Source organism: Hippopotamus amphibius, chromosome 17 (assembly GCF_030028045.1).
Source record: "Hippopotamus amphibius kiboko isolate mHipAmp2 chromosome 17, mHipAmp2.hap2, whole genome shotgun sequence".
Taxonomy (NCBI): domain Eukaryota; kingdom Metazoa; phylum Chordata; class Mammalia; order Artiodactyla; family Hippopotamidae; genus Hippopotamus; species Hippopotamus amphibius.
The window spans coordinates 40,837,636-41,081,428 of record NC_080202.1 but is presented as its reverse complement, the minus strand read 5'-3'; the positions used below and the strand labels follow the sequence as shown (position 1 = coordinate 41,081,428).

The 243,793-nt window shown below is 51.4% G+C and overlaps 14 protein-coding genes across 43 annotated transcripts in view; 9 read left to right on the top strand and 5 right to left on the bottom strand.

Moving 5' to 3' along the window:
• The first annotated feature begins 304 nt into the window (after positions 1–304).
• Positions 305–26,899, top strand: ZNF385C (zinc finger protein 385C). 6 transcript variants are annotated; one of them, XM_057714379.1, is made up of 8 exons: positions 305–554; positions 19,310–19,455; positions 21,343–21,453; positions 22,858–23,023; positions 24,747–25,037; positions 25,552–25,739; positions 26,051–26,161; positions 26,666–26,899. In XM_057714379.1, the coding sequence occupies exons 1-8, from the start codon at positions 305–307 to the stop codon at positions 26,897–26,899; spliced, it is 1,497 nt and encodes a 498-aa protein (XP_057570362.1). The 6 variants fall into 6 exon arrangements, with proteins under 6 accessions (XP_057570362.1, XP_057570364.1, XP_057570363.1 ...); XM_057714381.1 differs by having other exon boundaries at positions 19,307–19,455; positions 22,864–23,023; XM_057714380.1 differs by having other exon boundaries at positions 19,307–19,455; positions 26,051–26,146.
• C17H17orf113 (chromosome 17 C17orf113 homolog) lies at positions 14,312–17,783 on the top strand. Its single transcript, XM_057714368.1, has 2 exons — positions 14,312–15,046; positions 16,296–17,783. The coding sequence occupies exons 1-2, from the start codon at positions 14,504–14,506 to the stop codon at positions 17,781–17,783; spliced, it is 2,031 nt and encodes a 676-aa protein (XP_057570351.1). The 5' UTR covers positions 14,312–14,503.
• Positions 26,900–28,052: 1,153 nt separating the features above from the next.
• Positions 28,053–32,558, bottom strand: NKIRAS2 (NFKB inhibitor interacting Ras like 2). 2 transcript variants are annotated; one of them, XM_057714383.1, is made up of 4 exons: positions 32,408–32,558; positions 31,324–31,431; positions 30,381–30,622; positions 28,053–29,732 (listed from the first exon to the last, which is right to left on the bottom strand). In XM_057714383.1, the coding sequence occupies exons 2-4, from the start codon at positions 31,415–31,417 to the stop codon at positions 29,493–29,495; spliced, it is 576 nt and encodes a 191-aa protein (XP_057570366.1). In that variant the 5' UTR covers positions 31,418–31,431; positions 32,408–32,558; the 3' UTR covers positions 28,053–29,492. The 2 variants fall into 2 exon arrangements, with proteins under 2 accessions (XP_057570366.1, XP_057570367.1); XM_057714384.1 differs by having other exon boundaries at positions 31,324–31,450; positions 32,408–32,538.
• A 1,773-nt stretch (positions 32,559–34,331) lies between these two features.
• DNAJC7 (DnaJ heat shock protein family (Hsp40) member C7) lies at positions 34,332–61,893 on the top strand. 6 transcript variants are annotated; one of them, XM_057714371.1, is made up of 16 exons: positions 34,733–34,854; positions 38,812–38,970; positions 42,832–42,870; positions 45,891–45,979; positions 47,026–47,150; positions 47,534–47,647; positions 48,305–48,379; positions 52,612–52,730; positions 53,409–53,562; positions 54,088–54,252; positions 55,061–55,152; positions 57,969–58,042; positions 58,402–58,548; positions 58,801–58,953; positions 61,061–61,123; positions 61,575–61,893. In XM_057714371.1, exons 2-16 carry the CDS (start codon positions 38,942–38,944, stop codon positions 61,610–61,612), a joined length of 1,476 nt encoding a protein of 491 aa, XP_057570354.1. In that variant the 5' UTR covers positions 34,733–34,854; positions 38,812–38,941; the 3' UTR covers positions 61,613–61,893. The 6 variants fall into 6 exon arrangements, with proteins under 6 accessions (XP_057570353.1, XP_057570354.1, XP_057570357.1 ...); XM_057714374.1 differs by lacking the exons at positions 38,812–38,970; positions 42,832–42,870 and adding an exon at positions 35,258–35,356 and having other exon boundaries at positions 34,745–34,854; XM_057714369.1 differs by lacking the exon at positions 38,812–38,970 and having other exon boundaries at positions 34,749–34,854.
• Positions 61,894–63,103: 1,210 nt separating this feature from the next.
• Positions 63,104–70,072, bottom strand: CNP (2',3'-cyclic nucleotide 3' phosphodiesterase). Of its 2 annotated transcripts, none has more exons than XM_057717045.1 (4): positions 69,918–70,072; positions 68,030–68,699; positions 65,908–66,047; positions 63,104–64,665 (listed from the first exon to the last, which is right to left on the bottom strand). In XM_057717045.1, exons 1-4 carry the CDS (start codon positions 69,918–69,920, stop codon positions 64,216–64,218), a joined length of 1,263 nt encoding a protein of 420 aa, XP_057573028.1. In that variant the 5' UTR covers positions 69,921–70,072; the 3' UTR covers positions 63,104–64,215. The 2 variants fall into 2 exon arrangements, with proteins under 2 accessions (XP_057573028.1, XP_057573030.1); XM_057717047.1 differs by lacking the exon at positions 69,918–70,072 and adding an exon at positions 69,748–69,854.
• Positions 70,073–71,433: 1,361 nt separating this feature from the next.
• On the bottom strand, positions 71,434–96,802 carry ODAD4 (outer dynein arm docking complex subunit 4). Of its 3 annotated transcripts, XM_057717246.1 has the most exons (13): positions 96,615–96,670; positions 96,281–96,371; positions 94,036–94,167; positions 93,631–93,781; positions 92,911–92,972; positions 92,438–92,603; positions 90,535–90,759; positions 90,172–90,379; positions 82,679–82,765; positions 81,292–81,488; positions 76,979–77,079; positions 74,466–74,550; positions 71,434–72,136 (listed from the first exon to the last, which is right to left on the bottom strand). In XM_057717246.1, exons 3-13 carry the CDS (start codon positions 94,102–94,104, stop codon positions 71,598–71,600), a joined length of 1,890 nt encoding a protein of 629 aa, XP_057573229.1. In that variant the 5' UTR covers positions 94,105–94,167; positions 96,281–96,371; positions 96,615–96,670; the 3' UTR covers positions 71,434–71,597. The 3 variants fall into 3 exon arrangements, with proteins under 3 accessions (XP_057573229.1, XP_057573228.1, XP_057573230.1); XM_057717245.1 differs by lacking the exon at positions 96,281–96,371 and having other exon boundaries at positions 96,615–96,802; XM_057717247.1 differs by lacking the exons at positions 94,036–94,167; positions 96,281–96,371; positions 96,615–96,670 and adding an exon at positions 93,886–93,910.
• A 9,404-nt stretch (positions 96,803–106,206) lies between these two features.
• On the top strand, positions 106,207–146,279 carry ACLY (ATP citrate lyase). 2 transcript variants are annotated; one of them, XM_057715057.1, is made up of 29 exons: positions 106,207–106,337; positions 110,873–111,054; positions 112,240–112,362; positions 114,054–114,116; positions 114,566–114,756; positions 115,220–115,299; positions 116,337–116,467; positions 117,275–117,393; positions 118,008–118,144; positions 118,845–118,906; positions 120,005–120,122; positions 122,109–122,263; positions 122,715–122,805; positions 123,861–123,890; positions 126,518–126,659; positions 126,908–127,076; positions 128,829–128,933; positions 129,756–129,952; positions 132,085–132,166; positions 132,738–132,848; positions 137,349–137,476; positions 138,068–138,161; positions 139,802–139,956; positions 142,012–142,162; positions 142,361–142,504; positions 143,983–144,096; positions 144,462–144,544; positions 144,828–144,904; positions 145,328–146,279. In XM_057715057.1, the coding sequence occupies exons 2-29, from the start codon at positions 110,896–110,898 to the stop codon at positions 145,420–145,422; spliced, it is 3,306 nt and encodes a 1,101-aa protein (XP_057571040.1). In that variant the 5' UTR covers positions 106,207–106,337; positions 110,873–110,895; the 3' UTR covers positions 145,423–146,279. The 2 variants fall into 2 exon arrangements, with proteins under 2 accessions (XP_057571040.1, XP_057571042.1); XM_057715059.1 differs by lacking the exon at positions 123,861–123,890.
• A 1,003-nt stretch (positions 146,280–147,282) lies between these two features.
• Positions 147,283–158,285, top strand: KLHL11 (kelch like family member 11). Its single transcript, XM_057716688.1, has 2 exons — positions 147,283–147,862; positions 152,746–158,285. Exons 1-2 carry the CDS (start codon positions 147,315–147,317, stop codon positions 154,325–154,327), a joined length of 2,130 nt encoding a protein of 709 aa, XP_057572671.1. The 5' UTR covers positions 147,283–147,314; the 3' UTR covers positions 154,328–158,285.
• Positions 158,286–158,477: 192 nt separating this feature from the next.
• On the bottom strand, positions 158,478–164,635 carry KLHL10 (kelch like family member 10). The gene is made up of 5 exons (XM_057716735.1): positions 164,308–164,635; positions 161,081–161,570; positions 159,581–160,198; positions 159,102–159,251; positions 158,478–158,889 (listed from the first exon to the last, which is right to left on the bottom strand). Exons 1-5 carry the CDS (start codon positions 164,499–164,501, stop codon positions 158,515–158,517), a joined length of 1,827 nt encoding a protein of 608 aa, XP_057572718.1. The 5' UTR covers positions 164,502–164,635; the 3' UTR covers positions 158,478–158,514.
• Positions 164,636–165,602: 967 nt separating this feature from the next.
• NT5C3B (5'-nucleotidase, cytosolic IIIB) lies at positions 165,603–174,218 on the top strand. 2 transcript variants are annotated; one of them, XM_057717200.1, is made up of 9 exons: positions 165,603–165,940; positions 166,171–166,269; positions 166,855–166,924; positions 167,010–167,056; positions 169,289–169,374; positions 169,938–170,027; positions 171,450–171,612; positions 172,761–172,877; positions 173,738–174,218. In XM_057717200.1, exons 1-9 carry the CDS (start codon positions 165,929–165,931, stop codon positions 173,870–173,872), a joined length of 819 nt encoding a protein of 272 aa, XP_057573183.1. In that variant the 5' UTR covers positions 165,603–165,928; the 3' UTR covers positions 173,873–174,218. The 2 variants fall into 2 exon arrangements, with proteins under 2 accessions (XP_057573183.1, XP_057573182.1); XM_057717199.1 differs by having other exon boundaries at positions 165,631–165,940; positions 172,677–172,877.
• Positions 174,219–175,713: 1,495 nt separating this feature from the next.
• FKBP10 (FKBP prolyl isomerase 10) lies at positions 175,714–201,391 on the bottom strand. 5 transcript variants are annotated; one of them, XM_057715136.1, is made up of 11 exons: positions 201,033–201,391; positions 183,635–183,825; positions 180,492–180,637; positions 179,986–180,175; positions 179,726–179,871; positions 179,033–179,222; positions 178,778–178,923; positions 177,986–178,178; positions 177,479–177,621; positions 177,094–177,257; positions 175,714–176,757 (listed from the first exon to the last, which is right to left on the bottom strand). In XM_057715136.1, the coding sequence occupies exons 1-11, from the start codon at positions 201,075–201,077 to the stop codon at positions 176,572–176,574; spliced, it is 1,740 nt and encodes a 579-aa protein (XP_057571119.1). In that variant the 5' UTR covers positions 201,078–201,391; the 3' UTR covers positions 175,714–176,571. The 5 variants fall into 5 exon arrangements, with proteins under 5 accessions (XP_057571119.1, XP_057571118.1, XP_057571120.1 ...); XM_057715135.1 differs by lacking the exon at positions 201,033–201,391 and adding an exon at positions 185,467–185,669; XM_057715137.1 differs by lacking the exon at positions 183,635–183,825 and having other exon boundaries at positions 201,033–201,361.
• P3H4 (prolyl 3-hydroxylase family member 4 (inactive)) lies at positions 184,628–191,568 on the top strand. Of its 3 annotated transcripts, XM_057715146.1 has the most exons (8): positions 184,628–185,487; positions 185,633–185,785; positions 185,914–186,085; positions 186,822–186,950; positions 187,831–187,976; positions 188,604–188,687; positions 190,654–190,798; positions 191,122–191,568. In XM_057715146.1, exons 1-8 carry the CDS (start codon positions 185,035–185,037, stop codon positions 191,142–191,144), a joined length of 1,305 nt encoding a protein of 434 aa, XP_057571129.1. In that variant the 5' UTR covers positions 184,628–185,034; the 3' UTR covers positions 191,145–191,568. The 3 variants fall into 3 exon arrangements, with proteins under 3 accessions (XP_057571129.1, XP_057571130.1, XP_057571128.1); XM_057715145.1 differs by lacking the exons at positions 190,654–190,798; positions 191,122–191,568 and adding an exon at positions 188,831–190,644 and having other exon boundaries at positions 184,826–185,487; XM_057715147.1 differs by lacking the exons at positions 186,822–186,950; positions 190,654–190,798; positions 191,122–191,568 and adding an exon at positions 188,831–190,644 and having other exon boundaries at positions 184,813–185,487.
• A 7-nt stretch (positions 201,392–201,398) lies between the features above and the next one.
• On the top strand, positions 201,399–225,071 carry JUP (junction plakoglobin). Of its 6 annotated transcripts, XM_057715129.1 has the most exons (15): positions 201,434–201,531; positions 202,006–202,100; positions 211,652–211,867; positions 213,827–214,086; positions 214,332–214,570; positions 215,449–215,650; positions 216,440–216,584; positions 216,704–216,807; positions 218,013–218,351; positions 219,974–220,129; positions 220,339–220,458; positions 222,464–222,614; positions 222,733–222,854; positions 223,446–223,485; positions 223,765–225,071. In XM_057715129.1, exons 3-15 carry the CDS (start codon positions 211,660–211,662, stop codon positions 223,914–223,916), a joined length of 2,238 nt encoding a protein of 745 aa, XP_057571112.1. In that variant the 5' UTR covers positions 201,434–201,531; positions 202,006–202,100; positions 211,652–211,659; the 3' UTR covers positions 223,917–225,071. The 6 variants fall into 6 exon arrangements, with proteins under 6 accessions (XP_057571111.1, XP_057571110.1, XP_057571113.1 ...); XM_057715128.1 differs by lacking the exon at positions 202,006–202,100 and having other exon boundaries at positions 201,399–201,531; positions 211,655–211,867; XM_057715127.1 differs by lacking the exon at positions 202,006–202,100 and having other exon boundaries at positions 201,399–201,531.
• A 16,447-nt stretch (positions 225,072–241,518) lies between these two features.
• HAP1 (huntingtin associated protein 1) overlaps positions 241,519–243,793 on the top strand; it is a 10,208-nt gene continuing 7,933 nt past the window's right edge. For all 3 annotated transcript variants that reach the window (XM_057715133.1, XM_057715134.1, XM_057715132.1), the window contains exons 1-2: positions 241,519–242,054; positions 242,534–243,146. In XM_057715133.1, coding sequence (XP_057571116.1) covers positions 241,968–242,054; positions 242,534–243,146 — 700 coding nt within the window. In that variant the 5' untranslated portion in view covers positions 241,519–241,967. The remainder of the gene's footprint in view (positions 242,055–242,533; positions 243,147–243,793) is intronic.

Below are 243,793 nucleotides of genomic sequence, written 5' to 3'. Positions count from 1 at the left end.
CCTCTGCACCGCCTGCTCTCCGAGACTCTGGTCTCCCTCCGAGCACTTTTCTCTGAGTCCCCAGGTGTCGGCCTCCCATTTCTGACACTCTTCCAGATATTCCTGGATGTTACTGCTGCTTTGTGTGACATGGCCCCCGTGCTGCTCCCTTTGGCCATCCTTGGGTTGGGGCTTTCGGAGGGAAGGCCGGGGAGGTTCATCAGGGCTGTAGGGCACAGGCATCTCTGGGTCCCGAAGCCCTCTTGCCCGTTCTATATATTCACCACACTCACCTGTATGTACTTGTCTCCCTATCTGCGCAGGTATGAAACGGCCACTGAGCCCACCTCCCCCGGGTGAGAAGGAGCCATCCGTATCTGGAGCTGCTGAGTGCCCTCCTCGGCCCCCAGAACCCCCTAAGCCCAAGCGGGAAAGAAAACGGCCATCGTACACCCTCTGCGACGTCTGCAACATCCAGCTGAACTCGGCCGCCCAGGCCCAGGTGCACTGTGGGGGGCGGGCCCACCAGAGGCGGCTGCGGCAGCTCAGCTTGGGAAAGACGCCTCCGGGGCCAGGTCAGTGTGGAGGGGCGCTGCTCCCACAAGCTTGGTTTTGGGTCCCTGTGAGGGGCTCTGGGTCTGTGGCCTCTCTCTGGGGGGTTTTTTGGTCTGGGGTACCCTCCATGGGGTCTTAGGGTCTGAAGTTCCCCAGATGCTGTCAAGTTCTGTTTTGCATCTGCACGGCCCTCTGTGGGGTCTCTCAGGGCCTGAGGTCTGAGGCCTCCTCTGGATCTGGGGCTCTCCCTGTGGGGTCTTCTGGGACCAGGCCCCCTAAGCAGCATTTCTTCACCCTGGAGCCCCCTGGCAGATAGTTTTCCAGATAAGGGCCTCCCCTAACGGGGCATCCTGGGCCCCTGCTCTGGTCTCTGAAGGCCAGGGTCGGCGAGGTGCATGGCACTCCAGCTCAGGGCTGAGACGTGGTCAGGGGAAGAGGGGGAAAAGCCCCTCTCCCTTTGGCCACTGGACTCCTGGCCAGGATTTCAGCCTCTCCCTGGCTGGGGTGACTCTGCAGAGGTTTGGCTGCAAGAGGGCCGCTGGCTGCAAGGCAGGTTTCTGGACCAAGTGGGTGAATGGATTTGTGAGGATGATTCCAGCTGACAGGCACATGGGAGTCACGGGAGAGACGAGGAGGAGCGGCTGCTGGCCGCCAGGGGAAGCAGGTTCTGAACCAGGCCCAGTGTGAAGGGCCAGAACTTCTGCCTGGTTCCTGGGGGCGGCCACCAGAAGCGTGTCCTGCACACACACCCGGCAGCCCAGGTTGGTAGCCTTGCCAGAGGGCTACACTCTGGACTCTCAAGGGCTGCCTGTTATTTGGGTAAGTGCTCACGGGGCACTCTCTGTGTTCCCTGCCCAGTGCTGGGGCCCAGAGATGAATAAGTTCCCGTCTTACTCCTCACCCCTGTCCCCCAGGACTGAATCTGTCTCTTAGGCTGAGACAGACATGAAAAGAGCAGATGAGTGTTGTGGGTGCCACGTGGGATATGCCTCCAGGGGTACAAAGGAGAAAGGGTGATTCTACCTGGGGGCACCACGAAAGGCCTCCCGAAGGAGGGGGATGCCGTGAGCTTCAGAACAGAGCTGAGGGGAGAAGGGAGCTCGAAGGCAGAGGTCACTGCATGAGCAAAGCAAGGAGTGCTGTTATGGCTGGTACCATCTCCTCCACCTGAGCACTCGGGGCTGGACTCCAGGATGTGACTCTGAATGAGAGCATATTTGACTATATGGATGCTTCTGGAGTGTGTGTGTGTGTGTGTGTGTGTGTGTGTGTTCAAAAGTCATTCATTAATTCATCAAATACAGACAGCTTACTGTATGGTACAAGCTGCTGTTTGAGGTATCCATATTTTTATGTTTTCTTTATTTCTTTATATAAGTTCTTTTTCAGATTCTTTTCCCTTATAGGTTATTACAAAATATTGAGTATAGTTTCCTATGTTATATAGTAGTAGGTCCTTGTACTTTTGCTTGAGATATTACTGACATAACAAATGTAAATTTAAGTTGTACAATATGAAGATTTGATATACGTATATATTGCAAAATGATTAACACAGTAAGGTTAATTAATACCTCCATCCCTTCCCATAATTATGATTTTGTGTGTGCACAGATAACAGTTAAGACCTACTCTCTTAACAACTTTCAAGTATATAAGGCAGTATTGCTAAGTATAGTCCCGGGGCCATGCATTAGATGCCTAGATCTTTATCTTATAGCTGGGAGTTTGTACCTTTTGATCCCCATCTCTCCATTTCCCCCACCCCAGCCCCTGGGAACCACCATTCTACTCTCTATGTCTATGAGTTCAGCTTTTGTAGATTCTGCATGTAAATGAGAACATACAGCATTTGTCTGGAAATTTGTGTTTTTAAAAGGCAGCATAACTATCTGTCAGGAAAGAATTGTCTAAATAACTACATGCAGACAAGTTTGTCCAAGATAATAGCAGGCTTCCTAGAGGTGGGAACGGGGTTCTTTGAGAGGTGGGAGGGAGAGGGGAATTGACAGAAGTCAGGGAACGCTTCGGAGAAGTGACATTGAAGGTGGATCTTGGCGAGGGAGAGGGAATCCCAGGCAGGGAGGTGCTGGGCTGGGTGAGCGGCAGGAGGAGGTGAGCAGGGGCTGCCTGTAAGGTCCTCAAAGCTAGGCTGGGTCTCTGGCCTTTGTCCTGAAGGTGACAGGCATCACTGAAGTGTTTTGAGCAAGAGTAGTTAGTGTTTTTAAAGGTCTCTGGCGAGGGGGAAGGGTAAGTCTTAGGGGTACATGAGAAGGAAGCGGGTAGGATAGAGGAAGCAGATTCTGGGCTCTTTTCTGCAGGACTTGATGGGATGTGGGACCAAGAGGAAGAGAGGTGCCAAGGATGACTCTAGCTTAGGGGATGCTGTGATGGGCAGTTCCATTATCAGAAAGGGGGTGCTGAGAGGGAAGCAGGGCTGGAGGGGACGGGAGGGTGGGGAAGGCCATTCCTGCGGCCAGAGGACTCTGCCCCAACCTTGCTCCCCTCTAACTCGGGCTCTTCAGGTCCTCCTTTCAGGCAGTGGTCCTTCTTTCTCTCCCCAACCCACCATCCCAGTGTGGAGAGAGCAGCTGGGGTGTGAGACAAAGGGCCACAGCACCAGACTCTGGTGGCCAGAGAGAGGCTGTCCAGAGGGGTGGGGTCCCCCTTCACTCAGCTTCCCTTTTCTCACAGTCCTTATCTCCCACAGAGTAGGTTTTGGGGGGTCCCCAGGAACACGATGCCTGGTACTCCCTCCAGATTGTTAAACAACACCTGGTAAGTCATTGGCCCTCCAGTCACCTGTCCTGCACCATCAGCTCTCCAGCCCTGCGCTGGCCCCGTGCAGGATGCCAGGATTCTACACGGAGCCGTGCTGGGCACTCATGGTCTAGAGGGACAGAAAGCCACAGGGCCAGACCCTTCCCCCCGCCATGCTAAGAGGAGTGAGCCACACTTGGGAGCATGGCCGGGGGAGGGTGATGGCTGTGACTAGATCGGGGAAGTTGCATCCTCAGATTTCTGGGAACCCTGGGATCCTGGGGCTCCAGTCAAGAACCTGTGTTCCATTGGCTTGGTTATCTTTTTTTTTTTTTTTTTTTTTTGGCCACACCTCATGGCATGTGGGATCGCAGTTCCTCAACCAGGGATCAAACCCCTGCCCCCTGCATTGGAAGCGCGGCGTCTTAACCACTGGACCGCCAAGGAAGTCCCTTAGCCTGGTTATCTCTGAACCTACTTCACGCCATGACCCCCCCAGCACCACCACCCCCGCCCCCACCATGGACTCTCCTGTCTCCTTGGCCCTCTGGGAGCTGGGGGTGGGGGGAGAGGCAGTCCACACCAAGAGGATGCTGGCAACGTCCCCTGGGGGTTGGGGGTAGGGACCTCAGTTGCACCGAAGGCCTCTCCCACTCGTGGAGGGGACTGGGCCAGAGCAGAGAACTGTGCGGGTGCGGCTGACTGGGGCACCCTCTGGAAGTGGAGAGAGTCACACCTGCTTTCAGGAGGCTTGAGGAGAAGTGTGAGGAGCCCTTGACACACCACATGGTTCCTGGATACCTGAGATCTCAGTCCCGTGGCAGCCAGGAGGGCCGCCCCCGTTCCCTGGGAGAGTGCTGAAGCGGTGGGGATGGGACAGCCCCGCCGCGCCTCTTTGAGGCTCCCTTTCTGGGAGGCCTCCTGGAGCTGTCCCTTTGATTAGGGGTCTGTGGGGCTGGCGCCTTGCACAGTGACAGGCCGTCACAGGCAGTGAGGCAGGCTCCTGTCTGGAGGATCTTGTCGCTGAAGCCGTCTGTGGGAGGGAGACACGGGGGGCGGCCCTCCCCTCTCTGAGCTTCCTCGCCAATGCCTGGGTCAGAGCCCTCCTCACTGGGCCTCACCGGGCTCCCCGCCCTGAGTCGGCCTGGAGCATCTAGGCAAGGGCACAGGATGAGGAAACAGCAGGGACCCTTCCCCAGCCCCTCCTCCAGAGCATCCCCCCACCTGCCCTCCTCCCCATCTGTCTCCCACACAGCAGGCCCTTTCATCCTTCAGGAATGTGACTTGAGCCATCTCTTACCTGCCCTGCCCCCTCCCATGAGAGGAGTGGGCCCCAGGCACCCCCGCCCCAATATGGCTGAACTCAATGACCATCTCTCTCACACACACACACACACACACACACACACACACACACACACACACACACACACACCCCTGAACAATTTTAGGTAGTTCTTGAACATCTACAGTGAGAAAGATTTGCTGGCTCAACCCTCCTACCTCCAACCTCTAGTGTAGAGCTTTGGCCAGCACAGGGCTTGGGGGACGCACACCTGGACCTGGACCTTGGGGGACAAAGAGCTGTGACCTACTGCCCCGCGCCAAGTTGAGCGTGTGCTTAGGAGATGAACTGTTTGCAAAGAAATTCCACGTGCAACACAGCATTCCCTCCTCGCCCAGCCATCCCCAGGCAAGGTGACTGGCATTCAGCCCTCACTTTAGAAACTGAGACACTAGAGCTCTGAGAGTATAAGCAACAGACCTAAGGCCACACAGCCAGGTTCAGATCCCAGCATCTCTGACTCTAAATCCTATCTCACATGCCCCTCCCCACCCCCCCCCCCCCCTTGCTGCTGAGGAGAGCAGCATACATTATGAGATTGAGCCTTGGGACTTCCCTGGTGTCCGGTGGGTAAGACCCTGCGTTCCCAGTGCAGGGGGGCTGGGTTCGATCCCTGGTCGGGGAATTAGATCCCACATGAATGCTGCAACTATGAGCCCACAGGCCACAACGAAGATCCCACATGCCACAACTAAGACCCAGCGCAGCCAAAATAAATAAATTTAAAAAAAGAGAAAGAGATTGGGCCTTAGTGTTTCAGGAATGGGGAGGAGGGATGGCCCACAGCAGCCAGGCTGGATCCCAGGACAGGCACTTGAAGTGCTCAAAACCCATGCCTTGGTGTCCTCAGCTGAAAAATGGGGAGATGCCAGCCATCCCCCGCTCTGCCTAGGCTGGCTAGGGACAGGGACGGAGCCTCCTAAATCCAGTTGGTTCCTCCCCTGTCTCTTGGCAGGATTGACCTGGCCCCCCAATTCCCACCGCTTGTCCCCCACCATTGCAACATGACACCAGAAGGTAGAGAAGGAGATTTCAAAAATGACTTAAGCCCTGGCTTACTGACATGGCCAGAGGGGACTTGGGTGCAGAGTGCAGGGTAGACACTAAAGGGGACAGGAAAGCAGAGATGGAGTCAGACGATATTGGATTTCAAGGCAAAGATGGCTGCAGCTGTACCAGACATCTCTGTGCCTTTGGGGATAGGAAGGCATCAGAGTGGCAGGTGGAGGCTGTTCCCTGCCCTGTGCCCTCAGACCTCCCCTAGCTCCCGTTCTAATCAGTCCCTCCATCTCCTCTCCTAGCTTTTGACTGCAGAAGCCTCTGGCTTCATTCTGAGCCCCGGAGATCAAAGACCTTGAGCTTGGGTCACGCCTGAGTCATCAGCTTGAGGAGCTCCTCACCCCCCACTCCCTGCAGATGGATTAATTTCAGTCCCATCAGGAGGCCCCGGAAGCCCTCCAGCCTGTCCCCCCCCCCCCCCACAGCTTCAGTATCTTCCTGGGTTTCCAGTTCCTCCTCTGTGCCCCTCCCAACCCATCCTGAGGCCTTTGGGTGCATGTTTCACCTTGGCTCCCCCAAGGCCACTAAGAAGCTCTTGCAGTCTAACCAGTGCCTCCTGCTGCTGTCTCCTTAATGGCAAGTGATGGACGTGCCCTCACTCTCTCTGGACAGCATCCCCCCCAACAGGTGTGAACCTGACCATCAGCACCTCCCCCAGGGCCCACCAGGAAAGACAAGGCTGTCTGGATGGAGAATTAGAGGGCTTAGCTCAGATCCCTGCCCCTGCAGTAGACAAAGGTTCCGTCTGTGTCTCTAGGTGGGTTAATTATCTCTGGGCTTGAGTTTCCTGTCTCTCCCCACACCAGCAAGTCCTTCCCCCAGAGAGCCTCTCCCTACCAAACCTGTTTTCAGGGGCTGCTGCCGCCACCCCCTCCCCAGACCTTCTTTGCAGCTTGAGAACTGGCTGCTCCAGAGATTACGGGTTATTGTCTGGTGGAGACAGGATGCTGAGGGGGGTGGGGGGCTGGTGCTGGGACCTGGGCTTGGAATGTGAGACTGGATCCAGCTGTGGCTTGGCTGTCTACTCTCCCGCATTCCACCCCCCTCCAGGTACCAGGTGCTCAGGTGAGTTGGGAGCCGGCAGGTTTCAGGAAGAGGAGGGGGAGGAAGGAGCAAAAGGAGGAGAGAAAAGATGGGTGGGGAGGCAAGGGTGCGGGAAGGCGAGGAGAGTCAGAAGTTCCAGGTGATCGGAGAATACCCCCCCCTTCCTGGCATTACCCGGGTAGCAGGTCTGACAGTCCGGGTACTGAACTGCAAGCCACCTGGGCTCCCTTCCCCCATCACCATGGCCAACGCTCTGGGAGGAAGTGGTAACGCCTCTCTGAGCCTCAGTTTCCCCTGCAGCAAAAGGAGGTAAATGAACGGGGATGGGGACAGAGGGTGAGTAAGGCTGGACAGGAGGGGGGCGGGGGGCGGGGGGCGGGTTCTGCAGCAGCAAGCCCCGAGGCAGGGCTTCACAGCTCAGCAGCAAGAACTTTCTGGCAGGCAGAGGAGAGGCTGGCAGCACCTCCTGCCCTGGGGGCCTCTGGGGGCACGGTCAACTCTTCACTTCAGTGTAAGAGACACTAGGCACCCAGACACCCTCTGCGTGTCCCCATGCCCGCAGGGAAAGAAGCGCCCTGTTCTTCCCACTGGCGGTCGGGAAGGGGAAACCAGGGAACAGGGAGCTCCTTCCTGGCGAGTGGAGACAGGGCCGGGTAACCACGGCTTTCGAGCAGCAGCAGGAGTCCCTCCCTCGCACCCTCCCCTCCTGTCCCTCGCATCCCCCACCCCTTCCCTCTGTCACTCACTGGCTGGGTTTCATTTGCTCCTCACTCTGCGCTCAGCGGTGCCTCCAAAGGCAGAGAATGCTCTTGGGTGAGTGCTGAGGACGCCTGAGCTAGGGGGTGGGGAGGGGGCTTTGAGCTGAGGGTGGGCCTCTCCCCTCTCCCCTGCCCTATCCTTTTCCTCCTGTTGTCAGCCCCCCCTCCCCGCCCCAGTTGTCTGATTAGAGGCTCCAGTAGCCAGCTGACTCTTGGTACCTTTCCCCAAGTTCAAGGATGGGCAGGGGGAGCCCCCACACTGGCTGGGAGCAAAGGTGGGACAGGGGTGGCAGGCATGGTTGGGAATCTGGAGGTCCAGCCTGCAGGAATGAGGCAGCTGCACTTTGGGGCAGGTGTGCATCCTCATCCGAGGAGGTGCCTGCTACCAAGCTTCCTCGTGTCAAATCCTACCTTCAACTGCCTCGAAGGGGCTGCCTGGAGGGGCTCAGAGGCGGTTGTTAACGCAGCAGAGAAAGAGAGAGCCAGGCAGGGCGGGGGCGGGGCTCCCACTGAGGTCCAGCCACTGCGCTGGGCTCAAACATCAATGCCCACCCCCCCCCCGCCATGCTTTATCCGTGATCCCCTGGATTGCCTCTCCACCCAGGGCTTGTCTGGTCCTCTTTGAGGGAAACAACCATTACCCTTTAAGAATGTGGGGGCTTCCACAGGGACAAGGGCTGGAGCAGAGTTCTTCTTGTGACTGGGCTGGGGTGGCGGGGGTCTTCCTCCGGCGTGGGGAGGGCGGGAGTCTGGAACATCAGCGCCCCCGCCTCCGCAGGGCTGGCCAGCACAGAAGTGGGTTGGGGGCGCTGGAGAATGGGGGGAGGAATCCTAATTGTAGCGGGGAGTGGGCAAGCTGGGGTCTTGGTTCGACCTCTCATTCCCTGCCTTTGGCTCTCTCTCCCTCCTGGACTCCCTTTCTTCAGAGTTTTGGTTTTATTTGCGATAGAAGTGGCAACTTTACTATTTGAGGTGTGTGTGCCTGCCTCGGGGAGGACCCTACCATCTACCTCTATGACTTGTGGTGGGGATGGAAGGGGGCCTCTGGGTTTGGCTACGTGAGCTTGTGTGTATGTCAGATGCGTTTAATTTTGTAAAGGGGGGTGTGTGTGTTTCTGTATATGGAGCTTTGTGTACGCGCACCTCCCTTTGTGTGCCACTGCGTGCCTGTTGTTTTGTATTGTCTGGATGTGCATCTGTTGTGGTCCTTGTGTCCTCATGTGTCTGTCCCTCTGGGTATGTATGATCTGAGTGTGTTTTTGCTGCTCTTGCCTGTCAGTGTGTACGTGCGTGCTTGTGCGTGGGCTCTGTGCCTGCCCCTTGGCCAGCAGGGGTGTCTGTCTGTCTCTCCGTATGTGCACATATCAGTGTGCGTAGACGGTCTCACCATGGAGAGATGTGTGTGTGTGTGTGTGTGTGTGTGTACGCCTTGGTGTCTGTCCCTGTCACTATCTGTGTGGATGCCTGTGGACCTCAGGGTACGTGAACCTGTGCTCTTTCGCGTGTCTTTCCCAGCGATGGCAAAACAGCAGGATGAAGTCTCCCCAGATTCTCTCCCTTGGGTGGTAGGCAGGGTGATGTTATTTCATGAGACACCTGCCCTGCACCCCTGCCCTAGTCTCAGTTGGACCCCTGTGGGTGGCCTTTTCTCCGTCACTTAGTCTGGTTCCTTCCTGTTTGATCAGAGCAACAACCCACCCTCTTGAGGCAGCCATCCAATGAGCGCTGGGTCCCAGCTGTGGACCCCGGCCAGGGGTGCGGAGGGACTGCTCTGAGACACTTAGCCACGGTGGCTGTTCTGTTGCAAGATGCTATCCAAGAAGACCCCCCCAACACACACGTGACCATTTTGGGGGTGCAGAATTCTAGACCCCCCAGGCTGTGTGGTGCCACCCCGGGATGGGGGTGGGGGCTGCGGTGTCTCCCTTCATCTGGGTGTGCCCACAAGCCAAGAGGCCACGTGTGTGTGTGCAGGTGCCACGACTCGTGTGTCATCCCAGCGGCCCTGGGGGCCAGGGTTCACCGTGAATGTCAGAGGCAGATGGTGGGCGGCACAGAGCATCGCTGTGTGAAGGAGGCTGGTGGGGAGCTCCCAGCAGCTACGGGAGAGGCCCTGACCTCAATGTGCGCCCCTGACCTCAATGTGCGCCCTTCCCTGAGTGGAAGAGGAGGGTACCCAGTTGTACGGGGGCTGGAAGGCATTTCCAGGCGACTTTGTGCTGACTGGAAGGGGAGACTGGGTCACCAAGTGCCTCGGCAGCCCCTCTGCAAACGACCTCTACACCCAGCACCTCATTTGGTCCTCAGAACCATTCCTGCCCTTTCCTCCTCACCCGCTGTAATTCCCACTTCACAGGTGAGGAAACTGAGGCTAAGTGCTGGGCTGCCAAGGCCTCAGGGTTTGACGTCACTGGAGCTCCACTGCAAGCCTCCACGTCTGGGAGGCTGGGGGTGCCACAAGCCCACATTCCTCCTGCGGGGAACCCACACAGGGGTGAGGGTCTCCTGGGCGTCTGAAGGTTCTAGGAAGAGGTCACTCCTCTCGCCCACCCCACCTCTGTCATTCCTGTTACAAATAACTCATTAGATTAAAACCTCGATTCTCCAGGATTTCCCTGGTGGTCCAGTGGTTAGGATTCCTCACTTTCACTGCCATAGGGCCGGGGTTCAACCGATGGCTGGGGAACTAGGATCCCACATGATTTCCCAACTCACCCACCTGAGGTTCCCCACGAGGCCAGAAGGTCAAAATCCCCAGCATTCACTGTAGTTTCCATACCTCTGTTCTACCTTGACCTTTGAAAACCTGCACTGAACTTTGAACTTCACGAACGGCTCTGCCATTCCCAATGCCAAAATGCCCTCCGCCTGGTAAAATCTCACTGATCCTTTTGTGAAACCTAATCGCCCCTCCAGGCTGATGACCTTCCGCTGACCACCTGCTCCCCTGTGATCCCAAAGCATTTTGTTGGTCACCCTCGGAGCACCTGCCAGTGTGTAGCCTTCCTAGCGCGCCACCTGTTTGGCTCTCACCTGTGAGCTCCTCTAGGAACCCAGGGATACTTGTGACTGAATGACTCCCGTCCCTCCCGCTGGCGGGGAGCATCCTTCCTGCGGTCTAACCTGAGTCGCTCCTGCTGCAGCGCACGCGGTGGGGAGGGTGAGAGCGATGCCCGGCTGAGTGCGCGGCGGCAGGTGGGCGCGGCCGGCCGAGCCCCGGGGGCGCCGCCGCCCTGCCCGCGACCCCGGCCCGCGCCGCCGCTGGCGCCTCTTCGCCCCGGTTACCGCTAGTGGCTGCTGTCGCTCAGTGGAGCCCAAGGAGACCGCGGCCAGAGCGTCCACAGCGCAAGATGGTGGCTCCCGAGTCTCCGTGAGTGCGGGCGGGCGGGGCGGGGGCCGGGCCCGGCGGGGCGCCCCCTCCCGGAGCCTCCGGGCAGGGGGCGGCGCCGGGGGCTGGGGGCCCTGCGGGCGAGGCGGCACGGGGCGGGTGGCACCCATCCGAGGGCTCCTCCACCACGCGCCCCCCAGAGGAAGGTCCCCAGCCCTCCGCATCCTGGCCCCGAGAGGATGGGCAGGGGTGCGCAGGGAAACCCGACCTCACCGGGCTGCCGGGAGAGGGGGCGCCTGCCCCTACTCTGCTGGAAGTATGAACTCCTCCTAGTGGGGTCCCGAAAGGAAGGGACCCAAAGAAGTCTGGGGAGGGGACTGGGGACCCCCATCCTGGGGCCATATAAACACTGAGGCTTACCTGCAGGGGTGAAGTAGGGACCACGGGCCAACACAAATGTCCCCAGGGGTCCCTCAAGTTGTGCTGGCTCCCATCCAGCTGGCCAGGGTGTGGAGGCGTGTGAGGCACCTGGGTCTGCGACAGGTACACCCTTCTGGTCAGCCTTGGTCACATAGTCACATCTCATTTACATCTCGCCCCGCCCAGCCCGGCTCCCTCAGGTTGAGGTGGGAGAATGTCCGTGGCTTTTGCCTGGTCTTTTAGAGCAGCGCTGTTCAATAGAAGTTTCTGGGATGATGTATATATTCTCTATCTGGGCGGTCTAGTACAATAGCCACTAGCCACACGTGGTTATTGAGAACTTGAAATGTGGCTAGTGCAACTGAGAGACTGAATTTGTAAAAATTTAAAACTCTGGGGAATTCCAAGGCGGTCCAGTAGTTAGGACTCTGTGCTTCAACTGCAGGGGGCACAGGTTTGATCCTTGGTCAGGGGGAACTAAGATCCCTGTAAGCCACGTGGTTCGGCAACAAAAAAAAAATTAAAATTCTGATTAATTTTAAACAGCCGAATGTGGCTGGTGGCTACCCTATTGGACAGTGCGGTTTCAGAATCTCCATCTTCCCAGGCCTCCTCCCCCCCTACTCTTTTGTTCTTTTCTCAAAAACTGCACAGAAATAAGCAGATTTGTAAACTTTGGGGAGTGCGCTAGAGGTAACAAATAGGGAGTAGTGACAGAAAATAAGGAGACTTGCTGGGAAAGGATAATTAGAGAAGCCTCCCCTGAAGAGCGGATCCTTATGCTAAGACCAGAGGGGAAGTAGAATAAGCAAAGTGTTGGGGGGCAGGGTAGGAACATTCGGGAAGAAGGCACAGCATGGGCAAAGGTCCTGGGGATGGGACTGGCACTCTGGAGGAACTGAGAGAAGGCCAGTGTAGCTGGAAGGGGAGGGAGGCACAAGTGGGCCCCAGAGAGGTCAGCAGTGCCTGGGCATTTGTCAGACCTTGAGAGGGATTCTGGCACTGGCCTCAGAGCAATAGGCAGTAGTTTGGGAGGGGGGTGGGTTTAAGTGGTATGTTTTAAAAAGCCCCCTCTGGCTACTGAAGAAGAGGATGAGATGACATCAGAGGAGTGGCTGATGGGAGCAAGGAAAACTAGGGGATGTGGGGTCCTGGAAGGCAAGAGAAAAGTGTGTTTCAGAAGTGTGTGAAGGGTGTTTCAGAAGGGTGTCCAGGGGAAGAGGCCCAGTGAGGTTTACCCACTTCTGGCAACATGGAGTGCTTCTCCTTATACTGAATGGGCTGCCCCTGGAATTCTACTCCTCTGCCCTTATTTTACCTACTCACTAAGTGCCAGGTTCCATGCAGGGTGCTGGGTATAATAGTGAGTGGTCAAGACCGTCACTGCTTTCTCAAAGTTTAGAATCAGCTAAGCCAACAGCCTCAGAAACAGGAAGTTGTTTCATATAGCCAACATAAATCCTTTAATCTTTTAAATGACCAGCTTTTGATGAGAGCCATCTGCGTGCCCAGCCCTGTATAGGAACTTAGAGGTACAAAAATGAACAAATGTGATCTTGGCCTTCCAAGAACCAAGTGCAGAGATACGTAGAACATCACTATGTTCACGCTGCTGTGTTATGAAGACTCATGCGTGGGGAATTATGGGATACTAGAGGACAGGTACCAGTCCAGACTGGGGGGGATCAGGGTGGCAGAGGGATGCCTGAGCTGCTCTTGAGGAATAAATGGGAAATAGCCAGGGAAAGAGGAGGAATAGGGAGTTCCAGGCACAGGGGATGGAGGCAGGAGCAAAAATAACAGTAATGTGGGGGCGGGGCATGGTAAGCCTTTGGAAGTGGCTGAGCAGCAGGAGTGGGGAGGCTCTGGAGGTATCTAGAGGCTGGGGGAGGGGAGGGGCGGGGTTACTTCGATGGCTCATAGTGAGGTATGTAGACTTAGGCAATGGAACACCACGGAAGAGATGGACGCAAGGGTGTGACAGTTGGATCTGTGTGTGATCTTGCTATCTCACTGTTACATGAGGTATGAATTTGGGAAACCACTGTAGAGGCGGAAGCCGCTGCATAATCCAGGTGAGACAGTGCAGGCCAGGGTCTCAGCATGGCCTGTGGGGTCAGGAGGACTTGGGTTCTGATTCCGCCTCAGCTCCTTACTGCTGGGCAAACCTTGGGCAAGTCACTTAAAGTCCCTGAGCTTCAGTTTCCTCCTGTCCAAAGTGAGGATGATACCATCCTCAGAGAGTACTTGCAAGAATAACCTTGGTCTCCTGATGGAGTCACTGCCAACACTTAGCACAGGGCCTGAGTCAGTTCGAGCTCCGTAAATGGTAGTTACTGCTTTTGTTATCAGTAAACATGAAGAGGAGGGGCAGGTGTGAGAGATAATTAGGAAGCAGAGGTGGCAGGTCTTGGCCATCAGCTGGAGGTGGTCTTCTGCTCATCCTTGCCTTGCACCTGGGGCGGTGATAGCGTGAGGGAGGTAGAGGCAACCAGTTGGCTGCCTTAGGTCTGGAACCCAGCCTCCACTTCCGGGTTACCCTTCCTAGAACCACACTACTGGTGTGTGTGTGAGTGTGCCCATGCGTGTGTTTAGGGAAGGGAGCTCCAGAGAAAACAAATCCTGTTCCTCAGTCCTGTGGCTCTGGGAGCTCAGCTTTGTGCTAACTTCCTTCCGATGACATAAATGACCATGACCTGATGGGACCAGTTATCCTTTGGGCAAAGAGTCAGGATTCAGCCACAAGTTATTCATGAGCCCTGAGAACTACCTGTCTGTCTCACAATTGTAAAATGTGGTTGCATAGATGGTGCTAGTCTTTCCAGCTCTGAGTTCGGACATGCTGCAGTTCGGACGTGCTTGTCCTGGGTGGAGGGAGGCCCTTGGAGGGGGCTGGGGCCCCCATGCCTCAACCCACTCTGGATAGCACTCTATGTCCCTCACCTAGTAGCCCTTCCCCATTGGGTTCAGTCCACCCCTCGGTCGGGGAGTGCTCTGTGGGCAGCATGGACCCCCGGTGGACCCCTAACACCTCTCCCTTGTCTCTTTCACCTCCAGTCTCCCACCAGCGGAGCAGAAATAAACTTTCCTTTCTTGGCTAAGTTAGATGGATGGTCCCCATTAGGTTGGCGAGCCGCCCCCCTCCTGCCTCCCCACCAACTCCCCTTGTCAAAGGGGGTGCTTCGGTGTGCGGGGGAGGCTGGGGGGCAAGAGCATTTGGGTGGGGGTTGGGGGCACCCTGCCCCTTGAGCAGGAATGGTGCCCCCAGGGAAGAAACCAGCCGGAGAGGCTTCCAACTCCAACAAGAAGTGCAAGCGTTACTTCAACGAGCACTGGAAAGAGGAGTTCACCTGGCTGGACTTTGACTACGAGCGGAAGCTGATGTTTTGCCTCGAGTGCCGCCAGGCCCTGGTGCGGAACAAGCACGGCAAAGCGGAGAACGCCTTCACGGTGGGCACCGACAACTTCCAGCGCCACGCCCTGCTGCGCCACGTGACCTCAGGGGCCCACCGCCAGGCTCTGGCCGTCAACCGGGGCCAGCCCGCTTTTGAGGGCCAGGCGGAGGGCAGAGGGGCCTGCCCGGGCCTGGCGACCACCCCTAGCTCCAGGGGCATCAAGGTGGAAGCGGACCCGGCCAAAGTGGCCATGCTGACCACAGTGTACTGCATGGCCAAGGAGGACGTGCCCGACGACCGCTGCTCTGCGCTGCTCGAGCTGCAGAGGTTCAACCTGTGCCAGGCCCTGCTGGGCACAGAGCACGGCGATTACTACAGCCCCAGGAGGGTGAGGGACATGCAGGTGGGTGGCAGCCAGGGCTGTGGGGGAGGGATGGAGGAGGGAGGGCATCGGGCCATCTGGGCATGGCACCAGCATGCCAGGCTCCCGGGCAGCGGCCAAAGCACTTCATTCACACCTTCGCCCATCAGAGCTTTCAATGAGGCCGTATTAGGTGCCCGGCCCCTGGCCAGCTACTGGGCGCCCAGCAGTGAAGAGGCCGGACCAGGCCCTGTCCTTGGGGGCTCAGGGCTGCTCCCCTCGCTACCTAGGCCAGAGGTTGCAAACTGGTGGCCTCAAGGCTTGACTGGCCCACAGAATGTTTTGGTGGTTTTCACAGTGTTTTTGAAAAACTTAAATTAGTCTCCAAGTTAAACAAAACAAAACAAAACAAAAAACCCAAGAAATTACACATCAAAATGTGACCTTGTGACTTCTTCAGAAGAGCTAGGACCCGTGCAGTCATGGCATGAGGTGTTGGAGTTGGAAAGCAGGGCATGGGCTTCCCCATTCCCTCTGGTGTATCCTTGGCCCCCTTCAAGCTCAGTATCACCCATGTGGCCCCTGGGGCATGCATGTTGCAGCTCTGTCCTAGGGATGGGCTGTCTGAGTCCTGGGGGCTGGTGTGGGGGAGGGGAAGTTGGATCTCATCCCACAGAGAGAGGACAAACAGACAAACAGCACACAGCTGGGGCCGTGTGTAACTGGTGGGGAATCAACGTGTCTATCATCAGTTAATCCCTGAGCAGCAGAGCGGAGGGGGACCCCCAGGAATAAGGCTGACGGGGGCAAGGCTGTAGAAACATACACACACACAAAATGCCGTAGGATCTTTCTGGTTTCTAAAGCATTTTTACATTTATAAGCACAATGACAAAAAATTACATTGATGGGAATTCCCTGGTGGTCCAGTGGTTAGGACTCCACGCTTTCACTGCGGAGGGCCTGGGTTCAATCCCTGGTCAGGGAACTAAGATCCTGCAAGCTGCGTGGAATGGCCAAAAAAGAAATTATGTTGATAAGTCACAACAACCTTTTGAGGAAATTGGGGGTATTAGTCTGGTTTTAGAGCTGAGGAAACTGAGAGATGAACAGAGAGGGGAAATGATTTGCCCAAGGTCACACAGCCAGTGAGTGGCAAAGCTAAGATTAGTCTCTAAGTCTGTCCAAGCCCCAGGCCTGTGCTCTTTCTGTCACCCCATCCTGCCTGCCTCCCCTTCTCAGAACAAGCCTAACCCTGTCCTCCCTCCCTTTCTCTCCCTGGCTGTCCCAGGTGGCCATTGCCAGTGTCCTGCACACAGAGGCCTGCCAGCGCCTGAAGGCATCCCCGTATGTGGGCCTTGTGTTGGACGAGACCAGGGACTGGCCTGAGTCCCACAGTCTGGCCTTGTTTGCCACTTCGGTGTCCCCCTGCAATGGCCAGCCTGCCACCACCTTCCTGGGCAGTGTGGAGCTACAGGAAGGCGAGGCCACCACTGGCCAGCTCCTGGACATCCTGCAGGCTTTCGGCGTGTCTGCATCCAAGCTGGCCTGGCTCAGCTCAAGCCTCCCCAGTGACCGCCTGGGGAGCGTGGGCCCGCAGCTCCGGGCCGCCTGCCCACTGCTCATGGAGCTACACTGCCTCCCGGGCCGGACACATCCCCAGCCCCCTGCCTACCTAGGTGAATATGAAAGTGTACTGGATGCCCTATTCCGCCTCCACGGTGGCCCCAATTCCCACGTGGTCCCTGAGCTCCGGGCGGCACTAGACCTTGCAGCTATCGACCTGGCAGGACCACGGCCAGTGCCCTGGGCCTCCCTGCTGCCTGTGGTGGAAGCAGTGGCTGAGGCTTGGCCTTGCCTGGTGCCCACACTGGAGGCCTCTGCCCCAGCCTCTCCCGCAACCAGGGCACTGGCCCTTGCCCTGCGCCAGTTCACCTTCGTGGCCTTCACCCACCTCCTGCTGGATGCCCTGCCCTCCGTGCAGAAGCTCATCCTTCTCCTGCAGCCAGAAGAGCCGGACTTGGCCTTGCTGCAGCCTCTGGTGATGGCAGCTGCAGCGTCTCTCCAAGCGCAGCGCAGCTCAGGTGGGGCGCGCCTCCAGGGCTTCCTGCAGGAACTGGCATCCTCCAGCCCCGACCTGGGCCGCGGCCGCTGCACCTACCGCGGCGTCGAGCTGGTGGGCTACTCCGAGGCTGCGGTCCAGAGCTTGGAGCGGCTGCGGGGGGCCTTCCTGGACTCCATGCGGAGGGGGCTGCGGGACTCCTACCCCGGGCCCTCGCTGGACGCCGTGGCCGCCTTCGCGGCGATCTTCGACCCCCGCCGCTACCCGCAGGCCCCCGAGGAGCTGGGCGCGCACGGCGAGGGGGCGCTGCGCGTCCTGCTGCGCGCCTTCGCCCCCGCGGTGGTGCGCCAGCGGGCCCTGGGCGACTTCGCGCTCTTCAAGCGCGTGGTGTGCAGCCTGGGGCGGCTGGGCCCGCGGGCCCTGTGCGCCAAGCTGGCGTGCGCGCGCTCTGAACTGCACGAGCTCTTCCCCGACTTCGCCGCCCTCGCCGCGCTGGCCTTGGCGCTCCCCGCGGGCGCCAGCCTCCTGGACAAGGTCGGCCGCAGCCGGGAGCTGCGGTGGTGGGGGCCGGGCGGGGCGGGGGAAGGCCGGGGCGGCCCCGCGGTGAAGATCGCCGTGGACGGGCCGCCTCTGCAGGAGTTTGACTTCGCGCTGGCGGTGGAGTTCCTAGAGAGTGGGTGGGGTGAGGGGCTCTTGGGCTCGCAGCCGCTCACGTGAGGGCCGCCTCCTCTCCTCCGGCCAGCCCGCCCGCCCGCCGCCCTGGGCTCTCTAAGGGCCAAGCCGGACTTGACTGTGGCCTCCCACCCACCTGCCCCGTGCTTCCTCTGCTCCACGCTGAGTACTAGCCCAGCCCCGTGGGCTGTGGGGGAGGGGCTGGGGCAGGGGGCTGGGGCCCCTGGGCAGAGGTGCTAGGGTCTGGGGCACCCTAAAATCTCTCCTGACCTTTCCAGAGTTTGGTGGGAAGTAGCTCACCCCTTTCCCTCGAACTCAAGAGTTTTGATCCTAGAAAAGTTGAGGGGGTCTTGGTTGGAGGGAGGAAGACCGGGTCTCAGCAGTTGAGGGGCTGAAGAAGAGAAGAATGGTTCCTTGACCGCTTGCCCCTCTTCTAGCAACATCTCTTCTCTTCAGTTAAGGCTGAGGAGCAGATGAGCAGCCTTGTTTTCCACACACAGCCCAGCACCCTCTCTGTATACAAGCTAACAGTTCAAGGGAAGTAGTGGTGTGGTCCCTACCAAAGGGCTGCCTGAGGCTTTTCTGTATGTGGCCGTGTGTATAGACATACACATCTATAAATGTAAAATAAATCTATCTTTCACAGTGTTAATACACACAATCTAAAAGGACTTTTTTTGGTTTTGCAATGACAGGGTCCAAAAAAGTCCCAAGTGGACTGAATTTATTTCTAATTTTTTTCTTCCTCAAAGTCTGCTTGCTCTCCAAGTTCCTAGCCTTCCCCTGCCCTTGCCTCAGACTTTTTTTTTTTTTTTAATTTCTTTTTTTTTTTGCCGTGCTGGGATTTTAGATTTTAGTTCCTTGACCAGGGACTGAACCTGGGCCTCTGCCTCAGACTTTTAAGACCAAAGACTGTAAAACCACAGTGCTGGACTGGCTGACTCCAAGGAGCAGCCTCAAGGACCAGCCTGACCCAGGGATGCTGGAGGGCTTTTTGCCTCCTGGAGGAAGCAGCTAGGGCCTCACCAGAGCTGGGGGACCCATCCCTTCAGATTCCAATGGGTTTCCTATCCCCTCTGTCAGCTCTTGCTGGGAATGATGTGGGGATCTAGAGGGAGGTAGGTAGTGAGAGGGAAGGGGGCTGGCCTTTCCCCAGGCCTCCTGGGTTTGGGTTTAATTTGCAATAAAGTGGAAACCCAGTGCATCGTGCAGTCTCCATGGTGGTGTGTGTGTCAGGGGCCCACCCTGACTCCCCTCTGGGATTCATTTGGGCCATTATGCTGCCCTTATACAGGTGGTGTGTGTGTGGGGGGGGTCATCCTTCTGGGCTGGGAGCCTGGAACTGTGGACTCCCAGCTTCTGCTTCCCCAGTTGTGGAGAGGAGAGGCAGAGACATGGGCTGTAATCACCTGAGCTTGGCCAGTGCTGCTTTGTGAAGAGGGAGACAGGTGCTTCTGCCCTAGCTCCACACCCAGGAAGCCCATCAATCAGCCTCTTGTTCTGGCTGCGGATGGAGGAGTGAGCCCTGTGGCTCCCCGTTTCAGACCCTGCCCTTCTTCCTCCTGCAGCAGGCCCGGCCTCCGGCACCCCCAGCCCCCTGCTGGCCTCCCTGCCCCTGCCCGCCAGGCCTCTGCAGCCCCCGCTGGATTTCAAGCACTTGCTCGCCTTCCACTTCAATGGCGCCACCCCGCTCAGTCTCTTCCCCAACTTCAGCACGGTACGGGCTGTGTTGGTGGGTGGGGGCGTGCGGCCGAGTGTTGGGTTGGGCCGGGAAGGTGGGCTCCGAGGGGCCCAGCTCTCAGAAACTGGGTAAAACTAGGAGCAACATCCCCCAGAGTGACCAGGTGCTCCCCAAATGGGGCCCAGCTCCCCCTTAGGCCAGGGATCCAGGATGGTGTCACCCCCTCCCCAAGCAACTACTGCTGGGCCCAGAGGGCCTGTGAACTGCAGGTTTCACTTGAGTTTTTGTATAGGGACATCTGTGGATGACCTGTGTATGTCTGTGTGCCCTTGGGGTGTGCCTTTCTGTTTTAGTTTGTGTCTCTACAGGACTTTGTGTGTTATTTGTGGGTGTGAGTTTGTGCATGTGTGTTTATAAACTCTTTGTGCCTGGGTAGTTGTCTGTAATCAGCATTATGTGCCTGTGTATCGGGGAGTTTTTTTGTGTCTTTGTGTCAGCTGTGTTTGGGGTGTGTCTGGCCTCCAAGTATATGTTTTTGTGTGGCCTGGGTGATTGTAAGTTTGTGGACGTCTGCCATTTGTGTGCCTCTTTCTGTCTGCCGCTGTAATTTGTAATTGGTTGTAAGCTTATGTGCCGGGTGTCTGCCTACTAGTCTATATATGGAAACGTGTATTTCCACGTATGTATGTGTGTGAATGACGCGTGTAGTAAGCATGGAATTTACTTCACTGCGTGAGCAATAAGGTACGTCCCCCTTTCTAAAAAATTTGAAAAATCAAACATAACCTTTGATGAGCCCCAGCCCATCCTGACAAGATGGTGGGAAATTCCGTCTCAGTCACCCTTGGGAGCCCCTTGCTTCCCACCCTCCGGGGTTGTACAAAGGCCCTAAGGAGGCTGAGACATTTGGGGAGGGTCCTCTGGTCTCCGGTCCCCCCTCCCCCGTCCCTTGCTGACATGCTCACTGTTGAGGCACATAGTTCCTAAAGGGGGTCAACCCGCTGTTGTCCTCATCACGGGGAGGCCCCTGCAGGCCATTCTCCCCTGAAGTCCTGTCCTCTGCACCCCTTGCCCACCCCGGCCCCTGGCCCTGGATGCTGTGAGGGTGAGGACCTCTTTGTATTCTCGGGGAAGTTTCTGAAACCATGCTTTTCTTTCAGAGCTTCTGTTCTCCTCTCTCAGGAAGCTTTGGAAAGTTCCTCTTGAGAAGCAAGCCCAGACAACTTCTGCTTTTGGCCCAACAAACCAGCCTCTGAGAAAACGAAACATAAAAGTTTCGTTCGATAGAAGAAAAAAAATTATTTATTTAAAATAAGGAAAAGGAAAAACATACACATGAATATTCCCGAGAAACGACCCTGCTATTCAGGGAACCCTGTGGCTTCCACTTGCTGCCCCTGACCCCACCCCCCACCTCCTGGCCCCCTGGGCCGTGACTCTCCCTCTCCCTCTCAGGCCTTGTGACAGTGGCAGAGCTGATAAGATAAGCCTTATCGCCCCTCAGCCCACAGGTCCAGCCCAAGGCTGGGTTATGGGAGAGGAAATTCCAAATTCCCTTCTCTGCTTCTCCCTGCCAACTCTCTGTCCCAATAGTTGTGATTCTTGCGAATGAGAAAAAAGAGACCAGAGGGGCAGCAAGGGAGGCCAGTGTGATCACAGCACATGGTTCTGTTTCTCAAGATCATGGGGGTCATCCTGGCCATCCCCCTGCCTCCAAGCAGAAGCCCAGGCTTACAGAGAAAGTCAGCCACGGAAGAGGCTGTTTCTTTTTCTGTGTCTAATATCCGCAGACAATGGAAATCTCTTCCTATGGGCTGATCACGGCCCTCCTCGATGGTCTACAGTCTTTGGCATTTTGCAGCATCCCCCCCCCACCTTCCTGAGCTGACCCCAAAGTTATTGTGGCCTCCCACCCCTTCACAGATGGACCCGGTCCAGAAAGCCGTCATCAGCCACACATTTGGGGTCCCCTCCCCTCTGAAGAAGAAGCTCTTCATTTCCTGTAACATCTGTCACCTGAGGTTCAACTCAGCGGTGAGAGGGAGTAGTAGAAACAGGCTGTGGAGGGGGCTGGGCAGGGAGTGGGCTTGAGACTGGGCTTCTGGGGTCTTTCCTGGAGCAATAGCCATGGCAAAGGGACTGTGGTCCATATTTTCTGTCCTTCATTGCAGAAGAGCTGCTCCTGGATCCTTTATCCATCCCATCCTCTCCTCTCTTCACATTCCTCTGCCCCTTCCCATCCCATCCCCCTGGGATTTCATTTCCCTCCCCTGTGCCTCTCTCCTGTATCCTAGACCCTTCTGCAAAAGAGAAGGCTGCCCTTCCCTGCTCTTGGTCCCGGGGGCCACCGTCGGCTCCTGGTCCAGAGCTGAGTTCTTAACGCACCTGAGAGTTTCCAGAATGTGTTCATGCCCATCCTCTTAGTGAGTTCTCATGATACATCTGTGAGATGGATAGAGGTGCTATCATCAGCCCCACTTTTCAGATGAAACTGAGCCTCAGAGAGGTTAAGTGACTTGCCTCAGGCCACACAGCTGGTAAGTAGCAGAGCTGGGATTTGGACCCAGGCCTGGCTGACCCCACAGTCCGCATACTTGCTAGCACTGCCCACCCCTAGAGAGTGGAGGAGCCTCATTCTGGCCTCCTAGGGAAGGTTTGTCTTCTGTCCAGGCAACTCTGCAGTTTGGGGAGATGCTCTCAGCAGACCTGCTCTGGTGAAAGGGTCCAGGGAGGGGCCACAGGGGCCTGTCTTTCCTACTTTTGGGAGCAACAAGCAGGGACCCCTAGCCGACAGGCCGGATTTGGGGGTTCCCTCCAGGCTTTCAGGTTACTTGAGTCATGCAAGTGTTGGACAGACAGAGAGACTTCACTCTGAGCGAAGAACTGTTTTCTTCGTGCTGGGCCCGGCACAGTGCCTGGCAAATAGCAAATGCTCAGTAACTATCAGCTGAAAAAATGTACAACGGGATGAATGATCTGGGGCGCACCTTCCTGAAAGTGTGGGGACTGCGCTGTTTTTCCACCTGTGCGTTTATAAACCTGGTGACTAACATTCACCGAGCACCAACTGTTTGTACCAGGTCCTTTTCATTCATGTTCTCATTTTAATTCTCACAACCCTGTGAAATCAGTATTTTCATCACAAAGCTTATGAGTAAGGAAACTAAGACTCAGAGAGGCGAGGTGACGCACCCAAATAAGCGGCTGAGGCAGAATTCGAAGCCAGTGGCCGCGTGCCTGGGAGCTCATGTATGAGGATGCATTCTGTAAACCTCAGGGCCACACACATGTTGTAATGACAATGGCAATGGCAAGGATGCGGCCCTGTGTGGCCGGAGCCCTGCCTCCCTCTGACCTGCCCCCTACCCAGCGCCAGCTCATGGATGGGGCAGGTGGGCTCAGCCAATGAATGGTGACCCCATGTCCTCCCCTCCCCAGAACCAGGCCGAAGCACATTACAAAGGCCACAAACACGCCAGAAAACTCAAGGCCGTCGAAGCCGCCAAGAGCAAGCAGAGGCCGCCAACCCTGGCCCAGGATGGGACGTCGGTGTCCCCAGCCCCGACGCCAGCCGGTGAAGCCCCTGAAGAGCTGCAGAGCAAAGGTCAGTCCTGAACTTTTCTCCCCACGCCCCACTCCAAATCTGGCTTCTGAGAAGGGGTCGAGTGATTTCTGCTTGTTATTATTCCTGCTTGTGTTGGAGTATTCCACACATACAGGAAAAGGCACACATCACGTGTGTAGAGCGCCGTGGATTTTGCGGTCTGAATCTGCCGAGATGCAGAAACAGGTCACGTGCACCCTAGAAGCTCCTCCTTGGGCCCCTCCCGGTCACTACCTTGTTGTTAGCTTCTTAGGGCTGTGGTAACAAATGACCCGAAACTGGGTGGCTGAAAATAACTGACATGTATTTTCTCACAGTTCTGGAGGTCAGACGTTTGAAACAAGGTGTCCCAGGATTGGTTCCTTCTGGGGGCACCGAGGGAGACTGTTTCATTCTGCTCTTCTAGCTTTTGGTGGTTGCCGGCAGCTGTGGTGTGGCGCTCCTTGGCTTGTGAATGCCTCCTTCCAATCTCTGCCTCTGCCCTCACATCACATTCTCCCTGGTGTCTCTGTGTCTTCATATGGTCCTCTTATAAGGACACCTGTCTTTGGATCAGGGCCCACCCTCATCCAGTATGATCTCATCTTAATGAATTACATCTGCAAAGACCCTATTTCCAAATATCACATTCTGAGGTTCCAGATGGACATGAGTTTTGGGGGTGATGCTATTCAACCACCTGCACCCCTCCCCCAGGGTAACTATGAGCTTGACTTTTCTCGCCAGAGACCAGTTTCACCTGGTTTTGGTTAAGGATATGCAGATGGTCCTCGACTGAACGGTGGTTTGGATTGATTTTTTTTTTTTTGACTTCGCAATGATGTGAAAGCCAGATGCATTCAGTAGAAACCGGACTTCCAATTTTGAATTTTGATCTTTTCTGGGCGAGCGATATACGGTACATCCTCCTTTGTGGTGCTGGGCGGCAGCAGCCACGTGACCAGGAGGGTAAACAACTGACACACAACCGTTCTGTGCCCACGCAGTCTGTTTTTCACTTTCAACACAGTATTCAATAAATGACATGAGATATTGAACACTTTATTATAAAACAGGCTTTGTGTTAGATGATATTTGCTCAACTGTAGGCTAACGTAGGTGTTCTGAGCACGTTGGAGGTAGGCTGGGCCAAGCTATAATGTTCAGCAGGTTAGGTGTATTAAATGTATCTTCAGCTTAAGATATTTTCAACTTACGATGGGTTTATCGGGATGTAACCCCATCAAAAGTTGAGGAAGAGCTGTAGTATGCACCTTTGCAACTGGCTTCTTCCATGTTGTTGTGTGTAGCTGTATTTTGTCCTTTTTCATTGCTGCGTAGTACTCCATCACGTGACCCATCCATTCTTCACTGCTCTCCTGTTGATGAATATTTGGATAGTTTCCAGTTTTCTGCTGCTGTGAATAGTACTCTATGAATATTCCAGTACATTTTTTTTGGTGATTCCCACTTATTTAACAGTTTGCTTATAACTGTAGATCATCAGGGCTGGGTGGGCTCTCTGAGACCAACTTTATGATTTCAGGTGGGAAAGCTGAGGCCCAAAGAGGCCCAAGTCTGCCCAGTGATTTGGTGGAGAGTCTGGAATGGAGTGCTGGTCATCTCTACACCAGGGACCCTTCCACTCTGCTGTGCCACCCCCAGAATGTCTGTGCTTAAAACCATGGTCTTGAGAATCATCTTGGGCCTCACACTTACCCCATGCCTTCCATCTCCCCAGAAGTTCCTGCAGCCCCTCCTCCTGGTCCCGAACACCAGCCACCCCTGAGTCCGGAACCCACGCCCAGGGAGCCGGTCCACTCAGACCTCTTGGATGCTGCCTCCTCTTCCTCCTCTTCCTCTTGCCCACCCTGCTCCCCAGAGCCTGGGAGAGAGGCACCAGGCCCTGAACCGGCGGCAGCTGCTGTGAGAAGTGGTGTGAGTGGGGAAGGCAGGAGTGAGAAGGGGCGCCTCTATTGCCCCACATGTAAGGTGACCGTGAACTCCGCCTCCCAGCTTCAGGCTCACAACACAGGTTAGCGCGCCCCACCAGCGCCAGTACCGGGGAGGAGATGCCCCTCACCAGACGTGGGCAGGCTAGAGCTTCTGGGCATTTTGCTCTAGGGCTAGGTGACAGAGGCGCTGTGCTCAGCTGTGACTGGGTGGGCATTTCGGGTCCTCCTGTTAATGCTTGAGGAGGGAGAATCAGGAAGAGAAGTCTGAGGCAGCAAGAACTGAAGGGTCACTACAGAAGACAGGAGACACCCCCTCCATCGGACCCAGGGGGAAGGGGTTGGGATGAGAGGCAAAGGGAAGCCGACCCTTTGCTCTTCAAGGAGGCCTTCCTTGGGTAAGGTTGGCATGAAATGAGAGCCGCTGCGAGGACCTTTTGGAGGGAAAGAGAAATCTCCTGTGGCTGGAGGGGGTGTCAGTGCAGAGCAGCCTGGAGGCTTCAAGGGACAGCCAAACTGACTGGGTTTGGAGGGGGTCTCCAGGGCCCCTGCAACCCCTCTTTGGTGCTGACAAGCTGTCTCCTTTCCTCCTTCTAGGAGCCAAGCACCGGTGGATGGTGGAAGGTCAGCGGGGCGCTCCCCGCAGGGGCCGGGGCCGTCCAGTGCCCCGGGGAGGAGCTGGACACAAGGCCAAGAGAGTAACAGGGGGCCGGCAGGGGCCCAGCCCCCCTTTCCACTGTGCTCTCTGTCAGCTCCAGGTCAATTCAGAGACCCAACTCAAGCAGGTGGGGCAAGTGAGGCTGGGATTGCGGTTGGAGCAGGGTTGAGGGGCTGGGCCCAGTGCCAGGTGAGGAGGAGGGAGCCGGTGGGGAGAAGGTGGGTAGAGTGGAGCAGGGAGCGGGTGGAGGCAGAGGTGCGAGGCTCCTGGAAGGCAAAGGCCAATTCTTACCTCCCCTTCCCAGGGCCACTCCAGGGCCATGTGCATTAGGTGTGTGAACTGTGGGTAGAGGAAGGGTGAGCTAGCCGAGGATGACAGGGTAGTTTTGGGGTCCTTGGGTTCCTCATCTTGTTCCCAGTCTGTCTGTCTGTCCTTTAGCACCTGAGCAGCAGGAGGCACAAAGACCGCCTGGCCGGGAAGCCCCCCAAGCCCTCCAGCCAGCACAGCAAGCTGCAGAAGCATGCAGCGCTGGCTGTGAGTATCCTCAAGGTATCTGTCTCCGAGCAGAAGAGCTGGGACCCAGATCCAGAGGGGAGAGGGTAGGCGGGAAGGGCGGACAAGCTGGGAGGCTGGGAGGTGGGGCAGGAAGGAAGCCACCCCCCTTCGAGGCTGCCTGGGCAGGGAGACCTGCGGTTGGGTTTTTGGCTGTCTTGGGATCTGCCCAGAAAAATTTCCGGGGAGGTGGGCCCAGGTAGTAATCTCAGGGGCAAGAGCAAGGGGTGGGTGTGCTTCTCCTAGAGACCATCTCCACCCCCGCTCCCCATAGCCTCCTCCCTTGGCCCATCCTAAGATTCTCCTCCCTCCAGGCAGGAAGACAGGTGGTGGAGAAAGCCCTTTGGAATGAATGTTTGGGGGTGGGAAGGGAGGAGGATTTAGACTTGGAATCCTGAAAGTCACGTCTTTCCTGCAGCAAAAAGCCCAAGGAGGGGGCCCAGGGAGGGAATGGGATTTTCCTGGGGTCAGAAACTGTGTCCTCTCCTCTCTTCCTTGCAGTCTAAACTGGCCTTGCAGAAGCAGCTCACCAAGACGCTGGCAGCCCGCTTCCTGCCCAGCCCGATCCCCACCACGGCGGCCATCTGTGCCCTGCCAGGGCCCCTCGCCCTCCGGCCTGCCCCCACAGCAGCCACCACCCTCTTCCCAGCCGCGATCCTGGGCCCAGCTCTGTTTCGCACCCCAGCGGGAGCTGTTCGCCCTGCCACGGGACCCATCGTCTTTGCCCCCTATTAGCCCTCCTGGGGAGCCCAGGGCTGGCTTCCCAGCAGTCGCCCTCCCCCTTGTCCTCTCCCCAAGATGTCTTGGTTCCCTGCTTCCCACAGGAAACTGCCTTTTATAGCCTAGGGGTTCCTGCCCAATCTAGGAAGAGCTGGACTAATGCTAAGAGCAGCTGCCCTTCACTGTCTGCACTGGGGATTCAACTAATGCCCCCCCGGCCCAAGGACCATCCACCCGCAGCCTCCCTTCCCCAGGCTTCTAGGGCTAGTCCTGGGCTCCCCTCCATTTCCCATCCTGACTTATGGGAGCAAACTAAAAAATCCAAAGATCTATGCAAAATCCTAGCCCCAGCCCCATGGTGCTCTCATTCCCGTGGCCAGAGGCCCAAGGATCTTACCTTCTCCTAGCCTGAGGACGAGATCTTGACCTCTATTCCATGCCCTGGGGAGCAGGAGGCCCTCCCCATTCACTGGACTTCCCAGAGAATAACTGGTGAGGAGGGAGTGGTCTCAGGCTGGAGTGGGTTCAAGGCTACCTGGACAAGGTAACCATGGGGGTGTGGTAAGAGACTGTGGAGGGGAAAGGGAGCAGTGCTAAGTGGGGCATAGCCAAGGGGTGGCTGGGGCTGCAGGCTTCTGGGGTCTTCATCTGCTCTGACGGATGGGGCTAGAATGGAGGGAGGAGAGGGTGATATTCTGGCCGGGCCCAGTTTCTAATAGAGGAAGTGATCAGTCCCACACAGGTTCCCCCCTCTCAGCCTTTCATTGATTCCTCCTGAACCCCAGCTTTTGGGGGGAAGAGGGGCGATACTGGGTCTCCCTCAGACTATGGACCCCGCTAACACTGAATTCCGTCAGGGCTCCAAACAAGGAGCTTTCCCCTTCAGCTCCTCACCCCAAACTGGCCCCTAAAACTCAATTCAGCTTTCCCTCCTCCCACCAGCACCCCAATCCCCCCTCACTGTGAATCCAAGTGTTGGAATCCAGTTGGACCCACTCTCAAAACCCATTTTCATGATGTCAAAATTAACATCACAACCTCCACCCCAACCCAGCACTGCCACCCTCACCCCATAATATGGGACTTCGCCAGTATCCGCCTGTATCTTTTTTCTTTTTTTAAGCTATTTCCAATGGGATAACAAGAAAAGGGGGGAGGGGAGGGAAACTTTTTGATAACAGTGGTGGTTTTATTGTGTCCAACGCATCAATAAATGAATTGCAGCCCAAGCCTGTATACGCCCAAACTCGACCTGCCCAGCCTGGGCCACCTGACCCTGCTCACCTCTCCCATGCTGGGGAGAAGGGGCGTGTATTGGAGGTCACCTGGCTGTAGTGTCTCACCTCTGCTAGGTGTGTACTTCAGAAGCGTGAAGTGGGCACAGGAAGTTGTGGATTACAAGCTCACTTTACACCGTGTTGAAAGTGTAACCACCCTTCTGAGCCTCCACAGACCTGGCAGCTCTTGAGAAGCTGCAACCGGTTGGCCCTGTTCTGTTCAGGCATCTGAGGTAAGAAGGGACGGCTAGAGGAGCACCTTGCCCAGCCTCCACCATGGCAGCAGGCATATAAACACAGGTAATTTATAAACAGAAGTCCAGCTATCAGCTGAAACTACAGGAAGGGGTGAAGGCCAGTCCCCAGGGCTGTGAGGTCGCTGACCGGGTACCGGGCGGCCACGCTGGCAACTAGAGCGGGTAGTGCACTCCTGCCCCCTGGTGGTTGGGGGGAGCAGTGTCCCCGCCTCCAGGGCCGCAGGCATAGCACCTTGAAAAGGCAGAAGCTAAGGGGACAGTCGCAGCCGGCCCGACCACAGGCAGTATAAGGGCGGTATACAACCACAGGGCTGGAGACGATCTAGATCATCTAAGCAACTGCCATCATCTTAAAGATGGGAAAACTGAAGCTCCAAGAGGGGAAAGGCCTTGCAGGGCCACAGAGCCAGCGGGTGACTCCCAGCCCAGTCGGCATCCTCTTCCACCTCAACCAATGAAATGCTCCCTGAGCAGGAAGAGGAAGCAAAACCGCTGGGGGAGGAGTTAAGACAGAAAATTACACTCCCAGGAGGCTAGCTTCTTCCAGCCAAGGAGACAGGAGAGGTCGGGGGGTTGGATGCGGAGGCTTCCCGAACACCAGCACACACACATACGCCCACCTACACACACACACAGACGATACCTGGATGCCCTTTCGCTAGAGTCCAGGCTGCTGCCATAAGTATGTGCGTGAGAGAGAGAGAGTGTGTGCGTGTGTGTGAGAGAGAGAGATTGGCAGGAAACCAGAGGTGTAAGATCCCTGTGATAGGAACTAGACCTAGACTGGCCATTTCTACGTATAGCTCTGCTTCCTGTCCAGGGCAGGTAGAAGGGACAGTGACCCACAACCACCCCACTCACAGCAGGGCAGATATGATGGGGGCTGGGGGGTTGGGAGTGCCAACCTAGACTATCTGCATTTCCCAGAGTTGGGAGGGAGCAAAAGTGACCTGAGCCTGGGACAGCCCAGCTGCCTGGCCTAGTGGGGAGCTCCCCGCCTTGACTGGGAAGGACAGCTTGCCTAAACCCCACCTTGCCCCTCAACCCATCTTCCAGGGCTGAGAAGGCAGCTCTTTAGCCATCCAAGGAGCCACTGCCCTTGTTCTTGCGGCTGAGGGGGAAGGCAGACTTGCTCTGGGGTTGGGTCATCTTGCTGGCCAGGTAGACGAAGGGCTCCAGCAGAGAGCGCCGGTCAGCCACCGACACCTCCCACAGCTTCACCTTCTCCGACTTGGCCCAATGCTGAGCCACATCCGGGTCTACACGCCGCTGCTCCTGCAGGTCACACTTGTTCCCGAGAACCACGATGGTGACCTGGGAAAGAGGGACATAGTAGAGGCCTGTGGCTGTTGCAGGGATCTCAGGAATGGGTGTGAGGGCCTGTGGCCACCTCGGGCTTGTAATGGAACTCCTGGGGGGGTGTCAGACGGAGGCCAGTATTTGAACAGAGGAAGGAGAGGAAGAAACAAACATTTCCACCTTGGAGCGCTAGGTGGGGGAAAAGTCTCAATGGCTGATGTGTCATCTCTTCCTATATTAGACACTGTGGACGGGAGCCTCCATCTGGCACCCCCTCCAGAAGTTCCATTACAAGCCCTGTGTCACCCATGCCTGATCATTACTGGCAGTCAGTTAGTTGCTGGCTAAGTAACTGGTGAGGAAGCACTCCCAGAATGCCTGCAGCTTAAGGGGGGATTTGAGAACAAAAGGGCCTTCACAGCTGAGAGCACAGAACCATTATAAAGACTAGTGGGGCCATCATAAACTGGAGAAGCCTCTTTGGTTGAGCTGCCTCAACATACAGCCACCTCTAGGGGTGAAGACACCCTCCAGTGGCCTCCATCTCTGCCCTCCAGCTCTAAACCCACCTCCTGGCAAGTGAGTGAAAAACAGAGCGTTTCTGGGTCCCCCAAAGCCAGCCCAGGGCCCACTCACTCTCACCACCGGGGTTCCCACACACACCTCCTTTTTGTCTTTGGATTTGTCAATCTCCTTCTTGAGCAGCTCCACGCGCTGAAAGGACTCTCGGCTGTCCGTGCTGTAGACCAGGACATAGCCGTCAGTGCAGGAGAAGCAGTGCCGGGGCAACTCGGCCCCATCTCGGAGCCCCCGGGTGTCGTAGAAACGCACCTGCTCCCGCACCCCCCGGTCGGTCTCGATGGAGCCCACGTAGATGTCCTCCTGCGTCTCAATCATCTCAGAACCTGGGACAAAATGAGGAGAAAACTTGTTTCTAGGGAGGAAAGAGACTGGGAACATGAGTGACTAAGTATATCCTAACAGGTCAACCAGACAGGGAGAGACATGAATGTGGGAGCTGAGGAGAGAGGGCCAGAGATTGCAAGTCTGGCCAGACTGGGATGACTTGGGGGAACAGCTTTCATCTCATGCTGATACCATGCTAAACACAGCGTGACTTGGAAGTTTTTCCTTCCTGTCTCAGACATTGGGTTTCCTCTTTCCAGATTTCCCTAGAGCTGGAATCTTTCGGTGTAATAACCACAGGGAGCAACTTTTAGCCTTTTCATGTTGTGATTGAGTTCCCTCCTCACTGGGGACTTCCCTGGTGGTCCCGTGGTTAAGAATCCACCTTCCAAAGCAGGAGATGTGGGTTCGATCCCTGGTCAGGGAACTAAGATCCCACACGCTGCAGGGCAACTAAGCCTGCATGCTCTAGAGCCTGTGTGCCACAACTAGAGAGCCTGCGTGCCACAACTACTGAGCCTGCATGCCACAATGAAGAGCCCATACACTGCAACAAAAGATCCTGCATGCCATAACAAAGATCCCATGTGCCGCAACTAAGACCTGACACAGCCAAATAAATAAATAAATATTAAAAAAAAAAAAAACTCCCCTCGTTCTTCTACTTCCCCCGTCATGCCCCACTCCCAACAACACTCACCCACTACATGGTTTCCATACAGAAGCTGCTCCAGGATCGAAGTTTTGCCCACAGAAGCCTGGCCACACACGACCACCTTGCAGCTCTTCCCCATGCTTAGCTTTCAATCTTGAAGAGAGGAAGCATGCTGGGTGAAACAGGATCAAAACAGAGGGCAAATTTCCCTTAACTGAGGGCCCAGGTTCTAAACTGAATGCATAGCTTCAGGGATTCAGCACTGTCTGCTATCTTAGGTAGGGGGTATTGAAATGACATGTCTATGTCCACTGCTGGACAGTAAGCTATATCTTATTCATCTTATTCCCAGCACGTGGCCAGTAACTGGCACAGAACAGGTGTCAGTACGTGTTGCCACAAAGGGGGAAGAGAGTCGCTGGTCTAAAGGAACCACTAGCCAGGTTCCTTTCTGCGCACAGGATGTGGAGAACCAATTGCTGAAGGGAGCTCTGGCTCAACTTCCTCTCTTTAACCATGACCCCGTGGAGAAATGAGCAGGAATATTATTTTGTGTGCATCTGTCCTATACCACTCTTCTTGGCGGAAGTGAACAATTGCTTCCCCTATGGCTTATCCCGACCATTAGTTCCCTTTAATTTCCAGTCAAGGCCATGCCTAAGCTGAAAAACATCAGACAAAAAACAAAGGAGAGAAGGAATCTAAGGAAAAAACGCTTCTGAAAGGATCAAAAGTTTGCTGTTCCTGGACTGATAGATCCAGATAAGGATTAGACACAGAAATCCCTTCTCGAAAGACGTCCCAAGCAGAGAGCTCCTCGAAGGCATCCCAAACACAGGCTTCCCAGGAGTCCCAAACAAGGACTCCCCCGGAGAGCAGATATACACACATCATTCCGCAAAGGGATCTCAAACAGAAACTTCTCCAGAGGTAACTCCCGGTGCAGGTCCCCCCTCCCCGCAAGGGGCCTCACTTAGTAAGCCCCGCAATTAAGGGCTACCCCAAGAGAGACTGCCAGACGGGCCTCCGGCACAGATTTCCCCGCGAGAAGGCTCCCGGAGGAAATCGGAATCCTGCCACTTAAAGCGTCCCAGACGCGGTAGTCGATCCCGGCCTCCCAGCTCCGTACCTCCTGGGGCCCTCGCAGCAGCCCGGCCGGGCCCCTCGAGGCGCGCCAGGACCAGGGGTGGGGCAGCACCGCCGCAAACACTCGGATCTTCCTCCGGGTCGGTCCCGGCTCCGTCTGACCCCGCCCCGCAGCCTCCATCCTGCAAGACCAATTCCGGCGGCGGAGAGCGGGCGCCGGCCGAACAGCGCCCCCAGAGGCCGGCGGGGAAATGACGGCCGGGACCTGGGCTGGGTAGTCGCTAGAGCCAAGGGTTCCAGGTTGCAAGGACTCGCCGGGTGCCTTTCTGGTGTCTCAGATGCCCAAGTGTTCTTTCTTTAAAGGCTACTAGAGTAACGCTTCGTTTGTTCAGTCGTTTATTCATCCAATGTCAGCTGAGCGCCTACTCTGTGCCAGGTACAGGACCACGTGCTGAGAAAAAGCGGAGGAATTAGACACTGTTGCCGCGCATTAGGACCGTCACCATCTAGAGGAGCTAGACATCTAAACTAACAATTACAGTACAGCATGGTAAGAACTATTACAGAGGTGCTATGGAAGCACAACCAAGGGGCATTTAACTTGGCGGCAGTGGACATCACGTTCTCCGTGGAATCTTTCTGGAGGAGGCCATGTCTGTGTTGAGGTTTGAAGGGTATAGGAGGAAAGGGTGGAAGAAATACAGTAAAAGCATTGACGTTTACTGGAACTACAAGTATTTGGGTTCAATATCGAGGGAACCAAGAAGCCAAATAATCAAAGCCCTGTGTGGTTGGCCAAAGAGTTCAAATTGTATCGTAACAGCAGTGGAAAGCCATTGATAGCGTTTATGCCAGAGAAGTGACATGATCAGTTTTTTTCTTTTAAGCAGGCCATTCTGGTAAAAGAGTGACGATTGAAGGGAGGTTAAGACTTGGGGTTAGTTAAGAGATTATGGTAGTATTCCAAGTTTTCCAAAAAATGATGAGTATCTGAATTGGGATGGAAAAGAGAGATTTGGGAGACATTTGGTAAGAGAATCAACAAGCCTTGGGGATAACTTGGGAGTTTCAGATGCAGAGAACACAAAATAGGAAGATGGTTAAAGACAGGTGGGCTTCCTGCATTAGACTGTAGACCATGAGCCATTGGCAAGCAGGATAGGTGGTCTGAGTCGGCCTTCTCAACCTAGCACAAAGTAGGTACTTTGGAGAGGGCTGTTGAATGACTGGCTGGATGAATGACTTCTCTCTTCCAACCCCCTGAGCCTCTCCCATCCTCCACTACCCAGTGCTAGGTGTGGTTTCAGCTCCCTCAGCACTGTGATAGGAAGGACCATGCAAGCAGCTTATGGACAATGGCACTGACTGTTTTGCTGGAGAAAAGGGGGCGGGGGGGAGGACGTAAATCCTTCTTAAATTCGCTTGACCCATTCTTATTTTACTATCCATTAACTTTAAATTTTTAACCTCAAACTCCCCCATTGTAACCTCAGGAAACCCCAATTTAATTCAAGTCCACAAAAATTATTGGTTTGGGGGAAGGGAAGTACCACGAAGATTAGGCTGGGTCCTTGCCCTCTCTGAGTTCCCAATCCAGACTGCATTCCACAAGACAAGCGTGTTTAGCAGGGAGTTTATATGAGGGTTGGGAACACTGGGGACACTGTGGAGCACCCGCGAGCTGCCTTATAAACTCCAGGGCAGGGTCTGGGGCCCTATGCCACCCTCCCTAGGCTTAATGCTGAGATGGCATTCCCAGGCGGCTGACATGAAAGCAGCCTCATAAAAGGGTCAGCGTCATTAGGCTGATGAACCAGTTGGTGCTTGGAGATCCAGAGGGGATGAAAGGCGCGGTGTAAAGACGCCCTGCATTCCCCTGGCTTGGTTGGGCAGGGCTTCCAGGGGCCGATGAACGCTGGGGAAACTCGATTCAAAGTGTCTCTTCTTGCCTTTCGCAAAGGGAAGCTGTGGACATAATCCAAGGTCGGGAAGGTAGTGGTACGGGGCTCTTTCTCTCTAGGGTCCTGGGTCACCGGGTCCGTACCGGATTCAGACTCCCGGAGCCTCACAGGAGACTATCTAGGATTGGCAGTTGTTATGGCAACGAAGCTCTCAGAATACTGAGGCAAGCCAAAGCCTAGAGAGGCGACACCCTCCCCTACCCCCTTTCCGACCTACGGGTAAAGTGGCGCCCCCTACGCACAAGAACCGTCCTTGGGCCCCCGCCCCGGCGCGGAGACCACCCTGGACCTCCGAGGGCGGGAGGCCGCTCTGGCCCCAAGCAGGACCTCTCGCTGGTAGACGGGCCCGAGGGAGCCCCTCTGGGCGCAGAGCCGCAGAGCTGCTCGATGCTCCGACCGGAAGTACTCTGCACCGCCGGCCTCCCACCCGGCTCTCTGGTCCCGGCGGTAAGATGGCGGCTGCCGCGGAGTGCGATGTGGTAATGGCGGCGACCGAGCCAGAGCTGCAAGACGACGAGGAAGCGAAGAGGTAACCGGGTGGCAGGATAGGGGAAAGGGCGAGCTTTAGCTCCATGGCTCCAGGAAGCCTGTCCTTATGGTGGTGCAGCCCCTATAGATGCGATGCCCCGCCCTCCGAGACCCCCCCCCTCGCCCCGCATTTGCGGTCGAGTCCGGATGGACCCCCTGAAGGGGCGCTCTCGGAGGTTTGCCTTCCCTGTTTCCCTGCAGAGAGGAAGGTCGTCCTTATTGCAGAGGCCGGGTCTCTGAGAGGTTCTCGGAGGTCTGTTGCGAGGGGGGGGAGGCGGCGCGGCGATGATGACGCCTTCTTACATCGTCCCCGACCCCTTCCTTCTCTTGTTAACTTCTGTGCCTTGTTGTCTGTCAGCCCTTTGCATCTCTAAAGGCCTTGCTTTCCTCTTTTTATACCCCAGCAGCGAGCAGTACTCTGGGCCCGAGGTGATTGTGTGTCTCCGTTGTTGACCTGGTGGCCCCTCGGTTACCCCAGAAGTAAAGGTGATCGAGAAAGTAGGGTGAGGAGTTTTGTCTCATGCTCTGCACGTCGAACCCTCTTCCTCCACCCTTTCTAAGGTCCTCATTCTTCCCAGGGCTGTTTCTTAAGTTAAGCAGCAAGGAGGAGGGCAGCTGCTTGGGCGCTGTTGGCGCTGCTGGGCAGCCGCAGTGGCTCGAGATTGCCAGTCCGGACTAGCCAAGGGAGCTGCTGAGTGAGTGGTTTTCGAGAACACTCTGGATTTTGGCTACAGCTAAGGCAGGTTATTGGAAGTGGGGTTGGAACACTGTTGTGGGTAGTCATACTTGTCCTGATTCTGAAGCAGAATTAGCGAAAAGGTTCTGGAAGTTTGGGGCCCTGTCCTTATCAGCCTCGGGTTAATTGACTACAGTTCCCTCAGTCTCCTTTCCGCATATTTCATGTCTTTCAACCAAGCCCATTATGGCTTCAGTCTGGATGATTGGAGGTGGTGATTAGTTCATGAGATCTGAAATCAGGATTCCGAGGTTTTTTTTTCTTTCTTTTTTTCTTTTTTTATTTTTTTAATTAATTAATTAATTAATTAATTTTTTTGGGGGGTACACCAGGTTCAATCATCCGTTTTTATACACATATCCCCATCTTCCCTCCCTTCCTTGACGCCCCCCCCCCAAGCCCCCCCCACCCTCCCCGCCCCAGTCCTCAAAGGCATCTTCCATCCTCGAGTTGGACTCCCTTAACTATCCAGATTTGAAACATAAGAGGTACTCAAGGAGGCAGAATGAATAGTTATCAAGGTTAAGGGTAGTTACTGCAGTCAGTGTCCCAAGTTCCTGACCTGTTGGGAGCTGAGAGCCTTGACAAAGTGTAGTAGGTACCTGGGATACCAGAGAAGGCAGGAAACCAGAGTCTAGTCTCTCTCTGTTCATGGTTTTGAGTTTTCACAAACCAGTTCTTTCCAGGTATTTAGAATTAAGCATCACTAGCATCCTTAACGAACTACAAAATGGGAGGCAAAACTCCCCCAATACAGGCAGAACTTAAATTAATTGTAGGGATTTACTTTGTGTTTGAAAAGAGTTCATTGGTTCTTTGTGCCATAAATAGGGAGTTGGGGTATATGTAATTTGAAATAAACTCACCCTACTCAGTGTATATCTCTGATGTAGGCACTGTCCCTAATTTGAGTTTCACGTCCAAGCCCCTGTGTAAAGCAAATCCTTTTCCTTAAAAAAATTAAAAAAAAAAATCACAGTCTTAGAGGGTGTTCTATCCAAAAAGACATAGAACAAGTGATGCTGTAATGGGACCACATCACACACAAAAAAACATGCAGTATTTGGTAGCAGTAAGCATAATAAGGGAGGGTGTTGACTTATATGTTAACTGCCTTATTTCATGGAGTTTAAGATGTCATTGATTGTAAAACGCACGATTGTTTTATCTATCACAAAGAAAAAAAACTGTAACATGAAAAAATGCATTGTTATGAAATAAGACTTGTATGTTAAACATACTTATATAGATCATCTTTTTCAGACATGAGATATGTTTGTTGTTACCACTTATGTGAAAAAAAATCTAAAGGAAAATATAGTGAAATAAACAAAAATATCCCAGTTTGACTTTCCACCATAAAAGGCATCCTTAGAAGGATGAATATTGGGCTCTGTTAGTAAGAAAAAGCCTTGTTTACATGTAGCTTTCCAATGCTGAAAATGGAGTGGGGACTTAGAAGTTTTGGAGGAAGATTGTTTTGCATTTTTCACATATCTGAAATCCTCCTGTGTAGCCACAGCAGAGGGCAGGGATAGGCACGTCTCTTACAAATGCCCTTTACTAACTGACTTGGTTAGTTACTCAGCCAAGTTCCTGTCTCTTGTTACAGTCCTACTCCCAAGTCAGTTGGGGACACGGGAGTAGATGGGTCTCTTGGGTTGTTTTTGTAAAGTCCAGCAAGGAGTCCTTCCTTGCATCGTGGCCCAGGGGCATCCTGCTGCTGCTGCTGCTAAATTGTCACAGTCCCACAGGGGCAAAGTGAGAGGGAGCTTTCAAGACCTTGGCCCTCATGGTTGTAGCATTTTAAATGGCTACATGTTTATTTCCTTAGCTTTAGAGTCCCTGGAGAGAAAGAAATGGACTTCAGTTTTTTCGCTTGTCACTCTGGACAAAGTTCTTTTTCCCTCATAGCAGCTGAGAGGCTAAAATAAAAGACATGTTAGTTGGCACTCCGAAATAGATCATGGTTCTGGACGTGAAGATTATTATTTCTCTTTGCCCACCAGAGCAAATAAAGCTACTTGGGGAGCCAGAGGACTAAATTTCTGAGGTTTTACATTTCAGCTAATTTAAGGCCTTACATTTCCCTGGTAAGTTGCTGACTGTTTTCCCTAATATGTGAATGCCTGCCTTGAGTGAAGGCTCTCTGGTCATATTTCCTGCACTGGGGGGCGGTTTGGCCTCTGTAGGTGGTCTTTATTATGGTAAAACCAAAGCATTTCAAGGTGCTCATCAACAGAGGAAGCACGTCCATGTCTCAGCAGAGACCTGGCGTGACTGGGCAGTGAGGGCTGAAAGAACCAACGGGCGCCCTTGACTTAGGAGCCAGGGCATGCTTACCTGATTTTTTAGGCTGAGAATCTGCACTTCGCAGTATCTGTTTTCCTGATGGAGGCAAGCAAGAACAATTATTATTAGGCCCTTTCTTAATACTTAGGTGTTGTAAACTCTTCGGGGATTTTGCCTTTTATTTCTCTACACATATTGTTGGTGGGGAGCACTGAACCCTGAATCCATATCCCAGAGTCTGCTGTCCTTGCTGTTCACTGCAGCTTCTTGGGGGTGTTTTGGAGTTTGTGGGCTTAACTGCAGGGCTTGTGGGGGCGCCTTTCCCCCTTCTTCCCCACTCTGTTTCAAATTCTTAGGTTTTTGTCCCCCTAAACTTTCTCTTGAAGTTCCAGGGCAGGCAGCTAGACAAAGCCTGCAAGCTGAATGGGAATTTGTCTTTGACCTTAAGCCCAAATCAGTGAGAAACACTGCTCTCAGCCTTCACTTTCATTTTGGTCAGAGATGAAGAGATGGGACGTGTGACAAATAAGTCGTGGTTAAGGAAGGGATAAACCTAGGAATACAGAATCCTGAATACCAACAAATTACTGATTGAACCCTGATATTAACAAGGGGCACAGTTGTTGAATAATCATCACTGGAGCAAAGGTGGAGTACGGAGGAAGGGTCTCTCTGTTCATTGCTGCTTTAATTCAGATCCACGTGTTAACTGAAGCCAGGTAAATTGAGCAATTTTAATAAAATGTTGGGCCAAGTGAGTGGCAGTTGCTCTAGTGTCTAGTTCATTCCCAACGACCAGAACTCTGATTGGCTTAAAGCCCAGCCTTGTACATTCCAGCCAATCAGGGGTTGGTTTAGTCATTGAAGCTAGTATTTTTAAAGTTTTTAAAAGCTGCCTACTGGGCACTTGCCTTTGCTTTCTTTCTCTAGGACTTTAGAAGATTGGAGAACAGTGGTCGGTGGCTGCCTGGGTGCCTTGTGGTCTGACGCAAAGTCCCTCTGAGAGCCCATTCCTCCCTTACTCCACTCATGTTTGGTCCCCTTTCTCCAGTGCTGAGTGATGTGGAAGTTACTTAGAGGTCGTTCCAGGTATTCTTTTAAACTGTCTGAATTTCATAAGTAAGAACAGGATTCAGCATACAAGTTTTTCCAGCAGTCTGTTCATTTTATTGGATTGACAGCTTTTTTTTCCCCCGTGCAGATCAAAACAGCAGTTTCTATGTTTTAGCCCATCATGGCAGGGGTATGAGTGAGTGATGCTTTCGAGAATGGTAATACGAGCAGGAATATTTGACTTTCAGAGTCTGATTCTGAGACCTAATAGTCTACTGGCCTATGACTTTGTGTGGGGAGGCCAGATTGTCAGATAAGCAGAGTGTTAACTGTCTCTTCTGATTCTAATATTAGGCTTTTGAGGAGGGTGTGTGAGGTAATCAGGGCCCTCTTCTATTGGAGTTTCCGTCCTGAGAATTCTTCCTCAAGCAGTTTGCTCTGAGATAGACAAACACCTGATGAACTAAAGAACCAAGAAAACTTGAGAAGCAAAATAACAGTTGACAATGTAGACTCCCGACTCTGGTTCCCATCTCCACCCCCACCCCCTGCCAAAAAAAAACCAGAACAGAACTCAGCAGCCTTTTTCGTAATCATAGTCCCTCAGTTCTAGATTTTTTTTTTTTTTTTTTGGCCACACCATACTGCTCCTTCCCTGATCTTAGTTCCCTGACTAGGGATTGAACCTGGGTCGTCAGCTGTGAAAGCAGAGTCCTAACCACTGGACAGCCAGGGAGTTCCCCAGTTCTAGATTTTTGATGAGTGTTAGTGTCCCCATGAGGATAGTGGGAGATGTCACAGAATGGGAAACCAAGGGATAGAAAATGGTGGGTTTGGGCAGATATTATGAAAACAAGTCTCTGGCTAATGCCGAAAAGCCAGTGACTTGTGTCCTCAGAGTCGCTTCTGAGAGGCTTATTTCTCAGGATCAGCTTTATGGTTGGGTCTCCTGTGTCCAGGGGTGAATGATGCCACATTCACCCCTGGGCACAGGATTGGTAGGTAGATGCCACAGATTGTGACATCGCTCATTTAAGGAACTAGCATACATTTTTTTTTTTAACACAGCTGAAGTCACTATTTCCGGGTGAACACCCTTCTGCCTGCAGTGATGGAATTTCCATCTGGTTTGATTGATTGCTTCCTCTTTTTCCGCCTTGAATAAGACATAGTCAACTCCAGTGCGTTGCCTGGTGTCCTTCCCTGCTTGAGCAGTAGAGAGTGCTGCTGCCTTTTGTAGTCTGTGTCTGTGACTGCACTTGGCTTCTCTTGGTCCTTCTGGCTCTGCCCCTGTTGAGATTCCCTGAGAGTCCAGACAGGACAGTTTGGTATATTTTTTTCATCTTCAGCTCCTTCTCTTTTGGGGGGAAGGGTGGGTGTGTTAACTGGGCTTTTAAGTGAAAGCAGAAGCTGTCTGTTCTGTAGGAAGTTGGGTAAAGGAAGCTGGGTATCCCACCCTTACCAGCAGGTAGCAGTTGGATAGAGCCCGTCCTCTGTTTTCTGTGGACCTTTATGAAGCCTTTATTTTCTCTCAGCATGTAGCGCCTTGCATTTAGCGAACGCTGTATCTGTGGAATTGTTCCAGTCATATATGGCTTCCACATATCCATGTGAAACCTAAATTGTTAGATTAAAGGATAAAAAAGAAATCGAATAGTATGCATTTGATAAGGTGGAGTAAATGTTAGGCTTCTGGGCTCCTGTTACTTTACTCTTTCATGAGGGTCAGAGCGAGTACAACATGAAACAGGCCCTGTGGCATGCCTTTGGGGACAAGAGGTCTCGTACTGTGGGAAGGAGGAAGGAATTTCTACTCAGGCTGGCCAGGATCCCATAAATTCTGAAGGGTGGAGGGCATTTCTAGATCAACGGACAACTAGTGAATTTGACTGAATAAAAGAAACTGGTGCAACAGTTGTAGAGTAAGGGTGATATTGTGGAAGTAGTAAATATTACAGGAAGGCGTAAAGGATACTTGACTCATTGGCAGTATGAAGTATCTATTGTTAAAAGCCTGAGGGTGAAAAAAGGAAAGATATCTTTTTTTAAAGTTCTTCCTGCCAGTAAAATAGTCTCCAGGTCAGAGGCCCCTAAATACTCCTCTGCTCTAACAAGAAATCATTTTGTCCAGAGTTGTGATTTCAGCAAAACTATATTCTCCTTCCTCTTCTGGAGTAGCAGGATACATCAAGAAAATGCAAAGAAAAAGAAAAAAAAAGACCTCATTCAAGCTGCTACATCTGTTTTGATTTAAGCTGTTATTAATGGCTATTGGAAGAGCAGAACTTTATTAAAAATACATTATCTAGCCAAATAATTTGAAATAAATAAGAGCACACTGTGGTTCACACCCCCCTCACCCTTGGTCACTGAGAAATCTAGTCAGTATTTCCTCAGTTGCAAATATAGAATAGTGAAGCCATGCTAATCTTTATTTTTCATGCAGTGGAGTATAATAAATTTTAAAATGATACATTACAAATACACATGTGAAGTAATTCCATAGAGACCCCAGTCACGTTGAGAGGTTTTTAAAAGAAATTGCTTACCAGTGAATCCTGCGTTAGTGAGAGCTGAGTAAAGTTTCTAAATACCTCTTAATTTCCAGAAGATAGACTAGTTGGCCTAAGGCAAAGATATTGCTTAAGTGTTCAACTTGGAAGTATTTAAAGAGAAAGTGGAAGTTTTTAAGAGCATCTAATTTGGGGCACATTACAGTTTCAACTTTGGTGTTTTAATGTGTTTTAATGTGCAAAGTTTTGGCTGGTGATCATGAGCCCAGGTTGTCTGATGTGATCACATGATGCTGAGCCCTGCTAAGACCTGTGCGGTGCCGGGTGATTCCCTTGGTAGTGTTTGTTGAGGTAATTAGTGTCTGTGATGAATGAGTGCTAAATTGGGAGAGAGAGAATGGAACTGCGCGATCAGAGGATATACAGATTTTTAATGCACATGTAGTGTTAGAAGAGCAGGTTTTCATACTGCTGTTTTCTGATTGATGAGGTTATTTCCGAAAAATAAAGCAATATATTTTAAAATAGCAAAGCAGAGCAAGAGTAGAATGTATTCTCCTTACCTGTCTGTCTGTCAGAGAGAAGGGTGGCCTGACACTCTGTTGCTGATCCTGTTGTGGGACACCCTCCCATCGTACATCCAAAGAGGCAGAGTTTTTGGAAAACCTTTTACTAGCTGTTTTCACAAGAATTTGTTGCTGGTTGGTAAAGTCAAAGGACTGGTCTGGTGGAGGTAGAGTCATTCCCAGCATCTTTTGGTGAATCAGAGAAGCGAAGCTTATTCTGCTTAGAGTTGATCCAAGGATTGGGTGGGGAACTGGATAAACTAGTTTTAATCTAAAAACCTTGCCACTAACAGGATCTAGTGGGGAAAACATGAGACACTAAGATTTAGGAAACCCGTGCACCCACCTGTGCCTCACTAGCTCTTCCTCTGTTGGAGGACACATTATATATACATTATCACCATCATCATGTCGGAAGGCCATTGTGAAGATCCTCACTGGAAATCTTTTGAAAATTTGAAAATGCGCTAGAGATACAGTGTCTGTTAATAGCGTCATCGGGTCAGTTATGGCCAAGTCTCTATTTTGATGTGGTGTTATATTTCAGGGTTTAGTCTGAATTTTATTTTGTGGCTGTAGAAAATAATCTGTAGTTTAGTGTAGTCCCTTTTGGAATCTGTTCCTTTTTTTTACCTGATCCAGGTGAACCCAATTAATCCTAATTCTTCCTTTCTTAGTACTGATGTGTTTTAGTTAGGTGCATGTTGTAACGTCACTTGGTTCTCAAATGAATTGACTGGCAGTGAGTGGAGTGATAGATGCCACCGCCAGATTGCCCTCAATTCCAGTGTTAACCAGCTCTTCTCCTTCTTTTCCAGTCCCACGCCTTTGACATCTCATCCTTCAGTCCCTTTGCTGTAAGGGCAACTTGAACAAGCTTCAGCCCTTTCCCAGACTCCCAGGCAGGACTTGAATGGATTTGACCCTGGAATTGTTCCTGATGCAGCCTTGTTCAGTTCTTGCTGCTGCCATGCTGGATTCCAAAGATCCACTCTTTCCTCGGCTGGTCTCGCAGGGTCAGGCCCATTGGTTAAAGCTTGTCATGTATTTGGTGGGGAGGTTCAAAATGAAGGAGGGACTCCACTTTGGGCGTTGGACCTGGAGGCAAAAAATAAGCATTCAGTCTAAAAGCACTAAGTGCCCATTGTTTAGGCAGCTGTTAATCAACCATGTTTCTATGAAAATAAGTCCTTTTCATGAGGCAGTTGTGTGGGAATAGCTAATTCTGGCCTGATGCTGTGCAGTGTGAGGTTAAAAACATGGTAACTTGTCACAACACAATTCTTCTTGTTCTTTCTGCTGTGGGCTGACTCTACATTACTCGCTTTGTTTGCTCTAGAATGGAATCTACTCACCATTTACTAAAATGAAATGCATTTCTTGGGGGAGGCGAAGTCCAGTTCACTAGGTCTTGCATCTTAAAGGGAAAGGAGCCCTACTCTCTCTATGACTAATTGTTAGAAATGTCATTTGGCTTGTTTAAATCCAGATTGCAGTTCCAGAGTTGGATTTTATACGCTGGGGCTCTTTTGTGTTTTAGTTGAAAAAAATTCATATTCTTTGTTCTTAGAGTACAGATTAATTTTTAAAGTCTTAGGCAATAGGTAGAGGTAAGCATTAGAGAGAGCTTAGCATAGTAGATAGCGCACAGCTCTGGGATCTGACAGGGGTGGGTCGACACCCTGACCTCTGGCCAGTTTTTAACCTCTAAGCCTTGATTTCTTCTGTTGAAAACTGGGAATAATGAAACTCATAAGATAATGTATGGAAAGTACCTGGCCTCAGTAATAATTACTGATTTTCCACAGAAGTCATCCTTTGCATTTTTGCTAGAAAACCAGTGCTGAAGTCATGGCCTGCACTGGAGTGAGTGTTTCAGGAAAGAAAGGGCACCCCTCTGTAGCTCTACAGATGTCCCCCCTTTGACTGACAAGCTTTATATGCTGACACAGTGTCTATCCAAGTGCCCAGATGCCTTTGATTTTCCTTAAGGATTTGTGTGGTCTTAGCCACTAGCTGACTGAATAGAAGGCTAGATCTTCTCAGGTACAGTTTGGGCCTATGGCCTCTTTTGAATTTACTACATTTCTTCATAGCGGTTTGATTCAACTTCTGACGTCCAGTGTTGGGGAAGCCCTTTCTTCAAATCTTTTGGCATGTCTGCTCTTAAAGGATAGGCTTTTCATGGTTTTGATAGTGCCTGGCTTAATTTGAAATTGTTCACCATGTAGAAAGATTGTGTTTGGTCTTACAAGTCTTGCATTTGGGGATCCTTCTTGAGAACTTTTAATAGCAGATGGCCTCATTAGAGCATTGTGATAGTTGGTGTAATAAAATTACTCAAATCCATCACAGTTCAAATCTGTCAGCATTTATAGGTCATTTCCATTTTCCTTCTTTTTTGGGTGGGGGTTGGGGCTGTGCCACCTGGCTTGCGGGATCTTAGTTCCCTGACCAGGGATCAAACTCAGTCCCCGGAGTGAAAGTACCGAGTCCTAACCGCTGGAGGGAATTCCTCCATTTTCCTTCTTCTTGCCAGCAGACTTTTCGTGTTAATAGGGCTTGCCAGGACAGTGATGGAGAATGGTGGAAAGGGAGATCACCTCAATAAAAGGAGGGCAGCTTTGCCAGTTTGTAGTTTAAAAAATGTGAGTAAAAAAATACAAATCTCCCCAATGCCAATGTCGATGGACTCAAGCTGTAAACAACGATACCATCACCAAGGTTAAGAACTGTACTTCTGTCACCACTTCAGGCAGCCCTTGAACTGGGCTTTTAGCATGTGTAGAGGACAGAAAAAGGAACAGATTCTTCCTTGTAACAGAAATGCCCAGATATTTAGTTACGTTGCAGTATTCATTTTGGTAAAGAATTGTCTTTGTCACTCAGGTTGGTCATTAGAGTGATTTTGGGTATCTTTGATAGAGGTTACAAGTTGGTTGTTCTTTAAGACTTTGTTGGTCATATATGATTTGATTCTAGTTCTTTGGTCAAGAATGTAATTCCCAATTATATATCATTGTTTCTTTTGGAAAGTACAGTTTGTCTCATGCACAGCTTCAAAAAATGGATCTTGGGGTAGGGCAAAATTTTTGATATTCATAACCTCCCCATTGGGTGGTTATACAAGGTACTAGAGGGATGGTCGAAGCGGCAGTAAGTATCCACGTAGATGTGCTGGGCAGAGAGAGCACCAGTAGGTGGGGACTTCTTAGAGCATGGCACTGGCAGCCTATAATTTGTATGTCCCTGTTGTCCAAGTTCTTGGTCTCTGCTGTCACTCAACTCTTTCCTCCATTTTAAACACCAATATGCTATGCTTTTAACACCTTTGCCACCTGCTTTTGTTCTGCTTGTCCTTCCAGTGACAAATGTGTGAGCCAGTTTTCAAGAGAATAAGTCATTAAAACTCCAAGAATATGACCTATTTCACATTGAGAAATCAGTTGCCCCGGAATGGCATTACCTATAACTGATTTTTTGTAAGTTTGCTAAAGAGGCAGAAGTTGTGACACAGTGGGAAGGAAAGAAATATAAAAATTCCATCTCTGTGAGAGAATGTCTAAATTTACCTGTCATAAGGGGAATGATTACAGGTAGGAGTAGTGAGGAAGGTCAAGCAACATGAGAGAGTTTCTTGATTTAGTTTGAATGTATCTAAGTGACAAAAACCCAGCATCTGAAGAACTTGGATTCTTTCATTAGCACCTCCTTTTGGTCCATCAGCCCATCGAACAAATCTATAAATTCCTTCAAGTATCATATTAACTTTCAGCTCAATGTGCCGGGGGCTCTAGACCAAAAGATTGCTCTCATGAGATTATAGAGGTTATTCCCTGTGTGTAGTAACATGATTTTCTTTCTCTTTCCTTTTCAGGGAAGCAGAATCTTTCAAGGAACAAGGAAATGCATACTATGCCAAGAAAGATTACAATGAAGCTTATAACTATTACACAAAAGCCATAGGTGAGAAGGAATAACAGCCAGAAAATAATTTGTCAAATACTGTTAGAAATAGCTCCTCTCTAAGAAGTAGTCTTTCTGCTTAATGGGTTGATAACTGTTACTGTGTGAACTCTTTCGGGTTTAATGACTCATGAGGGATAACTTTTTCTAGCTCAAACGGGTAGTTCTTCATTTGGCAAATTAAAGGCAATTCCAGAAATTCTAGCTAATAGGGCAAAAAGATACCCACCTAAGTGCATCTCAGCCGTTGCCAGTTAGTTTACTGTCTCAGAAAATGGCCTTTGTAGATATTAACAAGTCTTAAGTTACCTCCATGCTCAATTTGCCAGTATATTTTTTTTTTTTTTAATTTTTAATTTGTTTATTAATTTATTTTTGGCTGCATTGGGTCTTCATTGCTGTGCACAGCCTAGTTGTGGCGAGTGGGGGCTGCTCCTCGTTGTGGTGCACGGGCTTTTCATTGCAGTGGCTTCTCTGTTGCGGAGCACAGGCTCTGGAGCGCAGGCTCAGTAGTTGTGACACACGAGCTTAATTGCTCTGTGGCACGTGGGATCTTCCCGGACCAGGGCTCGAACCCGTGTCCCCTGCATTGGCAGGTGGATTCTTAACCACTGCGCCACCTGGGAAGTCCCTGCCAGTATATTTTAATTCCATGTCAGCATTTTTCTCACCTAACATGTTTACAGGCTCCCCACCCACAACTCAACAAATGCAAATTCATTTTCATGTTTTATTACATAAAATGCAAATCATTAAGAAGATAAACATGCTAACCCCCACCCCTAAAGGATCATCAGTGCACTTGAAAGCTAAGTGTAAATTATTTTAAAATAACTTTCCTTTGTAAGTTCATTGCATGATTGCTGCTTTCCATTTGTACCAAGTGGTCAAAAATTTGGCCGTGGCCTCTTAAAGAGAGCATGTCAGCATTCCTGTTATAGTTTGATTGCCTTGATATATTGCCTGTGTGAGGGAGACGGCCCCTGAGTTTTTGAAGCAGCGACCCATGCTAAACTTTGTTTACATTTCTTCTGCCTTTCCTGTAGATACGTGTCCTAAAAATGCTAGCTATTATGGGAATCGAGCCGCCACCTTGATGATGCTTGGAAAGTTCCGGGAAGCTCTTGGAGACGCACAGCAGTCAGTGAGGTTGGATGACAGTTTCGTCCGGGTATGTAATAGGGCTGTTGGGGACTGAGTTGCTGTAGTTGAGTTCCTCTAGCCCAGGGTTCCTCAGTTTTGACACTGTTAACGTTTTGGGCTAGGTAATTCTTTATTGTGGGGGGCTCTCCTGTGCATTGTAGGATGTTTTCAGCAGATCCCTGGCCTTTAACCACTAGACAGGAGTAGCACCCTCCTCCCTTCCCAGTTGTGACAACCAAAAATATCTCTAACGGTGCTGAAGGTCGCATGGAGGGCAGAATCACCCCTGGTTGAGAACTGCCGCTCCAGCCATTTTCATCCCTTGTTGGTTTTGTGTGGGTGTTGCTGCTGTTGATTTCTCTCTGCTTGGCCAGTCATATTCCTTTTCTTCCCTCTTTGTGTTTCTTCTAGGGACATCTACGGGAGGGCAAATGCCACCTATCTCTAGGGAATGCCATGGCAGCATGTCGTAGTTTCCAGAGAGCCCTAGAACTGGATCACAGAAACGCTCAGGCACAGCAGGAGGTATGGGTCTGGTTCTGTCTGTATCAGAAGAAATAGGGTGGTGCATCTGGGAGGAATCGTGACTTGAGAATCAGAATTGAGATCTTGTCTCACTTCTGCCATCAGCCACCCGGGGGTGACTGTGTGCAAGTATCATAGTCTCGCTGAGCCTCAGCTTCCTTATCTGTAAAAGGAGTTTTGAATATGATTTACAGCTTTGGAAATCTGTGAAATTTGGAGGGTTTCTGAGATGGCTTGGGGTGAGTGGGCAGATGCGTCAAGGAGCTGATTTGAGTGAGGTGAAAACATTTGAGTGAATTCAGATCCTGATTAAATTGGTAGCAGCTAAAACATGTTTTAGTTGCATCTTTGCGTGTATGCAGTGTACTCCTGGATGCACTATAGTGAGAGTCTCACTAAACCCTTGACCGTGCCTTTTATTTTTATGTATCATGTCATGGCTCTTCTGTTTCTGACTTTAAATTCAAACTGAGGGTGAAGGTTGGGCCTTAACCTTTCTGTTAAGGAGTCTTGGCTACATCTTCACCAAATTGATTTGTGAAAAGTCTATGGTTCTGATTTTCTTGAAATAACACATTCATCGAGGCCTTGTTGGGTTTTGTGGTTGTTGAATCTACAGCTTCATTAAAACTCTCATGTATGATTTTTCTGATATAGTTCAAGAATGCTAATGCAGTCATAGAATATGAGAAAATAGCAGAAACGGATTTTGAGAAGCGGGATTTTCGGAAGGTAAAGTACAGCTAACTATGAGGAAGTCTCATCTACACTTTTCTCACAGTGCTCTGTGTGTGTGTGTGTGTTTGGGGTAATTGGAGGAGTAGTATGGTACAGAAAAGCTAGAATAGTAAATTACCAGTTTAATTTGGCATTGACCTTTTTTCCTCCGTTTTTTTTTAAAAGACTTTTATTGTTTTTAGAACAGTTTTAGGTGTACAGCCAGATTGAGAGGGGAGTACAGAGATTTCCCACATATGCCCTGCCCCACACATGCATAGCCTCCCCATTATCAACATTCCCCAGAGGGGAATTCCAGAGGTACATTTGTTACAACCAAGTTTTTGGCAATTATGAATAAAGCTGCTCTAGACATCTGTGTGCAGGTTTTTGTTGTGGGTATAACTTTCAACTATTTTGGGTTAATACCAAGAAGCACAGTTGCTGGATCTGTGGTAAAAGTATGTTATGTTTTGCAAGAAACGACCAGACTGTTCAGAAGTGGCTGTATCATTCTACACTCCCACCAACAATGAAAGAGTCCCTGTTGCTCCACATTAGAAAAAATTTTTTTAAGTTGCTTATTTTCTTAATTATATTTTACTTTATAATAAAAAGCAATACGAGTTTGTTACTTGAGTTTGTTCCTGCTTCTGATATAAGGTAGTAGTTAGTAGTTTGCTGGTTAGTAGAGAAAAAGCCAGTTGGAATTAAATATTAGGTTTGGATAACCCTTAGAATAATGAGAGCTAGCTTTAACACCTGCTTTGTGTGAACTAGATGGAGCTATAAATGAAAACCAGAGGCCCCTTTTACATTTTTGAATAGTGTACATAACCTGTCATCACTACCATTTTGATGTTAAGCCTTTCCACAGAAGCACACCACTGTCCTTTATGGAGCTGTGTACAGGAAGAATATATATGCCAAAGGCATTGACCTGTGTGAAACCCGGGAAAGGGATCAGAGTTCCAGCTATCTTCCTCAGTCTTGTTTGTAGTGGTTGTCCCTCATCTGAGGAATTCCTGATGCCCTTCTTTAGATAGAACCTGGGAATAGCTTTCCCTAGTGTTTCAGAAGGGGAGGTAAGTGGCCTCCAAAAGGGTTAAAAACCACTGATCAGGATCAGTTTTCAGGGTCACTTAAGTTTGTATCATCCAAGGATTGGAGTTGTCACTTCATATGTGAGAATTTGCTCAGTGCTTTCTGTCACAGGTACTCAAATGCTTGATAAAAGGGTACACTTAGGAATCATTAAGTCACAGACTGTGACAGTCTTTTATTTGGCAATATGTGATTGGCTTCTACAGAGTCCCAGCATTAACTTATTAGCATCTCTCTTCTGTCCATTGGTTTTAATAACCACAGTGTCTTTGTAGTGCAGTTCATACCTTTTGTTGTTGTTGTTGTTGTTGTTGTTGTTGTTGTGTGTGTGTTTGGAAAGCAATTCTGCCTCCTGTCACGTTTTCTGAGGTTTGCATAGGCAAAAGCTTTGTCTCGAAAGGCGGTCTTTTGGGTTTCTTTTCTTTCTTGCCCACCCTGGAGCCAGAATCCCCAGTTTGTGACAGAATCCTCTGTTTGTGACATCCCAGCCCCCCCCACTGTAGTTCATGGTGATGTCACAAATGAAGAATTATGATCCTGGCAGGGGAAACAGATGAACTTGGAAGAAACAAAGATCTTCTTTGCCTGCAGCTGTCCATAGTCATAGGGAGCTGGGGGTGGGACGTGAAGCGCTGAGGCTCCAACTGACACTCCCCTGCATGAGCTGAACCGTCTCAGTACGGAACCTCTCAGAGTCATCAGGGTGTGGCTGCTTACATTTTGACTGACTGCTGTCCCCCCATTTCTTTTTCTGTTTAAGGAGGGGAAAACTAGCCCCATGACTACCCTACTCAATACCTGCATTTTCATATTGTCCAGAACATAACCTGTGCCATTCAAGGAAAGGCGTCTCCGTCACTGCTCTGTTGACACTGCGGAAAGTGTTCCCAGCGCAACAGCTCATGGTGTCTCCCTTTATTTTTAAATTTAAATATTTGAATAGGTGCTATTCTTGGTTCAAAAGCTAGAAAGTATAAACAAATACTCAGTGATAAGTACTCCCTCAAACTTGTCTTCTGTCTGCTTATTTCTCACCCCTTGGGTAACCACTGTTCTTATTCTATTTTCTGCCACAGTTTTCTGCATAAATATGCAAATACAAAAATAGATATTTTTTTTTTTTTGGCCGCTCCTCGTGGTTTGCAGGATCTTCGTTCCCTGACCAGGCCTTGAACCCGGGCCCTGGCAGTGAAAATGTTGAGTCCTAACCACTGGACAACCAGGGAATTCCCAACAAATACAAATACAGATTCTTAATTTTCTTTCTTCCTTCCTTTTTTTTTTTTTTTTGCATGAAAGGTAATAACACCATGCAAAGTTCTGTATCTTTTTTTTTTTTCCCACTTAGTAGGCCTTGGAGGTCTTTCTGTATTAATATATGGAGAGCTTCTTCATTCTATTTTAGATCCACATAGTGTTCTTTTTTTTTTTAATTAATTTAATTTTTTGACTGCGTTGGGTCTTTGATGCTGTGTGCGGGCTCTGTCTAGTTGTGGCAAGCAGGGGCTTCTCTTTGTTGCGGTGCATGGGCTTCTCGTTGCAGTGGTTTCTCTTGTGGAGCACGGGCTTCAGTAGCGGCACATAGGCTCAGTAGTTGTGGCTCTCGGGCTCTAGAGCGCAGGCTCAGTAGGACCAGGGCTCGAACCCATGTCTCCTGCATTGGCAGGCGGATTCTTAATCAGTGCACCACCAGGGAAGCCCCCACATAGTGTTCTATAGTATGATTGTCTACATTACCTAACTAGTCTCCTGTTGATGGAGTTTGAGTTATTTCTGCTTCTGAGTTTCAGACTTCATCTCTTCCTGATCCCCATGACCAGATTCTTAGAGGGAATGTATGTTCCTTAACTCCAGATTTCTCTGTTGGGTCAGTTATTCTTGGAGGAAAATATGAGTCAGCAAGGATCTCCCGCGAATAGCAGATAAACCAAAAGTGAGAGCTCAGAGAACAAACTCAGAAAAAATGGAAATATATGGAGAGCCTTTATGAAGCTGGATAACTGAAATAATCTCAGCTGTGTGTGTGTGTGTGTGTGTGTGTGTGTGTGTGAGTGAGAAAGAGAAACTTTTTGGTTTGGATAGCAATGTGTTAGGTATAGTTTAGGACTATTGAAAATAAACTACTTTATTGGATATTTCTGTACTAAAGTGGAAGTGGAAGAGTTGCCACCAGGGCACGCAGTGAGACGTGAGGCTCCTGCCACAGGAAGGAGGGAGCTGTGAGCAATTTCAGTAATTCAGGGAGCAGAGATTCTTTATCAGGGCCTTTTTGGTATTCTTTGTCTTACTCGGCTAACATGATGAATTATGCAAAGTAGCAGATAATAGTGTTTCTAGGGCTTCCGTGGTGGGGCAGTGGTTAAGAATCCGCCTGCCAATGCAGAGAACACAGGTTTGATCCCTGGTCCGGGAAGATTCCACATGCCTCGGAGCAACTAAGTCCGTGTGCCACAACTATTGAGCCTGTGCTCTAGAGCCTGTGAGCCACAACTGTTGAGCCCATGTGCCACAACTGCTGAAGCCCATGCTCCTCAGTAAGAGAAGCCACGGCAATGAGGAGCCTGCGCACCACAATGAAGAGTAGCCCCAGCTCACCGCAACTAAAGAAAGCCCGTGCACAGCAACAAAGACCCAACACAGCGAATAAAATTTAAAAAAAAAATAGTGTTTGCACTAGGAGAATGTGAGTTTTGGCCACAGTCACTGTCATTATGATTCCCTGTGGAGGCACCTGAGCATAGTGATTAAGGTTATAGGCTCTGGAGTCTTTGAGTCTAAGATCAAATTCTGTTCCTATTTGATCCAAGGTTCAAGCTGTGGTGACCTTGAACAAGTTACTTAATCTCTCTACTTTAGATTTTTTCCTCAGTAAAATAAGGGTAATGATATTACCTACTTCAGAAAATTGTTGTGAGCATTAAGTGGGTTAGTAGGTAACGTACTCAGTAACTGTTTGCCGCCATCTTTATCATCTAGATCAGCTGCTCTCCTCATTTCAGTGGTTTAATCAGATAAATTAGGTATATTCTTAAATTCTAGTATTACTTCCCTTTGAATCTGTCTGTTGCCTGTGACCAAACTAAAGTGAAGACATTTCTGGAGTCCAAGATGAAGAATCTTACTTGGTTTCTTCTTCCCCATAGGTTGTTTTCTGCATGGACCGTGCCCTAGAATATGCCCCTGCCTGCCATCGCTTCAAAATCCTCAAAGCAGAATGTTTAGCAATGCTGGGTCGTTATCCAGAAGCACAGTCTGTGGCCAGGTATAAAGTCAGGCCAGTTTTGCACTGAAATGCCAGATTCCACTGGATAGATGCTGTCTGGCAGCTCTCTACAACAGGATTTAACATATGGTCCTGTAGGTCGGCCAGCCAGGGTGATCAGACCTTCCTGGGACTTAAGGCCAAAAGTTAGTTGGTCTGAAAACCCAAGGGTATTATATAGGAGTTCAGTAGATACTTGAGCTGTATGTGAAAGAACAGATAGGTGAATTTTTCGTGTTTCTGTTTTTTAAATGTTCTTTCTGCTCAAGGGGTTTGCAGACTATAAAGGGCAGGATAGTAAACATTTTGTGCTTTGCAGTTCTCTGTTAACAGTGCAGCTCTGTCACTGTAGTATAAAAGCAGCCACAGAGAATAGATAAACGAGTGGTATGGCAGGGTTTCAATACAACTTTATTTACAAAACCAGCAGCAGGTAGGATTTGACCCTGTGGGCTGTATTTGCCAACCCCTGTTCTAATAAAGATTGTGAGACACAAGTATATAAGAATAGATACAGGTGATTTCTTTGGGGACAGTTTGGGAAGAGTTCTTGGGAATCTGTCTACCTTTGGATACTTCCCACATTAGACATGTGGTCGAGAAAAAGCTGGCCAAAGGATAGTAATGGTGGGGGAGATCCAAACCACAGCTGAATGTGCCCCTTTCTGGCCGTTGCAGTGACATTTTACGAATGGATTCCACCAATGCCGACGCTCTGTATGTACGAGGTCTTTGCCTTTATTATGAAGATTGTATTGAGAAGGCGGTTCAGTTTTTTGTACAAGCTCTCAGGATGGCTCCTGACCATGAGAAAGCCTGCGTTGCTTGCCGAGTAAGTTCTAGGCACCAGATCTGGGTAGGAGACAAAGCTTCCTTTTTGAGCCGTTAAGGGAGTTAGGGTGGAAGGTTTTAGAATCACAGGGAATGTGATAACTCTTCTTCCCGCCTTGCCAGGATGCTTGGTCCTTTCATTAGAAATTATTTCAGGACAACTTTTATTTGCCTAAAGGTAAATGTGATCATATAGGGTCAGATCCTTTTAATATCTAAGTGTGTTTTGTTTTCTTCCTTCAGTGAAGAAAAGATAGTAATGCTTATCTTGGGGAGTGAAGGTAAATCCTGGGTAACACAGGTCTCACTGGTATTCTTTTCTAAATCCTGGTTTCCCCTGTCCACTCTGTAGGAAGCACCAGTGAGCAACAAATAGCCCAGGTGGTGGGGTTGGGCAGGGTGGCCCCAGGGAGCTGTGTGACGCTAAACTGCTGAGAGCTAAGAAATTGAAAATAGACTCTGGCCTCTCTCTGCAATGGTCTAAGGCTTTCTGGATGAACTGACCTCCCCTTGCTTTTCTCTGTAGAATGCCAAAGCACTTAAAGCAAAGAAAGAAGATGGGAATAAAGCATTTAAAGAAGGAAATTACAAGCTAGCATATGAACTGTACACAGAAGCCCTGGGGATAGACCCCAATAATATAAAAACAAATGCTAAACTCTACTGTAATCGGGGTACGGTTAATTCCAAGGTAAGCACTTGTTCTGGGGCTTGGGGCCTATGGATATTTTTAAGGGCCAACAAAGAGGTCTTGGGAAATTTGCCCAATGAATGTCAGCCAGATGAGAAGAGAAAAGGTTGATATTTCAACTTGTTAGGAACTTCCTTCTGAGGAATTTCGGGGCACTTGAGGGACAATTTTGAAAGATGTTTCCACCTTTTCTTCTTTAAGCTTCTTTTCTCTAGTAAAAGAATGGCTAGAGGCTTTAGGACAATTTTTAAAGCAAGTATTGCTTCTTTTTGCCTAAGCAGGTGATTATTTCTTTTTAAGGAGTGATTTGGAGGAAATTAGAGTATAAGGCAGGCTTAGTTTTTTCTCCAGTATAACTGATGGTCACCATGCTCAGTTGAAAATGTCCTAAGTGCTGTCCCACACAACCGTCAGAAACAAGAACAGGCTGCTTACTCTTGCAGAGTCCTAGTAGTTTGAAAAATTACAGTAATTCTGATCCCTCCAGTTGGCCTCTGGAAGAATAAGAGGCAGGAACGACCCTTACTCTTTCCATGTCTTGGTTGGGCACTAACCTGGAATGGTAGAGGTGGTTTATCCTTGCAGATAAGTGTGCCTGGCTTCCATCACTTAGGAAAGAAACCAGTTTTGAATTTGGTGTCCTTAGCCCTCTGAGATACTGACTCTCCCAGTGACCAAGAATGAGTGTGGCAGTTAGGGGGCCAGCACGACTGATCGATCCTCTTAGAATTTTGAAGCCATGCCCACAGCTTCTGGGCTCCCTCAGTCACCCAAGATGTGAAGTATGACTGCTCTCTCTCTCCTGAAGCTTAGGAAACTAGATGATGCAATAGAAGACTGCACAAACGCAGTGAAGCTCGATGACACTTATATAAAAGCCTACTTGAGAAGAGCTCAGTGGTAAGTTCCTCTGGTGGGTGGGGGAAGAGGGAGTTGCTGCTGGCCTTCCAGGGGGATTGTATTACGGACGATGAAGCAGACCCAGGGATGTTGTGAGGTCATTTGGTCCTTCCCCCTGCCTCTAGGTGGGATTGTTCCAGCCCTAGACTATCTTTATAGACCTCCAGCGGAGGAGATTGCACAAGCTCCCTCAGTCTCCCATGCCTGTGTCTTACGCCCCTCACGGTCAGTAAGTTTCCTCTGATGCCTGACCCAAATTCCTTTTGTTAAAGTTTAAATCCATTTCCTTTGGAGATTTTATTTTGTGTTGTACACTTTTGCTCTAACTTGGCACAGTGCTTGGCACACAGTAGGTGCTCACTCATTTAATATTTTGTGGAATGAATGTATGGTGCTTGGAAGAGGAAGAATAAGATCTCTCTTGTGATAGTTGAGAGTAGTGCCTATCCTGTACGTTCTGGGTTAGGGGAGACAGTCTTTCGATAGGAAGGGATTTAACCTGACTCGGAGTCGCAGCATTATACAGAGGCCCCCTTTCAAATATCCTTGTTTGAACGAGGTGATTTATGAGCCAGGATATGCCTGCCTAGATCGAGTGCTTAGATTTGCCTTCAGAGTCAGGTTCCTCCCCAGAGTACTTGTTCATCTTATTCTTGAACTCACTAGACTCTTGCCTCCAGACAGGAACATTAGCAAGGGGTAGGAGAGACATCTCCCCAGAATCCATCTTTTCTCATTTCAGATTATTTCCCATACAGAGAAGAAGGTCCTGTCTTTAAAGTTCCTAAAGGAAGACCTATTTGTTGTATACCAATCCTCCACCACCCCTCCCATTGCTTATCATGAAATGTCATAGCCAAAGAACAAGTGCTGTTACTGCTACGTGATGAGCCTGTAGTTCTTTAAGCTTCCCAGTCTCACCAGTAGTGCAGAGCATGGACTATTTCCCATTTAGTTTTCCCAAAATTATCCACGTTGGTAAAAAATATGAAAACTGCTCCTGTGTGTAATGCTTTTTTTAAGTGAATTTCTAAGTAGATGACTAAATCTGTCAAACAGACATACACAAAGTTATTTTACAGATTCTCTGAGACCAACTGTGTCAGTCATCTCATCTTTTCAAACCACTTGGCAGACACACATGGTAGCTTTGGAAGACAAAAGTGGAAGAGAACAGAAAATTCTGGATTCGTTAGGAGGGTAGTGGGGTGAAGGGTTATATCTTTCATATGTGTGCAGTAAACAAAAATCAGAAATTGCTTTGATCAGCTCCTTATCTTTGTGGTGGAAACAGAACTGTTCTCTGAGTGGCTCTGCAGTGAGATCCTGCCACAGAGGACCGCATGCACTGTTTGGCACAGTTGGCTGAGAACTTGGCAACAGGTTCCTCAAGCAGCTGGGATTCACAAGAAGTACTGGAGATTAGTTCAGGCCAGAGCCTTATGAGAGGTCTGACTGCTGCCCCAGTCCGCCTCAGCTCACCCCTACAGGTTGGGAGAGGCCAGACCTTTGCTGCATCTCCCATCATGGACTGCAGTTTTCCGTTTGCCCTCAAGCTTTACTTTTCTGCTTTGTCTTCAATTTAAAAAAAAAAAATTTTTTTTTAATGTAAGGCTGTCATTGAATTAAAAATAAGTGTGAAGTAAAAATGCAAATCCCAACATAAGCTTATTTAGTATATTACGTAAGGGCCTGGAAAGTCCATCAAGGCGGCTTGTTTGTTACATCATTGTATACCCAGAGCTGTCAGTTATACATATTCTGTTACTTCAGTTTATATTATTATACTCCATCCTGCAAATGGGTTCTCTGTACTCCTAGTAGCATTTGTTCCCTGCATCTGTAGGGCATTGGTTTTGTCACCATTTTTTAAAAGTCAAATCGATATGTGGCCAGAAAATCAGAGGTGCCTGAGGTGTTCGGCTTCTCTTTTGCCAGCCACACCAGTACCGCTCCCCCTGTCCTGGCCTCTAAGCCTGCTGGGGCTCTGTGATGTGTGTGAAGTGGGCTTGTGGCAGCAGTGCTAGCAGTGGCTAGCTGCACTGCGTGGACACTTGCGACCCCTCAGCTGATGGTGACTGTCTCTGGAACTCCTCCCAGAGTCTGTTTAATCGGTAGGCCAGTTTTGGAGCCGGTGATATCAGGAAAATGCCACTCTAGTTCTGTGGAAGAGACACTTAAAAGGTCTGCCAATCAGCCTGTCAAGCTGGTTTCCTCCTTTCTTCTGTGCTATTGAAATAGAAGCAAGCCTGTGTTCACAGTCTCCTTTTCTATCCCACTAACCTACATCTCTCAGATTGATTAGTCTTCATGGAAGCATTTGCCAGCAGCCACCACCTTGAACTTGATCCTTCTAGTGGCTGACTAATCCCACATCTGTCTGGATTGCAGCTGGCCCTGCATGTTTACGGCACTCTCGGTTTCAAAGCTCTTCCATATCCATTGATCTCACTGGATAATTTTTCTCCTGTGTTTCAGTCCCAAGTAATCAAGTAGGTACCTACACCATGTCTCTCCTAAGGCGATCCAGATCTCGCTGGCTCTGAGTGAAATCAAGGAACTTTCTCCCCTTGGTTGCTTTCTGCTCAGAGCAGAGTCTCACTTTGCTGGCTAGTGCAAGTGGCATGAGACCTGTCTCTGTTTTTCTTGAGGAATTGGTAGTTCATTTTTCTCGTGGCTAGCTGAAGGACCCCTGTTTCACGAAGCGTCACAACCGAAAGTGTGTATCTCTTGCTTGAGCCATGCCTCTTCCCCCAGTGCGATACTGAAGGCCATTGCTATTTATGTCGCTGTACTGCCCTGTATTTCCTTCTCAGTTACATGGACACAGAACAGTATGAAGAAGCAGTACGGGACTATGAAAAAGTATATCAGACGGAGAAAACAAAAGGTAAAGAAGTTTGAGAGCATGTTTCTCAGGGAGCTGTGTGGTCTGACTGGTAGATCCTAAAACTGGACACAGGAGTAGTTTGATTCAGGGATGAACCTGGAGCTTATTTGAAGAAGTGAACAGAGATCCTAAGAGTGGGACAAGGCACCCGTTCTCTGGTCCCCAGCCCTGTCACTTTCACTTCCTTCTCTGTGTGATGAGGCTGATGTATGAGTAGATTTTTTTAATCTCCAGAAGAAAACACCATAAATGCCTCTGATATGGTTAACAAGGCTTCTGACTCCAGAGCAGCTGGGCTGGGATCTGGTGAGGGAAGCCAGAATCAGATTTGTCCGTTGACGCTAGACGTCTTCCTCCAGAACACAAACAGCTCCTAAAAAATGCACAGCTGGAACTGAAGAAGAGTAAGAGGAAAGATTACTACAAGATTCTTGGAGTAGACAAGAATGCCTCTGAGGACGAGATCAAGAAAGCTTATCGGAAACGGGCCTTGATGCACCATCCAGGTAGAGCGGGGGGGGGGTGGGGGGGGGGGGGCGGGGAGGCTCAGTGGGAGGGGCAGGCCAGGCTGGCCGCTGCTAAAGCTCAGTCCAGCACAAAAGCCCCAGAGAGGCTCCTCAGCTGGAATAAGGTGTTGCTCAGTTCCATACCCTCCAGATTTGGGGAGTGCCAGATTCTAAAATCAGACATAATGTGGTCTTTCTCTTAAACTCTGTTTTCTTGAGACACTTGAGTTCTTCCTGTACTCCTCCCTTTAGATCGGCACAGTGGAGCCAGTGCCGAAGTTCAGAAGGAGGAGGAGAAAAAGTTCAAGGAAGTCGGAGAAGCTTTTACCATTCTCTCTGATCCCAAGAAAAAGACTCGCTATGACAGTGGACAAGACCTGGATGAAGAGGGCATGAATATGGGTGGTGAGTTGGGAGTTGGTTGGGACAGCCTGGGATGAATCTGACAGCTGTGGAATGTTAACATCTTTTTCTGAAGACACTCCAGAGGGAGAGTCTTATGTCATCAGCCAGTGATGCCCAGCAGTTTGTAAAGTGGACTCTAAGGAGTACCTGTAACCTGTGCAGTGCTGTGATGGGTGTGGAAAGTAACAAAGGTGAATCAAACAGGTTCCCTGACCTCCAGGACCCATAGTCCAGGGGTCTGCCAACTCTGGCCCACAGGCCAAGTCTCATCCCTGGTTTAATATACATGGAGTCCAGCGAGGGCAGTCAAGTGTAAAGCAGGCGCAGAGTGGGTGCTGAGGAGGTCAGCACTGGCAAGGGAGGGCTTGGATGTGCAGAAAAGCGTAGCACCTTGGGGGAACTATCAGGGGCTCGGCTAGGAGCACAGAGGGTGCTCAGGCCGCAGGGCGGTGAGAGCCACACAGCATCTGGGTCAGTCCTCAGCCGGCCATGGAGGCTACAGGCAAGAACATGGGCCTTTCCTTTTGGCTGGAAGTTCTTTTTTCCCCGGCTGCAGAGTGTTTGCTGAGTGGTATTTATGCGTCTCGCACGTTCCTGTAAGCCCTCGCAGACTGCAGTTTCCCCAGAAGACTTAGAATGAAGCAAAGCGCAGCTGTGAGCGTCATTGCTCGCTGTGAGCGTCATTGCTCGCTGTGAGCTCAGGGGAGAAAAGCAGCCCTGAACTATGCACAGCTGCCTCGGGTGCCAGCCCTTTCTCTTCCCCTGAGAAAACCTATTGGAATTTAAGAGGTTAATGATGCTATATAGGTAATCCTGACCGTGCCAGTTCAGGGGCTGGGGTGGGTGTGTTTTAAAAACCCATGTTTCGACTTCCCTGGCAGTCCAGTGGTTGGGACTCTGCACTTCCACTGCAGAGGGCATGGGTTTGATTCCTGGTCAGGGAACTGGGATCCTGCATGCCTTAAGGTGTGGCCAAAAAAAAAGAAAACCCAGGTTTATCAGTAATCAACATTGCCCTGCCCCGTTGAGAAGTTGAGAAGAGCTGTAAGCAGTCGAACGCTGTGGAAGGGATTTAAGTAGGGGAGCCATGGAGCTGATTTAGGCTCTGGAGATACATGTGTAACGACAGTGAGGAGAGCCGGTGTGGAAAGGGTGACGAGGACGGCACACATCATCACTAGACGGGGATCAGAGAGCAGTCGGGAGATGGTGTGAGAATCAGCCGGAGTTGGCTGCTGAACTTGCCAGGAGGCAGAGGACGAAGTCGAGAGTGGCTTTGGCATAGCTGACTCGATGGGACCAGTCACTGAGCTGGGGGACCCGGGAAGATGAGCAGATACACAGGCAAAGAAGAATTCACTTTTGGACACGATGTGCCTGTGGGATTGGCTGGTGGCGATAAATCCTGTGCAGCTTAGGGAGTCAGGCCGACTGGGGAGTGAGACCTGCCGTGGCCTGGTGGAGGGAGCACGGCGCTGTAGGCAGACAGGAGTTGGCAGTGTTCAGTTTTGTTGCTTTCACTGGCCACGTGATCTTGGGCACATTACCTGAGCTTCCCACTTAGGTTTTGTTGAGTATAAATTGGGAATGATATGAGGTATGCAAAGTACCCAGCACCCCGATTAGCACCTGGTAGGTGCTTAATAACCTAAAACTTTCATTGCCTGGCTTACGGTGTAGACAGAGGATGGCATCAAACACATGCAGTGAATCACAGGTCTCATTCTTATCTACAGTCTTGGTAGCACTTCAGTGATAAATTTTAACCTTTTCAGTAACAGCCCCGGCATTATAGGAAGACAGAATGTGGGGAAAGCCTTGTGTCATAAAGTGCAAATGGCATTTCCAGTTGTTGCGAAGGCCCAGCGAAGTGGGTTGAGGCAAAGAAAGCTCTCCTTTGGGACCACGCTTGGAAGGAGAAGGGGACACATCCCAGGAGTGGAATCAAGTAGTGAGATCACCTCTTGTTGGTGAAGTTTGGGGAAAGGAGGGAAGTGCTATTATCTGGGAAAGCTTTGGAGACCCATTCTCTCTTAAGTTCCTCTTTAGACACTTCTAATTTTTTTACTTATTTGTGCCTTTCTTTGTTTTTCACTTTGCTCCACAGATTTTGATGCAAACAATATCTTCAAGGCATTCTTTGGCGGTCCTGGGGGCTTCAGCTTTGAAGGTGGGTGTGCCTGAGTTCCCAGACCACAAGCCAACACAGGGACTCCCCAGTTAGGCAGCACTTTGAGAGTCAGAGGGGCCTATCAGTGGAGGCAGCAGAATTCTCATCTAGCAGGACATGTACCCACTCAGGTGCTGCTGAGGATGGAGGAGGGGTTCGCGGGCACACCTGGCCTAGGGAGCATTAGTGCCACAACTGCATGGGGCCGGGAGGCGTCTCCAAGCTGCTTGGTACCAGAGCTTCTTTGCAAGAGTGCAGGTGTTAGAACTGTTACACATACAACCCGCTCACATGCTCCCTCCTACACCCTAGGGCCCAGCCTGTTTGATACCCTTAGAGGTTTTTCTGTTTAAGTTTGAAGCAGCCCTTGAAGAGTCTCCGTAATCAGGGCAAAGTGCTCTTCCGCAGAAAACTCTCAGAGCCAGCTAACAAGCTCTTCTCTTCCCTATAGCATCTGGTCCAGGAAATTTCTTTTTTCAATTTGGCTAATGAAAGGAAACCATCCAGAACCCAGAAAAGGCAGACTTGCTCAGTTTAACCTCGAATGTGGACACAATTCACCTCCTCCCTTCATCATGTCTCCACGTACTTAGAGCAGTTTTGTTTTTTCAATTGGATACCCTGTGTCTGTGTGAGTGGGGTGAAGGAAAGGAAGCCAGCGCCGAAGACTGCGGGTAGGGGAGGGAGGTGGGGGGTGGACAGGGCAGCTTGTGAATTTTTGTTTTACTGTTTAACTTTATTAAAAAAGAAAAAAAATTAAGAGAATAAAATGTTTTGACCCTTTCTGGCACTTTGCTCTGGCAGCTGCTTTCTGTCACTCCAGAGTCAGTGGCCCAGTGCTGAGGCCCCAGCGCGGACTTTAGACTCAGCAAGCCACCCCACAAGGGGTGGGGCAGGTGGGGTGCTGGCTGTCCCCCCAGACCTGTTTAGCACATGAGTGCTGAGCAGGCCCTGGGGATGCTGCCATGCCCAGCCTGATGCCAGTCACGGGGCAGTGAGTTCAGAAAACACACTTTACAGTAGGGGCCACCAGAAATCACTAGAAGTTGCGTGTGTCAAAAGTGGGTGCCCGGTGTCAGGCTGGGCTAACTCAGAGGTTCACGCAGGCTTTCACAGCTCCCAGTGCTTGAGAGAGATGGTGGCGAGGACAAGATCCTGCCTTCTTGACCCTCAGCCTTTCCCAGTGGGACAAGGGGTTCCTGGGCCCCGGGGTCTGGGCGCTGATGTCAGCTCACTTAGCTGGAAACACCATTCTTAGCAAACACCCCTGCCTTCTCCAGTGGTGTCCCTTCCTGCATGGGAGGCAAGCTGAGGGAGGAAGCAGTGGCATACGTTATGCTGTTCATGTCAAGCTTTGTGTTTGGATGAATAATCTCAGTTCCAGGCAGACACACTGGAGGCTTTGGCTGAGGCTCAGATTTTTGGTGCTTTGCTAAGTAGAGATGGCTGGGTAAAGACCTTGGCCCAATAGCTAACTATTTCTCTTCCTTCTGAGCCTCTGCCTCTTTCCTTTCAGTCCTCCCCCTTTAGTGCCAAGGCCACAGTGAAATGCTAACTCTGTTAGGCCTGGGCAGTTCCCGTGTAGCCATCCAGGCCCCTGTTGCCTGGAAGAGATTCTTGAATGTCAGCTTTTCCTTTGTGTTTGAAGCGGCACTGACCTGGAGGTGGCCTTCCCTAGAGAACTCTGGGTCTTCCCGATTGGATGGGGCTGGGCACACCTGTGGGCCTGTGCCCCATTACTGGGGGGTGGCAGCTTTGTGCTCCGTGTGCCTCATGCCCATCCAACCCCCGCTGCCTGTGTGCATCCAAGACCAGCCGCTCTCCCTTCTGCCTCCTCATGAAAGCCAACACTGTTCAGCTGCCCAGCCTCGCCACAGCTGTGCCCAGCCCGCAGAGGGGAGACAGGACCGATGGCCCCAAGCTGGGGGACAAAGGCAGTCCTAACGCACCCTGCCCTCGCCCCAGGGAAGATTGAGCTGGGCACAGAGGGTGAGAGAGACTGCACGCAGCTAGGATTAACATGATTTATTTCATTATCAGTCTTACAAGTTGCTGAGGTTGGGCAAAGCCAGGATAGTAACTAAAATCCCGGGCACGTCTGTCGAGTGACAGCCCGGATAGCGAGGCCCTGTTACTGAGCAGAAGGCAGTGGTGGGCACCCCAGGAACCACAGCATCTGCAGCAATGTTAAAAACCCCTTCCCAGAGGCACCGGGTGGGGGTTGGCACGTAACAGCCAGGGGCCACTCTGTTGGCTCTTGGTATCCACTGACCCCCTTTAGCGGGGGCACAGAGGCCTCCTGAGGCACCAAGGAGGCAGGATGGGCTGGGCAGACAGCAAGCTGGAGCTGCCCCATCGCGGCACTGTCTCTGGCCTTGAACTCCCCACCCACACGGCAGAGCCACACGGCTGGAAGCGTGGCAGCCCACCCGCCTCCTGGGGTAAGGCCTGTAGCCGGCCTGGGACGTTGGCTGCTGCTTATTCTGTTTTCTTCCCTAGTCATCAAACTGTTACCTAGTTACAGTGTGAGGAGGAGGGGACAGGTACTTCGGACCAAAGGTGGAAGGTAAACCCCTCTTCTACCCTGGTAAATAGCCCCAGGCTTCCTGGGGCTGCACTGATTAAGAAATGGGATCAAAGCCCAGGGTTCCTCCCGTCTCAAATCCACCACTAGTTTCCTGTGGCCGTGGTGACCACCCCGCAAACACATGCAGCACCAGGGTGTCCCTCCCCACTTAACTGGCCCTGCATGGGGCAGTGGGCCTGGGGGCCCAGGCACTGGAAGCGGGGCTTGGGGTCATGGCCCCGGTCCAGGCCCAGCTCGGCCCAGCCTCGTCAGCTTTGGTCCGGGTTCCTGAATGACGCCTCCCCACCCCCTTGTGTTGAGAGCTTGAGCGTTACAGGGGTAGGGGGTGGGCAGGAAAAGAGAGCAGTTATTTTACAAGTTTTTAAAAAGTTACAAGAAGGTTAACTGAGGTAAAAAAAAAAAAAAAAAAAAGAAGAAGAATCTTAAAACAAAGATCAAGCAGAGGGATGCTTCCCTCTCCTCCCCCTTCCCTGTAAAGGGTGGGGACGTGCCGCCCGGGGAACACTCAGATGATGGTGCAGGACTGAAAGGCGCCGCCCTTGCGGCCGCCATGTGTGGGCACGGCCTTGCCCTTCCCGTAGTATCCCGTGAAGATGGTCCTGACCTCCATCTTCTTGGCCAGGCTCAGCATCCAGCGCCCACTGCCCAAGGAGTAGAGCTTGCCCCGGCTGAGCTCACCCACCTCCTCGCCGCGGCTGCCCCCCTTCTCCTGCCGCACAATATCTAGCAGGTCAAGGCCCGTCTGCACGGCCTCCACGTCACCCGCACAGCCCAGCGTGATGTGTGCGCGGCTGCCCCGCGCCAGGTTGTCAGAGGGGGACACCTTGTCCACGTCGTTCGGCCACAAGGCCAGCTCCTGCTCGCTCAGCTCTACCCGGGCTCCCGTCGTCTTGGGTGTCACGAAGAGGGCAGAGATGGTCAGCGTGAAGGCCTTGCAGTAGGACTTCTTCACCACCTATGGAGAGGTCAGAAGACTGAGCTAGAGGTGGTGGCACTGAGAGAGGGACAGCGAGGGACAGCAAGCAGAGCAGAGCCCGCAGATGTCCATACCCATGGCTGTGTCCTGGGAGGAGGTCTTTCCACAGACACTTGTCCAGGCTGCTTACAAACATGAAGGTGCAGGAGAGGCAGGAGAGAGCAGGGGTGAGACGCCAGGCTTCCGGAGCTCAGGGCCAGGTTCCCCACCCACTAGCTGCAGGGCCCATTGACCTGTAAGACAGGTCTGATGCTGGAGCCTTCCTCAGTGTGAGGACTAAAGGAGGGCCGGGCAAGGGCTGCTGTCATTACCACTCGACTCACCCTGTAAAAGCTCCTTGAGACCCAGGCAATACCCTGGAGGGCGGGGTGAGGTCAGAAATAAAGACCTTTGATCAAAATCTATTCCACACACTTGATTCTCTGAGAAAGACATTCTCTCCCCTTTTGACCATAAAAGCTTCCCTATTTTGCTCACAACCCCGGTCCTAACAGTGTCTAGTGCATAACAGGTACTTAAGAAATACTGGTAAATGAATGAACAGTTGGAGGAGGGAGTGAAAGTGTTTCGTGTTCACTCATGCAGCTGTAGGAGGTGCTGGGGTACCAGGTGAACCACACTGTGAACAGTGCTGCCCTCAGGGAGCTTCCATTCATGTGAGAGGAGACCATGAGTACACAGGAGAAATGGCTGCGTTAACCTAGGCAGGGAAGTGGGGGAGCTGGCAGAGGCCCAGGGACGGCCTTGCGGAGAAGGCGACCTGAAGGAGGCGGGAGTCAGCCAGGCGCGTGCGGGCGCCACGCCCGGTGGTTAAGGATCCCATGTCCGAGCCTGTGCGCGGGCCGTGTGGCAGGGAAGGGGCTGGTGCTCCCAAGCCAACAAGCCTTCCTATCAACACTCCCCACTCCGGAGCGCAGCCAGGCCTCAGACTGGGGACAGGGACCTCGGGGCACCGGGCTCCCTGCGGGTAAGGGACTTCCAGCCTCTGGAACTGAACACAGGCTTAGAGGCCGGAGCAGGAGCTGCTGGACACCAGCACTCTCCCCACAAGTGCAGGAGGAGCAGGCTCTGGGGGGCGGGCCCTGGGGGGACTTGCACAGGCTGCCTGCAAGCTTTTCCTGAGAGGCTGTCTGGCTTGTGGTCCCTGCCTTGAGCCGGTACCCATCTCCAGAAGACCCTGCCCTCTCCCCACCGCAGCAGGTGTCCCAGCGGAGCACTCACCTCCTGCTGCGCGTACTCGTCTGCCCCAGCGGCCTTCCCGTAGTCACAGAACTTGGTTGTGCAGTGCAGTACGCCCGGGGGTCTCTTCCCGAAGTAGGTAACCAGATCAACCTTCTCTCTGGGCTCATCCCCAGGGAAAACTGCAGGGAGAGAGAGCGGGGCAGTCAGGGCGGGAGAGCAGGGACATCGCAACAGCTATCACCAAGACCACACGAGATCCAGAGAAAAAGATGGGACATTAAGCGTCAATTTGCAGTCCACTATAACCGGGCAATCCACTACCGTTCATTCGTCGGTCAAGTTAATAGCAACTCTGGAGCTATGAAAAGGTGTTTTAAGTTCCCTGCTTTACGTTCTGCAGATTGGTACCTCTCTTACCCAGATTTGAAAACTAAGGCACTTGTAATCCAGGGGGAGGGGCAAAAGCCAAGGGAACCTGAACTTCACCAAAAAAAGAGAGAAGCAGGTCATGAAAAATGGGGTAGAAAGAGAAAAAGAGGTTGGGAACTGTGTAGTACAACGGAAGGAGCCAGAAAGAGCATAATTAACATCCAGCCCCCTTCCAAGACGCTGGACCTGGGGCAAGTGATTGACCCTAATCTGTCAATCAAATACAATTGGGGGTGACCACACATCCCAGTTTTCCCAAGACCACTCAGTAACTATTAGTCGTGACCCATTTCACTCAGGGGCCACTTGAACAAGAAGTTACCTGGTCACTGAATAACAGGCAGCTTACAGGCTCGTTTGGGGACGAGAGCCTATCGTGGGCCTGGTGTGGGAAGGGTCCTGAGATGACATTATGTGGCTGGTAGTTTCAACGAGACTTGGGGTATCTGTGATTTCAATTTCCAGACTCCAAGCCTTGTGGCTAGCTTTGGAGTCACTAGGCTTTTCCTGTTTACTCCCAGGGTTGAGTCCCTGTGAAGGATGTCACTCACTCTCCACAGGGGAGGGAGGGAGACCTCTACTCTGAGGGCGGGTCTTGTTTGTGGCCCACTACATTCCTCCTGCTGTGTCCTGGGCAGAAGGATCCCAATTTTCAACAGTAAAAGCAGCCTCAAGAGGCAGTCACTCTCCAGGGCAGAACCAGCTCCAAACAGCAGCCCTGCCAGCGGTGCTTCTCTGCCATGCTACTCACAGGTACAGGGCTCACGCCCTGCTCATGCCCTGGTTTCCCAGCATTCGAATTTTAGGAGCCAAGAGAAGGGTTCTCTGAGAACATATACAGGCACAAGTTACCTCTGAAAACGCAAAGAAACATGGGTGGGGATATTTCAAGTATGAAGACAGTCTAAAATCAGAGGGAACTAGGAATGAGTTAAAGGAAGATGACATAATGGTAGTAGGTGACATATCCCCAACAGGCCACTGGAGGAGAAGGAGGGCCACCAGGGTCCTTCCCTATCCCAAACCTCCCCTCTCACTGGAGTAAACAGCCCCTGAAGGAGAGGACCCTGGTCCAATCCAACAAAGGCAGGCCCCTCTGGAGGCAACAGAGCCCAGAGCTCTCACTACAGCTTTGGGCAAACCCCGCATCCCTCTGGACACTCTCCCATCTGCAAAAATGAGGGGTTGGACCAGGGAGACTGTTGTCTGGAGCTGTGATGCCACAGGAGGTGTGCTGGATAGCTCAAGGCCTGGGAACCATCCCCAGTAGAGTCACAATAGTCTCAGTTGTAATTTTTCTGCAGCCTAGGACCCCATGCCACATTTTATTTTAGAAAATAGTTCTGCTGCTAAAAATGAAAACATTGGACCAGATGGTCCCTCCAAGATTCTATGAAATGCTGATGTACTTCCTGTTACAACAGCATGTAATTTGTTTTTCGCACCACTAAGACAAGGTCAGTGGTCTAGATCCAGGCCAGGAGAGGGCAGCTGGGGAGAAGAGGGCAGAGGAAGGGTGCGGTGAGAGGGAAGGTGCCTGGCAAACACCTCTCCCATACCCACTGATCGTCCACTACCCAAGGCGGCCTCTGCTGGTACCAGGTGAGCCCCCTGCCCCCTGCGTCCCCCAGGGCTTTGAGAACAATGGTCCTGTGCACACAGCACCCTATGCCCAGCAAGGAGGGCTTACGAATAAGGCTAACTGCCCCCACCCACCCACCCCACCACCTACAGTGTCGCAGCTCCTTCTTGAAGGCCTTGTGGTTGCCCAGCTCCTCCAGGAAGGCCTGGCCAGCCTTGTGGAGGCCCTCGGAGCTCTTCTTGGTCAGGAACCAGCCGAAGTAGAGCGGCAGGAAGTCCTTCTCCAGCCCAGGCTTCAGCTTCTTCAGGTCGTCGGCCGACAGCTGCCACTGGTTCTTCTCCTTGAGCTGAGCACAGTCCAGCCGCCATGCTGTCTTGGGCTCCACCAGCACCACCTGGTACTGGTACTGGTCCGCCATATCAAAGAGCTGCTCCAGCCGCTCCTTCTCGTGGTTGGTGTCATCCAGCACGAGGACCCGGACGTCCCGGCGGCAGTAGGCAGCCAGGTCCTCGTCCAGCTGCTTGTACTCCTCGGAGAAGGCCCCCCGGGCGCCGGGGGTGATCTTGTAGGTGTCGGCGGACACCATCTTGGTGCCATCCCGGTACCTGTTGAAGATGACCCGGGCCAGCGTGGACTTGCCGCTCCCGGGCAGGCCTCGAAGGATGAAGAGTGTCTTGCACTCCTGCAGCGTGGCTACCGTCTCCTCATCCTGCAGGAAAGGAAACTGCAGCTCCGGCTTGTCCTTGGCCCCTGAGGACGACATTTTGCGGAAGAAGATCTTGGGCAGGAAAGTTTGGCTCTTTCGGGAGAAGCCTCTATTCTGTGTGAGGAGGGGAAGACAGACGTCAGCCAGGTCACGCGGGGCCACCCCGCCAGCCTTGCCTCTGGCCCTGTTCTAACTGGGAACCCCCACTCAGGTGCCCTGGCCCTGACTGACAGGCACCCCCGGTGCTGTGGGCACCTTCCCAGGCCGTGGGGTGCTGGGCCTTCCCTTCTCAGTCCTGGGGACGGGACGGCTTCTGGCCGTGCAGGATGGAGAGGGATGCGGGTCTGGGCGGTCCTAAACTCTTATTTCCTCTTAGTGAGAACTGTAGCCTCAAGGATCACCCATTGCTGCTACCTCGAAAGGAAAATTGCTGGAAGTGCACGCAGGGGAGGGCCTGAAGCCTGGGTTTCTAGCAGTGAACCCTAACTTTATATTCCTGGCACCTATGAAAGAATGACCTCTTTGGAGGTGGGGGGGGCTCTGTGTCTGGGCAAAGCCACAGCTGCCCTGGCCCTGAGGGCACGGAGGAGGGTGGGGGTGGAGAAGGGTTACCCAAAGACCACCTCCCTTCCCCCAACAATGCCAGCAGCAGATAATACTCTCTTGTCTGGGATGGGGGGACAATGGTCCCACAGAAGGGCTGGCGGGGGGGGGGGGGGCAGGAGAACGCCGGACAAAGGGCTTCATTCAGCACGGCTGCCACCTCCTCCTCTGCCCTGGGCCACCCACAAAGTCGTGGTCTTTGTGCCTGCCCCAGGACTGGGCGGTACCGGGCACCTGCGTCCAGGGTCTAGCTCTGCTCACCCCTTGCTGTGCGTCCGCAGCACCTCTCTGAGCCACTTGTCCTGACTGCTAAAAGCCCCAGGTGACAAGTTTTTACTGTAAAGGGCCTTCGCCTCTAGCCAGCACCCTGAGCGCTCGGCTGGCGCACTTTTATCTGAGATGAGGCCCCGGACAGGGGAGGGCGCCGAATGCCCGCCCAGCGCACGCCAGCGCGGCCCACCCGCCCCCCGGACCTGCCCCGAGGCGGCTGCCTCTGCCGCCCGATCCCCTTCCTCCCCCGCCGCCGTCCCCCTTCCCCCTCCCCCAGCGTCGCCCCTACCTCAGGCCGGCACCCAGCTGCCAAGAAAGCCCCGACTCAACTCCGGAACCTCGGGCCCTCGTTTGCATACGGCTTCCTCTCCCAAACCCCCTCGACACTCCCTTTTTCTTTAAGGTGCCACCCCGGCCCGGCCCGCCGGCTCCGCTCCTGGCCTGCCCGCGCCCGCTCACCATGATGAGGAGGGGCGCCGCCGTCGCCGCCGTCGCAGCCCTGGCTCTCCGGGGCCGCCCGCCTGCGCGGAGGGACGCGGAGTCTAGCGTTGGCAAGAGCCCGCGCGGCGCGGCTTTACATAGCCCGGTGGGGGGCGGGGCGCGCGCGGGCCGGGGCGGGGCCGGGCCCGGCCGCTTCTGCGCAAGCGCGGCGAACAGAAACCCGAAACTGACTCGGCGCCTGGGAGGCCGCGGCCGCGAGCCCCGCGGCGCACCTGTGCTACGAACGCCGGCGCGAAGGCGGGGGGCGGGGTGGAGCGGAGGGCTGGTGCGGCCTCTTTCTCTTGTACGAGGCGATGATGGACTCCTTAACGCGGCAGGCAGTCACCTCTTCCGGGTACCGCGCCGAGATTAGGTTGAGGCAAGGGGGGCAGGGTCGTTCAGGTGCGAGGTCGAATCCTGTCTCTGTTTCAAATGTTGATATTTTACTCATCGAATTTTGCATTACATTTTTCTTTCTTACAACATGACGTTAAAAGTTTCTCTTCCTGCGTGTTTTGGCCCTACGTTCCTTAAAAGTTGCATCTGAGATGCCTCACTTGCCTCCCTCCCCCTAAGTCTGGCAGGTCCCAGCCCAGCCTCTGCCCCAACCAAGGAACTGTGGAGACGGGACTGGGGTGGCAATGGCCAAAGGGACATATGAATGACGTGGTGAAATCCTAACTTGTCCTCGGCGGCAGCTGCTCAGCCGCCCCCTCTGTGAAACCACTGAAAGCTCGGGTGGGTTTTCAAGAGCTAAGCATGCAAATAATCTTCACACCAATCGCTGAGGCAGGTACTAGTTACACAGAGGAAGAAACAGCGCTTGGGGAGCCTGGTTTACTTGACGGTACCACCCGGCCCCGCGGTGGCGCCCGTGGGTCCAGCTGCAGCTCCTACTCTCAGCGGCTCCCTGTTCTGGGCAGACACCTGCCTTCTCCCTCTGGGCTCCCAGAGTCCCACCAGTGCCAGCATGCACTTCATTCTGTTTTCAAGGCTTAGCGGTTTGGAAGTAGGTCTCTCTCACTGTGTGATGGCTGAGGCTGTCCCATCCTTATTTCTTCCAGAAAGCCTCCCACCGTGCCCTGCACACAGTAGTTACTCAGCAAGACAAACCAATGGCCAGCAGCTGGGCAGACATACCTCTACTCCCAGGCCTTTCTCTTTCCTCCCCTCTTTAAGCTTTTTGAGTTCCTTGGAGCTCACCTGTTTCTTAACTCTCCTGAAACCCTTTCTTCTTAGCACCTTTCTCATTTCTTCCACGAGGTCCTTTCGCAGGGCCTGGGGTTGGCGGCGGAGGGAACCACTTTTCACACCTCGGTCACACTCTGGGTCAGGCCTTGTTCGGGGCGGGACGGGGGGGGGGGTCCTCTGTTTTTCTCATCTAATCAGAACATCAGAGTTCTGCTTGGAAAGTGGTACCCCATGCCCACTCATTCATTCTCTAAGGCTCTTCTGAGAATGGGTGGGGGCGAGGAGGCAAAATGACAACTCCGGGTTTGTAAGAGTGAAAGATACACATTTAAAGGGAAAACAGTAATAGAGACAGAGGTAACCTGTGGGACCCAGTCCACATTTTTTCCTGTTAGAGACAAATCTCAGCTTGAAGGTCCATGGTCCCTGTGAACCCAGCCTCCTGATCCTAATGCCTATGTGATGGCTTCATTCATCTTCCTTTTCATCTTTTTCCATTTTTTCAGAATTTTCTGTCATTTCCGTTTCTCTCATTTCTCCCGATTCTGTTTTCCCCAGTGCTTCTGACTCTCTTCCGCCAGTTTCTGAAAGTTTCTTCTCTAGTCCTTCAGATTCCCTTGTGCTTGATTCTTCTGAGAGGTTTTGGTCCAGTTCTGAAGGCCTCCTATAAATTTCTCTTGTTTCCCCTCTGTTCACTTCTGTTAGTTTCCTGCCTGCTTCTCCAGCCTGTCCCTCGGCAGCGTCTCCTGGACCTTTCCCCATCACATCTGGTTCTTTTCTCCTTGAGGGGCTGGCTTTTTCTACTTCTCCTCTCTGCCTACGGTCTTCTGGTCCACTAGCTGTGATTCCCAGGGTGTCCTTAGACAAGTCACTTTCGGTCTCTTTCTCACTCTCCATTTGCTCCCGCTCCCACTGTTTCATCACCTTCTCAGGTTCATCTCTCACTCTCCTCATCATTTCCTTCTCCTTCTCCATCACTGCAAGACTATCCAACATAGTGGCATCTTCTGGAAAACAAGAGAAAGGAGGGGAGAAAGGTAAAAGTTTGTCCATCTCCAGACCTCGGGGAACCTCAGCCTGTGGGGGCCTGTGCTTCTGAGAGACAGCACCCCTTTCCAAAATGAGAAAAAGGATCATCATTTACTGAGCACCAGCTCTGTTCCTGCATCATGTGAGTGGCACAGATTATACCAACTGGTCATCATAAAATTGCATAGTGTTACTGATTTGAGTTTGTAGGCAAGAGACCTGAGATTGATAAAGGGGAAATCACACACGATGGTCACATTGCAAAGAAATAATTGGCAGAGCTGAGATTTGAACCCAGGACAGTGTGCCCCCAGACCACATTCTTTCTTTTTCCCCTATAAGAACTAGCAAGGGTGCTGGGAAAGGACAGAGGCTTCTCCTCCAGCAACCTCATTCTGCACTGCTTTGTCCCTGGGAAGCACATTCATCATTTGCTGGGAAATGCCCTGTAAAAAAATGTGAGCCAACTGTGCAGGAAGTTCCAATGGAGAGCAGTTTTATAGCCCAAGGGATCCTTGCTCCTTGCTTTTACCAGCTACGGAGGAACGTTACCAATCCCCTCCTGAGTCCCCTCCACATTCTGGAAGCCCTGGTTTCTAAGCCGCCTACGGGGGCTCTGGGTTCAGAGTAGGAAAATGCAATGCTGCCATCTGCTGTCCGGAAAGGGAAGTGCCCAACAGGGCCTTCCAGAAGAGCTTTCAGGACACCTTTCCCGCCAAGGAGGGCGGATGCTTGGAGCATCTGCCGCTTCCCTGCTGTGTCCCTTCACATTACTGCTTCTGTGGCTTCTGCGAGCAGCTCCAAGGGTGTGTGGGGGCAGAGGCAGATCTTCTCTGAATGTGGCAGGCACTGGATAATAGGCTGTTATCTGGCTGCTCAGGTGCCCAGAAACCCCATGCGCAGATTCCCGTTGCTGTGCCTGGATCAGAGAGGGTTTTAGCCTTGGTGCCTGGAAGAGGCTCTGTCCTCCCAGGAGCCCAGAGCCCCAGTCCCAGCTCCCCTTTACTGCGATTTGGTTGGAGGGAGGGCCCCATGGAGGGGGAGGACGGAAACAGTGTAGAACCACGGGGAAAGCCTGGGTTCCACAGCCAGGCTGCCTGAGACTGGAAACCACTGTGGGACTTTAACCCCTCTGCCTCTGTGTCCTCATCCATGAAATTGAGCATGTAATACTTACTTCATAGTGCTCTGGGAGGGATCAGATAAGTCAGTACGTACGAAGCTTAGAAGAGTGCCTGGCACGCAGGAAGCACTGAGTGGGGATCAGCTTCTCTTATCACCCCCACCTCTCTGGGGCCCATCCCTGGTCCCTGTCGACTCCCTGCGGCCTTAAGTCCCAGCCACTTCCTCTTCCCTCACTCCTTTCATGGGAGCCAGTCAGACAGCCTAAAGCAAGGTGGGGATCAAAGGCCTCTTTACCCCCTGGAGCCCTCAGGAGAAAGACTGTGATGAGGCTAGAGGGGCCAGCAGGAGCACAGCCCTGCCGCCTCTGCGCCGCAGCTGGCCCTCGGGGCCCCTGCCCCGACCCCTGCACTACCCACTGTTGGCCTCAAAGAGCAGCTGCCCGCAGCGGGGGGGAGTGTGGCTCCGAGTCAGACTGCTGTGTGACCCAGGCAGATCACTCAGGCTCCAGGGCCCCCCAGACGGTACCTACCTCCTAGGTGGTGAGGACTGAGTGAGATCATTCTGTCTGATGCTTAACTCAGTATTTGGCCCCCACAGTGTAAGCTACTGTCACGCTGCCTTCATCTTGGCTCCTGCTCTCTCCTGCCGGAAAATGCCCTCAACCTTCCACCTTGTCCCTGGAAAACGCTTGGGCATCTTTTGGAGCCCAACGTGGAAGACTCTCCCTCCTGGAAGCGTTCCCTACCTCCCCAGGGAACTGGGAGCGCCCCTGCCTCGGCTCTCACAGCAGAGCGTGTCCCCCTGCACAGCAGGATGGGGTGCGGGAGCCCCTTTCCCACGGGGCTGTGGGCTTCTCCAGGGCAGGGGCTGAGCTTTTGTCTCCCCCAAAATCTTACACCTTCCTGGCACCTGGCAAGCACTCAACAAATAGCTGATGAATTGATTGAAGAAATACGGAGTACTGAAGAAATAGGGTAGACACCATGGGTTCTAACCCCAGCCCGAGGTCTCCCTCTCCTGCTCCGGGAAAGGCTGGGGCTGCAGGCGGCACTGAAATCAGAATGCTCAGTGGGCAGTGCCAAGCCCCTGACGGAAGGAGCGGCGGGAAAGCGTGGTGAGGACTGCCGGAAGGAGAGTGGAGGGAGGATGCTGAAGTTCCATCTTCAGGGCTCCAGAACTCACCTTTCTCCTTCTTCTCTTTGAGTATCTCCCTGTAGTTGGTTTTCTTCAGCTCTGCAATGATGCCCTTGTTGGCATCGTCCAAGGCCTGTGGGTGGCAGAGGAGCCAGTGAACTCTCTTAACCCTACAAGATCTGTCCTTTCCCTACCCAAACCCCAACCCCAGAAGGCAGGGCTGTGCAGAACCCTGCCCCCCACCCCCTCTCCTGGCTCCTCTGAAGACTCCTGCCCTGAGGTTAATGGATACTGTGGACTTGGAATTCCCCCATACTAAGTGGCATGAGCGATACCGCGGCTGCAGGCAAATCACACTCATTTCCCTTGAGCTCAGGCATGTTTTGGGGGGTTGCGTCTGTCTATGGATTCCCACCTTTTTACCTAAAGCTTCTCTTGACTTCAGCCAGGGTAAGAGAGAAGGCAAGCCCTGAAGCCCTCAGCCAGGCAGCAAGCCACAGAGGGGACCCAGCAACACACCGTGGGGGGAGAGGGGTGGCTGGGGGCTGGCCTGCCTTCAGAGGGGCTTCCAGAGTATCTGCAGGACCCCCAGGGACCTGGAACTCAGCATCTTGAGGACAACTCTGCCCTCTTTGTCGCAGCCCTCCCTGCGACCTGCCCGGGGTGGAACACCACTAGGCACTCCGGAAACGTCTGCTGGGCCTGGACCACTGGGCCTGGACATTGTTGTGCAGCGTTGGGTCTGCCCCCAATATGCTTTCCCGCCTGGAGGTGCCCATCCAGGGGGTGAAAGTTCAGGGACCTGGTCCCATGAGGAGCCGCTTAGTGCCGTGGGTCCATTTGGCTTGACAGGCACTTCTCTTTGCCTCCTACTTTCAAAACCCTGCCCAACCTGCAAGGTGACCTCCAACCCTCAAGGGGAAAGGCCCAGCCCTGCCTGCCTGCTAGGGCTCTCACTCTGAATCCCCTAGTCCCTGCTGTACACACAGGTCAGGAACAAGGGGACTGTGGGGTTTTGTTTCTTGTTTTTTTCATACATTTATTTATTTGTTTTTGGCTGTGTTGGGTCTTTGTTGCTGTACGCGGGCTTTCTCTAGTTGTGGAGAGCAGGGGCTACTTTTTGTTGCGGTGTGAGGGCTTGTCATTGTGGCGGCTTTTCTTGTTGTGGAGCATGGGCTCTAGGCTCGAGGGCTTCAGTAGTTGTGGCATGTGGGCTCAATAGTTGTGGCTCAAGGGCTCTAGAGCACAGGCTCAGCAGTTGTGGTGCTCGGGCTTAGTTGCTCCGCAGCACGTGGGATCTTCCTGGACCAGGGCTTGAACCCATGTCCCCTGCACTGGCAGGTGGATTCTTAACTTCAGCACCACCAGGGAAGCCCCAGGGGGTTGTGTTTTAACTTCCTGCAGACACCATGCTTCCTGAGGGCCCGGACCACAGTTATCACCTTTGGTGCAGTGATGGGAAGACTCTAGATCTGCGTCGTGTGGTACCTGGCGACCTCACATGGCTATTGTGCCCTTGAAACATGGCTGGTGTGACTGAGGAACTGAACTGTAACTTTTATTTACTTCTAATTCTTTTTACTCTAAATGGCTGCGGTGGCTAGCGGCTGCCTGACCGAGCAGTGCAGGTCTGGGCAAGGGAGTGAGGCAATCACACTGATTTCTTAATGTCTCCTAGTGGGGCTGGCACTTTTCCAACTGCAAGTCCTAAAATCAACTTAGGAGGCCTCAGCCGGCATTAAAGAAAAGGAATGAAAAGAAAAAAGAAAAGAAAATAGAGTAGGAAATATCAATGTACACAGTAAAGGTAAATATGTTGTTTAAAGCTTTCATTTCTATTTTTTGTCTGTTTTTTCAAATAAAAATATGTGTATTGAGGTGAATTCCCTGGCGGTCCAGTGGTTGAGACTCCGAGCTTTCACTGCCCAATGTGCGGGTTCAGTCCCTGGTTGGGGAACTAAGATCCTGCAAGCTGCACCACAAGGCATGGCCCCAAATTAAAAGTTAACAATGTGTATTGGTTGGGTTGCTATACAAACTGACAGCAGTAACAAACATTGGGGACTTCCCTGGTGCGCAGTGGTTAAGAATTCTGCCAATACCGGGGACGTGGGTTCAAGCCCTGGGGCAGGAAGATCCCACATGCCGCAGAGCAACTAAGCCCACGCACCACAACTATTGAGCCTGCGCTCTAAAGCCCTCAAGCCACAACTACTGAAGCCCGAGACCTTAGAGCCCGTGCTCCACAACAAGAGAAGCCACCACAGTGAGAAGCCCCCGCTCACCACAACTAGAGAAAGCCCACGTGCAGCAACAAAGACCCAATGCAAACTAAATAAAAATCAATTCATAAAAATAAAAAAATTTAAAAATTAATTCAAAAACCAAACACACAAAAAGCCAGACAAAAACAACGCTGAAGAGCTACTGCGCTACCTGGAAAGTGCCCCGTGGCTGGGGGGCGATAAACACCTGGGCCTGAGGTCCCCGGGGCCCGCCCCCCGGGCCCGCCCCCCCCTCCCCCCCCCCCCCCAGAGCGGGCCCAGCGGGGAGAGGCTCACACTAATGATGGCCTGCTGCGCCTCGTTGTTGTGGACGAGCTGCGCTCTCTCCAGGGCCTTCTCAAAGGTGCTCACGGCTGACTCGAAGTCTCTCAGCTTCACTGAAGAGCGTGAGGGAGACAGGGAGATTGTGACATTGTGTGTTGCACAGTGAGGCTGCCCTGCAGGTGCCGGGTCCTCGGGAGCAGCACCAGGCCTCGGGCAGAATCACTGCGCCGCCCAGCACCGCCCTCTCCAGACATTCCTGGGCCACCTCACCACTAAGGACCAGAACCGCAGAACCGGAGCCTTGGATTTCAGGTGCAAAGAGCTGGTGAGGGAAGGGGTCTGTGCCCACATCATGTGTCTCCAGGGGGACAACTCCATCCTGCCCCATCTTTAGACTGTTCCAGAAGAGATCCTTTTTTTTTTTTTTTTTAATGTTCACTCAAATTTGTTAACATTGTGGAGACCAAACAGAATCTGGAAGGGCTGCTCATTAGCGCCCACACGGGTACAATCTGAACCCAGAGAGGAGGCAGCTCTGCCAAGCTCACTCGCCCAGCCGGTCAGTGCTGGGCCAGGGATGATGGCCTATGGACTGACCGACTGCCCTTGAAAAGAGCTTAGTTTCAGGAAGGAAGGAGGAAAGTGCTGGAAACCCACACACACTTTCTTTACACACCACTGCTTCCTCTTATAACTGAGTACCCCAAGATCCACCCCCTCCCACAACGGCTGTGGGATCCCTGGGGAAAGAAGGGCTTTGCGTCCATAAGGCAACTGCAAAAGGCAATTATATTTGAAAAGTGATTCTGATATAGTTCTGAAAGTCTGTGGAGTTACAGTGAATGAGGTCAATCAACTTTTTTTTTTTTTTTGCAAATACACATTTGAAAAGAAGGAAAATCACAGTAATCCCTCATAGACCACCCTGAATAAATGTCGACATTCTGACACTGCAGGTCAGAACAGGAGTTGTAACACTTACTCAAGGGAGTGAAGCATTAAAGACCATTCTTTTTGTTTTTAACTGAATCCATAACCTGAAGTTATCTTCATTCTGGGAGCCCTTTTCCTCTTCTTTTCCCCTCTCTGTGCATCCACAAGTCCACAGATTTATATCTACATTTCTGTTGAGCCATAAATCGGCTTTTCTAAGGACTGTAATTGTTTCTCATCAGTGTTAGAAACACTTATGGGAAGCTGATGAGAGGGCAGGAAGGAAGAACTTGCTATATGCTAGTTCCTGTTCTAAGTGCTTACACGCTTAGGTGTTACCTTATTTCTTCACACCAACCCTATAGGTACATACTATAATTATCCCTATTTGCCAAGGACGAAATTGAGGCACAGAGTGGCATGTGCCAGGAGGGCCCAGAGCCCAAGATCTGCCCACTCGGCGGTGCCACCTCTACAACCCAGGGGCTCTAGGATACTGCATTTGATCGGGTTTTTCTACCCTAGAGGGGGGCAACTGACACTGCCAGTGAGTGGCCTGCAACTCCAGAGGCTCTCAGGGGCCAATGAGACCTCAAGAGGGGCAGGAATTCCCTGGTGGTCCAGTGGTTAGTACTGGGCACTTTCATGGCCAAGGTGCGGGTTCAATCCCTGGTCAGGGAACTAAGATCCTGCAAGCCATGCGGTGCAGCCAAAAAAGAGAAAAGAAAAAAGTCCTCATAGGAACGGGAAAGAGTTCTAGGAAAAGCCACAGTGATCATGTGTTCCCCAGTTTTGAGTTTTCAAGTGGTTTTCTGTATGTTTTTAGGAAAGAATCTACGATGCGTAATGAGGCCCACGAGGCCCTGTGGATCTGGCCCCTTACCAGCCTCCTCCCTCCAGACTTTCCTGGGCCCCAGGAGCTTGACCCTGACCTCCTTCAGTTTCTTAAATCAGCCAAACTCCTGCCCACCTCCCTAAATGAGGTTCCTTTGGCTGAAAAGTTCTGTCTTCAGGTCTTGGAACAGCTGGTGCCTTTGCATTCTTAATGTTTCTGCTTAAAAGTTACACCTCAGACATGCGCGCAGGAAATAGCTATCAGTTTTGCTCCCACTGTATGCCCAGCTTTGGTGCCTAGAAGGTACGGGGCAAGCATGTGTGATGTGAACAAGTGAACGAGCGGTGAGAGCAGCTGCCACGCTTCCTCCCTCTGTGGGGTCAGCTGTGTGCCCGGGGCAGGGCCGCTCAGCACAGCAATTACCAGCACCAGCCCCACTGCTTACTTACTACTGTAACCTATTTTTTTTTACCTTTGTATTATGAACTATTTCAAATATACAGAAAAGTCAAAGGAATAGTATCATGAACCCCTATTACTCATCACCCAGCTTCGAGTATCATATGATGTCACTTATATGTGGAATCTTAAAAAATGGTATATACGAACTTATTTACAAAACAGATACAGACTCACAGACTTAGAAAACAAACTTAGCAAAGGGGAAAGGTGGGGTGGTGGATAAAGTAGGATAAGTTAGACGGTTGAGATTAACATATACATACTACTATACACGAGGAGGAGTCAAAAATTTATCTGCACTCTGACTGCAGAATTTACTTTAACTTTTAAAAAAGACAAATACATCATTTTTCAACATAAGCTCCTTGCTTTTCAATACACTTTGTCCACCTATCAACACACTTCCGTATTCCCTCATTAAAAAATGTCTTAGGCTGAGCTGCGAGCCACAAATGCACTGCTGTCTTCACTTCTTCATCAGAAGTGAATCTTTGTCCTCATGCGGCTGCTTTCAGGGAATCAAACAGGTGAAAGTCTGATGGAGCAGGATCAGGACTATAGGGAGGATGCTTTAACACCTCAAAACAAAGTCATCCACAACAGACTTAGGTTTCAAAAAGTCTGTGCGAGATGGGTACCGAAACAATTCACAGAAGAGCATAAACAGAAGTGTTTGGATATCTGCAAACAAAATTTGAACCAATGCTCTAAGGAAGGTGAAAGTTTCTTAAAGAGAATCATTACTGGTGACAAGACATGGATTCATCACTACGAGCCTGAGAGTAAATGGCAGAGTATGGAATGGAAACATCCTCAATCTCTAAGAAAAAGTTCAAACGTCAACCATCAGCTGGAAAGTTGATGCTTACAGTTGTCTGGGATTCTCAAGGGCCAGTATCGGAACATTATCAGGAAAAAGGTTCAACAATCAATAGTGCTCGTTACAGTGAGATGCCTATTGAAGAGCTGAAGCCTAAACTTTGGATCAAATGCGGAGGACTGCTATCCAAGGGTGTTGTGACCTTGCATGACAATGCACATCCACACACTTCTGCCCTCACTGTCGACACTCTGCAAAAACTTCATTTTGAGGTGTTAAAGCATCCTCCCTATAGTCCTGATCGTGCTCCATCGGACTTTCACCTGTCTGTCCCCTATTGACAGATGGACAAAGTGTATTGAAAAGCGAGGAGATTATGTCAAAAAATGATGTATTTGTCTTTTCTAAAAGTTAATTAAAATAAATTCTACAGCCAGATTGTGGATAATTTTTGACTCACCCTCGTATAAAATAGATTATCAACAAGGACCTACTGCACGGCACAGGAAACTCTACTCAATGCTCCGTAATAACCTATATGGGAAAAAAAATCTGAAAAAAGAACAGACCTATGTATACATACAACTAAATCACTTTGCTGTACACCTGAAACTAACACAACATTGTAATTCAACTACGCTCCAATATAAAATAAAAATGTTTTTAAATTACCAAAATATTGCCAGTCTTGTTTCATCTGTTCATCCTCACCCCTGCCCCTTTCTGTTTTTTAACAACCTTATTGAGATGTAATTCACTTAGTATAAAATGCACCCATTTGTAAGTATACAGTTCAATGATTTTTAGTAAATTTATAGACTTGTGCAATGATCACCACAACCCAGTTTTAGAACACTTCCATCACCCTAAAAAGTTCCCTCACGTGACCTGGGGCAATCTGCCAACCCACTCAGAGTCTCCATCTCCCCACCTATAAGACAAAGACAATAACGCCTCCATCACTGGCTTGCATGGTGATTAAATGCAAGAATGCACATGTAAAGGCCACAGAGGCAAGAGGAGTGAAGCTGTTTTGATGACAACATGACCCTGTCCTGGTCTGCAGCTGAGTCCCTCAAGGGCAGGGCAGCTCTCCGGGGCCCCCCAAGCCCTAACTGAGCTTAAAGTAGGTATCACACACGTTGGTCAAAATGCAGGGGTTTATCCCCACTCTCAGAATCAGAATTCGTCTGATACACTGGGATGCTAAGTTCAGCCCATAGGAGTCCCGGCTGTCATATGAGAAAAGTAGGGTGGTCCTCGCAGGGCCCATACCTTGTGCCTGTGCCACCAGAACACTGGCGTTCAGCTGCCACTCGATGTCCCCTTCTTCCTCGGCGCACTGCTGGGACTTCTCACCGTAATTTTGGGCCTGCCAGGCCTGGTCCAGCTCTAAGTAGCAGTGGCCAATCTCGTGGAACAGCCAGGTCTTCTCCAGGGTGGTTTTGGCTAGAGGGATCTTCTCCTCCCACCTGGGGACACAAAGAACCAGGTCCGCTTCTTCCGCTCAGGCCCTGCGTCGGCCATAGGAGGCGGGGCTTCCTACCGGTGGCAGAAGGAAAACTGTCCTCCAACTACCAGTCCTTTTAGATACAGGGATGGGGTAACGAGCATTAACATATTTTTAAACCACCAAAGCTATTTTGGTACATCTATGGGATTGGCTTTGATACAACAGTTGAAAATAATGTTTGTAAAACAGCATTTGCAATAACATAATAAAGTTTAAGAATATTAGTAAGCACATACAAGAGAAAATCAACACAGAAAAAAGATTGGAATGAAAAAACAAAATATCAATAACACTAAGAGTAGGATTAGAATTAGTGCTTGTCTTTGGGTGGTGGGCCTGAAGATTTTCTCTTTTACTTTTCTATATTTTCCAAACTAATATTTTAACATTAAGCACATTTGCTATAAAATGTTTTATTATAAAAAGATACAAATAGGTAGGTGAAAGCTCATATGCCTCTGTCTTTTGGCACATTGCCACCAGGGGCCATTTGGGAAACCAAATGACGTGGAACAGAAGGCTCTGGTAAACAAGTCTACTCCAGTCAAGCAAGGAAGGCCTGGAGGACAACTTCTCTCTGTGCGGTCAGGCCCACCCCCAAGTCTCCCTGGGGCTGAGCCATCCCACTGGAGCAGGTCACCAGCCCCAGGACTAGACACAAAAGTCCAGCGCTTAACCCCTCTGGAGAGCTCAACCTCCAGTCCCAGTGACCCCACGTGACTGCACAGAGTCACACAATAACCTCGGAAGAGCTCCCAGAACTTAGTGATCCACCTGGTCCTGAACTTGCCCAGAGGTAAGGATCACCTGGAGTACTTGTTAAAATCAGATTCCTGAGCTCCAACCCAGACCCGCAGAATGAAAATTTCCAGGGGAGAGGCCCAGTAGTTCACAGGCCTCACAAGTGCCCCCGGTGACTCTTGTCCCTGGGAAATGTGGAGAAAATGCTGATTCTATTCTATTAATTAACTAACGTGACGAGCCCCAGGTTTACTAAGTGGCTTGCCCCGGTCGCTTAGCACAGCCAGGAGCCCAGCTCGGGTCTTCCGATGCCTCTTTGCCTGACATCCTGCCCCAGGCTGGGAGTCCACTTGGAGGGTGGGATGTCCTGGCCCCAGAGTGGCGAGGGGTCAGTTCTGGGTCACTCACGTGTCAATGGCTTGCTGGAATTTCCCAACTCTGGCAAAGACCCTGCCAATGTTGTCCAGGGCCCTGGACTTGGCATCAGGAAGATCACTGTGGGGAAGAAGCAAGACAGGGCCATTCTAGGCACTGTGGAAACTGGAAAGAAGGCAAAGACAGACCAGCTGGAGGGACGATGCCCAGGCTGGCAAGGCTGCAGTACCCAGGCCCTCTCATGCCCCGTGGCCGGGAAAGGACATTGTTGGGACCTTTCTGGAGGGCAATCAGGCAAGAGCTTGCAAAGATATCCTTTTGTTTTAGCATCTCCCCTTCTACCTCCAGAGGATAATGTGACAAGAACACTCATTAAAGTGCTACTTGTAATAATAAACAGTGGAAACGATCTAAACACAATCAGTGCAAATTTGTGTGCGAGAAAAGCCCCTGGTATATTAAGTTAAAAAGTCAGATTATGGGAGCATATACAACACCCGTTGCCCCATTTGTGTTGAAAGTGAACGTGCAGGCCTGAAGCAGGAAGCTGTGCTCCGTGAGCCCAGGAATGCAATAAATGCAGCTCTAGAAGCTGGAAAAGACGTGGAAACATTCTCCCCAGAGCCTCTGGAGGGAGTGTGGCCCTACCAAACTTTGACTGTGGCCAGTGAAACTGACTCCAGACATCTAACCCCCAGAACTATAAAAGAATAAATGTGTTGTTTTAAACCACCAAAAAAATAAGTAAAGCAGTAAAAAGTGGACATTTTTAAAAGAAACAGAGACTGTAAGTATAACTATTAACAACGATTACCCAAGGGAAATGAGAGTATGAAGGAAACTTCTAGTTTATCCACATTATTCACATTTTTTTCCAGTGTTCATGTGTCATCACAAAAAAGATGAAGGCGTTTCCATAAAGAGGGGTGGGGAAGGGATGGAGTGGGAGGTTGGCATCAGCAGAATCAAACTACTATATATAGGATAAACAAGAAGGTCCTACTGTAGAGCACAGGGAACTATATTCAATATCCTGTGATAAACCATAACGGAAAACAATATGAAAAAGGATGTGTATATGTGTATAACTGAGTCACTTTGCTGAACAGCAGAAATTAACACAACATTGTAAATGAACTATACTTCAATAAAAAAGTTTACACCTTAAAAAAAGATATTTCCATAAAGAAAAAGCAAATGCTCCCCCCTACCCTGGTTCTTTACCATTACCATATGAACATTCTGACCTCTCTGTTAAAAAATACCTCCTTCCCAGGGCTTCCCTGGTGGCGCAGTGGTTGGGAATCCACCTGCCAATGCAGGGGACACAGCTTCGATCCCTGGTCTGGGAAGATCCTACATGCCTTGGAGCAACTAAGCCTGTGTGCCACAACTACTGAAGGCCTCGCACCTAGAGCCCGTGCTCCTCAACAAGAGAAACCACCACAATGAGAAGCCCGCGCATCACAACGAAGAGTAGCCCTGCTCCTACAACTACAGAAAGCCCACACGCAACAACGAAGACCCAATGCAGCCAAGAAATAAAATAAACTTTTAAAAAAAGAAAGAAAAAAAAAAAGTTCCAGTGGATACTACTGATCTAGAAAGAACTTTAAAAAAAGTAAAAAAATAAAAAATACCTCCTTTCCAACAAATAAACCAAGAAAAGCCCTCCCCCAACTGCAGCCCCCTCCCCCAGCATCCCCCTCACTCCCTCCCTTCCCAGGCAAGCTCCCCCTCTTCCCTTCGCCCCTCAGCCCCTGTCCCCAGTGGCAGACTTCCTTGTCTTCCGGGAAGTTCTGCTGTGACTCACTCTCCCCACCGGGCCTGCCTTCTAAAAAGCAAATCTGACCAAGCCATCCCTCTACCCACAGACATACCCACATATGTCTACAGAGTCTCGGTGGAGCTCTGTGTGTGCTGGCAAAAGGGAGCAGCCTCAGTGTCTGCCCACAGAGATGCAGTGACCTACGTACGTATTGTGGGTGCTGAAATACCTTTCTATGAAGCCATTCAAAGAATGAGACATTCGTTTCTAAGACGCAGTCTTTTCTTAAAAACCACAGACTCCAAAACATATAAACAGTTCATGCGGCTCAATATCAAAAAAACAAACAATCCAATCAAAAACTGAGCAGAAGACTTAAATAGGCATTTCTCCAAAGAAGACATACGGATGGCCAAGAGGCACATGAAAAGCTGCTCCACATCACTAATTATTAGAGGAATGCAAATTAAAACTACAATGAGGTACCACCTCACACCAGTTAGAATGGGCATCATCAGAAAATCTATAAACAACAAATGCTGGAGAGGGTGTAGAGAAAAGGGAACCCTCTTGCACTGTTGGTGGGAATGTAAATTGATACAGCCACCATGGAGAACAGTATGAGAGTTCCTTAAAAAACTAAAAATAGGATTACCGTATGACCCAGCAATCCCACTACTGGGCATATACCCAGAGAACACCATAATTCAAAAAGACTCATGCACCCCAGTGTTCATTACAGCACTATTTACAACAGCCAGGTCATGGAAGCAACCTAAATCAACAGATGAATGGATAAAAAAAGATGTGGTACATATATACAATGGAATATTACTCAGCCATAAAAAGGAATGAAATTGGGACATTTGTAGAGACATGGATGGACCTAGAGACTGTCATACAGAGTGAAGCGAGTCAAAAAGAGAAAAACAAATATCGTATGTTAACACATATATGTGGAATATAGAAAAATGGTACAAATCAACCGGTTTGCAAGGCAGAAATAGAGACACAGATGTAGAAAACAAACATATGGACACCAAGTGGGGAAAGCAGGGAGGCTTGGGAGAGAATGAATTGGGAGAATAGGATTGCCATATATACATTACTAATAAGAAAAAACATACCAAACTGTAAAAAAAACAAAAAAAAAAACAAAAAAAAACCAAGCAAACAAAAGCAGACAAATAAACACCAAGCAAACTATTCTTTAATAATTTGGTGAGGTCTTCAAGACAAACATATTTGGTTCTATCCGTAAAAGGTGGCCATATGCTCCCTTCCTCCTTCCCACACTCTTCATGTGCTTACTTACTAATGCATTACTTAATAAGACATTGACCAACCAAAGTGACTTAATCCTAATAAAATATGCCTTTCAAATAACCATCAAAAAAAAAAAGACACGCACCCCAATGTTCATTATAGCACTATTTACAATAGCCAGGTCATGGAAGCAACCTAAATGTCCATCAACAGATGAATGGATGAAGAAGATGTGGCACATATATACAATGGAATATTACTCAGCCATAAAAAGGAATGAAATTGGGACATTTGAAGAGACATGGATGGACCTAGAGACTGTCATACAGAGTGAAGTAAGTCAGAAAGAGAAAAACAAATATCGTATATTAACGCATATGTGTGGAATATAGAAAAATGGTACAGACCAACTGGTTTGCAAAGCAGAAATACAGACACAGATGTAGAGAACAAACATATAGATGCCAAGGGGGAAGCAGGGGAGAGAGGGTTGGGGTGGGATGAATTGGGAGATTGGGATTGCCATATATGCATTACTAATAAGAAAAAAATATCAAACTGTACACTTTATTTTTATTTTTTTTTTTTTTTGGCACACGGGCTTAGTTGCTCCGTGGCATGTGGGATCTTCCTGGAGCTGGGATCGAACCTGTGACCTCTGCATTGTCAGGCGGATTCTTAACCACTGCGCCACCTAGGAAGCCCCTGTACACTTTAAATATATGCAATTTATTGTATGTCAATTATACCTCAATAAAAGTTCTTAAAAAACAAAAACAAACGAACCACAGAAATGAGTCACTTCTGTTTTAAAAATCCTATGTATGTGTACACGTACATAAATATGTAGGTAAATACATTGAAAAGGGGCCAGGAGGACACCTCTCAACATGGCCCTAGGGAAGTGAGGGGGGTGCAGTGTTGGGTGGGGGAAGATGTTTGAGTTCTGCTCTCAGCACCACACAGTTCTGGGTCAAGTACAACGTCGTGGACTGGTGTGAAAACAAACCCCTCAACAGCCTTCACTACTTCCCTCCTCAGCGTGCCCGCACCCCCCCGCCCCGCCCTGGGTCCCGCCACTCCCCATTGGTCCTGGCCCCCTGCCCACCACACTACCTGCAATTCCCCAAATCCTCCACCCCTGCCCCGTCCCTCTGCCTCGGGAGCCGCCCCCTTGTCCCATCTCCCCGTCCTCTCTGAGGCCCCCTCAGCTCCTCTCTCTTTGGCTCCTCGGCCATGTTTGCTGCTCTGACGTCGGCCTCCCCTTCCAGAGTGGGTGCTCTTTTCCGGTGTGAATAAATAAGTTGAAATACGTTAACATATTCATAACAATAATGTGTACTGTTATCTTTAACACTAATGGGACTGAGAAAGCACGCAATCAAATCACCCAAAGAGTAATCAGAGAGAGAAACGAGGGCTGGGGTCACTGAAGAAGCTACTCAGACAAGTCAGGATTTGGGCTGCGCATGGAAGGACTTTGGAGGTAGGGGCAGGGCTGATCTGACTGAGGAAGCACTGGGGCACACAGGTTAAGACTCACAGGTAAGACTGGGGGCCTGTTTGCAGATTTTGAAAAGGAACTAACATTGTTTAAGGAACACCTCTGTTTGCTTAATTAGCCACTCAACACACATTCATTACAAGCCCATTATGTGGCAGGTGCTGGGAAGATAAAGGGAATAGAAAAGTCCAAGGTCTATCAGGGCAGAGAAGAAATGTGTGGCGTGTAGAAAGGGAGCACGGAGGAGGGCTGCGAAGGCACTCTGGGGTGCACGGAGGACTCTCCCCAAGAAGAAAACACTTTTTTACAATATGAAGGATAGGGAGGAGGAGCTGATGAAGAAAGGGCTGGCAAAAGAGAAGGCTGAGCAGTAGCAGACCCGAGAGGTGCTGGCCAGGGCCCAGGATGCCCAAGGGCCCAGAGAGAGCCGGGTCAACAGAGGTCAGGACAAATCAGGTCAGAAAGGGCGGTCTGAGCTGAGCAGAACCGGGCACTGGAACTGTCTCCCAACCACCGGATTTGTTTTGCACAGAAGGGCCAGCTGGGCAGCAGGAAACCCAGGTCAGAGGAAATGGGCAAGAAGTGAAGAAGGTCTGGACTGAGCTGTGGGAGGGAAAGAGAGAAGGGAAGGTTCTCTTGATGGGAGGAGGAGGCGTGGACAGGGCATGGCGGGCTGGCGTGAGCGGTGAGGGGAAGGAGGTATCTGGGAAGCCATCTGGGCTCCTTCCTTGGGACTGAGTGGCCACCACTGCCATCCTCATGGATAGGGAGCCCTGAAGCAAGCGATGTGGAGGGAAGATGAGGGATACCACTCTAGACATGTTAAATCTGGGGCTCCTGTGGGACATCCAAGTGGAAATGCCCTGGACTGTGTTGGAAACGCAGGTCTGGAGCCTGGAAGAGAGGCAAGAAGAAAAGATTCATATGTCTTTAGGGCATGGAAGAAAGGTGGAACCAAGGTACTGTATATACTTATTTAATCCTCAAAATCCCTGTGAGTCAGTATTATTACGCCTTCATTAGAGATGAGCAAACAGATGGCGGGCAACTGAATCAAATCCACACCACTTCTGGGCTTCCCTGGTGGGGCAGTCGTTAAGAATCCGCCTGCCAATGCAGGGGACATAGGTTCAAGCCCTGGTCCAGGAAGATCCCACATGCTGCGGAGCAGCTAAGCCTGTGCGCCACAACTACTGAGCCTGCACTCTAGAGCCTGCGAGCCACAACTACTGAAGCCTGCGCACCTAGAGCCCATGCTCGGCAACAAGAGAAGCCACCGCACTGAGAAGCCTGTGCACCACAATGAAGAGTAGCCCCTGCTTGCCACAACTAGAGAAAGCCCGCGTGCAGCAACGAAGACTCAATGCAGGAAAAAAAGAAAAAATCCACACCGCATCTAAGTGCCAAAGGCAGGAATCAAAGTCAGGTCTGTCTCCAAAGTTGGTTGTTGTTTGCTTGTTTTCTACTCCTGGGATGGCCAAATGTGCGAGACTCCTGCTCAGCATGGTGGAGGCAGGAGAGAAATGGAAAGGCAGCTGGTAGGGCTCAGGTGAGCGAGGAGGAGAGCGCAGGAGGTAGGCGGGTTCAGGAAATCCAGTCTGACCCAAAGAGTGGACTGACATTGGAGGGCTGTGCAGAAGTAGGTTTAGAGAGGGCCCTGAGTGCCAAGTGAAGGCCTTTGGTTTTAACTTGCAGGCAGTGAGGGGCCGAGGTCTGTTTGTCAGCAGGGGAAGGAGAGTGGACAGGTAAAAAGCAGTGTGTCTCTAGAGGTGATGTGTGGGGGCAGCTGGAGGCAGGGAGAGGCGAAGGCTGACCTGAGAGGAAATGGGAGGATGGGAGGGACTTCCCTGGTGGTCCAGTGGGTAAGACTCTGCCCTCACAATGCAGGGGCCCGGGTTCGATCTCTGCTCAGGGAACTAGCTCCCACATGCTGCAATTAAGACCCAGCACAGCCAAAATAAAAAAATAAATTTTAAAAAAAGAAGAAAGAAAAGAAAAAAATGGGAGGATGGGACACTGAGAGGGGGTCAGAATTGTGGGGTGAGTAGAACCAGGCAAGAGAAAGTTGCGAATGACTCCAGAGGTTAGAACCAGGGTGCCCAGAAATTGATGGCACCTCTGAGAGGGGCCATGAAGTCTCAAGAAAGGCTGGTTCCTGTGAGAGTTGATGTTATAGTAGTCATCACGGATACACAGTGCTATTCTGCGATCTTTACGTGACCTTCTGCTTGTCCTCTTCCCTTCCACCCTTTGGGAAGGGGCTACTGTTATGCCCATTTGACAGAGGAGACACAGGCTGAGAGAGGTTAGTTAAGTACCTTGCCTGAGGCCCCGCAGCTGGGAGGTACGACTCCGAAGCCCAGACTCTTGGCCAGCACCATGGTTTCTGAGGCCCTGCTCGACTCAACCCCTGGCCGCTTGGTCCAGCCTCCTCCCGGCCTTCAGCTCCCTCCTGCCTCCCTCTGGGCCCTCCCACAGGCCAAATGTGTCCCCAACGCCCAGTCAAGTCCTCCTGGAATACACTTCCCATAACGCTGGATCCTGTGCTTTTCCCTCCGATACTCATCACAGTTGCGATTTATTAGCTATGTCACTTTTTGTTTTATATCTGCAGGGAATTGAGCCTTGTGTCTGGTCACTGTGTGTCCCCAATGCTAGCAACATCTGGCATGTTTTAGAGTTGATGAATGCTTGTTGAGATGATACAAAAATAAAAATATCTCTAAGAGCCAAACCACTGGGAGCTTTCTGGAGTTTGGGGCCTCTACCTCCTCTCTGTGACAAAAAAGCTGACAGTCTACGTGTGCCCCTGTCCAGGGCAGGTGGCTCCTCCCTCCAGGGGAATCCACCTCAGGCACGCAGAGCAGAAAGTGGGAGCTCAGCCACCAGCAGCCCTGGCAAAAGGCCAAGATGTGGCCCCCACCCCAGGCCTCAGCTGGCCCACGGGCCTTGGCCACTTGGCCTTCCAAGCCCTTGCCAGGCACTCACTATTCCTTGGCGATCTCCAGGTCCTTCCTGTGGCTCTGCAGGGCTGCTACCATCTGCCCCAGCTCGATCTGCGCATTCCCTATGCAGCTGTACAAGTTCCCCACCAGTTCATCCTTGTTGGGCACCTCTTCTTTGTTCCACTCCAGCACCTTCTTCAGCACTTTCTCAGCCTTCTGAAGGCTGCCTTCAGCACTGCCGCTGGTCAGCACTGGGAAGGGAGAGAGGTGACCTGGAGGGGGGAGCAGCCTCCCCGGCTGACAGGAGAGCCCACTTCCCCCTCAGATTCCATCCACAGGCCAGAGAAGCCAGGGGCTCCGGTTGCCATGGGATGTCATCCCCCACCCTTCTGAAAACACCACCCACACACGTCGATGTCCTCCAAGCTCTTGAGTATGTAGCGGGCCGTCTGCGAGGGACGGCGTTTGCGGTCCCGCAGCCACTTCTCTTGCATCAGTTTCCGGTCCCGCTCCCTGGCATAGATGGGCTTCTGCTGCCTCCAGAAGTCACTGCGTGTGTCCAGGTAGTTGATGCCTGTGATGATGAGGTCCTCCACGGTCAGGCCATGCTTGATGGTGCCTTTGATCAGGTCTGTGGGGCAAAGGTGTGGGGAGAAACCAACCTGAACAGGCGTCTAAGGGAGTCACCTCCTCTCAGCTAAGGGTCTCCCTGTGGGGACCTCTACCTGGAATCGTGGGACAGTAATGAAAGCCAGAGCACAAGGGTGGGAGAGTGGGTCTATCGCGGTCCAGTTGGGGCAGCAGTCTCCTCTTTCAGGCACTTCCATGGTACAGGGCTAGGGCACAGGCCCCTTATGGCAAGACATGATGAGCCAGCAGACGCGGCAACTGGTGGACAGTTTTCTGAAAAGCCCCCAGCCCTTGGGGCTCCCTTATTTCAAGTTGTGTCCTCAGAGAAGATGGAGTAGAAATGAATAACCTGGTCCAGGCTGCCAGTGCCAAGCGAGTCCCCAGGTGCCAAGTGGGCCAGTGCAAGCTGGGAGCTGGAAGGCATGCCTGACCTCTGCCTGCCTGCCTGAGCAGAGGTAGTGGCTGGGAGCAAAGCTGAAAGGACAATTGGGTAATGTTCGGGCCACCTTCTCCCTCCATGGAAACTCCTCTGCAGGGAGGGAAGCATCCAGGCCTGTTCTGGAGGAGATATGCCAGCAGTGAAGCTGCCCCTGAGACACAACCTGCAGGGAATCCGGCAGAGGACCTTGGGAAGTCAGTTTTGGAGAAAAAGGATTGGATTCAAGGGTGATCCCTGCTCAGGCTCAACAGCTAATGGCAACACTCCCATACCCCATGTTTATATGAGACATTCCTTTCCAGGCTCCATCCTATTTCCTGTGCCTGCCAGGATGGTGTGATGGGAAGAGTGCTGAACTGGAGGTTAGGAGGCCGGGGCTCTGCCATCAACTCCATCATTAACTTGCTTGTCACCTCGGACAAGTTACTCCCCATTCAGGGTGTCTCTTTCCTTACTGATAAAAGGAGGGATTAGACCAGATAAGTTCCACGGTCCTAGGATTTCCCCCTCTAGCACCTCCGAGCTGGATTCCTTTGCCCTCTGTACAGACTAAAGGCTCAAGCAATGCCCGTTCCGGGACTACAGGGGTAAGGAAACCCAAATCTCTGGCATTCCCTCCCAGGGTACCATAGCACTTAAGAGCACTGGTTCTGGGCCTCCCTGGTGGCGCAGTGGTTAAGAATCCACCTGCCACTGCAGGGGACAAGGGTTCGAGCCCTGGTCCGGGAAGATCCCACATGCCGCAGAGCAACTAAGCCCATGCGCCACAACTACTGAGCCTGCGCTCTAGAGCCCGCAAGTCACAACTACTGCGCCCACGTGCCTAGAACCCGTGCTCCACAATAAAAGAAGCAACTGCAATGAGAAGCCAGCATGCCACAATGAAGAGTAGCCCCCACTAGCCACAATTAGAAAAAGCCCACACATAGCAACAAAGACCCAACGCAGCCAAAAAAATAAATAAATAAAATTAAAAAAAAAAAAGAGAGAGAGCGCACTGGTTCTGAAACTGGACTTCTTGGATTCAAATCTGAGAGCTGTATCACTGAATTACTTAACCTCTCTACACCTCAGTTTCCTCATCTGTAAAATGAGAACGGTAGCAAAACCAGAGGAATTTGTCCAGGGGTATGTGTCGGCAAATGTCCTTTGACAGGCTCTGCCTCTGGCTCATACGTTAAGCACCCACCCCCGATCTCCTTTGCCCCGAGTTCCCTGTTGCAAACAAAGCATCTGAAACCTTCATCCAACAGGAGCTTCTCCAGATACTCCTTGTCCACATAGAGCTCGCCCAGGAGCTGTCGGATGATCTTTTCACTCTTGAACGAACCCTTCCTCTTGGACTCTCTCTTGGGGTGCTGTACAAGGTGTCTCACAGGATGAGGCTTCTGCTGGGTTTGCATACTCTGGGAAGATGGAGCAACATTCAACAGAGCCTCAGAAGAGAGCCCGGAGCGCCCAGCCGAGGCCCCCAGAGCCTGTGATCCCAGATCCCTCCTCCAAGACCTCTGTGGGCTGAGAACCATGGAGTGTGTCTGGTCTGGGATCAGCTACACTCCCACGACCCCTCAGGAGCTCGGGCAGAACCCCATGACTGCCCATGCTGGCCAGGAGCTCACTGCTCCCAGGCACGAGGGCCACTAAGACTTGTGCTGCAGGAGATGTGTGGCCTCTGCCCTCTGAGGGAGGTGGCATCAGAGCCAGGGCCCTTACCTCAGCCTGCTTGCTTACAAAGGACAGGTCCCCTTTGTTCTCCAGCTTAACAGAAGAGGGACCTGCAAGGACAGAAGCTGGGGCTCAGGTCGGCTGGACCCCCAGGCACAACCTGTCACATATTTTATGTGGAAATGGTTGCCTTTGGCAGGAGGAAGGTGGAGGTGGGCTGGCAGGAAGATGGTTCAACACTATGCTAGGAGCCAGGCAGCCCCCACTAGCCCAAGGCCATGGCAGCCAGATTCCCAAACAAAGGCAGGCCCTGGGCACCAGGGGCACTCTCCATTTCCACACTCTGCTGCCCACAGTGACAAGCTCCCCACCCCATCCCCTACCCCCACTAAGCTGATAGGCAGAGCCAATCCTTGGTGCGTATGTGGTAAGGGAGGAAACCAGAGACTGGGGAAGACTGGGCTCGGGACCTCATTCTACCCTATGACACCAGTCCCAAAAGAGACCTTCTCATCTGACTTGGGGTGAGTGAAATGGTGCCTCTCATCTGGCTTTGAAGAGAACCAGACGCTGCAGTCCTCCGTACCATGGTCCTCCTAGCGGACAGTTCCTAATCCTCAAGCAAATCATGAGCCGCCAAACCCAAGCTCGGGACCCCCTGTGGTCCTCCTGGTGGTGGCTGCTCACCCCGTGTACCTCAGGCCTTCCTCCAAACCTAAGGATTCCAAGAGTCTCCTGGATAAAGGCGCAGGCCCCATGGTCACTCACTTCCCACTGAGTTGTTAATGGCTTCCTGGGCTTTCTGAATTCCAACTCTGAATTCTCGATCAGGCCTCAGCTTGTAGCCTCGATGATAGAACACCAAGGCAAATTCGAAGTCTCCCATGGTGTACAGGGTCTCGGCCTTTTGTAAAAGCCCCTGAAATGAGAGGAAGTCAAGTCAAGGAGAACAGACAGGGCCGTCTAGGACTCAGGTGTGGTGGAACAGAAGGGTCCCTGGGTTGAGGATAAACGTTGGGATACAGGGGCAGAGAGCTAGGCAAGGAACCTCTGGAGGAAAATGGCAATAAACTCCAGGCAGTCTGGCTGGCTCTTCAACCACTACTAAGCAGAGGCTGCTGCAGGCAGTGGCAGGGATGAAAGCAAGATGAGTCCTCCCATCCATACGGTCACCTTGCAGAAAGTCGGGTCACCCTGGAGTGAAGCCTCCGCATCTGCCAGGGATTTCTCCAGCTCTCCCATCTTGAGGAAGCACTTGGAGCGGGCAACCAAGCAGTTCTTATCTCCATTCTGAAGGTGAAGAGCCTGAGGAAGGAACCACTGAGATCAACAGGCACTAGGCAGGGTGAGGTAAGAAGCTGGACGGGACACAGCAGCCCAAACCCTCCTGCCAGAGTTTCAAGGGGACTCCACAGGCCAGCAAACAGGTCTTCGGCTCTTTTCAGACAAAAGCAGCACCACATTGGTCTCTGCTCAGTCAACTACATGATCTGCACGTGGCTCATCCTGCACAGGGTCAAACCACAAGCTACTGTGGAAACCACTGGTTGAGATGTGAATGTACTACCCTGTGGATATACTGAATTTCCCCAGGTGTCTGGGATTCCTCCAGTCCACTCTGAATCCTAGGGTATTTGGTGCATAACAAGTTCAACCATGGTGGCTCAGTAGTTAAGAATCTGCCTGTCAATGCAGGGGACACGGGTTTGATCCCTGGTCCAGGAAGATCCCACATGCCGCGGAGCAACTAAGCCCATGCGCCACAACTACTGAGCCTGCGCTCTAGAGCCCCCAACCCACAACTACTGATTCTGTGCGCCACAACTACTGAAGCCCGAGTGCCCTAGAGCCCGTGCTCTACAACAAGAGAAGCCACCGCAACGAAAAGCCTGCACACTGCAATGAAGAGTCACCCCTGCTTGCCACAACGAGAGAAAGACTGCGCATAGCAACAAAGACCCAATGCAGCCCTAAATAAATAAATAAATAAATAATTCAACCATGAATCTGAAATGGCTGCACAACAGATTCAAAATACTACCGAAGGCTAATCATTCTGAAGGCTAACAAAATGGATTTTAGGACAACCCTCTCTTTTTATGTAGCTTATTGAGAATGAATCACTATCTCCAGGGATTAAGATGAAAATGCCAAGAAAACAGAAACTATGATTTTGTCCCTAAAGTGGGAGCATAACATTTCCCCCTACTCCCCATCCTTTCTTCTCCTGTTTGAGATCATTACCATAGTCTGCAGTGTACTGTCCTTCCTGAGGCATCAGACTCTGTACCCCTGCACCACCTGAGACCTTCCTACTTTTCCAGGAAGAGGAAGTAGCTACTTTCTTTCCTAAAAAAGGTCACTTCTCACCCAAAACTTTACACCCTTGGGTTGTTCTTTTCTTTCCACCTGAGCTTCTCCAGGATGAAACAGGATCCAGAAAGGGGAGAGTGGGTGGGGGCCGCACTTCTGAACTTAATTGTTGGCCCATCTGATCAATTATTGCTGGTTTTAGGATGCGGTTGGTGATCAAAAGGGACAAAAGACTCTAGGTAGCAGTTAAGAAGTTTGATTTTAGAGGGTCTTGCAACTGGTTGGAAGGCTATCCTACCACCCCATTTGCAACAAGTGGGCTATTTGTTGTAAAAGAAACAGTCATAAAAACATCCAATAGCTTATTTGGGATAGGGTACAGCAGTGCATGGTGGTGAGCACCTCAGCACTTAAGTCTGAGCGCCTGGGTTTGAATCCTTCCTCTGCCACTCGCTAGTTCAGTGATCTTGGGCATGTTTTTTTGTTTTTTTTTTAATTTATTTATTTTTTTGGGGGGGTACACCAAGTTCAATCATCTGTTTTTATACACATATTCCCATATTCCCTCCCTCCCTCAACTTCCCCCCACCCTCCCTCGAGTCCCCCCCACCCTCCCCGTCCCAGTCCTCTAAGGCATCTTCCATCCTCGAGTTGGACTCCCTTTGTTATACAACAACTTCCCACTGGCTATCTATTTTACAGTTGGTAGTATATATATGTCTGTGCTACTCTCTTGCTTCGTCGCAGCTTCCCCTTCACCCCCCGCCTCCCCCAAACCTCGAGTTCTCCAGTCCATTCTCTGCATCTGCGTCCTTGTTCTTGTCTTGTCACTGAGTTCATCAGTACCATTTTTAGATTCCGTATATGTGAGTTAGCATACAATATTTGTCTTTCTCTTTCTGACTTACTTCACTCTGTGATCTTGGGCGTGTTACTCAACTTCTATATCAGCTTCCTTGTCTACAAAATGGAATAATAACAGCACCTCCGCCATAAGCTTACCGCTTAGTATGCCTGGTATCCTAAAATAGCACTCAATCCCCTTAGGATCCGGTGGGGCAATTTATATTACAGTAAAGTTTTATGAGATTAGTTATTTACTGACCGACCACCTTCCATAAGCAACCGTGTGTTGTGCCAGAGACTTCACTTCTGCAAGCAGCCTCCCAGCCAATCTCCCGGCCAGTTACGGGAAACTGAGGAAGGCCAATCACGAATCATTTGAGAAAAAAGTAGGAGACGAAGTCTGTTAACGCAGAGACTGGTTATTAAGAACCACGCAAAACGCAAGTGGGAATTGGTAGAAAACGGCCAAACAGGGGCTTATCTGTGACAGCAGTGCATCAATCACTAACAATGGAATAATGGAAACAACGGGGTGGTCCAGGCATCATCAGGACCTCATGACGGGTGGCTGATGGGTTCAGAGTGCGACTCACGTTGCTGAAGCTATGCGCTGCTTTAGCGAACTCCCCACACAAATACAGCCGCTCGCCCTCCGCCATGTAAGAGGGAAAAGTGCTTCGCAAGCCTTCAGTTTCTGGGTCCGCCATGATGACGGGATTCGGAGACGCTGAAGCCGACAAAGGGAGAAAAAGAAGCCTGAGAACCTCGGTCTGGTTGTGGAAGCTCCGTCTCTTAGCAACCGGGAGACGTAGAGTTACTTCCGGCCACGCCCCTCGCGCGCGGGGCTGAGTCCCGGGCGCAACCGCCGGCAGCGTGCGCATGCGCCCAGGCAGCCGCGCGCTTGGCGGGGCGTGACGAGTGCGTGGCCACCGGCTGCAATGCAGGTGCTCTTGGGAGTGTTGGCCGTTTCTCCCAGCATTGTTGGCTGTTGCATGCTGCATTGGTTCTTTCCGGAGTTGTATCGCGTTCAGAATTTACAGTCAGGAAAACAGGAAGAAGACTGGGGGCAGAATTCCAAACAGGGATAAGGCATTCGTGGCGGGGATGTGTGCCTGTGTGCCACCATGAGAGGAGACAGCCCAGGGCTTTAGAGTAGGAGTGCTTGGTCTGTGTACACTCACTCTCTCTGTGACCCTGTGCCAGGCACGTAAGGGCACTTAGCCTTAAAATTTTCATTTGCCGAGTGAAAGCGAAGATAAACATTTAGGATGCGAGGATTTGCATGAGGCTGCTACGTGGAAAATAACCCTGGGTTCAACCTTCAGTGTCAGACATTTAGTGAGCACCTGGCAGGCCCCCACCTCCTCAAGGCCCTTGCTGACATCCTTCTCCATTCCCCCACTCTCCGGGCTCCCCCTCCAAAAAAGGTGGACTAGGTTCTCGTAGGTTCCAATAAACACCCTGCATATACTACATTGCTTTAGAAGGTCAACTTCCAATGCCAACAAGATTGTGAGGGTCTTAGCCTTGTACACATAGTGGGAGCTAAAAATATATATATATAATTATATATAAAACTATATTATATATATATAAGTTATATATAGATATTATATATATAAAACTATATATATAAAGGTTTAAATAGTAAAAAGATACCCTTAACTATACACAACTACACACAAATGAGTACATGTAAAACGGAGGAAATCTGCATAAGATCTGTGTCTATTTTCTGGTTGTGATATTGCACTAAAGTTTATCGAAATGTTTCCATTGGGGCAAACTGGGTGAAGGGTACATGGGCTATCTTTGTATTATTTCTTAAAACTGCATATGAATCTGTAATTATCTCAAAATAAGTTTAATTTTAAGAAAGAATGCCTTTAGTGCCAATATAAAAAAATAACATCTTCCCTGAAAGAGTTCTGTCTAATCAGGGAGAGAGATGCATAAACAGTAATAACTACCCAAAGTGATATTTTTATTCAAAGTTCTGTGTGCCTGTGAGGGAGATGAGGACAGTCTTACTTTAAACCTACAGTAATGGTATTAGCATAAAGATTGGTATATAGATCAGTGGAACAGAATAGAGTTTATAAATAGATCCACACATGTAATCAATTAAGATTGCTAAGGAAACTCATTGGGGAAAGGATAATCTTTTCAACAACTGGTGCTGGAACAATTGGATGACCCAAAACAAAACAAACAAAAATCTGACCCTTACCTCAAACTATGTAGAAAAATTAACTCAAAAGATTTAAATGTAAGAAGTAGAATTATAAAAGTAGAAAAAAAATAGGTGAAAATAATAGAGCAAGAAACCATGAAAAAGAAAAAATAAATTACAGGTCATGAAAATGAAAATCCTTTGCTCTCCAAGAAGGCACTGTTAAGAAAATTAAAAGGCAAGCCACAAACTAGGATAAAAAATTTGCAAAACGTCTATCTGACAGAGAACTTGTATGTACAATAAATAAAGAGCTCTTACAACTCCATATAAGATAAATAAAAAATGACCAAAAGATTTTAATAGTTATTTCATCAAAGAAGATCTATGGAAGGTCAATTAGCACATGAAAGATGCTCAATGGTATTAGTCATTAGGAAAAATACAAATTAAGAACCACAGGTAGAGAACTTCCCTTGTGGTCCAGTGGTTAAGAATCCACCTTCCAAAGCAGAGGACATGGGTTTGATCCCTTGTTGGGGAACTAAGATCCAACATGCCGCAGGGCAACTAAGCCCAAAAGTGCCCTCTAGAGCCCACAGGCCACAACTAGAGAGAAGCCTGTGCTTTGCAATGAAGATCCCACTAAGACCCGATGCAGCCAAATAAATAAATATTAAAAAAAAAAAAAAAAAAACCCCACAGGTAGACATCACTGCATGCCAGTTAAAGTGAAAAAGACTGACCTTACCAGGTGTTGATGAGGACATTAAGCAACCAGAACTCTCATACACTGCTGGTGAGACTGTAAAATGGTTCAACCACTTTAGGAAACGGTTTGTCAGCTTCTTAAAAAGTTCGACACACAATTACCATATGATCCAGCCATTCTACTCCTGGAAATTATCCAAGAGAAATCAAAGCTGTATGGGAACAGTCACAGCAGCTTTGTTTGTAATAGCCCCAAGCTTGGAAACATGCCCATCAACTGGTGAATGGATAAACGAATTGTCATTTATCCACATAATGGAATACTACTCAGCTATGAAAAGGAAAGAACTATTGATACATGCGTAACATGGTTAAGTCTCAAAGTAACTATGCTGAATGAAAGAATTCATACAAAAAAGACTGTATGATTCCATTTACATAAAATTCTAGGAAATGCAAACAATCTGTATTGCCCAAAGGCAAAACGGTGTCTCCTGGGAACATAGGGGTAGGGCAGGGACAGATAGATTACAAAGGAGTAGAACACTTTTGGGAGGGGGTGGGTGAAGGATATGTGTATTATCTTGATTGTGGTAATATTTTATTCATGTATACATGTGTCAAAACATCAAATTGTACACTTTATGTACAGTTTATAGTACTTCAATTATATATCAATAAAGATGTTCTTTAAAATCCAATAAAATAGCAACAGTAATGTGTGCTTTTTGGCAGTTTACAAAACACTTTATGATCTTCACAGCACCTGAGGGAGGGAGACAGCCAGGCAGTATTTTCCTGGTTTCCCAGATGAAACACTGGGGCTGAGAAAGGTGACAGGGTTTACCCCAAGCCACAACACCAGGATATAGGTGAACTGAGCTGGGACCCATGCCTTCGGTTGGATTGATAGGATAAAAGTCACTGGAATTGAATCCCAACTTGTCCCAGCTGTTTACTAGCTTGGCTCCTTATGTTACTTCTTTATATTTTATTTTATTGTGAATTAGAACATAGGTACAGAAACATCTATAAAACATACATGTACAGTTTAATAAATAAAGTGAACACCCTTGCAATCAAGAAACATATTGCCAGACTTGCCCTGTGGCGCAGCGGTTAAGAATCCGCCTGCCAATGCAGGGGACACGGGTTCGAGCCCTGGTCCAGGAAGATCCCACATGCCCTGGAACAACTAAGCCCATGAGCTACAACTACTGAAGCCCATGCACCTAGAGCCTGTGCTCTGTGATAAGAGAAGCCACCGCAAAGAGCCCACACTCCCTGCAACTAGAGAAAGCCAGTGTGCAGCAACAAAGACCCAATGCAGCAAATTAAAAAAAAGGGAAAAAATCACAACCCTGCCGTTGCACAGCCATCCCCTGCCTAGGTAATCACCAGCTTTCCAGTTACTGCCCTGGTCAGAGCCCCCATGGTCTCTCTCTTGGATTAGTGCAAGATCCTTCAAGCTAGGCCTCCGCATTCTACCCTTGCACCCTTCCTTCTCAACACAGGAGTCAGAATATTCCTTCTAAAATATAACTCAGATCACATCACTCTGTTTAAAACCCTATAATGGTCCCCCACTTCACTCAGAATAAAGCTACTCTCCCCATCACGCCTTGTGCTCCAGCTACCTGGCCTCCTTACTGTTCCTCACACGAGAAGACACCAGCTAGACTCCTTCCTTAGGGCCTGTTCTCTCAGCCCCAATTGGCCTGGGACTGGGCTGGAATGCTCCCTTCCCATCATTTAACTGACCCTTTCCCCTCCTTCATGTACTTGCTCAAATCCCTCCTTTGCAATGAGGCTAACCCTGACCACCCTCTATAATACTGCAACTTACTTGCCCTCAACCTCCAATGCGGGAGTTCTTTATTCATTTATTTATTTTTTAACTAATTAATTTTTTACAGAAGTATAGTTGGTTACAATATCATGTTAGTTTCAGGTGTACAGTATAGCGATTCAGTTATAATATACATATATATATTCTTCAAATTCTCTTCCCTTACAGGTTATTACAAAATATTGAGTAGAGTTCCCTGTGCTATACAGTAGGTCCTTTTTGGCTATCTATTCTATATATAGTACTGTGTATATGTTAATCTTAACCTCTAATTTATCCCCCCCGATTTGGAAATTCTTGATCCTCTGCTCTTTTGTTTTCTTTTTTCCACAGCACCACCTTCCAATATACTATTGTAACTTTTTTTTTTAACCCTGTTTGTTTTGGCTGCGTTTAGTCTTTGCTGCTGTGTGCGGGCTTCTTCTAGTTGTGGCAAGCAGAGGCTACTCTTTGTTGCAGTGCTTGGGCTTCTCAGTGTGGTGGCTTCTTTTGTTGAGAAGCATGGGCGCTAGGCACATGGGCTTCAGTAGTTGTGGAGCGTGGGCTCAATAGTTGTGGCTTGTGGGCCCTAGAGCGCAGGCACAGTAGTTGTGGCGCACAGGCTTAGTTGCTCCACTTCCACAGGCATGTGGTATCTTCCCGGATCAGGGATTAAACCTGTGTTTCCTGTCTTGGCATGCGGATTCTGATCCACTGCGCCACCAGGGAAGTCCCTATTTTTTTTTTTTTAATCTTTCTTTCTTTCTTTCTCTCTTTCTTTCTCTTTCTTTCTCTCTTTCTCTCTCTTTCTCTCTTTCTTTCTCTCTTTCTTTCCTTCCTTCCTTCCTTCCTTCCTTCCTTCTTTCCTTCCTTCTTTCTTTCTGCTGTGTTGTGTCTTCGTTGCTGCACACAGGCTTTCCCTAGCTGTAGCGAGCAGGGGCTACCATTTGTTGCAGTGCACAGGTTTCTCATTGCAGTGAGTGGCTTCTCTTGTTGCAGAAAATGGGCTCTAGGTGCATGGGCTTCAGTAGTTGCGGCACACAGGCTTAGTTGCTCCGTAGCATGTGGGATCTTCCCAATCCACGGATCGAACCTATGTCCCCTGCATTGGCAGATGGATTCTTATCCACTGTGCCAGCAGGGAAGTGCCTTTTAGAACTCCTTTATTTTATACATTGTTTATTGCTGTGAGCTCCACAGGGTGAGCATCGTTGCTTGTTTCATTCACTGTTGTTGCTCCAGTGCCCAGAATAGTACATGGCACATTGCAGGAGTTCTGTAAATACATATTGAATGAAAGAACCACTGTCCATTTTTGGTTTTTTTTTGCAATAATCATTTCCTTGCTTTTCTCTGTGGTTTTTCCACCTATGTATCCACTCCAGATAACACAATTTCGTTTTGCTTGTTTTCACTCTGTGTGAGTTGAATCCTACTGTAACTGTGTTTTTATGTTCTACTTTCTTTTGCTCAACACTTTTGTTTTGAGATTCATTCATGATGCTGAGGGTAGCTGCAAGTCATCCATTTTCCCCTGCTGTTGTTTTTCCTTGTATGAATATACCATAACCCATCCATCCATCCAACATCTGGACATCTGGGCTCTGTCCAGTTTTTGGACAATCTCACATGTGTGTCCTGGTATATATGTGTATGAGAGTCTCTGGAGTACACACCTAGGAGTGGAGCTGCAGGGTCTTAGTGTATGTGACTCTTCGATTTTATGAGATAATGCCAAATGGTTTCCAAAGTAGCTGCATCAATCTGCCCTCGCATCTGCAGTAAGGTCACCTCTTTGGACCTCAGTTTCCCCTCTACTTCCTTTGTAAAATTAGAGAATTGGACTAGGATATTTCTGAGGTCTCTTTTGGTTCTGACTTTCTATGAATCTGTCATCAGGGAACCCTGAATAAACAGCACTTGGGGCTGTGCATCCTTGAGGCGACACATAAGTTGTGAGGGAGAGAGGTGAACGCAGCCTGTGCCTGGGACGAGGCCTCCAAACATCCCAGAATGTCTCTTAAGATTGGTGTCAGGGTAGAGACTTTGGCCCCGATAGAGACTGACAACTCTTATCTGTACACCATGACCTCTGCTTCTACCTGCCCTTGAGAGAATTCCCCAAAACAGAATGTGCCAAAGAGAGACAAGAGGCAAAATGATAAATTCATTCAGAGATAAGGTAAAACATGGCAAGTAAAGGTCAAGGGTGAGTGTTCGGTTAGGGAGGAGTTATGCAGGTTCTGTCTTGGAACAGAAAATGGCAAACTGCCTTCCTAGGGGAAAGTTTCCTGAAAGAATGGGGAATTGCACAGGAAAACACTTGGTGGGGTGGAGACAGCAGCAGTTTTTAAGACAGGGTGAGGGTAAAGTTGGGGATGACTAGAAAGAGGCCCGCCAGGAATTGGTTGGTCTGGCTGGAAAATATTTCCTGAGCACAGATGCTGGCTCTGGCAGATTCTCCCTGGAGCACTTCCCCAGGGCACACAAGCCCTTGGCTCCAAACTGGTGTCGGGAAAAAACTGAGTATTTCAGGAGTGAGAACTCCCCCTGATTCTCCGCAGGGTGGAGGATGATGGGTCTGTGCTGTAAGCCTCTGTCTCCGGCTGTCTCAAGAGAGAGGTGGGTTTAGAACTGCAGGCTCCTGTAGACCCTCCTCCTGGCTGCATCTTCTCCCTTTTCCCCTTACGGTTCCCCTACGATTTCCTTCTTTCATTCACACACTCATTCCAGCGTATATTCAGTCATGAATACCGTGAGTGCCTAATATGTGCCTAGCCCCATGCTAGGCACTGGGGATACCAAAATGAACAAGGCACATTCCCGAGTCTTGAGCAGCTCATCGTCCAATGGGCAGATGCACTAGATACAATTATCTTTCCCTCCTCTTCACCTGCAGCAGGTGATAGTGGACTAGGCAAGGGACCTGGTAGCAGACGGTGAGTTTCTTATCTGCAAAATGATGATGACACTTAGCTCTAGGAGTTGCTTTGAGGAGTATGTGCTAGCACCCTTGCCTTTCACATAGTAGGTGCTCAATGAATATTAGCTAAAATGGATTAAAATCTAGGAGGGAGTCATTAGGCAGTCTAAGGCTTCTGAAACTGAGAGAGATAGAAAGCCCAAAGCCTGGGCACAGAGATGGTACCCAGTGATATGGACCTGTCCTCCACCCAGTCTGAAAGAGAAGGGAGGTGATTCAAATGGGAAAATTGAAAGAGCTTAGAGCTTTTAAGTCAGAGAACAGGAAGATGAGAAGATGGGGCCTCAGATTGATTGAGGCAGAGGAACCTCCATGGGGGCATGGTGGGGTAATGAGGAAGTCTCCCCAGGGGAGGTTGGGGGTAGAGGCCTAGAATGGGACCACTGAGGGAACTGAAAAACCTCAACAATTGGCTCATGGACCATCTGGTCAGCACCTCTCCTTCCTTACTCCTTGGATAGTAACTTTCTTGTTGTTCTGTCCAGGACCAGTCAAACTTGGGTCCAGCAACATCTAGATGGGGAACTTAATCACTCGGCAAATATTTATTGAGCATTTACTATGTACCAGGACGTATTCAGAGTGCTGGAGAGACAGCAGTGAAGAAAACATGTATATCTGCAAATATATCTGAAGGATAAATTGTTAGAAATGGAATTGCTGGGGCAAAGGGCATGTGCATTTACAATTTTTCTCAATGTTGTCAAATTGACCTACAAAGTTTGTTGCAGTTTGTGTTCCACCTGGATGCCTGTTTCTGGATGAGTGCATTTAAAAAAAAATTTTTATTGACGTATAGTTGATTTACAATGTGTTAATTTCTGCTGTACAGCAAAGTCATTGTTATACATATATATTCTTTATATTTTTTTCATATGGTTTATCACAGGATATTGAATATAGCTCCCTGTGCTATACAGTAGGACCTTGTTGTTCGGAGGAGTGTGTCTTTCTAACCAGGGGGATAATTGCTAGGCAGTTGATTCTCCCTGACTGCAACCTTCCCACTGGCCCATGAAGATCCTGAGTTGCTGTCCGTCAACGCCAGAAAAGGAATACCTTCATAGGAGACGTTTTCTCTGGCAGTAGAGAGGTGATCCTTCTCCAAGATTGATGCTATTTGGGGAGATTCTTGGTAGGGGTGGAGCTCAGCCCATATAGGAGTGGAAGACTGTGACCAAGAGGAGAGGGGAGCTGAGGAACTGCTATTTCAAAAAGATGCCTGTGAGGGAAGAGACCAGAAAATGGCATCTTCGGAACTGTTCAGGCATGGGCAGCAAGTTTAGCTGCCCCACTCCTGGTTATGACTGATTTGCTCGGAGAAGGGTTTGGCAAAGTTTTGCGCACAAGAATGTGGCAAGATTGGTACAGTGTATGACCCCAGTGCTTGGCAGGGACAAAACCATGCGGATTCTCTGCACACTGGGCTGACCTCTTCATCTGAGCTGCTCAGCGCATCATTTTTCTTCCTGTAACTGTTAGGGTCAGGGAGCAGCTCGAGAGACCTAGAGGACTGGAGTGGACATAGGAAAGCTCCAGAATGCCGCAGCAGTAAATATGTCTTGGTCTCCAGGACTGTCTCATTTCAAAAATTCTGCCCCACAAGTTCACCAGCACCTGTCAGACCGGTGTCCCAGTTTTTGATTTGGACAATACAATCTGTTTCACAAATAATGGAGAAAGGGAAGGCAGCAGTTCATTTATTCCTGTGTCTAAGCGTGGGATTGTGGGGGAGGGGCGGGGAGCAGCACACCAGCAGAGATGGCCCCAGGCCTGTGTTAGAATCTCCGTTGAATTTTCAGCTCCGCGCTGAGTTGAGCAGGTGAGTAGGACGCAAGGTGGTGTGACTGACGCCCTTCTAGTCCCACCTGCTCACCCGGTCCTCCGCCCTTATCCCACCCACATTGGGAGGTCTAATCTTTAGCCTCTGCTCTCGTCCTCGCCCCACAAGCTCAGCGAAGACGGTCCACGTGGAAACTGCAAAGCACTCTACCTCGGCTGCTTAAAAAGCGGGTCTAAGCAGCTGGATTCGGTGTGGCTGATTTCAGGCTGCCAAGACACGGACGTCAGCTTCTCCCACGGGGACACAGGAAGGAGACTCCGGGTCCCCAAAGCTGCGATACAGCCCATTCTGCTAACATCCCAGCCCCCCTCCCCAACTCCCCCAACACCACGGCGCTCCGCCCACCTCCTAGAGGATCAGGCCACTGCCCCCAGCCTCGTACGTTCTCCTCCCAGCGTAGCCCGGCCCATCTCCCCACCCGAGGCCCCGCCCCCGATCCCTCCCCGGCCCGGCAGGCTCTGGAGAGGCGGTGCCGGCCAGCCGTCTGGCACAGACGCACCAGCGGGACTACAAGTCCCAGCAGCCCCTGGGGCCCGGCCTCGGGGGCGGGGCCATGCCAGGCAGCGAATTGGGAGGAGCCCTGGAGCTCAGGCTAGGGGACGCGTGTGGCCAATCGCCGGGCAGCTCGCGCCTTGTGCCGATGGGGGCGGGGAGAAGCCCGCAAGGGCCGGAACAAAAGCCGGATCCCGGGCAGCTGCGGGCGGCTGAAGGGCTCCGGGTAGTGGGCGGAGACGTGGGGCCTGTAGCCCGAGCGCCGCGCACAGACCTTCGCAGAGAGGTGAGTGGCGGGCCGCTGCGTTCGCGATAGGGACCCCACCTGGTCCAGGAGCTTCCTGCTTCCCTCCCCCAACCCGGAACCGCCTCCCCCGTCTCCGGCTCGGTGCTCACACGCGCTCCCTGCACCTGCTGGGAAGTTTGGGGGGGGTCTTAGCTTTAGGTTAGCCTCCGCCGGGATCCCGGCTGGTGGCCTCGTGTCACCCCCTCCCCCCTTCCGCCACATTCCAGTTCCTGGGAGTTTGCACAAGGCTTGCCTGGCTTCCCTCTGCCGAAGTGCATTTGCCCCTAACTGGCGGCCCTCATCCCCACCCCGGGGCCAGGCATCGAGCCTCGTCGGGCTTTATCGGCACCCTCTTGCCTCTCTCTGGATCCCGCCACGGGATGCAGGGAACCGGAAGTAGAGAGAGCGGTGGCTAGCCTCCCCACTCCGGTCTCTCCTAAGCCGGGCACAGGCCCTTCCTTTTAGTTCTGCGGAGAGTCGGCTGAGCCCCGCGCCGAAGCGGAGGGAGCGAGCCGGGCGCACAGCCGCCGCGGGCCACAGGGGGCCGGGCTGCCCCAGGCCTCGCCGCGAGGATCTAGCCTCGGATCGGCGGCGCAGAAAAGACCCTCCTCGTTCTGGAGGTGCCGACGGGCCCAGCCGCTGAGCGACAGATGGTCGGGGTGCACGTCTCCCTCCCCGTCTACTTGCTGTTGATGCCGAGCTTGGCTGAGGCAAGGTCCTCAAGGGGCTGGAGGATGCTGCCGCCGCCCTCCTGTTGGGCTTGGCAGAGGGCCAGTCCCCGGCGCCTGCTGCCCTCTCCAACCCTGGCGGATACTGTGAAGTACCAAGGAGTTCTGCCATTTGGTGGTCTGCGGAGCCTGCCTGCGAAGAGGATTTGGGTGAGGGGAGGGGAGCAGTGCATAACACAGTTTGGTCAGCCAGCCCACTCCTCTCTCCACCCTTTAACTTTGCTCGGTGTTCCAGACAGCTCAGATCATTGGGTTTCTCAAATTCTGCTATGTTGGATGAAAGACAGCTGGTAGACCCAGCTGCCCAGAGGGTTGTTTTCACCTCTTAGAGAGCTTCTTCTTCCTTTTTTTGAAACAGCTTCTTTTTTTTTAAGCTTTGCCCATTTTTTTTTTTTTAAGAGAACTTTATTATTTTTTGGCAGCTTTGGGTCTTCGTTGCGGTGCACAGGCTTCTCATTGCAATGGCTTCTCCTGTTGCAGAGCACATACTCTAGGCACGTGGGCTTCAGTAGTTGCAGCATGCAGGCTCAGCAGTTGTGGCTCACGGGCTTACTTGCTCCATGGCATGTGGGATCTTTCTGGACCAGGGCTCAAACCTGTGTCTCTTGCATTGTCAGGTGGATTCTTAACCACTGCGCCACCAGGGAAGTCTCTGAAACAGCTTCTTAAACAGCTTGGTGGATGGTGATGGGAACAGCCCCCTGATACTGAGCTGGGTGGTTGGTGCCTCCACCCGCATTCTCCACTATGTTTGCTACAGTAGGGGACCCTCAGAATTCTGCCCCTCCCTTTACTCCAGGGATTGCCTGTCCTTTCAAAAAAAAAAAAAAACTCCAATCCTACAGATACTTAACCTTAAAATAAGTGCTCTTTGCCCTTCCCACAGAGACCCTAAGTAGCATCCCCAGTGGTTCCTCTCCACTGGCTGTGTCCCAGGGGTCCAGTCCTGGGGAACAGGCTCCTTTCATTCAGTCTTCCCTGTGGGCTGCTTCTGCCCTCAGTGGCTGCTGTGGATGAACTCAGTTCTGGGTCACTTATCCTGTCAGCAGAAAAGACCCCATTCAGCTCAGAAGGTCCCTCCTTTGGCTTGAGAGAGAGAGAGGGAAAGTGTGTGTGTGTTTCAGTTTCCTTGGCATAATTTCTCCCAAATATACCTACGTAACAGTTTCTGGGGCCCCAAAGTGGACCCCTGGGGTCTTAGCTCTGCCCTGAAACCATCTTTCACCAGTTCGGTAGCACATTCAGTTATTCAGTTCCTGGGGAGGCAGCCCAAGGCTCTCCAGTGGGGGTGCATGTGTGTGTTGTGTTCCCAGCCCAGATTGGTGTACACTTTAAGTCCCATTGTCACTCAAGCAAATATTCTTAGCTATTAGTCTCTGGGCTTTCAGATCGCGGTCACAGGTCACCACTTTGAAATGATAGGCACAATCGGGTGTGTGCATTTTTCTGGGCTTTTCTTCTGGTGCTCAAAAGACTGAGACCTCAGATAGGTTAAGAGCCACTACCCTAGAGAGCCTACTGAATGATTAAACTTATGATTTGTCTCCACCTAGTCCACACCCTGGCTTCGTGAGCCTTGTTAACCTGTGTTGGTGAATATGCAGAGGCCAGATGCTTTCCCATATAAATTCTCTGTCTTGGCCTTAAGAGAGCCTGCCCCATCTCAGCCAGAGTGCTCTAGTGGCAAATCTGTGTTTTGGTGAGCTTGCAAAGCTTTTCTATCCTGTATCATCCCCTGTTGTCTTCTCCACCATCCCCTCGCAAGGATGGGATGGAGATGAGTTCTTGGATCTGAGATTTGAGCAAGGGCTCAACAAAATTGTGATTTTTTTTTTCCAGCTGCGGAAGGTCCTTTTTCTCATCCATGTTCTTTCCAACGTTGGGTCTTTGTTTGGAGAGGTGTCCGGTTTGGGGGGGTTGTTGTGCTGGGAGTGTCTCTGTTGGAGAGGTGTAGCCCAAGGGCTTCCTTTCTCCTGGAATTTGTGACCAGCCCATGGCTGATGTGCCTGAACCACTAAGGGTGGTCAGCGGCTGCCCCCCTCCTCTTTTCTCTGCTTGGGCTGCACTCTGTTTGGGGACTGGGGTAGGGGCACGTGTACCCATCTGACTTCAGGACCAGTTTTTCTGGTGTGAGTCAAGGAGGTTGGGAAGTGGAGCTGGAGTGAGGGTGGGGGGGGTGTGGAGGGCTGTGGGGCAGTGGGGCTGGTTGAGGCGTTTCTTTTGGAAACTAATGTTGAGAAGGAGCCGGAAATCATCCCAGGGGAAGGTGAGAAAAGGGAACGTCTCCTTTGAGCCCCTTCCCAGCTCCCCAACTTTGAGCCAGACACCAAACTGAATGCACCCATTGTGCCCAGCTGGAGACTAGCTAGGAGGCTGAGGGAGCCAGCCAAGCCAGGATTAGAACCTGAAGCCCAACCTGGCCGATTGGGCAGGAGGTGCAGAGTGGCCCCTGAAACTCTGGCCTTCCCTGTGCTGGGATAGAGACCAGCCTTCCTGAGTGTGTAAGTCAGCCCGCCCTCCAGCTCCACCCTCCCCAGCAGCTTCAGTTCTGGATTTTTGTTGGAGAGACAGGAGTGACTTTTCCTGATCCGGCCCAGCTCTTGGCATGAGTGACTTGGTTTCCTTTCCCTCCCAGTCTCCCCACCCTTTCTCCCCCCACATCGCTTCTGGCACTACCCAAGGGAAAATGGGTGTGTCATGACACAGCGGTGGGGAAGGAATATGAAGAAGCTGTCATCACAGACTCTTCTGTGAGGTCAAGGGAGGAAATGGCCTGGTCCTTTGAGAAGTGGTCTTTTCTCTAAGGCTGAGGTGTGGGATTTTCTGGGAACCGGGAGTGAGAGGGTTTGGGTTCAAGCCTTGGGTCCCCTGGTTATTAATTAGGCTTCTTGGGCAAGTTATCTTAACCCCTCTGAGCTTTTATTCCTCATCGAAGAAATAGGGCTGTGAATCTCCACGTACCTCCAGGGGCTCACATACGTGTGACCAAGGATGGTTTCTGCCTCTTCTCCCAGCTCTGGCTCAGTTAGGCGTGACCGGTATGGGTGGTTAGCAGAGAGGCCTCTGTTTTGCTCTAAATTAGTTGCTGGATGACTCAGCGGGGCGGGTGGGATGCTCTGAAAGTCACAGTTCCCTCGCCCTGTGCCTGCTCTGAACTTAGGTGGGAGTCTAGTGTCCTGGGAGAAATGGGCTTCGACGTGACTCTTCCTCTTTGCTCCTTGAGGGCTTGGTCCTATGTGAGGCTGAGTAGACTTGCTTGCCACGCCTTCAGGCTGGTGATATGTGTATGCATGTGAAATGGGTGAGTCTGGGTGTGGGGGAGACCACACCTGGAGGGGGAGTAAGGCCAGTGTTGCACAATTTGGCTGTGTCCCCCCAGGTCACAGAACCAAGGGGTGTGTTTCGGTGTTTGTGTGCCCACCTCGGGTGGGACCAGCACTCAGGTTTGGGTCACATCCCTGTTATTCCTGGTGTCCCCATCCAGCTTCCTTCCGGGATGAATGTGGCCTTGGGTGAGTTAGTTTGCCTAGAGGGAGTAGGGGCCAAGAGTCCCTGGGGAAATAAATGCCACCTTTGTTTTTCTCCATCTTTCCTCACCCATCATTTCCTAATCCTTCTCTGCGGTCAGCAGTGCTGTTTGAGGTCTCCCTTCCATCCTTCCTGCTGGGGCAGCCCTCTTCTCCCTCTGGAGAAGCGCCAAGATCTGGTTTTATTGTCTGGGTACAGCTGGGTGTGGGTCTGTCCTGCTGGAGAAGATAGCACCTCTGTCTCCTGGCCCCCTCTGACCAGCCCCTCTCACCCCAACAGGTATACCAGGGCCTTCTGCAGCCATGTCGGCCAAGGCGATCTCCGAGCAGACAGGCAAAGAACTCCTCTACAGGTACATCTGCACCACCTCGGCCATCCAGAACCGGTTCAAGTATGCCCGGGTCACCCCTGACACGGACTGGGCCCACCTGCTGCAGGACCACCCATGGCTACTCAGCCAGGTGAGCCCACCCCCAGCCCAGGCCCCTCCTCCAGTCCCAGAGTCCGAGGAAGAGAAAGCAGTCGGTTTACTGGAGTCGGTTTGCCCCTCCTGGGGCTTGTGATAGCAGGCGGCCTGCATGGGTGGGCAGGGTGCAGGGGGCTGAGCGCGTTTGTGTTCGGCCCCAGGCCCCGAATGCTGTGGTCCCTCGGCTCTGTGTACGGAGCCTGGACTGGAACTGGACACACTGGAGTCCAGAGGGCAGCTGTCTGCATATTAACCATGTGGCCTGGGGGAAGCCATTTCACCTCTCTTGAGTTTTAGGTTCCGCATCTGTCAGATGGGCATAACACTCACCCTGTGAGTTTAAGGATTAGTAATAATGTCTGGAAGATGTTTAGTGTGCTGCCTGGCACTTGTTAGATGCTCAGTAACAAGCACCTACCCTATCAGGAATATGTCAGGGCCATGAGGAGTGTGATGTACTCTGTACAACATCACACTTCCTTTACTAGAGGGATGGGATCCACCCTCGAGTAGAGGCTCCTCTTTGTAGATCCCTGCAGGCCATTGTTGGGACAGCTTCTGGAAGCTCAGACTTCTTTGGCAGTTGCCAGAGAGCAGGACCAGTTCCGGGGAGACATTCAGGGATGCAAATTTCCTCCCAGCATGAGGCCGCCCAAACCACAAAGGGAGTGCCCCCAGAGGCAGTGAACTTCCTGGTACTGGAGGTGTGTGAGCAGTAGCTAGGGGCTGCTTGTTGGTCCTGTAGATGGTGTTCACATGTAGATGGTTGACCCCATGTCCTCTCTAAGGTCCTTTGTCACCCCAAGGCTGTGTCTCTCTGTTCTTTTGGAACACAGGAGCTAGTCCATATTCTGAGGAGCTGAATGAAGCTGAGATACCACATAGGGAGGGTAGGGAATTACTTATTCATTCAGCAGGTATTTGGTAAGCACCTACTCTGCGCCAGACCCCATCCCAGGCCAGAATGGCTCTAGATTCCTGGTTGACAAAAGAAAAGATGTTGGCTGGGATAGGTGAGGGAAACTTCTGGGAGCTGACCTTGAAGGATGGGTGGAATTCGCTCTAGCCCTGGGGTGGATTGGAGGCCACCCAGGCTACCCTATGCTTTGGGTCCTCAAACTATCGCCTCTTAGTCTACCCTCTCTTTCCGTGCTCTAACTACAAACTCCTCTTATTCCAGAGCTTGGTGGTCAAGCCAGACCAGCTGATCAAACGGCGTGGAAAGCTGGGCCTAGTTGGTGTCAACCTCACTCTGGATGGAGTCAAGTCCTGGCTGAAGCCACGGCTGGGACAGGAGGCCATGGTGAGTCTGGGTATGGGATCGGGGTGGATGTGCTGTGGTAACAGGAGGAAACATGGTCGCCTCCAGATCAGCAGCCCCGTGGGTCACCCCCACAACCAGTCAGATTGCAGCCTGGGGAGGGCTGGAGTCCTGCAGAGCCGCTTTAGGCAGCAGGGCTGTCTTGGTGCTGGTTCCCAGCTTCCCTACCAGGGAGTGGCAAGATGTGCTGTACAGGTAACCCCAATACAATTCGTGAGCCAGGTGGAAATGGTCTGTTTCTTTAACAGCAGTCATGGAGATGGGACTCTGAGGCCTATTCTGGGAACTCCTTTCTTTTCAATTTCCAGAAAGGGTAGGGTAGCTTGTCATGGCCTGCATACATAAGGAGGTGGGTAAAAAAAAAAAAACAACTTGAAGGGAGGTGCAGAATCATTTAGACAGAAACGTTATTGGGCCAAGAACCTAGGAGGGGACAGTTAATAATACTGAAGAGTGCATTCAATTCTTGCCTTCTCCCAGCTTGTTGATTAATTTCAGCTCTGTAGTTGAGAAAGTGAAAGTGAAATATGGCTTAGGAAGGCTGAGTGATGCCTAGAAATAAAATTGTGTTTCTTCTCTCAAAGGGAGCTGGGAGTAGGCTGAGGCTTGGCTTAGACTGGCGAGGATGTGCTGTCCACACCTGATGTCCTGTCTAGGGTGACCGTGGACTAGGGTTGAGCTGGTCTCTAACTTGCTTGCCCTGGAGTGGGCTGAGGGTGGTGATGGACCGTCTTCCTTTTTACTGGGCTTCCTCAAATCAGCTCTTCGTGTTAATTTCCCAGTTTCTGGCTCTCGTGGGTAAAGAGCGATCCTTGAAGTTATACACGGGCCTGGGGGCAGAGGCCTCTTGACCCCTGTGCTCGCAGGCCTTCGAGAAGAGGACAGCAGGGTTGGGGGCTGAGCAGTGTCCCCAGGGAGGGCCTCATGCTTCATTCTCCGCAGCCGGCTGTTGGGAGGGGGACGTTGGGGACATCTGAGCTGGCAGCAGCGCTGGCCCCGGCAGGAGCAGCTCATTACCTCTGATGTATCGCTGTCTGGTCCCTGACTCAGCAGTGACTCACGCATGGGCGGGTGGGGGCTTCGGGACACGCTGGGAGGGATGAGGGCTGTCTCGCCTCAACCGCCACCAGGGACCCACTCAAACTGATTAGCTCGGCAGGCCTGTTGTCCTCAACCGGGGAAGTCTGTGCGGAAAAGTCTTCCCCGTCAAGCTCCCTGGTGTCCCTCCTCCCAGCCATTGCCTGGACTCATGTTCTGAGTCTGGGTCTCCCTGTCTGAGCTCTGGGATGGATAGCCTTGATTTGTCTGAGCGCTTTAATTTGTGGTGCAGTAGAGGGGTGGAGGCTCCTGAGCTCTGCTTTTGGGGGCGGGGTGATGTTGCAGCTCATTTATCACCCTCTGGAGGAGGCAGCAAAGAATGTGCAAGGTCAGTGTCCCAGAGTGTGGCTGGCACAAGGGTGGTGGGTGGAAAAGGGGCTCTCACGAAGACTTCTTCAGTGTAGGAGTCTATGACCCCGTTGTCCTGGTTTCTGGAAAGATCACTGTCTGGCAGGTGTTGTGGCTGGAGTGCTTGGGCCCCACTCTGATGGGAGGGCGAGGTGGAGGGAGCAGAGGGCGATCCCTCCTGCCCGGCGCGCCGTCCATCTAAGCTTTATCTCCCTCAATCTCCGTAGGTTGGCAAGGCCAGAGGCTTCCTCAAGAACTTTCTGATTGAACCCTTCGTCCCCCACACTCAGGTATGTGTGAGGTGGCTGCAAGCTGGGTCCTCTCCCTCCGGGAGCTTTGTGCTTGTTGATTCTCAAATGATGAAGGGAGAAATCAAGCCAGTGGAGAAAAGTCGAAGGGACCAGAGTCTCTGAAGCGGTGCTGAGGGTCTGAGGGTGCTGTGGAGCAGGGAGTCCCGAGATGAAAGAAAGGGCTTAGTTTGCAGCAGGAAGGAACCAAGGCTGGTAACAGAGGGGATTTCCCAGTGCTGGAACCAGAAGGAGTTGAAGACAGGACCCCTTCCCCCAGAGCAGGTCTCGTTGGCTCAGTCTGGACTGTCAGCCAGCAAGGCAGTAGCCTCTTGTCCTCGAGGGGAAGATGGTGGCCTGGTCTCACCTGGTGAAAGGTGTCTACGGGGTTTTAGAAACGATACCACCGGGGTTGGGCCTCTCACCCACGTGGTGCTCTCTCCCCCTATAAGGAGGAGGAGTTCTACGTCTGCATCTATGCTACCCGAGAAGGGGACTACGTCCTTTTCCACCATGAGGGCGGGGTGGACGTGGGCGACGTGGATGCCAAAGCCCAGAAACTGCTCGTCGGCGTGGATGAGAAGCTGAATCCTGAGGACATCAAGAAACACCTGTTGGTCCATGCCCCCGAAGACAAGAAAGAGTTGAGTGAGAGGGATGGCAGGGAGGTGGCGGCAGAGGAGTGGGGAAGCCCGACAGCTCTGGGCACGGCGGGGAACGCAGAGCTGTCTTCCCTGTCTGGGCATCCACTGTCCCGCCCCGGCATCTGGCCGGACGGTGGGGAGCAGGTGGCAGGCACAGCTGCTCCCCATCCCCAGGAGGGATGCTGGGGGCGGAGGGGAGGCTGGCTCAGACTGAAACGTGCACCAGCGTCCCTCACCTCCGTGCCCCCGTCCGTCTGGTGCGTGCCCCCTCCTGCTGCATGCCTGACAGCTCCTTTCCACCTCAGTGGCTGAAGAGTGACGTCCGGGGAGCGGGATTTGGAGCGGAAGGCGAGGGCTCAGCGGGACAGGTCTTGGGAAGTGGAGCTGTCAGTAGCAGTGAGAGATTGCTGCTGAGCCCGCTCCTTCATAGGTTGACGGTCCTTCTCTGCCTCCCCCTTCTAGGATTCTGGCCAGCTTTATCTCTGGCCTCTTCAATTTCTATGAGGATCTGTACTTCACCTACCTCGAGATCAACCCCCTTGGTAACTATCTCTGCTGGGGTGGGATGGGGCAGAGTCCCAATACCTATGGTAACCCTGGCCTTGACGTTCCGAGGGCCAGACCCCCCACTTGCAGAGGGCAGTGCAGACAGGTGTGTGTGGCCGCAGGGATCTCCAAGCTCCTGTTTCTGACCTCGCAGGAGGCCACGATCAGTCCTCTTTTTCACCGACTCCAGTTTCTTTCTTCTGTGATGGGGAAGCCCTGGTCATGATCTGACTCTGCTCGGTGGCTCTTCCTGCCAGTGGGTTAGGCTGTTCTGCCAGGAGCTGGGCTGCCCCTGCATCTGCCTGACCAGTCAGACCTTTCCTTCCTCTTGGTGCCTGGGAGGCCCGCTCCCCACCTCGCCCTGCAGGAGTTGGTCAGTCATTGACCGCCAAGGCTGGGAAGACCTTGGCCAACCCTCTCAGTCTGCGAAGGAGGCAGGTGGCGTGGGCTGGCTCTAGGCCAGGGCGTCTCAGGGCAAAGTCCTGATTCAGATTCAACTGGGGATTCAGCCCCTCTAATGGACCAGATGGCGCTGTGCTAACTTAATTAGCTAAATGGCCCTGGGGGAGAGGGAGATGGACTCCAGGGAGGCGATGGTAAATGAATCCTGCTGGCTGGGGGCCCGGTGCACCCACAGCTTCCCACTCCCCTCTTCCCACTTCTTGCTGGACGCTAGGAGACCCTGGTGTGCGCACCCAGGGGCCTTAGAGACTGTACCTTAAACAGCAGGGTTTTTTGAAAAATAGCAGGGTTGTGGATGGGGGAATGGTTACAGCTTAAAACTCGCCACGGCGACTAAAACAGACGTCTCTGCTCTATTACCTAGAGGTCAGGGAAGGGGGGACTGGTCTTGTAGGATTTGTTTTTCCTTGAATGGGGGAAAAGCTGTGTCCCCATAAGGACCAGTCTGGTTTCTTGCTGAGCTAGAGCGTCATTAGGCCCGCGTGGACCTCCATGGGAGTGGTGTGTGGGAAGTCTGGAGGGGGTCCCCTCTGCTAGGGCCCATGTCTGATTGCCTCTTCTTTCCTTACAGTGGTGACCAAAGATGGTGTCTATGTCCTCGACTTGGCAGCCAAGGTGGACGCCACCGCCGACTACATCTGCAAAGTGAAGTGGGGTGATATAGAGTTCCCTCCGCCCTTCGGACGGGAGGCTTATCCAGAGGTAAGGCTGGTTTAGGGAGGGGGTGGAGCGTGAGGGGGACCCGTGGGGGTGGTGACAAATAGCTGAATAGCATTCGGCCCCCCTTGTGGGCTGTATATCTGGCAGGAAAGGAAGGCCGAGAGCCATTTAATTTTCTTAAAACCCCAAAGGAGGTGCGGGTGGGAGCCAGCCAAGCCTCTGAATCCCGGCCAGAAATCCTTTTAGACTCCTCTCTCAATCAACCTCCCTGGGCTTATAACTTGATGTGCTGTTTCTCAGTAATTCCAAGTGGCTCCCCTGAATCCTGCCGGGAAGGTAGTTCTCCCGGCCTCTCGCTGAGAATGTTAATTGCTCCTTCCCACTCCATCCTCTGAGAGGTCCTCGCAGCAGGATCAGGCATGTGTGACAGAACCTAGGCCAGGGGAAGAGGCTGGGCTGGGGGGAAGGGATGGGGATGGCACCGGGAGGGCTTGGGGGAGGGGCATGTGATGAGCTAGGCAGGCAAACGCTGAGGTGAGCCCGCGGTAGAAGCAGCGTGACATAGCGAGGGTCGGGACTTGGGCAGAGCGCCAAGGACTTGAAGTCAGGGAGGAAGGAGTTGGGAAGTTTGTCTCCAGGCAGTGACTGGCCGTGGGTGGTTTTGGTACTTGGGGACAGCATCACGTTTTGTCGCAGGCACATGAGGCCCTGCACAACCCCTCCTCCCTGACCCTGTGAAGGCAGCGGAGGCCCTCTCCATATGACTCTGGGGAAGGGGAGGGGTCCTGGGCTCTTCGACCTGGGGAAGGGTGTGCCCCCAGGGTCCACCTGTTGCTGTCTGGTCCCTAGGAAGCCTACATCGCAGACCTGGATGCCAAAAGTGGGGCAAGCTTGAAGCTGACCTTGCTGAATCCCAAGGGCAGGATCTGGACCATGGTGGCCGGAGGTGGCGCATCTGTCGTGTACAGGTGACTGAAGGGGCTGTCGAGGGGGTGGTGGCCAGGTCTGCCCAGGCTTCCCACGTGTGGTGTGGATCAAGTTGCTTCACCTCGGGGTCTCCAGTTTTCCCCCCTCGGTGCAGAGCAGAGCTGTGGGGCATCCCAGAGGGGCCTACACACAATGTCTCTGCAACTTTCTTCTTTGCTTCAAAATGAAATTATTACGTTAGTTTTAGTTCTTACAGTTAGAGATAAGTGCTCCGTGCAAAGGTGCAACAAGTACGGAAAGTGAACCAGAAGGTGAACGTGGTCTGGTCGTGTCACCACCCCTCCCCCTCCCAGATCACCACGGTGGGTGTCCCTCCAGGTGTTTTAGTGCCTGTATAAATAGTCATACTTTTACACTTCACAGAAGTCTTGCATAGGGCTGGCAGGGTGCCCCACCCCGGGAGAGTCCGATGCAGCACAGTTAACCTTCACGTGTGATCTGTGTGGGGCTTGGGGGTCTGGGGTCCGAGAGGTCAGTTCCATAGGCTGCCTGGCCTCAAGGCTTCAGGGGCGTCTGCATGGCCTCCCAGGCACCAGGCTGCCACCCTCTGCCGCTCGAGTCGGAGCCAGCACTGACTTCCCTGTCTCTCCGGCAGTGATACCATCTGTGACCTAGGGGGTGTCAACGAGCTGGCGAACTACGGGGAGTACTCGGGTGCCCCCAGCGAGCAGCAGACCTATGACTATGCCAAGACGATCCTCTCCCTCATGACCCGCGAGAAGCACCCAGATGGTGAGACGCAGATGCTCCTTCCCCGGGACAGCCCAGCGTCCTGCAGCGGGAACAGCTTTGGCTGGGCTGGGAGGCACCAAGGTTGTCCTGGTCCTCTGCACCCTGGGGCTAGTCATTTTAACTTCTGGACCTCGGTTTCCCTGAGTGTGCCGTGGGCAGTGATCGCATCTGTCAGACCGGGGGCTCCGTGGGGGTGAGGACGGGATGGGAACATAAAGCTCTATGAGCAGGTGCAAGGCAGGCGGCAGCAGTGGTGTGCTTCTGCTGAATGCTGTAAACGTGGTGCACAGTGGCCCGCTCGCGTGTTTATTATCTGGGCTCTGTGATTCCCAACCTCCCTTTACCACCTGTCCCGTGTTTTGGGACTACAGATACCAGTTCCCCTTTCCTTGAGCCAGACAGAGATCCCCATCAGGGGTATCCAGAAACCAAGCTGTGTTTCTAGATGCCAGCTAGGAATGATGTAGAGTGGTGGGTTTGGATTTACTACCTGCTCAGCGGTGTAGGTGATGGAGCGTTGAGATGATAAGACAGATGCCAGGAGAGACCAGCTTGCTCCCCGCCGCCTCTGCACTGGTGTCTCCTAATAACTTGGGGACCCTCACTCAGAGGAGAGAACACTCCCTCAGTTGGATTTCTGGCACGACACCAGAAATCTTTCTCACTAACCCTTTTGCGGCTTCTCCTGCTCTAAACCCAGGCAAGATCCTTATCATCGGAGGCAGCATCGCAAACTTCACCAACGTGGCCGCCACATTCAAGGTAACCAGCATCAGGGGAATGTGGGTGGCAGGGGTGCAGGGAAGGAAAGTTTGTGCAGGTAGGTTTGAGACAGAAGCAGGTTCCCTTGCGTTACCCAGTCCGGGGAGGCGCTCTTGCCCTAGGGGTGCAGAAGACACTGGAGTGGCTCTGGGCAAGCAGCCGACCCTCGCTGGGCCGTAATTCTCCCATCTGAAGCGTGGGGAGAAGGTGAATTTCTGCCTTCCCCACTTTCAGGACCAATTCTTGAGGAACGGGCTTGATGGACCCCATTTCCAACACTCCGGGTTTTCTGCACCTCCTCGTAGTGTTTTGTCTCCCAGTCATCTGCCCCTTTTCCCAGAGGTCGGCCTGAGGAAGTGTTTGATGCCCCAGGGCTCCTGCTCATCCAGCTGGAGGCCCGTTAGCCTGGGTGAAAGACAGAAATTAGACTCAGTAAACTAACCCTCTGTCTGGACAAAACGGGTCCACACCTGTACACGCTTTCACGTATCCAGAGTTGCAACAGCTGTCCCCCAGATCACTTGAAGAAGCTTTCGTAGGACTTTGACCTTTAAGTAGACTGTGTCCTAATAACCCTGACAACTCTTACATAGGGTCTCAGTGTAGAGTTTCCCCCAAAGGTGCAATAAGAGAACAAGAATGACTACAGACGGGATAAGAGACCCCACTGGCCCAGCACCACACACACCGAGGGGCATCACCCCTAGGTGCCCCACGTTCTCACCTCAGCACCGTTACCAGCAGTCATGTGTCCTGGGCCTTTGGGTTGCTTGTGTGTAGTCCAGTGCATGCCTGTAAAATCTTGACTGCCAGGGCCTGCTGTGCTTTGTGAGAGGTGGCCCTTGGTTTTTTTGTTTCGTTTGGTTTGGTTTGGTTTTGGGCTATACTGTGCGGCTTACGGGATCTCAGTTCCCCGACCAGGGATTGCAACTGGGCCCCGGCCGTGAAAGCGTGGAGTCCTAACCACTGGACGGCCAGAGAATTCCCAACAGCCCTTGTTATCTATGCCCTGGGACGTTTGTTTCCCATGGTTATAAATGCTTGTGTAATGGCTGTCTTCTTTCTAGTCACATGTCTGTCATCCCTTGGTGCTTCCAGGGCATCGTGAGAGCAATTCGAGATTACCAGGGTCCCCTGAAGGAGCACGAGGTCACGATCTTTGTCCGAAGAGGTGGCCCCAACTATCAGGAGGGCTTACGGGTGATGGGAGAAGTCGGTAAGATGGGGGAATCTTTCCTGTCCCTCCCACCCTGTGTCATGCCTCCTCAGGATTCCTGAAAGGGTCAGTCTTCCAACACCTCCGTGCTCTCCCACCCCACCCCACCCTCTGGAGGCACAGCTCACTTCTGCCATTCTGTGCCCTCCTGACGCAGAGTTCCTGACCGAAACCTACATTCAGAATGGGCAGGAAGGCATTTTCATTCAGCTGTTCACTTAGCAAATAATTGTGGAAGGCCCACGCTGTGCCAGGCCCTGTGCTGAACGCTGGGGTCACAGGTGCACGAGACAGGTGGCGGGCAGTGAGCCCTCGTGCAGTTGAGGACAGTGACTGCAGCGTCTGGAGGCACGAAGGAAGACGGGCAGGCGGGAAAGGGTAGCGTCTGTGGGAGGGGACACGGCAGTTTTAAATGAGGCAATCAGAGAACACTTGGCTGAAAAGGTAGCATTTGGTCAAAGACCTGGAGGAGACGGGAGCAGTCAGCGGTGACTGCAGAAGAAAGGGCAAGTCCCAAGGCCCTGTGGTGGGACCAGCAGGGAGGGCTGAGAGGGACTGGGGTCAGGGGACTGAGGGCAGGGTGTCTGGGGGTGGAGGCAGAGAGGCTGAGGGAGCAGACGTGCAGGGCTCGTACAGGTCCCAAGGGCACTTGGCTGTGCCCCTGGCAGCTGCTGGAAGCCTCTGAGCAGAGGAGTGACACCATTGGACTTAGGTTTGGGAAAGTTATTTGGGCTGTTGGGTGGAGACAACACCGGAGGGCAGTGGAAGCAGGGAGACCACCCAGGAGGCTGTGACAGCCTCCAGAGCAGAGTGATGGCCTGGACCAAGGGGCGGGGGAGGGGGAGGGAGACGGTGGCCGGTGGCCGGGCCCCGACTGACCGCTGGTGGCCTGGATGGAGGGAGGGGCCTGGTGATTCACAGAATGGGAAAGAGTTGCCCCTCCTCTCGCTGAGCTGAGGGCAGAGAGGGTGTGGGTCCGTTTTGGTTTCTTCAGTTCTGTGTTTTGGGGGTCCCCTGCGGGCTCATGAGACCTCAGGCCCAGAGCTGTCAAGAACTAGGGGACCACGTCACGCCAGCGAGGACTAAGACTGGGTCTCCCTGAGCCGACCTGAGTGAACCGGCAGCTCTGGTCTCGAGTGAAGTGCAGCCCCGTTGCTAAGAGCCGTTACGTGTGGGGCGGGGTGAGGGTGGGTTTCGGCCAGCGGGGAGGTGGATATGCGACGCTCTGGCTCGGGGAGCGTGCCCTCTGATTGGAAAGACAGAATCATTCCACCTTCCCATTTTCCCAAATCTGGTATCCACGGCAAACACGAACCCGCCTGGATCGTTTGAAGAGGTACCAGGTCCTAGTTTTCACCTAAACCCGAATAGCTGTGGTGGGCGGAGCCCTCGGACAGCACAGTGAATGTTACTCGGTCTCACCCGGGCCGTTAAACCCATGGGATGTTAAGTAAACAGCGGCTGGAGTGGGATGCTGTCCGAGGGGGATCTGCAGGCAGGGCAGCATGGAGGGGAGCGGCTGTGGTGGTCAGGGAAGGCCTTTCCCAGGAGGTGGCACTTGAGCTGAGCTGAGTGCCGGCCACGTGACAGCTCCCTGCAGAGGCAGGAGCGGGGCCTGGGGAAAAGAGCCTGGGTGTTCCGGAGCAGAGGCCGGGCGGGAGTGGGGGTGGGGCCTGTGGGGCCACGGCTGCGGGGGCGACAAGGGTGGCGGGGGTGGGAGAGCCAGGGAGCGGGAGCAGCGCGAGCTCTCCGCGTGCCCGTGGTTGCTGGAGAGTGCGCAGCCCTCGCGTGCTCTTACGGGCAGGCGGCCTTTACAGAGGTGTGTTTGGGGGTGAGGGTAGCGACCGCCAGCTTGTCCTGGGGTAACTGGTGTTGCACAGGAACCGCCCGACATCGGGAAGGCCCGCAGGGGGCCTTGGCAGAGTCAGGGGGCCTTGGGGGCTTCCTCGGAGACTTGAACGGTGGACGCGTTTCCTTCCCTCGCAGGGAAGACCACTGGGATCCCCATCCATGTCTTTGGCACTGAGACGCACATGACGGCCATTGTGGGCATGGCCCTGGGCCACCGGCCCATCCCCAATCAGCCGCCCACGGCGGCCCACACTGCAAACTTCCTCCTCAACGCCAGCGGGAGCACGTCGGTAGGTGCCAGTCTCCCCCTGCCGTAAAGCCTGCAGAGTCATCTTTGTTGCCTCTCATACCCCATCCCATCCGGGGCACAGTCCCCAGCCTTTTGGGGGCATTGCGGGGGTACGGGTAGACGGTAGTATGTGGTTGGTTTCTGTATCTCTGCCAGTTTCTTTCTGCCCCTGTCAAGGCAGTGTAATGGGAAGGCCAGAGATTTTTTAATCAGACCCGCGTTCAAAGGAGGGACCTCGGTGGGTATCGCCAGGAACCTCAGTTTGCTCACCTTAGCTCGGGAACAATCCTAATTCCTATCTCAGAGGGTTGTTAAGATAGTACTTTTGGAAGCAGCTGGTAGAGAACAGAGCTGTGCATAGTTCTTGTTACCTGAGTTCTTTGGGGACTTAAGGACCAGTAGCTTTTTTCCCCAGCTGTTTCCTGTGACTCTTTCTCTCCTTGTCTCCCCAGACTCCGGCCCCCAGCAGGACGGCATCTTTTTCAGAGTCCAGGGCTGATGAGGTGGCACCTGCAAAGAAGGCTAAGCCCGCCATGCCGCTAGGTACCTCCCAGCAGTTGCAGGACCTTCCTGTCCCCCTTCCCTTCCGGGGCCCCGGCGGGGTCGGCAGAGGTGGAGGGAAAGCGGTTTGGGCTCTGCTTTGGGGCGTGGTGTGTGGGATGGGGACGGTCACGAAGGTGTGATGGCTGGAGCCCGCGTCAAGGGCCCACGCCGCTCCCCATCCCCTTCCCCTCTGCCCCGTTTTGTGGGGTGTGCAAGCGGGGCAGGGAGGCTGCAGAGGAGACAGGGTTACAGAAATACCAGGTGGGGGGAGGGTCCCTCAGACCCTCCTCCTGAGTGGATGGCAGGAGTCCAAAGCTCAGAAGGGCAGAGAATTCCCGCTCCCTCCCCACCAACCCTGCTGGGCTCTTACCAGGACATTCCCTTCCCATGAGCCCACTTCAAGGGCACGCGTCGTCTGCCGGCCCATCTGTGCTCTGCCTGCTCATCTCTCCCTCCTCTGATTCATCAGGGATGTGATCCCTGCCAGCCCGGCCCTTGCAACCAGCACTAGGTAACCCGCGTTAGTTATCACCAGGCCTACGTGGCCTGTGCGACCTCTTCCTGGGGAGGACAGAGTGTGCTTAAGGCATTTTGTGAAATAGCGACGCTGGCTCCAGGCACTCGAGATTGAAAGCCACCGCCCTGCAGTCTCCAAACCGGCAGTTTTGTGCACAGCACAGAATGACAGGTCCAGCCCCTCAGCCTGATCATCTCATTGGGCTTCATGGGGACAAGGCAGGTTAAGAGGGTGGGACCGGGCCAGCTGTCCCTCCAGAGGGCCCGGGCCTTTGGTGTTCAGCACACCCTCCAAGCCGTGGTGCTTTTGCTCCTCTCTCCGCGCTCTGTGGTCCTTCGCCCCTTCTCGCCTCCGCTCTGCTGATCGGGGCTCTCTCTTCTGCTGGTCTTGCTCCTGTCTATTGTGCATAGACGGAAGACGGTAAGGGTGGCAGCCCTGCAAGGCTTGTCCGTGGACCCCTCCCTGTTCTCACCCTCTTCCTCCAAAGCCTCCAGCCAGCGGCGAGTCACTCAGTTGCCTTGGTCATTTTCTTTGACAGATTCAGTCCCAAGTCCAAGACCCCTGCAAGGTAGGATGCCCCCTGCCCCGCGTGTGGCTTGTTAGCGGGTTACAGCCTCCCTGTGTGCTTTGTCTCCCCGTCCCGGTGGGTTGCAGTGTTGCCTGGTATATTTTCTGTTCCTGCCTTGGTGTGGCCCGCCCCAAGTCCTAGTCTTCGCTCTCCCTTCTTTCCCACCCCTGCTTATGTCACGCCCCCGCTCTCCCTGCCGTGGCGCCGGCTCCGTACGTGGGAGGGGGTGGAGAGCGCAGGGGGGGCAAGAGCCAGGCCCACGGCCTTGGAGAGTGGAGTGGAGCCCAGGAGGGAGGGTCCTCCCGGGAAAGAGGGAGCCGTGGAAACGGAAGGGAGAGCGGCAGAGTCAGCGGGCCAGGATGGGAGCCGCTGACCACCTGATTCTCACCTGCATCCCATGACGTCTTCGTTTTCTTTCCCCACCTCTGCCTCACCACCTCCAGCTTCATCCCAGAGCTCCCAGCGCCAGGGACAAGTTTAGATTTCTCTGGGGTTTGGGTGGAAGACAGGATGGAGGAGAGAGAGAGACGCGAAAGGATGTGCAGTAGATCTGGAGGAGGGACTGGGCTCTGTCTGGTGTGTGAGGTCACTGTTTAGCAGAGACGTTTTCTGTGCATGTTCACATGCACATGTACATGTTCATCTATTGACCAAGGTGAATAGGTTCATTGAGGTGAATAGATAGATGAATTGGTTCAAAGCATCAAGGCTTCCATTTAACTTCTTGATATTCATAGCTGTGAGAGATAACCCCCTCTGGGGAAGGGGAGTCTTATAATGACCTCTGATCCCTTGCTAAGAAGAGGAAAGGGGTAACTAGTCAAGGTCAAGTAGCCCTTCCTCCCTAACTCTGGCAACATCCATTGTTACCTAAAGGACCAGTCCTGAGGCTGAGTCCTGCAAAGAAATAATGAGGGCAGACTCTCAGTGAGAGAACTCTTGGCGGAGGGGGTGGGGAGGGAGGGGTTTAGCTTTACTGTCAGTCCCGTGGGAGAGGAAGGATGGCTGTGGGTCAGGAAGCAGGGGGCAGATTGGGCCAGGACAGCAGAGCCAGCCCCGGAGCACAGGTTCTCTCTGGTGCCCCCGTCTGGGCTGCCGGTGGGCTGAGGATTGCCACCTTCAGCTTTGCCTTCTCTGTGCTCTGAGAGTGCCAGTTCTGCCCCTTTCGAGCTGGAAATGCTGATGGGTTCGTAGAGATTCCAACCTTGTCCTGATTTCTGTAGCCTCTTGGGTGGAGAGATGGGTGTATGTGCACATGCGCGCACGCTGACTCTTGGGGGCGTGGGCTCCCTGAGAATGGGGGCGTGGCAGGGCCGTGCTGGCCTCGCTTGTTCTGTGATCTCATATCTCATTGGAACCCAAATGGGTCCAGGGTACAGTAAATCCTGGGTGTTTTCACCATCAGGAACCTCCTGTCGTGAGAAGCTTATGGCTGTGATGGAAGAGGTGGGCATGCGTAGGGATGAGAATCCTATATTTTGGGAAACTGATCTCTTAAATGCATTTAATCAGACCTTGAACTTGGTTAGCCAAGCCTGTGCTAGTACAGTAGGATAATTAATACCAGTGCCCTGAGCTCTCTGTGTTATTTTCCTTGGGGGAGCTCAGAACCTCCCCCAAGGGTTCCTTTCCTCCAGCAACAGAGCAGGAGGGTCAGGTGAGCTGCCTGCGTGGGGTGACAGCTCAGGAATGCACTCCTGCCAGCAGCCCTTGTTGGTCCCCTCCCTCCTCTCCTGCCCTCTGGAGGGCCCCTCCAAGAACATTGCTCTGAGCAGGGAAGAGCCACCTGGGAGGAGGCTATGAGGAGAAGGTCGGGCAGAAGCTCAGTTAGAGATAAGGCTATAGCAAACCTCTTCATTGGAGCTACACTGACCTAGAATTAAGAGGATTCAGATCCTGACCGGAGCTGGCTCATGTCCAAACTCACAGGTGATAAGGATTGTTGGGGAGCTGTTTGAAGTCTTGCGGTGGACAACAAGGTCCTGCTGTATAGCAGAGGGAACTGTGTTCAATGTCCTGTGATAAACCATAATGGAAAAGAATATTAAAAAATATATATGTATAATGCAACATTAATACAACATTGTAAATCAACTACACTTCAATTTAAAAAAAAAAAGTCCACCGGATTTCCCTGGCGATCCAGTGGTTAAGACTCCATGTTTCCACCACAGGTGGCACGGGTTCAATCCCTGGTCAGGGAACTTAAATCCTGCATGCCCCTAAGGGGGAAAAAAAAGTTAAAAAAAAAGTCTTTCGGTCACCCAAATTGGGGGAGCTTAACATTTTTTTCCATCGACTTTAAAAATAATCCATCAAGCCCTCATTTGCATATGCACACATTTCCGGGGAAGTTGGGCAGGTCATGTAGGAATTCTGCGACCTATTCACTGCTGAACTCTTTGCCAGCCAGGCAGGTCCTCTCAGCTCCTTTTGCACTCTCTGCCATCTCTTTTCCGGAGGAAATCCAGGCGCCTCTTCCCCCAAGTTCTCGGAGTTCCATCCTCTTGATATTCCTTTGCAGTTTTGATGAGTCCCCCTCCCTGGACGTGGGGCATGGAGAGGTCTGGCAGGTAGCCCCTAGGGGGGTGTGTTCTGGGTGCACTCGCTGTGTCTCTGCCCACCAGGAAAGAGCGCCACCCTCTTCAGCCGCCACACCAAGGCCATCGTGTGGGGCATGCAGACCCGGGCCGTGCAGGGCATGCTGGACTTTGACTACGTCTGCTCCCGCGACGAGCCCTCCGTGGCCGCCATGGTCTACCCTTTCACGTGAGTCGCGCGCGGCAGGGAGGCTGGACTCGGCCGCTGAGCGGGATGGCGTCCTCCCATCTCGTCCCGCAGCGACAAGAGCTGGGGGAGCCCTGGGTTATCCCCTTTGCCTGGGAGGCGTCTTCCCAGCCCCAACGGGGTAGTTGATGTTCCCGGGTATCTTTTCCCGTAGACTAAACTCTTTGAAGGCAGCGACCCTGCCTTGGCAGGTTGAGCGTGTCCTGACCCTGCCTCCCCTTTTCACACAGCGGGGACCACAAACAGAAGTTTTATTGGGGCCACAAGGAGATCCTGATCCCCGTCTTCAAAAACATGGCTGATGCCATGAAGAAGCACCCGGAGGTAGACGTGCTGATTAACTTCGCCTCCCTGCGCTCGGCCTACGACAGCACCATCGAGACCATGAATTACGCACAGGTAGCTCACTGCGCCCTGGAGGTGGGAGGCAGGGGAATCCTGAATGGTGTCCCCTGGGGACGAAGGCCTTGGGACTCGGACTGGCCAGTCACTTGGGTGAAAGTGGTTGGAGACTTGACCTTCAGGAAGCAGGGTAGTCACCGAGGGTAGGTGGGCTGCTTACCTGGGCTGGCAAAGAGTTAGTCCGGGGTCATACACCCCCACCAGGTCCTCTCTGTGCTGAGACTGGCTTTGAAAACAGGATCAAAAGCACTTTTTTTCTATTATAAAATTGTTACGTATTTGTGATAGGAAAAAATTAAATGCTGATAAGAAGAAGAGGGTAAATACCTCCAGTCTCATTTCCCAGAAATATGGTTGCTGACGTTTGAGTACATCCTCATCCACACCTTTTTCTGGCTTTGAACAAATGGAATAACACTGTTTTGTGATCCATTTCCTTCAGCAACTCGTTCCACATCAGTATTTACCAGCAACATCATTTGTGCTTTTTCAAGTCTCATGATGAGCATACATCTTTAATTGTTTCCCCAGCGTAAATGTCTAGAAGTCAAACTGCTACATTAGAATGTGCAGATTTGAAAACCTCTGATCCATCCTGCCCACATGCCCTCCAGAAATGTGGGTGTAAACTCCCATCAGTAGTTTGAGAATGCCTGTTTCTCTGTATCCTTGCCAACACTGAATGCTTGGATTTAAAGAATGTATGTATTTAACAAAATGATAGGCATTCTATTTGATTTGCATTATCTTTGATTATTAACTAAGATGAGCTTTTGCAAACACATATTGGCCATTTGCATGCTATGCCGCGGCCTCCTCTCCTTTTTTTTCCTTGAGGTGTATATCTTTTTTGTTATTGATTTGTAAGAGCCCTTACAGATTAAGATATTGATTTTCCTGTTCAAAATTATTGTCTGATGCTAGACTGGCTTACCTCAGTTTATGACTGGAGAATGTAAACGTCTTGATATTTAGATGAAGCAAAAATGAAAGCACACCTGCTCTATAGTCTAGAGCAGAGGTTGGCATATAGCAGCGTAAGGGCCAAACCCAGCCCCCTGCCTGTTGTAAATAAAGTTTTATTGGAACACAGCCATGCTCACTCATTTACATATTGTCCATGGCTGCTTTCATGCTGCAAAGGCAAAATTTAGTAGTTACCACGGAGACCACATAACCAACAAAACCCAAAACACTCCCTGGCCCTTCATAGAAAAAGTTTGCTGGCCCCTGATCTAGAGTCAGGGATGGTTTTTGGATCTTTCCCACCCACCGCACCCCCTCTGGCTTCTCCCTCAGCTTACTCTCTGGTCCAAGTGTGGAAGAAGCCTGTTTCCGTCAAGGTTTTCTCCTATAGGGGTGTAGAGTCAGAGCCTCAGAGGGCACAGTGGGGAAAGCCTTAGACAGCTGCTATATGATCAGGCGCCTGGACAGGTGGGAAGCAGATGAGGCTGAGTCTCTTGAGTTTTCGGATGGGCGGCTTTGACTATAGCAAGTTTTCAGAACCGTTTGTTCCTGCTTGGCTGCTAACTCACTGTGGTGGTAAGCAGTGGAGCACAGTTTCGGGTGCCTCTCTTTTGGGGGAGGGTTGAATGATCAGGGTAGGAACAAAGGCCTGTGGCAAGAAGGGGGTGCATATTGTTATCACTCCTGGAAGGGGGCCTGGGAGGTGGGTTCTGTAATGGTCGCTGCCTCATCGTCCCATCTGAGGCAAAATGGTAACAGGAAGGGTGCGTCCTCGTGCTCTAGATCCGGACCATCGCCATCATAGCCGAAGGCATCCCCGAGGCCCTTACGAGGAAGCTGATCAAGAAGGCGGAGCAGAAGGGAGTGACCATCATTGGACCTGCCACTGTGAGTGTCCCTTCCATGAAGCCTTCCTGTATCCACTTCTGGGCCCTCTGGAAGCTCATGGCTAAGTCTTCTGTCTCCCATCTGGTTTGAAAAGATTGAGAGAATATCTGTTGAAAGTTGGTCTGTCCATTTCCAGTTAATTTTTTAAAGGGCTCTCTCCGCAGACCATGTCACCTTTACAGTTTTGAGGGGCTAACTAACACTTTTTTTTTAAGTGCTTTTCCACCTTCATACAACCATAGCATGGTCTTTGATTATCCCTTTAACTGTAAAACAAAGAAGAAAATCTACCTAGGGGCCTTATTTTTGATCTAAAGGTCTTCATATAAGAAATTCCCCTGTGAGTATTTTTGTTGTTTGTTTTTACTTAGCTGTTGCATTAAAAATTTGGCTGAAGCTAAGACTTTTGAGCTAAACGAGGGACCTTTCATCTTGAAGGTAGAGGGTGATCTTGAGCAGGGGCACACACTTGCATCGGATACCTTTACTGGGTGCTGTTGCCCTTTTGGAGCAAAAGAGGTGACCTAATCCTGAATATACACCTCTGAATCTGCAGTCGGAAGCCCCGTTTTACAAACAAAGCTCCCTTTTTTCTTTTCTTTTCTTCTTTTTTTTTTTTTGAGGCCAGCACAGCACAGGAAGCTCCCTTTTTTCTGTGTAATGTCTCTTGAGGGGGAGAAGAGAGTCTTCCTCAGCAGGAAACCCAACGTGCAGGTGCTGGCCGGGGTGGGCTGGGCAGGTAATCCCGAGCTCTGTGACCCCCCTGGAGCTCTGGGTCAGTTAGCCTGCCCTCCTCCCTGACGGCGGGTTCCGCCCCTGCAGGTTGGTGGCATCAAGCCTGGATGCTTTAAGATTGGGAACACCGGCGGGATGCTGGACAACATCCTGGCCTCTAAGCTGTACCGCCCCGGCAGCGTGGCCTACGTCTCGCGTTCGGGCGGCATGTCCAACGAGCTCAACAATATCATCTCTCGCACCACAGATGGCGTCTACGAGGGCGTGGCCATCGGCGGGGACAGGTGAGCAGCTGAGGGGCAGGCTGCTGGGTCCTCTATCTCTGCTTGCCGCCCGCTGCTGAGTTCCAGACACATACGGATGTTGTTTAAGTCCGTAAAATGGGGCATCTCTTCTCTGTCTCAGGGCTGACATGAGCATAAGATCAGAAAACATACACAGGAGAAAACACAGGGACTTCCCTGGTGGCGCAGTGGGTAAGACTCTGCGTTCCTAATGCAGAGGACCTGGGTTCGATCTCTGGTCAGGGAACTAGATCCCACGTGTGTGCTGCACCTGAGAGTTTATGTGCCACAACTAAAGGAGTCCATGTGCCGCAGCTAAGGAGCTGGAGAGCAACCAAATAAATAAATATTAAAAAGCAAAAACACAAAACCACAGAAAGGTGTGTTTGAAGGGTGTTTGGGCTTTGGGGGTCATTCTGTTTGCTGTCTGAGTTGTGGCCAGAGGGAGGCAGCAGAGTGCAGTGCTTAGCAGGGCCCATTCTGAAATAGGACCCAAGGGGTTCAAATCCCAGTTTCCCTGTTTGGGACGGGGTGGGGGCAATCCTGGGCAGGGTACCAGCCCTCCCTAGACCTCCATCAACCTTACGTAGCAAATGGGTAAAGTAATAGTCCCTACCCCCTGGGGTCGTCAGAGGATTAAATGACACTAACACAGGATCTGGTGCTTAGTAAGTACTCAGTGTTAACTGTAGTTAATAAGAGTGAAACGGAGGGCTGTTGCTTTACTCGCAACCATACTCACACTTCTAGCCACAAATGTGCGGGCGATGTTCCCATACCAAGCAGTACTCTGATTCTCTGCAGACACTGACAGGAGGTCCTACAATTCAGTTCAATTCTGGCACTGTCTGCCGCTAGGTAGCATTATTGTGCCAGGTCCCACAGGTTCGGGGCTCAGTCCCACGGGGATGCCCCCCAACTTCAGGTGCCGATCACAAGTCTGGGTCTCGGGTACTTCTGATCACTGGCTATAAATTGGGGGTTCCCGTGATGCCCTCCTGAAGTTCAATAATTTGCTAGAAGGGCTCACAGAACTCAGGAGAAGTTTGTACACTGGCTTACCAGGTTATTATAAAAGGATGCAACTCAGAACTTCTCTGGCAGTCTAGTGGTTAAGACTCCATGTTTCCACTGCAGGGGGCGTGGGTTTGATCCCTGGCCAGGAAACTAGGATCCCACGTGCCATGCAGTGCTTGTAGATCTTAAGGCTACATGGCCTTAAACAGTCCTTTTGCAAACTCATGTGACGGAAGAAAATTTTAAAAAACTATTTAGTCCTATACATAGACCTAGCTATTGCCTGGGATATAGCCTGGCATGTTGTATTATCTGTAGCTGTGTTTAAAAAAGCAAAACAAAACAAAGTGACTTCAAACAACGACAAACATGCATCTTTATGGTTCCTGTGGGTCAGGATTCAGGGCCCGGTTGGGTGGTTCTGGCAGGTGGGGGGGTCTCTGTGGAGGTGGTCAGATGTGGGCAGGCTGGAGGTGGCCCATCCACGTGGCTGGCAGGTGGTTCTTCTCTGTGGGCTTCTGCACAAGCTGCTGAGAGTCCTCAAGACTCGGTGGCTGGCTTCCCCCAGAGTGAGCGATTCAGGGGAGAGTGCCCGACAGAAGTTATTTTTTTATAACCCTGCCTTGGAAGTCAGTGTCACAGAATGACTTCCTCCATGTTTTGTTCATTAGAAGCTAATCATTAAATTTGAACCAAGTTCTAGAGGAGAGGCATGAGTTTCTACCTTCTTAAAAGAACTTGTGGACATATTAATTTTTAATTTTTATTTATTTATTACTTTTGTTGGCCACGCCATGCAGCACGCAGGATCTTAGTTCCCTAACTAGGTAGGGATCGAACCCATGCCCCCTGCAGTGGAAGCGTGGAGTCTTAACCACTGGACCACCAGGGGAGTCCCTGTGGACATACTTTTAAATCACCCTACATGTGCTCTCCAGGCATCTCCTGCTGCTGTGTGAAATCCCCTTGGCTTATTAATTCCCTTCCTTCTCCTTCTCTTGTGCTCTATTTACTACTTCCCCTTCCCCCACTGTTCCTAAGGCATCTCTGGACCCTCACTGGGCATCCACACCCACCAAAAAACCGACCTCACCTGAGTCTCCTGCTCTCACCAGGTACCCTGGCTCCACGTTTATGGATCATGTGTTACGTTACCAGGACACTGCAGGAGTCAAAATGATTGTGGTTCTTGGAGAGGTGAGTTATTTTTTTAAGAATTTTTTTCTAAAAAATGCATGCATTTTGTTTATGTATAACTGAAAGTGACGGTACCTGGTAATCCCATTTCCTGGACACTGGGGCTTAGAGGCTGTCACTGTTAACAGTGCCGTGCTTGTTCCTAAGAGAGGAGTTCTTGCTTCTCGGTGGCACAAGACATTTTAGTGCCAGCAGAGGAGAAGCTTTCACTGGCTGGCCCCAGTCTGTCCCTGGTGGGCAGTGGATGGCTGGAGTCAAAGAGCCTCTCTTGCTTGTGCCTCCGATCAGATCTGGTCCTAAATTATCTCATACCCTTAGATCAGGAAGGGGGAGTCCCGGGGACTCTCCGAGGAGACCCACTGTCCCTTTAAAAATCTTCCTTGCATCCAATCTGAATCTTCCAGGCTATTTGGCCAAAGCCCATGTCCCCCTCATTTTATAGCCAGGGCGGGTCATCTGATGACCCTGGCTCCTGCCTAATTTGGGACAGATTTTCCCGCTGCATTGCTGCTCTTGGAACAGCTCAGAATGGGTTCCACTGACTTGGGGGCTTTATCTTGTTCCCTGGCAGATAGGGGGCACGGAGGAGTATAAGATCTGCCGGGGCATCAAGGAGGGCCGCATCACCAAGCCCGTGGTCTGCTGGTGCATCGGGACCTGTGCCACCATGTTCTCCTCCGAGGTACAGTGGGGACAGATCCCCCCAGGGCAGGGAGGCCAAGAGGGCGCGTCTGAGGGGAGCCATGTGGTCATCTAATGAAGCAGCTGGTTCCTTCAATACCCATTTAGTGCTTGCTTGGTTACGACAAGGTCCAGCCGGGGCCCTGCTCTCTAGAAGCTAAAATCCGGTTGGAAGAGACAAACTCACCCCCAGATTAAAGCCAGAATAAGGCTCTGAGTCCCTCCTCAGAGCAGGAGCAACTTCCTGCCTGGAGGCGTTGAAATGGCTTCATGGAGAAGATGAATTGCTCCTTGAGGAATGAGAAGGAGTTTGCTGAGTGAGAGGGAGGCCAAGGGGGGAGAGGACACACCCTAGGCTCAGAGCTGGGGAAGGGGGTGGTGGGAAATTCTCTGTGGGGAGAGGCTGTGGAAGAAAACTTGTGGATGTGTTCACATGAGTGGATGCCTGTGAAAGTGCCTGGGAGGCAGAAGTAAGTGCAGCCTGTAGTGCATGTTAGATAGAAACTCCGGCTGCGTGGGATTGACCAGACCTCAGCCCCTGTAGTCCAGCTTAGAGAATCCTCTGTCTCAAAGATGGCCCACCCGGTGATGATGAAACCGAGGAAACAACCACTTGTCTCCCATCAGTTCGTCGGTAGCTGAGCAGGCTCTGAAAGTAAGACCTTGGTCTCTGCTGTGATATATGAAATAAACTTGGCTGTCAAGGCTTCCTGCAGCAGTGATAATCCCTTGGCTTAAACCCTCAATTCGAGGGACTTCCCTGGTGGCGCAGTGGTTAAGATTCCATGCTTCCAATGCTAGGGGCTCGGGTTCTATCCTGGGTCAGGGAACTAGATCCCACATTCATGCCGCACCTGAGAGTTTGCATGCCATAGCTGGGGAGCCCACCTGCTTCAACTAAAGGAGCTGGCGAGCTGCAACTAAGGAGCCTGCGAGCCACAACTAAGGAGCCTGCCTGCCGCAACTAAGGCCCAGTGCAACCAAATAAATAAATTTAATTCAATTTTTTTTTTTTTTTTTTTTTTTTTGGCACACGGGCTTAGTTGCTCCGTGGCATGTGGGATCTTCCTGGAGCTGGGATTGAACCCGTGACCTCTGCATTGGCAGGCAGATTCTTAACCACTGCGCCACCTAGGAAGCCCTCAATTTTAAAAAATATATATATGTATATAAAAGGAAAAAACCCTCAATTCTTCTTTCCAGTAAGCCTGTCACACTATCCTTCCCACTTGGATTCCTTGCCTTTCCCCTTCAGATTCCTGCCCATTTCAAAGTGGCAGTGTTTGTCCAGTTGTAAAAGGCACCTATCCTTTCAACCAGCAGTTCCATTTCTGCAGATTTACTCTGTGGGTGTGCGTGCAAATATATATCAAAGTACTTGTACAAGGATACTCACTGCAGTGTTGCGATGGCAAGAAATGGAAACACCCTAAACACTGGTTGGCAGGGGACTGTGTCCTCATGGCACAGCCATATAATGGGAAACTAGGCAGGAGAAGAATGAGGTGGACCTTGAGATGTCGAGTTTGTTGGGGCGTCCCTGGTGGCGCAGTGGTTAAGAATCCACCTGCTAATGCAGGGGACACGAGTTCGATCCCTGGTCTGGGAAGATCCCACATGCCACATGCCATGCGCCAGAACTACTGAGCCTGTGCTCTAGAGCCCTCATGCCACAACTACTGAGCCCATGTGCTACAACTACTGAAGTCCGTGCACCTAGATCCTGTGCTCTGCAACAAGAGAAGCCCACCACAATGAGAAGCCCACTCACGGCAGCGAAGAGTAGTCCCCACTTGCCGCAAGTAGAGAAAGCCCATGCGCAGCAACGAAGACCTAATGCAGCCAATAAATAAATAATTTAAAAAAAGAAAAAAAGCATTTGTTAGGTTGACTCTAAGAAGGGGCAGGGTGCGATAAATGCTTATCCTAGGATCCACTTTGTGTAGCTATGAACTGTGTATGTGTGTGTATCTTTTTTGCAAGTAAGTGAAAGGGGAGGGGGCAGGTCACGGAATCCTGCCCGCCCTCCAGGGCTGAGCTCCACGTTCACAGGCTGTAGAAGCAGCTCCTGGTGGCTCTGTGTGCCTCTCCATACCTCAGTTTCCTGAGCTGTACAAGGAGGATGATTTGGGGTTGCCGTGTGGCTCACATGAGAAGGTAACTGTGAAGGTCTGGCGCATACAGGTCTTAGCAAATACTTGCTTCCGTTCTTCAACACACCTGTTCCATGAAGCTGTTCCTGATTCTCTGTCTTCACGTCTGCTCTCCCCTCCACCTCAACAGCCAGAAATAGTTCCTCCCTGCTCCTCCAGGGTTTCTCTTAACCAGCTCTGCTTTACTAACCCCCCGCCAAGCCCAGGACGCCTCCAAGAGGACAAGGACCCTGCTGCTCTTCTGTTTCTGGCCAGGTGCTCACCATCACCCCCTGGGTGGGGCAGGTTCTCAAGGTGTTTTTTTTTTTTTGCTTTTTGATTCTTTTTTTTTTTTTTTAATTTTCTTTGTGTAATTTCAAGGATACATAAATGTATAATAATACCATGATGCCCCAGCTAATAAGTGCTTTCTGATTTCTTGAACAGGTCACATGACCTTGCAGAGCTTTCTGCCTTATAGAGGAGGTGAGATGGGCACACAACACAATATCCTCAGTTCAGTGCCTCGGGAAAACTGAACTGGGGGGAGTAGAGACAAGGGGATAGTGGTGAGGTGGCCTTTTCACAAAACACTGGTCCTGTAGCGATGATTTTCAAAACAAAAACATGAACAGTTGGGGTGGGGTGAATTGGAAGATGGGGCTTGCCATATATACATTACTAATAAGAAAAAAATATCAAATTGTACACTTTAAATATATGCAGTGTATTGTATGTCAATTGTATCTCAATAAAAGTTCTTTAAAAAATTTTTTTTAAAAATTAACAACAAAAAAATGAAAGGGACGCTTCTATAAGTTATGAACATGCAATAGCACCTATCTTCCTTTTAAAAGCTTTAGTTTTAGCTTTGAGAAATCTGAGTTAAACTCGCTTAACTTCTTTCCCACTGCATCCAACCATACAGATTAAATCCTACAAAGAAGGCATTGGGAACCAGCTGTGAAGCCCGTGTCTTCCAGCCTCGCTCACTAGAGCAGCAGCTCCTAACCTTTTCAGCACTTCAGCCCCTTTTGTTATATGTCGTGGTAGAGAGCACAGTGAGAATCTACATTGCCTAGTTCAAATGCTACCACATACTACCTGTGTGACCTTGGGCAAGTTACTTTATCCCTCTGCTTCCATTTCCTTGTTGAGAGGAAACAGTCGTAGCTACTGAATGATGACAGTTGTAAAGCTCTTAGAAAAGTGCCTGGACACAGTGTTATTGAAACAGGGAAGGTACTGTTTACCTGCCACACCTGCCCTAATCAAGGTTTTATACCACGTTTCATTAGGGTAATTCCTTTTTTTTGCTGCTTAATCAAAGACACAGTTACCACATGGCTCTTCTGATTGGTTTTCTCTTCCCTCCCTCACTCCCCATAACCAGTCACCACCCCATATTCCATTGGGTCTATAGTTGAATCTTAGTTCATGCTTGGGTGGCAGAGGGCAGTAGCTAATTAGCTCCCATGATTGTTGCTATGTGGGAATATAGGCCAAATGGTGCAAAATCTTGACTTTTTTTTAAGGTTTTTTTTTTTTTAAGATTATTTATTTATTTTTGTCTGTGTTGGGTCTTTGTTGCTGTGCACAGGCTTTCTCTAGTTGTGGCGAGTGGGGGCTCCTCTGTTGCAGTGTGTGGGCTTCTCAGTGCAGTGGTTTCTCTTGTTGCGTAGCACAGGCTGTAGGCACGCGGTCTCAGTAGTTGTGGTTGTGGGCTCTAGAGTGCAGGCTCAGTAGTTGTGGCTCAGGGGCTTAGTTGCTGCAAGGCATGTGGGATCTTTCTGGAGCAGGGATCGAACCCGTGTCCCCTGCATTGGCAGGCAAATTCTTAACCACTGTGCCACCAGGGAAGTCCCTGACTTTTTAAAAGAAGTTGGAAATTTGTATTTTTACTTGATATCTTCTGAGGTTCTGTTGTGTTTAATAAGGGTACATGCTTTATACAGCGTATGTGCAGGACAGTCAGATTGTACCTATGAACTCAGCTAAGGCGGGTGGTTTGTAACTTCTCACGGTTCCTCAAACTTAATGGCTATTCTCTGTCTGTCTCCCCACCCCCACCTTGACAAGTACCCCACGGGAAGCCAAATGAAGGTGTTTGTGGAGTTGGGCGCCAGGCTTGGTGTCCTGGCTCCAGTGCACCAACTGTGTGACCTTAAGTAAGCTCCCAAACTTCTCGGAGCCTCAGGTTCTCATCTGTGAATGAGTCAGCCATCATGCCTTCTGGAGGCTTGATGTGATTCACACAGAGCGTTGAGCAGGGTCCAGCCTTGTAATCAGTGCTGATGTTCCAAGGAGCCTTTGTCGTCTCTCTCGGGGGACTGACAGGCCTGGTAAAGTCATTCTCCTTTGCCCTCCAGGTCCAGTTCGGCCATGCTGGAGCTTGTGCCAATCAGGCTTCTGAAACTGCAGTAGCCAAGAACCAGGCTTTGAAGGAGGCTGGAGTGTTTGTGCCCCGGAGCTTCGACGAGCTTGGAGAAATCATCCAGTAAGTGGATGTGGTGGAGAATGCCACCTCCCTGTCCCTTTCCCAGTCCCTCCCAAGGACAGCAGCCTCTCCGAAATATAGGTTTCCAGTATTCCTGGTTCCTCTCAGGTGTCTAAGGCAGCTCTGCAGATGATCCAGGGTTCTTTCTTTTTTGGCTTTCATTTTGTTTGTTTCTAGAAGCAGCAGTTACAGGCCATTCAGACAGGTGTTAAAACATCGTTTCTGAGCCTACCTACTTGGGCCATAAATGAGAGAGGAGCACAGAAACATTTAGAAAGTGTTGCCTCTGATTGATTGATGAAGAGCCACTGGATAAGCTATTGTCTCTTCCCTTTCCTCCCTTCTGGCCTTCCTTGGCCTCTAGATTCAGCCTTTCCCAAAAGCCCCATTCAGAGATGGTGGGGTGGGTCTTGGCTAGAACCTGTTTTCATTTACTTCTGGGGAATCCACCTGGAAACTGCTGACAGGAGGAGATACAGAGCTGGGAAACTCTGGGGTTACTGGAGGAGCATTTGTGGGATGGCTTAGAAGAGCCCAGAAGAATCAAATACCCATGGATGTCTTTTCTCCTCCCCTTTCCCTGCCTCCCAGGTCTGTGTACGAGGATCTCGTGACCAGAGGGGTCATCGTACCTGCTCAGGAGGTCCCACCCCCGACGGTGCCCATGGACTACTCTTGGGCCAGGGTAGGTGCCACGCGTGTCCCTGAATGTGTGGGGGAGGTGTGCTGGAGCTTGTGAGGCGACCCCTTCTAACCAGCTGGTGAAACAAATGCAGGGCCCAGGAGGGCAGGGGGTGGCGTGTATCTCCCACAGCTGCATGGCCTGACCTGGAAACGGGGCTGGGGACAGATGGGTGTTCCCTAGAGCTGTGTGCACCTGCTAAGAGATTTCAGGCTACTTGTCTAAGGCGGGGGCATAGATAAAGAGTGAATTTTCTTACATACAAGAACTCTTAGAAATCAGTTTTTTAAAAGACCAGTAACCCATTAGAGAAATAGATAGGAGATATTCTTTCAACATAAAGAGAAGCTCAACTTCACTCTTTAAAAAAGAAACCAAAGTAGAAACTGTGAAACCCGTTTTCCCCTACAGGTCAGCAAAAGCCAAAAAAAAAAAAAAAAAAAAGATTTCTGTGATCTGTTGTTTGTATGGGTGTAAGGAGGCTGGTATATTCATTCGTTGTTGATGAGAGTGGATTGCCTTTCTGAGGCAGTTGGGTGTTATCAATCTACTTTAACAGCGCTTCTGCCTTATGGCCTGGCAATTCCAAGTCTGGAAAGCTCCTTCAAGCAAATGCTTGCATATACACACTTGTTCGAGCATATCTTTCTAGTTGATGGTCATCAGTGGAGGAATGGCCAACCTGCAGGATTATCATATGAGGGGATACTCTACAGCAGTCAAAAGGAATGAACTAGATCTACATATGTGCCAACATGTATAGAGCACAGATTCATTGAGTGGACAGCACATTATAGGACCATGTTTCTATTATAATTATGAAAAGTGTAGGCACGCAGAACAACGTCTGTTCTCCATGTGTCTGTGTATAAATAAAAGTGGAGAAAGAAAGGTCCAGAAAGACGTCCACTAAACTAACAAACACAAAGGCAGAAAATCAAGATGGGGTGGAGGTCAAAGTAACATGACTTTACCTGTACTTAGTGTGAGTTTTTAAAAAGGAGAATGTATTCATGTTGCTTTTGTAATTAAAACATAGCTTCAGAGCATTTCTTAAGTTCAGAAGGGATAATTGAAGAAATGGACTTGGACAGAGTGAGTTGATGCTACCCTTCATTGTGCCCCAACTCTGGAAATGGAAAATTCAGGAGCTCAGTCCTCTTCCCCCAGGGAAAGGACATATTGAGGGGGTCCCCCATTTCCGCAGCCACGTGCCTTGTTACATTGTGCTGGGGGATTGGCAGCTGTGTGTAGAGTATTTGAAAATTGTCCCTTTGGATTCATTCTTCCATTTCTTAGCCAGGCGCCCAGGGGCTGGTTACTCTGTTGTGAGGTTAATTGAACCCCTGGATGCCAACAGCTTAGCGTACTGCCTGGGCCCGCAAACGCTTGGTAAAGACCAGCAACAGTGCCCAGGCTGAGCGGGTGCTGTGGCATGCTTGCTTCTGTTGTCTGCACCCCAGATGATCTAATAAAAGGGCTTTTGCGCGTCCTTCTTGGGAGGACTTTGAGAGTTGTCGCCTAGCCACCAGAATTTAAGACCCACCTGGGACACTGGTTCTGGGCACAGACAGTGGGGCTGTTCTGGGAGAACCTCTGTGGTCGCCACAGCTCTGCTTGCCTCTGCCCCCATCTCTGCTCAGGAGCTGGGCTTGATCCGCAAACCTGCCTCGTTTATGACCAGCATTTGTGACGAGCGAGGACAGGAGCTCATCTACGCAGGCATGCCCATCACCGAGGTCTTCAAGGAGGAGATGGGCATCGGCGGGGTCCTGGGCCTCCTCTGGTTCCAGAAACGGTGAGGCGCGGAGGGCAGAAGATGGGAGGGCCCTGTGACTCACAGTTAATTTTCTTCCCCTGACACGGGAGTCGGGGTGGACAGCCTTGGGGAACATGTCCAGGGCCAATCTTTATGGCCACAGATCAGTTGAAAGGTCAGAGGAAGGACGTACAGGCTGTTCGTAAGTCTTCTAGCGACAGGCCAGCCTTAACCCAGAGAAGTAGAAAGCAATGACCTCATCGGAGATCTTGGATCAGCCCCTTTCCCGTGAGAACTTTTTCTGTGGGGGGAGGCGGGGGCTGCTTTAGGTCATCGTTGCTGTGTATGGGCTTTCCCTAGTTGTGGTGAGCGAGGGCTACTCTGTTGTGGTGCATGGGCTTCTCAGTGCGGTGGCTTCTCTTGTTGCGGAGCACGGGCTCTAGGTGCACAGGCTTCAGTAGTTGTGACTCGTGGGCTCAATAGTTGTGGTTCATGGGCTTAGTTGCTCCGAGGCATATCGGATCTTTCCGAGCCAGGAACCCATGGGAACTTTTAAAGACATGGGCCAGAGTAAAATGCAGGCGTCTTGAGAGAAAGGTAGGGGTTAACAAGGTAGGCGATGCATCTAGTAGCTCCTTTTTTTTTTTTAAAGAGATGGTTTTTGGGACTTGCCTGGCAGTCCAGTGGTTAAGACTTTGTGCTTCCACTGCAGGGGGCACAGGTTCAATCCCTGGTTGGGGAACTAAGATCCCCATGCGGCACAGCCAAAAAAATAAATAAATAAAAATAAAGAGAAGGTGAAGCACAGAGTCTTAACTGCTGGACTGTCAGGGAAGTCTAGTAGCTTAAAAGAGTGCAGGCCTGGTGGAGTTGTTGACAGGCATAGTTAAAGTAACTTGTATTGTGCCCTCTGTAAATTTGTGTCTCATCAGCCTGCATGGGGGAAAAAATTGGTTTTCTGAGCAACTCCCAAGCTTAGTCCTCCTCTGGGACTGACAGCTGGGGCGGGGGATGGGGGGGGGGTGAGTACATGGTCACAGAGCCCAGGCTTGGGGTTGCTCTGGGCAGAAAGCCAGGTGGAAGTCTCGGTTTGTGTCATGCCCTCACCCGCAGAGAGATGGGTCTTGGTCCTGCTTTGGGCCCTTCCTGGGAAAAGTTCAAGGGTTGTAACACTTGAGCAGGTTTCACTGTGTATGCTCTTGCATTCCCATGGCTCCAGGCTTTGTTTTGTTTGTTTGTTTGTTTTTTCTTTTGACCAACCCACAGTGAGGCTTGCGGGATCTTAGCTCCCCCAACCAGGGATGGAACCCTTGCCATCAGCAGTGAAAGTGCAGAGTCCTAACCACTGGACCGCCAGGGAATCCCCCAGACTTTGTTCTTAATCACCAGCTGGGAGGCCGATCGCTGCACTGTGAGAGGGACAGGGATCTCACCTTCTCTCTCTCTGGCATGTGGGGAGAAGTAACCGCAAACACAGGTCACATACTGTCGCAGCAACTCACGCTGAAAACCACTGCCTAAACAAGAGATTTCAAACAAACCCTGCTTGCCTACCTCAGTTTTATGTTTCTTTATGTTTAAAGATTATTTATTTATTTATTTGGCTGCGTTGGGTCCTCATTGCTGCAGGCAGGCTTTCTCTAGTTGTGGCGAGTGGGGGCTACTCTTCGTTGCATTGCGTGGACTTCTCATTGCAGTGGCTTCTCTTGTTATGGAGCATAGGCTCTAGGCGCACAGGCTTCAGTAGTTGTGGCTTGCGGGCTTAGTTGCTCCACGGCATGTGGGATCTTCGTGGACCAGGGATTGAACCCATGTCTCCTGCATTGGCCGCGGATTCTTAACCACTGCACCACCAGGGAAGTCCCACCAACCTCAATTTTAAAAGCAATATTTGCTATCGGCAACATCCAGAGCCACTCCTCAGTCAGGAGGCTCTGACCTGGCTTGGGAGGCTCTTGCCCTTCTTGAGTTGGCGTGACTTGTTCAAGGAGATGGGAGACAGGAGGACCGTGGCCTTGTCAGCCTATCTCCTGTTCAGCCCCTCGCCTTTGTTCCAGCTCTCCTGTCCCTGCCCCTTTACTCGCCCTCCTCCAGGTTGCCCAAGTACTCCTGCCAGTTCATTGAGATGTGCCTGATGGTGACGGCTGATCACGGGCCAGCCGTCTCAGGGGCTCACAACACCATCATCTGTGCTCGGGCCGGGAAGGACCTGGTTTCCAGCCTCACCTCAGGACTGCTCACCATCGTGAGTGCTGTCATCCTGGGAGGTGCCCAGCGGGGACACTGGGCTTTGGCATCTGCCGCTTGGCTGCAGTGGGATCCTGGAGGGAGCGGTGGAGGGTGAGACCCCGTGCTGGGGGCTGTTCAGGGCACGCTAGATTGGCCTGCGAAGCTAAAGGGGACTCTGACAGCTCGGGGCGACATGGGCTGGCTTCTCCTACAGGGCGACCGGTTTGGGGGTGCCCTGGACGCAGCAGCCAAGATGTTCAGCAAGGCTTTTGACAGTGGCATCATCCCCATGGAGTTTGTCAACAAGATGAAGAAGGAAGGAAAACTCATCATGGGCATTGGTCACCGGGTGAAATCGGTAAGTTGTCGCCCTCCTTAAGGCACTGGATCTACAGGGCGGCTGGGGACAAGAGAGCACTGATCTAGCTGGGCACACCCAGGCTCTCGGCTTCCAACATGCAAAGCTTTGTTGACAGATGCCAACACTGAGGCAATTGTTTTTTCCATTATAATACAGATTGCCCTTAAACAGTTTTTATCATGTTCAATTGCGGTGTGAAAATATGATGAACTGGGAACTTGGTAACTTTAGCTCCCCAAGTGACTCTTAAAGGAGAAAGGACCAAGGTCAGGATTAAAGGGACATACGGTTACTAGATAATGCTGCAGGCTGCAGTAACAACTCCAAAAATCTCAGTGGCTCCTGGTGCCGAGTTGTGTTTAGGAATCAAAGGCAACGAGAGAAGAGGAAGCGGCAGATGCTCAGGGGGCTACAGGGACAGCTCGGGGTCCTTGGCTCTGTAGCTCCAGAAACCTCATTTAGTTGGTCTCTCCGCCGGCCTAAGCAGGGTGTAGAACTCACATTAATACACGAGGGTCATGCGTGTGATCCAGGCATCCCCGTGCTGGGTCAGCTCAGGGCAGATCCAGAGGCGGCTGGATGGCAAAGGCTGAACCGGGGACAGTGGTTCATTCTGAGGGACGTTGCATCTGGGCTTCACAGACCTTGGCTCAGCCACCCCAGCTCCCGGCAGACAGTGCACGGACAGCACAGGGCATCTGCCCAAGCTAGTGCTACCACGCCCAGTCTCTGGGTGCCTTCCTTTCTGGAGTCCATCCTCATCTTGCGTGTCTTGGCCAAGGGAGGAGGTCACTGTGGTATCGGGACTTGGCGCCCATCCATCTCACTCCCCTGCTGACAGGTGATCGCTGAGTGTGGGTCTCTGAACAGAGGGTTCATCTCCACTCATTGCAGATCCAGAGGTTTTCCTGGAATTTCTGGGGTGCTTTGCTGCCCCACTGCCAACATGTGCTTGCTTAGTTAAAGTCTAAGAACCTTGCAGAACTTGGTTACAGCCTGACTAGGTTACTGATGTGGTGGGCAGCATGGCTAGTGGCTAGAACCTCAGCCTTCCCATTGGAGAGTGGGCATGCCAGCCCCATGCTGCTTTCTTTTTTTCTTTTGTTTTTATTATTATTTTTGCCACGCTGCACGGCTTATGGGATTTTAGGTCCCCAACCAGGGATTGAACCCAGGCCCTTGGCAGTGAAAGCGCAGGGTCCTAACCACTGGACCGCCAGGGAATTCCCACCCCCTGCTGCTTGACCCCATAGAACCCATGGCTAACTTATCCAACATCTCCACATCAAAACCCTTAAACCTCACAGCAGTGTCGTGATCTGTGCTACATGCAATCACACACACGGATCGGGTGCCTGAAACACACCTCCTGGATATGACACGTATGGTTGCGTCCACCTGTGACACGAGCAGGGACGTGTCTTTTAACAGCGGTGTGAAAGCAGGCTCCTCTGTAACTGTGGGTCACTTCCTAGATAAACAACCCAGACATGCGTGTGCAGATCCTCAAAGATTACGTCAGACAGCACTTCCCTGCCACCCCCCTGCTCGACTACGCGCTGGAAGTAGAGAAGATTACCACCTCCAAGGTAAAAGAAAACGTCCCTAATTCCCAAATCAGAGATTTGGGTGAATTTCTCAAGGAAAATGTGAGAGCCAGGTTACATTTTGACTGTGCAGCTAAAATCGAACCTGGTTTTCTGGAAAATTTTGTTTCTTTTGCTTAACGAAGTTCAATAGACATGCTCCGTGTCAACTAGAGGTTGGGTCCTTTGCTAGATACTGGGAATTAAGTATGACACAGTCTTTCCTAATCAACTGGAATGTGTTGGTGGGAGGTTTTTAAATGGTGGTCAGGAATTCATAGTAATAGTTTTAATAGTAATCGTGGAACATTACGAGGAACAAAAATGAGTAATAATGACAAATGCTTTGAATTTTTTTGCCTTCCCAGAAACCAAACCTTATCCTGAATGTAGACGGTTTAATTGGAGTTGCATTTGTAGACATGCTTAGAAACTGTGGCTCCTTCACTCGGTGAGCTTGCAGCTATTTTCTTCTTCCTAATGTTCATTGATTTTTCTTGTTGATTCCTCCCAATTCTAAAAGCAATGCACACTCATTAGAGAGGATTTAGAAAATACGGAGAGGTATAAAGAAGAAAAAAGTGCCTCTGTACCTGCCACTCAGAACACCCTTCTTTTCTACTTTGAGTCCAAAGAGAGCTAGCTTCTCATTCCTGGGTAGAAATGGTACTGAACTGGGGAGGAGGGCAGTCATGTGAGCAGTTTTAAAACTACAAGTGGATTGTGTGTTGCAGGGAGGAAGCTGATGAATATATCGACATCGGAGCCCTCAATGGCATCTTTGTGCTGGGAAGGAGTATGGGCTTCATCGGTGAGTTGGTAGTAAGGGTTCTGTTTGTTTGGTCTGGGTATCTTTTGTGTTTGTTTGGTTTGGTTTGGTTTTACCCCATGGTTCAGATATACTGTTTACCTGTGTGGTCAGTTCCCATAAGAGAGATGTCACATTATCTTAATCATTGTTCCTAATCCTTCCTTTCTTACTTTAACTTCCGCCTTATCTTTATCTTTGTTCCCTTGTTCTTGGAAATGAGTTTGATTGCTAACCTAGGAAAACAGAATGAAGTCCAATGGTTCCCTTTTACCAAGGCCTGTGGGATGCATCTGGATGTACTTGCCCATTTTTTCTTTTTTCTTTTTGTATTATTAAGATCTCTCTTCCTTATCTCCTCCCCCTCACCAAAATTTAACAAACTCACCAACTCTTAACAATAAGAATACAATTTCTCCATTTTAGGACACTATCTGGATCAGAAGAGGCTGAAGCAGGGGCTGTATCGTCACCCATGGGATGATATTTCATATGTTCTTCCGGAACACATGAGCATGTAATGGAGCCAGGAACCCTGTTACCGTAAAGTGAAGACGAGGACTCCTCCCCCGGGAAATAGCTGCAGACAGCTGGCACTGGAGCTTGCTTAAAGGATGGGCCTGGAGTGTGGACAGACACCGAAGACCAACACCCACAGGCTAACACTGTTCAGTCTACACAGAGAAGCTTAATTTTTTTATAAGCATAGAAATAGGAACCCAGCCAGTACTTGTGAGGTTCGCTCTGCTACCTGCTGTATTTATTATATGGAAGCATCTACGCACTGTCAGGATTGTGTTTTTCTTCATTGTAGGGTGTTACAATGTTGCTTTCTTTTTTCCATTAGTTAAAAAAATGTTTTTCCCTTGAAGGAAGGGAATGACACTTTTAAGACCTCAAGCTACTTTCCATTTAAAGGACCCCTAATATCTTGTTTTTTCCATTTCCCTTTTCTTCCTCCTCATATAAGCTGAAGAGCATTGTATTAATCTGATTTTTTTTTTTAGCATCTTTTTGTATGTTGTGTGTTAAGTGTTCGGTAGCCCCCTGAAATGTTCCATGTTGCAGACCAATGTCTGCTTATGTCAGGGGGACGGGACCATTGCATCCTTAGCCATTGTTACAGAATATGTGGAGCAGTAATTTAAAATGTAAAGTTGTAACATACACATGTTTCAAAAGGAAGTGCAAAGCAAAAAGCTGTGAAATGTCTTGTGTCTTACATTTTCTGTATTTATGCAACTGACTTGTCTGTTATTGACTCCTCTCCAGCCAGTTTGCATCTGTAATCCACAAAGATTCTGGGCAGCTGCCACCTCAGTCACTCCCCTGTATTATCATAGTTGGGTTTAAATAAACTATACAGTAACAATGAAAACATACTGCTGTCTTATGTCATCTATATCCTTTCATCTGCATTCCTTTGAAATGTACTCTCTGATAGTTTTACTACATGTCATTTTTAAAATGTATTCATCCATCTCTTAAAAAAAAAGAATCGAAATACTGTCTTCAAAAAAACCCCACCATCTTCTCCCGTGAATTTGTACCTCCCAGTTCTCAGTGAATGGGAAGCAAAGCTTTACTTACTCAAGCCAAAAGCCTGGAATTCATCCTTTCCTTCACTTATCTGGTTGCCAGGCCCCGTCAGTTTACCCTTTAAGTAGCCCTTTGATCTATCTGTATCTGGTCTGCTAACTTCGTGCTCCTAATTCCACTGTTGTCCCCTTACAGCACATTCTCCACGTAGCCACCAGCGTTATTTTAAAACACGCACCTGACTGAGCCACTCCCTTGCTTAAAGCTCCAAAGTGGCTTTTATTCATCTTTTAAACAAGTATTTACGGAACAGTAATTGTGGACCAAGCACTATGTACAACACCTGACAAGTATCTCATTTAATCCTCACAGCGATCTAGATAGTATCCCGTTTCTAGAAGATAAATTAGTTCAGAGATAATAAGTAACTTGCTCACCCTCATCCACTTAACTGGGGCTCAGTCTCAAGTGTTTTTTTTTTCTTTTTCCATTTTTACGCCAAGGCCATTCTAAACCTTTAAATAAAAATCCAATGTTGCCACCCAAGGCACTAACAATGGGTGAGGGTCTAAAGTGGCTTTTGTTTTACAAAATGACCACAGAGAGCCCGCTGCTCTCTAAGGGGAAGGAAACAGTCCTCCTCCCACCGGCGTGTGGATGGGCGGCCTCCGGGGGCGGTAGTCATAATCCGGGAGCAGAACGGTTGCACCTTCTCTGAGGGGCACGCGTGAAGGCGGGCGCGGCTGCGCGTGCGCAGACCCAGCGGCGGACGGCTCCGCCCCGCGCCCACTATTTATTCCCAGAATCCCTCCGTGGCCGCACCAGGACTGCTGGATCGTTCCGAGGCTGCGGAGGCGGGCGCGGCGGCGTCAACATGGCGGCTGCGGCGGTGGCGGCGGCGGCAGCGGCGGCGGCGGCGGCAGCATCCCTGCAGGTGCTGGAGATGGAGAGTATGGAGACAGCCGCCGCCGGCTCGGCGGGGCTGGCCGCCGAAGTCAGAGGCAGCGGCACGGTGGACTTCGGGCCTGGGCCCGGCTTGTCTGCAATGGAGGCGAGCGGGGGCGATCCGGGCCCGGAGGCCGAGGATTTCGAATGCAGCTCTCACTGCTCGGAGCTGTCGTGGAGGCAGAACGAGCAACGGCGCCAGGGCCTCTTCTGCGACATTACCTTGTGCTTCGGCGGTGCGGGAGGCCGCGAGTTCCGGGCCCACCGCTCGGTGCTGGCTGCCGCCACCGAGTACTTCACGCCCCTGCTCTCGGGCCAGTTCTCCGAGTCCCGCTCAGGCCGGGTGGAGATGCGCAAGTGGAGCTCCGAGCCCGGGCCCGAACCCGACACGGTGGAAGCCGTTATCGAATACATGTACACCGGGCGCATCCGCGTCAGCACGGGCAGTGTGCACGAGGTGCTGGAGTTGGCCGACAGGTAGGTGGCGGAGGCGGGCTGCGGAGGGCGGGGGTAGGGATGCTCGCCGACCACGGGCCGCATCCCGGGAGGGCGCAGGAGAGGGCGGGGAGGGCAGTGCCCTGACAAAGTGCTGTCGTTTGATACTTATTGAGCGCCTGCTGTGTGCTGTGGGGCCGCTGCTGCGCTGGGCACTGAGGATGCAGCCGGCCAGTTCGCCGAGGGCGCCGTGTCAGGCTCCAGGTGAAGGGACAAAGGCAATGAAAAAGAAAGTCCACATGTGATAAGTACTGTGTTGACATTTTAAAAAGGTGAAGGATAGTGATTGCATAGAGGAAAGACCTTTCTGAGGAGGCGACATTTAAACGGACCTCTAAACGGCCATGCAAAGATCCGGAGTGACCGTGCCTCGGGCAGGATCTCATTTAGCTTAGACAAGAAATAAAAAAGGAAAATTAAGTGATCTAGTGGGTGAAGGGGAGAAGGGTGTATGAAATGCATTGGAAAAAGGAGTTTGGATTTTACTGGGTGATGGGAAGCTGGCTAAAGAAATCTGATTTAGATATTATTTTTAAAGATGATTCTTCTGTGGCAAATAGATTGTAGGGGGCCCAGATGGATGTTCAGAGACTAGTTAGGAAGCAGGTGAATGCAGTTTGTAGGTGGGGAGGAGTCTTTGGGGACAGTATTATGTTACAGATTCGTTATGTGAACAAATACCTATTGAGTACCTATTACGCATCAGATCAGACACTGGGTTGTAAGCTGCTGGGGATTCAGCAGTGAACAAAACAGGCAAAAGTCCCTTTCCACATTGCACTTACATTGGTAGATAGATAATAAATAAAATAGCATGTTGGATGATTGCTGTAGCTGTTTGGAAAAATAAAGGATAGTGGGGCATATAGAAAGTGCTGGTGTAAAGGAGCTGTTTTTAAAATTGAATAGCTAGATAAATCCTCGTGAAGAAGACATTTTGCAAAGAATTGAAAGAGGTGAGGTTAAAAGAGTGTTTCAGGTATGGGATGCAGGTGCAAAGACCCTGAGATGGCGCTTGTCTGGATGTTAGAGAATAGCAAGAGGCCAGTGTGGCTGAATCAAAGGCGAGCAGGGTGAGAGGAGTAGGAGAGGCCTGCGGGTGGTAATGGGGATGGATCTGGATCCCACAGGGCCTTGTCAGCCTGTGCAAGCACTTGGGCTGTTACGCGGAATGACAGGGGAAGGTTTGGAGCAGAGGAATGATGCAGTCTGATTTGGAGAATTCTGCTGTGTTGAGAGAAAGGATGAGGTGGTGAGGAAGGGGTGCAAGGGCAGCAGCAGAGAGACTAGTTTAGGAGGTTGTTGCAGTGGTGGTGGAGGCTTGGATTGAGGAGGGAGAGGGAAAAGTGACGAGAAGTGCTTCGATTCTAGATGTATTTTGAAAGCAGAGGAGATGAATTTGCTGATGGATTTGATGTGGGGGCGTGGGGGAAAAGACTGCTAGTTTTTTGACCCATTGGAAAGATGGAGTTGTTTATTATTTATTAAGAGATGGAAGGCTACAGGCAAGTGTTTGGGAGGAAGATCAGGAATTTGGTTTCTGGTTCAGGAAATGTCTTCTACAAGATGTCAAGATGTCTGTTAGGCAGTTGGATAGAAGAGCATTGGGAGCTAGAGATTGAGAGGAAATTAGCATATAAATGGTAATTAAAGCCTTGGGACTGGATAGAATTACTTAGGAAAAGCATGTAGATAGAAGAGAGAAATGGCAGAACTGAGCCCCGGGGTTCTCCAGAATGTTAAAGAGGAACCAGCAGAGGAGACTTATTCCGTGGAAGCCTAGAGAGTGTCAAGGAGGGAGTAGCCAATCATGTCACCTCTGTCAGCTGTAAGTGATCATTGGGTTTGGTGATAATTGAAGTCCTTGATGGCACTGACAGGAGCCATTTAAGTCTGACTGTCAAGAGGATCAGAAAATGATACGCATGGACATGTGTGGGGAGGAGTCCAGGGAGGTCTTTTTCCCCTAAGATAGGAGCCAGGGGAGCATGTTTGTGTGCTGAAATATGAATCCGTGGGAGAGGAGAAATTGATGTTATAGGAACAAAGTCCTTGAAACCAAGAAGGTGATAGAATCCATATTAAAAGTGGAAAAGTTGGACTGGGAAGGCAGAGTGTAGGGTACAGCTGCAGGCAGACAGATTGGATAGCGGGAGGGAGTTCCCTGGCGGTCCAGTGGTTAGGACTTGGTGCTTTCACTGCCAGGGCCAGGTTCAAAAGCAATTTTTTTTCTTTTTTGCACCTGCGGCCTAAAAAAGAAAAAAAAAAAAAAGGATGGTGGGAAAATGAAGTTTTTGCGTGATTGCTTCTGTTTTCTCAAAGCATGAGATTTGGATCATCTATTTGAGGGTGGGGTGGGGTGTGGAGGGTGGATGTAGGTCTGAGAGAGGGAGGTTTGTTGAACGCAGATGGATAGAGAAGGGTCATTGCACTCACTCAGGCTATGTTTGCTTCTGTCATGTGAGCTTGTGTTCTTTCAGATTCCCCTGCTTTACTGGAGAATTGGGATGAGGAGAGAACGCCCGAGACAATTTACTTAAAGCTTTACCTTCTCTCCATATGTCAGTTGCTGAGCAGCTGCGTTGTGTTTGACGCTAAGTGCCCTGCAACCATCACATCCAATCTTACCCATCACCTCTGAGGCAGGATTCTTTACTGCCGCCCCACCTCCCCCCATATACTCTGTTGATCATACCTACCTTGCAGGGCACTTACAACCTAAAGAGCTAATAGGAAGTGCCCAGCATGACACCGGTCACATGGCCCATGCTTAGTATACGGTAGCTATTATTTTCATAGAGCAGTGTTTCCAAACACCTGTCCAAGGGAATATGTGTCAGATTACCTGGAGTGCCTCCCAAAATTCAGAAATAGGGGATGGGGCAGCCCAGGAGTGAGTGACCCTGGCATCCAGACATGGTTGAGAGCCACCAGAGCTCTTACCACTCTACCTTGTCCTCGTCTTTGTCTGAGATGGTGTGTTCCCTGAAGAGGGTGAAGGGAGCCTGTCTTGAAATTCATCTTCATATCACAGGCAGTTAGTTATTAAGCACAATAATCATAATAGCAAATGCTTACTAACGTGAGAGAGGCCTGGACTGATGGAGTCATTCTTGTTTTTCTTTTTTGGCCACACCATGCGGCATACAGTTCCCCAACCAGGGATTGAACCCCATACCCTCTGCAGTGGAAGTGTGGAGTCTTAACCACTGGACCGCCAGGGAAGTCCCGATGAAGTCATTCTTACATTAATGTTCTCAGTTCTGGGGACTTTAGCAGTGGTCTAAAATTGGCCACCCCTGGGGCTGAATTCTGCCAGGTTTAATTTATGTGAGCAAACAACATCTAGTCAGCTACATGCCAAACCACTTTCTTTTCTTTTTTAATGTGGGCCGTCCTACACGTTTTCTGTTGTTTTATTTCCTGGCTTCTTCAGATGTTTGAGTTTGCCTTGCCACTCCTGCTTTAATGAGAACCCAGCTCAGGACAAAACCCCTGAGCACCACCCCTGGGCTACTCAGGGAGAAAGCCCTGGTGAAGAGAAGATTAAATGCTCTGACACAAAGTCTGCACTGCTGTTCCCTCTGAGATCTAACCAAACAGCCTCCCTGGCATCACAGTTTGTATACCATGTAGCTTAAGAACGTCTCTTAGGGGCTTCCTAGATGGCGCAGTGGTTGAGAATCTGCCTGCCAATGCAGGGGACACGGGTTTGATCCCCGCTCCAGGAAGATCCCACATGCCGTGGAGCAACCAAGCCTGTGCCCCACAACTGTTGAGCCTTAGCTTTAGAGCCCGTGAGCTACAACTATTGAGCCCATGTGCTGCAACTACTGAAGCCCACGCCCCTAGAGCCCGTGCTCCACAACAAGAGAAGCCACAGCAATGAGGAGCCCGCGCACCACAACAGAGTAGCCCCCACTCACCGCAACTAAAAAGAAAGCCCGCGCACAGCAAAAAAGACCCAGAACAGCCAATAAAATAAATTAATTTAAAAAAAAAGAATGTCTCTTAGATTGGCACAACATTGTAAATCAACTATACTTTAATTAAAAAAAGTCTCTTTATGCAGAGTGAAGTGAGTCAGAAAGAGAAAAATAAATATGGTATATTAATACATATGTACGAAATATAGAAAAATGGCACAAATCAAACGGTTTGCAAGGCAGAAATAGAGACACAGATGTAGAGAACAAACATATGGACACCAAGAGGGGAAAGCAGGGAGGGCTTGGGGGGAATGAATTGGGAGATTGGAATTGCCATATATACATTACTAATAAGAAAAAAAATACCAAATTGTACACTCTAAATATATGTAGTTTATTGTCTGTTAACTGTATCTCAACAAAAGTTCTTAAAAAAAACCAAAGTTTCTTCACTGAGAGCCAGCCTCATCTAAGAAGAGGCTGGCTGCTGTCAGGGGACTAGGGCAGGGTGGCAGAGACAAGTTTGGATTGGGATTTGCCTTTGCTAAGGGCAAATTAAAGTGGAAATAAAGTATAGGGCTATTGTACTTTATAAAAGGATATGTTCTGAACTACCTTACATAAGCAGAAGCTTCATTTTGTGTCTGTGCATTATACGTATTTTGTATAATATGTGATTACATATTTTGTATAATATATGATTACTATATAAAGTAAATAATTAAAATAAAGATGATTTTTGTATATGCTTTTAAACCTACTTTTCCTTTTTAAAAAGTACAGTCCTTTTTAATTTGGGAGGATATGCTTTTTTCAGGTGTTTTGAAGTGAGATGAAGCTTACATTTTGGTTTGTATAAATCAGTTGCTCTCAAAGTGCAACCACATAGAATATGCACATTTGAAAATTAATCCTTTCTCTTTTTCTAAATTTTAGGTTCTTATTAATTCGTTTAAAAGAATTTTGCGGAGAATTTCTCAAGAAAAAACTTCATCTCTCTAACTGTGTGGCCATTCATAGCTTAGCTCACATGTATACTCTAAGTCAGCTTGCTCTGAAAGCTGCAGATATGATACGGAGAAACTTCCACAAAGTAATTCAGGATGAGGAATTTTATACTTTACCTTTCCACCTCATTCGAGACTGGCTGTCGGACTTGGAGATTACGGTTGATTCCGAAGAGGTTCTATTTGAAACAGTTTTAAAGTGGGTTCAGAGAAATGCTGAAGAGAGAGAAAGATACTTTGAAGAACTTTTTAAATTGCTCAGATTGTCCCAGATGAAACCTACTTACCTTACTCGTCACGTCAAACCAGAGAGGCTTGTGGCCAGTAATGAAGTCTGCGTGAAGTTAGTGGCCGACGCAGTAGAGAGACATGCTCTGAGAGCCGAGAATATACAGTCTGGCATGTTCCAGCATCCCGCTTCCCACGTCTCATTGTTACCTCGTTATGGGCAAAACATGGACGTGATCATGGTTATCGGAGGCGTGTCAGAGGGGGGGGACTATTTAAGTGAATGTGTGGGATATTTTGTCGATGAGGACAGGTGGGTAAACCTACCCCATATTCATAATCACCTTGATGGGCATGCTGTCGCAGTAACAGAATCCTATGTGTATGTTGCTGGGTCGATGGAACCAGGATTTGCTAAAACTGTGGAAAGGTATAACCCAAATTTGAATACCTGGGAACACGTTTGTAGTCTGATGACAAGGAAGCATTCTTTTGGGCTGACGGAAGTCAAAGGGAAGCTCTACAGCATTGGCGGACATGGCAACTTCAGTCCTGGTTTTAAAGATGTGACTGTTTATAATCCCGAGCTTGATAAATGGCACAACTTGGAATCAGCACCAAAAATTCTTCGAGATGTTAAAGCACTAGCCATTGAAGACCGGTTTGTGTACATCGCTGCCCGTACTCCTGTGGACCGGGACACTGAAGATGGATTAAAGGCTGTCATCACTTGCTATGATACGGAGACTCGACAGTGGCAAGATGTGGAATCTTTGCCACTTATTGACAATTACTGCTTTTTCCAAATGTCTGTGGTCAATTCAAACTTTTATCAGACAGCCTCATGCTGTCCCAAGAGTTATTCTTTAGAAAATGAAGAGGCAGTAAGAAAAATTGCTGGCCAAGTTTCTGATGAGATCCTTGAAAGCTTACCTCCAGAAGTCCTAAGCATCGAAGGAGCGGCCATTTGCTATTACAAAGATGACGTTTTCATTATTGGAGGCTGGAAAAACAGTGATGATATTGACAAACAGTATCGGAAAGAAGCCTACCGATATTGTGCTGAGAGAAAGAGGTGGATGCTTCTTCCTCCCATGCCACAACCTCGTTGTAGAGCCACTGCCTGCCATGTGAGAATCCCATACCGGTACTTGCATGGCACTCAGAGATACCCTATGCCTCAAAACTTAATGTGGCAGAAGGACCGGATCAGACAGATGCAAGAAATACATCGACACGCCCTAAACATGCGCCGAGTGCCAAGCTCTCAGATAGAATGCTAGGTTCTCAGATACGTGCAGCTTGAAAGTTATACCTGTTCATGAGGCTGAAGATACCCAGACTGTTACCTGAAAAAGTACGTCGATAACTTATTTTCTACATGAACTGATTATCATCCCATATAAAGGAAATATAGTTAAAAACTGAAGAATGGGAAAATCAATTCAATACGTGTAATTTTTGTTAGTTTTCAGTCTTTCTCCGTCTTTGGTTTGCGTGTATGTTAGCTAAATAAGGTCTTACTAAAGATAGGTGGAAAAACCAGGTGTAGTTACTTGGCTGTTTTCCTGCCAGCAAGTTATAACTCCTTTGTCTTAGGGACTTATGTTTTGAACGTGCTTTAAGCACCAATTTTATTTGCACACTTACTTTGATAATCTTTTTCATTTTTTTCCTGAATGGTTGGTTTTGACAAGATCAGAATTTATGCATTGAGCCCTCATCTACAGGAGGTATGTGCAATTGTGAGATGGAAATTTGAAGGGAAAAGCACAATATTTCAGCAAGATGATTTCAGAATGTTTGCATTGATATTTTGTTGTATTTGTGTATCCAGCAATGCTATCTTGTTTATTTCTGGAAGAGATGAGTGATGAGAAATTTGTGATTGGCTCATGCATTTTTGAGTATTTTTCATTTCTTTAGCATCTGTGGTATAAACTTCAGGCCACCACTCTGAGATAATGGTAGTCAGCAAGAGGACTGATCTTTAGCTGAGATTGGGTGAATACAGAGGAAGTTACATCTGTGAAATTTGTTTTCTCTAAGAAGAAAAGTATCATTAGTCTAGAGTGAGAAATCAAAGGCATTGAAAAATTTAAAAACACTTTTTTCAGGAGTTGCAGGCTTATTTGAAGATACATTAATGAGTGTAAATAATGCCTATAACAATCGGCACTCAATGCCTTGAATTTTAAATTTTGCTCTAATGCATATTGTGTGGAATCCTCATCATTCCTTTCTCAAAGAAACTTCAAAATGGGAAGGAAGTAACAATTTAGCGAAATGTTGCTAAAGAGAAGCCTTATTATTTCTCAGCCTGGATTATGATCATTTTTACCCAGTTGCCCTAGGCTTTCATTGGAACTTTGCTGGAGCCTAGAATACTACATTTGGTGCATAATTATGGCTCTTAAAAATTTTATCACTATGGTTATCTTTTATTTATTTTTAGGCATTCTTTTGATCCTCTTACCTGCACCCAGGCTTTATGCAAATTAGCACGTAGGTTGACTTTTAGCGCTCAGTTAGCCTAAGGGACTCCTGCTCTAAGGGTTTGAAGTGTGAGTCCAGTATACTTTTCTTTTTTCTTTCAGAATGTCTCTACCTTCTTAGACATCCTGAATACCATTCTAGAAGGTGAATTCCAAATGCATGATTTTTTTTCCCCTAGTCCATTATAGTTAATCTCATTCGTTGGATCAAACATCAAAAGAAAAACAGCACAACCAGGAATTTTGGCTCTCAATGTGCTGCAAGACTATTAATGTTTAGCCCTTGGACTCTATACTAAGAACTTACCTGAAATTTCTGAATTGGTATCCCTGCCTAGGACAAAATTTTTCAATAATGTGTTGGAAATCTGCTCTAAAACCATTTACTTTAGGCTGGGGTAGGGGTGGCAAACTGTGAGTCTGTTTCCACATGAGGATAGGTTATCCTACCCCACTGCTACCATTTTCTTAATTTCCATTTATTTGTAGTTATTTTAATAAAAGCTGTTTGGATTCTGAGAAGTGCTAATTAGTTGTGAGAGATCTATGCAAGTAAGACAGAAAAGCTCATTGAATGAAGTTCTCATTTCTCTCTGACAGACCATGCTAGCAAACTTCCTTTTCTTGGTGCTGTTGAAATAATTTAGTAGCTCACTAAGGTGCCAGTTTCTCTCCAGAAGGGTGTGATGGAAGGGTTTTTTTAAATTGCCTTTTTTTTTTTTTGTCTCAGAGTTGTCTTCTGAGGTAGTCATTACCAAGTTATCTGTAGGGTTATCTTTTTTTTCACATGAGGGGGCAGAAGTCATAACTCATAAGATTTAGGTATAATCTGGTTTTGAAAACATGATTGAAACTGTTGTTTTTTAACTCGGCAGGCAGCCTAGGCCATGGCTGGAAAGAGAGGGTAAGTCCTTCCTTGCATGATGATGTGTGCAGGGTTCCTGACTACTGAATTCCTAATTTTCATATATGAATTCATGTGTGATTTCACATCAATAACTTGTGTTTCTGAAATATCCTAACTAACTTGTTAATAAGGAAAGAAACCAGATTTGCTTAAATCTGTTCAAGGCTGACATTCTGAAATTCTAAACTGGAAATAAGTTCCCGCAGTATTTGGAAAGGTTCTGATTGTGATGACCAGCCTAAAGTGGCTCTTTGGGGAAAAATTTCCTTTTTGATGAAAACTTAAAGATTGTGTTTGGTAATTTAAACAGTTAAAAATACAGCTTTAAAAAGACAGCTTTAATACGTATTCAAGCAAACCTTTTTTTGTTTTGTTTTTTGTTTTGTGGAAGGAAAGGAGAGGAATTGATTATACCAAAAAGTATAACTATACATAACTTTGAATGAGGCTGCTTATATCTTAGAATGGATATCCTTTAACTATACCTACCCCACCGTGGTTTAAAAAAAAACAAAGTGTATATATGGAGAATGTCAGTCATGAGCTTAGTGTTTAAGTAATACATCTCACTTGCAGTTGTTTGCATGATTAGTCTTGTGTATCTTGATAGCCAACTTTGCTTTTGCTGTGCCAATTCAAAACTGTTTCGCTAAAAAAAGAAAAAAAATCCCTCAAAATTCATTGACATCAGTTTTGTCTTGATTACTTGGTTTTGTATAGTATTTCTGGGACCAAAAAAGTTTTGAAATCTTTTTTTATGTAGGACAGAAGTTTGAAGCTGGAAAGATAGTGTTTACGGCAGATTTTTGTGCTTCTGTGTATTAAACTCTTCAGGCTGCTGGTAAGGCAGTTTCTAGGGCACACTTTTTTTCCTCTTTATGTTTCTTGACTAGTGTAGCATGTGGTATGTTTAAATACTTCATTCTCTGCTTCATAATTCTCATGTGAACACTATACTATAGGTAGACAGGTAAGCTAAATTGTATATTTTAGTTACTTGGCCCAATGAAGCATAACCAAAGGGGTGTTTTTTGTTCTTGCCTCAAACTAAGCTTAAATAAAAAGGGTGTATTGGCCACATTTCATGTCTTTTCCAAATATGTAGAATTGTGAAGCAAGTTCCCTGCCTGCACTAGAAACATAGGGCATTTATAGGTTGTCATTTAACTGTGTAATATTTGGGGAAACAATTCAGTCTCTCCTTTTTTAAACTGTTAAACATTTTGGCACAGTTCATCACTCCATTGTGTTACTTTCTTGAGAATAGTCCATTTTTGTTTTTGTTATAATGCTTACATTATAACATGTTTTGGTCATTGGAAACAAAACAGCTCATAGTCAGTGATGTAATACAATAACAATAACATAATATAGTAGTCATTTTGCTTCAAGGAATTTAATTAGATAGTCAAATAACCGCTCTTTGTTGATTACCTTCGTAGGGCTTCTGTCTTCCTCTATATGGCCAGTACTGCGAGTGTCTGACAGTGAAGCACATACAATAGAGCACTTGTTAACTTAATCCTCCTGCATAATACACTCATGAAAGTAGTGCTTGCTACATGGTTGAAGATCTTATGATCCATGTGCTGGGGCTCATTGAGTTATCTGTAAAATAAGTATTTCGTTCAAGTTGATACAGTGAGTTTTCTGGGCTAGCATTATCAAGCCCCAGTCTATCTACTGCAAGTATAATCTTGACTGTCTCCCTTTAAGTCAGAGGAGGTGTAGAATTTAGAACATTTTGAGACACTACATTGTAAAATAGCTTGTTTTATGTTCCTGAAGCTATCTTGTTCTGTGTTAAAGCTACTAAATCGTCTCCATGTAAGTTTTAAATAAATGTATTTCTTTAGAGCTGATTTGCACTGTGATTTTTTTCCTTTTTAATTATGCACCGTTGAATATAATTGCTTTCTCCCTCCCCTCTTACCCCTTTCAGTCATCCAACCCTTGGCTCCCTTAAGTTGAACATTTTCCAACACTCTTACAAGTTTAAACACTGCATTTATTTAAAAAAGGAATTAATTCTTATTGCTTAGACTTTTTATTAGCTAAATGAAGAGGCTCATACAGGTAGGGTACTTGTTGAGGCGGAGTACTTCACTTCATCCCGCAGTGCTAATCCTGTGAAGTTGTCCCGTCTAGCTGCGTATTCCCCAACGTTGGCCAGCCCTGGTACCACGCAGCAGCTCAGAGCACTGCGGTATATGCTCATGTCGTGAGCATCATACCACTCATCGGTCTTCTCATCATAGCACTCAACATTAAAGGTGGTGGTAAAGCCATTAAAGCCCCCCACCACAAACAGGAGGTCGTCTACCACCTCGATGCCAAAATTGCTACGAGGATTAAACATCGTGGGGATCGTGCGCCAAGTATTAGCCGCTGGGCTGTAGGCTTCTGCACTCCTCAGTCGATTAGCTCCGTCGAAGCCGCCTACCTGTGGACGGCAGAGGAAACACGGCGGGCTATTAACCATCGCTTGGGTCACTGAGGACACCCTCTTTGGGGGCAACCAGTGATTTCATACCTCCCTCTTCCACTATCTTCCATGGAAAAAAATAGCTTTCCACTTCTTCCCAATGGTAGCGTAAACCTATTTGCTGATAGAAAATCTAGGGCTATCATTTTTGTTGTACAGAAGAAACTCACCGCATATACGTGTTCTCCATAAGCAATTACGCCTATTCCACTCCTCCTGCTTCTCATGGGTGCTATGACTGTCCACTGATTACTCTCAGCGTTGTACACTTCTGCTGTAAACAGGCATTCATTTCCATTAAACCCACCACATATGTAGACCTGTGTGAAGAGAGTTCCAAGATTATTAAAATTGTTACTTCTGGAGAGGAGAAAGAAAGGGTGCGTGTATGATGGTGGCTGGAGGCAGGGGACGTTTCTAATGCCAGTCTGCAGTCTGAGTTTCTTTCTTCCACATGTGCATGCTTTGCTTTTTAATAAGTAAAATGACAGTTAAATATCACTTAAATAAGTAAAAAAAATCATTACAAAGGGCCACTTAGTCATTTGATAGAGTAATTGCAAAGTGAGAACTGCCACTTCTGTTTTCCATTGTTTCTGGGCTTGTTTGCTTTCGCACCTCCGGACCCCGCCTTCCCCTGGGGTCGTACCTTTCCATAGAGTGTTGTGGCACTTGCATCACTCCTCTGTTCATGCATGGGGGCAATGAGTGTCCACTGGTTGGTCTCTGGCTCATAACGTTCAGCAGTGTTGAGGCGCACATAGCCATCAAATCCTCCCATGGCGTAAATAAAATTACTGAGGACTGCCACGCTGACATAGCAACGCCTGGAGTGCATCGGGGCCACCTGGTGCCAAGTTTTCTTGACTGGGTCAAAACGCTTAACACTATTGAAATAGTCTACACTATCGAACCCCCCAATGATATAAACATAGCCCTTCAAATAAGCTGCCCCGTGGTAGGCACGAGGACTCTCTTCCTCACAGGTGACGTTCACCCATCTGTCTGCCCGGGCATCATACGCCTCAATGGCATTGGTGGGGCTCCCGCCACTCCAGCCGCCAATTGCAAATAGGATGGCGTAGGGCAGGCGGGGCCTGGTGAGCGGGTTGGTGAAGTCAGAATTAGAAGGTCCGTTCATATTTAGGTCATACATGGCCTTCAGGGCATTAATGATGACTGGCTTGCATTCCTCACTGTCTTTGACATAGTCGTTCATCTTAACATTGTTCATGAAGTATTCAGCATGCATTAGGGCCAGGCGAACCTAAGATGGAAATACAGAAAGTCATTCAGATGAGGTGAGGTGTCTGGAAAACCCATGTCCTTAAGCCTGCAGTTTTACAGCCTCCTCTGAATGCAGTAGGGTCATGTTTTGTTTTTTGTAATTTACAACTCACTGTTTAAATATTTGTTCTTTGGAAGTGGTAGACATTTGGATGCTGAGAATGGGTGAGATAGAAGCCACCTCAAATGGTCACAGAGCTAGTCCATTCCTTGGCCCCTGGACAGAACTATTGGACCAGAAAAAGCTGTGGTCATCGTTCAGTAATTGGATATCTATGTCTCTATATGGAAAATAACATGAATTAGCACCAAATGGCTACAACTGAATGTAATACTCATGATCTGGTTTCTTGTCCAACTCCTATTTTGGTTGGGGAAACTCACAGCAGGAAAGGGGTAAAGGGAAAAACCTTTAGATTTCTTTTGAAGGCCTCCCCTCACCTTCCCCCACTACCAGGGAGAATTTTGGTCAAAGAGAATATAACTGGAGTAGAAGGAACTAGCAGTGCCAGAAGCAAAGAAAATTGCAAAATTCCAGAGAATAGCAGGGGATGCCTTCTGTATACGTACATGTATAAATATATGTAAGTATAACTTATATGTAAGTATAACTACAGCCTGGGAACCTGTCAGGCATCTGAGTATGGTTCTTGGGACAATCCCTCTGGGATAAACGAATCAGAAGTGAGCAATTAAGGGAATTCCCTGGTGGTCCAGTGGTTTGGACTCTGAGCTTCCACTGCAGGGGGTGATGGGTTCGATCCCTGGTTGGGGAACTAAGATCCCACAAGCCCCATGGCGCAGCCAAAAAAAAAAAAAATAAGTGAGCAATTAAGTATCCCACAAAAAATAACTAAAAGACCTTGGGAAGCAAAACTGAAATATGCTGCTTCCTATTTTGGGGGTCGTGAGAAATCCATTTTAAAATGGCCTCAAATACAGCATCTTCTTGTTTGACGTTGAGCTCATCTTTCTCAATGATATCCTTAAGTTCAGTGACTGAGAGCTCTAAAAACTCTGCTGAGACTTTCACCATCTCCTCGAAGTTGTGCAGTATGAACATGTAGGCCTTCTGCCTCAGCTCAGGGCAGTAGTAGTAGTCTGTGAACTTGCAGATACCAATACAATTATCCAAACACAGCTCCGACTTGAGGAACTCACAGCAACCCCTGACAACACCCATGATGTTAAACTGGTCTGCAGCGGCCAGCAGCTTCTCCACATTGTCTGGTGTGATGGGGACCGTCCGGGTGTACGCATACTCAATAATCAGCTTCATCATGTCGGGGGAAATGCCAGGGATGTTGTATACCTTCTTTTCAGTGTTGTTCCAGCCACTTGTAAACAAAGCTCTGGAAGAAAGAAAGAAACTAGCAGGCACTGAAATATTTCTCTCTAGTTTGCCGTGTTCACCCCCACCCCCACCTTTTCTTGTTGTGGAGAGTTTGGATACTTTCCAAATAGTGTATAGTAAGTAAATTGGAAATAAATTGGTGCGAGGAAGTGGGGGGAGGAGGAGGATAGGCTTTATACAGCGTGCAGGAGAACCGTTGCAAGAACTTTGGTCCCTTTTGTTCCTATCTTCATGATAAGTAGGCCTTTTTCCCGTTTTGTGGATGGGGAAATTGGTGTCTACAGCTGGGAGTAAGACCCAGGTCTTTTCTGTCTCAGCCCATTGCCTACCAAATTCTACCGTAATTAAGAAAATTAGGACTTCCCTGGTTGTCCAGTAGTTAAGACTCCAGGCTCCCAATGCAGGGGGCCTGGGTTTGCTCCCTGGTCAGGGAACTAGATCCTGCATGCTGCAAATAAGACCGAGCGCAGCCAAATAAATAAATAAGTACGTAAGTAAATATTTGGACTTCCCTGGTAGCGCAGTGGTTAAGAATCCGCCTGCCAATGCAGGGGACAAGGGTTCAATCCCTGGTCCAGGAAGATCCCACGTGCCATGGAAGAACTAAGCCCGTGAGCCACAACTACTGAAGCCCATGCACCTAGAGCCCACGCTCCACAACAAGAGAAGCCACCGCAATGAGAAGCCCGCACACGGCAACGAAGAGTAGCCCCTGCTCATCACAACTAGAGAAAGCTCACACGCAGCAGCAGCAAAGACCCAATGCAGCCAAAAATAATAATAATAATAAAAAATTAAGGGAATTAAACTTGAACAAATACACTTTTAAAACAAGTGTTATTCAACTATTTTGAAAGTGTTAATTTGTTAGTTTCCCGCTGAGTCCTGTATTTCAAGGCAATAAATATGTATTGAGGCCCCCCAAAAAAACCAAAAACCAAACCAAAACAAACCAAAACAAAACAAAAACAAATAAACAAGTGTTATTCAATCAACACATATCCAGAATCTGATCACTTCTCAGCTCTCTTGTTGCTACCTTCTTGGTCAGAGTCACCATCATCTTTTGCTTAGATTATTGGGAGTAAACCTGACTGATCTCTCTGCTGCCGCCCTTGCCACTTCTAGAGTTTATAGTCTTATCCCAGCCACCAGCGTGATCCTTATGAATTTATGCTCCTCTTCTACTCAGAGCCTTCCCCTGACTTCCCTTGTTAGAGTAAAATACGAAGTCCTTACCAGGAACTACAAAGACCTCTGAGATCTGGACTGTTAATATCTCTTTAACCATATTTCCTCTCCTTCCTCCTCACTTTGTTCCAGCCTGCTGGCCTTGCTTTCCTTGAATACACCAGAGATGCTTCCAGCTTTGGTTCTTTGCACTTTGCTTTGTACTCTACCTAGAAGTCTCCCTCCAGATCTCTGTATTTCCCAAGACCTCAGCCCCTTGAAGTCTTTGCTCAAAAGTCACTTTATCATCCAAGTGACAATCCCATTTAAAATTACCACCGACCACTCTCTATCTTCCTTTTTTCCCCTAGCACTTCTGATCTGATATGTATTTCATTTACTAAATGCCTATTCCCCCTACTAGAAGGTAGACTGTATGAGAACAGGAGTTTATACATTGTTTTACTTCCAGTACCTGTCACAAAATAGGCACTCAATAAATAATTATTGAATGAATAAAATGACTACTATTCCACAACGATTTATTGGGTCCCTACTATGTAGCTAAATACTTTTCTAGGTGTTGCAGAAGACAGACGTCCCTGCACGAATATATTTTTGCTTCCTTTTTCTAGGACGTTTAAGGGCATATGGGCTCAGAGATCAAATTCTCTGGAGAAGAGGTCTGCAAACCTACAGGCTCTCGGCCAAACTCAGCCCAACTCTTGTTTTGTACTGCCCATGAGCTAAGAATGTTTTTTACATATTTAAATGGGGAAACAATATTTTGTGACACCTGGAAATTATAATCAATTCAAGTTTCAGTATTCACAAAAAATTTTATTGGAGCACAGCCATGCCCGTTCATTTACCACTGTCTATGGCTGCTTTCCCAGTAAAGGCAGAGTGCAGTAGTTGTGACAGAGACTGTATGGCCTGCAAAGCTTAAAATATTCACTATTTGGTCTTTTTGTATACTCTGCTCTAGGCCTAGATGAATGAGAATTTTTAGCAACAGGTGGGCTGCACTTATACCTTCATTGGAATTGAGTACTCATATTTTCAGCTCATGAACAAAATAGCTCTTTAACTTCCTGGGTTACAATAGATTTGGCTCAAACTCCCTTTTTCTTCTGATAAGTCTTTCCTTGGTTCTTTCCCCTCATCCCCCCTTCCTGCCCTCTCAGTCCTTGTTAATTTATCACCCTGTTTGAGATAGCCTCCGATAGGGGCTTAAGGGGTGGCTGAAGTGGCACTGTTGTCTAGGTTTTAAGGAAGAAATCCAGTACAGGTGTCCAACATTCCCAAAGGTTGGTTTGGGTGAAAATCAAAGAAAAAAAGCGTCTGGCCCACCAATAGGTGGTTGAAATCCAGTTGCAAACGAGAGGGAAGAGGCTCTGGCCCTAGTTGTGCCTCTTCAGAAGACAAAGGAGCCAGTCTACAGGAGCCCAGGGCTTTGACAGTGTCCCTAAACTTAAGGTAATGGTGGGAAACATGAAATGAACCAAAATGTCTCAGAATGAGCCCAGTTCCCCCTTTGGCTTAGTTCGGCAACCCTGTTATACCTAAAATAGGAACTGCAGCTACAGAGGATGTTCTTGTGGGCATTGAACTCAAAGCCATTGACCTTGATGACCACGTCGCAGAGCTTGCCCTCTAGCCTAAGCTCGTTGAAGATCTCACAGGTCATCGCACTCATCTTCCTCTCCATGTGAGGCTGGTGGAAACGTGTGGAGGCCGCCGCGCTCTCCATCTCCATGGCACCCTGGGACCAGCGGAGAGAGGCTGCTCTTCTAGGGTGTCGGGGAGGGTTGTGGGGGGCCCCTTTAGCCAGCTGTCATTCCTTTTCCCTACTACATCTTTCTATAGGGCCCATCAGGCAGCCCAAGTTCCAGAATCCTGGGCCTGCAGTGAGATCACTCTGAGGATTGTGCTCTCAGGTTCTGGAACTCTCTCCTGTCCCTGTCCTCCTTCCTTCTCCTCTCCCCCAAGGCACCACTTGGGCCAAAGACCACCCCACACCTTCCACAACCAGGAGCAGGAGGTGACCCCCAACACCACATGAGTTTTTTTTTTTTAATTTATTTACTTTATTTATTTATTGGCTGTGTTGGGTCTTCATTGCTGCACACGGGCTTTCTCTAGTTGCTGAGAGTGGGGGCTACTCTTCATTGTGGTGCACAGGCTCCTCATTGTAGTGGCTTCTCTTGTTGTGGAGCACGGGCTTTAGGCGTATGGGCTTCAATAGTTGCGGCACATGCGCTCAATAGTTGTGGCTCACGGGCTCTACAGCACAGGCTCAATAGTTGTGGCACATGGGCTTAGTTGCTCCGCGGCATGTGGAATCTTCCCAGAGCAGGGCTCGAACCCGTGTCCCCTGCATTGGCAGGTGGATTCTTAACCACTGCGCCACCTAGGAAGTCCCACATAAGAGTTTTGATTCACCCTAGCTCCTGTTGCCCACTTCAGGTGCTCAGTTTGGCGCCTCTGTAGCATCCATCTACCTTCTGCATCTCTGTAGCATCCATCTACCTTCTGCATCTCTGTAGCATCCAGCTACCTTCTGCATCTCTGTAGCATCCAGCTACCTTCTTCCACAGCTCGGCATTTGGCTCCCCACTTGACAATGAGTTCAAGAAAACGAAGTCAGAGGAGGCAGAAGGGAGAAGTAGAGCTGATGGGCTTTCATTCTGGCCCAGCTGTTCAGGACCTTCCTTCCCTCTGGAAGAGAGTCACTCGTCTTATGTGATGAGGAGCGAGCCCAGTGAAGGAAGCACCTTCTGGATGTTCAACAGAACTCACTTACGGCTCCTTCACGTCCCTTCCCATCTTGCGGCAGTTTTGGTCATGCAAACTGTAAGCCTGGAAATGACCACTCTGGCTAGGGTTTTTGCTCTAGAAAGAGTGGCACCCACGTAACCCCAACCTCTTGGATCCCTCCCCACCCTCGACATAGGGCCCCCGAGCAGCGTCTGCATCCAGGGTGCTGCGCGGCCCACCAGAGGCAGGCGGCCTCCCGGCCCTGAGCGGAGCCCCCCCACCCCCGGGCCTGCTACCTACAGCCCGCTGCCCCTGCCCCCGCCCCCGCCCCGCGCCCCCGGACCCGCCCCGCGGGAAGCGACGCCTGCGCAGTGCGGCCGTGGGGGCGGGCGTTGTGCCCACGTTGCCGACCGGCCCGCGAGCGCCATGGCGGAGGAGGTGAGGCGGGAGGTGGGGACCGGCGTGGGGAGGGCGGAACCCCCGGGCGCTCCCAGGCCCGCAGCCGGTCGCCTGGGCCCTGCCAAGCCACCGCCGCCCGTAGGCGCTCAGCCACCGCCGCCCCGCCTGAGCCCCTCCTCGTCCCCCGCGGCCCCCGGCCCGGCCCCGCAGAGCCCCCCTTGGGCCCCGCGCGGTGCCGGGGTCAGCGGTTCTCTCGGGTCTCGGAACAGGTGAGCACCCTGATGAAGGCCACGGTCCTGATGCGGCAGCCCGGGCGGGTGCAGGAGATCGTGGGCGCCCTCCGCAAGGGCGGGGGAGACCGCTTACAGGTACCGCGGGGGGCAAGGTCGAGGCGGCTGGGCGGGGTGGGGGTGGCTGGGGAGGTGGCCTGCCTTTGCGCTTTCTCGCATTGCTGCAGACACCTGCAAGCAAGCCTTCAGCCCCTAGAAATAGCCAGGGGCCTGAGGGCAAGCCTGTTTTGCCTTGGGGGAGAGTCCACCTGCCCGAAAACCTACATTTCCATTTTCTCAAATTTCTGTAGGTAGAAAGCACCCCACACCAGCCCTCTGGGTCTTGTCCTCACTAGTCGAGGTCGGTGGGCTCCCCAAGAAGGTACAGATGTGGAGATGAGCCAGAAGGTGGGGGCAGCTTAGGAAGGACCAGGACCTTGAGATGGGTGCTATTGAACGAGTGGAAGGGGTCCTGATTCTGCAGTCCTCCGAGAGGCTGCGTCTTCTCAGGGTTAGCGCAGGTACTAACTAGGATTAGTTCTTCCTTCCCTCTCCAGCCCTCCCTCACTCCCCCAGGGCTTTGCCCGAAGGCTGGCACTGTGCTGTTTGGACTTCATAATCATCCTGGCCCAGGGCCACACTGGAAGGAGCCTGTGTGGGCATCATCTCTCTTTTGCATTTTAGGTCATTTCTGATTTTGACATGACCTTAAGCAGGTTTGCATATAATGGAAAGCGATGCCCTTCTTCTTACAGTAAGTCACGTGCTAGCTTGCTTTATTGGGCTTGTCAGGATGATGGCTTCTAAGGGGCAAGTAAAGGAGTTCTGTGTTTTTGCAGATATTCTGGATAACAGCAAGATCATCAGTGAGGAGTGTCGGAAAGAGGTGGGTTACTCCCTTCTTTGCTCAGAAATGGCTATCATAATACAACTTCCAGTGGTTCTTGGTTAGAACCAAAGATTCCACAGTCAAGACCTTAGAAGATTAATTTAAAAAAAAAATGGTTGTTATGCTTAGGTGGAGCTAGTCTTTTTTTTTTTTTCCCACACTGCGAGGCTTGCGGTGTCTTAGTTTCCTAACCAGGAATTGAACCAGGGCCCTCGGCAGTGAAAGCACAGAATCTTAACCACTGCACTGCCTGGGAATTCCCAGATAGACTTAGTCCACTGAGACAGCTTTTCCTTATTGGGCAGGACATGTGATGATGGATGGTTGGAATATGCTTACTGCTAGCTATAGAACTTACAGGAGACTTTGACCTTTGCTGTTTAACCCTTCTGTAGCTCTGAGAGGTGGATAGAATCATTACCCTCTCCATTTAACAGATGGGAAAACAGAGGCTTGGAGAGGTTTGAGCAACTTACCCAAGGGCATACAGCAAGATGGAGAGCTTGATTTTCCCATAAATCTGATTCTGTTCCCAAACTGTTTCCACTTTATTACGCTCTTTCCTTGATAATATAAATTTTCTTGGTAAAGCAGCAAGTGCCAAGGAAGAATTAATGTCAAATGTATGAAACTCCCATTTCTATAAGGTGCATACAATCCCTGTTATATTATAAAGATATTATAAAGCAATCCCTGTAGCCTTGGAGTTCATTTTACTTTGCTCCATGTTCTTCCCATCATCAGTGTCCTCTTTGCCAGAGCAGAGCTGTGTTAGCTGCTCGTTTCTGTACGGTTGCTGAGCTTTCTGCTAAATAACTATATCATTCAGTTCTACTTGATTATGAAGTTCACCAAATTGTGTACTAAGTGGTCTGTTGGTCTGCCATATTGGTCAGCTCTTCCAATACTCTGTCATGATTACTGGTTATTAAGATGGACAGTGAATTATAGATGGCTCTTCTGTTTTTTACATCTGTTTCTCTGGAGGTGCCACTTTAGCTTAAGGTAGATTCTGACTCTACCACTGATTACCTTTGACACGTCACGTTTTTTGGTTCCTCACATCCCTGATCATGGCAGCTTCCACAGAGCCACGCCCACAAATAAGTCAGTAGATTTGGATGCCCTCTCTAGGATAAAGAAGCTAGAGAAGACTAAGATTTTTGGCATTGATGGGTTCCTGAAGAAATTAATAAAGCAAAAGTTATGTAAGGAATCTTTTTTTCTTTTATAAATTTATATTCTGTTGAATGCTATTTTACTTTCAGAAAAATGTTTTCACACTCAAGAAGACTTTGAGAATTTTAAGACATTTTAGGAGCTTTCTGACTTTGTCAGTCTTTGTATTTAACCCTCTTTTGGACTGATGGTCAGGGACTCCATTTGATCTCGTGCACGTATTAAAGTTAAAATTCTTTACTCGGTCAATTCCCGTTTTTATTGGGCACTGTTACTGACTGAGCCCATGTGACATATGATCCCTGAAGCAGCCTCCCTAGAGTGTGGAAGGTTCTGGCATGTGGAAGGTGACCTTAGCCAGGGGAGGCACACAGAGATGCTCGCCGTGAGGTTGTCCACCTGACATTGGCCATGCGATGGAGTTATCCCCTAACATGCTGTGTGCCAAACCCCAGTCTTCTCGTCCCACTTGCATGATTTTTGCCAGATGTGTGTAAATTACCCTGCTTTTAAAGATCTGACTGCAATTAACTTGAAAAAGAAAGAAACAATCGTTATGAAAGCATGAGTTTGATATGCTAGTTTTCTGTCTTTTCCTGATATACATTCAAATGAATCACAGGGACTACCCTAGAGGTCCAGTGGTTAAGACTCCGAGCTTCCAGTGCAGTGGGCACGGGTTCAGTCCCTGGCCAGGGAACTAAGATCCCACATGCTACACAGCCAAGAAAACAATATCAAAACCCCAAAAAAGGTAAAATGAATCCCAGACCACTAGCATGAAAAGTGTTTTTATCCACGTGCCCCCCCTGCCAAGTTATCTTGCCTGCCACCTGAGAAAGTGTACCACATTTTGGGAAATAGAGCATTAAATCAGTTCTAACTCATTAAGCTGGGAGTGAAGAGGGATAGTCAGCTCTGCAGCTCCAGTCACTTCCTTACATGAAGTTGCATCTTCTAGGTGACTTTTTTCTCACGCTGGACTGTAGGACTCTGCTGGGGAAAACTTGAGGTGGACTAACGGCTTTTCTCTTCATTCGGATGTCATAGCTCCAAGCGCTTCTTCACCACTATTACCCAATTGAGATTGACCCACACCGGACCATCAAAGAGAAGTTACCCCACATGGTAGAATGGTAAGTGATGGTGGTGATGAAACGCCCCTGGCCCTCATGATGCTTGGTCTGGAAGGGGGTGGATTTTTCCTGAGCTTTGGTCAGATGCAGGCTCCTTTACCTTACTGAATGCTTAACTGAATGCCACAAGCCCAGCTGTTAGAACAAATTGTCCAGACACAGCCAGGCTACTTGTGGCTGCTACTAGAGTAGGGGGCTCACGGAGAATCCTTGGACTGAGTTAGAAGCCCCTTAGTTTGGGGGAATAAGTGCTTTGAGGCAGTAACCCTCTTAAGGAAAGCCAGCATCACTGGGCAGAGCCCGAGTTCTCCAGAGAGTGGGGTCACCGAGGAAGGGGTTCAGAAGAGCTTTGATGTCAGTGGCAACTCGCCCAGCTCTTGTCTGCTGTGTTGCTGTCTCACCCTCTTCCTTTAGGGACAGCCAGCGCCCTTCAGGAAACGGCTCTGGGGTAAAGGATGAGGCCTCTGCTGTCAGTACTTCCAGAGGGAACTCGACCCTGAGATGGGAAAGGACCCTTTGCTTAGTGGTTTGAATTTGGGGTTTTGTGGGGTGTCTGCTTCCAGGTGGACCAAAGCGCACGATCTCCTGTGCCAGCAGAAGATTCAGAAGTTTCAGATAGCCCAGGTGGTGAGAGAGTCCAACGCAATGCTTAGGTGAGCTGCCTGCTCTGGAAAACGTTTCTGCCAGACTGTTTGGAACGGGTTTGTTCACGAAGAGAGGCTGGGAAGGATTGAAGAGGAGTTAGTTGTGGGGGAAGTCAGAGGCGATCTAACACGTGAGTAGCTGACATGGAGAAGGTCTTGCTTTTCCTCTTTGGACACAACCAGAGAATTTTCTCTCCTTGGGTGTGTCCTAGGACGCAGTCTGTTGGTAGTGGATGTGGTGTGAATGTGACCACAGCTCCGTCTCCTAGAACAAACAGCATCTAGCTCATTTTTCCCAGTGGTAAAAAAGACTTTTGGGGTCCCCATGGTGACTGGTGTGCTTTAGCCAGACATGGGAGTTGGCTGGCCTGGGACCCTTGATCATCAGTGGCTTTCACAACACAGCTCTCTGCTGGAGCGTTCTTTACTGGAGGGGGAGGGATGGGGGCATGTAGAAGAAGGAGTCAACACAGGGATCTTCCCGCAAGGATTGTGTGTCCTCACTGGGGAGAGACGCTAGCTTGTGGAAAGCCAGGAGAGTAGACACGTGCAGACCCAGTAAGTGTCTGTGTGGGTTGGGGGTGCCCTAGGATAGCTGCTGGGTTGTATTTTGCTCAGGCAAAATAATCCAGAAACAAACCAAAAATGTGGTTTATATGAAGTTCAGGGACAGGGAAAGCAAATCGATAGTGATGTGAAATCAAAATGGGGGCATTGGCATCGACTGGGAAGGGACCTGAGGGAACCTTGATCTGGTTAGTAGTTACACGCCTGTATACATATGTAAATATTAACTGAACTGAACACTGAAGCTTAGTGCACTTTGGGAATTCCCTGACGGTCCAGTGGTTAGGGCTCTGAACTTCCACTGCAGGGGCCCTGGGTTCGATCCCTGGTCGGGGAACTAAGATCCCACAAGCTGCATGGCGCAGTCAAAAAAAAAAAAAAGATTAGTGCACTTTAATCATTTACTTGATGTATTTTATACCTCAATTTAAAATGTTTTTTTTTTTAATAAATTTATTTATTTTATTTATTGGCTGTGTTGGGCCTTCGTTGCTGTGCACGGGCTTTCTGCAGTTGCAGAGAGCAGGGACTACTCTCTATTCTTTGTTGTGGTGCACGGGCTTCTCATTGCCATGGTTTATCTTGTTGAGGAGCACGGGCTCCAGGCATGCGGGCTTCAGTAGTTGCGGCATGTGGGCTCAGTAGTTGTGGCTTGCAGGCTTAGTTGCTCCGCGACATGTGGGATCTTCCCAGACCAGGGCTCGAACCTGCGTCCCCTGCATTAGCAGGCATATTCGTAACCACTTGGCCACCAAGGAAGCCCTAAAGTGTTTTTTAAAAAATGTAAAAAAGATGCAACCCAAATAGAAAATAAAGAACAGTAGTAGAGGCAATGCCATTTCAGAACCATTCATCTCATTTCAGGGATGGATACAAGACATTCTTCAACACCCTCTCCCAGAACGACATTCCTCTTTTCATCTTTTCCGCGGGCATTGGGGATATTCTGGAAGAAATTATCCGGCAGAAGAAAGTGTTCCACCCCAACATCCACGTTGTGTCTAACTACATGGAGTTTGATGAAGATGTGAGCTGGGGCTGGAAGAGGGGTGGGGCCCACCAGCCAGGGTGCTGCACCCTAAACGTTAACCCTGACAGGAGAGGGGGGAGGGAAGGCGTGCTGGCTTCTTTTCCTTCAGCAGTTATTTATTAATGCCAGCTAAAGACAGTTGCTTCTGAAAGACCCACTCTTGAGTGTTTGGCTGACAGTCAGCTACCAGGGAGGACCTCGTTTAGGGTTCAGCCAGGTCCTCTCTAACTGTCATGGCTTGTGTGCCATCCTAGATACTGAAGGGCCTGGACTTGGACTTGTTCTTCTTGAGCCAGAGGTGGGCTGCTCTGACTCACCCATGTTCTGACTTCTCCTTGAAACCAGGGCTGGAATTTTCATCCCTTTGACCTGTGGTTAGGGTGTGGCCCACAGCTGAGGTTAGCACGCATGTCACCAGGGCAGTGCTTGTATCATAGCCCTGTTAGTTTGTTAGTTAGTGATGGTCCCTGTTAGTTTAAAAAGTTGTAAACTTTTTCTGTAAAAAAATAAAAACAGATAGTAAATATCTTGGGCTTTGTGGGCAACATGATCTCTGTCACAACTACTCTGTCATACGAAAAAGCAGCTGTAGACAAGATGTAAACAAATGGGCCTGGCTGTGTTCCCGCAAAACAATTTACAAAAATAGGCCAAATCTAGGGACTTCCCTGGTGGTCCAGCGGTTAAGACTCTGCGCTCGCAGTGCTGGGGCCCCGGGTTTGATCCCTCATCAGGACATTAGATCCCAAATGTCACAACTAAGATCCCACATGCTACAACTAAAGATCCCACACGCCACAATGAAGATCCGCATGCCGTAACGAAGATCCCGTGTGCCATAACTAAGACCTGGCACAGCCAAGTAAATAAATATTAAAAAAAAAAAAAGGCCAAATCTAGCCCGCGGGCCCTAGCTTGCTGACCCCTAGCTTGGACCACAGTGAAGGGTTGGCATTATCTGTGGCGCTCAGGATTCCCTTTCCTCTGTGGCAGAGACCGTGGAAAACTGGCCCTAAATGGGTCCCTGTAGTCCTCCTGTCTGTCTCATCCCGACTATACAGGGCTTCCTAAAGGGATTCAAGGGCCAGCTGATACACACCTACAACAAGAACAGCTCCGTGTGTGAGAACTCTGGTTACTTCCAGCAGCTTCGGGGCAAAACCAACGTCCTCCTGCTGGGAGACTCCATGGGGGACCTCACTATGGCTGACGGGGTTCCTGGCGTGGAGAACATTCTCAAGATAGGCTTCCTAAATGACAAGGTAGGTATGGGACCCGGGTTCTTCATGGCTGGCTTCTCCTTCATTCCTGTTATCAAGTGCTTATTGAACGCCTTTTATGGGCTAGACACTGTGTGACGTATTAGAGGCACAGAGGTCAGACACAAGCCATAGTCTTATAGGAAACAAGAGATACCCAGTGGTTACAGCTGTGCGCGAAGCACATGGCGTGACCCAGAGGTCAGCATGTCATCAGAGCCCACACTTACAAGTGCTCACTGTGTATCACACACATTGACCCAGTTAATCTGTACAGTCACACTCTGAGGTAGTGACTATTATACCCAATTTACAAATGAGGAAACTGAGGCAAGGGGGTTAAGTAACTTGCCCAAGGTGACCCAGTTTAGAAAGTGGTTGGGTTGATTACCAGTCCTCCTAAATCATAGCAGCAAGGCATGATTGATGGGAGAGGTCGGTATTCAGGATGTGGGTTTATAATTTAAATAAGGAAAGCACAGGAACAGATCAGAGGTTGACTGGAGTGAAAACATAAGGTCACAGAGGGGCACAGGATGGCATTAGGCTAGAAGGCCACCAGTCCTCACTCTCAGACAGCAGGTGCTGAAGCCTTGTGAAAATTCAGTCCAGATAGATTAGAGGTAACATCTGATTTTTTGTTTCTAATCTTTGTGACTGTCCTTTTGATGCCGACCCAAGGGTTAACTGTGGCAGCCTGCATCCGTGGCCCTCTGTATCTCCAAAGGGCAGGTCCCGGTAACCTTGAACTCCTGTTGGGGAGTCGCAGCTTGAATGCCCTCCTCCCCAGCCCCAGGTGCACAACAGCGGGCAAGGCGGAGGGCAGGGCGCTGGGGGACTGTCAGTCTCTGCTTCCCGGGCAGGTGGAGGAGCGGAGGGAGCGCTACATGGACTCGTACGACATCGTGCTGGAGAAGGACGAGACGCTGGACGTGGTCAACGGGCTGCTGCAGCACATCCTGCAGCAGGGGGACTGGACAGAGATGCAGGGCTCCTGAGGGCGGGTGGGGCCGGGCCCCCGCGGGCTGTGACGAGGAGGGGCCTCACCGGAAGGCCGCGCTGCTCCTCCCTGTGCGTGCAGAGAAAAGACCCGGGCAGGCAGGAGCTGCTGGCGCCCGCCCCTCCCTTCTCCTTTCCCTGGCTCCGTGGTTTGTGTTCTCCAGAGGCAGGAGGGAGCCCTGCCAGGTCGGAGGGCAGCAAAAGCTGTTCCAGATGAACTGTGGACCTACACGGTGTTAGCAGTTTAGGAATCATTTGGTCCAGGGAATCTTTTTTCCCAGAATTTTTTAACATGGGAAGCCGTTCTTCAAACAAATCTAATATGTGAAACAGATAAATAAAAAAACGAAAAAACAGCTGTTCTGATTGATTGGGGTGGGGGTGGGGCAGCGCCTGTATCTCCTGGCCCTAGAGGCACAGGAACCTTCGAGAAGCTGCTAGGGCTCCACGGAACACAGTTTGAAAACCACTGAATTAGCCCAGGAGGCCCTCTGAGCACAGCCTAATGTGTCTGTGGGCATCAGGGTGGGCAGGCAGGGTTGGAAGGGTGTGCTTCTGACCTAGAATGGTTCCACTTGATTCTCATGCAGCCATTAAACTTGAAATTTGGCTGGGATCAGCTGGATCTGGCCGGCCTGTCTGCAGAGCCCCCTCTGTAGGATCCCTAAAGTGACCCACGCACATGTGGATTTCCCCTGGTGCCCTTGGCTCCTGTCCTTCCTCCCCTTCCAGGGCCACTGAAACAGATGACTTAAGGGGGGTTGAATCGGGACCTGAAGGAAGCAGGCGTTCTGGGCAAAAGTCAAATTCCATTCCCTCACCCGCATGCCTGGCTGCTGGAAAGTTGTCTTTATGGGCAGCTCTGAAGGGAAAGTAACAGGAGTGCTGACTGAGGGCCCGCTGTGTGCACCCAGATGCTGCCGTGGCTGTTTCATCCTCACAGTGACCCTGCAGGACGTGCGGGTCCGCTTAGAAAGGACTAGTCCTTTGCCCGAAGGCTAGAACTGGAGCCTGAGCCAGGGTTGCAGCGTTGCTGACAGAGCCAGCCTTCTCTTCTGCATTGTGCTGCCTCCATGCGGGCTTAGTTCAGGCAGTCCTGTTAGGCTTGGGGGAGGGTGGTTACCATCTGAGGCTGTCAACTGTAAGGTGCTTCCTGGATGCTTTGGGAGCAGGGAGTTTAAGTCACCGGCGGCCGTGGGGAGCAGCTCCGTCTCTCCAGGGATCTCGGGCAAGAGCTTGGAGCTTGTGGGGGCAGTTCAGGGTGTGAGTCCAGTCATTTTCTCTCCTGTGCACCCCTGCCAACCCTCCCCTCCATGACTGGCCAGAGTCAGGTAAGGCAGGTGAGGGCAGATGGCCTGACTGGTGGCCAAAGCAACTCCTTCCTCAAGACACTGGAGGTTTGAACCTTTCTTTCTGGCAGGAGGGAGAAGCACTGGGCAAGTGGTAACAGCTGGCAGCCAGGGGCAGGGAGAGGTGGGAACATCGTGCTATCAGAACTGATGTTCGTGAAAGGGGAATCTGACCTGCGTAGTTTAATTTAATCCTTGAGCTTTGTATGTTGTGTCTGAGTTCAGGGAACGTTTTTCCATTCAGCTGGGACTGTTAGGGGCTCAGGGTCGTGTCTCCAGGCCTCCCCTGCAGGTCCCTCTCTGTGGACACTCAGCCCCCCACTGCCCTCCATGGTGAGGGCCCCAGATGGGCCTCAGGGAGGCAGGAGGCCGAGACCTAGGGACGTGGGGTCTTGAGCTGAAGGGCCATGGAGACAGCCTGCTTCGCTCCCCTTCCTCCTGACAGTTGGGTCTAAGGCCCCGCCTCCCAAGAAAGACCACATCCCAAGACCTTTGGTTTAGTGTTTTATTTGGCACAGAGGAGAAGGGGGTCTGACACCCGTTTAGTCTTCTGAGTGTGCAGAGCTCTGCCCGCCCCCCCCACCCCTCAATGAGCCCCTCTTCCAAGTTTATCTCAGCCCCGAACCAAGAATTTCATAGCCCTAGGATCCATCCAAGTAGCTTTCCTCGTACCCTGCCCCCCTTCATTTTTTTTCTTGTTCCTTGGTCCCTAGAGAAGGCAGCCTTCTTTAGGGATAAAAAGTGACACAAAGCCCAGTCCTGACCGGCAGCACCCTGAGGGCACTTCAGCTGCCACTGGACACAGCGAGGGGGGGATGGGACAGGTGAAGGGAACCGGACAGGTGAGGTAGGGCTGCCCTCCCAGAACCAGCCAGAGCCGAGGGAGGAAAACGGGGGGTTCGTGTTCCTGGGGAGCTGCCAGGACAGAGGAATGGGGGCTGCAGGCGGGGGTTGAGGATGGTGAGGAAAAGTACAGGTAAAGGGGAAGTTTGGGGAAGTAAAGAAATGAGCGTGCCCTTGCTCAGTGTCTGGTGACATGGAGAGGTCTGAGCGGGGGTCCAGCAGTGACCCAGGCTGACCCCCGAACTCCACCAATCCCCAGATTGGCTTTGTAATTCCCAAACTTTTAAGGAAGGGGTTTGGGGTTGGGAGAGAAAAACCGAACAGAGGTCTGTGCTGTGGATTTTACTCTCGGGCAGTGGGAAGACCGGAGTTGTCCCCTCTGACCACTTCTAGATGCTTCCAGACCTCATCCCAGCAGAGGGGAGGATGACTGTTGGGAAGTCAGCCCCACTGCCCACTGTCCCCCTAGACATAGGCCTTTGCATGTGGGCCCAGGCCTCCGCCCTTCAGAGCTCCTCGTGGACCCGCTCCTGGTCTTCGTCCGACTTGAGCTTGAGCTCCTCGGCAGTGACCTTGCCGTCCTGGTTGCGATCCTGATTCTGGAACATGTCTCCTATGGTTTTCTCAGGGTCCTGGCCAGGCAGGAGGCGTCCTTTGCCCTCACTGACTTGAGTTTTGATGAAGGTGGAGAACTGCGGCGAGGAGAGCCAAGGGGAGGGGGAGAGAGCGTCCTGCCTGAGCAGCTGTGCTGGCCTAGGACTGAGGAGAGGAGCTGGTGCTGCGTCCCGAGGTGGGGCCAGGGCAGAGGGCATGCATGGGGTCAGGTGGCCATGGGGGAACAGGTATGTCCAGAGGAAAAGGCAGGGTCAAGGGGCTTAAGGCACAGTGACCCGCAGAGGGGCAGGAACAAAGGCGCAGGCAGGACAGTGGACACGCACTGTATTCTTGATAGATGCCACCGTGCAAGGTGGCTCCTGCTGGGTGACAGTGTGGGAGGGGTTACTAGAAGGAGCAAACTCCTCACCCACCTCCTCTGGGGGGACCTCGCCATCCTTGTCGAGGTCCATGTCTTCAAACAGGTTGGCAGGAGGGTCCTCGTGCCACACAAACAGGTAGCCTGTGGGTAGCCCGTCCTCCCGGGACACCAGCTCCACCTCAAATAGCAGCACAGCACTGCCAGGGACCCCCCGCGCTGGAGTGGGGGGAAGAGGAGAGAGGGAAGGGTCTGGGCCCGGCTTCACAGCCTGCCCTGTGCGCTCCCAGCTCACAGGCCTCAGCTCCCACCTTGGGGGCATGGGATGTTTGCAGAACCATCCGGAGGGCTTCCCTCACTCCTCCCACCAGCCAGCAAGGCCGCAGGTGGCAGGGGCAGAGGGGACGAAGAAAGCCATCAGGTCAGGCTCTGCCCCTCACCTCCGCTCTCTCCGTGTGCCAGGTGCGGGGGGACGATGAGCTGCCGCCTTTCTCCCACACACATGCCCTGCAGGCCCGTGTCCAGGCCTTCGATCACCTTGTGTGCCCCCAGAGTCGCCTCCTGAGGGGCCCCGTAGTCATGGCTGCGGGGAGAGCAGATTCTCGGGTCCGTGCTCGTCCTGGTCCCCGGGAGGCCCAGCTCCCAAGTCACCCCTGGTGCCACCCCACAGGGCAGGGTGCAGGGCCCCAGCAGTGCAGAGATAGGACCGATCCCCTTCTCATCTTGCCACTGCCCTGCAGTGGGGCCGGGGACTCATCTCTCCCTGCTCCGGTGTCCCTCCTAGCAGTTCCCCCCTACTGCACTTCACCCTCCCTTTGCCTGTGGAGTTAAGAATTTCAGCTTAGATGGGAACTTGGGGAGGAAGGAAGAGTCGGGGGTGCTGCTAGGAGGACTCCCCACACCTGGGCCCACCCACCTGCCCAGCCCTGGCCCTGCCCCGGACCCACGAGGAGAAGAGCTTGGTGCCATCCAGCAGAGAGCAGTTGTAGTGGTATCGAACAAAGTCCCCAAGCTTGGCCGTCTCGTTGCACGTCTCGAGGGGCCGGGCCAGCGTCTTGATTTCCACTGGATCCGCAGGGTTGTGGAAGTCAATGACGTGGACATCGAAGATCAGCACAGCGGAGCCAGGGATCTTGTCTCCTGGGGCCAGAATGGAGGTGTGGATTAGCTGGAGTCTAGGAGGGGCTGCTCTAGGTCTCCATGGAGGCCCTTAGACCTTCCCCATCCTGGGGTTTTAAACAAGAATGGGATGGGATGTTTGTCCACACAGTCAACTCTTGTACACTCTGTGGGGTTGAGGGGGCGGAGGGGGCAGGCGCACGCCAGCTGGAAAGCCCTTCACATATATATCTTGCAACCTCCCTGTAACTTACCCTGCTGATCAATGTGATTAGTCCCATTTTACAGGTGAGCACACTAAGGCTTTCAGCAAAGTTGGGACTCAAATCCAGGTCTCTTTGCTTCCTAGAGCTATGCTGTTTCTGTCCTTCCACAACCATCCTCCCTCCCCAAGCTCACGACTTGGCTGCCCTTCTCCAGCGTGGAAGGGGAGAAACGGGGGACTGTCTGTCCCCTGGAGAAAAAGATGGAGTCCTTGTAGCGGGAGTTGGGTGGGGGACCAGTTTTTGGGATGAGAGGGGCAGAGCCATGGCTGGAATCCACCCCCTGCCCCCGCCACCCATCAGGGGGAAGGCAGGAGGAGCTGAGGCGTTGGCTTGGAGAACAGGGAGCAAGCCTACCAGTCCCGTTCTCCCCGTAGGCGAGGTGGGGGGGGATGGTGATCCTCCGACGCTCCCCCATGCACGAGCCCTGCAGCCCCTGGTCCATCCCTGGGATGACGTAGCCCTGCCCCACATAGGTATTATAGGTGCTGTTGCGGGAGTAGCTGCAATACAAGGTGGGGAGGCCAGCAAGGGAGTCACAGGAGCCCTGACCTGCCAGGCAGCTCAGAGCTGCCCCCAGCCCCCACCAGCCCTCCTCAGGACCCCCTGGACCTGGAATCAAAGAGGGTGCCATCCATCAGGGAGCCGTTGTAGTGGTAACGCATGAAGTCCCCGGCCATGGCTCTCCGGACACAGCCAGGTGGCAGCTCCAGTGTCTCCAGCTGAACCGTGTCCTTCGGGTTGTGGACGTCAATCAGTAGGACATGGAAGACCAGGGAGGCCTGCGGGGGGATCACAGTCCCTGGGGAAGGGATAGGCTTGAACCATACAAGCGGAGAGCAAAACAGGGCTTCTTCTCGACTCAGGAAGGCCTACGTGAGCACCGTGTAAAAAGATGCTAACCCTGCTTTCCAGAGCCCTTCCCGCCCATCAGCAGCCCTGGTTCTTTCTCTGTGAGGCCTGAGCTGAGTTTTCCCCAGGGTCACCACCAGTCCATACGGGCCTTTGTGTGAATCAGGATAAAGGACCTTTTTTTTTTTTTTGGCCACACCTTGAGGCTTGCAGGATCTTAGCTCGCTCCCCAACCAGGGATTGAACCCGGGCCCCGGCAGTGATAGGGCCGAGTCCTAACCACCGGACCACCAGGGAATTCCCAAGCACCCCTTCTTAGTGAGGTGATCACCAAGGGCTAGATTTCTTCCCTACTTGCCTCCTTCACTGGGTGTCCTTGTGCAGTACTCAACCTGAGCAACTGTACGTGGCAGCCCACTTCTAGAGGACCCCCGAGTCCCTGACTGCCCTCACCGTAGCCTTTCTCTCCATAGGCCAGGAATGGAGGGATGATGATCTTCCTTCTCTCTCCAGGACACATGCCCAGCAGCCCCTGGTCCATGCCCTTGATCAGCCAGCCAGAGCCCACGTAGGTGTCATAAGTGCCGCCCCTATTGTAGCTGCAGAGAATGAGGTAGAGGTGAGGCTGCTGTTGGTGGGAGAGGCAGGATGGCCCCCGACTCCCCACTGCATGCCACAGTCCCCGGTGCCCCAGGGCTCCTTCCAGCCCTTACCTGGTGTCAAAGGCGGTGCCATCCAGCAGCGTGCCATTGTAGTGGTAGCGGACAAAGTCGCTGTCCTGGACCACGCGGGGGCAGTGGGGCGGGCGCAGCAAGGTGCTCACCTGCACGGTGTCTGCCTTGTTCCACACATCCAGCAGGACCACGTCGAAGTGGAGGGTGGCATCCGGGGGAATGAGCCCCGCTGTATTTGGTGCAGCCCCCAGAGTCGGGGGGGGCGGGAGTGGAGGGCTGAGCATCCTGCTTGGCCTCCCCCTCCACCACCCTTAGTTCCCCTTCTGCCGAGTCCAGCTGGGATCCTACCCAAGGCCCTGTGATTACCCTTCCTCCTGCCCCAGGGGCAGGAGACTGAAACTCTAGTCCCAGACCTGCCGCTCTATCCGTTCTGCGCATGCAGTGTGACCCTGGAAAGTCACTCTCCCTCTCTGAGCTTCAGTTTCCTGCCCCTGGGGTCCTTGCTGCTGCCCCCACCCCCAGGCCCAGGCCCCAGCCCTCCTCACCCACGCCGATGCTGCCGTAGCCCAGGTGTGGAGGCACGATGAGGCGTCGCCGCTCATTGACACACATGCCCATGAGGCCTCGGTCCATGCCGGTGATAAGGCGCCCCACGCCCACCACGATGGCCACCAAGGTGTGGCGGTCGTAGCTGGGGAGGGAGGGGACAGGTGGGATACAGTGGCCTCTGCCCATGGTCACGTCCATGCACAGGTGCACGCACAGTCCCCCTCCCTACACACAGGTGTAGATCACAGGCTCCTCATCCTTTTAAGCCTCCCTCCTAGGTGGGCCGTGACTCCCATCTCAACAGGATGGGCTGTTACAAAAGGAGGTCCTCAAGGAGGTCAGAGGCTTTTATCCGCCCGCTATGTGGGGGGCGGGGGGCGGCCGGTTCGAGCTGGAATGTCTGCTGCTGATATCTGCTGACAGCAAAGGAGTGCGAAGTGCAGACACAGGGGCGGGGTGGGGGTGGTGGGGACCAGTTATCCAGCGCTTCAACGATAAGGCGGACAAAATACTTGGCATTTTGCATTCATTACCTTTTTAAAAATATATATATTTAGGGACTTCCCTGGTGGTGCAGTGGTTAAGAATCTGCCTGCTAACGCAGGGGACACGGGTTCGATCCCTCGTCCAGGAAGATCCCACATGCCGCAGAGCAACTAAGCCCATGTGCCACAGCTACTGAGCCCGAGTGCCACAACTACTGAAGTCCACATGCCTAGAGCTCGTGCTCTGCAACGAGAAACCACCGCAATGAGAAGCCCTCGCACTGCAACGAAGACCCAACATAGCCAATTAAAAAAAATTTTATTTATTTATTTGGCTGTGGCAGGTTTTTAGTTGCAGCACACAGGATCCTCATTGCCACGTGCGGGATCTTCGTTTCGGCACGCAGGATCTGGCTCCCTGACCAGGAATGGAACCCAGGGCCCCTGCATTTGGAGCACGGAGTCTGAACTGCTGGACCACCAGGGAAGTCCCTGCATTCATTACCTTATTTAATTCCCTCCCCTGTGAGGTGGGCATCATGGAATATTAGTTCCCCGACCAGGGATCAAACCTGGGCCACAGCAGTGAAAATGTTGAGTCCTAACCACTGGACCACCAGGGAATTCCTGAAACGCGCATTATTGATTTCATTTTTCTTACAAAAAATATTGAGACTCGAGAGACCGAGTGACGTGCCTAAGGTCACACAGCTAATGTGTGGTTTGTTGAACTTCAAAGCCCACGTTTGGGCCACCGCACCATCAATTCACAGAAGGAAGGAAGCGGAAGCAGATCTGGCTGGGGATAGGGACGGGTTTTCAATTTTGAAAAGGCCTATTCTAAAATTGCCACAGCTTTTGTTTTTAGTTACAGTTTTAATTTAAGTTTTCAGAAGTTAAGGAAGGATGGGAGACTGTTATTTTGATGGAAGGTGTAATGGGTATGAACTGGGCCCAACCTGGATCCAAGAGCCCCCGTCAGTGACTTCCTTGGCGGCACAGGGGATAAAACTCTGCGCTTGCAAGGCAGGGGGCCCGGGCTCCATCCCTGGTCAGGAAACTAGATCCCACATGCATGCCACAACTAAGAGTTTGCATGCTGCAACTAAGGAGCCTGTCTGCCACAACTGAGGAGCCAGCCTGCTGCAGCTAAAACCAAATGCAACCAAAAAAAGGAAAAAAAAGAAAGAAAAAGAGTCCCCAACAGGGAGGTCATTCCCCAACTCCCAACCCCTCCTCCACTCCTTGGTGGCCATAGGCTCAGAGCTGTACTCCTGGCTACTGCCTGTGCCTCATTTTGCCCACTGAGCCGGCTGTATGGCTTGCTTCCTTCACAGTGCCGCTGTGAGGCCACGGCAAGAAGTTTCTACCCGTTAAACACTACCAGAGTTCTCCCCAGAGTCAAGGCTAATATGTACTGAACTTGCTTGCAGACTGTCAGGTACTGTGTGAAGTTCACTTTCATTCATCATCTTGAGTCCTAACATCAGCCTCAGGAAGTAGGAATGCAGTTTTTCAGACTGTTTTTTACTCTCTTTTTTTCAGGTTAGGAAAGTAAAGCTTTAAAGAGGTAAAACTCCTTGTCCACATTCACAGCCTGGGTTTGAATCCAGGGTCTTTGTCTCAGGAGTTCGTGTTCTTACCCAATAAACGATCTGTCTGCCTCCAAAGCCATGGCCACTAATTTCTGTAGGCCGAGCTGTGTGTTTTGGGGAAGGGTCTAAGAGGGACTGACTTCTTGGGTGTGGTGTGGGGGCTTGTGTGTGTGACCTGGACCCAAAGTTTAACTGAGGCTGGCCTGGCATTGCAGCCCTGCCCCCACCCCCAAAAATGGACTTGCCAGAGTAGACAGAAAGCCTGGACCAGACCAGAAGCCCATCTCTCAACCCCCAAAACTGGCAAGATGGGCGGCAGCACTGACCTGGTAGAGCTAAGATGGAGGGGGTGGGGGTGCAGGATCACGGGGAGAGGGAGGCATGAAAACCCTCGGAGGAACCCAGGATGGCATGTGTGACTATGTGACACGTAGACAGACGGGGTCCCTACACCAAGCTATGCCCTGCATGCCCTGATCCATCCTGCTGTCTTAGAATGCCCACCTGCTTTAACCCACCGGCTGCCTGCCGAAAACACCCACCCCCTCCCCACAAAGCTCTACTTACTCCTCCTTCTCTAAATGCAAAGGCACTGAAACCTGGGGCTGGAACCAGAAAGGGAGTCAGGGTGGATGGAAAGGTAGAGAGTCCTGGGCTGAGACCACTGAAGGATTTGCATGCAGCAGGGACCATGCCCTTCCCCCCAGCTCTGTGGACCAGAAAACCCCCTCCATGTCTTTAAATAAAGCGCTGGTAAGTAAATAGAGCAGTTCATCTTGATTCTCAAGCACTTTGAGGGACAGAGGGAGCTTGTGTGAAAGAAATTGGGGTCTTTTGAGAGGTGAAGGTTTGAAACTGAGGGCAGGGATGTCTGGGGAGATAGATTCCTAGGAGTCCCCCCACCCAGGGTGCTGCGTTGGGGGTTAGAGGATCACGGTGTGAGTAGGGGGCATGCAGACACAGCTTAAAAGCAGCAACAAGGGAACCCCAGGACTGAGAGAGCCTGGGCCCAGGCTCAGGGAAGGGAAATGGTGAGTCTGGGGGCACCCAAGCCATTACCTCGAGTCAAACTTCTTGCCGTCCTCGAAAGTACCGTTGTAGTGGTAGCGCACAAAATCCCCCATCTGCACTTCGCGGGGACAGGCCTTGGGGATGTGGTACCTCTCGATAACCACATCTTCCAGGGGGCCCCCGGCCGGGCTGGCGCGGCCCAGCCCCCTCCCCACGGCCTGCACCAGCAGCAGCAGCAACTGCAGCAGAGGAAGGCACAGGAGGGTGTGGCTGGGGGGCCCGGAGCGGAACATGGTGCCTGGTGCTGGGACGGCCGGCAGTGAGGGCGAGCGGGAGAGCCGCCGCCGCCAGACTCCTTCACCCCCCTCTCCTCCCAGAGCTGGCTCCCCCTCTTCCTGTCCTCCATCCCCACCCCCGCCCTGGCTGATCCACGTGGAATGGGGGCTGGGGAGGCTGAGCTGGCGGGGCGGGGGGAAAGGGGGGTGGAATAGGAGAAGGAGGGCCAGGCTGTTTGTGTTAGAGTCGGAGAAAAGCACCACAAAGCACTCCAGATTTACCCCCACCCCCACCCTGGGGGCTGAGAGACCTGAGGCCTGGAGGGGTAGGGAAGTTCGGGAAAGTAGAGAATTCGGAGCCGACTTAAAAAAAAGAAAAAAAAAAAGTTCAGAGTCTTTTTTTTCTGGAGCCCCCCAGGTCCTAAAGCCGGACTGAAGCATCTCTTGTTTCTTTGGCTGGCAACCCCAAATCTAGGCCTCTCCAGGTGGCTGGTGGGGCTCCAGAATCCGAGTGATAGCTCCGTGCTTCCTCCCACCCCTTCTGTCCCAGCGACAGCCTCTCCAGGGACGGGCTGCTTTGTTCTGCAAGAGCTGGACTGCCAGAGGACTTTCTGACTTGGGGATGGAGATCGAGTGGGAGGTGATGGGAGTGGAGGGTGTTCAGGATAAAACCAGGGGTGTGCCTCCGCGTGGCGGGCTGGGGGGGACACTTGGAGTGACCTCCTCGGGGCTGGGAGTGGGGAGTCAGCAGAAGGACCACTGTGATGGAAGGAAGAGCAGGTTCCAGGGCTTGGGCCAAGTAGAAGGAGGTGGCACCTCTCTCAATTTCTCCATTTTAAGGTTGGAAGGGGTGGCGGGGTGGGGGGGACTGTCTTTGTGTGGGAGGGGCTTTCTGGGCTCCGCATCCCTGCGGGAATTGTTCCTCCACCCTCTCACCGTCTGCCAAGGGGAGGAGGTCAGGGACTCAGGATAGTGTTGCCTTTCTGAAAAGAGTGGAGACGCAGCCCTCGGTCCCTCGGGGTATGTGACTCAAGCCACGACCCCGCCTCGCTGCCCCCAGTGCCCGGCGCTAAGACCCAGCGGGCGCGCCGGCCAGGCTCGGGCCCCTGGGCCCGCCCGCCGGGCCGGGCCGCCAGCTCGCGGAGGGGAGAGCCAGCCGGCGCGCAGCGGGGCATGGCTCAGGCGGCGTGGGGGCTGCTGTGGCTGCTGCTGGGCAGCGCCGGGGCGCAGTACGAGAAGTACAGCTTCCGGGGCTTCCCGCCCGAGGACCTGATGCCCCTGGCCGCTGCCTACGGGCACGCGCTGGAGCAGTACGAGGGCGAGAGCTGGCGCGAGAGCGCGCGCTACCTCGAGGCGGCGCTGCGGCTGCACCGGCTGCTGCGGGACAGCGAGGCCTTCTGCCACGCCAACTGCAGCGGCCCCGCGCCCCCCGACCCCGACGGCGGCCGCGGCGACGAGTGGTCGCGCGAGCTGCGGCTCTTCGGCCACGTCCTGGAGCGCGCCGCCTGCCTGCGGCGCTGCAAGCGTTCGCTGCCCGCCTTCCAGGTGCCCTACCCGCCGCGCCAGCTGCTGCGCGACTTCCAGAGCCGCCTGCCCTACCAGTACCTGCACTACGCGCAGTTCAAGGTGCGCGCCCAGCCGGCGCCGGTCGCCCCGTCGGGTCGCGAGGAGCGTGGCTCTCATCCAGCATCCCGATCGCCAAGCCCTCGTGCGCGCTCTCTCGGGGATGCGGGCTCTGGCCCTGCTGACCCGCTCTGTCCCCACCCCGCAGGCGAACCGGCTGGAGAAGGCGGTGGCCGCGGCCTACACCTTCCTCCAGAGGAACCCGAAACACGAGCTCACCGCCAAGTATCTCAGCTACTATCGCGGGCTGCTGGACGCCGCCGATGAGCCCCTTACGGACTTGGAGGCCCAGCCCTACGAGGTGGGGAGGTGGGGCGCCTGGGTAGGGCCGGCCCTGTCGCAACTCCCTGAGTCCCCGCATAGGACCCGTGGGGGAGGGGAAGTGTTGGGGTCCCCCTGACTCCCCCTGCCGCGTCCCCGCCCCCCCAGGCCGTCTTCGTCCGGGCTGTGAAGCTCTACAACAGCGGAGATTTCCGTAGCAGCACTGAGGACATGGAGCGTGCCCTGGCCGAGTACCTGGCCGTCTTTGCCCGGTGTCTAGCTGGCTGCGAGGGGGCCCACGAGCAGGTGGACTTCAAGGACTTCTACCCAGCCATAGCAGGTACCCCCCACCCAGACCCTGGTGAGCACCCCTTTCTTCCACAGGGCCCTGCTTCCCAGAACTCCTAAGGCCCCTTAACACCAGCCTTCATTCCCCACACATTTATGGAGCGCCTACTAAGTGTTTGGGAGGCAGACATGCATAGGTGTTATCCTGACCCTCAGAGCCTTCAGTCGGCTGAGAGAGGCTAACAGAACTCATGCTGGGTGCAGAGAGCTGCAGTGGGGAGTGTCCAAGCTGATGGGTATTGGTGGAGAGAGAAGGTGATATCCCGAAAGGGTCTAGGGAGGTTGGGTTCACAGGCCGTCCAGGCAGAGGGCAACACAGATGCGAAGATGCCAAGGTGAGAAACTACCCAGCAGGTGTGTGCAGAAAGCAGTTCGTGGCCAGAAATCACACCTGGTCTGGGGATCCCTGAGGGCAGAGTTCCTCAGCAGGGGCAGAGAGGACTGTCCTGAACTTCTTTATTTGGGCTTCAGTCCCACCCCCAAAGCTCACCTGCCATCCTCTCAGAGTGCCCTGGCTTCCTCTGGCTTTGGGGTGGTGGGTGAGCTCTGGGGGTGGTAAGTCAGCCCAGGCCACAGTGGCCTTCCTCAGCATCACTTGTCACTTTACACACGTTATCTCATGCGATCAGCCGGCAGGGCTGTGATTGGAAGCCATCTCTGTCATCCCCATCAATGGGATGGAGCTGTTCAGCACACCAGCTCCTCACCACTGCCACCCCCACCCCCAGATCTCTTTGCAGAATCCCTGCAGTGCAAGGTGGACTGTGAGGCCAACTTGACCCCCAACGTGGGCGGCTACTTCGTGGAGAAGTTTGTGGCCACCATGTATCACTACCTGCAGTTTGCCTACTACAAGTGTGAGCCTCCTGGCGGGCTTGGGGCGGAGGAGAGCACTGCACTGGGAATGAAACTGACTCAGAATTGAGGACCCTTGGTGATAGGAGGGAAGACTGGGGGTGGTGAGGCAGGTGAGAGGCTTGTGGGAGGGAACAGAGAGCAGCCTCAGGAGAGAATTCAAGGGCCTCTTGGGTAAATGACTAGATAGTTAACAACTGCACAGCATTTGACAGTTTACAAAGCCCTGCCACATCTGTTTATCTCACTTGATCCTCTCACAAGCCACCAGTAGCTGACATTACTGGACCCATTTTTCAGATGAGGAAACTGAGGCTCATAGAGGCCCGTTAGTCACATGGCTGATAAAAAGTAGCACCAGGACTTAAGGCTCTCCTCACTTGAGAGAGATTCTGGCATCAGCTGGGACTAAGATGGCCAATCTCTGGGGCTTCTGCAATGCAGAGATGCCAGGGTTCCATCAGGCTGGAGTTGGAGAGGAGAAGCTGAAGACCAAGGAGCCAGGAGACCCTTTGTGGTCCAGCTGGCAAAGAGATTGAAGGCTGAGCCACCAGCCTGTGATTCCCCAGTGCCATCATTCTCCAGCTGTGTGAGCTCGAGCAGTTTACTTAACCTCTCTGTGCCTTGGATTTCTTATCTGTAAAATGGGGATGACAATAGCGGTGAGACTTCAGTGAGTTCCACGGGGCATAGGGTAAGTGCCCAGTACATTCTAGCTTGCATTATTACTGGGTGGGGTGAAGCACCCAACAGGTATTCTGGGAGGCAGCTAGGGAGCCAGGGGCACTGGACTAAATTGGGAGATAGGGGTGGGTTAGGTGAGGGTTATCCCTGAAGGTGAGGAAGTGCCAGGGCCACTCCTCACTCCTGTCCTGCCTGCAGTGAACGACGTGCGCCAGGCTGCCCGCAGTGCCGCCAGCTACATGCTCTTCGACCCTGAAGACAATGTCATGCAGCAGAACCTTGTGTATTATCGCTTCCACAGAGCCCGCTGGGGCCTGGAGGAGGAGGACTTCCAGCCCAGGGAGGTGGGCATCACCAAGGCATTCTCAGGACATGTGATTTGATTTTTAAAAAACCTGTCTTCCTCCAAGGCAGGATGGGAAATAAAAAGAAAGAATATGGGTTGTAGTTGGAGTTCTAGGTTCAGACCCGCCAGCTGTGTGGTCCTGGGAACACTACTGACCTTTTCTGAATCTGTTGCCTCACCTGTAAAATGTGGGCAGTACTGCCTACCTTTCCAGCACAGTGCCTGGGATGTGGGAGGTAAAAAATACCCGTGTTCCTGCCTGCTCCCTCCCCACCCTCTTTATCCTCATTGCTGGCCTTTGCCCTTCTTCCCCAGGGACCCCCTAACCTAGACCAACTGAGGAAACCCCTTGGGAGTCTAGAGCAAGGCTGGCAAATATGGGGCACATGGTGCCACTCTCCATTTCCTTGTTGGTGGCAGACTTTGCTAACTGATTGAGGCACTCAGAATCCTTCTTAACCCAGCGCTTTGGCAGCTATGATTTTTCAATCAGCATGTGAACTGATACCTGTTTTCTGCTCCTTGAGCTGTAAAAGGGCCAGAGGACCCAGATCCTAGGAGCTCTGGCTCCTCCACCATCTGGCAGCAGGGCCCAGCTCACCTCACTTTCCTTCCCTCCTCCCAGGAGGCCGTGCTCTACCACAACCAGACAGCTGAGCTTCGGGAGCTGCTGGAGTTTGTGCACATGTACCTGCAGTCAGATGATGAGGTAAGTGGGCCCTCTACCCTGCAGGCCTGGGTGGTGATGGAGACCCCTTGATCCTTCTGGGGCCGCTGCGCCAAAGCTCAGCCCCAGCTCCGGGCAGTCAGCTATTAAGAAGCAGAGAGATTGCACCTCTCCCTTATTTACAGCTGCTGTTGTCTCCCCGCTCCATGTTCTCACGCCCCCCTTCTCCACGTGTCGGAATCTCACTTCTGCCGGGCTCAGCTCTGGTGGTGCCTACTCCAGGAAGCCCTTGCTGCACGTCCTGGCTCTGTCTCCTGGGCTTGCAGTGCCTACTTGACCCTAGGTGCCTCCTTGGACTGGAGTATTTGCAGCCCTCATCCTCGTCCTCATTCTGCCCCATCTCCTAGAGCAGGGGTCCCCAACCCATGGGCCACGGACCATTAGCGGTACATGGCCTGTTAGGAACTGGGCCGCATAGCAGGAGGTGAGCGGCAGGCAGTCAAGCGAAGCTTCTTCTGTATTTACAGCCGCTCCCCATCGCTCACATCCCTGCCTGAGCTCCGCCTCCTGTCAGCTCAGCGGTGGCATTAGATTCTTACAGGCGTGCAAACCCTAATGTGAACTGCGCATGCGATGGGTCTAGGTTGCGCGCTCCTTGTGAGAATCTAATGCCTGATGATCCGAGGTGGAGTTGAGGCGGTCCCATCACCCCCAGATGGGACCATCTAGTTGCAGGAAAACAAGCTCAGGGCTCCCACTGATTCTGCATCATGGTGAGTTGTATAATTATTTCATTATTTCCATGTAATGATAATAGAAACAAAGGGCACAATAAATGTAATGAACTTGAATCTTCCCAAAACCATTCCCCCCCACCTCCATCCATGGAAAAATTGTCTTCCTTGAAACAGTCCCCAGTGCCAAAAAGGTTGTGGACCGCTGTCCTAGAGGACTGTGCTCCAGGACAGGGACCAGGTTATTCCCAGTTCTCCCACAGGACCCGGCGCACAGCTGGTGCTCCAAAACTGAATTGAACGAACGCAGGATGCCAGGAAGCAAGGACCACAGTGTGCTACGACACTGATTCTGAATGAGGGTTTGAGAGCCTGAGTCCTCGGAGGCTCAGTGCTGCCCAGTGCTTATTTATCCATCCCCTCCACTGTTCATGCAGCCAGCCGCCCCCCCTCTTCAAACAGAGGGCCGGGTCTGCTCTGTGAGCCCCCAGACTTGGCTCCACCACTTCCCAGTGGGGCGGCCTCCAGGCATGTCTTAAGTTACCCTCAAACTTCCATTTCTTCATCCCTTGCCTGGGGAGAATAATGGCCATCTCATCCTGTTGTGGTGAGAATTCAGTGAGATCCTCAGCACGTAAGGCACTTAGTGTAGAGCTGGCACATAGTAGGTGCTCAGGGGGAGGTAGCCATTCTGATACTGGTAGTTGTTGCTTGCTGTTTGCCAGACACTGCTTGGGGCTGTGGTAAATTGATGAAAGGCACGGTCCCTCGTCCAAGCAGCTCACAGTTGGTTTAGTGCAATGGGAGAGCGCAGCATGGGGCACTGGACGAGGACTCCAGACCCAGCCAGGGTCATCAGCAAGGGCTGCGTCCTGGAGCTGATGCCTGGCGTTGGAGGCGGAAACAAGGGCCATCCAAGCACAGGGGAGTGAGGGCGTTCCTGGCCGGGAAACAGCATGAGCAGACAGTATTCACAGATGCAGTATTGCCCGTGTATTTGTGCTTAAAAGGTGGGCTGTGAAGAGGGAGAAGGTACGCCAACCCTGAATATCTGCCAGTGGAGCCCCAGGCATCAGTTCAGGGAGGGGGGCAGTTTGGGAACAGGACTTTGGGAGAAACCCTCCAATCGTTCCTCTGTGAGATCTTGAGTGAGACTGGGAAGGAGGGGTTTGGGACCGAGATGGTTTGGGAGGGTCCCTTGGCCAGGAAGGGATCTGATCTGGGCTTGTGCCTGCTATGACCTGGTTTCTCCTCCCATCCTGGGGCTGCTCTAGATGGAGCTGGAGGAGACAGAACCGCCCATGGAGCCTGAGGAGCCCCCATCTGATGCCGAGTTTGAAGGGGAGGGCGACTACGAGGAGAGCATCTATGCTGACTGGTGGCAGGAGCCGGATGCCAAGGGTGATGAGGCTGAGGCTGGTCAGTGACTTGAGTCCTGGTGGAGGGGTGGGGTTGCAGCCTGGGCTGGAGGTTAGGGACAGAAGGATCCAAGCACTGGGCTGCAGAGGCTGTGGAGTAGGTGTAGTGGGTGCTGGCACCCCTCCTCTGGGGGCTTCCAGCCTGTTAGCAACCCTGTCCCACCTGGTAGGGGGGTGGGGGTGGCATCCTTCCTGGAACAGGAACCAGCTGAGACCTGTTCCCGGGGACCCTCACTCCTTCCTGTGCCACCTCCCCCCAGGACAGCACCCAGATACTTGGGGATGGGAGAGCTAACCCCAATGCTCTCTCCTTTCATTTTTCAGAGCCAGAGCCTGACCTAGCATGAGAAGAGGGCCCCCTGCACCTCTCAAGAGCTTGGGAAGCCTGGGCCCAATAGCACCACCCTCACCAGCCTGGGCAGCAACAAGAACTATTTATTAAACATGTAAAATGGACATAGCTGACCAGGCCCCATCCTGTCCCCGCTGTGAGCAGTGCTCCCCAGACTCCTGCCTCCTCTCTGGTTGTCTGGACTACAGGATGGTGGTGCTGCAGGTGCTGACGGGCCTGCCCTCCTCCCAGTGTCCTCCCCACCCAGCGGGGACAGTCTCCTGGAGGAGAAGGTTCCAGCTCTTCCTGGTTGGGGTCTCAGCCTGAATTGCAGACACAGCAGAGGGGCCGCTGGCATCATGAGGAGTGCTGGACCAGGAGTCCAGCGGTTTCTGGCGCACTGGCAGTAGGTGCTCAATAAACACTTCTTGTTGAATGAATCACGGTATTGGGGTCCAGAATCCCCTGGGTGGAATGGTGGGGGTCTAAGTCTTTCCCTTCCTCCCTCGGCACCCACCTCCCCTATTAGTAAATGTGGAGACAGGTGAGGGGCCACAGTTTGGCCTCTGTGGACCCTGGGTGTTTGCGACCGCGAGGAGTAGCAGCCTGCAACTGCAATCTGCCGCTAGGGGGCGTGAGGACGCAGTTCCGCCTGAGTCCTGGGAAGATGATGGTTTCAGATTTCTAAGGTGGAATGGTGGTATTTTCCCAGTTCAGCATTGCTTCCCTCAGGGAATGCGGGGAGGGGGCCAAGGACATTTACTTCCGGTTGTTACTCTCCAAGCATTTACTGACTCAGGTTCCTTAGAGTCAGAGCAAGCATGTCCTGCCCTGCCCTCTCTGCCCATTCCCCCATTCATTCCACAGCATGGAACTGGGCCCTCTCAGCGGCCGGAGGAGCCCTAGGGATACGCCTTGATAACAGGAGACTTTGTGGTGGCAGTGGGACTGCCAGACCGTCTTGCCAATCTTGCACTGACTCTGGGGGGCAGAGAATCTGGAGGTGGCTACCATCCAGCCCTGTGATTCACAAGTGTCCCACCGCCGCCCCCCTCTCCGCCGCCTTCATGTTCCAGAGCTGGGAATTGGGGGCAAAAGAGGTTTCTCTGGGGAGGGACCCTGGGCTAGGCCCAGCCAGGTGACAGTTCTGCCCCACTGCCCACGTTTCTGGTCTCCCAGTTGCACGGTGGTGGAGGAGCTTTCTCCTCCTACTGGTGGGTGGAGCTGAAGCTGGTAAGCCCAGTTCTCACTGTCCACACCCCTGCCCAGGTGTGCCAGGTGACCTAGCCTGGGCCCTGCCCATCTCTGGGCCCAGGAGGACTCCCTGCTCCACCCCATGCCCTTCCTGGGCCTTTGGTGAAGTTGAGGCTAGGAAGGCCAGAGTCTGAGTGTGGAGCACGGGCGGGGTCAAAGCTGGGGGCGCCGGTGACCTCATTCCTCCCTCCCATAGGTGGGTCTGCAGTGGCAGCGTCTCCCGAGAGCTCCCAGGTGCCAGGGCGGCCGCACCCCGCCCCACCCCTCAAGCTGCTGTGTTGTCAGCTTCCACCGAGGCCCCGCCCCCCTGTTTCTGGGAGGGGCTGCCCTGCAGGGCTGGCCCTTGGGAGGGTGGGGAGCAGGGACGTGCTCCAGCGTGCCCGCGTGAGTAGGAGCTCTGGAATCTGGACGGCTGGGTGTGCGTCTGAAAGCGCCTGTGCGCTGGAGCGAGGTCTGCGTGCGTGTCGAGTGGATGTGAGCTGGCGCCTGCGTGCACGTGTCTGGGCGTGTCCGTGGCAGCGTCGTGGGCGGCGGAGCGGGTTCGCACATGCGTCCCTGAGGGTGCGCGTATTGGTGACTGTGATTGGAGAGGGTTCGTTCACCCCCTCAGCACGTATCTACTGAGCGCCTATCATAGGCCGGGCGCGCCGTAGGTGCTGGGCGTGCAATAGTGGGCGAAGCAGGCCACGCACCCTGCCTTCGCGGAGCTTGCATTCCAGCGGGAAGACAGGCAATAAACAACAAATGTCATAATAAATGAGTTTTCTGGCTATGCTAAATAAGTGAGATGGAAAAACAGAGCAGGGTGAGAGGATTGGGAGACCGGGGCGGGAGTGGAGTGCGGTTTAAGAAGTGTGTTGATGTGTGTGTCCAAGTGTGCATCTGAGGGCGGCGTGAGGGTGAGGGGGTGTCCCCTGGGAGCAGAAGGCTACCCCTCTGTAGGCACTCACCCTCATCCCGGCGTTAGCCCAGGCCCTCACCTTCCAGTGGGCCTTACTCAGCTCCTCCATCCCAGGCCGCCGCCAGCCCCTCCCACCTCTCCCTGATGCCAGCGTCTCCCCGTTGCCCGGCCGGCTCCCCAGACCGGTGAGACCGAGTTCCAGCGAGTCCCAGCGTGGGCCTTCTGGGGCCCTCCTGCCCATTCTCCCAACCCCACCCAGCCCAGACGTCCTCGCCTCCTCCACGTCTCTGCTTCACTCGGCGCTCTTCTTACCCCGCCCCCAACTCCTCACGCAGCACCTCAGCAGCCCTACCATCTGTAGCAAATTGGCTAGGTTAGAGGCGGCCAAAAGGGCACTGGGGATGACGACCTCACACAATAGGGCCAGACTCAGATGCCACAGAGGTGTCCTGGACCCAGAAAGACCGCATCCTGAGGAGAGCATCTCTGTTACAATGTATGGAATATCTACTATGTGCTGGGCTCTCTGGCAGGTTCTTCATAGCCTTCAGAACAGTCTTGCAAAGTAGGTATCAATTCCCTCCTGCCACAGGTGAGGCTGAGGAATGAGAAGCAACCTGTCCAAGGTTCCTCTAGGTGGGGGGTGGCTGAGCTGGGTTTGAAACATTTCTCCCTAAATCCATGATGCTCAGAGAAGGGAGAGAGAGCAGAGAACACACTGGTCTCCTCTCTGGTCCCCAGAGTGGGCTTGGTCCTTTTACGCTGCCAGCTGGGGCTGAGGAGAGGAAGGTGAGGGCCACACATGGAGACAAAGCCCACACATTGCCACAGCTCACCGAGGACGCAGAGAGTTCCAGAAGGGAGAGAGGAAAGGGGGGAGGGTAGGGAGGAAGAGCAGGCAATCAAGCCTCAGTTTCAGGCCTGATTCCACAGCCCAGTCCCACCTCCCAATGTCGGCTTCCCTGGGAGGGCCTGGGGACAGACTCACTGGGGTCATTTAGACCAGCCTCTTGAATCCTGAAAAGTGATGGCCAAGGGAGGTGGGGGGGTGTCCCATGGGATCCCCCAAATTCTTGTAAACTGCAATGGAAGAAGTTCCCTGCTTAGGTTTGAGAAATAGTTCTTGAAGTGTTCTTCTTCTCTGGGAAAGTAGGGTCCCCCTGGGGACAAAGAATGACCCCTTCCTGTGTCAGAAGGCTGTGTCCAGTTGGCATTGGGGTCAACCTCATACCTTACTGGGGGAGTCCTGGCAGCCACAGGGCCCAAGCCCCACGCAGCTTCTCCACTCGGGGGCCTTCATCCAGGCCTCCTCTTGCAACTTCCCTCCAAGGATGGCTCCAGCAGATGGCCCCAATTTCACTGATGGGGAAACTGAGGCCCAGAGAGACTAGATTGGGCTTCCAGGGCCACATGATAAAACTCTAGGATGACCTGGGGATTAGGTGGGAGTATGCTGAGTGCTGGGGGTGCCCACCAGAGCCAGCCCCAGCCCACACTGGGGACACATCACTCCATAATCACCACCTCCCTGGGTCCCAGCTGGCACCCATGTACCTGGATAGCATCTCTTCTGACCCCAAAGAAGGTCTTGGGATGGGAGCACCTCTCATGCCCATGACTCACGTGGAGAAACTGAAGTAAGAGGAGGACACGGCTGCTTGTTTATCCTATCTCCCCCCCCCGCCCCACCCCCCTGACGTATACTTGATTCTCTGAATCTGTGGAAGAAGGGAAGAACTCAGGTAGGTGCCTTGGTAAAGAAGAGGCCAAGAGAATTTGACATTTTCTATTTTGGGTCACTTTTTCAGCTTTCCTTTAACAAGAAGAGTGCTATGTTATATTCCTGGAACAAAGTTAAGTGGTGGCCATTTGAGATTCCTTCCTTTTGAGCATTTGGCTAAATCCTGGTAGCCTTCCTGGAGGAGGAGGCTAGGAAGGAGTGAGGTTCAGCCAGTCTAACTGGGGAGTCTGGCCCCTTTCCTTGGCCCCGGGTGGGTGTGGGGAGCAGGGGTCTTTCTGGAGGCTTCACAGCCATTAAAGAGATAAAGTTTTTGTTCTCTCCAAGTGAGGTTAGGCACACAGTTACACAGGAATGAAGTCAGAAAATGCTTGTCATGTAACTTTAACCTTTGGCATAATTATTTTGATAACCTTTTTTTTTTCTGGTAATACCTTGATATCCTCAAAAATGGAAATGTCCCTGGCCTTGGAGTTCTTCCCCCGCCCTGAAACATACTTTAGATGGAGACGGCTTCTCACAGCACCCTCAGCAACATCCACAGCCGGGTCCAGGCTTCACCCGCCCCCACGGTCCCTGCCCCTCCCCCTCGCTCCCTGCCCCTCCCCCTCCCCACTTCCAGGTTCTCTGCTGGAGCCATAAATTACCCATGAGCTGTAAGTTGGCTGCTTCTTCAACTGGAGGCTAAAGTGCTGATGAAATATTCAAGGATCTCAACTCTCAAATTCCCTGGTGGCCACAGGATGGGCCTGGAGCAGCTGGGATTAATGTACAAGGCTGGGGGCCTGCAAATCTTGGTCCTGGTTCCCACGAAGGTAGAGTCCAGGGCAGGGAGACCAGGGAGGCCAGAGTGCAGAGGAGGTGGGGAAAGGGTCTCTGCAGAATCGATGGCTGTGGGTCTGTGTAGTGCCCTCGCCGGCTTAGCCGGTTTAGAGGAAGTGAGGGAGGTTACGGATTGAGACCCCGAAGGAGCGCCGGCCAGCCCTGCCCCGCCCCTCCCCCAGCCGCGGCTCTCTAACCCCGAGGTTTGCCTGAAGTCACACCTCCAGCCGACTTCTCCCAAGGCTGGTTGTCATCTGCCCCCCTCCCCCCAACTGCCAGGAGTTTGCTGGTGTGACCTTGGGGAAGTTCTTCTCCTGGCTCCAGCCTCGGTTTCCCCACATATACAAGGAAGGGGGCTCTGATTAGACTCGTCCTCCCTCTTCCCAAGGACTCTCAATAGATCGGGGAGAAACTCCTGCCGTGTGTGTGTGTGTGTGTGTGTGTGTGTGTGTGTGTGTGTGTTCACAACCACGCGGGCGTGCGGGCAGGAGAGGGGTGGCCTCTCGGTGAGAAGGGCGCTTGTCGGGGCAGGCGTCACTCCTGGCTTGTTGGGGGAGGGAGGGGCAGGCAGGCTGGCAGGGCGGGTGGGGCCCCAGCTGTGTCAGCCTTCGAGTGGCGTCGCCCATGCCAGAAGCAGGAAGCCGGGTGACTCAAGTGGCAAGGCCTCGCCCCCTCCCTTCCTCCAACCCGCTCAAGATGGGGAGGGGGTTGCTCAGAGACCCAGGGAGACCCAGTTCCAGAACACAGTCCTGATGCTTGGGGCCCACCCTGTTGGGCTTCTGAAACCCTGAAATTGTAACTTGAAGGGCTGAGGTAGGTAAAGGGGGGTAGCTTGGAGACAGACATTCTCTGGAGAGGTCTTGACCCTCCTCCAGCCTCTCCCTCCACCACCACCACCACCGGCCCCTGGTATCTCGCCCTGGCCCGAGCTATTTCTGGCCCATCCTATCTCTATTTTCTTGTCTCCCAGTTTTCCCTTTGACATTCCATCCCCACCCACACGCCTCGCCTTGCAGAGAAGTGTGGCTGGAGCTACCTCTGTAATTAAGAGCCCTCCCCAGGCCAGCTGGGCACACAGCCACTGGGCCAAGCCGTGGGCAGCCTCTGGCCTCGAGGTTCCTCCCCTGGACAAAGGGCAGGAAAAGTGGCAGGAGCACCCCCAGAAGCATCTGGGAGACTCTTCTGTAGCCAGTGTCCTCTCCCTGGGCCTGAAGGGGTTACCTTGAGCAAGTCCCCTCACCTCAACACCAGGGGCAGCAGACAGGGACAGCAGTGCAGAGTCACACATACACAGAACTAAATAAGTTACAAGTCAAGCTAACTGTTCAAAGATACAGCTTATTACTAACGAGGACCTATTGTATAGCACAGGGAACTCTACTCAAAATTTTGTGATAACCTATATGAGAAAAGAATCTAAAAAAAAATGAGTATGTATATATGTATAACTGAATCACTTTGCTGTACACCTGAAACTAACACAGTGTTGTAAATCAACTATAATCCAAAAAAACCCAAACAAATGGGTATGTGAAAATGCTTAGAGAAAATGCTGGAAATATATACAACAAAATATGAACAGTGATTATTTAACTATATAGCTGATTCTTTTTTCATGTTGTTTTTTTTTTTAATATGCTTAACATGTGTTGTTTTGTAATAAGGAAGAGAAGAATAAATGTTCTTTTGTTAGGGGAAAAAAAAAAAAGATACACCTTGCCAAGTATACCTCCAATGAGACCTGAAAGCCAGGCCGGAATTGAGACTTCTGACTCCTCAGAACACGGTAGCCTACGGAAAACTCTTCCCTGGCCCCCAGCTCCTGGGCCATCTCCCCTCCCCTTTGCACCCCTGGCTCCCCCCACACCACAAAGTGCACATGCGTGTGTGTCCCCGCTGTGAGCATCCCTTTCCCATAACTGCCCCTCGTCACCCCTTGGCCTACTCTGCACACACCACGCGTGGTGCTGTTGTCGAACAGGAGGAAGAGCCTGAGTAAGAGACCCACAGGCCCTAGAAGCAGGGTCAGTGCTGGGCAAGTACCCGGAGTGTGGTCTCCAAGGGGTGAGGCATGAACTCTGTGTAGGTTCATCCCCTTGGCCCTGTGTGGAGGGGTGCAACCCCGGAAGAACCGGAGCAGGGGCTTTCTGAAGGGCAGGACCCAGGCAGGATGGCTCTGCCCCTTTGCCTGGGACTGCGGTCTGCCACTTGGGAATGACTTCCACTTGTCTGTGCTCCTTTCCCGCTGCTGTAACGCCAGGGGAGAGCTGCTGGGTGGTGGAAAGGGACCATCAGCAGCCTGAAGTTTAGCATCCCATGTGTTCAGCTGGTCTTTCTTTATGGAGGCGGCCATCCCCGAGGCCAACTTAGGCCGAAGAGGATGGAAGAAGGGCGTGTGTGTGTATTTGAGTGTATTGGGGAAAGAGTGCTGCCCCAGCTGGTGTTTGTGTGTCTGAATCTGTGCCCTTGAGTGTATATCCCTGAGGGTGAGCACGCAAGGTTGTGTGTGTGTGTGTGTGTGTGTGTGTGTGTGCAGATCTAAATGTCTGCCTGCCTCTGCCTGGGGAAGGGGCCCCCACAGAGAAAGGGCTGATTGTGAACAGACAACAGAGACTCACGTACCTCCTTATATGGGCCAGAGGCCTCGTGGAGGTTGAGAGGAAGAAAGGGGAGATGAGGAGGGCAGCCTGGCTGCCTCTGTCACCTTCCTCTAAGGAAGCGCCTGCCCATCCCCCACCAGCTGCCCTCATCAGACCCCTCCTTGCCAGTAACTCCTGTCTCTGGGGTGACTTGGGAGAGGCCACTTGATGCCTTTTCCTTCTTTACTCTGAGGACCCAGAAATCTACAAGGTTGAATTGACCATATGTGTTCTTGGCAGCCCAAGGACTCTGCTTCCACTGAGCTCTGGGCAAGAGAAATGAGTTTAAACTGCGGGGATACAAATTGAAGCTAGACACCAGGAGGAATTTGCCAGTGTTAGAATAAGGAGACAAGAGTATTCATATAAGGAAGAACGGATCATCTCCTTTCCTGGAGATCTGTCAAACAGAGAAATCCCTGCCTTTAAGGGCTTGGAGGCAGGGTACTGGGTAAGATGGTCTCATGGCCTTTCCTTCAAGTTCAAGCTACAGAGGAGACTGTGGCCACAGGGATTCTCATCCCTATCCCTAGGCATCTCCTTGCCCTGTGAGACCAAATCCCCTATACAGACAACGGATTCTAGTAACCATCATTTTCTGATTCTTTTCTGTATCCTACAGATGAATCCTCAGTGCCTAGCAGGTGCTTAATAAACATGCAGAAACACCCTTGATCTGGGAGATGCAGCTCTTACCCTAGTCTTTCCTGCTGCTGCGGTGGTGCCTCCAGCTGGTCCCAGCCTGAGCTTTGGGGCCAGCTTTTTGCAGCATGTTTCAGACTGACATGCAGGGAGCATTCTGGGGAGACACACACACACACACACGCTTTATTCTGAAGGCTTATTTCTGCTTCTCCACCTACCCCATCTTCTCCACCCCTTTGCAGTCAACCAGCCCTACCCTGCCTATATGCTGAAGTCAGGAGAAAGGAAGGAGTTAAGCCAGGCTTAGGTCTGGGAAGCGTGTGTGTCTATGTGCTGCCTGTGTGGGGTGTGTGAAGTGGGCAGGGGAAGATGGGAGGTGGGAGAGGAAGGAAGTGAAGCCCTGGTGGGAGCAGCAGCCTAGGTCTGGGAGCTCTTTTCCTCCCCAGCTGGGGGCTGGCTGTTGCATGGCACGGCTGGGTGGCAAGCAGGTGGGTGGGGCAGGGGGAAGGTAGGGAGAAAGATGCTGGGGTAAGCTGGAAGACGGGGAGTAAGGGAAACAAAGCACAGGGCAGTGGATGGTAACTGGCTGGGGATGTTGATGTCTCCCTGGCCCCTTCCAGGAAGACTTCTTGGATGGCACAAGTATCAGAAGTGAGACTGTTTCACCATCATTCCTTTCTCTGGTGGAGAAAGTGGTCAAGAATGCTGCTGAGGTACCTCCATCCAGCCCATCCTGTGTGCTAGTTTTGGGGATGTAAAGGTTTTTTGAGGGGGGACCCTTTCCTGAACAATCACCCCTTCAACGCCGACGCACACAGAGTGGCTAAGGTGACCTGTTTACACTTGGCCCTCTGAAAGCCCTTTGAGGGTTGGGGTCATTTTGATTTTCCTTGTCACCGGGTCTAACCCAGTGTCTAGCACACAGTTGGTGCTCAATACTTGTGTTAATAAATGTTAATAAATGTCTGTAAGATCCTTGGCACGCTATACAGCAGGCATGCATTTCATCAACCACAGAAGGGAAAGACCCTTGTCTTCCCAACCTGCCTATTGGGAAGTTCTTTCTGATAACTAACCCAGACTCTTCCACTACTGAGGGGCCTGCTGCCCCATTTCTTTTATGCCAGTGTTGATGTCCTTTAGATCTGCTGCCTGACTTTTTCCAAACCCACCAATACTTTCTCTTTGTCACACATCACTGGTCATCTGTCTCTCCCCAGAATATTTGTTTTCACCTTTTCCCCAGCCCCTGCTTTGACATTTTATATCTATGCTATTATTCTACCAGGAGAACATGTGGTTTGGCGGGCCTTGAAATTAGAAGAGAAAGGGGTTCTAGTTTAGAATGTGCCATTTTCTACTTTTGTCATCTCTGAAGCAGTTTCCTTGTCTTTGAAATGAGGCCATTTTTTTGCCCTAAAATTTTTTCGGAATTGTCGTGAGAATTAAAAAAACAAAAACAAAAACCCCCCCCAAAAAACCATCATTAAATTCTAAGATTTAGCAGTTGTCCAAGTGACTGCACAAACCTTCCTTCCTTCACCCCCATGAGAGAGAGCTATACCTCATGTGCCCATTTTACAGGTGTGGAGAAACAGGGTGAAAGACGAGTAATTTGCCTAAGGTCATATAGCTCCTAAGTAGCAGAACCCAAATCCAAGCCTTCTAATTCTAAATCTCATAAGCACTCCATCTTTGGGGAAAAAAATCCCAACCCAGAAAAAAAGCCTATGAAATGCTATACTAGTATGTTATTACCACTTTGTGGCAAGGATGAATAAGCCCAAAGAAGCATCATGCCTGACGCTGAGTTGGCAGGCCAGTGAAGGCGTCTGTCCTTTCCCATGGCGCCCCCTGACTCACCTGTTGGACAGGTAGGGGGAAGGGGAGAGTAATCAGTCTTACCTGCTCGGAGGTAGGGTGGGGCAAGACACACCCCATCGCTCCCATTGGTTCTTTCCTTAGTCTTACTGACAGTTCCTTGCCCAATCAGGAGGAAGTAACCCTCAATCTGCCAATAGGTGCAGAGTTAGGATGGAACCTCAAGTTGCAGACCGTCCCTAGGGCCGAGTGGCAGTCCCTGGGGCCAATGGCCAGCGGATAAACAGAGGCGGCGGTGAAAGGGGACTGGGCGCGAGGCTCCGCCTCTCCATGGGACAGTTGAGCAAGGCAGCCAGTGAGCCCACACCGGCGGGTGGGCGTCTCCCTCAGGGGCGGAGCTTCAAGGGGGCGAGAGGCGTGGCTTGGCTGTCAGGTCCCTTCGCCTTTTGTTCGGTTACTGAGTTGCTGCCTTGGCCAGAGTCCGGAGCAGCCGCCGCCCGAGCGCGCCGAGCTCAGTTCGCAGCCTGCGCCGGCTCCCAGCCCGGCCCGACCCCTACCCAGCCCGGCCAGGCTCCAAACGCAGGTGCGGACGATCGGGGCAGGTATCTCTGGGGAGAGGGAAGAGGGGCGAGCGGCTGAGAGGCCGATTCCCGAGGTCTCCTGGCAGGTGAGGGCGGGAGCCAGGGAGCGCCACCCTGCACCAGCGGCAGGGGGCGCGCTGGGGTCCTGGGCGCGGCGACCAAGTGGGCGCGAGGTTCGGGCGGAACGCGATTCGGGGCTCCGAGAGCCGGCGTCCGAGAAGGGTGGGGAGGCATCAGGGCAGGTGCCTCTGGGTCGCGCCTCCCCCGGGACCCGCGGAGCTCGCTCGAGGCCGCGTCCCTGACTCTGGCGCTGCCTCCTGCGGAGGAGACTTTAACCTGCTCGGCCTGCGTCCCAGCGCTCCCTCTGTGGTCAGGAACGTACTGTTTGGGAAACTTGCTGCCGCTGGTCTCTTTGGGGCCACCCTCACCCCACCTCACGCGTCATCCTGGCTTTCCCTCCCTCTCTACTCCCCCAGGCCTGGGTGGGGCCCTATTGTCTGCGCCCGGTTTGCCCAACCGTGGGGGCTGAGCGCACATTCTCCCAGCGACGCGGGCCCCACCTGTCGAGCAGGTGAGCACACGGAGTCCAGAGGTCCTGCCCTCCAGCTCTGCGAGCCCGGTCGGGACTGTACCTGCGGCGCGTCCCTCTGCTCCGCTCGGCTGGGTGCCGGGCTCTGGCTCCGCCAGCGGAGGCGGGATGGGATGGCCGTGGGATTGGTGCTGGGCCCGGCGCGGAGCCCAGCCGGTGTCTGGCACCCGTGGCTCAAGACTGGGGTCTGGGCGGAGGGGTCGTGCACGGGTGGAGAATTCACCGGCCCAGTTTCCAGTAGCTGCGGCTTCCAGAGTGTTGATATAGGAACAGCGCTACCCTTCCTTTCTATCTTCTTCTTGGCGGAAAAATCACCCAAAACAAACTTTCCAGGAAGAAGTATTTACGGCAGCTTTCTCTGGGGGGTTTCCTGCTTCCTTGCCTTGGGCTTCCCCCAGGCTTAAGGGGTCCTTCTCGGAGCAAAGCCCCCTCCCCCAGCCGGCCAGGCTGAACCTGGGCCAGTGCCTGCGCTGTGACCCCGTCCTCCCAGCCCCCACCGCCATCCTGTTTGCTGGGCCCCTGGGGCCTGAGGTGGGGGCCGGGGTGGGGGGGGAGGGGGGCCAAAGGGGAAGCAGCTTCTTCCTTCTCTTCCTGCCTCCGGGGACCACCACACCCCCTCGCAGGAGGCCTGCTCTACAGGCTCTCTCCCGAGCTCTGCCCCCCTCCCCAGGAATGGGGGTGGGGCAGGGCCGGGCCAAGCTGGCTGAGGGTGGGGGGGAGCGATTGTTCTGATCTTTTTTTTTTTTTTTTCCTCTGTCCCATCCCCCATGTTATTTAGCTGGCTGGTGATTGAGTCCGAAGAGTGCAGAGAAATGAGGCTGGATTTCCATTTGATTTCTGGGTTTTGAAGGTGCATTCCTTCAGGAGGCTTTTGCAGTCGTTTCCCCACCCACCCCCTTTCCTGAGAGTAATTCGATGGGGAAAGTGGGACTGGAGGAAGACTTCAGTGGGGAAGATTTCAGACAGCTACAGTAGCCGCTGCCCCCCGCCCCCAATTCCCTGAGAGCCCCTTCCCTGGCCTCCTTGGGGAACAGAGTCGGGGAGATGTAAGAGCCAAGAGCCAGGTTCTCCTTCATTCCTGGGATGAAGGGAAGATTGGGGGGATCAGGGTTGTTTGCACTGACTCACTTGGGAGGACCCTTACCGCTACAACTCTACCATGAGGGTAGATGGGAGAGTGGGGGTGGAGGTCAGACCCACCCCCATGGAATGTCCTGGGTCGGGGGAGTTCCATGCCTCTTCTGCTCCACGGGTGTCACAAGGGCAAGGAGTTTGGGCAAAATAACCTGTTTTCCCTCTTCTCTGTGCCAAAGTGGAGGAGGGGAAGGCATTGTAATTATACGGGTTAAATGGTTAGTTTAGCTAATCTGGTTTGTGGCTGCAATGAAAAGATAATACTGAGGAAGTATTGCTAGGAGGTGCAAACTGGCTACTTACTGGACTGGAAGGAGAGGGAAAAAAAGGTAGGATCCACGTGGTCATTTCTTGCTAGGTCAAGCCTCAGCTTGGGTGACATGAGCCCTCTCCATCCCTCCACCCAGTCCCACCCCGAACCCCAGTTAGACCCTGTTCCCTCTGGAACCTCTGTTTGGGCTGCCAGGGATGAGGCTTTGAGAATGCATCATGTGGGAACAAAGGGGTACCGATCTGGCAGGTACAGGTGAGGGGGAATCTCCCCGCCTGGGAGGGCTTGGGGAAAAGAGCCACCTTAGAATGAGATGGGGCAGCTGACTCCGCTACAAAAGGGCTATTTGGACAGATGTTATAGTGGGGCAGTTCTGAGCATAGGGGTTTAGGCTTGGTCTGAGCTAGGTTTGATTCCCAGTTCTCCTTGGTCTAGTCACTTCACCTCTCTGAGTCTCAGTGACCTCCTGGGCAAAATGGAAATAATAATACCACCCACCCAATAAGCACTTGATAAATGGTAACTTAAACGGCAAGGGACTACTTACAGATTGCAAGCACTTTCATGAACTGTTCTCACTTAATCTTTATGATCATTACTCTAGGCAAGTATCGTCACCCCATTCTGCAGGTGAGGAAATTGAAACTCAGGGGAGTTAAGTAACTTGCCCAGGGTTGCACAGCGAGACCCAAGTAGGGCCAAGGCTGGCATTTGGTCCTTTGGCTCCAAGCCCAGAGCCCATCCTGCTGTATCACCTAGCGTGGCTCTGGGAAGAATTCTTCTGCCATCCCTTTTTTGATAGTCTCTGCTTGGGAGTTGGGGAGAAGGGAATTCAAGAGTCCAGGATGGTGTGTGTGGGTGGTGAAGGTGGGGGCAGGTTTGTCAGGTGGGGGTGACTCATGTCCCAGCCTCCAGCCCTCTGAAACCTCTCCCCCGCCATGGCTTGGTTTTGGGTTCCTGGTGGAGGGGGCTTTCTCCCCAAGGCCAGGGGCTGTGGCGGATGTGTGGAGGAGGTTGTGGCAGGGAGAGGAGGGCAGGGGTCAAAGCTGCTGCTGCCTCCTGGCTTGAGCTGGACAGAACCATGGACTGTTCTGGGCTTGTCCCTATATAGGAAGTGGGAGTTGTCTACTTTGCAGGCGGCTGGGGCTGTGCCAGGATAAAGGGGGGCCTATTCCCTGGGGAGTGGAGAGAAATGAAAGTCAGATTTAGGACTGGGCCAGTGTTCTGCTGGGCTCTACCAGTCAGCACTGCCAGGCTGCTCTTGCTCCTGTGCTGTGGAGCTGGGAGCCCTGGGGGCTGGGAGTAGGTTTTCTGCTGCTGAGAAGGCCTTTCGGGTGATGGGGGTGGGGTCAGCAGAGCCTTGGTCCTCGAGGGAGGGGCTGGTGTCACTGTTCTCAGACCTGCCTGACTCTGGCTCGTCTGCCAACTGGGCACCTGACACCAGAATGGGCCTGGGAAATGGGCCTCTATCCGTGTCAGTACAACCTGGGTACGAGCCTGTCAGCACAGGGCTTCCAGATCCCTTGAGGTCAGGAGGGTCACTAGGCATGGGGAATTATTGATCCTGGAGAAGAGAAGGCTGAGAGGACTTGATGTGCCAAAGAAGGAAAGAGAATGAACTCAGTCCTGGCTGGCTGATTGCGCAAAGAGGGTGACAGGCTTGCAGTTTTCCAACACCCCTGAGAACACAAGAGCAATCGGGACTCTTGTGGAAGGAATGGAGGCTAGACAGGAGGAAGGACTTCCTGCATGCTGGAGATGAGATCCTGAATTGATGAGGAAGAGGGAGAGGCTGATGGAGGCTCAGGGTTTGGCTCTTCTCTGAAGAGAATGAAGCAGGGCCCCATCCGGATGAGCTGGGGGAGGGCCTGTCTGCCCCAGGAGAGAGGGCAGATAGGAATCCCTACCTTTTGGGGCAAGTCTGAAGTCTGTCGGGGTCCCTGGGGAAACTCTTAGTCTTGTGTCTTTGGGGAGGAGAGACCTGGCCATGCGAGGGGCAGGTAGCCATGAGCGGCTGGCCCAGTGACCCCTGTGAAGAGAAGGAGTAGGGTGACTGGGGCAGGTTGTCAGGGTTTGCGTCTCTGCAAGCGACACCATGAGTCCTGCCTCCCGGGACGTAGTTGAATCTGGTGGAGGTCTGGGGGGCATGGACTGCCCTGGTTTCCAGCAGCTTCCCTGGCTAGGCTGAAGAGAAAACTCTGACCATTCCCCCTTTGCTCAGCCTCCTGGCACCTCAGCCTTTGGTGGCCCTCAGGGCAGGAAGCTTAGCTTTCTATGACCTGCAGAGTGTGGGTTAACAGGACAGCTGTCTTTCCTCACTGTAGGGACAGTGGATTCTTGTCTCTGGTGAATGGCAGGGACGGGGGACAACTGGGACGGGGCTGGAAAATCAATACACTGCTTATTTGGGGGTGAGTGGAGCTTGTATTCACTACACGACTCCCACTTGACTGAAAAAGTAATACCTCGTTATTTTACAAAGCAGTTGGAAAGTTTAGGAAAGTTTACGAGAGGGGGAAAAAAAAAGTCACCCATAAGCCTACTCCGTCGAGGCATCTACCACTAACATTTCTGCCCCTTCTCTTTTGTTAGCATCCTCCTGTTTCTCAGCCTTGCTCTTGGATGATCTCGTGCTCTGTATACAGTAACAAATTTTGACCAAAACTTTATTCCAAATCCTGGTTTTCTCTAGCAAATGCTGAACAGGGAATTAAGAGTCGGGTCTTCCCTGCTTTTCCAGGAGAGGGCCAGGCAGCGATCCTTGCAGAATGAAATTCTGGGGAATCAGACCCTGAGGACTGGACATGAGCTGGGGTCAGGCTCCCCAAGCCTCCCTTGGGGGTGGTTAGGTGGGGACAGCGGGCACTTGTGTACTGAGGTACGTTACCAACCCAAATGAATCCTTAGCTGTCGTTTCCTGAAGCTGGTAAAATGTTTTTCTGTTCCCAGGAGTCCTGGTTTGGGATTTTTGCCCACCCAGGGTCCCCAGCAGGGAATGGAGCTCCAGCTGGATTCCTCTCCAGGGGAGCCCGGAGGTTCCCAGGGTCCAGCCACCTGGCCGGGCATTTCCCTCTCCTCCAAGTCCCCTTCATTTTCCCACCCTGGTTTGTTTGCTTTGGGCAGGAGCCCAGAAGGAAGAAAATAAACAGCAGCTGGGTCAGCCTGACCTGAACCTCCTCCACCCCCAGCCAGTCCTGGACCACAGCTCGGGCTGCCCTCCAGACCGGAAGTAAGGGGTTTCCTCCGGAAGCTCAGGATAGGCTTCTGTGTCTTCTCCCGTCCCCAGGGCCCTGGCCATGCGTGGTGCCCGCTTCAGTCTCTGCCCGTCTGGAATGGCCAGTCTGATGGCAGAGACCACAGTCTCAGACAGGGAACATCTAGTCTGCGGGTGGGGGATGTCTCTCCTGGAGCCACCCGTCTGAGGGAGAGGCCTCGTCGGGAAGCCCCAGCCCTATGGAGGAGACAGGGCTCTCAAGGGAGGCAGTCCTGTCTGTCTCCGTACTTTTCTAGAGTCTGTTTCCGTCTGTGCTTGGGACTGCTGGCCACATCTCTGCTGGAGCCAGAGACAGAGTGGGGACGGGTGGGGGCTGGGGACCCTGTGGAGCCCAGCCTCTCCCCTGAGGCTGCTATGTGGGGAATGTCCAGGCCTGACTGGCCTGCGCATCCCGGCTGCAGAAGGCAGCACATGTGACCCAGGAGAGGGGTAGTGTTGTGTCTCCACCTGGCCTCCCCTCCAGGACCTGGACATAACTCGTCCTCCCGGCCACACCTCTGCCCCAACCCCAGGGGCTCTGGCCTGGGGCCGGGAGGCAACTCCACTCATAGCCCTCATCTGAGGGGTCAGGGAAAGGAAGCCTGGGTCTTGCCCTGGATACTGGGTCCCAGAAAGCAGACTGGCTGCCGGCTACCTTGCCAGCCCTTCGCAGCTGGCTTCCTCTGCTGTTTCTTTACTTCCCTAATAGAAGAACGCTTACCTAGGCCCTTCCTATCAACAGAAGCCTTCCACAGTCACGGCTGTGTACCATCCACACCACACACAGCGTCTGAAGAAAGGAGTGTCTTGATTGTCCCCATTTTACAGATGAGGAACATGAGGCTTCAGGAAATCGCGTGACTTGCCCAAAGGCACATGGCCAGCGAGTGGGGCTGGAAGGAGCCTTCCCCTGACTCCCATGCTCTCCCGCCCCTGCCCACAGCCCCCTTCCCCTATCGTTTTCTGAACCCATGATCCGTGTTTGCACAGGGTGCTGGCCTCCGGCCCCAGAAACTTCTGGAGGGCCCTGCCTGCTCTAATGCAATGTTTCTGAGCTGGGTCCCAGCACGCCTCTTAGGCAGCTTATTCCTGTCCTGGTTTCCAGGTGTCTTATTGACACTTGGCGTCCTGCAGCCCAGCCCAGCCTGTTACTGCCGGAGGGTGAGGGCTGGGGCAGGAGGCTGATGTAGCTCTGGTGGGAGTTCTTTTTGTTTATTTATTTATTTTAAATTTTTAAATTTTTTTGGCCGGGCCACTTGGCACGTGGGATCTTAGATCCTCGACCAGGGATCAAACCCAGGCCCCCCTGCAGTAGAAGCGCGGAGCCCTAACCACTGGACCACCAGGGAAATCCTGGGAGTTCTTTTTAATGTCAGAGCTGGGCCACACTCTGCCAGGACAGTCTTGGATTTAGAGTGCCTGGTGCCAGCCCGCTGGGTCAGCCATGCCGAGGAGGAAGCAAGGGAGACAGGCAGGGTTATACCCCAAAGCAGCCCATTGCTTGCTTGTAGATTCCTGTCCAGTGTGGACCGGTGGGGGAAGGGTCCTTTGCACACCCTCTCCAGGGCCCCTGTCTCTCTTCCTGTCTCTTGCGAGCTCCCCCACCCCACCCTGTGATCTCTGAGCTGGCTTCTTCCTCCTGTGTTGCCAACAATAGAGCCTACTTGCTAAACAAAGTGCCCCCATTCAACTCAGAGCCCCGCCCTGTGTCTGGCTCTGCCCTGCTCCAGCCAGGGTGCATGGGCAGGGCCCGCATCTGTCTTGCCTCCTTCCACCCTGGCTCTGTCCAGGGACATTGTGACAGGCCTCACTCCAGGTCCGGGGCGGAGACGGACGAGACCCAACTGGGTGCGGCCCCCGCCACCCTGGGAACTGCAAAAACAGCACTTTTGTTTCTCGTGAAAGAATTCTCCTGGTTCTCCTGGGGAGTAGGTGGGGAGAAAGGTGGGGCCGCTTGACGGTCTTGCCTGAGGTGTGACTTATATCTTTCCCGTGGCAGGAGTAGCCCCCCACCAGCATCCTTTCTTCAAGAAGTGTTCCGGTGTGTGTCCTCTCTGAACTGCTTTCCACCTCTGACCGTGTCCACCCTCAGCCTTTTCTTGTCTGTCATGGGAATTCTGACTCTTTATTCCTAGAATCGTAGATAGCAACGCTCCTCTGAGATCACCTGGGCTACACTGTAGGTGAAGCACAGAGAGGGAAAGCTGTTGCCCAAGGACACCCAGCAAGTTTGCAGCAGAGGTGGGACTAGAACCTGGGACTCCTGATGGCGGAGCAGCTAGTGCTCGACTCCACCCAGTGCCCCTCCCGCCCCCGCCCCTCACTCTCCTCTGCACCAGGGTGTCTCTGGCGTTCTCTCCCTGACCCCAGGGTGTCCCTTGTTCCCCGGATCCCCTGTTAGGATCCAGGGGAGCAGCCCTGCCTTGTGGGCTGGAGGCTGGTTGGGAATGAGGCAGACCTGGATGGCGCAGTGCCGCTGTTTTTCAGCCTGGAGCTTGTTTGCTCACCTAGAAACTCGGACTCATAAAATGCCAGCCAGGGTTGCTTCTAGGGAAGCATGAGATTCATTCGCTGGTTGAGGCAACCCCACCCCCACCCCAACCCTACCCCTGCTTCCACAACTCCCCTCTGCCATGGGTCCTTTGACCTCTGTGAGGCCTCTGTCTCACGCTGGGCAGCTGTCCAGCCCTCAACTTCTCTTGGCTCCAGGCCTGGGCTGGTGGGGGTGGTCAGGGGACTACTAAGGAAAAGCCCCTCCTATGGCCCGCCTTGACCTCAGTGGTCCCTTTGGACATTGGGCTGGCGAGGGGATGGTCCCTGAGGTTCCGGCCTTGGCCTGTATCCCTCTCTCACTTGGCTGAAAAGCACCAGGGATAGGCGGCGGTCTCTACTGGGGAGCAGCTTTTTCTGGCTCGGCTGGGGTGTTTTTACTGATAGGGCTGGAGGTGTCCAGTTTGTCCTGAGAGAATCTGACTGAGGCTCGGCCTCCAGATGTTGGCTCAGCCCTCTGCTCGGCAAAGTGGCCTTTATAGGGTTAATGCGACGGTATTTACTGATGCAGTTTCATCTTCCTTTCCCAGTGCTTGGATGTCCAAGGCCTCCTACCTGAATTTTCTCTCTGGGGGCTTCTCGGCGACAGGCTTTCTCCTCCCAAACTCTCCTGTATTCTCTGTCTCTGTCTGTCTGTCCAGGGAAGGCAAGAGTGGTGGGCCGTGTGTGGTTAGGGTGGGGGCGAGGGGGAGGGCTCTCCCTGAAATAGCCACCCTTGGCTGGTGCCTGGAGAGCGGCTGGGCACATCTGGCGGCACCGAGCCTGCCTCTGTTTATCGACCCGAAACTCTGAGTCACTCTGGGTGGTGGGAGGAGAGGCAGGAGCTGGTCTGGCTCCTGCCGCTGCCTGTTCCAGGTGTGCTCCTGTGTTCCCAGGCAGGGAAGGAGCCGGAGTCACCATAAAAGGCAGGGAGTCAGGAAGGATCATTGCTCTCCTCCTGGAGGGTGGCCCTGGGGCCATCCCGGAAGACATATCCCTGGTGATCTTTGTTCCCGGGGGCGGGACCAAGGCTCACCAGTCACTCCAGCCTCATCCTCAACTGGTCTCCCAACACAGTGCCACAATGGGTTTGAGGTGCTGGGTGCTGTTGCCCAGCTTGGGGTCTGTTTGCCATCTGAGGCCACACTGGGTATGCACAGGCCACAGGCTCGGGTGTCACTCATGCCTGGGCCTGGTCCCGGCTGTCATTTCTCTACTGTGCCCCCTCACCGGATGGAGCCTCGCTTTCCCCATCTGTAAATGGGGGAGCTTCAAAACCTGCTTGTGAGGGTGATGGCCTTCTTGAAGGACACCAGGAAGGCCCTCACAGCTCCCCTTGCCCATCCTCCCAGCTGCTGGACTCTGGAGGTCAGTGCCCGAGACAGGGGAACTGGACAGACCAAGTGGGAGTCACCTCCCTGGTCCAGAGTTGGGCTCAGCTATTCATGAGTCTCAAGTGCCCCAACTCACTGAATAGCAGTGAGCACCCTGAGGAGGCCAGGAGGTGAGAACACACCATGGGGGAGAGGCAGTACTGATACGCGGCCATGGCCACCGACATAGAACACCTGCTGTGCGCCAGGCAGGGGGCTGAGTCCTTTACAAATCTTGTCGTCACAACAGCCTGTGAGGGAGGTGGTGCTACCCCATTTCACAGATGGAGACTGAGGTTCAGTGGAGCGGTGAATGGCCCAGTAGCATGTGGTGAAGATTTGAACTGGTGGGGGGCACTCAGAATTCTGGGAAAGGCTTCTAGGAGCTGGGGTGCTGGAGAGATGAGGTTTTCAGGGCCTGAGCTTCTGGGGTAATCCTGCCTCATCTGCAGAAAAGGGAAACCTGCTCCCCAGAAGAACCTGTTTGACTGCTTCCCTGCCCCACCCAGTGTCCCGCCCAGTGCCTGGGATGTAACTGCCTCATCCCTGCAGCCCTTCCCAGGGGGCCCCAGTGGATGGGGTTGGGTCTGCGGGACTCCAGAAGCTGCTGGGGGCTCTGAGCGCCTTCTCCTGCTGTGGGGATTTGAGGCTGGGGCAGCAAGGTGGGTGAGCCCAGGGCTGGATTTGGGCATCTAGCCCTTTACTGCCTCTTCCCCGTGGGGTTCACCCCACCCTGGGCTGGGGGCCAGAGATAGGAGCCCAGGTCTCACACACAGGTTTCCCATCCTGGGCAGTCCCTCCCTGGCCTTTTGCCTCCCACCCTCCTCCACAGCCCGCTGGGGCCCTTGATGCTGTGCTGGGAGTAAGGGGTGATGAGCAGGGCCTGGGAAGGGCCTGAAGATGGGGACTGGGCCAGGCGATGTGATGCCCCACCAGAACCAGCTAATTTCCTGCCCCTCCTTTGTGTCCCCAGCAGCCACCATGGAGGTGATGAATCTGATCGAACAACCCATCAAAGTGACCGAGTGGCAACAAACATACACCTACGACTCGGGCATCCACTCGGGGGCCAACACCTGCGTGCCCTCGGTCAGCAGCAAGGGCATCATGGAGGAGGACGAGGCCTGCGGGCGCCAGTACACGCTCAAGAAGACCACCACCTACACCCAGGCGGTGCCCCAGAGCCAAGGTCGGGATCCCTGGGGACTCTTCCATGGGACTATTCCCGCAGAAAACCAGGCTGGGCTCTGGAGGGAAGTCAGGGTTAAAGGAGGCAGACTTTAGGGGGCTCCCAGTCTGAGGAGGGAGGTGCAGCTCCTGTTCTAGACTCACCGGTCTGAGGGAGGAGGCGTAGCTCCTGCTCCTAGAGACCCACCCAGTCTGGGGGAGGAAGCACAGCAACTTCAGGGTGCCCCCATTTGGGAGGGAGGCAGATTCCTCTTCCCTGAACCTCTGGTGTAGACGGGAAGCATAGACCCTGCCCAGCAGTCTGAAGAAAGAGGCACAGTCCTTGCCTGCCGTGAACTTACAGTGTGATGAGGAGGCATCACTGCTGCTCTCAGGGAACCCAGGGACTGTGGGGAAGACCTAGTCCTCTTGCTCCAGGAGCCTTAAGCATGCAGGGGAGGCAGAGCCTGGTTCTGGGGCTTAGTCAGGGGTAGGGATGCCCAGCAGCCCAGGGGGCCCTGCTCTCTGGGGGAGAGAAGTATCCAGTCCTGTCTGTAGTCCACAGATGTCTCCAGGGTCCTGAATGTTGCAGCGTGGTGAGCCTGTGGGAGCTGGGGAGAGTGCAGGGTAGGCCATGGCAGCCTGGGCCACTGCAGAGCTCAGCCTCTGCACCCCGGGGAGCTGCCCTTGACAGCAGGCAGAGGCCTCTCGGCTTGTCAGGGCCAGGCATTGTGTTGGTAGATAAAGTACCGCATCCAAGTGGGAAAGCCATGTGGTTGTCTCCCCATTCTCGACAAATTGGAGGGTAGAACCTCTGCCTCCCTCTCCTCGGGGTTTTGGGACACTCGCCAGGGCAGGGCTGCCTGGGAAGCTGGGGCACCTGTTTGCGGGACTCCCAGACCCACCAGAGTGTGGAGCCTGGACTCTGAGTTGAGAGCCCCCTCCTGCTTCCTGAAACCCACAATCCCGACTTTCCCTCTGACCGGTTGTATTCTGTTGGGTGGCCCTCTGGGCCTCTATTTGCCTGCCCATATAATGGGAGAGTTACCTCCTTTGGGGAGCACGAGGGTATAATTAGAATTGTGAGATTTCAGGATTGAAAAGAGACCAAGGTTGTCTCATCCTAACCCTACCTGATTGTTAAGGGAAGCGCATAGAGTCAGGGTTAGATTCTGGAGTCAGGCTGTCTGAGTTCAGATCCCAGTTTGGGTTCTTATAACCTCTCTGTGTCTCAGTTTTCCCATCTGTAAAGTGGAGATAATAATAATCTCTACCTTGTAGGGTTGTAAGATTAGATGAGAAAAGTATAAGGAAAACACTTAAATCACTGCTAGGCACATAATACAGGCACACCTCGTTCTGTTGCACTATGTGTCATGGTGATCTGTAATCAGTGATCTTTGATATTACCGCTGTGACTTGCTGAAGACTCAGATGATGGTTAGCATTTTTCGGCAATATTTTTAAATTAAGATATGTACATTTTTTAGATCTAATGCTATTGCACACTTAATATACTACATGTAGTGTAAACATAACTTTTATATGCAATGGGAAACCAAAAAATTCATGACTCAATTTATTGCAATATTCACTTCATTGTAGTGGTCTGGAACTGAACCTACCATATCTCCGAGGTATGCCTGTACTCAAAAAAATGTGAGCTATTTCTTTAAATAATAATGATCTCTGACTTTTTTTTTAGTGATATATGCCAGGCACATGCATCCTTTCTTTTAAGAGCAATTCACAACTATTATCTCATTTAGTTCTCATAAGAATTCCCCGCACTGGACAGAATAGGCGGTGCCCCATTTTACAGATGATGTAACTGAGGTGATGATGCCCTCCTCAAGGTCACTGGTTAGAGGCAGAACTGTGGTGGGCTGGGAGGCAGCCCAGAGAACCCAGATGGGATGCCTGCTCCCCAGTGTCCCCCCGCCCGCCTCCTGCAGCTCAGTCCTTGCCTGTTGGTTCCCAGGTGACCTGGAGTACCAGATGTCTACGACAGCTAGAGCCAAGCGGGTGCGGGAGGCCATGTGTCCTGGTGTGACAGGAGAGGAAAGCTCGCTGCTGCTGGCCACCCAGGTGGAGGGGCAGACCACCAACCTGCAGCGGCTGGCCGAGCCATCCCAGCTCCTCAAGTCGGCCATCGTGCATCTCATCAACTACCAGGACGACGCCGAGCTGGCCACCCGGGCCCTGCCTGAGCTCACCAAACTGCTCAACGATGAGGACCCGGTCTGTGAGGGGCCTGGCCGGGGTGGAGGCAGGGTGGGGGGGCAAGGGGGAGAGTCAGATGTCAGCAGGAGAGGGCCTTACCTGGGGCGGAGGGAGGTCATTGACCCAGAGCCCCATCCGTGGGAAGAGTCTGACCCGGATCTGTCTGAGCTTTGTGGAGGGGGTCTCCTGGCCCTTCCTTCTCACAGTGGCAGCCAACCTGGCCCAGCTGCTCACATCCTCCCATCCTCCCCCCTGCCCCCCAGGTGGTGGTGACCAAGGCAGCCATGATTGTGAACCAGCTGTCGAAGAAGGAGGCATCTCGGCGGGCACTGATGGGCTCACCGCAGCTGGTGGCGGCCGTCGTACGCACCATGCAGAACACCAGTGACCTGGACACGGCCCGCTGCACCACCAGCATCCTGCACAACCTCTCCCACCACCGCGAGGGACTGCTTGCCATCTTCAAGTCGGGTGGCATCCCTGCCCTGGTCCGCATGCTCAGGTACCTTCCCCTACTCACTGCGGGAGCCTGGGGCTTCCCCTCCCCTGGACTCCCCCTTCCCCTTCCTGGGCTTCCATACATTTATTGAGCACCTACTATGTGCCAGGTGCAGAACCTTGCCCAGTCCTGGTGCTCAGCTGCTCACAGCCTAGCAGAGGAGACGGGCATGTGACAGGCAGATTAGTTACAGGATATAGTATAGACGAGGGCAAAGGTGTGTCCAGGATTGGTCAGTGGAGCTCCGAGAAGCTGTTCACTCTGATGGTAGGGAGTTGACGGATGAGTGGAGTTTGGCTGGTGTAGATGAAGGGAAGAGTGTTCCAGGTAGAGGGAATAGCATGTGGAAAGTGCCTTGCCACCTTTATCTTTCCCGGCCTTGCAATGTTGATTGGCCTTTTTCCTTACCCCTTATCAGGCTGCGCCTTCCCTAAGGGTGGAGATACTGATCTTACTCATTTCTGAGTCACTTGCAGGGCCTCTTTAGCATGAGGCCTCCTGCGTGGCAGTCTGCTCAGTAGGGACAGGTATTGAGGAGCCCAGCTGTGAGCTTAGCACTAAGCTGGGAGCCCAGAGCAGGAAGAGTCATGGTCCCAGTGGAGAGAGGAGAGGTGCCGTGTGCTTTGTGCATGAAAGTGGGGCTGGGGGACTTCCTTGGCGGGCCAGTGGTTAAGACTCTGTGCTTCCCCTGCAGCGGGTGCAGGTTCAGTTCCTGGTGGGGGAACTAAGATCTTGCATGCCATGAGATGCAGCCAAAAAAAAAAGTGGGATTGGACACAAGGGATACCACTGGGGTGTCAGTACTGGGGAAGACTCCCTGCGAGAGGTGGCCTACATTTACCTGGGACCTGACTCACATGACCCCTCTGCCCCTATCCCAGCTCCCCTGTGGAGTCGGTCCTGTTCTACGCCATCACCACACTGCACAACTTGCTGCTGTACCAGGAGGGCGCCAAGATGGCGGTGCGCCTGGCAGACGGGCTGCAGAAGATGGTGCCCCTGCTCAACAAGAACAACCCCAAGTTCCTGGCCATCACCACGGACTGCCTGCAGCTCTTGGCCTACGGCAACCAGGAGAGCAAGGTGGGCTGCACCTCGCCCCCAACCAAGACGTGCAGCTGCCACGGCACCACCGTCTGTCCAGCTGCAGCTTCCGGCTGCTGCCTCCTTACCCTTTTTGGGTTAAATATATATGTATATGCAGATGTACATTTCTCATCATATTATTGGATATTTTGCAGAAAAGGGGAAAAAAATTGATTGTCCTGCCACTACTGTTATTTCCACGTGACTCCTCCAGTTTTCCTGTGAACATACTTGTATACAGCTGTAATCATAGCAATGTACAACTCTGCATCTGTTTTCTACACGATATTAATTTTTTTTTTGCTAGACTGTCCTCAAAACCACCCTCAATAACAGCAAATAGCATTTCATTAAGTGGAGGCCCCAGACTTTATTCTGAGGGAGGGCATCTAGGTTGCTCCTGATTTGCTACCTTCGCAGTGCTGTAATGAACGTATTTGGATACACAGCTTTTCCCAAAGAGTGGGAAAATTTTTTCATTCATGGGGCTAAGGGTTTTTAATATTTCTAGGCTTTTGTCCGATTGCCAGATACTTTCCAAAAGGATTGCATTATTTACAATGCCATCAGTGGCAATGTATGTTAGTAGTTTCACCTCATCCTTGCCAGCATTGTATATTACCCTTTTTTTTTTTCTTTCAACATTTTGGCTTATTTAATAGTCAGCAGTTATTGAGGTTTTAGATGAAGCTCAGTAATAACAGCTCTGTCACCTCCCCCCTTCCTTCCTTGTTCCTTGTCATAGTCCCCATCTGTCTCACACTCATTTTCCCCCTCCCCCCGCAGCTCATCATCCTGGCGAACGGGGGACCCCAGGCCCTTGTGCAGATCATGCGCAATTACAGCTATGAGAAGCTGCTCTGGACCACCAGCCGTGTGCTCAAGGTGCTGTCCGTGTGTCCCAGCAATAAGCCCGCCATTGTGGAGGCTGGTGAGTAATGAGGTCCTTGAGGATGGCCCATGTGGCTGGGTGGGCGGGGGTGGGGGCCCTGACCAGGCTCAGTCAGCTGTGCTCCCCTGTGGCTGACGTGCCCCCATCTCCCACCCCAGGTGGGATGCAGGCCCTGGGCAAACACCTGACGAGCAACAGTCCCCGCCTCGTGCAGAACTGCCTCTGGACCCTGCGCAACCTCTCGGATGTGGCCACCAAGCAGGTGAGGGAGGCGTTCCGGCCTGGGTCCACCTCTTCAGCCACCTTGTCCTTCCGTCGTACCACGTCCAGCCTCCTCTCTGGGAGTCTGACCTTAGGAGCCAGGGGAGGCCGGAGGCCTCTAAATCTTGCTGCATTGTGGCTGAGGATAGAATTGCCCTGAGACCCCTCATCCCCTTAGCTCAAGGCTCTAATCCCTGTTAGGGATTCAAAAAGGGGACTAGATGAGGGAGGCGGATATTTCCAAGCTGGGATTCAGGTGGTACCAGAGGAACAATTCTGACCTCGACCCTGGGTGGGGGACAGTAGTGTGCAGGGGAAGGCTTGGGAGTCCCGAGGCTAAAAACAACTTAAGGAAAAATGCAATTTCAGGACAAGTTTTCTGGTCCTTCCTTCCAACCCGACTGTCATTGCTAAGAATTATATCAATAGGCTGCTTATGGAGCACCTGCCATGCACTGGGCTCTGCTAGGCACTTGGGGACATTGACTCCTTTACCCCTTTCAGTACCTGGAGGTAGAGTACCTGGGGCCCATTGTTAGATGAAGAAACAGAGGCTCAGGGAGTTAAGGAATGGCCCTTGGTCATGGCCAGTAGACGGCAGAGCTGGATTTGAACCCAGGACGGTCTGTCTCCGGGGCCTGGGGTCTTTCTGTTCCACCCCAAGGCTCACGTGGCATCCCCTGGGAGAAGTGAGGCTTCTGTCTTAGGGATGTTTCCTGAAAGCAGATTTGGCCTGGGGCCCACTGAGTGGGCAGCAGCAAAGGTCCAGAAAGGAGAGAAGTGTGTAGAAGTGGGTCAGCTGGGCCATGGAAGGGTAGACATCCTAGACAACTTCCTTCTGGCCTAGGGGCCTCCCTCGGCCTGGATGCAGCACTGTTGGGTCTGAGGACCCAAAGGAGGGGCAGGAGGGGGTGAAGAAAGAACATGGAGCTTAGAGACAGGCTTGGGTTCAGGTCCGGCCCGTGAGCTGCGGGTCTGTGGACAAGGCCGGCAACTTCTCTGAGCCTCAGCTGCTCCATGGGATGGTACTGCCCTCTCTCGGGGTGTTGGCGGGATCATAGGGGTGAACACACACAGGCGTGAGCTGAGCTGAGTATGGGCCCAGTGGGCTGGAGACCCCCTTAGGCCATCTCGCTCCCCTGGACATACTTGGAAGATGCTGCGTTTGGAGTCTCCCTCACTCTCCACTGCCTCCCCTGACCCCAGGAGGGCCTGGAGAGCGTGCTGAAGATTCTGGTGAACCAGCTGAGCGTGGACGACGTCAACGTCCTCACCTGTGCCACGGGCACTCTGTCCAACCTGACCTGCAACAACAGCAAGAACAAGACGCTGGTGACGCAGAACAGCGGCGTGGAGGCGCTCATCCACGCCATCCTGCGCGCGGGCGACAAGGACGACATCACGGAGCCCGCCGTCTGTGCCCTGCGCCACCTCACCAGCCGCCACCCCGAGGCCGAGATGGCCCAGAACTCCGTGCGCCTCAACTACGGCATCCCGGCCATCGTCAAGCTGCTCAACCAGCCCAACCAGTGGCCACTGGTCAAGGTACTGCCCGCTGCACGGTGGGGTCAGGTGAGGGGAGGAGCTCTGAAGACAGGATTAGGTGCTGAATGGGTTCGGGCAAAGCTGCAGCAGCTAAAATGCAGTGGCTCCTACAAGACAAAAGTTTTCTCCTCTCTCGTGTACCGGTTTAGACCTCCACAGTGGCTCTGCTTCTGAGATCCAGAATCCTTCTGTCTTGAAGCGCTCCATCCCCTAGAATAGGGCTTCAAAGTTTAACATGCACAGGACCACGCTGGGTGGTCTCATTCCCCTGCGGGCTCTGATTCAGTAGGCCTGGGGTGGGCCTGAGAGTCTGCATTTCTGACAAGCCCTCGGGTGATATTGGTGGTCCGTGGAGCACATCCCTGGTGCCAGAGGGTCTGGACATTGTACAGAGGTTGTCCTCACATGAATGGTCGGACCGCATCCTCCCCACAGGTGCATTCTAGCCTTGGAGAAGTGGAGAGGGCTAGTAGCGACCGGAGAGTGGGACACACCGCGTCAGCCCACACTCTGGAACTTGGTCATTTGGTCACATGTAGACGCAAGAATGTTAGTACTGTGTCACGTGTCCTGCTCAAACTCAGGAGGAATGCTAAAAAGACAGCATAGGGAGGATTCTGGGGACACTTGGTGTCTGCTGTTGGGAGCCAGGGTGGAGGCTTCTTCTCAGGAGGCTGCCTGGGTAGAGGAGCGGTGTATCAGTTCCCTGTCACAGGCAGGGGAGGTGAGGCTGAGCCAGGGCGGAGCTACAGGTGTGTGTGACACCCGGTGCCAGTGAGGGAGCTGCCATGGACTGGGGTCTTGTCAAAGGGCAGAGGAGCCGGCTGGCAGGGGCTCCTGTTGCTTAAGTGTTCAACAGTTTAACAGTCCGGATAAGAGTGGCTCTAAGTGATTACATGTATTGTATTTTAAAGAAAGGGCAGCACGTGGTCCCTCCTTGGGCTTGGTCCTAACCACAAGCTCGAGGTGGTGGGGGGTTTGCATCATGACCCAGCAGCTAAGTTGACAAGTAACCTTGGCTGGTCATCTACCCTGTGCTCACGGTCTCATCTCTCCCATGATTTTCATCCCTGCCCTCCTGGTTTCTTGTTTTGAGGATCAAATAAAACGATAAATTGCTTGACAAGACCCCAAGGAACCCTGGGAAGCCAGAATGGCTCCTGGGAGTTGGAGGACCCTGGGGCGGAGACCTCTTCCCAGAGCCGCCTGCTGGAAATTGATTACAGTGTGAGCGTCACCAAAGCAGGAGGCTTCGGGGTCAACCCTAGTGAGGACTCCCTGATAATCAGGGTTTGGGAACTATCAGAAAAGCAAGGCTATGTTGTCTGGGGGTGGGGGGTGGTTAAGAGAGAGGGGACAAGGATGAGAGTCAGGGCATGGGGGCCGGTAGAATATTCTGGAATGGGGTATCATTTTAGCAGTGGCTGTTAGAGTTAGACATGAGGACCCACAGATCAAATGGAATAAGGGGCGAGGGCTGGGGGTGGTCTCATTCTCTGGAGATCTTCCAGCAAGTCTGTGGCTGGCCTGGGGGACAGAAGAGATGAGAGGGGAAGGAGGAGATGATGTTGGAGAAGTGATGCCCAGGAAATGCCCTTAATGGGTGTCCCTTTTCTTGCCAGGCAACCATCGGCCTGATCAGGAATCTGGCCCTGTGCCCAGCCAACCATGCCCCACTGCAGGAGGCAGCGGTCATTCCCCGCCTTGTCCAGCTGCTGGTCAAGGCCCACCAGGATGCCCAGCGCCACGTGGCTGCAGGCACACAGCAGCCCTACACGGTAAGAGAGCTGCTGGGGCCTGTGACTACCCACGCAGGGAGTCAGGGTGTCCTCTGTGTGAATGTATGTGCCTGTGAGCGTGTAAATAGGGAGGTGAGTTGCAATTGATGCCAACTCCAGGGACCAGTGAGGTTTGCCAGTGTCATGGGGGTGTGTGACCACACCTAAGGGCCATCTGTTGCTATGCCCCAATGGCTCGTCTCATGCAGGATGGTGTGAGGATGGAGGAGATTGTGGAAGGCTGCACTGGAGCCCTGCACATCCTCGCCCGGGATTCCATGAACCGCATGGAGATCTTCCGACTCAACACCATCCCCCTGTTTGTGCAGGTGCGTCTGGGGCAGGTGGGCAGGAGAGGTTCCCCCCAACCCTGCTTTTCCCCACTGCTGAAACCGGAAGGTTGGCAGCCGTGGGCCTGAGGGGGTCTGGGCCAGGCATCAGGAGATCTTTGGAGGAGCTTGGAGAAAAGTGGTCACACCAGGAGTGACCACTTAGCAAACTGCAGCATGGGAAAGTCTTTCCAAGCTCAGAGGCAAAGCAAGAGGCCACAAATGAAAACAAAAACTACGTTTTAATGTCCGAAACAACCTAAAAGCATTAAAAAGTAAATAGCAAACTGGGAAAATATTTGCAAGCGTCACAACAGATAAGAGTTTAATATTTTTCATATAAAAGAGCTAATTAACACTAGACTCCAGTTACATAGGAAGAGGCACATGTAATTTCCAGACGGCTCATAAACAAACATTACTCAACCTCAAGAGTTTAAGGAAATGAAACTTACCCTGCAGTGGCAGCCCATTTTCCACTATCAAATTGGCAAAGAAACAAATGGGAGTGGTTTGTGCTGGTGAAGATGCGATAAAACAGGCAGTCTTATATACCCTGCTGGTGGGAAGATAAGGTGGTAAAACCTCTCCAGAAAACAATTTTGCAATATGTACAGAAAGCTTTGAAAATGTTTGTATTCTTTGATCAAGTAGGTCTGGGACTCTCTCTTTATGAAATAATATAATGTAATTTTTTAAAATAAGTTTATTTATTTATTTATTGGCTGTGTTGGGTCTTCATTGCTACACACGGGCTTTCTCCAGTTGTGGCCATTGTGGGCTACTCTTCATTGTGGTGCACAGGCTCCTCATTGTGGTGGCTTCTCTTGTTGTGGAGCACGGGCTCTAGCTCACAGACTTCAGTAATTGCAGCACAGGGGCTCAGTAGTTGTGGTTCATGGGCTTAGTTGCTCCGCGGCATGTGGGATCTTCCACTGCGCCACCTGGGAAGTCCCAGTGTAATGTAATTTAAAATATGGCAGAGATGTATGCACACAAGTGACAAGTGCAATGTTATTAATAATAATTGAAAATTAACCGACTGTCCAATGATAAAAGAGAATGGTTAAAAAAAGAATGGTCCAGGGCTTCCCTGGTGGCGCAGTGGTTAAGAATCCACCTGCCAATGCAGGGGACACGGGTTCGATCCCTGGTCCGGGAAGATCCCACATGCTGCAGAGCACCTAAGCCCATGAGCCCCAACTACTGAGCCCATGTGCCACAACTACTGAAGCCCACTGCTTGAAGAGAAGTCACCGCAATGAGAAGCCCGCATACCGTAACTAGAGAAACACTGCGCACAGCAACGAAGACCCAACACAGCCAAAAAAAAAAAAAAAGAAAGAAAACAGAATGGTCTGTTATGTGATGGTAGACAATGGTGTTGAAAAAAAATTTTAGTTTTTGAGATTTTTTTTCCTTTAATTATTAATGTTCAAAGTAAGGAATTGGTGCTGGTAGCTACTTCTACTTGTAATTGATGAGGTTTTATAGTTTTTGTTGTTGTTTTGCTTTGTAGCATTCTCTCTCTCTTGAGTATCAATATGAACTCATAGATTTTTTTTTTTTCTTTTTTTTTTGGCCATGCCGCATGGTCTGTGGTTAGTTCCCCGACCAGGTATTGAACCCGTACCCTCGACAGTGAAAGCACGGGGTCCTAACCACTGGACCGCCAGGAAATTCCCATAAACTCATAGATTTTTAAGGAAGAGTTATTGAGTAATATGGGAAAATGCTTTATGCTTCAGTGTTTGATAAAAAAAAAAAACAACAACCAGGAATCAAATATATGTATATGACTATGATAAAAACCCAGTGGAAAGAAGCTATATCTGGGTGGGAGATTGTGGCTGGTTTGCTTTTCCATTTCTTTATACTTTTCTTTGATTTTTCACACTTTCTACTATGGGCCTGGGTTAAATCCAAAAAGCGAGGCACAGATGGGCAGGGCGGTGAGGTGTGCTGCTGGCCCGCCTCACGCCTGCCGCGCGCCCCCTCTCTCCAGCTCCTGTACTCCTCGGTGGAGAACATCCAGCGCGTGGCGGCCGGGGTGCTGTGCGAGCTGGCCCAGGACAAGGAGGCGGCCGATGCCATTGATGCTGAGGGCGCCTCAGCCCCACTCATGGAGCTGCTGCACTCCCACAATGAGGGCACTGGTGAGGGGCTGGGCTGGGGGCGAGGGGGTCGAGGGGGTTGAGGAGGGAGGCTGGGCCTTGCTCCCCCAGCCTGGGTGGAGGCAGCCAGCTGACTTGGCCTGTCCCTTTCTCTGCTCAGCCACCTATGCTGCTGCCGTCTTGTTCCGCATCTCCGAGGACAAGAACCCAGATTACCGTAAACGTGTGTCTGTGGAGCTCACCAACTCCCTCTTCAAGCACGACCCTGCAGCCTGGGAGGCTGTGAGTATCCCGGGTTGGGCTGCAGTGTCTGGTTGTGCAAGTTGTACACTGCACAAGGATAGCACCTTTTGGGGGGCCTCTACCATCCTATCAACTTCATAGATTTTTATTTTATAATTGGATCATTTATGACAGTTCCCAGCAGATGGAAATAGTAAGTTGAACCATCTACTGTTTTGAACCTGCAAAATGGCAATTTTATTTTGTACAAACTAATATGAAGTGTTGGGGCAGGGGTGCAGGTTAGAGAAAGGCACCCCTATACAAGGCTGGTGGCTGCCCTGATCCTGGGTAGGGCAGCTCCCGGCACCCAATTCTCTAGTCCTCTCCCTGCCACTCCCCTGCCCAGGGCTGCTCTAGTTCTGTGGGTGCACCCAAGCATGAACGGTGGGACCCTCCACCTGGGGAGGTGCCTGAGGACAGGAGTTTATCAGGGTACTGTGTGACCCCATCTCATCCTCTGTTCTTCCAAGGGGTCTTTGCTTTTCCCTTGGCCCCTTTATAGAAGCGTCCCTTGCTGCCCCCAGCCCAGAGCCTGGCGTTTTCCGCCCTTCCTCCTCCCCCAATGTTTCTCTCTGTCTCCATCCCCAGGCCCAGAGCATGATCCCCATCAATGAACCCTATGGCGATGGTAAGCGTGTGTAGAGTTCCTCAGGACCCTGGAGAGCCCGGGGCAGGGGGGTGCTGTGCAGGCGTGTGCGAGGGGGTGGCTTTGTGTCCCCAGGACCAAAGGACCAGTGACAGCCATGCTAATGTCCACACGTAATCCTGTCCGGGTCCCTGACGTGAGAGTCTGGGGAGGGGGGCGGGCCCACTGGGGGCGGGCCAGGGTAGAAGGTGTGGTGGAGGGCTGTCTAGACCCCCGCAGGGTAGCCTGAGACCCTGGACGGAGCTCCCTTCTCCTCCCCAGACATGGATGCCACCTACCGCCCCATGTACTCGAGCGACATGCCCATGGACCCCCTGGAGATGCACATGGACATGGATGGGGACTGTCCCACTGACAACTACAGCGACGGCCTCAGGCTCGCCTTCCCCACTGCGGACCACATGCTGGCCTAGCTGCCTGGACCCTAGTATGGCGCCCCCTCCCCTCCTGCTTTGCAGCTCTCCCTGCCCACTGCGGGCTGCTGAGACTCGGGCTTTCCCTTCCCTTTAGAACCTCCTTCTCACGGAGGCCCTCTCAGGTTTCCGTTGAAACCCTGGCTCCTTTTTAAGGGAAACACGTGTGGGGCCTCTTGGTGCTGAGCTCCCCTGGGAAGGCGTGCCTCGTCTGGGCTGCCTTGTTCTGTTATCTTTGCTTGAGGCAAGGAGTCCTGCCCCTTCTTCAGTGGTGGGTGGGTGATGCACGAGCTCCTAGGGGCCATGGGGCTGGCCTGACCCCTCTGTGTCTGCCCCTCCCCCAAGGTGCAGTTCCCCATCTGAAAGGCTCTCTGTGCAGGCGATGGGGTGAGATAGCCAAGTGCCTGAGCCTGGGCAGCAGGGCTGTGACTTCCTGCTGAAACCCGTGCCTCCAGAGGTCCTCTGTAAGGTCTCTCTTGGGATGGTGATCTGCTCCCGCTTTTCGGTTCCGGGCTGTGGGTCCAGGGCCTGACACCCCCTCCCATCCCCGAGGCCCTGGCACTAAAGCTTTAGACTCGAAGCACCCACTCTGTCCCCTCAGAAATCCCCCCTCCTCCCAGGCGGCCCATCTCCAGCAGCCTGGGCCCCCCAGGGCTTTGGTTCCGTCTCTGGCTCTGATTTGGTCGCCGAACACCAACTGTGCTGAGAGCCCCGGGGTCTCCAGGACCCAGGTTCAAGGCCTAAAGGCCCAGAACCCAAAGCTTATCTTGAAAAGTTCAGGGCTCATCCCAGGAGATGGGGCGGAGATGTGGAGAGTGGGTCCTCTGCTCCAGGACACTGCCTGCTCCCTCCCCAGGACTCTCAGTTGGCTTTGGCCCCTCCCGGGGGAGCTCGGGGACAGCTGCCTCACACCCCATCCTGACCACACGACGGCCCTAGCTGACCCCCTGAGATGTGCTCTTGGCTGACCCCTCTGGTGTGCGGTGAGGGGCTTTCTCTTCCCCTTCCTGTTTCAAACGCCCCCCACCACCTCCTGCACATGGGTGTGGGGGCTGGGGAGGTCCCAGCAGAGAGTTTTATTGTTATCGCTTTATGTTTTTGGTTATTGGTTTTTTTGTATAGACCAAAGCAAAGAAAATAAAACTAACACACAGATCTGATGGAGGCTGTTTCGGGGGGAGAGGGATGGGTGGACAGGGCTCCCTCAGCAGCCTGGTGACTCCTCAGGCCGGATCCCAATTGTCCTCATGGCCACCTTGTGTGTGGAAGAGGCAAGGGGGTGGGGGAGAAAGAGCATCCCGGGAGCCAGAGTTGATTTCATTTAATACACGCAACTTGGAACCTTAGGAGGCTAGGAGGGGGGAAGAGATGAGTCCCCCCTTTTGGGGACACGAGGCCATATTTGTCTCTTAAATGAGGAACCTCCTTGCCGGCCTCTCAACCTCCAGCCTACTCTGCCGCTGTCCAGCTTTAATGAACATTGGCCGACCTCTCCTGAGCAGAACATTCCCCATGACCTATGGCTTGGAGTCTAGGCCCCTTATTGGTCTGTGGTGGGTCCCCCCCAGCCCCTGCCCCCCTCCCCTCCATCCCCTCAGCCAGCATCCTCCACGCTGTTTCTTGACTCCTGATCTGTGTCCATGCTGTTCCCTCTGCTGTCATTTTACCCATCAAGGTGTAACTTTCAGCTCATGTGATGGTACCCCATCCCTGTCCCCAAATTCTCCTTCCTGGGGAGGGCTGAGTATAACACACCTGCCAAGCCTGGGACATGTGGCCCCTGTGGGCCTGCTCTCACTGGGTCTGTTGCCTCATTTCTACACCTGACTGGAGCTCGGGCAGTGGAAGGAGGCTGTGGCCTTGTTCGTGGAGGAGCAGTGGCGCAGGTGTTGGGGGCAGGGCAGGGAGCCCAGTTAGGTGGCAGCTGAAGGGTGCAGGTGAGAGGTGATGAGAGGCTGAGCTGAGCTCCACTGAGGGGAGCCATGGAATGGGAGGGGAGAACAGGATTTTCAGAGATCACGAGAAGGTCTTTTTTTTTTTTTTCCTTCTGGCCATGCCTCGTGGCTTGTGGGATCTTAGTTCCCCAACCAGGGATTGGAACCCAGGCCCTTAGCAGTGAAAGCATGGAGTCCTAACCACTGGGCATCCAGGAATTCCCACAAGAAGATCTTTTAACAATGCAGTTTCTTATACTCTGTGTTCAGGGCCTGTCTTAGTCTGCTCGGGTTGCTATAACAAAATACCATAGACTGGTGGCTTAAACCACAGACATTTATTTCCCACAGTTCTGAAGGCTGGAAGTCCAAGATCAAGGTGCCAGTAGATTCCGTGTCTGGTGAGAGCCCACTTCTTGGCTTGCAGACAACACCTGCTTGCTGTGTGCTCATGAACTTTCCTTGGTACTGGCTCATGGAGAGAGCGATTTCTCTCCCTCTGCTTATAAGGGCACGAATCCTGTTGTGAGGGTCCCACCCTTGTGACCTCATCTAAACCTAATTACCTCCCAAAGGCTTGTCTCCAAATACCATCACTCTGAGGCTAGAACTTCAACATATTCTGGGGGAGGGGGACACAAAGACATTCAACCCATAATAGGGCCCTGATAGGAAACACTCAACTTGGGTAATTTGAGAATTTGGTAAAGGGACAGTTTGCAAAGTTGTGGGCAGGTATAGGAAACAGGAAAGGAGAGGGTAGTACCTGGACTAATTATGGTGGCCTCACCTCCTCTAGCCTCAGGCAAGAAGGGAAAGAGTGCTTTTTGATGACAGGACCCTGTGGATGAGGTTCCTGACAAGGGAAGGCTGTGACCTCACTCCTTCCTACTCGTGCTCCCTGTTGGCTAAACCCAAGCAGAAACCAGAGAGCCCATCAATGTGGTCTCTCCATATTGTATCCCACTGCCCAGAGCAGAATGGGGAGAAGATCTGGGGATGCCAGTGGAAGATAACTCTCTCACCCACCCCCCATCTTTCCAAAAGAGGATTTAAGACAGCTTACAAGAAGGGATTGCTCTTTCAAGTCTCAAAACAGACAATGAGGACAAGGGAAAGGAAGGGGTAGCAAAGCACCCATGTTAAGGGTTCATACTAGCCATGATTGAAATTCCTCATTAGGTGCTGAGCTTCCTGGCAGCCTGGTCAAAAAGGGAAACAAGTTAATCTCAGTGGAGTGAGTTGGCCACTTCTTCAGTTTTCATATAGGAGCTGAGCCCCACACCCTTGAGAAAGTCAAATCACTTCTCTGAACTTCAGTATCCTCATCTGTAAAATGGAGATAATGCCTGCTCCACCTACTAAACATGAGGATGAAATGAGAAAGCACAGCGATTCCAGCAGGAAGAAGGGGAAAGGGTAAGGGTTTTTTCCTAGAGAGACATTGCCTTTTCACTTTCCAAAAGGCACAGACATCCACTCCAAGGACATATCTGGACATGGGCTGGACACTGTCACATGACCATCCCTTACTGCAAGGAAAGCTGGGAAACAGAATATTTCAGCTGCACACATTGCCTCCTTGATAAAAATCAGGTTTACGATTTTTATCAGAAAGGAGACATAGAGGACTTGGGATAGATGATCAGCCATATCTGCCTCAACTGGGAATGAGTGTCTGGGGCCAATCGCTGCTTTTTAGATAGGTTTGTTGGGGGAGTCAGCAGAAGAGCTGAGTGTCTGGGTATCAGCAAAAGAACTGATGGAGTAGAAGACCAGAAGGGAAACACAGGCTTGGGCGAGGTGGGCAGACCTGACTGAGCCACATCCAAGGAATAGGACCCTGACCCTGTCTGTCTGGAGGGTCTGGAGGAAGCTCTCTGCCACCTACAGGATCAATCTCTGCCTTGGTATCAACAGTACGAATGCAGACACACCCACCTACGACAAGGGAGGGTCATTTGCTATGTGGCTGAATCAAGTTCCCTCCCCTCCCCCAAATAGCGATGGGGCAGAATCCATCAAGGTGGGGCTAATATATTGAAGTACATCTTGAAGGACTTCCCTGGTAGTCCAGTAGTTAAGAGTCTGAGCGTCCAATGCAGGGGGTACGGGTTTGATCCCTGGTTGGGGAACTAAGATCCCACGTGCCGCAGGGTGTGGCAAAAAAAAAAAAAAAAAAAAGGCTTAAAAATAAGTTCTCATCTGTGGACCTAAAATGGCTCTTAAAGTCTGGCAATGAAAATAGTAAGTTATTAAGGCTTCCCTGGTGGCGCAGAAGTTAAGAATCCGCCTGCCAATGCAGGGGACATGGGTTCAAGCCCTGGTCTGGGAAGATCCCATATATCACGGAGCAACTAAGCCTGTGCACCACAACCACTGAGCCTGTGCTCTAGAGCCCAAGAGCCACAACTACTGAGCCCACATGCTACAACTACTGAAGTCCGCAGGCCTAGAGCCTGTGCTCACAACAAGAGAAGCCCATGCACTGCAAGGAAGAGTAGCTCCTGCTCCCTGCAACTAGAGAAAGCCCGTGCCCAGCAATGAAGACCCAATGCAGCCAAAAATAAATAAATAAATTTATTAAAAAAAATAAGTTTAAAGGGAGTCTTACACTAAACATTTTAAAAACACTTCTACATGACTTCATTTCCAAAGCATAATCAAGAAAATAAAACAACTAGGTAGGAAATAATTAGATGGTATCCTAAATCCTATACTTTAAAAACATCTATGCAGCCAAAGCAATCTTGAGGGAAAAAAATGGAGCTGGAGGAATCAAGGCTCCCTGACTCCAGACTATACTACTAAGCTACAGTAATCAAGACAATATGGTACTGGCACAAAAACAGAAATATAGATCAATGGAACAGGATAGAAAGCCAGAGATAAACTATGGTCAACTAATCTATGACAAAGGAGGCAAGGATATACAATGGAGAAAAGGCAGCCTCTTCAATAAGTGGTGCTGGGAAAACTGGACAGCTACACGTAAAAGAATGAAAGTAGAACACTAGCTAACACCATACACAAAAATAAACTCAAAATGGATTAAAGACCTAAATGTAAGGCTAGACACTATAAAACTCCTAGAGGAAAACATAGGAAGAACACTCTTTGATATAAATCACAGCAAGATCTTTTTTGACCCACCTCCTAGAGTAATGGAAATAAAAACAAAAATAAATAAGTGGGACCTAATGAAACTTAAAAGCTTCTGCACAGCAAAGGAAACTATTAGCAAGATGAAAAGACAACCCTCAGAATGGGAGAAAATATTTGCAAACAAATCAACAGACAAAGGATTAATCTCCAAAATGTATAAACAGTTCATGTAGCTCAACATCAAAAAAACAAACTACCCAATCAAAAAACGGGCAGAAGACCTAAACAGGCATTTCTCCAAAGAAGACATACAGATGGCCAAGAGGCACATGAAAAGCTGCTCAACATCACCAATTATTAGAGAAATGCAAATTAAAACTACAATGAGCTACCACCTCACACTGGTTAGAATGGGCATCATCAGAATATCTAAACAGTAAATGCTGGAGAAGGTGTGGAGAAAAGGGAACTCTCTTGCACTGTTGGTGGGAATGTGAATTGATACAGCCACTATGGAGAACAGTATGGAGGTTCCCTGAAAAACTAAAAATAGAGTTACCATATGACCCAGCATTCCCGCTGCTGGGCATATACCCAGAGAACACCGTAATTCAAAAAGACACATGCACTCCAGTGTTCATTGCAGGACTATTTACAATAGCCAGGACATGGAAGCAACCTAAATGTCCATCAACAGATGAATGGATAAAAAAGATGTGGTAAATATATACAATGGAATGTTATTCAGCTGTAAAAGGGGACGAAATTGGGACATTTGTAGGGACATGGATGGACATAGAGAACGTCATACAGCGTGAAGTGAGTCAGAGAGAGAAAAACAAATATCGTATAGTAACACATATATGCGAAATATAGAAAAATGGTACAAATCAACTGGTTTGCAAGACAGAAATAGAGACACATATGTAGAGAACAAATATATGGACACCAAGTGGGGAAAGCGGGGGTGGGGGGGTGGGATGTATTGGGAGATTGGGATTGCCATATATACATTACTAATAAGAAAAAAAATCAAATTTTACACTTTAAATGCAGTTTATTGTGTCAATTGTATCACAGTAAAAGTTCTTAAAGAAAAAAAAAAATCTATGCACATATAGGAAATATGGGGAAATTCAGCTATACCCAGGATGTGTGGGAAAGATTCAAGAAATTCAGGTGACCTCCAAGTTCACAATAAATCACTAGTACAACGGAGCTTTGGAAAAGGACTCAAACTGCATTCCTAGTCTGTATTGATAGAAGTATAATGTCTCTGGGGGAACACAGTAGCACTGCATTGACTAGATTCATGGGTCATTCATTCATTCACCAACTGCTTCCTAAGGGCTTGCTCTTTGCCAGGCTTTGTTCAAGGCTCTGGGGGTAGAGACTCACATGTTCTTGTCTTCAAGGGGGGAAGATGCACAGTAAACCAAGGCCAGCAGGACAGCATAGAAGTGAGCATGTTCTTAGGAGTCTGGGTGGGTCCAAGGAGTCCAAGAGGGAGTGGGAGACAATTGAGCCTCCTTTTGAATAAGGAGGAGGTATTTGCTGGGCATCACTGGGAGGCACCGGCATTCCTGGCAGTGGGAACAGCAAAGACACAGACATGGGAACCTGGGTGGGGAGTTGGAGAAGTGACAGTAGGTTGGTGTGCCTGGCTCATGAGAGGAGGGGGTGGGAGAGTGAGAAACCGGCTGGAAAACTGGGCAAAAGTCAGATGGTGGGAGGCCTGGTGCATCTGGCCAAAGCGTGTGAAATTGATCCTGGATAAGATGGGGTGTGGGGGACCACTGAGGTTTTAACCGGAAGGCATCAGTGACCTCACATAGAGGGTGAGGTTCTGTCTTGAGGTCATTCTTGGAAGGCCGGTTGTAGTAACAGTCAGTGATCATACCCATCACTCATTTACCTTTTTTTTGTGCCGGACCCTGTGCTAAGTGATTTCCTCACAACAATTTTGACGTTGGAGATAATTGCTTCTTGTTTTACTTTTGAAGCCAAAGATGTTCCAGCGACCTGCCTGTAACTCTATTGTTTTAACTACTATTAATAGTGTTATGATCCCTCAGGTGCAAAGTGCTTTACTGAATAACCTCAGTTAGTCCCCACAGCCCTGTGAGGTGTGTAAAATGAAGATAAATTATACAAGCTGCAGCCCCTGAGACTCAGAGATGTTAGGAAACCTGCCAAAGGCAGCACAGCTGTGTGAGTGCCAGGGCTGGGATCTGAATCCAGGACAGCTGACTCTTAATCTCAAGGCACTTTACCTGCACCCCGCCTCAAATGTTAGGGCTCTGAGCCTAGGACTGCATTGATGCCACCGCCCCACTGGTAACCCCTGGCTGGCCTGGGGCACCTTGATGAGATCAGGAGGGATGAGGTTCACGCCCAACCAAAGGATGAAGGGCCTGGGAAAGAGCACACTGGCAAAAGACCTGTCAGATGTGCCCAGAGCACTGGGGGTGGGGTGGGGTAGGGGTGTTGCAGCCTCATCCTGGGGATCCCCAGAGGGTGTAACCAGAACAAGAATGGGGATTGGGTGTGGGGGTGGGATTACAAAGAGGAAGGTCTTTGCTCTAAGCAGAAGTCTGAAGGACAACTTCTCTAGAATGAGGGCTATCCGGAAGTGCACCAATTACATTACTGGAGGTGCTCAGGTAAAGGCTGGAGGATCACCTGGTGGGGTGGTCCTGAGAGGGACGTGCAGCAACTGACAGATGCCTCCATGGAAGGGCAGGGGTGGCAATGGGGTGCCTGATGGGGGAACCCAGGGTGCTGTTCCTCTGCCTGGAATCCTCACTCCTTGGTCAGAGGTGCTAAACCCCGCCTCTCTGTGGCCAGTGCACAGCTTTCTCTCCCTCCCGCCCCCAACAGCACTGCTCCTCCCCTCTCCCTCCCCCCCTCCAACCCCAGGAATTCTCCTGGAAGCGTTCAGAGCCTGGGCCGGGACCCAAGGATCAGAGGGAGCTGCTGACTCTGGGGACAGGAGTCAGGGAGCGAAGGGCTCCTCGGTCTCCTCCCTGAGCCTGGAGGGAGCTCAGAGAGGCTCCAGAGCAGAAGAACATCCTCCTGGGCCCGCCAGCACTGCCTGCCCAGCAGGCCGGACCTGGCCAACGGCCCTGCCCTCCTCCCAGTGGGTGCTGTGGTTCCCCTCACCCCACTCCCAGCTGCTTCCCACGGAGCCTCCCAGGGCAGGGTGGGCCCTGTGACCTGCCAGCTCTGTATGCCACTTAGGCCCCCAGCTCTGGTCCCTGGAGGAAGTGAGTGGGGGTTGGGCTGAGGGGCTCTAAGTGTGAAGTGGGGGAGGGGTGACTGAGCTGGGGGTCCCCCACTGAGGGTTTGTGGTTTCCATCCTGAATTCCCCCCCAACAGGCGCTACCTGGGAGGTCTCCGGGGGAAGGGAGGGCTCACCTGTGCTGGGGAGCGGGGACCACTGGTCTGGGAGTCCAGAGGCTCGGGCTCTCACCCTGCCTGGGTAAGTCAGCCCTCTCTGGAGCCTTTGGGGGGGTCACTGCCCCCCACCTCCCAATAGCTAGACTCGCCCAGAGAGTCCTTCATGTGCTTACTCAACAAATACAGAGTGTCCACTCTAATTAGAGTCCTGAGGATACAGAAGTGGGCAAAACAGACACTGCCCTCATTGTTTTTGTTTAATTAAATTCATTGATTAATTTAGGCTGCACCACATGACACGTGGGATCTTAGTTCCCTGACCAGGGATGGAACCCAGCCCCCTGCACTGGGAGTGCGGAGAGGGAGACGGGCTCCCCTGAGGGCTGCAGGAGACAAGCAGGAGTAGGGGTGGGGGTGATGGGTCTGTGCTGTTCCATGCCCAGGGAACCCCTCCATCCTGCTCCCCAGTCTGATGCAGATGGTAGGCCTGGTGCCTGGCCCTGCCCAGATCCCTGCGCTGACCGTCAGGGGCTCTTTCCATGGGCAACCCTGTCCCAGGTGGCTTTTTCCAGGTTTAGGCCAGGGGAGGTGACCTGAGCTGGTTGTGTGCTACCCAAGGCTGGGGATCAGAGTGTCTGGCCCCGAGTTCATGGCTGTGGTGGGGGGTATGCCTGGCAGACCTGGGCAGCAAGCAGCAGAAACCCATCAGCCAGACCAAAATGCTTACTACGGAGGAACTGGGGGTCTGAGCCCTAGTTTTTCCATCTGAAAAATGGAGTCACCATCCCTGCACTGCCTCTTGTCGGGGGATGACCCTGCAGGCTACTGAGCGGCGTTGGGTGGGGTGGTGGTGGTGGTACGTGGACTGGCAGTGCCCTCTGGTGGCTGCAGTGAGAGTTGCCAGGCATCAGGGCCCAGTCCTAGAGGGTGTTGTCACCTGGGAGCCTGATGGGTCCCCTTCATCTCTGTCTTCTCCATTCTACTTCCTTCTTCTTCACCCTAAACGTCTCAGGGGCCTCTGGGCTACTTTCTTAAGGGCCTGGATAATTCAGTTCAGCCAACATCTATTCAGCAAAAATTGAACGGGCCCCTACTGTATGTCCTGTTCTGTGCTTGGTGATGGAGCTGCAGAGATGTCTCAGTGAGACTGTCTAGGAAGCTGGTGAGTGGTGGGGGAGCCACCCAACAGAGCTTCAGAGCTGCAGCCTCATGAAGTCTGGGCTGTGCTGATGCCCGGTCACGGCCATCTCCTGGTGTGCTCCAACCTCCCTGTCCACAGCAAGCCCTTGGGGTTGGGTTGTGTCTTCTTAATACTTTTTGCTGGCAGAGAAAGACAAATATCAAATGATATCACTTATATGCACAATCTAAAATATGACAAAAATGGACTCATTTACAGAATAGAAACAGACTCACAGACATGGAAAAACAAGCTTATGGTTACCAAAGGAGGGGCAGAGGGATAAATTAGGAGTTTGGGATTAGCAGATACAAATTACTATATATAGAACACATAAACAAGGTCCTACTGTATAGCGCAGTGAAACATAGTCAATAACTTGTAATAAATTGTGATGAAAAATAATATGAAAAAGCATGTATATGTATAACTGAACCGCTTTGCTGTACACCAGAATCTAACACAACATTGTAAATCAACTATACTTCAATAAAAAAATAATAAAACTTTTCGCTGACAAACAAGCCATAGGAAAAACACACACACTGTATGCACCCCTATGTTCATAGCAGCATTATTTACAATAGCCAAGGTACGGAAGCAACGTGTCCATCAACAGATGAATGGATAAAGAAGATGTGATGTATATATATAATGAAATATTACTCAGCCATAAAAAAAGAATGAAATCGTGCATTTTTGACAATATGGATGGACCTAGAGGGTATTATGCTAAGTGAAATAAGTAGGACAGAAAGACAGATACCTATGATTTCACCCACACGTGGAATCTAAAAAACAAAACAAATGAATAAACGTAACAAAACAGAAACAGAGTTATAGATACAGAGGTACAAACAGGTGGTTGCCAGAGGAGAGGGGGTGTGGGGAGGAAAGAAAAAGGTGAGGGAGCTTAAGAGGTGCAAACTTTTAGCTGCAACATAAATGAGTCATGGGTATGAAATGTACAGTGTGGGGAAGACAGTCAGTAACTATGTAATATCTGTGGATGGTGACAGATGGGAACTAGACTTCTCATGGAGAGAGAGAGAGATATATATATATACTCTCCCCATTCGGCCCCATTGTGGGGCTTGTGGGATGTCAGTTCTCTGATTGAACCTGGGCCACGGCAGTGAAAACCCAGAATCCTAACCAGTAGGCCACCAGGGAACTCCCATGGTGATCATTTTGAAATGTATAGAAATATCCAATCACTGTATTGTGCAACAGGAATTAACATAGTGTTGTAGGTCAATTACTCTTTAAAAACAAACACAAAGACAAAGAAATCAGGTTTGTGGTTACCAGAACTGGGGGGTAGGGGAAGGGGGAAGAAGGGAAAGGTAGTCAAAAGGTAACAAACTTCCAGTTGCAAGATGAAGAAGTATTGGTACGAGGGATATAACGTACAACACGATATATACAATCAACAGTGCCGTATGTTACAGATGAAAGTCTTTAAGAGAGTAAATCCTATGAGTTCTCATCACAAGAAAACAATCTTTTTTGTTTATTTAAAAAGATCAGTGGACTTGAAGATAAACCAATAGAAACAATGGAAACTGAAGGACAGAGAAAAAGGCTCAAAGAAAAAGAACGAGAACAGAGCCTCAGTGCCCTGTTGGTTACTGTCAAGTGGTCTAATATACATGTAAATGAAATTCCAGAAAAGGGGCTCAGAAATAATATTTAAGGAAATAAAAGTTGAAAAATGCCCAAATTTTGATGAAAGCTATACACCCACAAATCTAAGGACAGTGAACCCCAAGAAGAATAAAAGAAAACCCCTCCAAGACACATCATGATCAAATTGCTGAAAGCCAGCGATGATGAGAAGAAATTTAGAAGCACGTAGGAAAAAAAGCTTACATTTAGGGAAATAAAGATAATAAATGCTAGTCCAAGGTTACATTCACACTGGATTTAGTACAAAAATGTGGTCTCGTTAATAATTGTTTACATTGATTACATGTTCAGGTAATAATATTTTGGAGATATTGGGTTAAATAGAATATATATTTTTAAAATTATTTATTTATTTATTTATTGGCTGCATTGGGTCTTTGTTGCTGTGCACGGGCTTTCTCTAGTTGCGGTGCGCGGGGGCTACTCTTCATTGCAGTGCGCGGGCTTCTCAGTGCCGTGGCTTCTCTTGTGGCGGAGCAGGGGCTCTAGGCACGTGGGCTTCAGTAGTTGTGGCACATGAGCTCAACAGTTGTGGTGCACAGGCTTAGTTGCTCTGCAGTATGTGGGATCTTCCTGGAGCAGGGATCTGCATTGGCAGGTGGATTCTTAACCACTGTACCACCTAGGAAGTCCCTAAATAGAATACATTATTAAAAGTAATTTCATTTGTTGTTTAAAATGTTAATTATTTAAAAAAAATTATTTGTTTATTTATTTATTTAGGCTCCTCCAGCTCTTAGTTTTGGCACGCGGGATTTTGTTGCCGAGTGTGGGATCTTCCTTATGGCATGCGGTCTCAGCTGCAGCATGCGAACTCTTAGCTGTGGCATGCTCATGAGATCTAGTTCCCTGATCAGGGATCAAACCTGGGCCCCCTGCACTGGGAGTGTGGAGTCTTACCCACTGGACCACCAGGAAAGTCCCTCACCTGTTTTTTAAGGTTAAAAAAAGGTAAACTTTTAAAATACAGCTTCTAGAACATTTAAAATTACATGTGTGGTGAAACAGAAACAGATTCATGGATATAGAGAACAGACTTGTGGTTGCCAAGGCGGGGGATGGATTGGGAGTTTGGGATTAGCAGATGCAAACTATTACATATAGAATGAATAAACAGCAGGGTCTTACTATATAACACAGGGAACTATGTTTGATACCCTGTGATAAACCACAGTGGAAAATATGAAAAAAAATTACATCTGTGGCTTGTGTTTGTGGCTCCCATTCTATTCCTATTGGACAGTTTTGCTCCAGAATCCATTCTTTACCCAGCAGCCCAAGTGATCTTTTTATAAATGTAAGTTAGATCACATTACTCTCCTTCTGGAAAATCCTTGGCGGTGTCCCATCCCATGAGCATCCAAGCATGCACTGGTCTCCAGGTCTTTGTACTTCTCCTCTGCCTGAACAGTTCTTCCCATATACAGGCTCACTCACTTAATTCACTTTGGTCTCTGCCCAAATGTCACCTCCTCAGAGAAGCCTTCCCAGAGCCCCCACTCGCCACAACTAGAGAAAGCCCTGTGCAGCAACAAAGACCCAATGTAGCCAATAAACAAACAAACAAACAAACAAACAAGTAAATAAATAATAAAGGTTCTTTTCAAAAACATAAGGACATCAGTAGGTGAATGAATTAATAAACTGTGGTGCATCCAGACAGTGAAATATTACTCAGTGCAAAAGAAGAATGAGCTATCAAGCCATGAGAAGAGGTGGAAGAACCCTACATGCATATTAGTAAGTGAAAGCAGCCAATCCCCAAAGGCTAGATATTGTGTGATTCCAACTATGTGGCATTCTGGAAAAGGCAAAACTATGAGACTGTGACAATACCAGTGGTTGCCAGGGGTTGGGGCATAGAGAGGGATGAAAAGGTGGAGCCCAGAGGATTTTTTTTTTTAAATTGAAGCATAGCTGATTTACAATGTGTGAATTTCTGCTGTACAGCAAAGTGATTCAGCTATATATATACAGTTTATCACAGGATTTGAATATGGTTCCCTGTGCTATACAGTAAGACCTTGTTTATCCATTTAATACATAATAGTTTGCATCTGCTAATCCCAGATGTAAACTGTTCTCTCTTTGCATCTGTTCTCTACATCTGTGAATCTGTTTCTGTTTTGTGAATAAGTTCATATTTTAGATTCCACAGATAAGTGATATCACATGGTATTTGTCTTTCTCTTTCTGACTTAACGTCACTTAGTATGATAATCTTTTAAGTCCATCCATGTTGCAGAGGATTTTTAGGGCGATGAAATTGTTCTGTAAGATACCATAATGATGGATACATTTGTCCAAATCCATAGAATGTAAAACATGGAGTGACCCCTAATGTAATCTATGGACTTTGGGTGATTACGATGTGTCAGTGTAGGCTCATCAGTTGCAACAAATGTCTCACTCTGAGGGGAGATGTTGATAATGAGGGAAGCTGTACATGTGTGGGGGGAGGGGATATATAGGGAACTCTTTGTACTTTCTAAGCTCAATTTTGCTGTGAACCTAAAACTGCTCTAAAATAAAAACTTTATGTTTTTAAGGATAAAATATGGAGTGATGGATATATTCATTATTTTGATTGTGATGATTTCATGAGTATTATACAAAATTTACCTGATTGTACACTTCAAGTATGTATGGTTAGAATTATCAATTATACCTCAATCAGGCTGTTTACAAAAAAAGGAATGAAATATTGATATTCTACACCACAGATGAACCTTAAAAACATGATGCTAAGTGAAAGAAGCCAGACACAAAGGCCACATATTATATGATTGCATTTATATGAAGTGTCCAGAATAGGCAATTCATAGAGATAGAAAGTAGATTATGTGGCTGCTGGGACTTGTGGGGGAGGGGAGCAGGGAATAACTACCGATGGGTATAGGGTTTCAGGCTGGGGAGATGAAAAGTGTCCTGAAATTAGATAGTGGTGTTGGATGCACAACTCTGTGAATATACTAAAGCCATAGATTAAACATTTTTCTCTCTCTTTTATCTTTTACTTTTAAAAATTATTTATTTTTAATTAATTTTTTAAAATTTTATTTTATTTTTTGATTGGACACTTTTAAACAGTGAATTTTATGGTGTGTGAGTTATATCTCAAAAAAGTTGTTAATGTTTTTTTAAAAAAAGAGTGATGGGGCTTCCCTGGTGGCACAATGGTTAAGAATTGGGAGATTGGGATACCAAATTGTACACTCTAAATATATGCAGTTTATTGTAAAAAATAAAAAATAAAAAATTAAAATTAAAAAAAGTGCACTACAGTGTATAATCAACAAGAAGCAGTAAATAAACTTAGAAAATATAAAGAGAATTTATTTCATCTTGTAAAAAAAAAAAAAAGAATCTGTCTGCCAATCCCAACGTTTCAAACCCTGCGCTGGGAAGATCCCACATGCCTTGGAGCAACTAAGCCTATGCACCACAACTACTGAGCCTGTGCTCTAGAGCCCGCAAGCCACAACTATTGAGCCCGTGTGCCACAATTACTGAAGCCTGTACGCCTAGAGTCCGTGCTCTGCAACAAGAGAAGCCACTGCAATGAGAAGCCCGCGCACCACAACAAAGAGTAGTCCCCGCTCACCTCAACTAGAGAAAGCCCACGTGCAGCAATGAAGACCCAACGCAGCCAATAAATAAATAAATAAATAAATAATAAAAGAGTGATAGGGTTGTTACAGACTGTTTTGTCCCTTCACTCCCTCTGCAATTCATATGTTGAAACTCCACCCCCAATGTGGTAAGAAGAGGAGGCTTTGGGGAGCTGATTTTGCCATGACAGTGGAACTCGCATGAATGGGAATTGTGGGCTTATAAAAGAGACCCCAGAGAGCTCCCTCACCAGGTGAGGACACGGTGAGAAGGCAAGAGGGCTGTCTATGAACCAGGAATTGGAACTCTCACCAGACACCAAATCTTCTGGCACCTTGATCCTGGACTTCCAGCCTCCAGAACTCTGAGGAATAAATGTCAGTTCTTTATAAGCCACTCAGTCTGCGGTATTTTGTTAGAGCAATCTGAACAGACTAAGACCCCCTACTGTCTTTCTATTCTCAGCCCAACAGCCAAAGCCTTCCTGTTAAAACTTAGGTCAGATCACATCACTCCCCTGATGTCAAGTCCTCCACTGACTCAAGTAATGTCTGGCCCATCAGGCCCTGCTGCTACCTTTCTGACTCCCTCATCTACAGTCCCCTTTGTTCATACCATTTTAGCCACTGTGACCTCCTTCTCTGGCCTCAAGTCTTTGCATTTGCTGTTGCTGCTTCTCACCCTGTGTGGGTGAATATTCTCCCTGGCTCCCTCCCTCCCTCCCTCAGCTCTGGACTTAAGTGACTCTTCAGTGAGAGCTTCCCTGAGCACCTGAATATTTAAATTTGCAGCCCACAGCCCACTCATCCCTCCCAGTCCCTCCTCCTGCTTTTCTTTTGTTACTCCCAGCGCTTGTCACATAATTTATGCTATATGATCCACTTCTTTGTTTATTATTTGTAGTTCCGCATCGCATGTGGGCCCTACGAGGGCAAAGATCTTTGTTTTGTTTCACTGATGTGTTCCCAACAACTGTCACAATGCCTGGCACGGAGTGCTTAATGTTTGTTGAACGCACCCCTATGTTCACAGCAGCACTATTCACAACAGTCAAGACATGGAAGCAACCTAAATGTCCATCAACAGATGAATGGATAAAGAAGATGTGGTACACAGATACAATGGAATACTACTCAGCCATGAAAAAGAATGAAATAATGCCATTTGCAGCAATGTGGATGCAACTAGAGATAAGCATACTAAGTGAAATAAGTCAGAAAGAGAAAGACAAATACCATATGATATCACTTATATGTGGAATCTAAAATATGGCACAAATGAACCTGTCTACAAAACAGAAACAGACTCACAGACATAGATAACAGACTTGTAGTTGCCAAGGGGAAGGGGGGGTGGGGGAGGGATGGACTGGGATTTTGGGGTTAGTAGATGCAAACTATTATATATAGAATGGATAAACAACAAGGTCCTACTGTAGAGCACAGGGAACTATATCCAACCTCTTGGGATAAATTGTAATGGGAAAGAATATAAAAAAGAATGTATATATGTATATAACTGAGTCACTTTGCTGTAAAGCAGAAATTAACACAACACTGCAAATCAACTATACCTCAACAAAAAATAAATAAGTAAATAAATGTTTGTTGACCGAATAAGGAATAGAAGGTAAGTTAGAGGGATGAGAAGAGCTGAGATGAAAGAAGAAATGAGGCCAATATATATTAAGGTTATTAAAGATTATGACTACAAAAAATGGTGTGGATCTTAGATACCACATCTTTTTATCCAAGGCCTCTGGCCTGAGCCACTTTTAACAGCTTGACAGAAGTGCCCTCGAGTCTGGATGGGAGGAGAGGAGAGGAAAAGGGAGCAGGGCCAGGTTGGCAAGTGTTGGGAGGGGTCTGGTTCTGCAGGGAAACCACTTACTTCCCTGCCAATGAGGGGGCTGCATTTGAGCCACTGTTTCAGAAACAACCTAACTAGTGCAGACTGCTCCTTTGATAAACTGGCAGATGAATCTGTGTAGGAGTGTGCAGGATTTGAGGAAGGGGAGGTAAATAGGCACCGCCGTTCACTCATCAGTCAGGAATAAGAAACACAGGCTCTGGAGGAGAGAGGCTGCCATTGGAGGGGAGTGGGTATGAATGGGCTGTGAAGGTGGGGGTGTGGGCTGAGATGCAAAATACCATGCACTTAATGATTTCTCCTCTCCCACCCACCCAGACAACTCTGTCAGTAGCACTTTCCATTTTTCTCAGTCATAGCTCCCTGTTTGTTTCTTTCAGAGAACACCCCACACTCTGTAATTACTTCACTTGTTTTCTTGTTTATCTGCCTCCCCTTCCAGACTCTAAACTGCAGGAGAGCAGGGATCTAGTTTCTCCTGCTCCCTGCTCTAGCCTGAGAGTATAGCATAGTGCCTAGTAATATATAGTAGGCGTCAAGAAATATTTGTCATCTGAATGAATGAACCAAGACAGAAGGAAATACTCCAATCCCAGTGCTTCTCCACAGGATGGCTGGGGATGGGGCACTCTGATCCTCCTTCCTGGGTTGTGCCTCTTGTTCCAGGCTGTGTCATGGGCACCTGGCCCCCAAAGTACGCTGTCAGCAAGAGGAGCCTGTCCCAGGGACAGACCTTGGGCACAGCCTCTGTCCTGGGCTCCCGCGTTGCGAGGTGACTGTAGGAAAAGGGCTCCTGGAATCCCTTAGCTTGGAGAGGGGTATGAGTGAGAGGGATGGGTTAGAGATGGAGTCAGGTGGATGACGGTCGGGTGGGTGGCAGGATAGACTCACAAAAATCTAGAAGAGAGAATGAGGCCTCAACAACAGAAGGGCTGAAAAGGAGGCAGCACATTTGAGGAGTGTTTAGGAGGTAAATGAAGCAGGAGTTGGTGACTGACGGTATTGAAGAGAAGGAAATTGGGAAGAATGATCCCAAGGCTTTAAAAGAATCAATGCGGCAGCTCTCTCTTTTTGGCCTGTAGATTCCTCAGGTCCAAAGGCACAGAAATGGCCACTGGACTCCTCTGCGGCTCCACAGTTCATTCAGGACTTACGGCGACCCTCATAGGTATCCTGTCCTGTGACACGCTCCCTTTGCTGAAGGGGCGCAGGTCTGGTCTCGGAGACAGACACAGTGTGATCACTGCAGCCATCACATAAAGGATGCCCTGGGGCCGAGGAGGAGTCTTTACGCGGAGACACAGAAGTGCGGTCTCCCATAAGAACAGGTGTTTGCCAGCGTGGTATGAGGTGGGCAAAGTGAATGAGGGCGGAGGTAAAGAATGAGGAAAAGCAATAAGACGACTTAAGAAATAAGAAAAAGGACTGTCAAGCGGCGGAAGCGGGCGGGGGGGGGGGGGGCGGTGAGCGCCAGGATCTTGACGCGCCAGACGGGGCAGCGCGTGGAGACCGTACTGGAGTTTGGATTTATCTCCCAGCCCACGGCGAAAAGATGCAGTAAGGCCCCAACTCACAGGTCGGATCCGGGGAAGGCAGCCGAAAAGCCTCGGGCTGGAGCTGAGCGAGTCTGTGCCCCCAGTTAGGGACCTCCGAGTCCCTGTACCCGAATCCCGGGGAAGCAGCGGCTTTGGGCAAAACCATTCTCCGGAGGTGGAGAGGGGAGAGAAGCCCAGCTCTCGGAGTCCAAGCCCGCGGAACCATCTGGAACGTCCACTTGCCTCTTCTCCTCTGTCTTCTCTTACTTTTGTGCTCTGTTTCGTCCCCATTAGCTCGCTCCCGCGTCCCTGCACCCCATCCCGGGCACCACAAGTTGCTCCTCGGCCGCCCCTTCCCGCGCGTGGTACGGCCCGGCGGGCGCGCATCCAGGCACAGGTTATAAAGGCCCGGGTGCGGCAGCCGACTGCGGACTCAAGATGCGCGCAAAAGAGTCTGGGCGGGATTCCGCCCGGGACCGGCCAAGACCCGCGGATCCGGCAGCAGTCACCCCTGCTCCTCCGTCCGCAGCCAGTCCCGCTCCAGAGCCCTCCGCCGGGCTTGAACCTGCCCCTGTGCAGGCACCGGCGGCAGGACAGCGAGCAGGATCCAGATCCGCAACCTTCTCGGGACCCTCCACGGGAGCTCGCCCGACCTCCGAGGCTGGATCAGAGGCAGGAGCCCAGCGCGCGTCCGCATTCTCGGCCGTCCAGCGGAATGCCCAGTCGGTGCCCAATTCGGACGCGCCGTGGACTCGCTTCATAGTCCAAGGGCCTTTTGGTCCCCGGGCCACTGGCCTGGGGACTGGAAAGGCGGCGGGCATCTGGAAGACGCCGGCTGCCTACATCGGCCGGCGGCCTGGGGTGTCCGGCCCCGAGCGCGCTGCCTTCATTCGGCAGCTGGAGGAAGGTAACTGGGTCCCCGGGCTCCCGGAGCGGGTGGCGGGTGGGACTAGGGAAGCAGCAGGGAGGAGGGGGCCCCGTCGGGTCCGGGCGCCCCGTTCTCTCTGGCACTCAGTCCCACCTCTCCGCCCACCCTTGCGAAGTCACGGTCTGCGGCGCCTCTCTGGCCCCCTCTCCCCCATCTCCGTCTCCCCTTCTCTGATTTCCGTCGGTGGGTCGGGTCCCCGGGCTCGGGCGCTCCCCCGCCCCCCTCGTCGCGCCTGTTGCTGCTGCAGATCTGCGCACTCTCTGTGCCCCCCTCCCGAGGCTACCGCAGTGCCGGGAGAGGCGGGGGGCTGCAGGAGGGCGCGGCCCGGTGCGCTCTGAGCCTGCGCTGGGCCTCCGCGCCAGCGACGGTCAGGTGGGTGGGCACTGGGGGAGGTTTTGCCAAGCTCTTGGCTGCCGGGGTCAAGATCGGGCTTCGCGCGCCACAATCTTGGGGGTGGGCGGAGTCTCAGACAGATGCTGCGTCTCCTCTTCCCTCCTACCCTCTGCTGGGTCGCTGGAGCCCTCCTGATTGGGTCTACAGGCTCAGGGGGCCCCCACCCCAGTGCTAGAGAAGTCTCCCTCGCCTCTCCTCACGCAACAGGTGCGGGGTGAGGAGACTGCGTCTGT

Coding starts and splice junctions, on each gene's coding strand:
- KLHL10 (XM_057716735.1), bottom strand. CDS start 164,501: ATGGAGATGGAGAGCGCGGCGGCCTCCACACGTTTCCACCAGCCTCAC. Junction 159,252..159,580: donor CCACAACACTCTATGGAAAG/GTACGACCCCAG, acceptor CTCTTCACACAG/GTCTACATATGTGGTGGGTT. Junction 158,890..159,101: donor ATGGAGAACACGTATATGCG/GTGAGTTTCTTC, acceptor TGCCGTCCACAG/GTAGGCGGCTTCGACGGAGC.
- KLHL11 (XM_057716688.1), top strand. CDS start 147,315: ATGGCGGCTGCGGCGGTGGCGGCGGCGGCAGCGGCGGCGGCGGCGGCA. Junction 147,863..152,745: donor GTGCTGGAGTTGGCCGACAG/GTAGGTGGCGGA, acceptor TCTAAATTTTAG/GTTCTTATTAATTCGTTTAA.
- DNAJC7 (XM_057714369.1), top strand. CDS start 34,778: ATGGCGGCTGCCGCGGAGTGCGATGTGGTAATGGCGGCGACCGAGCCA. Junction 52,731..53,408: donor GAAGCACAGTCTGTGGCCAG/GTATAAAGTCAG, acceptor TGGCCGTTGCAG/TGACATTTTACGAATGGATT. Junction 58,043..58,401: donor TCAGACGGAGAAAACAAAAG/GTAAAGAAGTTT, acceptor GTCTTCCTCCAG/AACACAAACAGCTCCTAAAA.
- CNP (XM_057717045.1), bottom strand. Junction 66,048..68,029: donor CAAGAAGGAGCTGCGACACT/GTAGGTGGTGGG, acceptor CTCTCCCTGCAG/TTTTCCCTGGGGATGAGCCC. Junction 64,666..65,907: donor ACGAGTACGCGCAGCAGGAG/GTGAGTGCTCCG, acceptor ACCTCTCCATAG/GTGGTGAAGAAGTCCTACTG.
- ZNF385C (XM_057714375.1), top strand. CDS start 305: ATGAAACGGCCACTGAGCCCACCTCCCCCGGGTGAGAAGGAGCCATCC. Junction 21,454..22,857: donor ACCTGAGGTTCAACTCAGCG/GTGAGAGGGAGT, acceptor TCCCCTCCCCAG/AACCAGGCCGAAGCACATTA. Junction 25,740..26,050: donor CAGAGACCCAACTCAAGCAG/GTGGGGCAAGTG, acceptor TCTGTCCTTTAG/CACCTGAGCAGCAGGAGGCA.
- C17H17orf113 (XM_057714368.1), top strand. CDS start 14,504: ATGGTGCCCCCAGGGAAGAAACCAGCCGGAGAGGCTTCCAACTCCAAC. Junction 15,047..16,295: donor GGAGGGTGAGGGACATGCAG/GTGGGTGGCAGC, acceptor TGGCTGTCCCAG/GTGGCCATTGCCAGTGTCCT.
- FKBP10 (XM_057715135.1), bottom strand. CDS start 185,544: ATGAGAGCCACGCTCCTCGCGACCCGACGGGGCGACCGGCGCCGGCTG. Junction 179,223..179,725: donor CTATGGAGAGAAAGGCTACG/GTGAGGGCAGTC, acceptor TCCCTTCCCCAG/GGACTGTGATCCCCCCGCAG. Junction 177,258..177,478: donor GGCACACGGAGAGAGCGGAG/GTGAGGGGCAGA, acceptor CCCCCACTCCAG/CGCGGGGGGTCCCTGGCAGT.
- ODAD4 (XM_057717245.1), bottom strand. CDS start 96,728: ATGGCGGACCCAGAAACTGAAGGCTTGCGAAGCACTTTTCCCTCTTAC. Junction 94,168..96,614: donor CAGCGCATAGCTTCAGCAAC/GTGAGTCGCACT, acceptor TTCCTTCCTCAG/GCTCTTCACCTTCAGAATGG. Junction 92,973..93,630: donor CATTAACAACTCAGTGGGAA/GTGAGTGACCAT, acceptor CTGTCCTTGCAG/GTCCCTCTTCTGTTAAGCTG.
- JUP (XM_057715128.1), top strand. CDS start 211,660: ATGGAGGTGATGAATCTGATCGAACAACCCATCAAAGTGACCGAGTGG. Junction 211,868..213,826: donor GGCGGTGCCCCAGAGCCAAG/GTCGGGATCCCT, acceptor GTTGGTTCCCAG/GTGACCTGGAGTACCAGATG. Junction 214,571..215,448: donor GCCCTGGTCCGCATGCTCAG/GTACCTTCCCCT, acceptor CCCCTATCCCAG/CTCCCCTGTGGAGTCGGTCC.
- NKIRAS2 (XM_057714383.1), bottom strand. CDS start 31,417: ATGGGGAAGAGCTGCAAGGTGGTCGTGTGTGGCCAGGCTTCTGTGGGC. Junction 30,623..31,323: donor GTATGGAAACCATGTAGTGG/GTGAGTGTTGTT, acceptor ATTTTGTCCCAG/GTTCTGAGATGATTGAGACG. Junction 29,733..30,380: donor AATCCAAAGACAAAAAGGAG/GTGTGTGTGGGA, acceptor CCTCTTTCCCAG/GTCACCATCGTGGTTCTCGG.
- NT5C3B (XM_057717199.1), top strand. Junction 167,057..169,288: donor GTGAGGAGTGTCGGAAAGAG/GTGGGTTACTCC, acceptor CGGATGTCATAG/CTCCAAGCGCTTCTTCACCA. Junction 170,028..171,449: donor GAGTCCAACGCAATGCTTAG/GTGAGCTGCCTG, acceptor ATCTCATTTCAG/GGATGGATACAAGACATTCT.
- P3H4 (XM_057715145.1), top strand. CDS start 185,035: ATGGCTCAGGCGGCGTGGGGGCTGCTGTGGCTGCTGCTGGGCAGCGCC. Junction 185,488..185,632: donor TGCACTACGCGCAGTTCAAG/GTGCGCGCCCAG, acceptor CCCACCCCGCAG/GCGAACCGGCTGGAGAAGGC. Junction 185,786..185,913: donor TGGAGGCCCAGCCCTACGAG/GTGGGGAGGTGG, acceptor CCGCCCCCCCAG/GCCGTCTTCGTCCGGGCTGT.
- ACLY (XM_057715057.1), top strand. CDS start 110,896: ATGTCGGCCAAGGCGATCTCCGAGCAGACAGGCAAAGAACTCCTCTAC. Junction 111,055..112,239: donor ACCCATGGCTACTCAGCCAG/GTGAGCCCACCC, acceptor CTCTTATTCCAG/AGCTTGGTGGTCAAGCCAGA. Junction 117,394..118,007: donor GGCGCATCTGTCGTGTACAG/GTGACTGAAGGG, acceptor TCTCTCCGGCAG/TGATACCATCTGTGACCTAG.